The sequence below is a fragment of the Oryctolagus cuniculus genome, chromosome 5 (genome assembly GCF_051225735.1).
Source record: "Oryctolagus cuniculus isolate XC-2025 breed Fujian yellow rabbit chromosome 5, ASM5122573v1, whole genome shotgun sequence".
Classification (NCBI taxonomy): domain Eukaryota; kingdom Metazoa; phylum Chordata; class Mammalia; order Lagomorpha; family Leporidae; genus Oryctolagus; species Oryctolagus cuniculus.
The window spans coordinates 604263-885798 of NC_142871.1; the positions used below are offsets into that span (position 1 = coordinate 604263).

General features: G+C 53.7%; 3 protein-coding genes across 5 annotated transcripts; 2 read left to right on the forward strand and 1 right to left on the reverse strand.

Annotated features, from left to right (window-relative positions):
- The first annotated feature begins 11034 nt into the window (after window positions 1-11034).
- On the forward strand, window positions 11035-30562 carry PHF10 (PHD finger protein 10). 2 transcript variants are annotated; one of them, XM_070074570.2, is made up of 12 exons: window positions 11035-11316; window positions 14180-14286; window positions 17025-17155; window positions 17715-17798; window positions 19751-19884; window positions 19969-20118; window positions 20730-20839; window positions 22200-22353; window positions 24557-24712; window positions 28837-28945; window positions 29211-29399; window positions 30377-30562. In XM_070074570.2, the coding sequence occupies exons 1-12, from the start codon at window positions 11044-11046 to the stop codon at window positions 30460-30462; spliced, it is 1683 nt and encodes a 560-aa protein (XP_069930671.2). In that variant the 5' UTR covers window positions 11035-11043; the 3' UTR covers window positions 30463-30562. The 2 variants fall into 2 exon arrangements, with proteins under 2 accessions (XP_069930671.2, XP_069930672.2); XM_070074571.2 differs by having other exon boundaries at window positions 17721-17798.
- Window positions 29676-33330, reverse strand: C5H6orf120 (chromosome 5 C6orf120 homolog). The gene is made up of 2 exons (XM_051828551.3): window positions 33268-33330; window positions 29676-32037 (listed from the first exon to the last, which is right to left on the reverse strand). The coding sequence occupies exon 2, from the start codon at window positions 32024-32026 to the stop codon at window positions 31424-31426; it is 603 nt and encodes a 200-aa protein (XP_051684511.2). The 5' UTR covers window positions 32027-32037; window positions 33268-33330; the 3' UTR covers window positions 29676-31423.
- A 119-nt stretch (window positions 33331-33449) lies between these two features.
- Window positions 33450-175310, forward strand: WDR27 (WD repeat domain 27). 2 transcript variants are annotated; one of them, XM_089332419.1, is made up of 25 exons: window positions 33450-33575; window positions 46013-46208; window positions 54702-54843; window positions 55764-55888; window positions 58951-59064; window positions 60619-60670; window positions 63378-63448; window positions 63981-64101; window positions 69122-69239; window positions 70152-70261; window positions 71172-71239; window positions 72513-72634; window positions 73049-73131; window positions 89646-89724; window positions 91351-91428; window positions 94441-94538; window positions 95776-95865; window positions 100669-100790; window positions 101841-101974; window positions 108495-108592; window positions 111131-111252; window positions 121044-121141; window positions 129344-129446; window positions 147966-148064; window positions 173813-175305. In XM_089332419.1, exons 2-25 carry the CDS (start codon window positions 46020-46022, stop codon window positions 173888-173890), a joined length of 2514 nt encoding a protein of 837 aa, XP_089188545.1. In that variant the 5' UTR covers window positions 33450-33575; window positions 46013-46019; the 3' UTR covers window positions 173891-175305. The 2 variants fall into 2 exon arrangements, with proteins under 2 accessions (XP_089188545.1, XP_089188546.1); XM_089332420.1 differs by lacking the exons at window positions 33450-33575; window positions 46013-46208; window positions 54702-54843; ... (8 more) ...; window positions 72513-72634; window positions 73049-73131 and having other exon boundaries at window positions 89664-89724; window positions 94441-94489; window positions 173813-175310.
- Window positions 175311-281536: the final 106226 nt, after the last annotated feature.

The following is a 281536-nucleotide window of genomic DNA, read 5'->3' on the forward strand; positions in this document are numbered from 1 at the left end:
ATCCACTGGTTCACTCCCCAAATGCCTGCAACAGCTAGGTCCAGGCCAAGCCAAAGCTGGGAGCCCAGAACTTCCTCCAGGTCTCCCACCTGCAGGGCAGGGACTCAAGTACTTGAGCCATCACCTGCGCTTCCCAAAGTGCGCCTTGTTAAGAAGCTTGATCAGAAGCAGAATGACTGGGACTTGAACCAGAAGCTCATTTACAGGATCCTGTCATCCATGCGTTGATTTAAGCTGCTGTGTCAAATTTCTAACCCAGTCAGGCAAGGGCAACGTAATTGTTTAGAGAAATGAGGAAACTTTTATTTCTCAGGCATTTAACCGAGGACCCAGGGTCTCTCTCTCTTCCCACCCTCCCTGCAGTCTTCTGGGTCTGTTTGTCAACTTTGCACACTAATCACTTTCCCATGACCAGACCAGCAACAATCCACTCCTGTGGGGTGGGACAGGAGCCCACCCTCCACGAAGCTCAGGGTCAGGTGGGGAGAGCGGAGACGAGGTGTCACGGGGACCCACGAAGCACAGGGTCAGGTGGGGAGAGCGGAGACGAGGTGTCACGGGGACCCACGAAGCACAGGGTCAGGTGGGGAGAGTGGAGACGAGGTGTCACGGGGACTCCTCTAGCAAGGACGCTGAGGGTGTACTCGGGAAGGCAAGCAGCGATGTCTGCGATTACCTATGCGACTTTCCTAGTTATAGTCAAGGACCCGTATGAAACCTTGGCAAGAACACCATCTCATGTGTCTCTCACATTTGGGGCAGGATGAGTGCCCCAGGACTAACAAAAGTCATATCACAGAGCACTGACAAGATAGTTACCAACTGATAGCTATCAACTGCCAAGCTTGGCCATAGAAAAATCCAGTAGTAACAAACCTGTGAAATGGACCATTTCAAGCAATGTGTATTCCTGATAAACTCATTGGGACAAATTAGTTGGAAAATGTACTGCCTAGGGGCTGGTGCTGGGGCATAGTAGGTTAAGCTTCTGCCTGCAATGCCGGCATTCCATAAGGGCACCGGTTCGAGTCCTGGCTGCTCCACTTCTGGTCCAGCTCCCTGCTGATGCACCTGGGAAAGCAGTGAAAGATGGCCCAAGCCCTTTGGCCCCCGTGCCCACGTGAGAGACCAGGAAGAAGCTCCTGGCTCCTAGCTTTGGATCGGCCCAGCTCCAGTCACTGCAGCCATTTGAGTAGTGAACCAGTGAATGGACACCATCTCTCTCTGTCTCTCTATTTATAACTCTGCATCTCAAATAAATAAATCTTAAAGAAATGAAAATATACTGCCTAGTATTAAAGTAGACAGCCTCATAGACTTATTTGTAAAATGAGAATTACGCCTTTCTCCTAAGGTTAGCATATGCATTCACTTAGTATAACAATCAAGGACTTGTGCAGAGAGCATAAATTCTCAAGTGTTGTTTACGTGTGTAGAGTTGATATTTCTGAATTGCTTTCAGCTCTTTTCCTTCTCTTGCTCTTCTCTCCACCCATATGAGCTTAATTGTCCAATCCTCTGTACTATGAATGTCTTGAAACAACTTCAAATCCTCCCCTCTTTTCCAATACTGCATCTCTCTCATCTGGGTCCTCACATCTATTCACTTTCCTCACATCTATTGCAATTGCCCCCTTTTTTCATCTAATTAGTTTGTTAACTTTTTGTCCAGAAATATCCTACGTCTACCATATTCCTAGCAGTGAGTGACATGTAGATTGTACCATGGAAGACAGAGCAGAGAAGCCCTTGCCCTCAATGAACCTTCATTGCATTGAGGGGATGAGAGGGACTGGTGTCAAGCAACTCAACCTCTGTTTGTTGTGGTAAATGCCTCCACAGTGAACCAGTGAGAAAACCTGTGGCCCACTTTTCTTTGCTTCAAGTCTCATCCCCACGCTTCACATGCGAAACTGATGATGCCACCATCTTGGAAACTTACCTCTGATGACTTCGTATCTCTGATTACATGTCATTTGCTGCCTCAAAATGCCTCAGCTGCCTTTCAAGTGAATACAGATTCTTCTGCCTTCTTAGAAAGTTTCATCGGCCGGCGCCGCGGGCTCACTTGGCTAATCCTCCGCCTGCGGCGCCGGCACCCCAGGTTCTAGTCCCTGTTGGGGCGCCGGATTCTGTCCCGGTTGCTCCTCTTCCAGGCCAGCTCTCTGCTGTGGCCCGGGAGTGCAGTGGAGGATGGCCCAAGTGCTTGGGCCCTGCACCCCATGGGAGACCAGGATGAGTACCTGGCTCCTGGCTTCGGATCAGCACAGTGCGCCAGCTGTAGCAGCTATTTGGGGGGTGAACCAACAGCAAAGGAAGACCTTTCTCTCTGTCTCTCTCTCATTGTCTAACTCTGCCTGTAAGAAAAAAAAAAAAAGAAAGAAAGTTTCAGATTCTCTGTTATGTCACACTCTGCCATTTTCTGAGGTTTGGTGGATGCCAGCTGCACTATAAACATCTCCAATCCTAACAACACTTCTTTCTCCCTTCTATTCCAGAGTGGGTTAAGTGACTTCTTTTTTTAAGTGATTCTCCTAATAGCAGATGAACATTTCCATTGTTGCTTTCCCTATCCCAAACCTCATCCAACCCTCTTCCCCTGGAAGCTATGTTGAGGCTTGTAGCAACAAACCTCTGCCCAGCCATCATCTACCTCCTCACCTACTCCACCCAGGCAGCATTTCACCATGAGCCTGTGAGGTGTTGCAATCACTCTGCAGTCACCGGACCACCGTGCTGCACACGCAACACCTAACTTCCTGCGGCAGTTTCCCTCTGAACTGAAGGAACCACAAGGAAGAGGCGTGCCCAGGGCCACAGAATCATTCGAGCGCAGTGAGTGACCTGAGTTTCCCCCGGAAGAGTCTCTGCCGCCCTCTCAGGCAGAAGCTCCTTTTGTCTGTCAGTCCCTGATGCCACAGAGCGGGGGAGGCACTCGGCGCCCTTCGACCTTGCAGCCGCTGGAAGTGCATGCTGTCTGGATGTTCAAAAGTACTTCAAAAACTCCCAGAAAATGGAATTAAAAGGTACATTTGTTTTGGGGCCAAAAATTTTGAAATTCACATAGATGAAAGGGTCTTCAAAAAGTACGTGGAAAATGTGTATTATGAAAAAAACTATGCATTAATTTGAAAAGTCTTATTTTTCCACAATCCTTTTGAAGTATGCTAGTACAACCATTTACTTCTGTTTCTGTTGCCTGTGGTCTCTGGCTAATTCCTTCTCATCACTCAAGGACTGGAGCTATGCCAACTCCTGCCATCCTTCCGTGTGACTTCAATATGCACGTAGATGAGCCACTGAACAGGGTATCTACTAATGCCTCACAGGTCTCAGTCCTCGCGGTTCGGGGGATAACACTAATCCTCCAACAACAGGGTTCGCATTTCAGTTATGACGGTGTTAGCTGTGTCTGTGTAGAGCCCAGACTTCAGAGCTAGCTCTCCAGTCCACGAACCACTCACAACTAATGGATGGGCCGTGTTTGCATCTTCTGACGTTGCCACAGTGAAATGTCTTGGACTGGGTGGCTTCACCAATAAATGTTTCTTAAGATGCTGGAGTCTGGGAGTAGGGTACCAGTGTGCTAGTGTCCTTGGTGAGGACCTCCGGCTGGTGATACCCTCCCATGGTCTTTCCTTGGTAGGTGCATACAGAGAGAAAGGGAGGTCTTGTATCTCTTAGTGGAGATGGGTGGGATAGGTTCTTGTCTTTGTGCAAGAAGGAATTCACACATGAGACAGAGAGCAGTGGTAAACAAGGTATCGAGGTTTAATGGGTGGGGCATCCATCAGAATGGGCGGCACAGAATCCGAGAGTGTCCAGCCACTCAGACTGGAAAAAGCAAAGGCACACGGTTAAAAGGAGAGAACACACCTGGCAGGCTAAAGAGGTGGTTCAGGAAAGAGCTGAGAGCTGAGCGCCCAATCTGTATTCAGACTGGGGCTTAAAGGGAAAGGGATCCAGCTCTTCCTGCCATTTCTCTGTTTCTCTTTCCCCTCCTCCAACTCCTGCTTCAGGACAGAGTTTGTTGAGTGTGAATTAGGTGAATTCCTCCCAAGGTTTCACTCATCAGTGCTGTTGGACTGGGGAGCCCACCTGACCAGGGCAGAGGCACCTCCCCCAGTGTGCCTGCCGTGGGAGAAGGGTGTAAAGGCTTTATCACTCCATGTTATCCCGCCAGGTAGCCCACCGGAGAGATTTCCTTGGGGGAAGAAGGCTGAGGCCACCTGTAAAATGATCGGGGTATGGGCAGGACTTTGTAGTGCCAAATGTTGATCTGCTTCCAAGGCGAACTCTTGCAGATGCTTCGTTTTGCTTAGGCCCCTCTCACACACATGGGCTAATTTCTGACTCCCTCCCCAACACCTCTTTTTACAAGGATGCGGATCCCATCACCAGGGTTCTACCCTCACGACCTCCTCTAAATCCAGTCCTCGCCCATAGTCCTCACTCCGGGCACCATCACACTGGGGACTCAGGGCTTCAACACGTGGGTTCTGGGGGACAGCACGTTCTGACCACAGCACGCATCATGTCCTTCCTTCAAAGTCTGCAAGTCCCTGCTCACTGCACATATCTCACGCAGCTCTTCACGTTACACACGGACAGTGAAGCATGTAGTTGTGTTGCCTTCTTGTTTTTCAATGATCAACACACATGGTGTTTTATAAAAACATATTACCAAAGGAGAGAATTGGACAACAAAAATGAAAGTACAGCAAATAAATAAAAAACAACAGTGCTGGAAGTGAAGTTTTTGTGATTAGGAAATTTAAAAATAGCACTGGGGGCTGGTGCCCCGGCTCACTAGGCTAATCCTCCGCCTGCGGCGCCAGCACACGGGGTTCTAGTCCTGGTCAGGGTGCCAGATTCTTTCCCGGTTGCTCCTCTTCCAGTCCAGCTCTCTGCTGTGGCCAGGAAGTGCAGTGGAGGATGGCCCAAGTGCTTGGGCCCTACACCCACATGGGAGGCCAGGAGGAAGCACCTGGCGCAGCGCGCTGGCTGCAGAGCGCCGGCCGTGGCGGCCATTTGAGGGGTGAACCAACGGAAAAGGAAGACCTTTCTCTCTGTCTCTCTCTCTCACTAACTCTTCCTGTCAAAATAATAATAATAATAATAAAAACAAAAAAGAATAGCACTGGGAAAGCAAAGTAAGGAGGCTGAGACCCAGGCATACACAAAAGCAGTTGTGAGGGGATGGGAGGAAAAGTCTAGCATGCAGAAAACACAGGTGTACTTGTCTCACCAAGTCTAGTTTAAACTGCACTGAAACAGAAAGGTGATTACATGGTGGTTATGGCCGGGATAGAAACCTTCTCTTTGAAGAAAAAAAATCCCAAACACTTTGGTTAGAATTCAGGCCAAAGTGTTGACGTTAGTTGCCATGTTGAAAGAAAATAATTACAAAGACACTGAAAAAGAATCTTTTTCTTCCAGTAAAGTCTGGCCTCACGTCTCACCAGTTTAGCAGCTGACATGAAAGTGTGAAACTTTCCAGTGAAGGTGGTGAGGGTGCTGCTGGGAGATGCGTGCTGCGGCCCACAGCAGTTAGGATTGTGTGGCAGAAAGATGCGATGTCCACAGGCAAGGCTGCTGACCGGTGATCTCTCCACACGCGGATGGTGCAAAGGACCATCCGAGCTGAGGAAGGAGCGTGGCAGCTTTTCAAGCCACAGAAGAGATGTCATAAAATGAGGCAGGGAACGCTCAAGCCATTGTTGGTAAGCTCTTTCCAAAGAAGACGGCACCCACTGATTCTCCAAGTTTCTCACACAGTGAATTGCAATGTGCTAAGCAGTGTTTTGCATTTAAAAAACCTATGCATTTACATTTAGCAGCAAGAGATCTTTAAATTTTTGAGAAAAGTTCTAAAATGTCACAGAACAATTGTATCTTCTTCCTCTTTGATGAAGATGGATCTGCACACTTTGTCATTTTCCAAATTCTCCCTTCCACACGTGAAACAATCCAAGTGGAGGCAAAGATGCAGGAAGGGAGGATTTATTTAAAAGAGGTGGTGCCCCCCCACCAGAGGTGGGTGTGGGCTCCCTCTCCCCGTGAGAAGGAGGTCATTCCTTCTTAGGATGGGAAGGTGCCCTCACTGAATGTCCAAGTAGGGCAGAGTTTGGGTGGGGCTTGGGTGCCTGTGGTGGTCTCCAGGAAGGTGTCATCGTGTCCCCGTGAGGCTGCTGCAGGCACGTTCCCGTCACAGTGTCTCTTCCTGTGGGAGGTGGGGCTCAGGGACGCTACTGGGAATGCATTTGCTGAATTGGCACAGGACGGGGTGGGGCTCCTGTTGTGCTGGGCCGCAGCACATTGGCTGCTGGCACTCTCAGCTCCTCCTCCTTAGCTCCCCGCCTGCCCACATCACTGTCAAATCTTGATTTCAGGCAACTTATTCTCATGCAACCATTTCCTGTCCTTTTTGTTTTTAAGATATATTTATTTGAAAGTCAGAGTTAAATAGAGAGAGGAGAGGGAGAAGGAGAGGGAGAGGGAGAGGGAGAAGGAGAGAGAGAGAGAGAGAAAGGTCTTCAATCTGCTGGTGTACTCCCTAAACCGCCACAACAGCTGGAGCTGCTCTGATCTGAAGCTATAAGCCAGGAGCTTCTTCCGGGTCTCTCACACAGATACAGGGGCCCAAGTGTCTGGGCCATCTTCTACTGCTTTCCCAGGCCACAGCAGAGAGATGGATGGGAAGTGGAGCAGCTGGAACTTGAACCGGTGCCATGTTGGATGCCAGCACTGCAGGCAGCAGCTTCACCTGTTATGCCACAGTGCCAGCCTCCTGTCCTCTCAGCTCACCATCTCAACAACCCAGAGGACGCCACTCTGCAGTCTTACCAAACTCCTTTTCCTCTCAGTAGCCCTCTCAGCTTTGCCCTTTTCCAGCTTTGATTTGATGGCCCCTCATTATAATCACTCCTTTACAAACACACCCCAGATTCTTCTGCCCCTCTTCCTCACCTCAAGAAAGTCCCTTCTTGAATGTCCAAGCCTGAATTCAGGAAGCTAAACTTGCCTGAGGACTTAAAACCCAGACTGCTTCACATTAAGTTCATGACCACAATCCTCAAGTGGGCAACCACCTAGCACACTAGAAATTTTGCTTTCCTACTCTAACAAACTTTCTCTTTCCTCAAACCTATATTTTTCTCCTCTGCACATCCTACCTTAGAATTCATTAAGGGAAGAAAAGATACTGGAAGTAAGACCCTTCAAGTTTCTCTAAGCACTAGTGTTTGCAGCCCCTGTCTCCCCTGACAGGGTCCATGGCTGTGCTTCCTCCTGTTGACGCCGTCCCATCACCTGCGTTTTAAGTCCTCCCACCCACCCCAGGCGGCCTTTAAGCAAAAGTCTCCTCTCTGCTCAGTCATGGTTTCCAAGCTATTCCTATCAGCACACAAACATGCACAAGGTCTTCCACCTGAGAGACAGCCCCACTCCTTTCCAGCCACCCTCCTTATACTGGCTATTCACATTCATGCATTTCAGAAGAGCTGTGTACACTTTGGCTCTAATTCCTAGCTTCTCACTCCTTCCTTAACTCCCGTCAGTTTAGTCTCTGAAATGGACACTCCTCTGAAACAATGTTAAACAATCAATATAGCAAAGGCCTCTAAGTTGCTAACTACAAAGGACCTTTCTTTCTCTTCATTCCATTCAACAGGCCTAGCTGACTTCTCCTGGGTTCCCCAGGACATCAAAGTGTTCGTCCCTCTCCTTCCCTGTCCTCCACAAGTTGAGTGTCTCCGGGCTTCTCGGTCTTGACCCTTTCTCTCGTCTGTCTATATGTTACACGTGGTTTCACACAGTTCTGTGATGGTTTCCCCTTCACTATTGCACCGCTAAGTGTCTAACTCGGCCTAAATTAGCAAAAAGTAAGGCAGTATTTGGTAAGTAAATGGATGATTTCTTTCTTTCTTTCTTTCTTTCTTTCTTTCTTTCTTTCTTTCTTTCTTTCTTTCTCAAAGATTTATTATTTAGTTCAAAGGCAGAAATTCAGAGAGAGAAGGAAAGAGAGAGAGAGATCTTCCATCTGCCGGTTCACTCCCCAAATGGCCGCAACGGCTGGGGCTAGGCTAGGCCAAAGCCAGAAGCCAGGAACTTCTTCTGAGTCTCCCATGTGGGTGCAGTGGCCCAAGGACTTGGGCCATCTTTTCTGCTTTCCCAGCAGGTCATCAGGGAGCTGGATGGGAAGTGGAGCAGCTGGGACGTGATCCAGTGCCCATGGTGGGGGGTGCCAGTCCTGCAGGCAGAGGCTTAAACTTCTGTACCACAGTGCCAGCTCGGATGCATGATTTCTTAAATCCTCATCACCAGCATAGTTCTTGGCTCATACTTGGTTTGTCATAACACATTTGTGAAATGTAGAATAAATGTTATTTTTCTTATCTACAAATGAGGAAAAACAGTGTCAGAAAGATTAAATACTGTGACTATGATGACACAGCTAATTAAGTGACCCGGACTAGTCTTCACACCCATCATATGCCTTCCTGCATATTTCATTCCTGACTCCTGGGATCCTCCTTCATGCACCCCATTTTCAGGTCAAACTGGAATAATTACTGCGCCTGAGTGTGCCTCTTGTTTTCCAGTTCAGCCTTTTGTGGGCGTGAACCACAGTCTTCACTTCAAATTGCACATCTTTCTGTGTCTGTTTTCTTTCATAACACTTTGAAATCTTGTTTTCTATTTGCAAGTAAATTTTCTCTCACTCAAGCTGATGTGTGACAAGCGGGGTTTAATTTTAATCCTGGTACTTGCCTTTTACCTAAATAGCATTTGAAGACAGACACATGTATGGAGCACAGTGTGCTGAAGTTTATGTAAAAGGTGGAAGCAGGGGCTGGTGCTGCACCCCTGTGGGAAACCCGGAAGAAGCTCCCGTTCCGGGCTTCAGACTGGTCCAGCTCCAGCAGCTGCGGCCACTTGGGGGCTGAACCCGTGGATGCAGGAGCTCTCTTTCTGCCTCTGCCCTTCCGTAAGTAAGTAAATATTTATTTACTTCTTTAAGTAAATATATGCACGCAGAGTGGGCCAGAGAGCAGAGGGGTGGAGGGAAGGGAAGCAGGGGATGGCACCTATTGCCTTAGTCTTGGCTCTGAGGGAGGATGGGGGCACTTCCCGGAACCTCCTCTAGGAGGCAGTGTGGTGGCCCGGGAGATGGGGGCAGGGCTCTGTGGTGTGTGACCTCTGGGTCAGCCAGCGACCTTATCCCGGTCAGAGCTGCCTCAAGGAGGAGGGTGTAGCTACTAGAGCCGGGCAGCTGCCTGTGCGGAGGCCCTAGCCCGGACCCCCGCACTGCACACATCAGTGCCGGCTGGCTCAGTGGGATGTTTTAAACGTGTCCTTGTTCTAGAGACAGGTACCCACGGGAGAGGACAGAACCAAATAATGGACAGATATCTCCCCCTCTCTTTTGTAAGCTTTAAACCCTGCCAGGAAATCTGAGGGCCCCCATCAGTGACATCTGGGGGGAAGAAGCGTGGTGGGAACAGGAGATTTTCCTGCTCAGCCTGTGGACACAGGGCTCCCCTCGGGAACTCTGCAAGGGGCGGCAGCTGGTCTGAGCTGGGGGAGCAGAGCAGCTGGGCACCCTCTGGGAGCTGGCATTTGGATTCAGGCGAGGGACACCCAACCCTTCCGTGTGTGTTCCCACATCTGTCAGCGGCGTGTAGCCAGCCGCAGTGACTGACAAGGACGCCACGCACATCGCACTCTAGATGTAAGAACCTCCTCGTGCCCGGAAACCAGTCCTGGGCATCGGGTCAGCAGGCGTCTGCCCAGCAATCCACCCGAACTCGTTTCTGGCTCTCATCTCAGCAGCTGTCGGCACGCGCTTTCAAGGTTCTTTCCATTTTCAGTGAAGTCCTAGACGTGACCTTGTGGAGCCAGCGCCCGAGGATCCTAAATCAATTCAGTGCGAATAAAACAGCTCCTTTTTTTGGTTGTCTTCTGGGCCTTCCACTGCACGGCACTTTTACAATCACCCCGCAGCCGGGCTCTCCCCGTTTCACAGCCCCGCCAACGCAGGGAAAACGACGCTGCCAGGCGAGAGTCCCTTCCGGGCCGCGCGGCGCACAGGGCGCTCCCGGCGCGCTCCGACCGCACGTGCTGGCGCGGAGCTCCACCGGGCAGGCCAGGGCGCCCTCCCCGAGGGCCCGCCCGCAGCCCGCAGCCCGCAGCCCGCACCGCGCTGCAGTCCCTGGCCCGCACCGCGCAGCGGACGCAGAACAAAGGCTGCTGACGGCGGCGGCCACGGGCGCGACGCGAGCGACTGCACGCGGGGCCACGGCCACAGCCACAGCCACAAGCAGGGCGGGGGCGCCGGGACCCCGACACGCGGGGAGGAAGGGGGCGGCCGCGGAGGGGGGAGACCCTCCGCAGGGAGGGGGCGGGACACCAGCAGGCAGGGAGCGAGAGGGCGGAGCTGGGGACCCCTGGCAGGGAGGTGGGGGCGGGGACCCCGGGCTGGATGGGAGGGAGATAGGGGCGGGGACCCCCGGCAGGGAGGGGTTGGGGCGGGACCCCCGGTGGGGAGAGGAGGGGGGGCGGGACCCCCGGCAGGGAGGGTGGTGGGGCGGGACCCCCGGTGGGGCGGGGGGACGGAGGGGCGCGGGTCCTAGCGGGGAGGGAGGGGTTGCGGAGACCCCCGGGAGAGGGAGCGCGGGGCGGGCGGCGCGGTGGGAGGAGAGGGCTGACGTGTGGAGGGGCCGGGCCGGGGGCCGCGGGGAGGGGGCGGCAGCGAGCGCGCCAAGTGGCGACGAGCCGGGGCGGGGCCGGGGGCCGAGGCGGCGGCGGCGGCGGGCGGAGGTGGGGCGCGCCGCGGGCCGAGGAGGAGGACGCCGGGCCGGCGCGCGGCGGCTGCGAGGGCGCCTGCGGACCGAGCGCGCCTGCGGCGGAGCGCGGCGGGCCGCCGGCTGACGTGGGGCGCGCGGCCGCCGCCGCCGCGCGTCCTCCTTCCGGGCCGCAGCCGCGCCGGCCTGCCCGGGCCCTCGGCCGGCCGGCGGGCGGGCGGGCGCGCTGGCGGCGGCCATGGCGGCGGCGCTGGCGGGCCGCGGGGCGCGCGGCGGCAGGGGCCGGCCCCCGGGCGGGCGGGCGGAGGGGGCGGGGCCGGGGCGGCGGGCGGCCCGCGCGGCGGCGGCGGCGGCGGCGGCGGCGGCGGCGGCCGGGACGAGGCGGCGGCGGCGGCGGCGGCGGCGGCGCGGGGCGCTCGGGCTGATGGCGGCGGCGGCCGGGCCCGGGGCGGCGCTGTCCCCGCGGCCGTGCGACAGCGACCCGGCCAGCCCCGGAGCGCAGTCCGCGAAGGTGAGGAGGCGGCGCCGCGGCCCGCCCGGGCGCCGGCGGCGGCCGCTGGGCGCCCCTGGGGAGGGGCGGGCCGGGCCGGGGGCGGAGTCGCGGCCGCTGCCCCGCGCCGCGCTCTCGGAGGGCGGCCGAGAAAGTTGGCCGGGTCCCGAGGGCCGCCTCTGGTGAGAGCCGGCCGGCGCCTGGGGCCGCGGGAGCCCGGTCGGTGGCTTCCCCGCGGCGGACTGCGCGCCCCGCGCCGCGCGCCGCAAGTTGGCGTCGTTTGCGGGAAGCTGCAGGCGGGAGTCGGGGACCGTGTGTGACCGCGGAGTCGCGCGCCGGGGCCTCCTGGCGCCGTGGCCCCGGGTGTCCCTGCTGCACTTGTCCTGGGAGTCCCTGCCGAGGGCCTGCCTGGCTCCTGGGGGCTGCGCGCAGGTGCTCCTCCCCCCTCCCCTGCTGCTCACTCCTGGGGGCTGCCCTCAGGTGCCCCCGCCCCCCCAGGCTGCCCTCAGGTGCCCCTCACCCCCCCCAGGTGCCTCTCACCCCCCACCCAGGCTGCCCTCAGGTGCCCCCGCCCCTCCAGGCCCCTCACCCCCCTCCAGGCTGCTCTCAGGTGCCCCTCACCTCCCCAGGCTGCCCTCAGGTGCCCCCGCCCCCACCCCCAGGCTGCCCTCAGGTGCCCCTCACCCTCCCAGGTGCCTCTCACCCCCCCCAGGCCCCTCACCCCCCTCCAGGCTGCTCTCAGGTGCCCCTCACCCTCCCAGGCCCCTCACCCCCCCAGGCTGCCCTCAGGTGCCCCTCACCCTCCCAGGCCCCTCACCTCCCCAGGCTGCCCTCAGGTGCCCCCGCCCCCACCCCCAGGCTGCCCTCAGGTGCCCCCGCCCCCACCCCCAGGCTGCCCTCAGGTGCCCCTCACCCCTCAGGCTGCCCTCAGGTGCCCCTCACTCCTCCCCACTGAATCCTGGGGCTGCCCTCAGTGCCCCCCAGGCTGCCCTCAGGTGCCCCTCACTCCTCCCCAGGCTGCCCTCAGGTGCCCCCGCCCCCCCCAGGCTGCCCTCAGGTGCCCCTCACCCCCCCAGGCTGCCCTCAGGTGCCCCTCACTCCTCCCCACTGAATCCTGGGGCTGCCCTCAGTGCCCCCCAGGCTGCCCTCAGTGCCCCCCAGGCTGCCCTCAGTGCCCCCCAGGCTGCCCTCAGGTGCCCCTCACTCCTCCCCGCTGACTCCTGGGGCTGCCCTCGGGTGGCCCTGGCACCCCTCTCCACACATCCCTCGGCTGGCTCACTCGTGTGCTGGGCAGCTGGGACCGGAGCTTACACCTGCAGGTGGGAGAGTGACCTGTGACCCGGCCTGTGGCTGGGCAGCAGCTCCAGTTTGGTCCACGGGGGTGGTGTGAGATGTGGACTTCAGCGCAGAAGGGCGGGTGGGGGCCTGCTGCTGCTCCTTCTCTCTGGAGACAGGCGGGCTGCCCAGATGCTTCCTTAGTGTGTGGAGGTCGTGCCCACTTCCACTCTGGGTGTGAAGTTGTGGCCTGGGCTTTCCTGAGGACTTTCCATTTAAGTTTTGTCTGTTTTGAATGTCTCAGTTTTTTAGCCAACCAAAGGAAATTTCTTAAACAAATTGATATAAGAATTCTTAAAATGCTCTCAAAGCAAGTAAAGTAGAACAAAAGAAAATTAAGTGCTTAAAATGAATTGTCTGAAATGCTGAATATGGAGTGTCACGGTTGTACTTAGTTAAATGTAAAGTTTTAGAAAATAGCTTTTGCCTATTCAGCTCCTACAGGGTTGCCAGTCTTAGACTATAAAGCGCTCTTTAATTGAGTGCTCACTTATAAGGACTGAAAAAGAATGAATTTTGTGTTTTCCCATTTAACAAAGATGCTGGGTAAACTCTTCATAATAATAGTCTGGATCTTTAGCAGGCAATCTGCTGGTCCTGCACTGAGTGCTGCTTTCTATCTATAAACTCGTTTAATCCTTTTATTGGCTGCTTCATTATCACCTCAGCTTTTCAGATATGGGATGGAGAGTAGCCTCCAGCTGGTGAGGACACTGCCCATAACACTCCAGGCAGTGGGGTCCCAGCGAGCCTGGCCTGGCTGCTGTGGCATGCTGCCTCTCTGTTTGGGGAATTGCTTTTGTAACGAGACTGTTTTTAACACAATTGTATGAGTTCAGAAGCTACACTACCTTGATTGATAAAAGAAAACCCATGATTTTCTTTGCCTTAAGCTTTGCCTAAAATCTGATTAACTCAATTTCCTAATATCTGATACCTTATCCAGTCCGTTGATGGAATGGAATGGTTGAATTCACAGCCTCGGTTATTCCTGTCATGTCAGTAATTGCATAAAAAATATACAGGACTCTTCTTTTGGGGAAGTGCATGTGTTACTGTATGAGTACGATAGAGTAGGTTATATTTTTGCTATATAAGAAAAAAGTGAATAGTTAGTAACCTGATTTTAGTCCTTGTACTCACAAGTCCCCCTTTTACAGGGATATGAATACCTAAAGTAATCAGCTAGCATTGTCAGAACTTACTCTCAGTTCAGTTCAGTACTTTAAATGTTGATGCATTTCCTCCAGCTGCGGTAGGAGTGACGCCACGGTTTTATGGTTATTGGAAGCAAAAGGCATTTTAATCCTGCCAAGAAAGCAAAAATAGATTTAGATTTATGGTTAAGTTGAAAGTTTTCTTGCTTTGTTTGCAGTTTTGTGGTCATTACAGATTGTTATCCCCTTTTAATTAATAGGAAGTTAAAATTTATATAACTAGTCCTTTGAAAATGTTTGACTTAATGAGACTTTTAGCAAGTCTGGGAAAATTTCTTTATTCTTTATTATTTATTCTCTAATTAGTACTTTTTGAACCTTTAAATGTATAGGATGACAATGAAGATAATTCAAATGATGGCACTCAACCACCCAAAAGGAGGAGAATGGGCTCAGGAGACAGCTCCAGAAGCTGTGAAACTTCGAGTCAAGATCTTGGGTATTGTCCTGTCACTGCTTGTTCTCTGTGTTACTGCCTCTTCCAGTTCCCCAGCCTTGGCAAAGGGGTTATTAAACACTGTGGAGTGTTTTCTTCCTGTTTTACAATGTTACGCCAAAGTTGATCTTGCTACTGGGAGCGTCTGAAATAAAATTTATCATAGAAAATAGATAAAATGCAGCATATTAACTATACTTAAGTGTGCAGTTCAGTGTCATTAATCAGGATTGCACGACTGTTGCCCATCTGTTTGCAGACCTTTTGACTAACCCGTAAAACGCCGTAAGCGTTAAGCAATAGCCTCCATTTCCTCCTTCCCCCGACTGTGGCAACTGTCATTCTCTGTGTCCGTGAATGTGACTTTTCTAAACACCACCGAAAGCAGAGCCATGCGGTGGCAACTGTCATTCTCTGTGTCCGTGAATGTGACTTTTCTAAACACCACCGAAAGCAGAGCCATGCGGTGTTCGTCCTTTTTGTCTGGCTTGTTGCACTTAGTGTACTCTCTTCCATGCAGTCGCTTACATCAGAAATGCCTTGTTAAGGCCGAATAATACTCTGTGGCCATTTGCCGCGTGTGTTCATTCGTATGCTGATGGATGTTGGGGTCCTTTCTGCCTCTGGCTACAGTGAGCGCTGCAGTGAACACTGGAGTTGGTGGCAGTTCTGTTAGTCTTTGAGGAGCTGTTAACACTTCTCTCTAGGGGCTACACCATTTTTGCTTTCCCATCAGCTTAACATCCTTGCCAGTTTGTTATTTTCTGCTTTGTTTTGGTAACAGTTATCTTAAAAGGTATGGCATCTTATATTGATTTTGTTTTGCATTTCCATGATGAGTAGGGATGTTGAGTGTTTTGTGTGTGCTTTTTGGCCATTTGTTTATCTTCTTTGGAGAATCCCTGCTCAAGTCCTTCATTTTTAATTTGGGTTGTGTGTGTGTGTGTGTTTAGTTATAGTAGTTCTTTATATATTCTGGATATTACTTCATTATCAGATACATGATTTGAAGGAATTTTGTCTCATTCTCTGTTGATAGTGTGCTTTGATGCAGTTTTTTTATTTTGATGAAATCTAGACTATCTTTTCTTTTGTTACTTGTGGTTTTGGTATCTTATCTAATAATGCATTGCCAAATCCCAGGTCATGAAGATTTACTGTGCTTTCTTTGAAGAGCTTTCTGATAGCTTATATTTTGGTTGTTGCTTCATTTGAGTTAATTTTTGTTCTTGATATGAGGTCAGGGATCAAATTTCATACTTGTGCACGTGGTTATCCAGTTTTCCAACACTAACTTTGAGAATACTGTTTGTGTCAGCTTCTTTGTAAATGGGTAGTTGCAGAAGATAGTGTCACCTTCCTGCCTGTGGGGTAGAAGTTGAACGGTCACAGGTGCTGCTACTTCAGCATGCGGTTGACTGCGTGTCCTGCTACCCGTGTAGGTGTCCCCATTGCCTCTGAGTTTGTGGAGGGCGAGAGGACAGGTTATCCTTTTGTTGGGCTCTCTGAGGAGGGGGCTTCCAGAGCTCGACTTCCTCGGCTGTGTGTGACTCGCTGAACAGGAGACAATCAGAAGTTGGTTATACCTAGCGGTCGAAAGGAAGACTGTGCAAAGTGTTCATGGGAAATGCATATTATGGAAAAAAAGCAGGGCTGGTGGTGGCATGGTGTTGCGAGTTAAATCTTTGCGTGTGACACTGGCATGCCGTATCAGCGCTGGTTTGAATCCTGGTTGCTTTGCTTCTGATCTGTTGCTCTGCTAATGTGCCTGGGAAGACAGTGGAAGATGGCCTCATTGGCCCAAGTGCTTGGACTCCTGACACCGATGTGGCAGACCTGGATAGTGATCCAGGCTCCTGACTTCAGCCTGGCCTGGCTCCAGCTGTTGTGGCCATTTGGGGAGTGAACCAGCAGGTGGATTCTCTCTGTGTAACTCTTTCATATGACAAAATAAGTATTTTTTAAAAACAGAGGAAAAAACGTCATGGATTTCAAATTTTGCACTAAAATTCTTTATTTAATTTCCATCTTTCATGAACTTTTTGAACTGCTCTTTTTTTTTTTTTTTTTTTTTTTGACAGGCAGAGTGGACAGTGAGAGAGAGAGAGAGAGACAGAGAGAAAGGTCTTCCTTTACCATTGGTTCACCCTCCAATGGTCGCTGCGGCTGGTGCGCTGCGGCCGGCGCACTGCTCCGAAGCCAGGAGCCAGGTGCTTCTCCTGGTCTCCCATGTGGGTGCAGGGCCCAAGTACTTGGGCCATCCTCCACTGCACTCCCTGGCCACAGCAGAGAGCTGGACTGGAAGAGGGGCAGCCGGGACAGGACCGGCATCCCGACTGGGTCTAGAACCTAGAGTGCCGGCGCCGCAGGTGGAGGATTAGCCTAGTGAGCCACGGCACCGGCCTTTGAACTGCTCTTATACTGGTAATGAGACCAAGAGAAAAAATTCAGAGCGGTAGCCACCTTGCTTTGGCCTCGTAAGTCTGAAAGTGCCACGTGAGTCTCCTTCTTCTTGGTTTATAGAAGGTGTTACTTCCAACGTGCCTTTTGCTTTGATACTTCAGATAATTGTTTCTCTTCCTATTACCTGTTTTATATTTTTTTGGCTTGTCACAACATCAAGCCATAACAGGCAAAGAATTTAAATACTTAAAAGAGCTTTCAAAATATCCTCAAAAATTAGAAGTGATAAGTTTGATGGAAGCCACATTGAAGACATAATGTGTATCTTTTGTGCTTAGCTTCAGTTACTATCCAGCAGAAAACCTGATAGAGTACAAGTGGCCACCTGATGAAGCCGGAGAGTACTACATGCTTCAGGAACAAGTCAGTGAATATTTGGGCGTGACCTCCTTTAAACGGAAATATCCAGGTACTTGAGTCTTAGCTGTGTGATAATGAAATCTAACTTCTTAACTAAGAGTAGTTTTTTATGATAGCTTATCAACCACTGAATTCTTGGATGTGGATTATTGGTAATATATATTTTATTCTTGTGCGCTCTGATTTTCATTTATTGGCATTCAGCTTCTCCACCTATTGATGTGTTATTATGTCTCACGAACTGATATAAAAGCAAAATGAGAAAGGGGACTTTCCTGGAGAAATTTAAGACAAAACCCATCTCTAGCCATGAGTTTGTTTTGCCACTGCTCCTTGACTTTAGGAATGAGTTAGTACAGAAGCCATGCTTGAGTTGCAGGAGGACTACCTTTGATGAATTGTTCCGTACAGTTATTTATGTTATCTTTGGGTTATTCTGTTTTCAGTTTTATTCCTTGAATTCAAACAATTTTTGTGTAGCCACTTTAACAGTATTTGAGATACATGACATGAAGTACTTTTAAACAGAAAATTTTTAAGCTTTTGTAAGTTTTATAATGCATAATGCTTTACTGTTATTAATAGTCTTCTGTTCTTCCCTTTTGGAGATTTAGAGAGACGAGATTTGTCTCATAAGGAGAAACTGTACCTGAGAGAGTTAAACGTCATCACAGAAACTCAATGCACTCTAGGTAATAGAAGCTTGCTCTTTTTTTTTTTTTTAAAGATTTATTTATTTGAAAGGCAGAGTTACACAGAGAGAGAAGGAGAGGCAGAGAGAGAGAAAGAGGTTGTCCATCTACTGGTTTACTCCCAGTTGGCTGCAATGGCTGGTACTGCACCGATCTGAAGTCAGGAGCTTATTCTGGGTCTTCCATGTGGGTGCAGGGGCCCAAGGACTTGGGCCATCTTCTACTGCTTTCCCAGGCCACAGCAGAGAGCTGGATTGGAAGTGGAGCAGCTAGGACTTGAACCAGCGCCCATATGGAATGCAGGCAGTGACTTTACCCACTATACTACAGCGCTGGCCCCAGAACCTATACTTTTAAAAAAATACCATGCAGGGTGCTGGTGCTGTCATGTAGCGGGACCCTGCACCTGTGCTGGAGACCCGGAAGAAGCTTCTGGCTCCTGGCTTTTGGCTGCAGATTGGTGCCACTCTAGCTGTTGTGGCTATCTGGGACGTGAACCAGCAGAGGGAAGGCCTGCCTCTCTCTCTCTCTCTCTCTCTCTCTCTCTTTCTCTTTCTCTTTCTCTTTTTCTCTCTGCCTGCCTGCCTCTGCCTCTCTGTAACTCTGCCTTCCAAATAAATCTTTAAAAAAAAGTATAGGTTCTTATCTCTTAAAAGGGAAATTTTGCTGAATATTCAGTTTTGTGTAATATTCTCCATACTTTATACTTTTCCTTTGATAAGCATTTTAATGTAGTGTATAGTGTGGCTCTTTTTTTCTTTTTTAAAAGACATTAATATAAATTATTTGAAAGGAGGAATTAGAGGGAGGGAGAGGCAGACACTGGCTCACTCCTCAAATGGTTCAAAGCCAGGAACACTGAATTCCATCCGGGTCTCCCTGTGGGTGGCAGGGTCCAAGCACTTGAGCCATCCTCCGCTGCTTTCCTAGAAGCATCAGCCGGGAGCTGGACGTGAAGTGGAGGAGCCAGGACTTGAACTGTCAGTTAACACAGGATGTTGGCATCAGCCCTGTGTGGCTCCTTTTCTGTGTGAATGCACGAGAGTTCATTTTAGCAGCTGAGTAAAATCTGACACTATCACGTTTTGAAAATTGTGTTCATGATGTGTGTATGCGCTGATGCTTTTGGTAAAGTTTGGGTTGATTATAATATTTCTGGTATGGAATTTGAAGGCTAGGAAAAACCAGTAGTTTGAAAAGCTTTTTTTTTTAACTGATATCCTGTATCCTGTTAGGAGTTAGACTGTATTGTTTTTGGCAGTTGTTTGTAGATAAAGGGATATATGCTTATATGAGGGTACTTCAAAAAGGTTTTGGATAATGAAATTAAAGGATAAGTTTATTTTGGTACAAAACAATTTTGAATTAATGCATGCTGAGGGTCTTCAAAAATTCCATGCAAAATGGGTGTTAAGAAAATACCATGCATGGGTTTCAAAATCTTTTGCATCCAAATAAATTTTATTGTCATTTCCTATGAACTTTTTGAAGTTCCTTTGTAGAATACATAGGATCTAAAAAACTCATTTGGTTGAAAATGGATTTATTTATTTGAGAGGCAGAGAGAGCAGACAGAGCTAGTGGAGCCGCAGCTGGGAGCCATGAACCCGTCCGCATCTCCCTGTTGGGGAGCAAGAGCCCAGTCGTGGGTGCTCTCCCTGCTGCCTCCCGGGCTGCGTGGCAGGAACCTGGATCAGGAGCAGAGCTGGGGTGGACAGGCTTCGGCACGGGACGTGGTCTCAGCTGGCATCTCAGCTGTGAGGCCAAATTCCCACCCCGATCTTGCTTTTTGGTTGCTTGATGTCATTATACTACAGGTACTACTTTTAGCTGTTTTAAAATAGTTTGCTTTGTTTGAAAACCTTCTAAATGTAGTTTGAAAGAGAGGCAAATTCAAGAGTGTTTTTGTTCCCTTGAGAGTTACTTTCTTTTTAAAAATTTTTCTAATACAGGTTTAACAGCATTGCGCAGTGATGAAGTGATTGATTTAATGATAAAAGAATATCCAGCCAAACATGCTGAATATTCTGTTATTCTGCAAGAAAAAGAGCGTCAGCGAATTACAGACCATTACAAAGAATATTCTGTGAGTGACTGGGAGTGACCACCGCGCCTTGTTTGGGTTTGGGAGGATGACACGTGACTTTCAACTGCACTGTTTCTGTTTCAGCAAATGCAACAGCAGAACACTCAGAAAGTCGAAGCCAGCAAAGTGCCTGAGTACATCAAGAAAGCGGCCAAGAAAGCAGCTGAGTTTAACAGCAATTTAAACCGGGAGCGCATGGAAGAGAGAAGAGCCTACTTTGACTTACAGACACATGTAGGGTGATTTAAGCTCAGGAGTCTCTGGGCCTAGCTCCTTGCTTGTCACTGCAGAGTGGCGTTACCCCCTTACTGTTTGTTATGCTACCTGTCCTCTTCCTCCCACTGGAACGTAGGAAGCCGTGTGTAGTTACGTGCCAGGGACACCCAGCCTGCTGTCTGGGGAGCTGTGTGCCCTTCATTGCGGTTCTGCTGAGTGAGACTGCAGTAGCTGCTTCTCATACTCTGTGTGTGTCCGAGGGTGTCAGAACTCTCCATGTGCCTTGATTTCTCAGTCCTGACCGCATGAGGTTGGGACTGGCGTCATCACCGTTTCATACGTGAAGAAGTTGAGCCTCAGAGGGGTTGTGTAAGCCGCCCGGCTCCTGTCCTCGTTATGTGGCGAGCGCGAGAGGCACTGCGCTTCTTGGGAATTGTGCTCACAGTCGAAGGCAGACAAGACCGTGCTGTGTCTAGCTGGGAAGCACAGGTCTCTGCTCCATGTTCCTTAAATCTGTAGCTGTCGTAAAGGGGGAAGGGCGCACGCAGTGGAGAGCAAATCGGCTTCCTTTCCCGAAGGAATTCCATGATTCTAGGCGTGGAATGAGCTCTGTGTTTTTGTTAACACAGGTCATCCAGGTGCCTCAAGGAAAGTACAAAGTGTTGCCTACTGAGCGAACAAAGGTCAGTTCTTACCCAGTGGCTCTCATCCCGGGACAGTTCCAGGAATATTACAAGAGGTATTCATTACCAGAGTTTTGGTTACCATTCGTATCAGCTTTTGGTGATGGATTGCAGAACCTTCTGTCTTTGCCTCCTGACAATTTTGGGGTCTGTAAACACACTCCTGAGATAATGTGTAGGGTTCGTGCCATGCTTATCTTCTCTGGTTCTGTGACAAAGAACGCTCTTCTCACAGAATGGACAGCTGACAAAGGTGGGCTGTTCGTTTCTCTGCTCACCCTGTGGGCTGGTCACAGACAGGTGCTGGGTTTCTCTAGCCCTCACTGCTCTAAGTGTGCTCTGTGGTTTAGCAGCGCTGACGTCACCTGGAAGTTTGCTCGAAGTGCAGAACCTCAAGCTCAGAACCTGCACTGCAACAGGTGCTTGCGTGGTTCACGTGTGGATTAGAATTGGGTTGCAGAAGATACCAGAGGAGAAGCAGGTGTGGGCAGCTAGTTGGCTCTTGCCCCTTTACTGAACTGGGATGGCTGCTGCCTCCCATCTTTGTGCCAAAGAGGCTGCCGGTTTCCTGTTCCCCACCTGCGTGGTACTGAAGAAACAGTGATAGGTTCATGTTGATTCAAAGTTTCAGATTTCACCGGATCCTGGAACTGTATGGTCTTTGGAATAGGACACATTCTTCAGGGAATAGAATGTGAAATAGAGTACAGAATCCTGCTGTCTGAAAGTCCAGTTCAATTCATGCGCAGAAACTTTTACTTTTAAGTTAAGTTTTGGGATCAGCAAGTTACTAGAAGTCATGTGTCAGCATACTGGCCGCTTTCCTTTTTGTGTGATGTCTTAGTTGAGGGCGATGCTGTTGTAGGCCCCACGAGAGCACTTTCCTGAGTACAGGAGTGGGGCGGGGGCGGGGGCAAGGATTGCCTTTCTAGCATCAGACGGACACAGATGGTTAATTCCGTTAGGATCAATGCTTTACAAACTGGTTTAAAATTACTTATTACTGGAAATTGTTTCTTCAGTTATGCTTCAAATGGTGTCATGTCCCGCAGAGTGTTGATTGATATGCATTCGTTTTCTTAATGCTCATGTCAGTTCTGTAAGGCAGCTCACGTGTTCTCACTCTGCAAGTGAAGGAATGCAGCGTGGAGGTGGCTGGGCGGGCAGCAGGCCTGGACCAGATTGCTCTGTGTCTGCTGACGTAGTAAGAATCAGATGCCCATTTTACACTATCAGTCTAGAGACAAAATGTCTAAACTTTTTCTCATCAGTTGAAGACAGAATGAAAAAAACACTGTAATAATTTTTCAAATTATTTGGAGTTAACGGAGAATTTTAAAGCTGTCTTTCTAATCCAGTAGATAAGTCTATTCATGTTTAGCAATAAGGAAAACTGAAAATTCCTCTGACCTTTAGGTACTCCCCAGATGAGCTGCGGTATTTGCCGTTGAACACGGCCCTGTATGAGCCCCCTCTGGATCCTGAGCTCCCTGCCCTGGACAGTGAGGGGGACTCAGATGAAGCTGAAGACGGCCCAGGGGACGAGAAACGGAAAAGCAAAGGCGCCTCGGTGAGCGTGCTTGTCCTGACCAGAGCGCGTCACCTTCCCTTTGAGTTTGTGCTGCTCATTGCTTTCCTGGAGTGTTAAACTGAATGTTTGTCACCACCCACGTTTTGCAAAAGGACAGTTGCTTATACTTTCCATAAAGCTTTCACCAAGAAAATTTATTTATTCTGTTTGTTGATATAAACAAGCTGTGCATGGCCTTTGGTAAATTTTACATTTAAAAATCACTCCTCTGTTGTTGCTATGAGCAGCTTAGACAAGGGTCCTGAACATTAGTTTACAGACTGGTATTCAGATTTCTGTGTCCAGAACTTAAAAATACTGAGCAAAACAGACCTTGATCTCTTGCCATGGAGAAGTACATGTTTCTGGGTTGGGGGGGGGGGCGTGGTAATTTGTGCTCCTGTTGCTTAGTTAATCTGAGGCCTCTTGTAGAAAAATACACATTTACTAATATGCTGTGCTATTAGTTGGGTTTTCTGTGACCTTTTTTCGGGTAGCAAAATGCAGTTGCAACACAGTGGTGAGTCAGTGAGCTCTGTGGGGTGAAGATTACGGATCACATCAGGCTTTTTTACTTATTTTTTTTAAGATTTATTTTATTTATTTGAAAGACAGTTACAGAGAGTGGTAGAGACAGAGAGAGAGGTGTTTCATCCACTGGCGCACTCCCCAGATGGCCGGAGCTGCGCCGGTCTGAAGCCAGGAGCCAGGAGCCTCCTCCCGTTCTCCTACACGGGTGCAGGGGCCCAAGTACCTGGGCCCTCCTCTACTGCTTTCCCAGGCCACAGCAGAGAGCTGGATTGGAAGAGGAGCAGCTGGGAGTAGAACCGGCGCCCATATGGGATGCTGGCGCTTCAGGCCAGGGCGTTAACCTACTGCGCCACAGCGCCGGCCTCGACATCAGGCTTTGGTCTCAGTGACAGCCACAGCTCAGGTTTTCTGTGAAACTGCATTTGGAGTAACTGGCCATTGAAACCTGAAACTGTGCTATCTCTGAATGGACTTTATATTTTTCTGTCACCAACAGCTTCTAAAACCTACTTAATGAAACATGTTACATAAAATAAGATGCTGTTGAAGTCTGGAAGTGGTGAGGCCACTTTTGTCTGTTGTGTTGCTGATTGCTAACACTGATGAACTAACCTGTTCCCACACTGCGAGGAGTATAAATTAATTGAGCATTTTGGGAAAGCATTTTGACTACCTACTGAGAATTTTAACTATCACAAAATTTATCCTAACAAATCCACTAATAGATTTGTCCTAAGGTCTTAGCCAAATTTAATTAGAAAAAAGTGTCAATTTGAATGGTTATGGTACTTTTTACAATGCAAACTAAAAATAAGTCTAATGTCCACAATGGGTGATACATTTATACTATAGAAATACAGTTCAAAGAATACCTAATGATGTAAAAAAAAAAATGCACAAACTGCTTTAAAAAATGCACACTCCCACAGTGTAATACAGGTTTGTGTTTTAGAAAATTAGGGCACATTATGTAGGAAGTTATATGAGTGTCTGGGTATCTGTACAAATACAGACACACAGAAGAAAGATAAAGGAGATCATTGGTGCTCCCAGTGGTTGTCTTTGGGTGTTAGTGGCATGGCTATGTATAATCAAAACAGTTTCTAATTAGAAAATTTTAAATTATAAAGTGAGTGGTTAAGTGATCAGGTATTGAAGTTTTAAACTTTGTGTAAAATATGTCATACAGTTTTAAACTTTGTTTACAATGTGTCAAATGACTGCTGCGAATATTCACCCTGTATAATTTCACCTGAAAATGCAGTTGTGTGCCTGGGGGATTTCTTGGTGCCCTTTATTACTCGGGAAACACACGCTTACTTGTAACAGTGCATTTCTGTGACATGAGAAGTGATGTGGAAGCTGTGTGGCCCTGTTTGGATGCTGAAGTGTTTGGCACTATTCTGTGACTTAACTCAGAAAGCAGTGGATTAAGCCATGCAACTGGCAGAAATGGAATTAACTTTAAGCTATATTGTACTTATAAGCAATAATTACCATTTCTAACTTTTTTAAAGTCTCCACTGGAAAAAGTTTCCCAATATTTAGAATGCTCTGCTTTTACATGGACACAACTTTAAACCTTTTTTGCATATTTCCCATAGTTTCCACAGTTCAGACTGCAGTCTGTCTTAACTCCACGGGATCTTTGTTCTTGCCTTCTGCACTCCAGGACAGCTCCTCTGGCGATGCATCTGACGGGGAAAGCCCTCCTGACGGCCAGGAGGACTCTCTCCAGGGACGACAGAAGCCCAAAGACAAAGCTGCCACTCCAAGAAAAGATGGTTCCAAACGTTCTGTACTGTCCAAATCAGTTCCTGGGTACAAGGTAGAAGAAAAAAGCCCCTGACTCGGCTTCTTTCCTGACCAGCCTTTCTCCCTGACGTAGTTTCACTTTGAGTCTGTGACTGTGGAGCTTCCGCTTGCGTGCTCCCTCGCTGTCCTGTGGTGTGCGCCCTGTCCACCTCTTCTCTCTGCTCTGTTTCCTTGGTGGCTTTTCTGTCACTTTTGGCTATGGTTTAGCTTCTGTTTTCTGTATATGTATAATTTATATATTTTTCTTTTAAATAAGAAACAGGCAAGTATGGGTTTTAAACCATTATTTCATAGGCAAAACTTTGTACTTTCTCTTTCCTTGGAGTTAAGATCATAATTGTCTCTCATTTTAAATATCCCAGCAGTTGGCATAGCTAATGCTGAACTCTAGGTTGGGTGGATGTACTGTCAGACTAAGCTGAAGTTTTGTAGTGCCTTTCATTAAGAAAGATCTGGGCTTAATCCAAGGATTATCTGAGCAATCTGCCAAATTTAGCTAAATTGAAAATAGTAAAAGCCTGTTATTTACATTTTTAGTGTAACCTTGGCAATTAGCCGATCCAGTTCTATGACAAGGATTAAAGCGTTCTTGTTAACCTTTGAGTCGGATTCTTCTCAGAGGAAGGTAGTAGGTTGTCAGCAACTATTATTTTTGACATTTGCTCTGCTCCCTCCGTCTGCCCCATCCCTTCAAAAGGTCAGATGAGAGGTGAGCAGCATCGTTTGTATATAGGGATTTAAGAATATTATAAAAGGAATAGAGTTAGCTGCACAGCTTGTTTTGGATGGTGATCGTGAAATGCACAGTTCTTTTATTCTGGAGTATATTAGTGCACAGTTTTTATTGTGGTGATGAAGGTGTGCTAAAGGAAAGTTTGAGTCAGGTGATAAAGCTTTGCCAAGGGAAGTTGTTAGATACCTTTATATCCAGCTGTGTCAGAACTGTGGTTGTGGTGAACAAGCCACAAGAACAGGTTGAAGTGAACTGTTAGCCTCCCCTCAACCTCATCAGAACACTTTATAACAGATTGTTTACCTTTGTTTTCTTGAAGTAAAAAAGCAACCTAAGAAGTTAGTGTCTTCCGTATTTTATTAGAAAATACCTTTATGTAATCAACTTAAAAATACATGTTTCTGCAGCCTTTAGCAAGAGAGTTTTAAGCTTCATTCAGCAACAGCAAGGTTTGGCTTCCAAGAGTGGCTTCAGTAGGCTGTAGTTAATGTGATTTTTGCACTTGTTTCTACACATATACTTTATGTCCTTTTTTTTAAACTAAAGATTTAAACTAGTGCTTATTAATTGAAAGCAAATGAACTCCAAAGATTAAATTTCAGAAACTTAGCCTCCATGAATGTGTGTGCTGTTGGTCTCTTTAGAGATCCAAGTGGGAGTGGCAGCCCAAAGCACAGTCATGTTAACTCTTCACTGTAAAGAGATCTTTTAGACAATGAGTCTGTTCATCATGGATTGAAAAAGAGAGAATTTTGAAATAGATGTTTTAATACAGGCTGAAAATGAGGAACTATTCAACACTATCACTGATTGCAAAGTAGTATATTTTATAATCAGCTGTGAACATTTTTAGTACCTAAAAATGTTTCACGTATTTCAGATGGGAACAGCCCATATCTAGACATAATACATTAATGTGAACATGTTTATTAAGAGTTGTCTATAAAAAGTATTAATAAGCCAGGATGTGCCTAAATGTTAGGTTACTTCAAGCTTGAAGGTCATACATACGTTTTAAAATATGGATGTTAAGAAAATGATAATGTATCTTGATATAGCTTAGTAAGATTCACTAGTGCTTGCCCTTAATTTGTAGGACAGTATTGTTTAGGTTACATTAACCTGAACTAAAAGCATAAATCGCTAGGATTCAGGCCTCTATACTACATTAGTGCTACCATGAAGGTCTCACTTAGGTTTGGCTGCTTTCCAAGTAGAGAAGTAAGGGTACTGTGAGTCTTTTGAAGTGGCTTAATTTTCTCGTCAGTAGTGAAACTTGGACATTGCAGTTGTTAGAAAAGAGCATCTCCCTCACAGACTCACAGGGTTCCGCTCCGTTGATCTTCAGCAGGGTCTACAGGCTGTCCCTTTCCTCTTCCCTCGACTCCATGGTCCAGGAGAGACCAGCTTCCCCAGCCATGCTCAGATTGGGTGTGTGAAGTGCTGGATACCAGCACGTGGCCTCTCAGTGTAGAAGTGTTGAGGCACTGTCGTAGAAAAGGCTCCAGAGCTGTCTCCTCCCCTCCTCTCCCTGCTCTCTCCCTCTTATGATCAAGATGAAGACTGTTGGATTGGGTAAGAACAATTTTAAGCGGTATAACAAAATATGATTTGAGCTTAGAAGTAAACCTAGAATTTCCTTAGTGTTCTCTTTATTATAGGTGTTTATGTCTAATGATTGTAGAACTTGAATTGCTCTAGAATGTGAATGACTAGCCTTATGTTTTATTTCCTTTGAATTTTGTTTTGTAAAGTATCTCCTGAGTAGTTCTCTCTTTAGAATATTGTGTGATTGCTTCCCCAGCTTCAGTGAAAGTTGATAGAATACTTAACTATACCAGCATCTATCTTAAAGTGCAAGTATTAGATAAGTATCTACACTTACTATAGGTACCACAGCGAAGATTTCTTAGTTTGGTGCATTGAGTGGTAGCTTTCTGCTGCTATGTCATGGCAGTCACAGAGGAGATCACAGCTGAAGCAGAGTTGGGATTACTGAAGTGCACTTCCTAGCTGTTTTTTATTTAGATGTAGAATACACAATGAGAATCTTATGCTTAGAATGTAGCAGTAACAACCGAAGGTCACGACACTGCGGGACTTCAAAGGTTTGAGCGTGTGACACTGTCTTCGTGTTGGGGGAGCAGGGTATAAAAATGTAGGAGATGTAGAATAGTTCATGATAATGTTTTATATGTATGTTTAATTTCCATGATATTTATTATTTTGTAGAGACATTTGTGATTGTTTAGTTATTGTTTTTATTATATTTATGTATAAGATTGCCTTTTCTAAATAAATAAGCCAAAAATTCTTTTTGAATGCCTCTGTCATCTTTTGCAAAGAAAGGTAATTTTAAAAATAAAGAACTTAAAAGTATTAGAACAGAGTTATTTAGGTTTGAAGGAGGCAGTGAAACATTTCGTACCTGGAATACCGTATTCAGTTAGATTCCTCTTTGGCTCAGTAACTTGGGACAGAGAAATACAAGATGCAGCTGGCCGTGTTGGAATAAAACAAGTGAATATGCCTCCTGAGCCCATTTTGTTCTTGGTCCATGCTTGATATTCCTTTTCCACTGGTTTTGACAGCAGGAAGGGGCGGCCTTTCCGGTCAAGGCCCCCACCCCTCTGGTCATTTCAGGTGCGTCTCTGCCCTTTTCCTTTATGTTGACCACACCGCTTCACTGGAACATGCATCCTTTAATCTGAAAGATAAGTGGTACTTAAACTAGGAGTGTCTGTGTTTTTTAGGTGACTAGTGTTTTGCTCATTTGAAACCTTTTTTTATGATTTGCTTCTCATAGTGAGTGTTTTTATCCTTTAGTGTAGGTTCTTTTATTAGATATGCAGAAAGTCATACAACTTGGTTTTCCACAAACATTTATGCACATAACAATGACTGGATGAGACATTTTTCAATTAAAAATGTTAAAACATTGATTTTTAACTTAGATTTTTATAGATCTAGTTTCACAACTTTGAAAAATACAAATGTTTTAACAGTCAATATATAAGCTGCTTAAAAACTTAAGTCTTGTAATAAAGCTTCACTTTGATGTTAATGGTCATTTTTCTTGGGTTTTCTCTTGGGGTTACTAGACATTTGACATTGTATTAGTCTTGCTTCAGGTTCGATATATAGATCATATTGTGCATGTAGGGAGTGTAAAGTGCTACATTTAATCTTAACACGAGATCATGTTTACAAAATTTTAAGGCTGAAACCTAAGGATTTAGTCAGCAGGGTCTGATGTTCTGAGCTGACTCCTGCCTAATTACTTCTTTCCAGAAGGTCCTCATTAGTAAGTTATCAAAGTAAAGATAAGGCAATGAATAACAATTCCTTTGAACCCACAGTAAGCTCTTCTGACACGCATTCATAGCCCTCTTCTGCCCTTCCAGCCAAAGGTCATTCCAAATGCTATATGTGGGATCTGTCTGAAGGGTAAGGAGTCCAACAAGAAAGGAAAGGCTGAGTCTCTCATACACTGCTCCCAGTGTGATAACAGTGGTAAGTATTTCAGTGTCTTCTTAAGATTTTAATCACCCTTTTCTTGCTTCAGATACTAGTATTTATCATTGTCCACTAGACTTCAGCCAAACATTCATTCAATATGCAGGGATAGCTTGTGAGGCAGTCAAAGCCCATGTATTTTCATTTCTCTTTGGTGATTAAACATTAGCCATTCTTGGGAAGTCCTGAAACAAACTAGTGTTTTGTATGCCTTATGAAGTTAAATTTCTTGTGTGAAATACTAATACTGGTTTTGATTTAGGCCACCCTTCTTGCCTGGATATGAGCACGGAGCTTGTTTCTATGATTAAGACCTACCCATGGCAGTGTATGGAATGTAAGACATGCATTGTATGTGGACAGCCCCACCACGAGGAAGAAATGATGTTCTGTGACGTGTGTGACAGAGGTTATCATACTTTTTGTGTGGGCCTTGGTGCTATTCCAACAGGTAAAGACTTAAGAAAAAACAGCAGAACAGAACATTATCTTTGAGTGCTGAGATTTTCCCAACATTTTCTTTTAAGGATGCGTAAGCACTATAATGGCATGAAGAGCCTGTAGATCCTCTGTTCAAATATGACCAAAGCTGCGATTGCCCAGGCACTGTCCACCTGCTTTTCATCCCTAGACATCCAACTGCAGGACACATGAGATGTCAGAATGTCTAGACTAAGAGTGAGCTGGTTATTTTTCTACTGAAGTATCTAAAATAACAGAACATCAGTTTGTTTCAAAGCCTTAATTTTATTTTTATAAGTCATCTATTTAGAAATATAATAAAATGACTGTTATACCTTTATACATATTAAGCCAGATCTCTTCAAGTTGAGGCAGCATGATTCCAGATAACTTTTGGATGAACACAGGATTGACTAAATCACAGTAATTGGATTCAAACATTATACACACATAACTCTAATTTTGGAATTTGCATAGTTAGCCCTAACAATGCTTCATATGTGTAGAACTGTTTCCTGGGTATCAAGAAGTGAGCAACGTACACAGAGTTGTGTAGTGATTCAGATCAAGTATACAGTGTAGTTTACTCCTGTGCAGTGCCAGCATAATATGCCAGGTCTTTATGGCAGCAGGGAGAAAAGATTTAAAAAAGCCAAATTCAGTAACAGGTTTTATTTTAGGCTTTATATTACTGAAATTTTAAATTTTGATAGTGTTTGGATTTGGGGAGGGATTCTATTAGTTTTTTAAAGGTTCATGTCATTCTGTAGCATTACGTATCCCTCCCTTGCATAGCACTGATTACAAGATTAACTTCAAAAGAAGTTTAAATTTTTTTTTCCTTAAGGAACTATTAGTGCCCTTCCCACTGAAAATGCATAGAATATGATTAGTGAGAGTTACGGAAGGAGATCTTTATCCTGTAAAAATAAAATTTGATCATATATTAACTAATTTTTTTCCTAGGTCGCTGGATTTGTGACTGTTGTCAGCGAGCCCCCCCAACACCCAGGAAAGTGGGCAGAAGGGGTAAAAACAGCAAAGAGGGATAAAATAGTTTTTTTGTCACACTGTATATCCATTTAAGTGGAATATTTGGTGCCAATTTATTTACATTTTCATTTTTATGCCAATAAAAGTTTTTGAAATTAACTGTGAGCTTGAAATCTGCAAGCTGATTTACTTTATTATAAGTTGCTCTTACTCTTGAAAGTAATTCCAGGTAGAAAAATAATTCATCTTCCAAAAGATTTATCTCAGTACTTTGGCTCTCTCGAGAAACTAAGTTGCAAAATAGAGCAATTTAATTTAGACTACTTAACTATTTCTCCATTAGCTTGAGAAACATTTATTTTCATGAAGTTTTCCTAATCTTGTATTGTTTCTGGCCTACCATAGGTAGAGTCATTTCATAACTGAAGAACTTTAATAGCCCAAGATGATAAAATGACAAATGGCCTACACTAAGTTGATGTGGCTGGGTACTGAAGTTAACTGGTGCAGCCTGCCTGCCAAGAAATCATGTTGGACATACTGTTTTAGTGCTACTCGGGCCACAGGCTTGGAGCATTCGTCTTCATTCAGGGAAGTGTAAATAAAGCATTATCTTTCTGACTTTGATTTTAGTAATGCTCAGAAACCTACACAGTAAACTTCATTTAGAACCTGTGGAGTAAAATTCTAGTTAATCAGCTTTCCAGTCTAAATCTGTGTAGCTGCATGGAATTTCGCACTACTTTATATAAACCCTAAGTTACTGGAGTTCTCTCTGTTTAATCACTCGACAAACTAATCAAAATGGAGTTTATTGAGTATATTCCTTTTATAGGAATTCTGTGTTTTAAACAAATGATTGTGCTCGCTGCTTTCCTTGTTTTCGGGTAACTGAGGTAACAGAACTCTGTATGGCTTTAGTTTTTCCATCCCTTCACTGGAAAAGGTAACCAGGCTTTCGACCGGATGAAAGTAGCAGGTTCACAACAAAGTGCAGCCAACCGCACGGTTACGAGTGAGTCAGAAAAGGATCTCCAGTACCAGCTTCAGGATGCTGATTACTATCGTCCAGAGGACGGACTCCTCCTCCTGGGGCGTGTCTTCGGGAGCATAGGGGGGCTTCTGGCCCGGCTCGGCCCCGTCCGAGTAGGCGGCCTCACCGAACGGGTACTGCTCCACGGTCCTGTCGTAATACACTTTCATCTCAAACTCGCTCTCGTGGTGCGACGGGTGTCCGTAGATGCCTATTCCCACGGGCCGCTGGAAATGGGCCGGTATCCAAACAGTGTCCTGGCCGCAGGTGACCGACTGCAGCTCGTAGTCGTCGAAACTCGGGTGGAGGGTGCTGTCGGAGACGTACAGGTCTGCGTCCCCTCTGAAGCTCCGCATCCTGAGAATGACCTTCCCCTCGTGGTTCAGCCTCAAGTAGCTGTAATTCCCGGCGCCCACCTGGCCCTGGACGACATGCAGCAGCACCCACTCTTCGGGGATCGCCTCCTCCTCCGAGCAGCCCACGGAGGCCAGGGCTTGGGCGGCCAGCAGCATCAGGAGCGCGCTCCTCCAGGGAGCGGCCCTCCGGGGAGCGGCCATCACGGGCGGCGCCCAGCTTGGGGATGTCCTCATGGGGGCACGTCCTGCCGGCGAGACCAAGAGTCACCCTCGGCCCCTCGGGGGCACCGGGGCCGAGGGAAGCCGCCAGCGTCCGCGTCAAGCTGGCCAACAGCATCCAGGCTCCCCACGAGGCCGGGGGAGGTGGGGGGCCCGCTCGCCCAAAGACGGGCGCGGGGCGGCTCTGGGGCAGTGACCAGGTTAGTCACCTCGCCCCAAGGCGCTGCAGGGCAGCGCGGGGCGGGCTCTGGGTAACAATCCTGGAGGTGCAGGGCAGCGCGGGGCGGGCTCTGGGTAACAATCCTGGAGGTGCAGGGCAGCGTGGGGCAGCGTGGGGCGGGCTCTGGGTAATAATCCTGGAGGTGTGGGGCCCGCGCAGGGCAGTGTGGGGTGGGCTCTGGGTAATAATCCTGGAGATGTGGGCCCGCACAGGGCAGTGTGAGGTGGGTTCTGGGTAATAATCAGGAGGTGCGGGGCCCGCGTAGGGCAGCGTGGGGCGGGCTCTGAGTAATAATCCTGGAGATGCGGGGCCCGCACAGGGCAGTGTGAGGTGGGCTCTGGGTAATAATCCGGGAGGTGTGGGGCCCACACAGGGCAGCGTGGGGCGGGCTCTGGGTAATAATCCGGGAGGTGTGGGGCCCACACAGGGCAGCGTGGGGCGGGCTCTGGGTAATAATCCTGGAGATGCGGGGCCCGCGCAGGGCAGTGTGGGGCGGGCTCTGGGTAATAATCCGGGAGGTGTGGGGCCCGCGCAGGGCAGCGTGGGGCGGGCTCTGGGTAATAATCCTGGAGATGCGGGGCCCGCGCAGGGCAGCGTGGGGCGGGCTCTGGGTAATAATCGGGAGGTGTGGGGCCCGCGCAGGGCAGTGTGGGGCGGGCTCTGAGTAATAATCGGGAGGTGTGGGGCCCGCGCAGGGCAGTGTGGGGCGGGCTCTGGGTAATAATCCGGGAGGTGTGGGGCCCGCGCAGGGCAGCGTGGGGCGGGCTCTGGGTAATAATCCGGGAGGTGTGGGGCCCGCGCAGGGCAGCGTGGGGCGGGCTCTGGGTAATAATCCGGGAGGTGTGGGGCCCGCGCAGGGCAGCGTGGGGCGGGCTCTGGGTAATAATCCGGGAGGTGTGAGGCCGCCCCGCCCCGCCGCGCCCCGTCCCCAAACGGGCAGAGGGGAAGAGAGAGGCCAGAGGGGTGGGAGAAGTCGGCCGGCCCCACACGCGGGGTACCCCCCGGCCAGGCAGGCTCCCGTGCACCCCCAACTCACCGCCGCTCCCCGCGGGCCGCCGCTCCGGCCCCGCCACATCCGGACCGCGGCCCCGCCGCACCCGAGGAGGCGGGACACAGGCCGCGCCGGATGTGGAGCTCCCGGAAGTGAGGTGTAAGATGCGCCGCGCACTCTGCTCTCGCGAGAATGGCTGAGGCGCGCGTGGGCTCGCAACCATAGCGACGCGTCGGGGGCGGAGCGCAGGGAGCGGCAGGCGGGGCCTCGGGAGATTCGCCTGGCAAGGAGCGCCCTCTGCGAGCCCTGCGGTGGGCCGGGCGGGCCGCTTCGTCCCTGCGGCGAAGGCCGAGGTGTGTGGAGTGCGTGGGCGCCGCGCGGAGGAGGAGCCGCGCCGAGCCGGGGTTCGCGGCCGTCGGTGTCCGCGGGTCGCGGTGCGGGAGGTCACGGCGCTCACAGGCCTCCGTGCTGGGCCTCTCGCGGACACTCAGTGGCTTGCGAACTGAGCGTCTGCAGTCTCCGCTCGTTCCTGGAAAAGGGCGCAGTTTTTGCTCTAAGTTTTCAGAAATTTAATAATTTTGGCGGAAGGCTGAGGCTGTGGAAAAACTGGGCATGATCTGGTTGTGTTCCCTCGCCGCCGTCACCAGCGTCACTAGCAGTTGTGTCCTCAGTCAGCGTCCAGCCGGCACTAGTGCAGTTGTGTCCTCAGTCAGCGTCCAGCCGGCACTGGTGCAGTTGTGTCCTCAGTCAGCGTCCAGCCGGCACTGGTGCAGTTGTGTCCTCAGTCAGCGTCCAGCCGGCACTAGTGCAGTTGTGTCCTCAGTCAGCGTCCAGCCGGCACTGGTGCAGTTGTGTCCTCAGTCAGCGTCCAGCCGGCACTGGTGCAGTTGTGTCCTCAGTCAGCGTCCAGCCGGCACTGGTGCAGTTGTGTCCTCAGTCAGCGTCCAGCCGGCACTGGTGCAGTTGTGTCCTCAGTCAGCGTCCAGCCGGCACTGGTGCAGTTGTGTCCTCAGTCAGCGTCCAGCCGGCACTGGTGCAGTTGTGTCCTCAGTCAGCGTCCAGCCGGCACTGGTGCAGTTGTGTCCTCAGTCAGCGTCCAGCCGGCACTGGTGCAGTTGTGTCCTCAGTCAGCGTCCAGCCGGCACTGGTGCAGTTGTGTCCTCAGTCAGCGTCCAGCCGGCACTGGTGCAGTTGTGTTCAGAGTCGCCAGCATCGGAGCCGCTCTCCTGCGTCATCTTCCTCGCAGTGGAGGAACGCATCTGTGGTACTGCTTGGCACACGCTGTCCGACTGCCTTTCTTTCCTTCTTTTTTTGACAGGCAGAGTGGACAGTGAGAGAGAGAGACAGAGAGAAAGGTCTTCCTTTGCCGTTGATTCACCTTCCAATGGCCGCTGCGGCCGGCGCACCGCGCTGATCCGATGGCAGGAGCCAGGAGCCAGGTGCTTCTCCTGGTCTCCCATGGGGTGCAGAGCCCAAGCACCTGGGCCATCCTCCACTGCACTCCTGGGCCACAGCAGAGAGCTGGCCTGGAAGAGGGGCAACCGGGACAGAATCCGGCGCCCCGACTGGGACTAGAACCCGGTGTGCTGGTGCCACAGGCGGAGGATTAGCCTAGTGAGCCGCGGCGCCGGCTCCCGACTGCCTTTCAACTCGAATGTTTCCGGCTTGCTTAGCTGCTAGGAGAGAGTTTGGTCTTTTCTGATCACAAGGGAATAATTTCCCCTTCTAAAAACACACATATGAGGAGAGTCGTGGATTTCAACATTGCTTTTTTCCTTTCTTTGGAAGGCAGAGAGAGCCTTGACACTCGCTTGTCACTGCGTTTGCTTGAAGTGCTGGTGTGGGATACTCTCACTGCCTTGTTCCAGTACCTATTCCTGCACGCATTGGTTATGAGGAAACAGGGCTGGAGTTTAATTTTATGATTCTGCACAGTTTGTGTTAGGGAGGACGGGTCCGATGCTCGAGGCCATGGTCCTGACAGTCCCAGTGTGCATGGCGCTCTGACGTCCTGTGCGCTTGTTTCCGGTCTTGGGCCTCCGTGCTGCAACTCTGGACCTCGTCCGTGTGCCCCAGAACCTTGGAATCTTCTCTGCTTGACCTGGGGGGGGAGGAGGGAGGAGTCAGGTGTGGGAGGGTCTTAAAGCCAGGCCCGGGAGGGTCCCAGGCTCCATGTTTCCACACTGCCCACCCCCGTCGCCCTGGCCGGGGCTCACCTGTGTGCAAGGGAAGCGAGGGACGCACTTTGGGCCTGTGTCCAGAGGAAAGGGAGTGGCTGCTGTCATTGTTCCTCCTGGTGACCGAACGCGTGCTGAACTGCTGATGCTACCTGAAGGGCCCTGAGCCCTGCTGAGGGACCCCACCCCGCACAGCACCCTCCCCTCTGTCCTGCCTGGGGGGTCCTCGGGGCCCAGTGACCTCTTTCTTGGGGTGAGCAGGAGTTGGCTCCCAGACTCAGGCAGCTGTTTAAACCCCCAAGTCTTAGGTTATGGTTGATGGAGTAAGGGTGGAGTCCTGGCATAATACAGTGTCGGGGGTGAAATCTGCCATCCCTGTCTGTCTACAACTCCCACTTCCCTAAAGCATGCCCCCTTCATACCTCATTCTCTATCCCATTGCCTTATTTTCTTCCTCATATTCCTCCATGTAGCAAATATTTATTGAGTGTTCTGTGCGAAGGAGGAGAAAGCTTGGCATTGTAGAGGCAAGGTCCTGCTTACAGGGACCCTAGTCCCACGGAGGAGAGGTCACGGCCATGGTGAGGGCGCTCACAGGCCCAGCGTGCTTGGTGCAGAGAAGCAGAGTGTGACGAGGTGGCGTGACAGGGCCCCTTCCCAGTCTGCACAGCCGTGCCTCCAGCCTTTCCCCCTGGAATTTGGAGACTCAAAGTTGGGACAGACACGTTAGCAGGGCTGAGTTATGCTTGTGGCCACCTGAATGGTAGACCAGTTGTCAGTCAAGTGCTTTTGATTCTATTTTTTAATACCTCGGAAGCAGCTAGGATTTTTAAGTTGTATTTTTATTTGTTGTCAGAGACAGCAGAAGCTAATTCTTAGATAAATTAATAAAAACATGCAAACAAAGCAGATACTTCCAATCCAAGCAAGCCCAGTCTCTTCCTAGCCTCAGTCCCACGAGAGTTGTTCAGCTGCACCGTGGCCTTGAATGCCGCATGGTAGAGTGTGCCCTTCTGTGCCAGGGCCACACCGTGAGTGCTGCTGGCACAGGCCGGAGCCTGGCTGGCTGGAGGTGAGGGTTGGTGTCCGGGAAGCTGAGGCGTCGCCTGTGACTCACTGCCAGGAGAACGGATTCACCACGCAGCGCAGGTCGAGGTGCGACTGGTCAGACCGGCACAGCAGGACTCAAGGCCCAGGCTACAAAGGCGCTGTTGCCGGACAGAACATTCCCAGGCCTGGGATGTGCAGGGTTTGAGCAGCTCTGGCCTGCTGAGTCAACCCTTTCTGCCCACATCTCAGACAGACTTTGCATGTGGTCAGCCCCACGCATGTGACCATTGGGATTTGCAGCTGTGCGCTTGCTCTGTGTGTGTGTGTACACACATGCATCTGTATGACACATCACATAGATTGAGAGTTCTTGTGTGTGTGCATGCATGTGAAAGCATGATACATCACACAGGTTAAGTGTCCGTTTACGTGCTCACACGCATATTCATACTACGTGATACAGGTTGAATGTGTCGTGTGTGTATGCACATGTGCATTGTCACGAAGCATCCTGCAGTCAGTGTCACTGTGCACGCATGTGTGTTCCTGATTCATTATACAGGCTGAGTGAGTGTGTGCCTGGTACGTCGTGCAGGTTGATGTGTGAGTGTGCGCCTGGTACGTCGTGCAGGTTGATGTGTGAGTGTGCGCCTGGTACATCGTGCAGGTTGATGTGTGAGTGTGCACCTGGCACATCATACAGGTTGATGTGTGAGTGTGCGCCTGGTACATCGTGCAGGTCGATGTGTGAGTGTGCGCCTGGCACATCGTACAGGTTGATGTGTGAGTGTGCGCCTGGTACATCGTGCAGGTTGATGTGTGAGTGTGCACCTGGCACATCATACAGGTTGATGTGTGAGTGTGCACCTGGTACATCGTGCAGGTTGATGCGTGAGTGTGCACCTGGCACATCATACAGGTTGATGTGTGAGTGTGCGCCTGGTACATCGTGCAGGTCGATGTGTGAGTGTGCGCCTGGCACATTGTACAGGTTGATGCGTGAGTGTGCGCCTGGCACATTGTACAGGTTGATGTGTGAGTGTGCGCCTGGTACATCGTACAGGTTGATGTGTGAGTGTGCGCCTGGTACATCGTGCAGGTTGATGTGTGAGTGTGCGCCTGGCACATTGTACAGGTTGATGTGTGAGTGTGCGCCTGGTACGTCGTGCAGGTTGATGTGTGAGTGTGCGCCTGGTACGTCGTGCAGGTTGATGTGTGAGTGTGCGCCTGGTACATCGTGCAGGTTGATGTGTGAGTGTGCGCCTGGCACATTGTACAGGTTGATGTGTGAGTGTGCGCCTGGTACGTCATGCAGGTTGATGTGTGAGTGTGCACCTGGTACATCGTGCAGGTTGATGCGTGAGTGTGCGCCTGGTACATTGTACAGGTTGACGTGTGAGTGTGCGCCTGGCACATCGTGTAGGTTGATGTGTGAGTGTGCACCTGGTACATCGTACAGGTTGACGTGTGAGTGTGCGCCTGGCACATTGTACAGGTTGATGCGTGAGTGTGCGCCTGGCACATTGTACAGGTTGATGTGTGAGTGTGCACCTGGTACATCGTACAGGTTGACGTGTGAGTGTGCGCCTGGCACATTGTACAGGTTGATGCGTGAGTGTGCGCCTGGCACATTGTACAGGTTGATGTGTGAGTGTGCGCCTGGTACATCGTGCAGGTCGATGTGTGAGTGTGCGCCTGGCACATTGTACAGGTTGATGCGTGAGTGTGCGCCTGGCACATTGTACAGGTTGATGTGTGAGTGTGCGCCTGGTACATCGTACAGGTTGATGCGTGAGTGTGCGCCTGGTACATTGTACAGGTTGACGTGTGAGTGTGCGCCTGGCACATCGTGTAGGTTGATGTGTGAGTGTGCACCTGGTACATCGTACAGGTTGACGTGTGAGTGTGCGCCTGGCACATTGTACAGGTTGATGCGTGAGTGTGCACCTGGTACGTCATACAGGTTGATGTGTGAGTGTGCGCCTGGTACATCGTGCAGGTTGAATGTCCCTTGGTGCATGCATGCGTGTTTATGATGCAGCATTGTGGTTGAGTGTTCCTTCGTGCACATGTGTGCATGATTAGGTTCTCTGTCCCTTTGTGTATGCATGTGTGTTCATGGTAATCATACAGATTGAGTGTCCCTTTTATGTGTGTGCATGCGTGCATGGTGCATCACGCAGGTTCTGTGTGTGCACAAATGTGTGTATGTGACACATCATACAGTTCGGGTGTCCTGTGTACGTGTGTGTGCATGGTTGAGTGTCCCTTACCCTAAATGCTTGGGAACAGGGGTGTTTCAGAGTTTGGAGTGTTTTAGACTTTGTAACATTTGTGTGGCTCTCACCAGTGGAAAACTCCTAACCCAAAAGTCAGAAATCCAAAATGCTTCAAAATTCCAGCCCCACTGATGCTCAGAAGCTTTTGGGTTGGTGAAGCTCTGTGTCCCGGAGCAGCTGTGGCTGCCTCGATGCTGGAGCTTCCCCTTGCCCTGGAAAGGGCCCCCTCCTGTGGGGCTGGGTCCGGAGACAGCTGAGGAAGTCTTGATTTTCTTGGACTTGGTTTAATTTTCTAACACAAAAATCAAAGGAACCTATTGTGATGTCCAAGATTGACTTCTTTAAAAGGCAGAGTTAGGGGGAGAGAGAGGTCTTCCATCTGCTGGTTCACTCCCGAAATGGCCACAACAGCCAGGGCCGGGCCAGACGGAAGCCAGGAGCCAGGAGCTCCCACGTGGTGGCAGGGGCCCTGGTACTTGAGCCGTCTTCTACTTTCCTACGTGCATTAGCAGGGAACCAGATGGGAAGCAGAGCAGCCGGGACTTGAACCTGCTGTCAAGAGGGGTGCCAGCATTGTAGACAGTGGCTTCACCTGCTGTAGGACAATGCTGGCCCTTACATTATCTTTTTTTTTTTTTTTTGACAGGCAGAGTGGACAGTGAGAGAGAAAGACAGAGAGAAAGGTCTTCCTTTTGCCGTTGGTTCACCCTCCAATGGCCGCCGCGGCTGGTGCGCTGCGGCTGGCGCATCGTGCCGATCCGAAGCCAGGAGCCAGGTGCTTCTCCTGGTCTCCCATGGGGTGCAGGGCCCAAGCACTTGGGCCATCCTCCACTGCACTCCCGGGTCACAGCAGAGAGCTGGCCTGGAAGAGGGGCAACCGGGACAGAATCCGGCACCCCGACCGGGACTAGAACCCGGTATGCCGGTGCCGCAAGGTGGAGGATTAGCCTAGTGAGCCACAGCGCTGGCCACCATTATCTTTTTACCGGAAATGTTTGCTTCATTTTAACTGTGTTCAGTTTACGTGTTCATATAGGGAAATAGGAAGTCACCTGCCACTTGGTGAACTGCTCCTTCTCTTAGTCAGTGCTGGCTTCTCCTCGGCAGAGCTCATCAGACTTGGGACAGAAGGATGTGCAGCTGACCCATGTGAAGCCCCCAGCTCCCTGCGCATAAAGCCTGGGCTCCGCCTCAGGCACACACAGAGCCGGTGGTGTCCAGTCCTGCAGGAACTTTGTGCTCCTGCCTGCCGTGGTTCGATGTGGCCCCCAGAGGTTCATGTCCTGTGGATGTGAGGGGATGGGCCCAGCTCTGAGCAGGGTCTGATGCACGCTGGTCGGAGAGAGGGCCCTCCCCAGCCTGTTTCCTGTCCATGGCGTGCTGCCTTCCAGGGCTGTTCCTGCCCGTCCTGCTGTCGGCCGTGAGCCCTCAGCGTGGCGAGCAGAAGCCAGCGGAGCCGTGAGCTGAGGGAGCCTCTTTCTTGTGCATCGCCAGCCTCAGCTGTTCTGTTCCAGCAGAGGAAATGACTGGGCTCTGCACAGCTGAGCCTCTCACAGGCAGGCCTGGGCTCTGTGCACAGCTCAGCCTCTCACAGGCAGGCCTGGGGTCTGCACAGCTGAGCCTCTCACAGGCAGGCCTGGGCTCTGTGCACAGCTGAGCCTCTCACAGGCAGGCCTGGGGTCTGCACGGCTCAGCCTCTCACAGGCAGGCCTGGGCTCTGTGCACAGCTGAGCCTCTCACAGGCAGGCCTGGGCTCTGCACGGCTCAGCCTCTCACAGGCAGGCCTGGGGTCTGCACGGCTCAGCCTCTCACAGGCAGGCCTGGGCTCTGCACGGCTCAGCCTCTCACAGGCAGGGCTGGGCTCTGTGCACAGCTGAGCCTCTCACAGGCAGGCCTGGGGTCTGCACAGCTGAGCCTCTCACAGGCAGGGCTGGGCTCTGTGCACAGCTGAGCCTCTCACAGGCAGGCCTGGAATCTGCACAGCTGAGCCTCTCACAGGCAGGACTGGGCTCTGCACGGCTCAGCCTCTCACAGGCAGGCCTGGAATCTGCACGGCTCAGCCTCTCACAGGCAGGACTGGGCTCTGTGCACAGCTGAGCCTCTCACAGGCAGGACTGGGCTCTGCACAGCTCAGCCTCTCACAGGCAGGCCTGGACTCTGCACGGCTCAGCCTCTCACAGGCAGGACTGGGCTCTGCACGGCTCAGCCTCTCACAGGCAGGCCTGGAATCTGCACGGCTCAGCCTCTCACAGGCAGGACTGGGCTCTGTGCACAGCTGAGCCTCTCACAGGCAGGACTGGGCTCTGCACGGCTCAGCCTCTCACAGGCAGGACTGGGCTCTGCACGGCTCAGCCTCTCACAGGCAGGCCTGGGCTCTGTGCACAGCTGAGCCTCTCACAGGCAGGACTGGGCTCAGCACGGCTCAGCCTCTCACAGGCAGGCCTGGGGTCTGCACAGCTGAGCCTCTCACAGGCAGGCCTGGGTTCTGTGCACAGCTGAGCCTCTCACAGGCAGGCCTGGGTTCTGTGCACAGCTGAGCCTCTCACAGGCAGGCCTGGGCTCTGCACGGCTCAGCCTCTCACAGGCAGGCCTGGAATCTGCACGGCTCAGCCTCTCACAGGCAGGGCTGGCACCACTGGCTCCAGATCCCACAGAGGCCTCCTACCTCCCAGCGCTGCTCGCATGACTGCAGAATCGGACATCTGTGAGCACAGACTTTGGTTGCAAGTTGTACTTTTGTAAAGATTTGTTTTTAGAATGTAAAAAATGGCTGCTTTTGTTCAGAGTGGTGTGAGTCCATCCCCCTCCCTCCCTCCCTCCCTCTCTCCCTCCCTCCCTCCCTCCCTCCTTCCCTTCCTCCCTGTCTCCCTCCCTCCTCCCTCCCTCCTCCCTCCCTCCCTTCCTCCCTCCCTCCTCCCTCCCTCTCTTCCTCCCTCCCTTCCTCCCTCTCTCCCCCTCCCTCCCTCTTTTCCTCCCTCCCTCTCTCCTCCCTCCCTCCCTCCCTCTCTGTCTCTCTCTGTCTCCCTCCCTCCCTCCCTTCCTCCCTCTCTCCCCCTCCCTCCCTCCCTCTCTGTCTCCCTCCCTCCCTCCCTCCCTCTCTCTGTCTCCCTCCCTCTTTTCCTCCCTCCCCCCCCCCCCGTCTCTCTCTGTGTGTTTCCAGTTCACTCATTGCATTACTGTAGTGCATCATCTGTTGTGTGGATGTACAGCCCAGTCCCTTCTGTTGCTGATGGGCGTTTGGGTTTCTCCTGATCTGGACTTACGAACAGTGTGGCTTTGACATTCTTACATATTGTGCATTGCTTGGTGCCTGTGTGTCCAGCAAGGGAGAGCTCCTGACTGTTTTTCCACCAAAGGATTGTAGCTGCACGTTCCTACTGTTAGCTAATCCTTCAAATTGTACTTGGACTGACATGTAGACTTTTGCACTTTAACCATTTGGATGGTGGTTGTAATTTTTTTTTAAATTCAGTTTGCATTTCTCTGATAGCCAGTGAGGCTGAGTGTCTTTCCCGGGGGACTGGCCGTTTGGCGGTCTTTGGGGAAGTGCCTGTGCAGACCTTCCCGCTGGTTTGTCTGTTCTGGTGATTATGGGAGTTCCTCATGCAGTCTGCACAGCTGTTGGCCAGGTTTATGTGTTGTGGCTCTTTTCCTACTAAGTTTATTTGAAGAAAAAGACACAATTTAACAAAAGAATACCTGAAAAACTTGGAAGCTACTATATTTTTTGCTGTGTACTTTCTTTTTTTTTAAGATTTATTTGAAAGGCAGAGTTACACAGAGAGAAGGAGAGACAGAGAGAAGGAGAGACAGAGAGAGAGAGAGAGGTCTTCCATCCCCAGATGGCCACAACGGCCAGAGCTGTGCCAGTCTGAAGCCAGGAGCCAGGAGCTTCCTCCGGGTCTCCCACACAGGCGCAGGGACCCAAGGACTCAGGCCATCCTCCACTGCTTTCCCAGGCCACAGCAGAGAGCTGGATGGGAAGTGGAGCAGCCGGGACATGAACCAGCGCCCATATGGGTGCCGGCACTGCAGGAGGCGGCTTCACCCACTACACCACAGTGCTGGCTTCATTTCTTAAAGTGCTTTGTGCTTTGAGAAGTAGTGGAGGTGAAAGTGGCCCCATATCCCCTTGGGACCTGTCTCCCCGCTGCCTCTTGCTGTGCTGGGAGGTAGGTTAAGACTCCTACGAAGTGCTCATCGGAGCCTCAGGACACAAGCGACCTTTTGTGACATTCGCTGGATCTGGGCAAATGAAAAATAGGTCAAGCCAGGATTGTGAATCGGAGACAAATATTTTAAGCTCTTCAGTACTTGTTTTTATTTTTTTCTGAATATTGAGAATTTTCAAGTCTTTAAACATCTCTGTTTCCAGTGACAGTATTTGTTACATGGGAGATGATGGGGTATAGCTTCTCTAACAGTGTTCTGAGAACTTTACCAACTGCGTTTCTGCACTTGCCAGGTACCTAGGCCCCATAGGTCCCAGAGTAAGGCTTTCTAGTCAAGTCTGTGGTGGAACATGCTTACTGTCTGAATGATTTTTCTGCACGCAGCCCACAGCAGTCCATTCTTGTCTTACTGCATCGTGAGCTCCACACCGCACAGGGAGTGCTTACAGCCGTCCCATCCACAGCACAGGGGGGCGCTCGGTGGCCATGTGCTGCCCTGAGCACCAGAGTTGTCAGGTGGTGGAGTCACGTGAGGAGTGGGGTGCCTGCAGGACTCTGTTCCCTGACTGGTCCAAGGTTGTCCTGCCAGAGAGTAGCTCCCCACTGGCCCTGAAAGGGGAGATGGTGGGGAGAGCCGAGAAGGCGGATGGTAGGGCTTCAAGGCCACAGCTGATCCCTGGGGAGTAGAGAGCAGCAGAGGACGCAGTGAGGGTGGAGGTCCTAAGTGGCAGACACACCGAGCACAGGCCAGTTGGCAGGGCCTGGTTGGCCACTTATGGCTCAGGACTGAGTCTTGGTGTGGACATCGGCTGTCAGGATGTCAGCCAAGCATTCCTGGGTCACGTAAGGATGGTGAGGACAGCACAGTGTGGGTTCTCAGCGGCAGCCCCCGAGCTGTGCCCTGGGGGCACGAGGTAGGCCGGTCCCGTGTTGTGTGGGAGTGGAAGGCTGAGTACCTCCGCAGAGCGTGGTCTGCGTGCTCTTTGCTTCCCCTTGGTCACGTGTCTGCGATGGTGACGCTTCCACCCAGGGGCATCTGTGTTCTCTTGACAGCATCTCACTGTTCCTTTTCATAATGGGAAGGCAGTTGGATAGTCCACTATTTAACACCTTCCGGTTGGTGACAGTAGAACAGCCTCAGTAGCCTAAGAAAAGAGATTGTGCCCTAAGGCCAGGCAGGCCGGAACCAGTGGGGCCTCAAAGTGTGTCGCCTTCCTTTTCATTCTCTGAAGACCGGAACTTTGCCCTGCATGCACAATCCAGCCGGTCCACGGCCTCGAGTTCTTGTGAAGGGGAGGGCATTTGGTCCAGAGAAGACATAAGCGTTTTGAGTTTGGCAGATACCCCATGAGTGTGCACAGCAGATGAACTTCTTAGGATTTGCGTGATCTTGGATCTTGCGGGGTACTGAAAAGAAGGAACGTGGTAGGGCTGGCAGAGGAGGTGCAGGTGTTCAGAGCGGAGGGGGAAACAGGAAGTGGAGGATGATGACCTGCTGTTCCTCTTGGACACTGGGGTGCTGGAATTAGACCTTTACATTAGCCTCTCTCTTCCTGCACCCCCAGTCCCTGCTGGTTCTGGTCACCTTGCTGCCGGATTGATCCATGAATATTCCTGAATGACAGCTATGAATTTCTCTCTTCAGTAATCGTTAAGGTTTGGTCTTGCAGTCTTTTGCCCAATGGAAGCCTTTCTTACATCTGGGACACAGCGTTTTGGGCTTCCCCATTTTGCAGCCTCCTCTTTATGATCTGTTTGTGGACCACGCTGGTTCTCCCTCTTATTAATCCTCACCCCATCTGTGCTGGTCAGATGTCCGTGTAGCCCCTCTTGGTCTTGTCTGCTTTTCTTTAGAACATTGCCAGGTCTCTCCAGTCAGAATTTATTCTGTTGCCTTTAGATCCCAGTGACCTCCATAAACAAGGTGGTTACATCCTTAGGCCCTTTGAATGCGTACAGCCAGAATCATGACCTTATGTGTAGGCTTTTGAATTCACACGATCAGCTTCCGACAGGAGAGTAGAGCTTTTAAGCCCACATGACCAGCATCATGGCCACATGCTTAGTGCCTTTGAAAACACATGACTGGCTTCTGATAGATGGGTAGATCTTTTGATCTGTATGACCGTGATCACGACCAGAAGAGTAAGACCTCTAATCTGCCTGAGCAGTGTCTGAACAGATGAGTAGAGACCGTTGAGTCCACCAGGTGGGAGGGCACTGGATCCACATGACCAGCATCTGAGTAGATAGGTAGGACCCCGGGATCCTGTGGACCTGCCTCGTGTCCACTTGGCTGGGCTTTTGCATCTACAGGTCGAGGCTGACAACCGTATCAGTAGTTTTTTGTATCCATGCGACCATTATGGTGACCAGATTTTTGGGTGCTTGTGAACCTGTTTGTCAGCATTCTGTTGGCTGTGTTCAAGTAGATCTGTTGCCTGAACCTGGATGTGGGGCAGAGAAAATCAAGGGTGACCCTGAGCCTCTTGCCACATAACTGGAAGTGATTGTATGCAGGAAGCTGTTAAGAGTGAAATAGGATGCAAAGCTGAAGCTTTCTATGTTCGCTCATGTTCCACTCACGTCCCTTCACAGGCCTAGCCAGGGAGTCGCTGGTATTATAAACCACGGCAACCTGACCTCAACCCCAGAATACTGTGACGCGTTTGCGTCTGTCCCAGGTTAGCTACAGGGATCTGGGTTTGTCTTGCAGTCTACCATCCACTCATTCAGTATGGCCGAGTTAGGCGATGACTTGCACCCCGGTCACTAAGCACCACCTCTGGCACTCTGCAGTCCCAGGGCTGCACCAGTGCTTTGACGACCACTGTCACCTCTACCTCCAGGAGGTGCCCTTGTTTACAGCCGTGGGGGCACAGCCAAAGTCCAGGTGTGAGATAAGGGGGTTGGAGCCCCGTCTGTTGCATTGGAAGGGCCCCCGGGAGACACGGAGCAGCCGTGGGTATGGGCCTCCAGGGTTTTCAGTGATTTCCTTTGTTTCCTGGGGTGGGAAGAGGTCAGTGACGTGGGGCGTGTGTAGTCATACAGGTAATTGTGAATATAACAGGCATTATACTTTATACACCCCATAACCATCTTGTGTTTTCAGACTGAAGATGGAAGAACCCCACAAGACTTTCTCCACGAGCGATGGCTGTGTGAGTGATATAGTCACAGAAAAGTACCTGGTGAGATCCCAGGAGTCTGCGTCTCACGTGCAGCTGGCGTGCTGTGGGCGGTGCTGTGCGTTCCCTCTTGACGGAAACCAGCTTTGTGTGTGGGATGTCGAGGGCCCCTCTCACCAGGTATTTAACACGTGTTTGTTTCTTGTTCAGCCTGCGCTTGTGTGGGTGTTGCCCCTTCTCGGTTTCTCCGTTGCTGTTTGGGCAACACTGGCACCTGTGGATTCAGCTACCAGCTATGGGAGCAAAGTGGTGATAAAATAAAAGCAAATGTGTTACCTGGAATACTTTCTCAACATTGGTCCTCACTAAGAACATGAGCAAGAGAAAATTCACTTCAGCCCATCTCAAGGCTCTTAAACTCAGATCTCATCTGGCCTTTCTTTTGCAGTGAAGTATCAATACTTAAAGAATACCCCGCAGGGGCTGGCGCCGTGGCTCACTGGGTTAATCCTCCACCTGTGGTGCCGGTATCCCATATGGCTCCGGGTTCTGGTCCCGACTGCTCCTCTTCCAGTCCAGCTCTCTGCTGTGGCCCGGGAAGGCAGTGGAGGATGGCCCAGGTCCTTGAGTCCCTGCACCTGCATGGGAGACCAGGAGGAAGCACCTGGCTCCTGGCTTCGGATCGGCCAGCGCCAGCCATAGCAGCCATTTGGGGAGTGAACCAACAGAAGGAAGACCTTTCTCTCTGTCTCTCACTGTCTATAACTCTATCTGTCAAAAAAAAAAAAAAAAAAAAAAGAGTACTCCACAGCTCAAGTGCACATGGTGGTACTCCCTGGACACTCCCCAACAAAAGCAACAGACTCCGGACTCAGACACCGTGGAAGTCAGAAGCTTTGCTTAAGCCTGAGCGTTCTACAGACGGGCTCACGTCTTAGGCACTCCTGTGCTGGTTTCTTTCCTTTCCATACTATGCATTTCATCACTGCTGCACGGTGTTACATTACGTGAAAGACCACGCTTGGGCCATTCTGCTGTTGGTAAACATTTGTTTATGTCTGGTTTTGGCTGCCACAACCATTCCTTTATGTGTCTCTTGGTGTACATGTGCGTGCAAACGCCGAGTCACAGGGGATGCACCTGCTCAGTAGATCATGCCACACACTTGTCCAGGTGGTTGAACCAGCCTTCTTCAAGTGGTCTGTGAGAGTCCAGCTGATCTGTCTCCTCACTTACACTTACTTGTTCCTTTCACTGGCTTTCCTGCTGGTGGGTGTAGCAGTACCTGATTATAACACTCAGTCCCTTGATGACTAGCACCCTTTTCCTCACTTTGGGGCCATTTATATATTCTCTCTTCTCTCTCTCTCTCTCTTTTTTTGAAGATTTATTTTATTTATTTGAAAGACAGAGTTACAGAGAGAGGTAGAGACAGAGAGAGAGATCTTACATCCATTGGTTCACTCCCCAGATGGCCGCACCGGCTGGCAGTGCGCCAATCTGAAACCAGGAGCCAGGAGCTTCTTCCAGGTCTCCCACGCAGGTGCAGGGGCCCAAGGACTTGGACCATCTTCCACTGCTTTCCCAGGCCACAGCAGAGAGCTGGATGGGAAGTGGAGCAGCCAGGACTAGAACCGGCACCCATATGGGATGCTGGTGCTGCAGGCCAGGGCATCAGCGCCGCAGCCCGGCCCCTGCGTCTTCTGTATGTGTGTGATGTGTGTGCTCAAGTCTCTTGCCTTTCTCTGCTGGATTATGTTTACTTGGTGTGAAGGAATTCTTTATTTATTATAAATGTAAGCTTTCTGTCACTTTGCATCTTCTAGAGTTTTATGCAAATGGAATTGTACTTCATTCTTTTGTTCTAGCTTCTTTTGCTCAAAAGAATGTAAGTATTTTGAGGTTTGTTCACACTGGTGCATGTGTCAGTTCACTATTATTAGTAGTACTCTATGGATATACTAAACTTTGTTGAATATTTATTTTAAGTGTTTGCTTTTAAAGATTTATTTATTTGAGAGGCACAGTTACAGATGGAGAGAGGGAGAGACAGAGAAAGAGGTCTTCCATCTGCTGCTTCACTCCCCAAATGCCTGAAATGGCCAGAGCTGAGCTGATCTGAAGCCAGGTGCCAAGAGCTTCTTCCGGGTCTCCTGTGTGGGTGCAGGGGCCCCCAAGTACTTGGACCATCCTGCACTGCTTTTCCAGGCACATTAGCATGGAGCTGGATCAGAAATGGAGCAGCCGAGGCTTGAACCGGTGCCACATGGAATGCTGGTGCTGTAGGCAGAGGCTTAACCTACTAACCCACAGTGCCGTCCCCCTTAAGTGGTTTTCTTTTTTTTTTTTTTTAACAAAGAAAATGTCTATGACCATTTAAATTTGTGTTTTTGTTTTATAAATGTCAAGCAGATCAAGTTGACTAATAGTATTCTTTAAGTCTTCTATATTCTTACTATGATTTCAGGTTTACTTGTTTTATCAGTTATTGAGAGGGACATATTAAAATCTATGGGTTTGGGCCATAATATCAAAGACACAACCCCCAAAATATAATTGTGGCAAAAGTAATTTAAAAATGATTGAAAGGACATTTATTTACATTTTAAAAAGGAGACTTACTTGAGAAACCTACAAACATGAGAGGACATTTCAGAAGCCCTTTACACGACGGAATAGTCAATAATGCATGTGTTTTTACAAGTGTAAATGCTCAAGTATGTTGAGGACACAAAACGGTGATGAAGATTAGCTGTCTTCTTAAAGAAATCAGTCAAGGGGCTGGCGCTGTGGCGTAGTGGGTAAAGCCGCCCCCTGGGTGCCAGCATCCCATATGGGCGCTGGTTTGAGTCCTGGCTGCTCCACTTCTGATCCAGCTCTCTGCTGTGGCCTGGGAGAGCAGTGGAAGGTGGCAGAAGTCATTGGGCCCCTGGACCTCCATGGGGGACCTGGAAGAGGCTCCTGGCTCCTGGCTTTGGATTGGCGCAGCTCCGGCCATTGCGGCCAATTGGGGAGTGAACCAGCAGATGGAAGACCTCTCTCTCTGCCTCTCTCTCTTTCTCTCTCTCTCTGCCTCTCCTTCTCTCTCTGTGTAACTCTTTTAAATAAAAAATCTTTAAAAAAACAATGCAGACAATTTAAATGGGGGGGGGGCTACACATAAAGAATCACAAAAAGAAAAAACTAAGAAGAAAGCATCAGTGTGTGAAAAAATCTTGCCTGAGAAGATGGCGGGCAGTTGCGCGGGGCACTTGTAGGCGCCGTCCACGCTCGCATCAGTGGTTGTGTTTGGAAACCGCGTGTGCCGTGAGTTGCTGCTGTGTTTTTACGACGTGGCTTCCTTCGAGAACACAGTCATGTCCGTTTTCTGCCTGGTCCTGGTCTTTCTGATTCTCGATGATTCAGCACACTCATGAGCATTCCCTTCCAAGTTCCCGCCTCTGCGCGGCGACTTTCAGTTGCTCTGGGCAACTGGAAATGCATTCTGCATACACTCATGCAGGACCACCAGCTTTCCGGAGCAGTCCTGTTGGTTGAACGGCAGCACCTTTGTGTACCCTCAGCCTACCGTGCCCGTAGTCATTTTTGAGCTAGTCGGTAACTTCACTGGCTTCTGCAGGCAAATGTGACTTCAGTCTTGAGAAGTAGAATTCCGTCAGCTGAAGGAACGCGGGGAGCACATTTTGTAACAGGTTTGTTACTGATGCATTGCGTGGTCAGTCCACTCTGCATTTTCCACCAAATGCACTGGGCTGAATGGAAGAAACAGTCTTTATTGGTTACTCGAAATTGAGTTTTAGAGGACTTGCTTGTGTCTAACTCCAAATCTGTCATTCTGATTTAGGTTTCAATGAAATCCATTTTCTTTTGCAAAGTCCACCCGATTTTCACATGAATATTTATGAGGTGCTTTGGTTTTTCTAGTGATTATACTGAATGAATCTGGGACAAGTTCCAGAATTCGAGATCTGTCAGGGCCGTGAATTTAGTTGGTAGAGCAGTAGGGGCAGAGTAAGCACACACTAGCTTTTCCGTGTTGGATTTGGTGGTAAATGTGCAGTCTTCTTGGACAGCCCAGTCCCCACCAGAGAAGAGTTCCCAGCCGATGCGTTTCCCAAGCCTCTGGCCCATGACGTCTTTTGGTCACTGAGCTCGTCCGATTCTTTACTCCCCGAGAGTGAGTTTCGGAAGGTGAGGAGGTGCTGATCCGGGTCCTTCCGTGGTCTCCAGGTGTTCACTCCAGCCTCAGGCCCCTGTCCTCATGCAACGGGGAGCATGCGTCTCTGCTACAGCTCAGCTCTCTGCAGGTTCTTCAAAGGGGCTGTTGTTTCCGAGGTCTCAGCTCACAGGATGCCCGCAGAGGGAAGGTGGTTTCCGGGTTTGTGTCTCTCAGGGTTGTGACTGGCACTGGCAGACTACGCCTATGGTGGATTTGCTTCTCTCCTATCAGTTTTTGTTCTGTGTGTTTTGAAGCTCTGTGAGCACATACACGTTTGCTGTTTTTGCATCCTCCTGTTGCATTGGCTTCTGTTAGTGTGAAGTAGTATTAAGAAATTATTTGAATGGCAGAGTTACACAGTGAAAAACCAGGAGTGAGCTTCCATCCGCTGGCTCACTTCCCACATGACCACAAGGGCTGGGGCCGGGGCAGGGGCTGGGCCAGGCGGAGGCAGGAGCCTGGAACTCCATCCTGGTCTTCCATGTGGGTGGGAGGGACCCGGATTCTTGGGCCATCTGCTGCTGCTTTCCCAGGTGCCTTGGTAGGGTGCTGGGTTTGAAGTGGGGCGGCTGGGTTTGACCCAGCACTACATGGGGTGCTGACATTGCAGCCTACTAACCCACGGTGCTGGCCCCCCGAATGCTGTTTTTTAAAAACCCTTGGTAAAATGTATTCTTTTCTCTAAAATCTACTTTGGCTACTTTCTATTAGTTTCATGAATGTTACCATTTCCTTTCACTCTTTGCTCCACCCTTTATGTTACGTTATACATCACTGTTGTGCAGCGGTCAGTGATGCCTCAGAGTTTTGGCAGGAAAAGAGATCTTGCGCGTTATTCAGGGGGTCGCGGTTTTGTGCTCTGGGTTTCCTTGCCTCCATGTGGCCTGAGTGCTAATCTGACATAAACTGTAGCCCAGATGCTGTGATGGATGACCTCAGTTTTGATGTGTTTGGAAAGGTTTTTATCTTGCCTTTTAAAAAATATTTATTTATTTGAAAGGCAGAGAGAGAGAGAGAGAGAGAGAAAGTCTTCATCCGCTGGTTCACTCTCTAAACGGTCACAGCGGCTGGTGCTGCACCGATCTGAAGCCAGGAGCCAGGAGCTTCTTCTGGGTCTCCCAGGCGGGTTCAGGGGACCAAGCATGTGGGCCATCTTCTGCTTTCCCAGGCCACAGCAGAGAGCTGGATCTGGAAGTGGTGCAGCCTGGACTCGAACCAGCGCCCATTTGGGTGCCAGCACTGCAGGCGGCAGCTCTACCTGCTACACCACAGCGCTGGTCCCTATCTTGCTTTGTTTTTGAAAGATACTTTTCCTGGGTGGAGAATCCCAGATCCGCAGTGTTTTCCTCCAATGTTTTGTGCTGTTTCCCGGTTTCTCCAAAGAGGAATGTGTTATTGTCCATATATCTGCTCTTGTGCATGGAATGTGCCATTTTTATGTGGTTGCTTTTAGTGTTTTCTATTTGCCACAAGTTTGAACAATTTGGTTGTGGCATATCTTGGTGTAGTTTTCTTCATGCTTCTTATATCTGTGCTTCTGCATTTTAGTTCTCAAGTCAGGAAAACAATCTTGCCATTGCTTTAACATTTCTTCTCCCCCACCTGTGTGGACCCCACATACCTGCCTCTCAGGCACAGTCGTTTCCACAGCTCATGAATGAACCTTTGTTTTACCTGGATTTTTTAAAAAACAAAATCTCAGCATTACAGAGAGAGAGGGACAGAGACAGACACACACACACGCACACACGTGCGCACACATGCTTCCACCCACTGGCTCACTCCCCAGAAGCCACAGCGTCTTCTAGGTCCTCACGTGGGTGGCAGAGGCCCAAGCATCCTTCTCCCAGGCTGTTAGCTGGGAGCTGGCTCGGACGTGGAGCATCCAGGCCATGAAGCAGCGCCCATATGGGATGCTGGCCAGCTTCATCTGCTACGCCACAATGCCAGCCCTTGGATTTTTTTTTTAAAGACTTATTTATTTGAAAGAGTTACACAGAGAGAAGGAGAGGCAGAGAGAGAGAGAGGTCATCCATCTGCTGGTTCACTCCCCAGATGGCCGCAATGGCTGGAAGTGAGACAATCTGAAGCCAGGAGCCAGGAGCTTCTTCTGGGGCTCCCACGCGGGTGAAGGGGCCCAAGGACTTGGGCCATCTTCTACTGCTATTCCAGGCCACAGCAGAGAGCTGGATGGGAAGTGGAGCAGCTGCGTCTTGAACCAGCGCCCATATGGGATGCCAGCGCTTCAGGCCAGGGCATTAACCCACTGCGCCACAGTACCGGCCCCTCTGTGTAGTAATTCTAACATCTGGGTCAGCTCTGGTTCCTTTCCGGTCCATCTGGATGACTTGCAGTGTTTTCTGTTTCTCATCGCTGATCACTGGCTGTTTTTGATGAGTGATGAGCTGATTAGAGGCTCTGGAGGTCTCCCACACAGAAGTCCTGTTTGCTCTTAGGGGGCGCCCACCCCCGGGCGCCAGGGACTGAGGGAATGCAGCTGGTTTCAACTCTTGAGGGGCTGTGCTATTTCCTTGGATTTAGTCCTCTTTTGGAGTTTTATTCCAAGCCTAGATAGAGGCTTTCACAGTTTGCTTGTCCTCATCTGAATAGGTTGTGTCCTAAGCAGAAGTTAATTAAAATCCATCCATACTGTTTCACAGAAAAAAAAAAAAATAGAGTCCTTAACATTGAAGCAATCAGCACTTGCATGTTTCGGAAATGCTGTGTAAGGGGACGTGGCTCTGTGCCCGTCTCCCGGGAAGAGGCCGCTGTCCAGGGCCTGGGCTGACGCGGGTGGTGTCAGGTCTGCGCTCAGCTCCGTCAGACAGGAGCCTGTGCGATGGAAGCGCTGACGCTGGGACCACACCTCCTCCCTTGTCTTCTGTGTGGTCTTGGAGCTCCATTCTTAACTGTCTTGGTTGCTTTCTTTAAAAAAAATATTTATTTTCACTTTATTTGAAAGAAATAGAGGGAGAGAGATGGATCTTCCATCTGCTGGTTTACTCCCCAGACATTCTCAGCAGCTGGGGCTGGGCCAGGCCAAAGCCGGCGCCAGGAGCTCCGTCTGGGCTCCCACGGGGGCGGGAGGTCCAAGCTCCCGGGCCAGCGTCTCCCAGCGTGCGCGTTAGCACAGGACCGCGTGGAAGTGCAGGAGCTAGGGCCTGAAGCAGGCGCTGGGCTGTGCGGTGCAGACGTCCCGAGTGGCCCACATGCCCGCCCTCAGAGAGGAGGGTAACCATTCGTTCTTTGTTCCCATCAGGGGGGTGGCTGCGGATGAGCCCGCCAGGTCCCCAGAAGTGCAGCTTCGCTTGTCTGTTCTGTGGTGTCTCCCACATCAAACCGTCCGTCGCGTACTCATGTCGACTTGGACGGCCTCAGCTTGCCCTGGACCGAGCACCCAGGCCCTGCCCCGCTTCGCCCGGTCTTCTGTTTGTGTTTCCCGGGACTTCCCCCTGCACCGCTGACTCCTTGCTTTTGTCGCTCCCTCCATGCTGCCTCTTCCTCTGACGCTGGGGTCTCCCGCTTGTCGCCGTCTCTCCATCTCCATTGCACAGCCTTCCTGCAGGGCCGTGTCTTGGCCAGCTCCCACCTGTCGCTCCCACCAGAACGCCACTCCCGTCTCTGCTCCATGCCTGCGGCAGTGCTGGGCTCCTGGAAGGCAAACCGGCCCGCGCACTCCTCTGCCTGTGGGCTTCTGCTGGCTCCCAGTTTCCTGGGGCTCTTTCAAGGCCCCGCCCTCTCCGTCTTGCTGCTTTGCTCCACACTGGTTTTGTGCCTAAGCCTTGCTTTGCCAGCGACTGGGAGGGTCGCTGCCTCTTGTCAACGCCTGCTCTTTAGTTGTCAGCTTTGTAGGGACATTCAGTTAATAAATAGTGAAGAAACGCAAGGATGAGGTAGCCCACGTCCTTTTATTACTGTGTGGTACTGAGCAACAAGGAAGTGGTTAACTTGTGAACAATTTAGGAGTGCACGCAGACGTTTTAATGAAATAATTAAAAATGAGGGGCCAGCGCTGTGGCTCACTTGGTTAATCCTCCGCCTGCGGCGCCAGCATCCCATATGGGCGCCAGGTTCTAGTCCCGGTTGCTCCTCTTCCAGTCCAGCTCTCTGCTGTGGCCCGGGAGGGCAGTGGAGGATGGTCCAAGTGCTTGGGCCCCTGCACCTGCGTGGGAGACCAGGAGGAAGCTCCTGGCTCCTGGCTTTGGGTTGGTGCAGCACTGGCCATAGCGGCCATTTGGGGAGTGAACCAATGGAAGGAAGACCTTTCTGTCTGTCTCTCTCTCTCACTGTCTAAACTCTACCTGTTAAAAAGAAAAAAAAAGCAATAATTAAAAATGAGTATGTGAAATAAGTATATTTGAAAAATCCAGCCTACTTAATGTTTTAGGTCTGAGATTATGTTGTTACACTTTTTACTTTTACACATTATGGACGATCCGTATGCTTGGTTTCAGCTTCTAACGCTACATGGACACTGTCAGTCAATCACTGCCCTGGCTTTTGGGAACAGAGTGGCTCCCCTTCTGCTCTGCTCTGCAGCCCTGGACTGTGTCATGGTGTGGGACCTGGACGTGTGCAGAAAGAAGGTGCTCCAAGGTGAACACAGAGCGGTGGCTCGCGCTTCGGAGACCTGGCAGTGCGAGAGTGTGGGGTCCTTTGTCGCTCCTTTAACTGCGTGCACACCTCTGGGCTGGGCGCTCTGCATGGCAAACTCCCCAGCCACTCCGACTCCCGACCCTTGCTGTGTGCTCAGCTGGTACTATGGGTGCATCGATTTTATTCTTACGTATTTTCTTATTTTAAAAACTGTGAATTTTGTGGACATTTGAAAACCTGTAGGAAGCTGATACCCAGCAAGTGTTTGTGGGGTACCTGCTGCGTTCCAGGGTCAGGCAAAATGGAGACCAATAAGGGCTTCCTCCTGACCTCTGTGAAATTAGAAAAAAATCTGCTTTTTTATTTATTTGAAAGATAGAGATGGAGAGAGATGGAGGAAGAGAGGGAGGGACAGGGGAGGGAGGGAGGGAGGGGGAGAGAGAGAGAGATAGGGAGAGAGGGAGGGAGAGAGAGAGAGGGAGGGAGAGAGAGGGAGGGAGGGAGAGAGAGGGAGAGAGAGGGAGAGGGAGGGAGAGAGAGGGAGGGAGGGAGAGAGGGAGAGAGAGGGAGAGGGAGGGAGAGAGAGGGAGAGGGAGGGAGAGAGAGGGAGGGAGGGAGAGAGGAAGAGAAGGAGAGAGAGGGAGAGAGAGAAAGGGAGGGAGAGAGGGAGAGAGAGGGAGAGAGAGAGATAGGGAGGGAGGGAGAGAGAGGGAGAGAGAGAGGGAGGGAGGGAGAGAGAGAGGGAGGGAGAGAGAGGGAGAGAGAGAGGGAGGGAGAGAGAGAGGGAGGGAGAGTGGGAGGGAGAGAGGGAGAGAGAGAGGGAGGGAGAGTGGGAGGGAGAGAGGGAGAGAGGGAGGGAGGGAGAGAGGGGGAGAGAGAGACGGGGACAAGTGCTGACACGAACCTGGAACTTGTTCTAGGACTGACTCCTCAAGCAACTGTCTTGGGCACCCTTTTGGGAAAGGTGCTGTGCTTAAGGTTTGGCCCGGATGATCACGCTGTGGCAATGGGTGCTGGGAACAGAGTACTGGTGCGAGATACTGAGGTAAGAGCTCACATCGCCACGGCATTGCTGGAGCACAAGGCCGAGAGCCTGCTGCCTTTTGGTTATTCTTCTCTGCCCTCCCGTTGTCTTAGCTTTTATTTAATGAATATAAATTTCCAGAGTACAACTTTTGGATTATAGCGGCTTCCCCCCCATAACCACCCTCCCACCCGCAACCATCCCCTCTCCCATCCCATTCTTCATCAAGATTCATTTTCAATTATCTTTAATACAGAAGATCAGCTTTGTATATACTAAGTAAAGATTTCAACAGTTTGCACCCACACAGACACAAGGTATAAAGTACTGTTTGAGTACTAGTTATAGCATTAATTCACATAGTACAACACATTAAAGACAGAGATCCTACACGAGGAGTGAGTGCACAGTGACTCCTGTTGTTGATTTAACAATTGACACTCTTATGACGTCAGTGATCACCTGAGGCATGTCTGCCCTCCCATTTTAAACAACATTTTAAAATTTTAGGAGATTAGGAAAACCAATGTTTTGTGCAAGCATCCTGCGAACTAACCATTAAAATGGAAATAATTAACATCTTATGGCAGGAAAAGGAAAACCAAATGAATTAGTGAGACACTTAAAACAATTAATGTTGGAAGAAATAGGAGCGAGATCTTGGCTACATTCTAGAACAGTCCATGAAAGTAAAGTGAGACAACCAGATGTTGCAGACACAGAGGGAGCCACTGTGAGCCGCTGTGCTGCTTCCTCAGCAGGTTCATAGAGTGATTTATGAAAATAGAGCCACACGTAGTTGACGATGCAGAATACTCAGCAGTAAACAGCTCGTGAGACGTGTTCCGTGAATGTGGAGTCCCTTTCGGTAAAGGCACTTTATGGCCCACGTGAGATATAGCCATGAAATAGCACGAGGGAGCCACCTGGAGTATTTTTCAGTATATGATGTTATCCACGTGCAGTTGTCACATTTGTTTATGGAGGTTGGAAGGAGTGAAAGTCCATGGCGGTCTCCTAGCTGTTGCTGTTTTTATTTTGAACAATCTGAGGGTGATTGGCATAATGCACCCCGCATTGTGTCTAAGTTGTGGCTGTCAATAGCTGTGTGTTGTTTTATTAAAGGAAGTCCTTCAGGGTAGACATTGTGGTGCAGTGGGTTCAGCTGCTGTGTGGGACAGCTATTCCCAGTCAGGGTGCGTGGTTCCACTTCCAGTCCAGCTTCCTGCTCATGCACATCCTGGGGTCAGCAGTGACGGCTCAAGAACTTGTGTCCCTGCCACCCACATGGGAGACACAGGTGGAGTGTGGTGCTCCTGGCTTTGGCCTGACCTTGCAGCTGTTACGGGTAACTGGAGAGAGAAGCAGCAGATGGAAGACCCGCCTCTCTCTATCTCTGTCAATCTGCCTTCCAATCAAATGATAAAAATGAATAAACTTACAAAAAGAGTCTTTCAGCATTGTACTGATGTGTAAGTTAAGTCTCTGTAATTCTCTGCATATTATTTTTCTTGTCTAAATTGAATACTGAAAAAGTTCAAGGAAAGTGCCCTGCCCGCTAGGGTCCTGGAATCCCACTGGAGTACTCAGCAGGAAGAGACCGACTCTCAGGCCCCGTGTGCTGTGCGCCCTGTTTGTCAAGCATGGCATGGAATTCCAGCTGCACAGTGGCTTCCAGGGGCCTGGTGGGATGGAAGGACTTTTACGGATGTAAGGAGGAAAAGCAACTCATGAGTGGCCATTAACACATGTCTTGTTAATATCAGCGTCTATCAGTATAGACAGTAGACATGGAAGGAGGTAGACCACAGGATAGATACATTCTGATTGATGGAGGAAGGGGATTTACTGGCTGACTTGTGGGTGATAGGTGACAAGATATATTCTGATTGTTGGAGGAAGGAGGATTTATTGATTGGAGGATAAGAAAAATACATTTTGATTGATGCAGGAATTGGGATTTCCAGACTTAATGACTGATAATTGATTGAAGGATAATGGAAGATACATTTTGATTGATGAAGGAAGGGGGATTTACTGACTGAAAGATAAGAGTTGATATATTCTCAATGATGGAGGAAGGGAGATTCACTGACTGATTGGATGATAGACAGCAAGACTCATTCTTATTGTTGGAGGAAGGAGAATTTAGTGCCTGACTCATTGATTGGATGATAAAGGGAGATACATTCTGATTGATGGAGGAATGGGGATTTGCTGACTGATAGGGGATGGTTCAGGACACTTTCTGGTCGATGGAGGAAAGTGTGTCACTGACTGGAGGGAAAGAGAAGATACAGTGTGATACTGGAGGAAGATCGTCTGAGTCATGGGCTGACTCACTGAACGGAGCGTATCAGAAGATACATTCTGATTGATGGAGGAATGGGATTTATTGAGTGGTTGGTTGGAGGGTAAAGGAAGATACAGTCAGTCCACTCGTGGAGGAAGGGTGATTTATTGACTGAGGAGTAAGGGGAGATACATTGTGACTGATGGAGATTTACTGACTGAAGAATAGTGGACGGTGAATCTGATGGAGGAAGGGAGATTTAGTGATCGACTGACACTGATGAGAGCGTAGTGAAGATGCGTTCTGACTTACGAAGAAAGACTTCCCTCCTGACTCACAGACTGAGGGAAATTAAGGCACATTCTGATTGCTGGAGGAGGGGATACGCTGACTGGTGAATTGATTGGCAGATAAGAGGAGATACATTCTGATTGCTGGAGGGTAGGGGCTCGCTGCCTGCCTGCCTGATTAGAGGACAGCAGAGTGGCACATCCTCCAGCTCCCTCAGGCCACTCGGGCGCCCTGGCAGAAGTACCCTTGGGCCAGAGGCAGAGGGAGGTGGGAAACCGGGCAGGCTGGCCTCACTGAGTCCCTGCCTTCCCTCCATCAGGCTGCCTGTCCTTCCTTGTAGCTCAGGCATCTGGAGTTTGTACAGATGATTCCAGATTTGGAGGAGCTGGTTATGTAAGGTGGAATTTGCTTTAACAAGAACTTTACTGTGATATACATGCAACCTTGCGAGCGAAATCAGGAAATTGTGTTACTAAGCTTCCTTCACAAATCCTGTTAGGATCAGTCCGTCCTGGGCGAACTGCAGGGCCACGTGGGCCCGGTGACTGCCGTTGAGTTCTGTCCTTGGCAAGCAGAGGTGGTCATCTCGGTGTCTGAAGACAGAAGCTTTAAGGTAAAGTGTGGACCCTGGACAATAACCTGTGACATAGACAGGGGTGTGCTGCTTTTGGTTTGCGGTCACTGGCGTGTAACTAAAAAAATTCAGTTATTTGAGAGAAAGGAAGAAGGAGGAAGAGGAGGGAGAAAAAGAGAGTGAGCGAGTGGTGAGAAAGAAAGATTCCCTCTCTGCCGTTTCATTCCCCATATGCTCGCCCCACCTGGGCCTGGGCCAGGCCGATGCCAGGCGCCCAGAACTCAACGTAGATCTCCCACGTGGATGTCAAGAGCCCAACTACTTTGAGTCATCACTGTTGTCCCCCAGGGTCTACCTTAGTGGGCGGTTGGAGTACGGAGTGGTCTGGGGCTCCAGCCCGAGCACTCTGATATGGAATGCGGGTGTCTTGACCACCGGGCCACGTTTCTGTAAGAAGGCCAGCGTCCTGAATTCCAGTGCAGAAAAGCAATCCTGGTAAAGTTTGGGCTGGAGTCACTGGGCTGGCTGGAGGGCTGGCTTAGGACCCTGCGTTCTCTCACTGGCTGGGATCAACTACAGGGCCCTCCACAGACCCGGGTCCCAGAGCTAAGTCCACGTGGACTCAGAGCAGGAAAACCAGCTTCCGGCCTCACATGACTCGCCAGAGCTGACGGAGGCTTTCCAAAAGAATTAATGGAAATGCAAGCTCAGTTCCCTGAGCTCCAAGTTGGCTACATTATTATCTAACTAACAAAGAGAGGGCACTGTACCTTGAACTCTGAGAAGAGAAGCCGGTGGGGAGTTAACGCACATTAGATGAGAGAGGTGGTGAAAATGTCCTCCCACCTGGTAGAACCCTTTAAGCCACCTAAAGGTGTGGAATTTCCCTGCCCTGTGCAGTGGTCTGAGCTCCAGTGAACGCCGGGGCCCCCTAACCCGCCACCGTGGCGTGAGTCAGCTCTGTTGTGCCCTGCCTTCCGTGGCTGGAATGGGGGCGGTGGGGCCCCCTAACCCGCGACCGTGGCGTGAGTCAGCTCTGTTGTGCCCTGCCTTCCGTGGCTGGAATGGGGGCGGTGGGGCCCCCTAACCCGCGACCGTGGCGTGAGTCAGCTCTGTTGTGCCCTGCCTTCCGTAGCTGGAATGGGGAACGGTGGGGCCTGAGTGAGAGGAGACGACTCGGGAAGCACTGGAGCTGGTCCTGACGGTGGGCAAGCGGTGTCCCCAGCAAGTGAGCAGCCCTGCCGTCCGCACTCAGCCCCGGGCCGCGGTGGCCGCGCTGTCTCCCTCTCCACGTGCTCTTGGCGGGGTCAGGATCCGAGAAGCCTTTCTAACCTTGTCCTAGCTTTGCGGCTTCCAACTTCCTTGAAATCTACATGTGTTATTTTTGTAAGTGTCTTAACTTTATTGTTATTTTTTGTTATGATTCTGCCACTTTGATTGTGTTTCCATAGTTTTATTATTTATATAACACTTATTATTTTCTTTTAGATAACCTCATGTAGGTCAGTTGTGATTAGGTACAACTTTTAGTTCAACTTATAGCAAAAATGGCAACATTTTCCATCTTCTAAAGAAACCTGTGTTTGTCCAAAGGTCTGGGACCTTTCCCGGGGGTCATTGCTGTACAGTTCGTCTGTGCTCACAGGTACAGTTAAAGGCCTTCCTGCTCTCTGTGAATAGGCTGCGTGTCGCCCAGGCTCCCCAGGCACGTGCCCCTCCCCAGGGAGGGACGCTGTGGGGCCCTGAATCAGCGTGCCCTCCTGTCCACACCCGTCCACACACGGGAAGGGTTCACTTAACAGCTGCTGTCTTCGAAGGCTGTGACTTGAAATTCGACATATGTTTGGAACCTGAGCCTTGCTGTTCCCAGACAGTGTGAATTCACCTGCTCTCAGATGGTGGGGTTGGGAGGGCCCTGTGCTGCCCTGAGAGAGCAGGCCCAGAGCTGTGGGAGCTCCTGGTGCCCTGAGGGCTGGGGATGGATGTGCACAGCTCCGAAATTCCACGTGGCTGTGCTTTCCCCACACTGGCTCTTTCCTGGAGCCAATGCCTGCCCCAGGCGAGGGCCCTCGGGCCAAGCAAGGCGGGGCTCCTCCAGCACAGGTGGGTGTGGTGGTGTTGCAGCCCCACCTCCTTCCCTCGGGTGCGGTGGTGCTTGTTCTAGCATTGGGTTTGCTTTTCCTGTGTGCGCATTCTGTCTCACTGGGGAGGGAGAGTAGGTTACTGTGAGGTGGAAATGCCACTTAGATCCTTGGTGGCCTGGTAGAGTTGCATTTTCCCGAAGATGCAACAGTTCTTCTGAGGTTCATTTTTCCATGTGTAGGACATAGTATTTTAATAACTCTAACATATTTACCAATCTCAAGGCGAGAGCACATGTCTTGGGAGTATGCTGGCATTTTCTTTCTGAAATTAATTTATGAAGTTGATTTTGGATGTTTTTCTTTGTTCACTTATTTAATTGTCTTTCTAAATTCATGACAATTTTGAGAAAATTTAAATGACATTGTAATAAACTTTTTTTATTTTTGAAAGAATTTATTTGAAAGAGTTACAGAAACACACACACACACACACACACAAACCCACACACAGACACAGACACATTTTCCGTCTACTGGTTCACTCATCAGATGGCCACAATGGCCAGGACTGAGCCAGGCCAAAGCCAGGAGCCAGGAGCTTCATCCAGGTCTCCTACGTAGGTGGCGGGGGCCCAGATACTTGGGCTATCTTCCGTTGCTTTTCCCAGGTGCATTAGCAGGGAGCAGGATCTAAAGTGGGACAGCTGGGGCATGAGCCAGCACCCATACGGGATGCCAGTGTTGTAGGCGGCAGCTTTATCTGCTATGCCACAGCACTGGCCCCAACAATCTCCTTTTACATTTTGACTTATTTTCACTTTATTTCAAAGGCACAGAAGGAGAAATAGAAAGAATTATCCATTTGCTGCTTTACTCTGTAACGCTTTCAACAGCCAAGTTTGGACCAGGCAAGGCCGGGGACACAGAACTCAAGTCTGGGTCTCCTGTGTGGGTGCAGGGACCCAAGTATTTGGGCCATCTTCTGCTGCTTCCCAGGGGACACATTTCCAGGAAAATGGATCAGAGTGGAGTGGCTGGGACTTGAACCACACACTTGGATATGGGATGCGCTTATCTGAAGCAGTGACCTAACCCCTGTGCTACATAGCTGCCCGTGGGCAACAGGTTTTGTCTTTGTTTTTCAAGCCAGATATCCACTTTCATCACTAAGTCCGTACTGTTACTATTCCCGGCTGACTCAGGAGTCATTCTGCTCCAGGTGCCTGTGCTGGCCTCTGGGTCAGGGCCTGGGAAGTTGGATTGGGCAGCTGCATTGGTGATGGGCTGGACTTCACAGTGCTGGGGGCTTTCTCTTGGGGCAGCTGCATTGGTGGTGGGCTGGAATTCACAGCACTGGGAGCTTTCTCTTGGGGCAGCTGCATTGGTGGTGGGCTGGACTTCACAGCGCTGGGGGCTTTCTCCTGGGGCAGCTGCATTGGTGGTGGGCTGGACTTCACAGCGCTGGGGCTTTCTCTTGGGGCAGCTGCATTGGTGGTGGGCTGGAATTCACAGCACTGGGGGCTTTCTCTTGGGGCAGCTGCATTGGTGGTGGGCTGGACTTCACAGCACTGGGGGCTTTCTCTTGGGGCAGCTGCATTGGTGGTGGGCTGGACTTCACAGCGCTGGGGGCTTTCTCTTGGGGCAGCTGCATTGGTGGTGGGCTGGAATTCACAGCACTGGGGGCTTTCTCTTGGGGCAGCTGCATTTGTGGTGGGCTGGACTTCACAGCACTGGGGGCTTTCTCTTTGGGGCAGCTGCGTCGTCTCCCTCATGATGATGTGGTTTTCAGAATCAGTGTTCACTTACAGTTTTTACCTTTCGGTTAAAGAAGTAATTTCAGAATATTTTAAACTGAATTCACACTTGACTGAGAGAAATATGAGGGGCTGGCATTGTGGCGTGGCATGTTAGGTTAGCACCTGTGGCATGTCACCGCCTGTGGCACCTGCATCCCTTATGAGTGCTGGTTCAAGTCCCAGCTGTTCGATCTCAGGCCCAGCTCCCTGCTAATGGCCTGAGAAAAGCAACGGAAGATGGTACAGGTGCTTGGGCCTCTGTCACCCTGTGGGAGACCCCGATGAACTCCTGGCAGCTGTCTGGGGTGTGAACCAGCAGAGGGAAGCTCTCTTTCTCTGTCACTGTCTTTCTCACTGTAACTTTGCCTTTCAAACAAAATAAGTCTCAAAAAATATTGTGAGTAAACCGGATAGTTTTGGCTCACAAGGTAGCAGGTGCTCATGAAGCTTGTGTCTCCTGCTCTCTCCACAGCGTGTCCTCTCCTGAGTTTGTTCCTTGAGGCAGGCAGCAGGCAGCTTGTCACGGGGTCAGCCGACGGCCAGGTGAGAGGCCTGTTAGGGGCCCCGTGTGCGTCAGCGGCGTGGGCCCCTGGGCATTGGGGGAGTGGGTGAGCCACTGTCCAGAAGCTGACGTGTGGCCCTGGACCTCACCAGGGCCTGCCCATAGAGCCGAGAGCGTCGGCTGCGTGTGTCTGAAAGTTTGAAGTTTCAGAGAGTTTGGGAGCGATTATTGTGGGGTTATTTCAGAAAGTGTGGAGAAAGTTGCTGTCGACAGGATCTGAGAAAGCTACAAATGTGGAGATGGAGCTTTTCTGGTCTCTCCCTGAGTCTCGTCACCAGATGGCTTTGGAGCCGCACCGTGTTGTGTGTGGAGAGTTGGCCCTGGGCTGTTGGATGCCCGTGCAGCAGAGCTCGGCCTGACCCAACACCAGCGTCTGCCCTGGCGAGCCCATCAGAGCTGGGGCTTGGGCAGCGGAAGGATGGTGCACGTGCGCTTCTGGCCTGCGCCCCCACCCCCGGGTCACCCCATGGTGTCGTGGTGAGCGGTGTGCGTCCCTGTGCCTTGCTTTCACAGCTGTGGATATTCAGTTTGGCGGAAAGACATCGATACCGCTGTGTGGCCCGCGTGGACCTGAGGAAGAGGAGAGAGGCCTTCTTCACTCGAAGGCTGAAGTCCCGGCTGTGCACCCTGCCAGGTGCGTTGTCCCCTCCCCAGCGCGTGCGAGTGATGAGTGACTGAGGGCTGCCTCTGCGTCCCAGGGCGCCCGGTCCAGGGCCCCGCTGGAGGAAGTGCAGAGACCACCAAGGAGCAAGCCCTCATTCGGAAAAAGCCTCAGATGGCTGCTGGGTGCGGGTGGGTCATGAGAGGGACAGAGGAGTGGGGTGCAGACACAGGTACGAGGGGTGGGGTGTAGGGGCTGTCGTGGGGGTCAGGGTGGCCGCCCTCAGTCCCAGCGGCGGTTCCTGATGAGCAGGCGAATGCTCTGCACTGCACACCCTGCAGGGCCCACCTGGTCTGCTCCCCGAGTAGCTGCCCTTGTCCACATCCTAGCCCTATTTGCACATCCCAGGAGCAGGCCCCACTGGGAACAGTGCTGGTCAGTTTTGGTGCTGCTGGTGCCTGTCCTTCATGGGCCTCGAGGACTTCTGAGGTCACCGTGGATGTCTCCTTGCTCTTTCTTGCAGTTTGTGTTTGTTGCAGGTGGCTTCATATGGTTTCCTGTTGTGTGAGGTTAGAAATTACCTTTATCCAATGGGCCCGTGGTTTTCTTTCTCCTCCTCCTCCCCCTTCCCCTCCTCCTCCCCTCCCCCTCCTCCTCCTTTTTTTTTTTTTTAAAGATTTTTTTTTATTTATTTGAAAGAGGCACAGAAAAGGAGAGGCAGAGGTAGAGAGAGAGACAAAACCTCTATCTGCTGATTCACTCCCCAAACTGCCGCCAGGGCTGGGCCAGGCTGATCCCAGGAGCCTTACAAGGGAGCTGGATTGAAGTGAAGCAGCCAGGACTTGACCCAGCACCCATATGGGATGCCGCTTCTCCCTCCCCCGCCGCCTGTGTTTTTCTGATGGCTTAGGCCTTGGCTTTCATTGCTGTGTTTATGCTATGTATACCTGTTTATTACTGAAATCAATCTTTCTTTCTTTCTTTTTTTTTTTTTTTGACAGGCAGAGTTAGTGAAAGAGAGAGACAGAGAGAAAGGTCTTCCTTTCCGTTGGTTCACTCCCCCCCCCCCCCAAATGGCCGCTACAGCTGGCGCGCTGCAGCCGGTGCACCGCGCTGATCTGATGGCAGGAGCCAGGTGCTTCCTCCTGGTCTCCCATGGGGTGCAGGGCCTAAGCACTTGGGCCATCCTCCACTGCACTCCCGGGCCACAGCAGAGAGCTGGCCTGGAAGAGGAGCAACCGGGATGGAATCCGGCGCCCCAGCTGGGACTAGAACCCGGTGTGCCAGCACCGCAGGCGGAGGATTAGCCCAGTGACCCATGGCACCGGCCCACGATTATCCTTATAGTAAAGTCATGCAAATGTAGTAAAGGAGACAGATGCATAAGCTGGAATTCAGGAGCAAACATTTCTAAACTTCCAGTTTTTTCTCCCATCGGAGCTATACGGTGATCTGTACGATACATACAAGGATCATCAGTTGGGGCGTTCTGCTGAGCATTGGTGTCCAGAGTCTTCATTGGGGAGGGGGCACGGGTGCCTGCACGAGTGACCCGAGTTACGCGGGCTCCAGTAGGCACAGGCGCCTGCATGAGTGACCCGAGTTATGCGGTCTCTAGTCTTTCCAGAGGTCAGACCAGTCGTGTGTTCCAAGACCCCAGGTGTGCAAGGATGGTCTTACCAAGAAAGATAACAGTTTAGAGTTTATTTCCCGGGAACCCCAAGGCCATTCCTTTCTTTGCAATATGCAGCATTTGAACACTCCCCACATGGGTGGCTATCCATTTACTGAATAGTTTTTTTTTTTTTAACATATATAACAGGTAGAGATACAGACAGTGAGAGAGAGACAGACAGAAAGGTCTTCCTTCCGCTGATTTACTCTCCAAATGGCCGCCACGGCCGGTGCCGCGCAGATCTGAAGCCAGGAGCCAGGTGCTTCCTTCTGGTCTCCCATGAGGCTGCAGAGGCCCAAGGACCTGGGCCATCCTCCAATGCCCTCCCGGGCCAGAGCAGAGAGCTAGACTGGAAGAAGAGCAACCGGGACAGGATCTGGCGCCCATGTGGGATGCTGGCTCTGCAGGCGGAGGATTAGCCAAGTGAGCCACAGCGCCAGCCCTACTGAATAGTTAATTCAGCCGCATGACAATGTCATTGAGGAGCCAGGGGTGACCTCCATCCAGTCATCCTCAGTGTTTCTGTGGTGTCCCCACTCATGGCTGTAAATGGCCAAAGCCCTTCCGAGCAAAGTGAGGAGAAAAAAAATAACTATTTTTAAAGACAATGCTATGTCTCCGTGCACCAGAGGCAGAAATCTTTTCCAGGAGCCCCAAGGATTGTCCCCCTCAGCCTGCATGGAGCTGACTGAATCAATGTTCATTCTTCGAGCCATCGTGAGAAATCGTTAGAATGGCCACATGTCTGTTCCTGAGGCACCCTGAGAGGTGGTTAGAATGATCCCACGTCTATTCCTGACCATCATAAGAGGGGGTTAGAGGGGCCAGCGTTGTAGCATAGTGGGTTAAGCCACTCCCTGTGACACCAGCATCCCATATGGGCACCAGTTCATGTCCCAGCTGCTCCACTTGTGATCTTGCTCCCTGATAATGGCCTGGGGAAAGCAGTGGAAGATGGCCCAAGTGCTTGGGCCCCTGCCACCCACATGGGAGACCTGGATGAAGCTCCTGGCTCAGCCCTGGCTGTTGTAGCCTCTTGGGTAGTGAACCAGTGATTGGAAGGTTGATCTCTCTGTCTCTCTCACTTTCTTTCTGTCTCTTCTTTCTGTAACTCTGACTTTCAGATAAGTAACTCAATCTTAAAAAAAAAAAAAAAAGAGAGAGAAAGAGAGAGGTGCTTAGAATGATCACTTTTCCATCCCCGAGCCATCGTGGGCCGTGGTTAGAAGGATCCCACGCCCATCCCCGAGCCATCATGGGCCGTGGTTAGAAGGATCCCACGTCCATCCCTGAGCCATCATGGGCCGTGGTTAGAAGGATCCCACGTCCATCCCTGAGCCATCATGGGCCGTGGTTAGAAGGATCCCACGTCCATCCCGAGCCATCGTGGGCCATGGTTAGAAGGATCCCATGTCCATTCCCAGGCCATCATGGGCCGTGGTTAGAAGGATCCCACGTCCATCCCCAGGCCATCGTGGGCCGTGGTTAGAAGGATCCCACGTCCATCCCCAGCCATCGTGGGCTGTGGTTAGAAGGATCCCACGTCCATCCCGAGCCATCGTGGGCCGTGGTTAGAAGGACCCACGTCCATCCCCAGCCATCGTGGGCCGTGGTTAGAAGGATCCATGTCCATCCCCGAGCCATTGTGAGAAGGAGATTGACTTTCTGACTCCTGGTTTCAGCCTAACCCAGCCCTGCCCATCTCAGGGGTCTGGGGAGAGAACCAGTGGATGGGAGCACTCTGCTGCTCTGCTACCACTCCACTAACACAATGTTTAATCATAATCTGTAAGACGTGCAGAACTTCAGGGAGCTAACAGCAATCTCTCTGTCCTTCCTGGTTCTTAACTGGAACCCCCGGGCTTCTGTTGCAGGGTTCTTGTCTGCTGATGCACAAAGCAACTTGAGCACGAGGTGTAGGTGGATAGTGGAGGAGTAAGGTTCATCAGCAAAGAGAAAGGACACAGTCGGGAGGGAGTGCAGCCCTTCCTAGTCGGGTCAGGCTGTTCTCGGGATACACTCACTGCAAGGACACAGTCGGGAGGGAGTGCAGCCCTTCCTAGTCGGGTTAGGCTGTTCTCGGGATATACTCACTGCAAGGGCACAGTCGGGAGTGCAGCCCTTCCTAGTCGGGTTAGGCTGTTCTCGGGATATACTCACTGCAAGGACACAGTTGGGAGGGAGTGCAGCCCTTCCTAGTCGGGTCAGGCTGTTCTCGGGATACACTCACTGCAAGGACACAGTCAGGAGTGCAGCCCTTCCTAGTCGGGTTAGGCTGTTCTCGGGATATGCTCACTGCAAGGACACAGTCAGGAGTGCAGCCCTTCCTAGTCGGGTTAGGCTGTTCTGGGATACACTCACTGCAAGGACACAGTTGGGAGAAGTGCAGCCCTTGCTAGTCGGGTTAGGCTGTTCTGGGATACACTCACTGCAAGGACACAGTCGGCAGGGAGTGCAGCCCTTCCTAGTCGGGTTAGGCTGTTCTCGGGATACACTCACTGCAAGGACACAGTCGGGAGGGAGTGCAGCCCTTCCTAGTCGGGTTAGGCTGTTCTCGGGATATGCTCACTGCAAGGACACAGTCAGGAGTGCAGCCCTTCCTAGTCGGGTCAGGCTGTTCTCGGGATACACTCACTGCAAGGACACAGTCAGGAGTGCAGCCCTTCCTAGTCGGGTCAGGCTGTTCTCGGGATATACTCACTGCAAGGACACAGTCGGGAGGGAGTGCAGCCCTTCCTAGTCGGGTCAGGCTGTTCTCGGGATACACTCACTGCAAGGACACAGTCGGGAGGGAGTGCAGCCCTTCCTAGTCGGGTCAGGCTGTTCTCGGGATACACTCACTGCAAGGACACAGTCGGCAGGGAGTGCAGCCCTTCCTAGTCGGGTTCGGCTGTTCTGGGATATACTCACTGCAAGGACACAGTCAGGAGTGCAGCCCTTCCTAGTCGGGTCAGGCTGTTCTCGGGATATGCTCACTGCTGCGTTCCTCTGTATTAATCACTCGCCTTTACTGGGAATTTATCTTCACTTTCTTTGAAAAGAAGAGACAGAGACAGAGACAGACTCACACATACGTACAGGTCTTCCTTCTGCTGGTTTATTCCCCAACTACGCAACACTCAGGGCTGGGCCAAGCCCAAGCAAAGGGCCAGGGACCCCATCTGGGCTCCCCACATGGGTGGCAGTCACCCACGTAGTGGAGCCATTGTCTGTGCCTCTCAGAGTGCACGTTAACAGGAAACCAGGCGGTGACACGCAGCACAGGTGTCCCGAGCAGCTTCTTCACCGCGCTGCGCCAAATGCCCCTTCAGTTGCTGGCCTTTCAACTTGATTGATGATTCATCTCGTTTCTCAGATACCAGTGATTCTGTTCCTTAGGTGAGAGGCAGCTTCGCTCCACAAATGAACCGGAAGGAGAAGAGGTCGAAGTGACACTTCCCATCCTGAGCTTTGGACACTGTGACCTTTCACCTGTTCTGAATTCCGAGTGTGGTTTGTAAGTGTGGTGAACCTGGCCAAAGCCAGAGAAAGAAAACCTCTTAAATGGATGAAATGGCCAATAGGTTCAGTTTTGAAGAATGACTAAACTGGAGCCCAATAGCTTCCATCTGATTATGACTGGCCGTGAGCGTCCTCAGGGTGCCTGGTTCGTTGCAAATGGTGAAACTGGGCAGTTGGTCAGCTGGGCCCAAGGATGAACCCACGGGAGGTGAAGGCTGCTTTGCTGCTGCAGCTGGGGCTGCCCTGAGAGGAGGAGGGCCTGCGAGCACAGCGGAGCTGGGGGCACGTGCGAGCCCAGGCCTGGCACCCCGCACAGAGCTCTGTCCGCTTGCCGGCTGACAGCAGCACTCACACCTGTGGTGGCGTCCGTGTCACTCTGCTCCGTGGGCCAGTGGGTTTTCTACTTGAGTGTATTTCGTCATCACAGACGCAGCTGGCAGCATCTGTAGTTAGGCGGCTGCCGTGGCATCGGATGCCCACCTGGGCTTGTAGGCGCCAGGATGCTCCCTGGAGCAGGGTGCTCCCCTGAGGGTGACTCTCACCTGAGCTGGGACGCTCCCCTGAGGGGTGGGCCGATAAAGGATGCAGGTTCCAGGCTCCTCCGTCACCTTGGAAGGGAACAAGTCCCGTGCACTCCAGAGTGGAGCTGGGTCAGGTGCCAGGCTATGGCCATCTTGAGTTAGTTGTCTTCAGTAGACTGTGGGTACCTGGGAATCTCAGCAGTGAGTTCAGAAGGTACTTACAAGTTGTAGGAACCAACCACCTCGGCAGGTAGGGTCGCTGAGGGGCCTGGAGCCACGCGGGTGCCCCCCTCCTGTGAGGAGAATCGGAACCAGCAGGTGCTCAGCGGGCGGTGTGGTCCTGGCTGCGAGGCGTCGGGTCAGCAGGATGCTGCTCCCTCCCTCAGTGCCAGCTGCGCCTCCCAGGACTCCAGACACCTGTGGGTTGGGAGCTCCTCCGGCTTGTTCATGCTGAACCTGGCGAACTTTGACCTGGAAGCTGTTTTACAGTACAAGGGTAAGATCATGAATTCAAATAGCCTTTGATAGAAATTGCGTAGGACTTTAGACTTTTTACCTGACTGATGCCTGGGTTAGTCAAAAGTTTTGGTGTAGAAACCTTGTCGTTTAGGTTCGAGGGTGAGAGGTGTTCAGTTAGTGGCAGATGCACACAGCCCGCGTGCCCATGTATGTCGGGCATTCTCTCCAAGGCTCTGCCAGCATCATCCCTGATCCCTGCAGAGCACCTGACGTCTGCCCCAGACGTCCTCGCCAGCTCCTTGGCCTCAGGGTGTCTCAGCCATCCAGTCCTGGCCCTCGCCTCCGCTATGTCCCCAGCAGAACTGTGCGAATAGTTACCACGCCTCACCTGTTCCTGCCACACGCGTGCCCAGGAACACGCAGTCCAAGAGTTTCCAGTTCCTCCTCTTCTCTTGCCCAGAGCCCCAGCCGATCTCCTGCTCTGGTCAGAAGTCCCGGAGCCGCCCTGGTTTCTCAGCAAATTCGATTATCATCCCTGCTGTAACCTTCTGAGGCGCCTGTGGCTTCCTGCGTGGAGACTGGCCTGGCGCACGTCGGCTCCACCCCCTCAGAGGCCGCGCGCTCTTGTCGGCTGCCTGTCCACGTGGCTGCCTCCCTCTGCCCCGGGCCTCCCAGCTCGCTGCCAGTCTCTGTCTTCAGACTGGGTTGCAGGTTCCTGTGGCAAACTATTTCTTCCCCAGCACTGTCACGACTCATTTATGTTGTGATCTCATGCTGGATTCTGGCTTCTCCACCAGCCCACACTGCCCGAGAGGAGGGAGCCATGCCCTCCCTGGTGAGGGCCCCAGCGCCGGGCCTGGCCTGGGGTGGGCGCCTGCAGACAGGAGGCAGAGCAGCCAGTGAATGCTGGCCTCTAAAATGTCGTTTGTTTATGTTTGAAAATCAAGATTTCTGGAGCCTTAGCATTCGAGTTGCTGGGTCATGTGCAGTGATGAGTGGAGCCCAGGAGCATAAGGTCAGTCATCAAACATTTCCCATGATACACCTATAACACACTCTGAGCACAAGGTCAGTCATCAAACATTTCCCATGATACACCTATAACACACTCTGAGCACAAGGTCGGTCATCAAACATTTCCCATGATACACCTGTAACATGCTCTGAGCACAAGGTCGGTCATCAAACATTTCCCATGATACACCTGTGACACGCTCTGAGCACAAGGTCGGTCATCAAGCATTTCCCATGATACACCTGTAACACACTCTGAGCACAAGGTCGGTCATCAAACATTTCCCATGATACACCTATAACACACTCTGAGCACAAGGTCAGTCATCAAACATTTCCCATGATACACCTGTAACACGCTCTGAGCACAAGGTTGGTCATCAAACATTTCCCATGATACACCTGTAACACACTCTGAGCACAAGGTCGGTCATCAAACATTTCCCATGATACACCTGTAACACACTCTGAGCACAAGGTCGGTCATCAAGCATTTCCCATGATACACCTGTAACATGCTCTGAGCACAAGGTCAGTCATCAAACATTTCCCATGATACACCTGTGACATGCTCTGAGCACAAGGTCGGTCATCAAACATTTCCCATGATACACCTGTAACACACTCTGAGCACAAGGTCGGTCATCAGACATTTCCCATGATACACCTGTGACATACTCTGAGCACAAGGTCAGTCATCAAACATTTCCCATGATACACCTGTAACACACTCTGAGCACAAGGTCGGTCATCAGACATTTCCCATGATACACCTGTAACACACTCTGAGCACAAGGTCGGTCATCAAACATTTCCCATGATACACCTGTAACACACTCTGAGCACAAGGTCGGTCATCAGACATTTCCCATGATACACCTGTAACATGCTCTGAGCACAAGGTCGGTCATCAAACATTTCCCGTGTTACACCTGTAGCATACTCCGATCATAAGGTCAGTCGTCAAACATTTCCCGTGTTACACCTGTAGCATACTCCGATCATAAGGTCGGTCATCAAACATTTCCCATGATACACCTGTAGCATACTTAGCTCTACTTTTGATTTACACTTGCTTTCTTCAGCTTGCTAAGTAATGAGATTTTATAATCGAAATGTTTTTGTCATTTATACAGTACTATGCAACTACTTTCCCAGTCAACCAGAGTGACTATTAGTGTAGATGAAGAAACTTAAATTTTAACTCTGCTTACGGCTAGAGCGGTGTCATCTTGTGGGTGACGTGACGATTCTCTCCCGGCTCCGCCCCACAGGCGGCGTGCCTGCTCACCTCCTTGTTTGGAAATGAGATTGCCGTGCTGGACGTCGACGTGGCGGCCCTGCTGAGGTCTCAGGGGAGCCCGGCCGCGGGGCAGAGCCTCTCTGTGCTGGCCAGGTACGGGCTGCTCCCTGTGAAGCCCTCACGGCTGTAGCGGGGCCCAGCATCTGCATGCCTCCTGTTAAGAATGCAAGTAAAGTTTCGTGAACTCCCAGCTACACCACCATGCTGAAGAACTGTTCTTCCGGCCTTTGCTTCTATCTTGTTTAACACTAAGTGGTTCAGAGTGTATTTCCATGCAAGATATTATTTTATTCCGGAATATAATCGAAGCTATAGAATTGTACTTTGATTAAGATATATTAATTTTTCTCCTGCTAGAGTAAGAATAATCTTGCTAGTTTCCTTTCTGAATACTGTCTGTGCATCGCACCATGAATTACTCATTGTGATCCTTAGAGTGCGTGTTTCCTTGACGTAGCTCTGTCTCACAGCTGTTTGCGCTCACAGTGTGGTTTTGTTTCATTTCAGCTCCTGCGTCTCACCCACATCTCCACTCTATTGTGGAACTGTTAAGGGGAAAAGAACGAAGCCTGTGAGTCAGAAACAACCTGGTTAGTATGACAAACCGTGGGACAGAAGTCGCAGACGCGGTTCCTCCCGCTGCAGCCCGCGTCTGCCAAACTCTGTCCATTTCTGTCAGCTTCGTGGGTCAGAAGTGCAAAGTTCACTCCTGTTATCCCTCCGAAACGTTCTGTCTGTAGGCCTACTCAGTGCTGAGGGTGTGGGGGTTGAAGGCCTACTCAGTGCTGAGGGCGTGGGGGTTGAAGGCCTACTCAGTGCTGAGGGTGTGGGAGTTGAAGGCCTACTCAGTGCTGAGGGTGTGGGGGTTGTAGGCCTACTCAGTGCTGAGGGCGTGGGGGTTGAAGGCCTACTCAGTGCTGAGGGCGTGGGGGTTGTAGGCCTACTCAGTGCTGAGGGCGTGGGGGTTGTAGGCCTACTCAGTGCTGAGGGCGTGGGGGTTGAAGGCCTACTCAGTGCTGAGGGTGTGGGGGTTGAAGGCCTACTCAGTGCTGAGGGCGTGGGGGTTGTAGGCCTACTCAGTGCTGAGGGCGTGGGGGTTGTAGGCCTACTCAGTGCTGAGGGCGTGGGGGTTGAAGGCCTACTCAGTGCTGAGGGTGTGGGGGTTGAAGGCCTACTCAGTGCTGAGGGCGTGGGGGTTGTAGGCCTACTCAGTGCTGAGGGTGTGGGGGTTGTAGGCCTACTCAGTGCTGAGAGTGTGGGGGTTGTAAGCCTACTCAGTGCTGAGGGTGTGGGGGTTGTAGACCTACTCAGTGCTGAGAGTGTGGGGGTTGTAGGCCTACTCAGTGCTGAGGGTGTGGGGGTTGTAGGCCTACTCAGTGCTGAGGGTGTGGGGGTTGAAGGCCTTCTCAGTGCTGAGGGTGTAGGGGTTGAAGGCCTACTCAGTGCTGAGGGTGTGGGGGTTGAAGGCCTACTCAGTGCTGAGGGCGTGGGGGTTGTAGGCCTACTCAGTGCTGAGGGCGTGGGGGTTGTAGGCCTACTCAGTGCTGAGGGCGTGGGGGTTGAAGGCCTACTCAGTGCTGAGGGTGTGGGGGTTGAAGGCCTACTCAGTGCTGAGGGTGTGGGGGTTGAAGGCCTACTCAGTGCTGAGAGTGTGGGGGTTGCAGTTCCTATGCTCGTGTTGCTACCCCTCTCCTCCCATGTGTCCGTTAGTATTGGCTTTTTGTTTTTAGTTGCTGCAATGCTCGGTATGTGTGTATCTAGAATTGTTAAATTCTCCTGATAAATTGACTCCTTTTCTTCTTTGGTGACACTTTCTTATTTTTTTAAAGATTTATTTTATTTATTTGAAAGAGTAACAGTGACAGGTAGAGCCAGAGAGAGTCTTCCATCTGTTGGTTCACTCCCCAGATGGCCACGATGGTCAGAGCTGAGCTGATCCAAAGCCAGGAGCCAGGAGCCTCCTCTGGGTCTCCCACATGGGTACAGGGGCCCAAGGACTTGGGCCATCTCCTACTGCTTTCCCAGGCCATAGCAGAGATCTGGATGGGAAGTGGAGCAGCGGGGACTCAAACCGGCGCCCCTATGGGATGCCAGCGCTGCAGGCCAGGCCTTTAGCCTGCTACGTCGCCGTGCCAGACCGTGGCGTTTTCTGACTTAAAGTTTATACATCAGGGGTAAGTGTAGCCACAGTTGCTCTGTTTGGGTTGTCCCTTACATGGAATATCTCTTTCTATCCTTCCAGTTTTCTAAATCTGTCTTTAAAGCTTACGTGAGACTCTTGCAGGCAGCACACAATGGGGTCTGTTTTATATCTACTCCATGTTTTTTTTAAAGACTTATTTGTTTGAAAGGCAGAGTTAGAGAGAGAGCGAGCGAGCAAGAGAGAGAGCGAGAGAGAGCAAGAGAGAGAGAGTGAGAGAGCGAGCGAGAGAGAGCGAGAGAGAGAGAGAGCGAGAGAGAACGAGCGAGCGAGCGAGCGAGAGCACCCCCCCCCCCCCCCCCGGTTCATTCCCTAGGCAGCCGCAGCAGCCGGAGCTGGGCTGGGCCAAAGCCAAGAACCAGGAGCTTCATCCAGGTCCCCCACGTGGGTGCAGGGGCCCACACACTCAGGCATCGTCCACTGCTTCCCCAGGCCGTTATCAGGGAGCTGGATTGGAAGTGGGGCAGCTGGCTGTGAACTGGTGCGCACAGGGGATGCTGGGCCACAGGTCAGGGCACTGCCCCGGTGCCACAGGGGCTCCCACTCTGTGTCTGTTGGTTGGAGAATCCAGCCTAATGTAGTCAGGGTGTTATTGTTAGCTATGAGCTTCTGCTGTTTTGTTGTTTTACATTTGCTGTCTTGCTCCCTCGTTCCTTTTCTGGAAGACTGAATCATGACCTAGTGGGGTTTATCCTGGCATGCAGGGATTGTTTTTTCTTTTAAGATTTTATTTATTTATTTGGGAGGCAGAGTTACAGAGAGAGGGAGAGACAGAGAGAGATCTTCCATCTGATGGTTCACTCCCCAGATGGCTGCAATGGCCAGAGCTGGGCCATCTAAAGCCAGCAGCCAGGAGCTTCTTCTGGGTCTCCCTCATGAGTGCAGGGGCCCAAGCACTTGGGCCATCTTCCACAGCTTCCCCAGGCCATAAGAAGAGAGCTGGATTGGAAGAGGAGCAGCTTGGACATGAATTGGTGCCTATACAGGATGCCGGTGCCCCAGGCAGAGGCTTAGCCCACTATGCGACAGCGCTGACCCACAGGGATTGTTGAACAAATCAATCAGTGAGGTACCTCACATCAGTAGATGCCAATCAATTTGGTGGCAAGTGCTTGACCAAGTCCAGCCTTCTTAGCATCCGCTGGTCAGGCATAGAAGGAAAGTCTCTCAGCACAGTAAGGACCGTTTGTGGACAGTGCACAGCCAACGCCACAAGTCCAGTAACCATCTGGAAAGGGGACAGTGCACGGCCAACCTCACAAGTCCAGTAACCATCTGGAGAGGGGACAGTGCACGGCCAACCTCACAAGTCCAGTAACGACCTGGAGAGGGGACAGTGCACGGCCAACGTCACAAGTCCAGTAACCATCTGGAGAGGGGACAGTGCACGGCCAACCTCACAAGTCCAGTAACCATCTGGAGAGGGGACAGTGCACGGCCAACCTCACAAGTCCAGTAACGACCTGGAGAGGGGACAGTGCACGGCCAACCTCACAAGTCCAGTAACCATCTGGAGAGGGGACAGTGCACGGCCAACCTCACAAGTCCAGTAACGACCTGGAGAGGGGACAGTGCACGGCCAACCTCACAAGTCCAGTAACCATCTGGAGAGGGGACAGTGCACGGCCAACCTCACAAGTCCAGTAACCATCTGGAGAGGGGACAGTGCACGGCCAACCTCACAAGTCCAGTAACCATCTGGAGAGGGGACAGTGCACGGCCAACCTCACAAGTCCAGTAACCATCTGGAGAGGGGACAGTGCACGGCCAACGTCACAAGTCCAGTAACCATCTGGAGAGGGGACAGTGCACGGCCAACCTCACAAGTCCAGTAACCATCTGGAGAGGGGACAGTGCACGGCCAACCTCACAAGTCCAGTAACCATCTGGAGAGGGGACAGTGCACGGCCAACCTCACAAGTCCAGTAACCGTCTGGAAAGGGGACAGGGTGCTCTTCCACATACAGTACTTGGCAAGGGCAATCAGAGAAGGCAAAGAAAAGACATCCCAGATGGACAGGGAGGAGTGAAATTACCTGTATTTGCAGATGACGTAGCCTTGTGTAAAAATTCCCAGGCTCCACACACAACTACTCAGTCTAATACATGAATTCAGTAAGGTTGCAGGACACAAAATCGATATACAGAAAATCAGTAGCATTTGGACAAGGACCAGCAGATGGGAGATTCTCTCTCTCCCTCTGTGTCTAAATTATTAATTAATTAGGGGGATTCCAGGATGGCTGGATAGGGAAAAGATGAGCTGATTCTGACCAGGGGAGATAGCAGAAGTAGTAGAAGTGCGTTCCCAGGGGAGCGTTGGAGAGACGTTTGCAGTGGAGATTCTACAGAAAGAAGAGGGATGTCATGGGGCAGTGTGGAAAGTGCAGACACGCAGCAGTGAGCAGGGACCCGTGACTCCCACAGCGGGGGCTGGAGGAGATGGCAGCTTCCGAGAGAGAGGCGAGAGCGGATGGCGGCAGCCTGTGCCACTGGTGGTGTTGCTTGAGGGAGAAACTTGTGGGCACACTGACTTTGAGTCTGGCCTGGAGCCCTAGCGGGGGCGGGGTGTACCTGGCTTCTGTTGGGGAGAAAGTGCCATCGTGGTACCAGTAGAGGCTGCCACAGCTCACGTGTGTGACCAGGGGATTTTACCAGAGGGGAAAAACCCACATTCCCCACTTTGGCTGGGAGAGTTGGCAAGGGGCTGGGCACCACTTAGGACGTGAGGTGCTCGCATCCCCTCGGTGTACACAGGCTCTGGGGCACAGGGTGGAGCCGTACAGCAGATGGCTCTGGGAAGGTCTCTGCTGTCTGTGGGTGGGTGGGCTCGTGGGCTGAGAGTGGGTCCTCTGCAGTTCGTGACTGCAGGAGCCTTGCTCTCTGTGACTGTGGGGAGTCTGTGCACGACAGGGCATTGGGTGGACCGTCACTGTGTCTGACATCAGGCTCAGCGCTCCCTGACTGCCTGGGCTGGCTCATTGCAGAGGATTCTGTGCTCACACCCAGGACTGCATAGATCCTTGTGCAGTTAATGCACCTGTGTGGGTGCGGGTTGTCCCCCCTGTGGGCTAACCCTGACATTGATCGCCTTGGAATAAAAGATGAGGACACCAACAGGCATGATCGTCCCCTCCCCTCTGCTGACAGTAGAAGGGATCTACCATGCCCAACTTGAGTGTCACCCTGGATTCTCGCCCTACCCTTGAGCACAGGCCAGAGTTCCCTGCCCTCAGCCGGCACACTTCTCTGGATATCCACTGAAGGGAGAGACACTCCATTAAGCTACGGTGGCATAGTTCAAAGATAAAACTCATCAGAGGAGAAAACCAACAACTATTTCCACAAATGTCTAAAAATAAACAGAAATATAAGAATAAGGAAGACAACACAGGTCCCCAAAAGGAACACAACACCTCAATATTAGAATGTGAAGATGAAGAGATTGATGGAGTGCCTGAAAATTGATTCAATACAATGATGATAAAATTATTCAGAAACACACAGAGAAAGAGATTCATGAGAAATCCATACACAGTATGGATGACAATTTTTTTTCTGGGAGATTGGGATATTGAAGAGATATTGAACCGAAGTATTAGAAATGAAGAATTCAGTATGTCAAATGGAAAATACAGTGGAAATCCTCAACAACGGACTTGGTGTGTCAGAAGAATGAATATCTGAGTAAGCTAGAAGACAAATCCTTGGAAATATCTCAATCAGACAAAAGCAATTAGAAAAACAAAGTAGCATTTGAGATTTATGGGATATTATCAAGCTATCAAGTATATGGTTTAGGAGTCCCTGAAGGCATGCAAAGAGAATGGATTAGAAGGCCTTTTCAGTGAAATGATAGAAAACTTCCCTAATTTGGAGAAAGGGGACATCCAAGTACAGGAAACACATAGAGGTCTTAGTAGACACGATCAGAAAAGATCTTCACCATGACACATTATAGTCAAAATTTCATCAGCAAAATGTAAAGGACTCTAAAATGTACACAAAAGAAACACCAGATTACCTTCGGAGGATCCCCAATTAGACAAACAGCCAATTTCTCATTAGGAGATAATGGTGAGACATAATCCAAGTCCTAAAAGAAAGAAACTGTCAACCCAGAGTACTGTACCCTGCAAAGTTCTCATTTTTAAATGAAGGTGAAATAAAGACCTTCCAAAATAAATACAAATTGAAAGAATTTGTCACCACTTGTTCAGCCTTAAAGTTGTTCTTAAGTATGTGCTTCACATAGAAACACAGAAAGGAAGTCATCATTATGAAAGAATGTGAAGGCAAAAAATCTAGTAAAAGTACAAAGAAATCCCAAGCAAATATAGGAATATTTATGGAAAAAATAGACCAAACTTATACTTATTAATAATAATTTTGAATGAAAATGGCCTAAATTCTCCAATTAAAAAACACAGACTGTCTGAATGGATTAAGAAACAAGACCCATCTATTTGTAGTCTACAAGAAACACATCTCACCAACAAAGATATATGTGGACTGAAAGTGAAAGGATGGAAAAAGATACTCCATGCTACTGGAAAGTAAAAACGGGCAGGCATAGCCATCCTAATATCATTCCAAAATACACTTTAACACAAAAACTGTTAAAAAAGACAAAGAAGGGCATTATGTAATGATTAAGGGGTCCGTCAATAGGAAGATGTGACTGTACTAAATGTATATGCACCCAATGCCAGGGCACCTGGCTATTAAAACAAATGTTAATAGATCTAAAGGTTGATACAGATCCAATGCAACAGTAATATGGGACTTCAGCACCAGATTTTCGTCAATGGAAAGATCAGCTAGACAGAAAATCATCAAAGAAACAAGAGAACTGATATACACTATGGCCCAAAGAGAACTAAAAGATATTTACAGAACTATTCATCCCACAGTTGAACAATACACATTATTTTCATCAGTGCATGAACTGTTTCTAGGATAGATCATCTGTTAGACCTTAAAGCAAGTTTCAGCAAATAAAAAAAATTGAAATCATACCATGCACCTTTTCTGACCACAATGAAAGCTGTAAATTAACAACTTAAGAATCTCTGGGACAGATGCAAGCACACGGAGACTGAACAGCACACTTCTACATGAACAGTGGGTCATAGAAGAAATAAGAAGGGAAATAAAAAATTCTTGGAGCAAAAGAAGATAACAGCACAGCGTGTCAAACTTATGGGATACAGTAAAGGCAGTGTTAGGAGGGAAGTTTATAGCAGTTAGTGCCTACATCAAGAAATTATCAATTCCCAACTTGACTCTCACTGGGATTAAACATGACAATAGGTCTGATCTGATTTCATCATCATTTAAAAAAAATCATCTATTATTTTTCACTTTATGTTTCTGTGTGGGAGCAAACTGTTGAAATCCTTACTTAAGGTATACTAAGCTGATCTTCTGTATATTAAGATAATCGAAAATGAATCTTGATGTGAATGGAAGGGGAGAGGGAGTGGGAAAGGGGAGGGTTGTGGGTGGGAGGGACGGTATGGGGGGGGAAGCCATTGTAACCCATGAGTCGTACTTTGGAAATTTATATTCATTAAATAAAAGATAAAAAAAAAAACTTAAGCAGGGACGCATTAAAAGTCACATATCCATACCACAAGCATGTTAAAAAAAAAAAAAGAAATTGGAAAGACATCAAATGAGCTATCAGTGCATCTCAAAGACCCAGAGAAACAACAAACCAAACCCCAAATTAGTATGAGTAAAGAAATAATTAAAATTAGAGAAGAAATCAACAAAATAGAAACAAAAATACAAGAGATCAATGAAGGGTTTTTTTTTGAAAAAAAAAAAATTGATATACCACTGGCCCAACAGCCAAAAAAAGAGGGAGAAGACCCAAGTCAATAAAATCAGAGATGAAAAAGGAGATGTAGCAAATGATACCACAGAAATAAAACCAGTCATCAGTAATTACTACAGACAGCTATATGCCAACAAATTGGAAAACCTAGAAGAATTGGGTAGCTTCCTGGGTGCAGTCTACAAAAAATGAGTCATGAATATGAAGAAAAACTAAACAGACCAATAACTAAGATGGAGAGTGAATCAGTAATTAAGACCTTCATAACAAAGGAAAGCCCAGGACTGGATGGCTTCATTGCTGAATTCTACTAGACTTTTAAAGAACTACTTCTAATTCTTCTCAAGCTATTTGAAACAATTGAAGGAGAGGGAATCCTCCCAGAATCCTATGAGGCCAACATTACCTTAATTCCACAAACAAGAAAAAGATACAACAGAGAAAGAAACTGTAGACCAGTGTCACTGGTGGACATAGATGCAAAAATTCTCAATCGAATACTTGGCTTATCAAATCCAACAACAATCAGAAAGATCATTCACCTAGACCAAGTGGGATTTATCTCTGGTATACAGGAATATTTCAATATATGCAAATCAAAAAATATGATACATCATATTAACATACTGAAGAATAAAAACCATATAATTATCTCAATAGATGCAGAGAAAGCATTTGGTAAAATACAACATCCTGGAACCAGTGCTGTGGTGCAGTGGGTTAAAGCCCCAGCCTGTAGCTCTGACATCCCATATAGGCACTGGTTCAAGTCCCAGCTGCTGTATTTCTGATCCGGCTCCCTGCTAATGTACCTGAGAAAACAGTGGAGGATGACCCAAGTGCTTGGGCTCCTGCACCCACCTGGGAGAACTGGAAGAAAGTTCTTGCTCCTGTCTTCTGCCTGGCCCAGCCCCAGTCACTGAAGCCATTTGGGGAGTGAAACAGCAGTTGGAAGATCTCTCTCTCTCTCTCTGTATCCCTTTCAAATAAAACAGCATTTTTTTTTTATGATGAAAGCCTTAAACCAATTCGGTACAGAAGAAAATTCCTCAATACAATCAAGACAATCCATGACAAACCCACAGCCAGCATTTTATTGAATGGTGAAAGCTGGAAGCATTCCCACTAAGATCTTCAACCAGACAGGGATGCCTACAATCACCATTGGTGTCCAACACAGTTCTGGATGTTTTAACCAGAGCCATTAGGCAATAAAAGGAAATCAAAGGGATACAAATTAAAAAATGAGGAAATCAAATTATCCTTGTTTGAAGATGGCATGATTCTTCATACAGGAAAACCAAAAGACTGCACTAAGAGACTTGGAACACATAACTTTACCTGTTGGTGAAGTTGCAGTATATAAAATCAACACACAAAAATCAATAGTGTTTGGGCCAGCGCCACGGCTCACTAGGCTAATCCTCCGCCTGCAGCACCGGCACCCCGTGTTCTAGTCCCTGTCGGGGCGCCAGATTCTGTCCCAGTTGCTCCTCTTCTAGTCCAGCTCTCTGCTGTGGCCCAGGAAGGCAGTGGAGGATGGCCCAGGTCCTTGGACCCTGCACCCGCATGGGAGACTGGGAAGAAGCACCTGGCTCCTGGCTTCGGATCAGTGCAGCGTGCCGGCCGCAACGTGCCGGCCTTAGCGGCCACTTGGGGGCGTGAACCAACAGAAAAAGGAAGACCTTTCTCTGTGTGTGTGTGTCTCTCTCTCTAACTCTGCCTGTCAAAAAAAAATTAAAAAAATAACAAATCAATAGTGTTTGTATACACAAACTATGCCATGGCTGAGGAAGCACTTGTAAGATCAATCCCATTCAGGATAGTTACAAAAAATATTAAATTCTTTGGAATAAATGTAGTTAAGGAGGTGAAAGAGCTCTACAATGAAAACTGAAGAACATAAAGAAGTAGACTCAGACATGAAAAAAATGGATTGGAAGAATTAATATTATCAAAACCTCTGTATAACTAAAAGCAATTTACAGATACAGTGCAATCGCATCCAAAATTTTTTCAGATCTAGAAAAAAATTATGCTAAAATTCATATGGAAACACAAGAGACCCTGAATAGCTAAAGCAATCTTAAACTACAAAAACAAAGTCAAAGGCATTACAATACCAGATTTTAACATATCCTACAGGGCAGTTATAATCAAAACAGGCTTGTACTGGCACAAAAATAGACATGTTGAGTGATGGAACAGAATAGAAACCCCAGAAATTTTTTTAAAAAGCAGTCATTTTATTCATTTGAAATGCAGAATTACAGACAGGGAAAGAGGGAGAGAAGGGTCTTTCATCCTCTGGTCCACCCCCCAAATGGCTGCAAGGGCCAGCGTTGAGCCAGGATGAAGCCAGGAGCCAGGAACTTCACTTGGGTCTTGCGTTTGGGTGCAGGGGCCCAAAGACCTGGGCCATCTTCTGCTGCTCTCCCAGGCACACTAGCGGGGAGCTGGATCAGAAGTGGAGCAGCTGGGACTGGCGCTAGAGTCCACATAGGATGCTGGGGCTGCAGGTGATGGCCTAACCCACTGTGCCAGCGTACTTGCACCGAGAATCCAGAAATTAATCCATACATCTACAAGCTAATCTTTGACAAGGGAGCTAAAATTAATCCCTGGAGAAAGGACAGTCTCTTCAACAAACGGTGCTGGGCAAATTGGATCTCCACATGTAGAACTATGAAATAAGACTCCTACCTTACACTTTATACACAAATCAACTGAAAATAGAATAAAGATCTAAATCTACATCCTGGTATCAAATTGCTAGAGGAAAGCATTGGGGAAACTCTGCCAGACATTGGCATAGTCAGACTTCTTGGAAAGGACCCCAGAAGCACAGGCAGTGAAAGCCAAAATAGACAAATGGGATTACATCAAGGTGAGAAGCTTCTGCACTGCAGAGGAAGCACTCAGCATAGTGAAGAGGCAACTGACAGAATTGGGGAAAATATTTGCAAACTGTGCAACTGATAAAGGATTAATATCCAGAATCTATAAAGATCTCAAGAAACTCAACAATAAGACAAACAATCTAGTTAAGAAATGGGGAAAGCACATGAATATGTATTTTTAGATGAAATTCAAATTCCAACAGACACATGACACAATGCTCAGGATCACTAGCCATTAAGAAAATGCAAATCAAAACTACAGTGAGGTTTCATCTCATCCCAGGTAGAACGGCTCACATACAGAGATCAGCAAACAACAAACGCTGGTGACGATGTGGGGGAAAACATACCCTAAAGCATTGTTGGTGGGACTGTAAACTGGTATAGCCATGTGGAAAATGGTGTGGGGATTCCTCAGAATCCTGGGAATGTATCCAAAGGAAATGTGATCAGCATATGAAGAGTTATGTGTACCCCTGTGTTTATTGCACACAATGCGCAATAGCTAGGATGTTGAATTAACCCAGACGTCCATCAACGGATGACCGGATAAAGAGAAAGTGATGTATATGCACTGTGGAATACCACTCAGCAGTAAGAAGAATGAAATCCTGTCTTTTGCAGCAAAATGGATGCAACTGGTAATCATTATACTTAGTGAAACAAGCCAGTCCCTAAAAGGCAAATATTGTATGTTTCCCTGATCTATGGAAATGAATACAGTACAAAAATATAATGTATGTGAGCAAAATTAACATTGTGAGATTTGGTTATTGTTTACAGCCCTCGTCTCTACTGTTGAGGAACAGTTCTCCTTCTTAGTATTTGTTGAATTCTTTAGTGGAGAGTAAAGCTCATGATTATAAAATAAACTGGAAATATGTCCTTGCAAAAATGGAAAGAATAGGAAAGGAAGGAGGAAGCAGGGTAGTGTGGGACGTCTCACTGTGCTCCTAAATCTACAAAATACATGACGTTTGTTTTCTTTATGTAACTAAACAATTAAAAAATTATTAATTAATTGAAAGTTCTGAGAAAACGATTTTGCATGCAACGAAAAAAAATGAGATCAAGCCCAGATCTTCTCCACACAGCTAAATTAGCAAAAAATGGGTAAAAGTGTTAATGCAGAGTCTGTAAACGCCCTAGGTGAGAATGGGGCAAGAGCTCTGACGCCGGTCCTGGAAAAGATGTTTTTGTATAACTCTCACTCACAAAAGCAGAAATAAATGGGACTGCATTTTGCATAAAACTTTTGCACAGCAAAGAAACATTAAACAAAATGAAACATCAGCCTAGGACTGGTAAAAACTTTTCAAACCACATGTCTGATAAGGGATAGTATCCAGAGTGTACGGAGCTCATACATCACCTGAATAAGAAGTGGGCAAAGCCTTGAATGGCCGACAGACGAGCGGGCAAGCAGCATGGCCAGTCCTCGGGGGACTGCAGTGCAGAGCTCTGAGGTTCCATCTCGTGCCGTTAGGATGGCTCTCAGCAGGTCAAAGATAAGTTGTGAGGTCAAAGAACAGGAACCTTGTGCATGTGTGCTGGGAATGCAGATTGGTATGCCCTTAGGAAGAGGATGGAGGTTTGTAATGAAACTAAACGTGGAACCAGCGTACTACCCAGCAGTCCTTTCTCCCAGAAGATGCTGCACGCGGAGGTCCATTGCAGTCACGTTCACGGTAGCCATGGCGTGGAAGAACCTGAGACGGTGTCAGTGGGTGAACAGCACAGAGCGCAGTGGGCGTCCCTCAGACATGTGCAAGCATGGACGAGCCCGGAACGAGTCTGCAGTGAATCACGTCAGAGAAGCCAAACACAAGCGAGAGCGCCTGTGTGATCTCGCCACACATGGGCTCTAACTCTTCATACAGAGGGAGGGGTGGGACAGGGATGGGGAGAGGAGGCCAGGTGCGCCATGTTAGCGTCCTACTTCACAGGATTGGACTGAGGGTGGGATTCGTGCTGAGCAGGCAGGTTTAGCAACTCTAGCCCCCAGCCCCGACACACACAGTGATTGTGAGACTACGGATGTCTTGTCTTCCATACACAGTGTGACTTCAGTGTAGCCCCTTGTTTATTATCTACGTCTATCCCAGATCATTTTGAGTGCCTTAATTATATACAGCCAAATTTAAACTGTATGAATATGGTATTTTCTTTGTGAATTGTTTGTTTTAATTTATTTACTACTTAAAAAAATTCTTAATTCATTCAGTTGAGAGGCTGGGAGACAGACAGGCAGGAGTGTCCATGGGTTCATTTCCCATATGCTGTAATAGCTCTCAGCTGGGGCAAAAACCAGGAACCAGGGACACAAATCACATCTCCCACATGGGTGGCAGGGACCCAAGTGCTTGAGTCCTTACCTGCTGCCTCCCAGGGTCTACGGTAGCAGGACGCTGCACTGGGGACCCAGAACTGGAGTCCAGTATGGGATGCAGGCCTCCTACCTCCTAGGCCAAACGCCTGCCCTTTGTGGACTCGACACACACACGCATGCACAGGCGTCCTCTGCTTCGTCACTGTGGAGTGTTGGGTGCTGTGGTCCTTCTGAGGTTTGACTGTGAGTTGCTTGGTTCACTGGGAAATCATGTGTGGGTTTTTTTTTTTTTTTTTTTTAATACACTACCTAAGTTTGCAGCTAGAGATGGAGGGGTCAGGGCTCCATCCCAGGTATCTTTTTTTTTTAGATTTATTTTTATTTGAAAGGAAAAAGGGGGCATAGCAGCCTGCAGTCTGAACACTGTTGGCCTGGTTCCCTGGATTTTCTTCCGGTTCCAGCACATGTCTGTAGCTTCACTTCAGCTTTCAGAATCTGTTGTTTCCTTTCTCCCTCTGCGAGGTGAAACCTAGCTTGCCTAGTCCTTTCCTCTGGGAAGTCACCTGAACACGTGACTGATGGGGCAGACACAGATGCCAGCCTCTCAGCTCCCATGCTGCTCCCTGCAAGACCCAGCAGGTGCAGCGCCGGCTGCTGTGCCCGGGAAGCCTGGACAGGGCAGGGGAATGTGGCTCCTGTGTGGGGTCCAGTGATGGGACCTTGTTGTTCATACCATTTTAAGTCATTTCCATCCTGCCCATCTGTCCTTCATTCCTTCCTAAGATCTGTTTATGTATTTGAAAGGTAGAGTACTGCGAGGGAGGGAGGAAGAGAGAAACAGAGAAAGAGAGAGAGAGAGAGAGAGAGAGAGAGAGAGAGGTCTTCCATCCCCTGAGAGAGAGAGAGAGAGAGAGAGAGAGGTCTTCCATCCCCTGATTCACTCCTGGCCAGGTCAAGGCCAGGAGACTGGAGCTGCACTTGGGTCTCCCACGTGGGTGGTAAGGTCCTGAGCACTTGGAACATCTGCTTTGCCAGGTGCATTAGCAGGGAGTCGGATTGGAAGTGGAGTGGCTGGGATTCAAACCAGCGCTCATGGGACGCCAGTGTCACAGGCAGTGTCTTAACCTGCTGCAGCACCATGCCAGCCTCCATGTCTTTCCTTCTTGTGGTTTTCTTGTGGTAAATATGTATAGCTAAAGCATGCCACTTTAATCACTCTTTAGTATATGGATCAACGGCATGAAGTACCTTCATACTGTGTAACGTAAAAAGCCTTTGTAAATCCTTGATTTAATTTATACCACAAGTGAACGTATACATTTCTTTTAAACTATTTTGGAAATACTTGTGACTAGTCAGTCTTAATTAATAGAACAGCCCTAGGTTGTTCAGATAATTTGTCAGAATTTCACTCATAGAGCTCCTTGTGGGTGAACTCCAAGTTCCCATTATATTTCCACGCAGCGAGGTGGTGGTGATGTCAGCCTGGTGCTGATGGCTTGCTTTCTGGAGGGTGACTTTGTCACACACCTCTGCGTGAAAGCCTGTTTTGAAAAGAGACACATGGTTCTCTCTCTCTCTCTTAAACTGACTTTCTTTAGCTTTTCTTCTCACATATGTTTCATTTTTGTGACTTCTGGGGAGTGGGATTTTCTTGTGCTTATTAATACGGAACATTTTATTTCATAGGAGCCTTACAACCAAATGCAGTGCTTAGGTTTTATGAGGAAGTCGCCTGTAAGAACAGTTGTACGGGGTGGCAGGGGCCAGCGCTGTGGCACAGCGGGTTAATGCTCTGGCCTGAAGCACCGGCATCCCATATGGGCACCAGTTCGAGACCCGGCTGCTCCACCTCCAGTCCAGCTCTCTGCTGTGGCCTGGGAAAGCAGTGGAAGATGGCCCAAGTGCTTGGGCCCCTGCACCCACATGGGAGACCCGGAGGTAGCTCCTGGCTCCTGGCTTCGGATGGGCGCAGCTCTGGCTGTTGCGGCCAATTGGGGAGTGAACCAGTGGATGGAAGATCTGTCTGTCTGTCTGTCTCTCTCTCTGCCTCCCCTCTCTGTAACTCCGACTTTCAAATAAATAAATAAATCTTAAAAAAAAAAAGAACAGTTGTACAGACAGGACTGTTACGAGGTTGCACCTCCTGTGTGGCAGGAAGATGTGTTGCTTAGAGAACAGTCACACGGGAAATGAGCAAATACAGTTGACTTAGTGTTGCTCTAATTTCACAATTTGCATCCTTGTCCTTAGAAAAGCATAATAGGGGGCCGGCACCGTGGCTCACTAGGCTGATCCTCCGCCTTGCGGCGCCGGCATACCGGGTTCTAGTCCCAGCTGGGGCGCCGGATTCTGTCCTGGTTGCCCCTCTTCCAGGCCAGCTCTCTGCTGTGGCCCAGGAGTGCAGTGGAGGATGGCCCAGGTGCTTGGGCCCTGCACCCCATGGGAGACCAGGAGAAGCACCTGGCTCCTGCCATCGGATCAGCGTGGTGCACCGGCCGTGGGGGCCATTGGAGGTGAACCAATGACAAAAGGAAGACCTTTCTCTCTGTCTCTCTCTCACTGTCCACTCTGCCTGTCAAAAAATAAAAAAAATTAAAAAAAAAGAAAAGCATAATAGGAATAAGACAGGGTAAGCTGGTGATAGATGAAGAGCTATTGTATTTCAATGATTAAAGTATTTTTGAAAAAGTGCAGGGATGTATTTCTGTTTATTCTAGTACTTTAAGAGCTTCCTCATAGTGAAATGTACTAAAGCACCCCATAACTTTATTTTATCCTGAAATTATTTTCCTGTTGGAGATTTTTTTTTTCCTTAGAGAAAATGTTTCCTCCACCTGATAGCATGACCAGGACAGCACAGTTCTGTGGCCTGGGGGCAGTTCTGGTCCCAGTTCTCCCCTCTCTGAGGGGTCTCCTTGGGGCCAGGTCTGTGTGGCTCTCTCCTCCAAGGGCCCCTCCCTTCCTGCAGGCCTGGGCTCTGCCGGGGCCCCGTGAGCTCTGCCTCCCTGACTCCTGGCCACGTCTTGCAGGAGACATGCAAGGTATTAGCTGAGTGCTCAGCAGAGTGGGGTACCTGATTCTGCCGGGAATATGGTTCAGGTTATCCAGTGTGCAACAGTGCCAGAGGCAGAACTGGTTTCGTTGTCTGGCAGTCGGAGGAGAACTCTAGAACTGCCATCATTATGCAGGTGCCCCTTTTCCTAACTGTAATGTGGCACAGCGTATTCATGCTCTAAAGACAGTCCTGTAGAACTGTGCTTGTCTGAAAGCACGTGGGAGGTTCTGAGTACTGGCGTGAGCTCCCGCGGTGCTGGACTTCCGGTCGGTGGCCAGTGCCCGCTCACGCACCGCAGCCTTCAGCGCTGCTCTTGTTACTGCGAATCCTGATGGAGAAGCAGGGCAGAAAGTTGGAGTGAGATCACTGATGTTCCTGTCTGTAGCGAGGCTGTGTTTGCTGCAGGTTTGTAGAGCGAGTGCTCTTGGGGGTTCTTGCTAATGCCCCCACGGGAGGTCTGCTGCCACTCGTCTCTTGTGCCTGGTGGGCCTGTAGCCAGTACTGCCTGGAAGAGCCAGCATCCCAGTGCACAGGGTGTGGCTGTGCTGGACGCTGTGGTGGGCAGCATGAGGGAGCGACGGCGCAGTGTCCTCGTACTCTTAATCCCTGGTTTATCTTCTTTTGCTGGTGTTGATGGATGTGACCTCAGGTAGAAAATCTCATTTTATGGGACAGAGACATTGTTCTGCCTGCTGTCTGTTTCTAAGAGACTACGTTCTTTCCATGTCTGTTAATGTCAAGTATTTGCTTTTCCCTTAAACTTGTTTGCGGGCAGCAGTGCGGAGCGTCATCAAGGACCAACCCCTGGTTTTCCACAGTAAGGTCCGGTCATCGGGTTACACGGCAGCACCGTGGTGAGTGCAGCAGGCTCATTGGCTGTGTCAGTGACGCACAGAGCTGGCCCTGTGCTGTAAGGCAGGGTTTAGCTGGGCACAGACTCTGTCCTGGGGGGCCGTTCCATGGCGAGAGGAGGCAGAGATGTGGACAGCAGTGACGTGGTGGGCGGGCCCCACAGTGTCACTGTCAGGGCAGTGGCAGCCACTATTGAGTGCTTGCTGTATGCTGGCCTCCCTCAGCCCTGGAGTCCTTGCCAGGTGATCAGACGGTTCCTGGTGAGATGGGAAGTTGGTGGGGCCTGGATCTGGGTCTGGGTCTGGGGCTGGGGCTGGGGTGGACAGTGGTCTGGGGTGGACAGTGGTCTGGGCCTGGGTCTGGGGTGGACAGTGGTCTGGGGTGGACAGTGGTCTGGGCCTGGGCCTGGGATGGACAGTGGTGCTTGAAAGTCACGCAGCCCTGGAAGGCCCAGCACGCGGCCCTTTGTTAGCGCAGCCTTGAGTGAGGGGAGGGGCTCCGCACCACGGAGACAGGAAGTGGACTGGCACTTTGGCAGCAAGCCTTGCACTCCCTGGATTTGTCACGACAAATGGAGCTTCCCCGTGTGCGCTGAAGACACACATCCCTTTTCTAACCCCCAGTCCGGACACTTCCCCAGCTCTTCCTGTAGTGGCCCCGGTGCCCTGTTCCGTGGCGCCCCCGTGTGGTGGGCCCTGCATTCAGGATGCCAAGGGCCCTCGGGATCTCTGGCCTCTCCTTGGTTGGCTCTCTGACCTTTGACCTCTCCTCCAGCCAGCTTGCTGCCCTGTCCACCTCTAGCTTCACTCACCTCAGGGCTCTGCTCGGAGGTCTCCAGACCTCCATCCCATGCGTAAAGCCATGGCCACCGTCATGCCTGCCAGCCCCTCCTGCCTCTCTTTCTCTTCGGCCTGACCAATGATAAGCAGGCTTTGGTGTCCTGATTATCTGTTTTACAGACTCCAGAGCCTCCCATGAGACGCTTATAGAGGGAGGGAGAGGGGGAGGTACGCAAGGAAAGAGGATGGGTGGATGGAGAGAGCAGAATGACGGTGGAGAGATGAATCGGTGGAGGGTGGATGGGTGGAGGACTGGAGAGGAGGGAGACGGATGGAGAAGTGGAGTGGTTGAGGGAGATGCCTGGATCTGAGGCTGGTGAGATGGAGGGTGGATGGAGGGTGTGGAGGAGCAGTGCGGGTGGAGAGTGCAGGGGCAGATGGCTGGAGGACGGCGGGCTCTGGAGCTGGGCCTCAGGGGAACTGCACCTCCACGTCCCAAGCCCGTGGAGCCGCGCAGCAGCCGCAGCCCTGTGCCGCTGAGTGTGTGCTCTCAGGGCGCTCTGCTGAGCTGTGTTCTGAGTGGAGGGCTGGGGGCGGGCAGGAGGGTAAGGGGGTCTCGATACTGTGGATGGCCCTGAGCTCCACCTGGGGTCCCCACGTTAGGAAAGACAGGGGTTTTCCAGGGTCTTAAGCAGTGTCACAAGGGACCGGCAGAGGGCGGGGGCTCGGGCTGCAGGGCGGGGAGGCTGCTGGGAGCTTCGGGACTCAGTCTGCAGGAGTTTCTCTGGGAAACCTAGGTGTGCTGAGGAAACTAAAGCTCGGATTCCTATTTGAGTCTTCTTCCCACAGTGTAAATATGTTCGCACCAAAGACCAACAACAGGAAAGATGGGAAAAGAGCTTCAAAGTGCAGGAGCAGTTATAGATGGTACGTGGCCCGTGTGCTTGTGTGAGTCGGCTTGAAATAGCGCACAGGAGGCCCTGTGAACACTTCAGCGGGTGGCTTCCCACACAGTACAAGACCTTAATGGTGTGCGGACGCCAGTGTGTGTGTGTGTGTGTGTGTGTGTGTGTGTGATTATTACTCAGATTTGTCTCATGTTAATAACTTTCACTCATGCTGGAAATGTTTATCTTTGTTGAACATTGATTGTAGAGAATGAGGTAGCCCAGGACCCTCGTCAGTCAGTGTCTCCCAGGGAGTGCTGTAGCTCAGGACCCTCGTCAGTCAGTGTCTCCCAGGGAGTGCTGTAGCTCAGGACCCTCATCAGTCAGTGTCTCCAAGGAAGTGCTGTAGCCCAGGACACTCATCAGTCAGTGTCTCCCAGGGAGTGCTGTAGCCAAGGACACTCGTCAGTCAGTGTCTCCCAGGGAGTGCTGTAGCCCAGGACACTTGTCAGTCAGTGTCTCCCAGGGAGTGCTGTAGCCTAGGACACTCGTCAGTCAGTGTCTCCCAGGGAGTTCTGTAGCCCAAAACACTCGTCAGTCAGTGTCTCCCAGGGAGTGCTGTAGCCCAGGACACTCGTCAGCTGGTGTCTCCCAGGGAGTGCTGTAGCCCAGGACACTCGTCAGTCAGTGTCTCCCAGGGAGTGCTGTAGCCCAGGACACTCGTCAGTCAGTGTCTCCCAGGGAGTGCTGTAGCCCAGGACACTTGTCAGTCAGTGTCTCCCAGGGAGTGCTGTAGCCTAGGACACTCGTCAGTCAGTGTCTCCCAGGGAGTTCTGTAGCCCAAAACACTCGTCAGTCAGTGTCTCCCAGGGAGTGCTGTAGCCCAGGACACTCGTCAGTCGGTGTCTCCCAGGGAGTGCTGTAGCCCAGGACACTCGTCAGTCGGTGTCTCCCAGGGAGTGCTGTAGCCCAGGACACTCGTCAGTCAGTGTCTCCCAGGGAGTTCTGTAGCCCAGGACCTTGTCAGTCGGTGTCTCCCAGGGAGTGCTGTAGCCCAGGACCTTGTCAGTCAGTGTCTCCCAGGGAGTGCTGTAGCCCAGGACACTCGTCAGTCAGTGTCTCCCAGGGAGTGCTGTAGCCCAGGACACTCGTCAGTCAGTGTCTCCCAGGGAGTGCTGTAGCCCAGGACACTCGTCAGTCAGTGTCTCCCAGGGAGTGCTGTAGCCCAGGACACTTGTCAGTCAGTGTCTCCCAGGGAGTGCTGTAGCCTAGGACACTCGTCAGTCAGTGTCTCCCAGGGAGTTCTGTAGCCCAAAACACTCGTCAGTCAGTGTCTCCCAGGGAGTGCTGTAGCCCAGGACACTCGTCAGTCGGTGTCTCCCAGGGAGTGCTGTAGCCCAGGACACTCGTCAGTCGGTGTCTCCCAGGGAGTGCTGTAGCCAAGGACACTCGTCAGTCGGTGTCTCCCAGGGAGTGCTGTAGCCCAGGACACTCGTCAGTCGGTGTCTCCCAGGGAGTGCTGTAGCCCAGGACACTCGTCAGTCGGTGTCTCCCAGGGAGTGCTGTAGCCCAGGACACTCGTCAGTCAGTGTCTCCCAGGGAGTGCTGTAGCCCAGGACACTCGTCAGTCGGTGTCTCCCAGGGAGTGCTGTAGCCCAGGACACTTGTCAGTTGGTGTCTCCCAGGGAGTGCTGTAGCCCAGGACACTTGTCAGCCAGTTTCTCCCAGGGAGTGCTGTAGCCCAGGACACTCGTCAGTCAGTGTCTCCCAGGGAGTTCTGTAGCCCAGGACCTTGTCAGGCGGTGTCTCCCAGGGAGTGCTGTAGCTCAGGACACTCGTCAGTCAGTGTCTCCCAGGGAGTGCTGTAGCTCAGGACCTTGTCAGTGAGTATCTCTTTTTTTAAAGATTTATTTATTTATTTGAAAGTCAGAGTTACAAGAGAGGAAGTAGGAGCAGAGAGAGAGAGAGGTCTTTCATCGGCTGGTTCACTCCCCAGTTGGCCACAACGACTGGTGCTGCACCGTTCTGAAGCCAGGAGCCAGGAGCTTTCTCCCATTGGGTGCAGGCACCCACTACTTTCCTAGGCCACAGCAGAGAGCTGGATCGGAAGCGGAGCAGCCTGTACTAGAACGGGCACCCATATGGGATGCCAGCACTGCAGGTGGTGACTTTACCCGCTATGCCACAGTGCCAAACCCATCCCACTCTTATTTTTCACTGGGCTCTATTTTCAATTCAATCTATACACCTATGAATAATTCTATGTTAAATAAAGAGTTCGACCAATGGTATTAAATAGAAAAAGAAAGTAATAAAAAAAAGATAATAAACTGTTGCTCGACGGCCAAGACAAGTTGTTCAAGTCATTGTTTCTCATAGTGTCAACTTCACTTCTACAGGTTTCTTTTTAGGTGCTCTGTTCGTTGTCACAGATCAGGGAGACATATGGTATTTGTCCCTTTGGGACTGGCTTATTTCATTAAGTAGGGTGTTTTCCACATTCATCCGTTTTGTTGCAAATGACCGGATTTCTTTTTTTTTTTTTTAACTGCTGTGTAGTATGTCTTTCAAAATAAGTAAAAATAAAATTAAGAAAAAAAAAGTCTTGGTTGCTCCACTTCTGATCCAACTTTCTCCTAATGTTCCTGGGAAAGCAGCAGAGGCTGGCTCAAGTCCTGGGCCCTGCACCCGCGTGGGAGACCCGGAAGAGGCTCCTGGCTCCTGGCTTCAGATCAGCTCAGCTCCAGCCATTGCGGCCATTAGTGGAGAGAACAAGTGGATGGAAGACCTCTCTCTCTCTCTCTCTCTGTCTCTACCTCTCTCTGTAACTCTGTCTTTCAAAATAAGCAAAAATAAAACCTAAAATACATCCCATGGAATACTATTTTAAGGGGTGATTTCTTGATTTTGAATATAAGAGCACCACAAATTTGATGGAATGAAATACGTGTGTCAGTGGGGGTGTGATCCACTTTATTTCTACTTTATCTTTTATTTGTACTTTCACTTTGAATTACCTCTTTATTTTTATTTCCTCTTGTCTTCCTTACAGCAAGGACTACCCTTGGGAAAATTCTGTACCGACCAAACCTGGCCAGCAGGTAACTGTGGCCCACAAGCCGGCTGCTGTATGCTGCATTCAGTATTCAGGTATGCAGGGTCTAGGGCGTTCAGTTCCCAGGTAGGCAGCGTCTGGGTCATGTAATACTCAGTGTCTAGGGTGTTCAGTACTCAGGTAGGCAGCATCTGGGTCATGTAATACTCAGTGTCTAGGGTGTTCAGTACTCAGGTAGGCAGCGTCTGGGTCATGTAATACTCAGAGTAGGGTATTCAGTACTCAGGTAGGCAGCGTCTGGGTCATGTAATACTCAGAGTCTAGGGTGTTCAGTACTCAGGCAGGCAGCGTCTGGGTCATGTAATACTCAGAGTAGGGTGTTCAGTACTCAGGCAGGCAGCGTCTGGGTCATGTAATACTCAGAGTAGGGTGTTCAGTACTCAGGCAGGCAGCGTCTGGGTCATGTAATACTCAGAGTCTAGGGTGTTCAGTACTCAGGTAGGTAGCGTCTGGATCATGTAATACTCAGAGTCTAGGGTGTTCAGTACTGAGGTAAGCAGCATCTGGGTCATGTAATACTCAGTGTCTAGGGTGTTCAGTACTCAGGTAGGCAGCGTCTGAGTCATGTAATACTCAGAGTCTAGGGTGTTCAGTACTCAGGTAGGCAGCATCTGCTTCATGTAATACTCAGAGTCTAGGGTGTTCAGTACTCAGGTAGGTAGAGTCTGAGGGCTCTAGGGCTATTTGTAGTGAGTATGTAGAGTCTTTGATTTTCATTATTCAGGGATGCAAAGTCTGTTATTTGTTACTCAGGTGGGTAGAGTCTGGAGTACTCAGGTAGGCAGAGTGTGGGGTGTTCAGTACTTAGGTATGTGGAGTGTGGGGTGTTTGGTACTCAGGTAGGCAGAGTCTGAGGTGTTTAGTGTGCAGGTGGGCAGATTCTGGGTTTTTCTACTTGGGCAGGTGGAGTGTGGGTATTCAGTACTCGGGTAGGGGGAGTCTGGGGTATTCAGTACTCGGGTAGGGGGAGTCTGGGGTATTCAGTACTCAGGTAGGAGGAGTCTGCGGCTCCTCTGTGTGAGCATGCAGTAACAAGTAAGCAGCAGCTGGTTTGCACGGCCTTGGCCCTACTGACACCTCCAGGCCCAGTACCACGCAGCCCCTGCATGCAGGTTGCTACTGTGAAGGGTCGCCAGCCAGGTGACCTGGTGGTTCAGATTTCTCACTGCCTGAGAACGTGAACATGGATTAGCTGAGATTGTGCACTTACCTGCTGCCAGCGTGACCCCGTGGGTTAGGGTCTCACACAGAACATTTATCTGTTTTACACAGGAGATGGGCGTCGGTTGGCCTGTGGCTTAGCCAACCACCTGTCCCTGGTCTTTGATGCCAGCCTTACTGGAACACCCACTGTTTTTCCAGGTAAAATGTGTCTTAATCTAGTTGGCATGAATTTAAGGGTGGATCTTGTTTTGGCCGTGGTGGTCAATTGCTAAGTGTGTTTTTTTGAGTGTTCAAACAACAACAGGACAGAACAAGACTTGAGTAGGTTCTGGGGGTGGTGCTGTGAGGGTGACACTTCACAAAGCGACTTGCTCTGAGCACGTCTCCAGGCCGAGTGAGCGCAGCTGTGAGGCCAACATCGCGGAGCTGTGATAGCTGGTGCCCTGTGCACAAAGCACCGAACGCTGTGGAATCTAGGGCAGAGAGTGAAGTCAGATCTTCTATATTTGAAACATATTTAATTAACTAATGAAAAGCCATATAACTGAAACCTGGTTTGATGTTCAGTAGCGGTTGTGCACAGCCGTGTTCACAGATGAAGCGAGGGGAGCAGGTTTTTAGGAAGCAGATTTGAGATGAGAGCAGCAGAGCTGAGATGAGAAGAGTCAACCTCCTGACTCAGACGCGCACAGCTTCCTTCTTCTGAGCCAAATCCTTGCAACGCTCACCTCACGTTTGCTCTCGGTAGACGTTTCAGGGTGCACCAGTCTCGCCGTTCCACCTGTTCTCGCGGGGTTTCCACGGTGGGCTCTGTCTCCAGTCGTGTGATTGTTAGGAGACGAGGAGTGGGCAGGCGCGGGCCAGGCCAGGGCCCCGGGTGGGGCCCTACCTGGAAGCAGGAAGGTGCTGCCGCCTCTGTGTGTCTGGGCCCGGGTCGGGTCTGGTGCTTTCTGCCTGTGCCTCTGGTGTCACCAGGTGCCCCGGCGACTCCAGGGAGGCCCTTGTGAGTGTGGACGGAGCCCGACTGACTGCCTGCTGCGAGGAGAGCCGCTGACCCTGGGCGTTCCTCTAGGTTTTCATTGTTGGAAAAAGGCTTCCCATGAGTTAGGAGAGCGCAGTGGACGCTGAAACTTGTCTTGGAACAAGGCGCAGCATTCCTGCTGGGGGGTGCCTCCCCATCCTGTCACACGGGCCCAGTCTCTGCGTCTGGCTGTCGGATAGTCATGCATTTTAACTGAAAATACAGTTCATGCCTCAGCACCCACCCAGGAAGTTTATTTCTGTCCTAATCCAAGACAGGCCAGGTGATGAACTGGAATTCTGTCCTGGGAGAACGTGGGGCCTCTGAGGTCATGGCCAGGTAGTGCCGCTCAGCTTGAAAACCAGTGAGAGTGGCCGGCGCTGTGGTGTAGAAAGTTAAGCCTCTGCCCGCACATGGATGCCGGTTCAAGTCCTGGCTGCTCCAGTTCTGATCCAGCTCCCTGCTAATGGCCTGAGGGAGGCAGTGCTCAGGTCCCTGTCATTCATGTGGGAGACCTGGAAGAAGCTCCTGGCTCCTGGCCTCAGCTCAGCCCAGCCTCGGCCGTTGTGGCCATTTGGGGAGTGAATCAGTGGATGGAGTATCTCGCCCTCTCCGTCTCTCTCTCCTTCTCCCTGTATCTCTGCCTTTCAAGTAAATAAATATTTTTTTTTAAAGAAAATCACTGATATTGACCGTAACTAATTCAGTACAGGAGTTTAGCGTTGGTGCTTCAGAGTTCAGATTATCTTCCGTCAAAAGCTGCCGTGGAGTTCCAGGGTGGCTGGGGTGGGGGGAGCTCCAGCCCTCGTGCAGGTGCAGCTGGCACCGTCCTGCTGGAGGGGCCAGGGTCAGCTGAGGGTCCCCCAAGACCGACTCAGTGAAGAGCCCGCTGCAGATGGGAGACTGCTCTGAGCTCTGCCAGGCCGTTTTCTGCCCTCTGAGATCTCCCTTGGTGGAGAAGCCTCGTGTGCGCTCCGTCTGCGGTGGGCGGTTCATGTCTCCTGTGCTGAACTGTTTCCTGACACGTGGACCCTGGGTCTGGCAGGAGGACGCTGGCTCAGCTCCTTACCACTGGGGGCCGTCATCAAGTGACATCAGGGTGGGAGCCGCTGTCTGGTTCTGGGGAGATGTGTTGACCCCTGTGACGAGCCTGAGGAGAGGGGAAGGGGCCTGGCTGGGGAGGCAGAAGCCTGAGGGCTCCAGAGGGCCTCTGCCATGTGGGATCCCTGCCATGCGCCCGAGGCCACAGCACTCTGGAGCCCGTGCCTGGGCCTGAGCCTGGAAGAGGAAGCGGGCTCTTTGCCAGTCCCGTGAGCAGCGACAGGCAGGCCCATGGTGTCCTGTGGCTCTGCTGGAGGCATCCCTCTGCCACTCCAGTGATGGGCGGGGCTTGTGCTTGCACGCAGCTTTTGTGAGCTGGTGGACAGAGGCCCAGAAGACATGCGGCAGTCTTGGGCAGTGCGTGGTGTCGTGGGAGAAGGACATGGGAGGTGGAATCGCACCCTCCTCCTGCCCTCGGTGAGCCAGCGGTGTTGGTGTCCCAGGGTGGGCCTCCTGGGGCTGCCGGGGTAGGTCCTTTAGAGAGAGTTTTCACTGTGGCATGGAGTCCAGACTTAAGCACTACTCATAAGAGTGTCGCAGGTGCCATTTGCTACCGATGCCTACAAGCCCTGGCCCCAGAACACTGTCCTCCTGCCACCAAGGGGCAGGGGTGAAGGCTGGAGCCTGGCTGGCTTGGCCTCAGCACGGTTGCTGAAACTGCACACTGTCCACAAGGGGGCAGCAGAGCTGTTCCAGACGGCTGTTGCTCGGTGCGTTTTTGGCTCTGAGATTCCCTGGGTTCAGGTTACAGAGTGAGTTGCAGACTGACTCGTGTGCCTTTCCATTTTCCTTGTTGGTTTTCTGACCCATGTGATTCACTTTCTGATCTTTAAATTACTGCGTGTGGTGCGTACACCAAGACCGACATGCCAGTGGCCGCCCTCCCTGGGGAGGTCCCTGGGTGACCAGCGTCTTCCCAGAGCAGTGGTGACTTGGCCGCTTGTCCTTGCTGCAGGAGGCGGAATGTGATTGCTCAGCAAGTCTTGATTGCTGGTTGTTGGGGCGTCCGTCTTCCCCACCAGCCTGTCTCTCGTGGCCTCTGTGCAGAGCCCAGCGGCCCCTTGTCCGCCTCACTCGTCTCTCCTGTGTCTCTTGCGCAGGGCGCAGTTTTGAGAACATCCTGGGGACACAGGGGGTGGCAGCCGAGGGACACAGAGGGTGGCAGGCAGGGGACACAGAGGGTGGCAGCTGGGGGACACAGAGGGTGGCAGCCGGGGGACACAGAGGGTGGCAGCCGGGGGACACAGGGCTGGCAGCCTGGGGACACAGGGCTGGCAGGCAGGGGACACAGAGGGTGGCAGCCTGGGGACATAGGGGGTGGCAGCCTGGGGACACAGGGGGTGGCAGCCTGGGGACACAGAGGGTGGCAGCCGGGGGACACAGGGTGGCAGCCTGGGGACACAGAGGGTGGCAGCCAGGGGACACAGGGCTGGCAGCCTGGGGACACAGGGGGTGGCAGCCGGGGGACACAGGGCTGGCAGCCGGGGGCACTGTCATATTTGAGTGGCTCCCTGGGCTTGAGGCATGTCTGAGGCTCCAGGGCCAGGCGGGCTCAGAAAGCAGGTGTGTGGTCGGAGGCCCAGGAGGCAGCATGTCCCCAGCCCGCAGCAGCAGGATGGCAGGCAGGAGTCCGGACCCGGTCAGGCTGGCATGGGAGTGAGAGGCTGGGCGGCAAGCTCTGTAGGCAGGGGAAATAAGCCCAGCTGTCGGCCGCACAGCAGCGTCTCCCAGTTCAGGGTGTTTACTGCTAAGGAGCTCGCCAGCACCCCGTGTCGGCAGTCAGAACAGCTGTTTCGGGGGTTGGTGATATGGCGTGCCAGATTAAGCCATCATCGGAGACACCAGCGTCCCATATGGGCACCGGCTTGGGTTCCAGCTGCTCCGCTTCCGATCCAGCTCCCTGCTAATGACCTGGGAAGGTGACCCAAGTGCTTGGGGCCCTGTCACCCACGTGGGACCCAGATGAAGGTCCTGGTTCCTGGTTTTGGACTGGCCGTGCTCTGGCTGTTGTGACCATCTGAGGAGTGAAACCAGTAGTTGGAAGATCTCTCTGCCTCCCCCCTGTCTCTGTAACTCTGACTTTCAAATAAATAATTCTTTAAAAAAGGATAATTAGCCATTTTAAATGCAGATAAAAATGTCAAAATCTCAAGGAAATGATTATATCCTACGTGTGTTCAGTGAAGCCTTTTGACTTTTTCCTTTGATGTCAAAAGAATCATAGTTACTTTTTTATTATTACTTATTTATTTGAAAGAGTTACACAGAGAGGCAGAAGCAGAGAGAGAGAGAGAGAGAGAGGTCTTCCATCCTCTGGTTCATTCCCCAGTTGGCCTCAATGGCCGGAGCTGTGCCAGTCCGAAGCCAGGAGCCAGGAGCCTCCCCTGGGTTTCCCACGTGGATGCAGGGCCCAAGGACTTAGGCGTCTTCCACTGCTTTCCCAGGCCACAGCAGAGAGCTGGATGGGAAGTGGAGCAGCCGGGGCGTGATCCACCACCCATATGGGATGCTAGTGCTGCAGGCAGCGGCTTTACCTGCTACGCCACAGTGCTGGCCCCAAAAGAATCGTGGTTTTAAAATACTACTCAATCCACAGACTTCTGTACTGTGTTTTATAATTCTACAGTTTATAATTTTTGTGAAACAGACACTCACAGATGCACATGTAATTTTGAATTTCCTACTTTAAGAAATACGACGACTAGGGGAGTCTCTTAGCAATGGAGTCTGGCCCTGAACTTGGTTCTGTGTGGCGTCACTGTGGCTGGGGATCCCCCGCGTGCCTCGTTTGTTCCTCGGGACCTGCAGTTGCAGGTGTGCCATGCCGTGCGGGGGACACAGGTAACCCTGTTTGCTCTTCCTTGTCCCTGTGCCCTCAGGTCACGATGCAGCCGTGAGCACCGTGTGCTGGAGCCATGACCAGAGGTGGCTGCTGTCTGTAGCCCAGGATGGGGCCCTGCGGGTGTGGTCCCTCCGCAGGGCGGAGCTCCTGTTGCTGCTGGTAATGAGGCCCCTCCCCACCCACGGCTGTCCTGCAGCGTCCTCTCAAGGGCATGTTTTTGCCTTAATCGGAGACTTGGAAATGGACACTGATCAGGAGCTTGCTTCAGTGCAGTGAAGGTTATTGATCAGATATTTTCTTACATGTGTGCTCATGTTATTCACCACATAATGTGCACACATGTACACATGCACACTTGCTACATGTACATGCATGTGTGGACACATACAGTTACATGTCCTAATGTGTGTTATGGTCAGCAAGCAGCAAAAGAATTAATGCTGTAGTACTTGGTTAATTTTAAATGTTAATCTAGTGTGATTTTATAGCAGAGGTAATGGTCATGGCCTAAGGGATACTGCATGAATATTTTGGGAGAAAAATGACTAGTTTTGATGATCTGATGGGTGGTCATTCGGAAGTAGGATGGAGAAGGAGAGACAGGAAGACGGCAGTAGTCTGACACCAAGACAGGAGGAGGTGTTCCTAAGAAGTGGCTTTGATTTGTGAAATTATGGGATGGTTAATTGTGAAAGACACAACGTAGGGAGTGGTAGAATTTCCGATGTGCTCAGCGTTTGTTCTCTACGGGCCTGGCTGGAGGAAGAGCCCTAGACAGAGGGCGTGAAGCCGGGGGCTCCGTGAGGGTGGAGGCTCTCACAGCCGCTCCAGGGTGTGCAGGGGGCGGTGGGTTTTGGAGTTGCTGATACTGTTCGCTTGTGCGCACAGTGTCCGTTTTCAAAGTCGGAACCTTAGAACTAAGTTTTCAAACAGGTTTTAAATTCCAGCCGTAATAAAATCCTTGCTGCTTAACATGTTCATTGCTTAGTTTCAGTTTTCTTTGAGAGGTTTTAAATGGCTAGGATTGACAGTAGACTTACAGTAAAACTTCTGTCCTACTGCACCTTCAGAAGCCATCAGAAGGCAGAAGGGAGAGAGCAGATCTGCCCTAACAAAGCGCACGTGTGCCCAGAGTGATGGGTGCTCGGGGCTCGGATGGCAGGGCCTGTGCGTTACCCTCACTGCCGCGGTCACTGGTTTGCTTTGCAGGGAAAAGACGTGTTTCCCAGGCCTGTTCACTCTGCACAGTTCTACTTCGTGGACGCCTTCTTGTTGCTGTCTTCTGGCCCCGACGTGCGGCTACTGCAGTATCGCCTGGACGCCTGCAGGGATGAGCTGAAACGGTAGGAGGCCCCTCCCTCCGACCAGCGGCGCATCCGGCATCCTGGCGGGGACCTCACAGGGACCAGACTCCCGCCAGAGCCGGCTGGCCTGGCCTTCCTGGGTTCTGATTCTCTTAAGACTCTGGGCCTGGTGGCCTTTGTGTGACGTAGAGGCTTGGGGAGTGGGACCTGAGGGAGCTCAGCTCTGTGACGCACTGAGGTGGTGACGTGCGGGAGGCTGCTACTTAGAGCAGGAATTAAAATTGTGAAGTTGTCCAGATACACACATGTGTGGAATAATGCACACAGGCTTGTTACCCGAGAAGCAAAGGGGCCTTGTCTTCGTGCAAGAAAGAATTCAGGTGTGACACAGAGAGCAGGGGAAAGCAACATAGCAAGGGTAGGGACATTGATAAGAACGGATGGGCACCTCTCCAGACAGGACCTGAGCAGTGCACATTTAGGCTGGGATTTTTAGGGGGGGTCTTGCCTTCCCTCCCCCTCTCGTTCTTCTCCTCCTGGAACAGAGGACTTGTTGGATGTGAATACGAAAAAATCCTTGCTGAGTTTTCCCCCTGAAGTTACCAGACGGGTAAGGCTGGCATCGCCCTGCCTTAGAGGAAGGATGGTTATGAGGTAGAAGGGGCAGGAAGGTCATGACCCCTGGAAGGTCATCAGGATCTGGGCAGGACCTTGAAGTGCAATACTGGGCTGCACCTGGAAGGTTATCAGGGTGACTTTGAGGTGCAGATGCTGTACTGCTGTAGACGTCCATTGCTTAGGCCCTTGTCACACACACAGAAGCTCATTTATGACTTCCTACCTAACAGGCTTAGCTTGGACAAATGACAGCATTTTACTGTCTTTGTTTTCAAAATTTTTAGATAAATTTTTTTTAGAATTTTAGGGAGAATTTTTAAAAACATTTTTATTAATTTATTTGAAAGACAAATACAAAAAGAGAGTTTGTCCCCTCTGGCTTAATGTGTGTTCAGGTCTATAGCCTATTTTTAATCTAATTGTTAAATTTTTTTGCTATTGGGTTGTATGACTTCCTTATATATTTTGGAGGTAAACCCTTATTAGAATATGGTTTACAAATATTCTCCACTTCTGCAGGCTAGCTCTTCATTCTGCTGGTTGTTTCCTTTGCTGTTTAGAATTTTTTTTTTTTGACAGGCAGAGTTAGACAGTGAGACAGAGAGACAGAGAGAAAGGTCTTCCTTCCGTTGTTGGTTCACCCTCCAAATGGCCACTATGGCCAGCACTGCACTGATCTGAAGCCAGGAGCCAGGTGCTTCCTCCTGGTCTCCCATGTGGATGCAGGGCCCAAGCACTTGGGCCATCCTCCACTGCCTTCTCGGGCCACAGCAGAGAGCTGGACTGGAAGAGGAGCAACCGGGACAGAATCTGACACCCCAACCAGGACTAGAACCTGGGGTGCCGGCACCGCAGGCGGAGGATTAGCCAAGTGAGCTGCGGCGCCGGCTGAAGCTTTTTGTGTGATGTAGAATTGTTGGTACTAGAAAGTAAACTTTGTACAGTGGTAGGATGCAAATCTAGCATGCAGAAATCAGTTACATCTCTATATAGTAACAGACTATCTTAGAAGGAAATCTGAAAACAATCTTATTTACAATAAAATACCTACGACTAAAGTTGACCAAGGAAGTAAAAAAAAAAAAAAACAAACTTCCATACTGGAAACTACAGAACATTAATGGAAGAAATTAAAGAAGACACAAATGATAAGAAAGCCCATGTTCATGGATTGAAAGACTTAATATATTAAAATGTCAATGCTGTCTGAAGCAAACCCTTGATTCCATGTGATCCCAATCAAAATTCCATTTCTTCTAGAAATTAAAAATAATCCTGACTCCAAATAGCCAAAGCGATTTTGAGGAAGAAAACCAAAGTTGGAGGTGTCACATTTGGTGACTTCAGATTATAATCACAAAACTACAGCAATCAAAACAATGTGGTCCCAGCAGGAAGAGAAACATAAACCGGTGAACAGAGCTAAGTGCATGTGTAGCCAGCCTCCCATCTTCCACACGGAGCTGGGACCACACCACAGGGAGAGGGTTGTCTCCTCAGCGGGTGCCAACACACAAAAGAATGACACGGACACAAAATGAACTGGAAATGAGTGAGACCTGAGATTATAAAGCCGTGAGTACACGTGGGGAAAACCTTGGACTGGCTTTTGGATTTCGTGGATGTGACCCCAACAGCCCAGGCAACAAAGTGAAAAATGAACAAGGAGACTGTGGCAGATCTGTTTCTTTCCTGTCACCCAGGGGGTGAGGTTTCTCTCACCACAGCTCATTTTACGGCTCATGTGCCCTGGGTGGACTCTATGCCCAGTCTTAGGCCAGCCTTTGGCCAGGAGAGTGGGCTTTCCATGGCTTGGCTAAGCCCATTGCAATTTTTCTGCAGAGAGCTGTAGGTTGGGCCGGTGTTGTGGCACAGTGGGTTAAGCCGCCACCAGCGATGCTGGCATCCCATGTGGGTGCTCCACTTCTGATCCAGCTCCCTGCTAATGCACCTGTGGAAGCAGCAGAAGATGGCCCCAGTGCTTGGACACCTGCTGTGCACATGGGAGACCCAGATGAAGCTCCTGGCTCTGGCTTGACCCAGCCTGGCTATTACATCCATCTGGGGGTGAACCAGAGGATGGGAGATCAATATCTCACTCTCTTTCTAGTCTCTCTCCCTTTCTTTCTGTAACTCTGACTTTCAAATCAATAAATCTTTATTAAAAAAAAAGCAGATGGAATCCCCTCACTTGAGAGGTGGGCTGGCCTGGAACCCCCGCCTTCACCTGTCCCTGCTGGGTCCTCAGAGCGAGCCCCCCGTTTGTGTGGGGCGGTTCAGGTGCAGACAGTTTCCCAGGGTGGAGGAGGGGCCCCCGGGCCACGACCTCTTGCTGGAGGAGAGCCTTACGGCCGTCGTCCTGAGCATCGTTTTGTTCTGTTCTTTGGGAGGGGAAGTTTCGGGTATTTACTGAGTTCTCAGATTTTCCTTATCAGTTGGCAGAAATCCCTTTGTTTCTAAGATTTAAAATTTCACTTTTTCTTGCTTTTGCCTCCTATTCTTTTTAATCCTGTGGATTTTGCTGTGAATAAAATCACTTTATAGCCACTTTATTTGGTTTTGGGAGGTAGTAAAGTGCACCCATCTGTCCGGTCCATGACAGTTAGCTGGAGTTGGGCATGTTTCCCGAGTGCCTGCTGCTGAAGTGTGTAAATCCTCCAGGAAGACACGGATGTGTTTGATGGAGAAGAAATAGTTCCGTTACATCAAAAATGACCATAAATAATTGAACATTAAATGAGAATGTAATTATTGTCTTTGACACATTTATGAATGACGAATGTCATCTACAAGGAACAGATCTGCAAATCAGTAATGAGGTGTGAGTTCTTCGATGGGAAGCTGGCTGAAAACTTGGGACGACGAAGGAGTATTCTGATCCCAGGGAGAATGCAGAGTACCTGGCAGTTCTGACCATTGAAAGGATGCAAGGAGAAGCCCACGGTCATGCACACGTTCCTCCTGATGGCCGACTTTCATGGGGGAGACGGCCGTGTTGTGAGGTTCAAAGGGAGGTGTTTGGGCTGTACAGCATGAGCCTCAGAGGGCTGTTGGTCCCAGGTGGGAGACAGCGCCAGGGACACTCCCATCTCTCACCCGGTTCTTCCTTGGGACATCTATCTGGAGAAAATTATCACAGACCTGGGAAAAGATAGGTATTGCACATCCTTGTGTCCATGCTCAGACATGGTCAGATGGCGGCGTATTCAGAGTGTAAAATTCAGTACAAACACTAAACGTTATTTTAACGATTCCAAGAAATACTTTTGATGTGCTTTAAATGGAAAATGATCTGTTTTAGTGTGAATCTGATTTTGTGTGAAGAATACCTGGAGGCATATAAAATATTCATCCGAATGTTAACAAGATGATGTAAGACGATTACATTTTTTTCCATTTTACTCGTACACAGTACACTACTGTTATGAGAACAGATGTCACTTTAGAACACTGGTTTTATTCTGATGTACAGTCATCAAATGACCTGGATTGGCCAAGGGATCACAGCTCTCCTCGACTGTGGTCATGAGGACCCAATCAGAGCAGGGGGGCGTGGCCTGAGGCAGCGCCCAGCAGGCAGCCGCCCTGTGCCCGGGCATGGTGTCCCAGTCCTCAGCAGGGGCTGTGACGCGGCGTCTGCACCTAAGGCGGGGGCACCGCCCTCCTGGGGGTGGGGTGCGTGTGGCACTCGCTGGTGTGCGTGATCCGTGCTGCAGTCCCAGCTCAGGCTAAACTGCCCGCAGGGCGGGTGGATGCTTCCTGGTCTGGGAGGCACCCGGCCAGCTGGGCCCAGCCATGCGGTAGAGGATCAAGAACTGCAGCCCATGTGAGAAAACACGGGTCCTACAGGTGGGGCTGATTCTGTTGACAGAGGCCTGCAGGGAGAACGGCCGCGTGTGGCCTTTGCACCCCGTGCGGGCCTCCCGGGTGGCACAGTGCTGCCCCACCCCGATGTCCGGGGAGGTCCTCTTTCTCCAGATTGAGTACATTTTGCATCTTTGCTCGTCCTCCGGTGAGCTCTCAGGCGTTTGTCATTGTCCTCAGCTTGGGTGTTTCCTCCCGGTGCTCCCCAAGACCTGGCTTGGGTTTGTTTCTCCATCTTCTTCTTGACAGGCAGAGTTAGACAGTGAGAGAGACACAAAGAGAAAGGTCTTCCCTTTTCCGTTGGTTCTCCCCCCAAATGGCTGCTACAGCAGGCGCTGCGCAGATCCGAAGCCAGGAGCCAGGTGCTTCCTCCTGGTCTCCCATGCAGGTGCAGGGCCCAAGCACTTGGACCATCCTCCACTGCCTTCCCGGGCCATAGCAGAGAGCTGGACTAGAAGAGGGGCAACCAGGACAGAATCCAGCGCCCCAACTGGGACTAGAACCCAGGGTGCCGGCACTGCAGGCGGAGGATTAGCCTAGTGAGCCGTTTCCCCGGCCCTCTCCGTCTTCTTGTGCCATCCCTCCCCGAAGCCCGTGTGGACACTGGGTCATCCTCTGAAGCCCCTCAGCCCACGGAGCGTCCCCCAGGGAAGCTGTGACACCAATGACGGCTTTGTGGCCCCTGTCATCTCAGCTGTCTCGATTCCTCAGGCCCTGATGTCACCCAGGAGAGTCCTCTCCACCTTGCACCCCGAGTCCTCACTCCGCCCCTTCTGGGCTGGCGCCAAGGTCTGCCTGGCCTGGCCTCTCCTGCGGGCAGGGTCTGCCCCTTCTCCCACGCCTGTGTTCCTCATCTGCACACAGCTGTGCCCCTCCAGACCCACACCGTGTCCGGCCATGGCTGCTCGGTCTGTTTCCTACGTGGGTGATAGCTAGCAGTGCAGGCTGTGCCTTCTGGGACCAGCTATCCGCTTTGCTGTCCTTGGGAAAATGATGGAAGTTTAGGCTTCAGTAGACTTGCAGGTGATTTGTCACTAGCGGAGTGGCTGCTTACCTGTGCATAGTTGTTTTCACACTCGGAGACAGGTTTTCTCTCTCAGGGGTAGGAAAGTTATTTCTGGCTTTATAAAATTATATTATTTTTATAAAATTTTCCTAAAAGAAATACTTGAGTTCCCTAGTGGAAAACTAATGTTTTCCCCTAAGGGAAGTTAAGGTGCGTTGATGACTCAGGGTGGGGGTCGTCCTGCAGTCCCCTCAGTGGTGTAGTTGATGACTCAGGGTAGGGGTCGTCCTGCAGTCCTCCCAGGTCACAGTTGATGACTCAGGGTGGGGGTCGTCCTGCAGTCCCCTCAGGTCACAGTTGATGACTCAGGGTGGGGGTCGTCCTGCAGTCCCCTCAGGTCACAGTTGATGACTCAGGGTGGGGGGTCACCCTGCAGTCCTCTCAGGTCACAGTTGATGACTCAGGGTGGGGGGTCACCCTGCAGTCCTCTCAGGTCACAGTTGATGACTCAGGGTGGGGGTCATCCTGCAGTCCCCTCAGGTCACAGTTGATGACTCAGGGTAGGGGTCGTCCTGCAGTCCCCTCAGGTCACAGTTGATGACTCAGGGTAGGGGTCGTCCTGCAGTCCTCTCAGGTCACAGTTGATGACTCAGGGTGGGGGTCGTCCTGCAGTCCCCTCAGGTCACAGTTGATGACTCAGGGTGGGGGTCGTCCTGCAGTCCCCTCAGGTCACAGTTGATGACTCAGGGTAGGGGTCGTCCTGCAGTCCCCTCAGGTCACAGTTGATGACTCAGGGTAGGGGTCGTCCTGCAGTCCCCTCAGGTCACAGGTGATGACTCAGGGTAGGGGTCGTCCTGCAGTCCTGTTAGGTCACAGTTGATGACTCAGGGTGGGGGTCGTCCTGCAGTGCTCTCAGGTCACAGTGATGACTCAGGGTGGGGGTCGTCCTGCAGTCCTCTTGGTGGTGTAGTTGCTGACTCAGGGTGGGGGTCGTCCTGCAGTCCTCCTGGAAGCGTAGCATGTAGCTGCAGCGAGAGGGAGCGCAGTGACTGCGTGTCTCTGTTTCTCCAGATACAAGCCCCGGAGCTCGGTGAAGCCCGTGCACAGGCTCTCTGTGGGCAGCGGCGCCGACGTGACCAGTCTGTCAGCAGTGAATGACTTCCACTCCCGTATCCTTCCCTGGATCCTCTGGGATCACGTGCTGAGCGCTAGGCCTACGTGAAGGCCCAGGGGGCCCCGGCCGGGCTGGCCCGGGAGCTCACATCTCTTCTCACAGAGTTTGTGGTCGTTTGCACGATTTTTAAGAAATGTTTGTTTTAATCTGAAAGGCAGAGGAAGGGGTGAGGAGGGAGGAAGAGTAGGAGGGCAGAAGAGAGAGAGGGAGGGCGCGAGGGAGAGAGAGACGGATTTTCTGTGTACTGGCTCACTCCCCAAATGCCCACGGCAGCGAGGGCTGGGCCGGGCTGCAGCCAGGAGCCAGGAGCTCCTTCCAGGTCTCTGACGCGGCGTCAGGGACCCAGGTGCCTGAGTCGGCACATGCTGTTCCCTAGGGTAGTTTAGGAAGCTGGAGGGGCTCAAACAGCGTCCAGTGTGAAATGCAGGTGTCCAAACTGTGGCTTCACCACTGCTCCGCTGTGCTCGCCCCACGGGCCTCGGTGTACCTGTGCTGGTTTCCTGGTAGTGTGGGAAGTGCCTCGGAGAGACAAACCTGGGGGCATGGAGCTCATGCCGATCGGCAGGGTGAGCCGACCGGCGCTCCTGCCTGCCTCACTGGATGGGAGATGGTGATGCCTGCCTGGGTGTCCTGAATACGCCGTCCCCCACACCGAGGGCAGCCCTCGTCCCTTCGGCAGTCTCCTTCCAAGGTGGAGGCTGGACTGGCAAAGCAGCCTTTCCCTCCAGTGGCATATGACATTCAGGCCAGAACTTTAATTTTTGAGTTTTTGTGGCTAACATTTCTTTTCATTAAAAAGCACTGATTTTAATTTATTTAGCAGTAAAACTCCCAGTCTAAGAATTTACTTTAAAAGTTCTAATTTATTCCAAGATAGCTCTAATTTAAATTCTTTGTTTCAATTTTTTATTTATTTGTTTGTTTTGAAGAGAAGTCTTGCATCCGCTGGTTCACTCCCTCAATGCCCACAGCAGCCAGAGCTGGGCCAGGCTGAAGCCATCGTCTCCATCTGGGTCCCCTGTGTGGGTGGCAGGGACCCAACGACTCGAGCTACTGTCCACTGCCTCCCAAGGTGTGCATTGCGGGGAGCGGGAGTCAGGAGTGGGGCTGGGCCTGGAATCCAGGCGCCCCAGTGTGGGACATGGGTGTCTCAAGAGGCACCAAATGCCCACCCTAGTCTCAGCTGAATTCTGCTGATGGGCTTAATAGCTAAACGTTCAGGATTACTGAAAGTGTCCGAGTATATCTGAGTTTGAAATGTGTGATTTTTGTAGTGAGTGTCTGTGAAACCACATCAGAAGTGTGCTCTCACGATTACTCTCACGTCCATTGCTATCAGCACAGGGCATACTTTCCTCAGAGCTTGCCAGTGGCATTCAGGGCTAAGCATCAGTTTAGTGGTGTCCTCGTACACCGACCTCAGGCCACACTGTGGGCTGTGCACGTGGCCTGCCCTGGCTGGCGTCACCCACGCTGTGGGCTGTGCGCGTGGCCTGCTCTGGGTGGCGTCACCCACGCTGTGGGCTGTGCACGTGACCTGCCCTGGCTGGCGTCACCCATGCTGTGGGCTGTGCATGTGGCCTGCTCTGGGTGGCGTCACCCACGCTGTGGGCTGTGCGCGTGGCCTGCCCTGGCTGGCGTCACCCACGCTGTGGGCTGTGCGCATGGCCTGCCCTGGCTGGCGTCACCCACGCTGTGGGCTGTGCGCATGGCCTGCCCTGGCTGCCGTCACCCACGCTGTGGGCTGTGCGCATGGCCTGCCCTGGCTGGCATCACCCACGCTGTGGGCTGTGCACATGGCCTGCCCTGGCTGGCATCACCCATGCTGTGGGCTGTGTGCGTGGTCTCTCATTTGTTTGCTCTACCCTCACCTGGGCTCACACTGTTTCCTAGCCTGTACCTAACATTCAGCTGCAGTTTGGTGTCTCAAACACCATGTATCTGACAGTGAACTCTGGGTCTCTGCCACCCCGTGTGCACCTGCCCAGTCTCCTGTCTGCCTCAGCAGCCCCCTGCCCTCCTGGAGTTGGATGGGGAGGAGCTGTGTTCAGGTCAGGACTGCTGGGAGCTTGGGAAATCTTTGGTCATCTGTGAGTCTTCGAATGTCGAATGTGTGTTCGGGGCGGGTGCTGTCGCACAGTAGGTTAATCCTCTGCCTGCGGCACTGGCATCCCATATGGATGCTGGTTCTACTCCAGGCTGCTTCTCTTCCCATCCAGCTCTCTGCTGTGGCCTGGGAAAGCAGTGGAAGATGCCCCAAGTCCTTGGACCCCTGCACCCGTGTGGGAGACCGGGAGAAGCTCCTGGCTCCTGGCTTTGGATAGGTGCAGCTCCATTGTGGCCAACCAGGGAATGAACCAGTGGATGTAAGACCTTTCTCTCTCTCTCTGTCTCTCTCACTGTCTGTAACTCTACCTCTTAAATAAATAAATAAAATAAAATTTTAAAAAAGCTATGCTAATAATAATGGGCAGTGATGCTGTCTACTCCACGGGCCATGGTCAGCAAGAGGACCTCCTAACTGAATGTGCAGACATCGTCCTCACGGCTGCCCGGGACAGGAGCCTGGAAGTCTTCGACCTCAACGCGGGCTGCAGTGCCGCGGTGATAGCTGAAGCCCATTCGCGGCCTGTCCATCAGATTTGTCAAAATCAAGTAAGTGAGTTTTTGGACAATACACGTCATTTGTAAACTCGTGTGCTTCACTTGTTTGACGAGTGCAGATGTAAGACGCGGTTCTGTAACCGTCGCGGTTCATTCTGGTCATGAGTCGTTCTAACCTCGACGTCTTGTTACCACATTGCATCCGTTTCTGTACTCTGGTCCTGGGTTATTCTGCGGGCCCGTCCTCGGCTTTACTGGTGGTACCTGGCCGCTCCCAGCGAGCTGGTCTGGGGCTGCAGGTGGCTGCACTGAATGCTGGGAGGTGCGGCAGCCAGGCCGTGCTGTCCACAGCCCTGGGCTGAGAGGGGGCCGCCCTTCGACGAGTTTGAAGTCCCAAAGTCGGTCAGTCCAGAGGACAGTTTGTTCCCAGAAGAGCATCTAGGACTTGTGAACAAAACTGTTGTTGTTTGGTTTTGACTAAAACTGCAATTTTGATTTTCAGTATGTTTGGGGAGGCTTTGTACGTTAAGGGCTTAATTTTAAATGCCTTCTGAAATCTACATTATAATTTAAGGGCTTCATTTTACTAAGTGAATTCTGTGTTTTGTTTAGAGAGACTTTGTTATCCACAGTTGAGCAGTTTTCCAGGCTGACTTTGAACTTCTTTTTGGTAGTGCCCTGTGTGGGATAATTGGTGAGGTCTGTGAGCAGCTCCCATGGGACGGGGGGCGTGGGATCTGGGCTGCTGAAGCCAGTCTGGAAGAGTGCAGCTGTAGCTGTTGGGGCCCTGGGAAGTCTGTGCAGGGGCCACCGGGAGAGCAGGGGCCACGGGAAGACGGTCCCTGAGGCCCGTCTGGTGGCTGTGCAGGGAGGCAGATCCAGGGGCTCGGGGCGGGGTGTCCCAGGCTTGCCAGGCCCTCAGGGGTGCAGGCGGGTGCTTGTCCTGATGTCCCCTCAGCCTGTTCACTGGGACGCCTGCTGTCAGGACAGACGTTTTCCAGGTCTGTGCAGTGCTATGGGAGATTCCAGCTGGGCGGGCGTTGGGGGAGCGATTGGGCATCTCTGCACGTGCCTCTGGCTGCAAACGAGCAGAGCAAACACGTTGTAAACACCGTGCAGCAGGCCCCCAGCTGACGGAGGGACCTGTGGCGAATTTTACTGTTTCTTTGCGAGGCTGCAATGATGGTAGACTGCAAAAACAAAGCAGCGTCTGTTGAACGAGCTCTGTGCGCAATTCCTGAGTCCTGGTTCTGGGAGGAGCGGGAGGAGGTGGGGCTGGGTGTGAACAGGCGCACTGCTCTGTGTGTGTGAGCTGGCGTCTCCGGCTACTAGATTCACTGCTTGGTCACTGCTTGGAGGGAGAGGGAGGGGGAGGGGGAGGGAGGGGGAGAGGGAGGGGGAGGGAGGGGGAGGGGGAGGGAGGGGGAGGGGGAGGGAGGGGGAGGGGGAGGGAGGGGGAGGGGGAGAGGGAGGGGGAGGGGAGGGGGAGGGGGAGAGGGGAGGGGGAGAGGGAGGGAGAGAGATCTTCTATCTGCTGGTTCACTCCCCAAATGGCTGCAATGGCCGGGGCTGGGCCAGGCCAAAGCCAGGAACCAGGAGGTTCTTCTGGGTCTCCCATGTTGGTGCAGGGGCCCAAGCACTTGGGCCATCTTCTGTTGCTTTCCGAGGCACGTTAGCAGGGAGCTGGATCAGAAGTGGAGCAGCCAGGACTTGAACCAGCGCCTGTATGGGGTGCCAACACTGCAGGCAGAAACTTAACCTACAGCACAGCGCTGGCCCCTGGGAGGACACTTAATGACCAAGATGCTGAGGGTTGGGGCTGGAGCTGCTCCGGCATGTGGCTGGCCGTCTGGACACTGCTACCCGGCTTTCTGAGCCTGGACGCCTTTGCCTCTCCCTCTTCTCCACCCGAGGAGAGCCCCGTGTGTTGATGAGGAGGAGCCTGGCTGGCGCGTTCTGCCATGTTGTCTGCTGGGCCACATTGGTGTGTGGATCATGGTGTCCACTCGGGCTGGCACGCCCTGCTGTGGACAGAGAGCCCGGGCACTTAGCCGCTGGCTGGCACACGGGGGGCGGTGGTGCGTCACAGAGCGCGCTTGACTCCAGACCTGATGGCGTCTTCATGTCTTCATTCCGTGCTGAGTTGGCTTTGGCTTCTCTTGGTTGTTGTTGTTATTCCAGTATCTGGATAAACGGTGATCTGGAGCCTTCCGATGAAGCGGGACCGGCTCTTTCTCTTCACCGTAGCTTTATGTTTTGTTGGAACGATCATCATAGACTTCTTACAGCACTTCCAGCCCTGGAAAAGAATTCACTTGGACAGTGAAGATCCATGAGGTCAGTTTACAGCACAGAGATTTTTTAAAAGGCATTCGCCTTTCGTTGGCATGACTCAAATGCATTTATTTTCAAAATTGAGAGCATCAGGCTCCATTCTTTCCCTGTTAACTTTCATGAGCGTCGGTGCTTGTGCCTGTGTTTCCTCTGAGTGAGGACAGGGCAGGGGATTACCCGGGCCATGGAGAATCGTGCCACCACCCTGGCAGACAGGCCATGACATACCCGGTCCCGTGCTCTGGGGTCAGAGTGTGCTGTTTTTAGTAGGAAGTACGGGACTTCCCATCGGGAAAGGATCTGATGGGAGCTCCGGGAGGCGGAAGCTTCAGGCTGACCAGGCCTGCTCCCCCCCAGTCGTCCGGGCCACGTCTGCCTCACGTGTTCTTGCGCTGGCTGTCAGCGAGTCTTGAGTGAGTGGCTGTGTGTTGACAAACCCTGAGCGAAGGGTCAGCGGTTCAGCCGTCAGCGCGCTGTGCTGGGGACCGTGGTCCTGAGCCCACACTCGTGCTGCACGCTGTGGACTGAGGGTCAGGCGACACCCGTTTGCCCCGAAAGCCCTTTCCAGATCGCAGGCAGAAAGGGGTTCTGAAAGTGCTGTACGTTCAGTGTTAGGACGAGTCCACGAGGGCGTGGGGCACCCGCGAGGTCTCTCAGCACAGGAGGGTTGGGGGTGGGGGAGCACAGCCGGTCCGAGTGGGCAGGTCCGTGGCACCAGCAGCCCGTCCTGCTGTATCACATGGAGAAATGCGGTGTCCTGATAGAGCCCGGTACCCTCTGCTCCACCGCTGCCCTGCCCGCAACAGTGGGCTCCTGTGTCTTCCCATGGCCAGCGCAGACCTCAGAAAGGTGACGGCCAGCAGGGGATGCTGGTGGGTGGGGGTCGGGCTCAGTGACAGCTTGAGTCCCACCTGCTCTGGCCACTGAGCCTGTAGCGGTTCCCCGGGCGTCTCTCTGGCCCTTCTCCACCCAGCTACCGGCCAGTGCTCTCTGCACACAGACCGACGACCATCTGCATTTGCCTTCAGTGCTGCAGAGCTCCGTTTCTGTACAGGCAGGAGCCAGACTTGGCAGGCAGACGCCTCGCTCGGCCTCCATCTCCGCCCCGAAAGGCACCGCCTTGCATTGGTCCCTTCCTCTCCCACCTGCCACGTCCCAGTGACCGGTTTCTCACAGCCACTGGAACGACTGGGGACCGCCTCTCCTCCACGATTGTTGAGCCTGCTCCGGCAGGGTGAAGTGGTCTCTGAGCGATGGTTGCTAGAGCTGCCGCTGTGGTTTGCACATTCCGTGCCCACAAGGGCTCCGTGACCCTCTGAGTGCCAGCACTTTGGGATGGCGCCTGTGTTTCTGATACACCTGTGTTTTTAGCCGTGAGCAGGAGCCTAAACAGGTGTCAGTAATAAGCCCTTGTTACTCTCATGCGCTGAGGAGCTAGCATTTCATTGTTGGCCTTTATATAAGTTACATATTTTATGCTGAACTCTCCGTCTCTAGTGCATTAGCTAAGTTGTTATAAAACCAGTTTTTAGAAGTGTAATCCTTGCTGTAAGTCTGACAACCACGGCTGAGGGTGAGAGGGACAAAGTGCTTGAAGGGATAGATGGACTTGCTAAGATCCGCAGCACACTGCGTCTAGCAGAGGCACCTTCTGGGGCCGGCTCTGTGCTGTAGTGGGCTAAGCCACCTCCGGTGGCACCAGCATCCCATATGGGCATTGGTCCGTGTCCCAGCTGCTTCTCTTCCTATCTGTCTCTGCGGTGGCCTGGGAAAGCAGTGGAAGATGGCCCAAGTCCTGGGGCCCCTGCACCCACATGGGAGACCCTCCTGGCTCTTGGCTTCTGATTGGCTCAGCTCTGGCTATCGCAGCCATCTGGAAGTGAACCAGAAGATGAAAGACCTTCCTCTCTGCCTCTCCCTCTGTCTTCCCGTAACTCTACCTCTCAAATAAATAAATAAGTAAAAAATCTTTTAACAAAAAAGAAGATGCACTTTCTGTGATCCATAGCAGAGTGTGTATAGAAGGTGAGCTTTCTGTGAACCCTACAGACCACTTGTAGTACACGGGTTGGGCGCTCTTTATGATGTAGCAGACTGTGTAGAAATCTTAGTGGTACTGTCATAAAACTCCCAGTTGGAATTTCAAATTGTTTCATTTTCTTATATTCTGAAAAGAGTGTTTAAAAGTGTTAGTACTCAACAGACCCATAATGTCTTCAGATTTATAGATGTTATTTAGATACAATTTAAAAATCTGGTAAACAACTTGAAATAGCAACAGGAAACCTTGTTTCCTTTCTAAGGTAGGAGGTAGCCTTGCACTGACAGCTCCCGAAGTGGGCAAGGAGGGCCCCAAACTGTCTGATGCTCCTGGGCCAGCGTTGCACACCCACTGCTGTGCTGGGTCAGGGACCGAGCGGAGTTAAATGGCCAAGACTGTGCTGATTCACTGCTGGCACCGTGCAGGCTTCATTAGGGTTAAAAGTGCATTTGTCTCAGGAAGGTGTTTCAGGTGATCCACAGCTTGTCTTCAGCCTTCAGCGGCCACGAGCTGCAGGCCCCTCCTGTCAAGCCTGCTCCTGCTGGACTCGACGCTGAGTGGTCCTGGCTGTGGCCTCCATGGCCAGCCGTGCAGCGTGAGCTGCGCTGGCCTTGCTGGTGTCCTCGGTGACCGCTGATCTTGGTGGGTGTGATTCCTCCCTTGTTGTGTCTGAGTGAGAGCCCTGGCCCTGACCATGGCCTCTCTGCCGCCCATCCCGAGCTAGTGAATGTGAGTTCCTGCGTCTCCACCTGTCGTCCCTGGCACCTGTTTGACAGAACTTGGCCGACTTCTTGTTCACTGCGTAACCCAGGCGGCCCGTGCCCTGAGTGCCAGTGCTGGGCCGTGCTGCCCTCACCTGGACCTGCTTCCAGGCGGCTGTCAGGCTTGGAAGTTGCCCACTTAGGCAGATGTGTCGGTCTGCTTTCCCTGTGATTAGGTTAGTGAAGTCGAGCGTTCTGATAGCGTGGAGAGACCACTTGACCCCGCTCCTGGAGATGGTTCACGCCTCTGCCTGATGTGTCCGGCACATCTGAGGCCGGAGCAGGACCTTGCCTGCTCTGCCCCAGACCTCCGGCCCGTGAAGGGATCCCGAGTGGTCAGACTGTGCGTTTGGTCTTGGGAGTGTCGCAGAGGCGGGGGGGCTGTGACTGGTGGCACTGCAGTTTGCTCATACTCTGCAGAGCCCGCCAGCTCCCGCGTGCCCTCTGTGCGCCCAGGCTCCCGAGTGCAGCTTCTCTCTGCTCACTCGTCGCCGTCAGCACCACCGGGTAGGTTTTCGCCGGCTGTTCATTTGCCTCCGTGAACATTTTCTCTCTTTCTGGGTTGGACTGTTCACGCCTAACCTCACCCGACAAGGCCCACGAGCACTTGCCTCAGTGTGTGGGAGCCAGGCCGGTTTCCCGCTGAGCAGCCATGGAGGGCGTTCGGTAACGGCTCCTTCAGATGTGCCGAGAGCAACCCGGGCTGCTGACACTGCCCCTGGCCCCCGCCAGTGCTCTCTGCCCTGCACAGGGCCGCTGACGGCTTTCTCCAGGGCTCTGCTGTGCTGTGTTTCTCAGTGTAGCTGGTGGTGGCCCAGCAGGCTCAAGACCCCCTGCACAGGTGCGGTTACCTGCCGGAACACCTGCCCCCTGCATCTCAGCATGGGGCTGTGTTGCCAAGGTGCAGAGAAGGGGCCATTTCTATCCAAAGCTGCCGCTTTGATAGCAGATTTTACATAAGTCTTTGTTTTCAGTAGTTTTTCATATCCCAGAGGAGATGAGCCCCCTGCAGAGATGCAGGCGGGGGAGTGGAGCGGCCAGAGGGGGAAGATGTGGTGCTGCACCCACAGGGGCCCTTGTGGACCGGGTGCCGCTCTGTGCTGGCCAGGGCTTGCCTGGAGGCTGATTTGTGCTGTGAGGCAGAAAGCAGACATGTCTGTCTGTCCTTGGAAATCGGGGTGTGAACTGGACGGTGTGTGGGGGTGCTGCTCATCCCGGGGTGCCCAGCCCACGCTTCTTGGGGCCTCTCACGCCCTCTCCCCGTACACGCTGCTCGAGGGGAGGGGGGCTGGGCTGGGGCTTGGAGAACCACGCCGCTCTGCCGGCAGCTGGGGCAGCACCGCTCTGGGGCTTCCTGGGCCTGCAGGCTGCAGAGTGAGCCCTGGTCCTCCTCGCCTTGTGTCCTGCAGTGCATGGTCTCCACAGGCTTGGCTCCCAAACACAGGACTGGTGTGTTCATGGATGGAGCCTAGCGTGGGGTCCGTGGGCACTGGGGGATGCTGCAGAAGGGAGTTCTCAGGAGAGGGTGGCTGGGCAGCCGGGCGGCTGTCTGCTGTCTCCGCCTCCTGGCTCCCGGGCAGTCCCTCGTCCACAGAATCTTCCCTGCCCACCGAGCCCTCCCAGAGACCAAGCCTGGGCTGCCTCGTCTCGGGCCTGACCTCCCCCACTTCCTGTCTGCTTGCCTTCCTACCAGAGCCCCTCACCCCGATCTGTGACACGCGTGCCCCCACAGCTCCTCACCCCGATCTGTGACACACGTGCCCCTACAGCTCCTCCCCCTGATCTGTGACACGTGTGCCCCCACAGCTCCTCCCCCTGATCTGTGACACGTGTGCCCCCACAGCTCCTCCCCCCGATCTGTGACACACGTGCCCCCACAGCTCCTGCCCCCGATCTGTGACACATGTGCCCCCACAGCCCCTCCCCCTGATCTGTGACACACGTGCCCCCACAGCTCCTCCCCCTGATCTGTGACACGTGTGCCCCCACAGCTCCTCCCCCTGATCTGTGACACGTGTGCCCCCACAGCTCCTCCCCCCGATCTGTGACACACGTGCCCCCACAGCTCCTCCCCCCGATCTGTGACACACGTGCCCCCACAGCTCCTCCCCCTGATCTGTGACACGCGTGCCCCCACAGCTCCTCCCCCCGATCTGTGACACACGTGCCCCCACAGCCCCTCACCCTGATCTGTGACACGCGTGCCCCCACAGCTCCTCCCCCCGATCTGTGACACGCGTGCCCCCACAGCTCCTCCCCCCGATCTGTGACACGTGTGCCCCCATAGCCCCTCACCCCAATCTGTGACACACGTGCCCCCACAGTCCCTCCCCACATCTGTGACACGTGTGCCCCCACAGCTCCTCCTCCTGATCTGTGACACAGTGCTCCCACAGCCCCTCCCCCTGATTGATCTGTGACACGTGTGCCCCCATAGCCCCTCACCCCTGGTCTGTGACACGTGTGTCCCCACAGCCCCTCCCCCATTTGTGACACAGTGCCCCCACAGCCCCTCACCTGGTAGGTGATAGGTGAGGCCGTGGCACAGGACAGGCCCTCGAGGCTCCCTGCGGCCTCCGGGCTGCCGGTTCCCAGGAGTTCCTCTCTTTTGCACTCTGCCTTTGTTGAGTGTTAGGTCTTCCTCCAGGAAGCCGCTTCACGCCTTCTGCGTTCTCCACGAGCCAGGAGGCTGAGCCTTCCCCGAGCCCCGAGCCTCTGGGCCTCCTGGCGGTGACTGATGTTTCGGGAATCGCTGTGTGCGCTCTTGGATGAGAGGTGTTTTATTAAGAAAAATTGTTCTGAGGTTTTTCATAGGAAAATAACTGGTTTTACTTCCTGCAAGTGAACATCTGAATGGTATGTGAAGGAATGAAAGAGGAGTGTAAGATTACACTGTGTTTTAATAGCTTATTTTTTAATAAACTGTAAAAAATTTTTGTTCGGTTACACAATGTACATCAAATGGCTCAAACCGACCACAGCCACGTGGGAGCTGCTACTCATGAGCTGCCCTCCACGGGCCACAAATGGGAGAAGCACAGGTCGTAACTGCCCCGAAGGCTGCGTTTCCAGTAAAATGTGAACTAGGCCCTTTCTAATTCCTTCTCAGTTCAGTACAGCTCGGCCGCATTCGTCACGCCTCAGTCATGCCTTTTCGCAAGCGCCGCCTGCTCTGGTCTCCTTGGGGCTGGTGGACACTGTTTGTCCACCGTCGTGATGACCCAAGCATTTGGTCCTGTTTTATACTTTCTCTTCTACTCTTCTACTCTAATGCGTGTTCTTCACTCTCTCTCTTCTTCTGCGCCCTCTGTTAGACCCAACAAACTTTAAAAAGCCCCCTTGCCCTTGGCTGGGCTGACCATCATGCATCCCTCTGTGCTCTCTGGTTTCTTTTTCCTTCTTTCTTTTTCTTTTTCATTAAAGATGTATTTATTTATTGGAAAGGCAGAGTTACACAGAGAGGGAGGGATAGGCAGAGAGAGGTCGGTTTTCCATCCTTTAGCTCACTCCCCAAATGGCTGCAGTGACCGGGGCTGGGCCGACCTTAAGCCAGGGGCCGGGAGCTTTGCCTGGGCCTCCCACGTAGGGGGGGACCCAAGCACTTGGGCCGTGCTCTGCTGCTTTCCCAGGTCACGCGCAGGGAGCTGGACTGGAAGTGGAGCAGCAGGAACTCAGACTGGCGCCCCCATGGGACGCTGGCGCTGCAGGCGGAGGCGGAGCCTGCTGTGCCGAGGCACCGTCCCGTTGTTCTCCCGTTCCTGGCTCAGAGATGGGGGCCGCCACGAGGTTGCACTGCCGTCACCCTCTTCCTTCCCCTTAGGCTGGGTCTGTGTTTTCGTGATTTTATTCCGAGTGCCGGCGACTAGTGGGTGACCCGTCAGCACGTGCTGAACGTCTGCTGGCTGACACACGAGCTGCCGAGCTCTCGTAACCAGCCGAGTGTGGAACCCTCCGTGTGCCAGGCTTCTTGCCTACAGATGGGTGCGACAGGGCTGCGACTTCCCACGTGTGAAGAGGATGAGCAGAGTGCGATGAGGGACAGAGCTGAGACCCCCAGGGGTCTGGTTTGTCGCCGTGCTCACTGAGCCTTCGCTTCCTGTCCCCGGGGAGGAGCAGCTGCGGGGTGTCCGTGGTGCTTCGTGCGTCTGAACCCACAGTTTAAGGTTCTCGACCGGGGGGAGGGTGAGAGCAGCTGTCGCTTGTGACTCTGCGTCACGTCTTGGGACAGACGTCGCTATGCGTGGAGTTCTGCCCAGCTCCGCTCGGGGAGACGATTCCGGTCACCAGGTAGTTGTGACAGCAGCCCAGGGAGACTGGCAGGTCAGCCAGGGCTGGGGGCGCCACGCTCCAGGGACACGAGATGCCCCGAGGGCCCGGCTCAGCGCGGCCTGGGTGTGCCCTGACCCTCCGTGCTCTGAGTGCCTTGTGATCCGTGCTTGACGGAAGGGTTTGGGAGCTAACATCCCGGTCCTCTGATCTGTCACTTCTGTAGGCACGGGTGGTGCTGCCTGCGGGAGGCTCCGCAGGTCGGGAGCTTCCTCACTCGTGGTTCACGCGGGCGCTTCTGAGTCTGACCCTGCGGCTGTTGTGAATGGGAAGAGTGTGTGCTGGTTCTCACTCGGATTCGGATGCTGGGACGTGTCGCCGGCATCCTGCTCACTAGGGCAGCCTCAAAGCTGCAGCTGGCGTCCCTGTTCCCCCTGCAGGGGTCATCGTTTGCCGCCCAGCAGTCCCCGGCTTATGATCTCTTCCTGACCACAGCCACTGGCGATGGTGTTCGGCTGTGGGACCTGAGGACCCTGAGGTAGGAACGCAGCTGCGCTGAGGCCTGAAGCTTGATCGCTTTTTTTTTTTTAAATTTTAATTTTTAATTTTATTTTTTAAAGATTTATTTATTTATTTGAAAGTCAGAGTTACACAGAGAGAGGAGAGGCGGGGGGGGGGGGGAGAGAGAGAGAGAGAGAGTTGGCCACAATGGCCGGAGCTGCGCCGATCTGAAGTCAGGGGCCAGGAACCTCCTCCAGGTCTCCCACGCGGGTGTAGGGGCCCAAGGACTTGGGCCATCTTCTATTGCTTTCCCAGGCCATGGCAGAGAGCTGGATCAGAAGTGGAGCAGCTGGGACTCGAACTGGCACCCATATGGGATGCTGGCACTGCAGGCAGCGGCTTTACCTGCTATGCCAGAGTGCCAGTCCCTTGATCTCTTACCACGTGTGGTGAGGTCATGGCTGATCCACACACACTGAGCATCCAGGCGAGGGGCGATCTACATGGGGACCAAGCGAGGGGCTGTCCACATGGACCAAGTGAGGGGTGATCTACATGGGGGCCAAGCGAGGGGCTGTCCACAGGGGCCAAGTGAGGGGTGGTCTACACAGGGGCCAAACGAGGGGCGGTCTACACGGGGGCCAAGCGAGGGGCCGTCCACAGGGGCCAAGTGAGGGGTGGTCTACACGGGGGCCAAGCGAGGGGCTGTCCACAGGGGCCAAGTGAGGAGTGGTCTACACGGGGACCAAGCGAGGGGCTGTCCACATGGACCAAGTGAGGGGCGATCTACACGGGGGCCAAGCGAGTGGCTGTCCACGTGGACCAAGCGAGGGGCTGTCCACGTGGACCAAGCGAGTGGCAGTCTACACGGGGGCCAAGTGAGGGGTGGTCTACACGGGGGCCAGGCGAGGGGCTGTCCATGGGGGCCAAGTGAGGGGTGGTCTACATGGGGGCCAAGCGAGGGGCTGTCCACGGGGGCCAAGCGAGGGGTGGTCTACCCGTGGGCCGGGTACCCTGCAAGTCTGCATAGGAGGTCTCGTGCTGTCTTTGTTCTGGAGGATGACTGGCCTCAGCTCCTGAGCCTCAGAGCCTGTGGGGAGGTGGTGGGCGGCCTTCAGCTGCAGCTCCCTGAGACGTGATTGGCTGCGGGTTGCTGTCCGTCTGCATTGACCCAGACACCAGGCTCTGAGCAGCTCCCTGAATCTGGTTTTCTATTGTGTTGGTCACACCCACTGTGAGGGCATTTCCTTAGATTTACTGAGGTTAGGCTGGTGCCGCGGCTCACTAGGCTAATCCTCCGCCTTGTGGCGCCGACACACCAGGTTCTAGTCACGGTCGGGGCGCCGGATTCTGTCCCAGTTGCTCCTCTTCCAGTCCAGCTCTCTGCTGTAGCCCGGGAGTGCAGTAGAGGATGTCCAGGTCCTTGGGCTCTGCACCCCATGGGAGACCAGGAGAAGACCTGGCTCCTGGCTTCGGATTGGCGCAGTGCACCGGCCACAGCACCCCAGCTGTAGTGGCCACTTGGGGGGTGAACCAATGGAAGGAAGACCTTTCTCTCTCTCTCTCTCTCTCTCTCTCTAACTCTGCCTGTCCAAAAAAAAAAATGATTTACCGAGGTTAATTAATATAAGTTACTGTGCTTTATGAGTATATAGAATCCTGTTAAAGAACGTATTCCCTGTCTCACTGCACACGTACACACACCGGAGGGTATTTTTAAAAAGTTCATGGAAGAATGGAATTAAAAGGTGATGCCATTTGGCCACAAACTTTTTAAAGCTCCTTTGTATATATGTGTGTGTTTCCTAATAATCATATAATTATATTATCACAGTCACTGAATATATAATGTGTGTAACAGTAAAATATGTTGCTAACATATTTGTGTATAAGGCACTTCAGAAAGTTAGTAGAAAATATGATGAAGAGTTAAGTTCATTTTGGTGTGGAAAATTTTTGAAACCATGTATAGTGTTTTCATAATTTATATAAAATGCACATTTTACACAATGCTTTGAAGACTGTTCCTGTATTCACAAGGACAGGATGAGCAGAAGTGCTGGAAATGCCCTGGCCCCAGCCCCGTGTGTGTGGGGACTTTGCCCGGGGCTCAGGGCCGCGTAGGTGCCCGTGGTGCCTGTGGTGCGCGTGGTGCCCGTGGTAGCTGTGGTACCTGTGATACCTGTGGTACCTGTGCTGCCTGTGCTGCCTGTGCTGCCTGTGGTACCTGTGCTGCCTGTGCTGCCTGTGCTGCCTGTGGTGCCTGTGGTACCTGTGCTGCCTGTGGTACCTGTGCTGCCCGTGGTACCTGTGATACCTGTGGTACCTGTGCTGCCTGTGGTACCTGTGCTGCCTGTGCTGCCTGTGCTGCCTGTGGTACCTGTGGTACCTGTGCTGCCTGTGGTACCTGTGGTGACTGTGGTACCTGTACTGCCTGTGGTACCTGTGCTGCCTGTGCTGCCTGTGCTGCCTGTGCTGCCTGTGGTACCTGTGCTGCCTGTGGTACCTGTGGTACCTGTGGTACCTGTGGTGCCTGTGGTGCCTGTGATACCTGTGCTGCCTGTGGTACCTGTGGTACCTGTGCTGCCTGTGGTACCTGTGGTACCTGTGCTGCCTGTGCTGCCTGTGGTACCTGTGGTACCTGTGCTGCCTGTGGTGCCTGTGGTACCTGTGGTACCTGTGCTGCCTGTGCTGCCTGTGGTACCTGTGGTCCTGTGCTGCCTGTGGTACCTGTGCTGCCTGTGCTGCCTGTGGTACCTGTGGTACCTGTGGTGCCTGTGGTACCTGTGCTGCCTGTGGTACCTGTGCTGCCTGTGCTGCCTGTGGTACCTGTGCTGCCTGTGGTACCTGTGCTGCCTGTGGTACCTGTGCTGCCTGTGGTGCCTGTGGTACCTGTGGTACCTGTGCTGCCTGTGGTGCCTGTGGTACCTGTGGTACCTGTGCTGCCTGTGCTGCCTGTGGTACCTGTGGTACCTGTGCTGCCTGTGGTACCTGTGCTGCCTGTGGTACCTGTGCTGCCTGTGCTGCCTGTGGTACCTGTGGTACCTGTGGTGCCTGTGGTGCCTGTGGTGCCTGTGGTACCTGTGCTGCCTGTGGTACCTGTGCTGCCTGTGGTACCTGTGCTGCCCGTGGTACCTGTGGTGCCTGTGCTGCCTGTGCTGCCTGTGGTACCTGTGATGCCTGTGCTGCCTGTGCTGCCTGTGCTGCCTGTGGTGCCTGTGGTACCTGTGCTGCCTGTGGTACCTGTGGTACCTGTGGTACCTGTGGTACCTGTGGTGCCTGTGCTGCCTGTGGTACCTGTGGTACCTGTGCTGCCTGTGGTACCTGTGGTACCTGTGCTGCCTGTGCTGCCTGTGGTACCTGTGGTACCTGTGCTGCCTGTGCTGCCTGTGGTACCTGTGGTACCTGTGCTGCCTGTGGTACCTGTGGTACCTGTGCTGCCTGTGGTACCTGTGCTGCCTGTGGTACCTGTGCTGCCTGTGCTGCCTGTGGTACCTGTGGTACCTGTGGTGCCTGTGGTACCTGTGGTACTTGTGGTACCTGTGCTGCCTGTGCTGCCTGTGCTGCCTGTGGTGCCTGTGCTGCCTGTGGTACCTGTGGTACCTGTGGTGCCTGTGGTACCTGTGGTACTTGTGGTACCTGTGCTGCCTGTGCTGCCTGTGCTGCCTGTGGTACCTGTGCTGCCTGTGGTGCCTGTGCTGCCTGTGGTACCTGTGGTACCTGTGCTGCCTGTGGTACCTGTGGTACCTGTGCTGCCTGTGCTGCCTGTGCTGCCTGTGCTGCCTGTGGTACCTGTGCTGCCTGTGCTGCCTGTGCTGCCTGTGGTACCTGTGCTGCCTGTGGTGCCTGTGCTGCCTGTGGTACCTGTGGTACCTGTGCTGCCTGTGGTACCTGTGGTACCTGTGGTACCTGTGCTGCCTGTGCTGCCTGTGCTGCCTGTGGTACCTGTGCTGCCTGTGGTGCCTGTGCTGCCTGTGCTGCCTGTGGTACCTGTGGTACCTGTGGTGCCTGTGGTGCCTGTGCTGCCTGTGCTGCCTGTGCTGCCTGTGGTACCTGTGCTGCCTGTGGTGCCTGTGCTGCCTGTGGTACCTGTGGTACCTGTGGTACCTGTGGTGCCTGTGGTGCCTGTGCTGCCTGTGCTGCCTGTAGTACCTGTGGTACCTGTGCTGCCTGTGCTGCCTGTGCTGCCTGTGGTACCTGTGGTACCTGTGGTGCCTGTGCTGCCTGTGCTGCCTGTGGTACCTGTGGTACCTGTGGTACCTGTGCTGCCTGTGGTACTGTGGTGCCTGTGCTGCCTGTGCTGCCTGTGGTACCTGTGCTGCCTGTGGTACCTGTGGTACCTGTGGTACCTGTGGTGCCTGTGGTGCCTGTGCTGCCTGTGGTACCTGTGGTGCCTGTGCTGCCTGTGGTACCTGTGGTGCCTGTGGTACCTGTGGTGCCTGTGCTGCCTGTGCTGCCTGTGCTGCCTGTGGTACCTGTGCTGCCTGTGGTACCTGTGCTGCCTGTGCTGCCTGTGGTACCTGTGGTACCTGTGGTGCCTGTGCTGCCTGTGGTGCCTGTGCTGCCTGTGCTGCCTGTGGTACCTGTGCTGCCTGTGGTACCTGTGGTACCTGTGCTGCCTGTGCTGCCTGTGCTGCCTGTGCTGCCTGTGGTACCTGTGGTACCTGTGGTGCCTGTGGTACCTGTGGTACTTGTGGTACCTGTGCTGCCTGTGCTGCCTGTGCTGCCTGTGGTACCTGTGCTGCCTGTGCTGCCTGTGCTGCCTGTGGTACCTGTGCTGCCTGTGGTACCTGTGCTGCCTGTGCTGCCTGTGGTACCTGTGGTACCTGTGGTGCCTGTGGTACTTGTGGTACCTGTGCTGCCTGTGCTGCCTGTGCTGCCTGTGGTGCCTGTGCTGCCTGTGGTACCTGTGGTACCTGTGGTGCCTGTGGTACCTGTGGTACTTGTGGTACCTGTGCTGCCTGTGCTGCCTGTGGTACCTGTGCTGCCTGTGCTGCCTGTGCTGCCTGTGGTACCTGTGGTACCTGTGCTGCCTGTGGTACCTGTGGTACCTGTGCTGCCTGTGCTGCCTGTGCTGCCTGTGCTGCCTGTGGTACCTGTGCTGCCTGTGGTGCCTGTGCTGCCTGTGGTACCTGTGGTACCTGTGGTGCCTGTGGTACCTGTGGTACCTGTGGTACCTGTGCTGCCTGTGCTGCCTGTGCTGCCTGTGGTACCTGTGCTGCCTGTGCTGCCTGTGGTACCTGTGCTGCCTGTGGTGCCTGTGCTGCCTGTGCTGCCTGTGGTACCTGTGGTACCTGTGGTGCCTGTGGTGCCTGTGCTGCCTGTGCTGCCTGTGCTGCCTGTGGTACCTGTGCTGCCTGTGGTGCCTGTGCTGCCTGTGCTGCCTGTGGTACCTGTGGTACCTGTGGTACCTGTGGTGCCTGTGGTGCCTGTGCTGCCTGTGCTGCCTGTGCTGCCTGTGGTACCTGTGCTGCCTGTGCTGCCTGTGCTGCCTGTGGTACCTGTGGTACCTGTGGTACCTGTGGTGCCTGTGGTACCTGTGCTGCCTGTGGTACCTGTGCTGCCTGTGCTGCCTGTGGTACCTGTGGTACCTGTGGTGCCTGTGCTGCCTGTGCTGCCTGTGGTACCTGTGGTACCTGTGGTACCTGTGCTGCCTGTGGTGCCTGTGCTGCCTGTGGTACCTGTGGTACCTGTGGTCCCTGTGGTGCCTGTGGTGCCTGTGCTGCCTGTGCTGCCTGTAGTACCTGTGGTACCTGTGCTGCCTGTGGTACCTGTGCTGCCTGTGCTGCCTGTGGTACCTGTGGTACCTGTGGTGCCTGTGGTGCCTGTGCTGCCTGTGGTACCTGTGCTGCCTGTGGTACCTGTGGTACCTGTGGTACCTGTGCTGCCTGTGGTACCTGTGGTACCTGTGGTACCTGTGCTGCCTGTGGTGCCTGTGCTGCCTGTGCTGCCTGTGGTACCTGTGGTACCTGTGGTACCTGTGGTGCCTGTGGTGCCTGTGCTGCCTGTGCTGCCTGTAGTACCTGTGGTACCTGTGCTGCCTGTGGTACCTGTGCTGCCTGTGCTGCCTGTGGTACCTGTGGTACCTGTGGTGCCTGTGCTGCCTGTGGTGCCTGTGCTGCCTGTGCTGCCTGTAGTACCTGTGGTACCTGTGCTGCCTGTGGTACCTGTGCTGCCTGTGCTGCCTGTGGTACCTGTGGTACCTGTGGTGCCTGTGCTGCCTGTGCTGCCTGTGGTACCTGTGGTACCTGTGGTACCTGTGCTGCCTGTGGTGCCTGTGCTGCCTGTGGTACCTGTGGTACCTGTGGTACCTGTGGTGCCTGTGGTGCCTGTGCTGCCTGTGGTACCTGTGCTGCCTGTGGTACCTGTGGTACCTGTGGTACCTGTGGTGCCTGTGGTGCCTGTGCTGCCTGTGGTACCTGTGCTGCCTGTGCTGCCTGTGCTGCCTGTGGTACCTGTGGTACCTGTGCTGCCTGTGCTGCCTGTGCTGCCTGTAGTACCTGTGGTACCTGTGCTGCCTGTGGTACCTGTGCTGCCTGTGCTGCCTGTGGTACCTGTGGTACCTGTGGTGCCTGTGCTGCCTGTGCTGCCTGTGGTACCTGTGCTGCCTGTGGTACCTGTGCTGCCTGTGGTACCTGTGGTGCCTGTGCTGCCTGTGGTACCTGTGGTACCTGTGGTGCCTGTGGTGCCTGTGCTGCCTGTGCTGCCTGTGGTACCTGTGCTGCCTGTGGTACCTGTGCTGCCTGTGGTACCTGTGGTGCCTGTGGTGCCTGTGCTGCCTGTGGTACCTGTGGTGCCTGTGGTGCCTGTGCTGCCTGTGGTACCTGTGGTGCCTGTGCTGCCTGTGGTACCTGTGGTACCTGTGGTGCCTGTGGTGCCTGTGCTGCCTGTGGTACCTGTGGTGCCTGTGCTGCCTGTGCTGCCTGTGGTACCTGTGGTGCCTGTGGTACCTGTGGTGCCTGTGGTACCTGTGGTGCCTGTGCTGCCTGTGCTGCCTGTGCTGCCTGTGGTACCTGTGCTGCCTGTGGTACCTGTGCTGCCTGTGCTGCCTGTGGTACCTGTGGTACCTGTGGTGCCTGTGCTGCCTGTGCTGCCTGTGGTACCTGTGCTGCCTGTGGTACCTGTGCTGCCTGTGGTACCTGTGGTACCTGTGGTACCTGTGGTGCCTGTGGTGCCTGTGCTGCCTGTGGTACCTGTGGTGCCTGTGGTACCTGTGGTGCCTGTGCTGCCTGTGCTGCCTGTGGTGCCTGTGCTGCCTGTGCTGCCTGTGGTACCTGTGGTACCTGTGGTACCTGTGCTGCCTGTGCTGCCTGTGGTGCCTGTGCTGCCTGTGCTGCCTGTGGTGCCTGTGGTGCCTGTGCTGCCTGTGGTACCTGTGGTACCTGTGGTGCCTGTGGTGCCTGTGGTGCCTGTGGTACCTGTGGTACCTGTGATACCTGTGCTGCCTGTGGTACCTGTGCTGCCTGTGCTGCCTGTGCTGCCTGTGGTGCCTGTGATACCTGTGCTGCCTGTGGTACCTGTGCTGCCTGTGCTGCCTGTGGGACCTGTGGGACCTGTGGTACCTGTGGTACCTGTGCTGCCTGTGGTACTTGTGGTACCTGTGCTGCCTGTGCTGCCTGTGCTGCCTGTGGTACCTGTGCTGCCTGTGCTGCCTGTGGTACCTGTGGTACCTGTGCTGCCTGTGCTGCCTCTAGTACCTGTGCTGCCTGTGGTACCTGTGCTGCCCGTGGTACCTGTGCTGCCTGTGCTGCCCGCCCAGTGCTGGAGGCGCTCAGCCAAGGCGCTGTCAGGTAAAGGCATCCTTGGGAAGGCTCTGGTTGTCTCCAGAGGGTCTGGAGAATCTCTCAATAAAAGAGCACAAATTCCCCAATATTTTTTGCAGTAAGTACATTTCAGATAGCATTTCACGAATAGTTGGTTGTGAAAGATTAGTTAGTAGACTGTTTCACCGTCTTTGAATTATTTATCTAAATAATTTATGATTTTAGAAGACTTGTTTTTGTAATTTAAAAAAATCTCCAGGATGTATTATCAATTAATATTTCTCATTACAAAACACTCATTTACTGTTAGTTTTGCCATCACTGGGAATTTGTGGTTTTGAACCATGAAGCATTTTTAGAGATTCCATCATAACTGATTTACATATAATAATTCGCACATGTGTGTTTGTTCCTGTCTTTTCTCCAGTCCGTACGCAGCTCCAGGGCTGTCTTCTCAGGTGCTTCTGTCCCTGCAGGTGTGAGCGCCGCTTTGAAGGGCACCCCGACCGCTGCTATCCCTGTGGCGTTGCTTTCAGCCCTTGTGGGCGATTCGTGGCCTGTGGCGCCGAGGACCGCCACGTGAGTGCTCCCTGGCCTTCCCTCGTGGGCGGTGTGGTGCTGCTGCCTGGCAGGCAGGGTCTCACTGGACAGGGGTGGTGTTCTGAGACTCCTGCGTGGTAGGATGTGAGGTGAGAAAGATTAGGTCTTCTAGTGATCATTCACTCATTCCTTCGGTTGTTAATGACCTCAGAGAGACGCGTGGAGCCTACCACGCGGAAGCTGAGCTGCCTGCATTTCTTTGAATTCCACGCCGACGATGCCGGTGCCCAGTGAGGGTCGCTAGGTGACCAGGCTCCTCTGCGTTAGACCCCCGAGGACAGCAAGCTCATTTTAAGGAGCGTAGCACACGCCACAGGCAAACGTCTGCTGGTGGATCGGGACCGAGACTGACGAACACCTGCTTGCCCTTAACATGCATGAAGAGATCTTGACCTTGGTCACAGACACCATAAATGTCTTTGTTTTCTCTTTCGGAGGCCGGAAGTCTGAAGTCCAGGCAGGACCTGAGGGCTGTGCTGCTCCCTCCCGGCAGCTTCCCGCTATGGGTTCCAGCGGGAAGTAATTAATTAAGTAATTAATTTGCATTCATCTCATAAATACAACATTAGGAACGTGTTGATTCTTCCCACTGTACCCGCCCTCCCACCCCCCTCCCACCCCTCTTCCACTTCTCTTTCCTATTCCCTGTTCTGTTTTTCACTAAGATCTATTTTCATATTTTCAGTTAGCTTTTTTCTTCTTTTTTTTTTTGACAGGCAGTTGGACAGTGAGAGATAGAGAGAGACAGAGAGAAAGGTCTTCCTTTTTCCATTGGTTCACCCCCCAAGTGGCCACTACAGCTGAGGTGCTGTGGCTGGTGCGCTGCGCCGATCTGAAGCCAGGAACCAGGTGCTTCTCCTGGTCTCCCATGCGGGTGCAGGGCCCAAGGACCTGGGCCATCCTCCACTGCCTTCCCGGGCCACAGCAGAGAGCTGGACTGGAAAAGGAGCAACTGGGACAGAACCGGTGCCCCAGCTGGGACTAGAACCCGGGGTGCCGGCACCACAGGCTGAGGATTAGCCTAGTGAGCCGCAGTACTGGCCAAGTTAGCATTTTTTTAAAGAAAGATTTTATTTATTTTATTTGAGAGTTAGAGTTACAGACAGTGAGAGGCAGAGACAGAGAGAAAGGGTCTTCCTTCCATTCGTTCACTCTCCAAATGACTGCAATGGCTGGAGCTGCGCCGATCGGAAGCCAGGAGCCAGGTGCTTCTTCCTGGTCTCCCACGTGGGTGCAGTGGCCAAGGATTTGAGCCATCTTTTACTGCTTTCCCAGGCCACAGCAGAGAGCTGGACTGGAAGTGGAGCATCCGAGACTAGAACCGGTGCCCACATGGGATGCCGGCGCCACAGGCAGAGGATTAACCCACCGCTCCACAGTGCCGGCCCCCAGTTAGGTTTATATACAGAGGATTAGCACTATTCTAGGTAAACATTTCAACGCTTAGTCTGAGAAAGAAAAAGAAAAAGAAGGAAAAAAAAAACCCCTGTTCCTCAGAGTCCAGACAAGGGCTATTCAGTTATTGTATCTCAAAGGTGAGGTTGCTTTTTCCCCCTTTCTCTTTTCCCTTCTTTCCTTTTAGAAACTTAATTGTCTTTAAAGAAGAACCCAAGAATGATGCATCTTTTGTAACATAATTTTAACTATAGTTTATGAGACTTAAGAATGTTGTCCACTTAATACACTAAAATGAAGGGATTCTTGAGTGAAAGTTTTACTATTAAGTCTCATGGTACAACTCTTTGGGGAGAGAGGTCCTGCATGGGAAGTTAGTGCACAGTGACTCCTGTTGTTAACAATTAACACTCTTATGCATGACATCAGTGACCACCCGAGACTCTTGACTTGAGCTGCCTAGGCTATGGAAGCTTTTTGGATACACAAATTCTGTCAGTATTTAGACAAGGCCATATGCAAAGTGGAAGTTCTCTCCTCCCTTCAGAGAAAAGTACCTCCTTCTTTGATGGCCACTTCTTTCCACTGGGATCTCACAGAGATCCTTCATGTAGGACAATTTTTGCCACAGCGTCTTGGCTTTCCATACCTAAAATGCTCTTGTGGGCTTTTCAGTCAGATCCAAAAGTCTTAAGGGCTGATTTTGAGGTCAGAGTGTTACTTAAAGTGATTGTCATTCTATGAGTCTGCTGTGTGGACTGCTTCCCATGTTGGAGCATTCACTCCTTTTTAATTCTATTATTATTCCAAACATTTAATCCTATTTATATGATCACTTTAGCACTTGATCCTATCTATATGATCAATTTAACATTTAATCCTATCCATTTGATCTCTATAACACTTAAACTGCTATTTTTACCAGCCAGCTTAAGGGAAATTCAGGTCCCATGGTGAGTTTTTAAACTGTGCCCTTAGAAGTAAGTCCATAGGAAGGTATGCAAAACTATATGGCTTTGTGGTTACAAACTTCATACTTTTCACAATTACAACTTTAGGATCTTGGTAATTTTTCCCACTGTGCCCACCTTCCCACCTCCATTCCTACCCCCTTCCCCTTCCCTTTCTTTTTCTCTTATTTTTTTTTTACTAAGATCTAGTTTCAATTAACTTCATTCATATCTGGTTAACTCTGTGCTAAGTAAAGAGTTCAGCAATTAGTATGAAAGAAAAAAGATAAGGAAGATATGATAAAGGAAAAAAAATAAAAAAATAAAAAAAACCCTGTTCTTCAGTAGTCAAGACAAGGGCTGTTTAAAGTCATTGCTTTTCAAAGTGTCAATTTCACTATTATAGATTGCTTTTAGGTGCTCTGTCAGTTATCACAGGTCAGGGAGAACATGTAGAATTTGTCCGTTTGGGACTGGCTATTTCACTAAGTATGATGTTTTCTAGATTCATCCATTTTGGTGCAAACGACTGGATTTTTAAAATTTATTTTATTCTTTATTTACTGCTGTGTAGTATTCCATGGTGTTCATATCCCATGATTTCTTTATCTAGTCTTCAGTTGATGGGCATTTGGGTTGATTCCAAGTCTTTGCTATTGTGAATTGAGCTGCGATAAACATGGGGGTATAGATAGCTCTTTTATATGCTGATTTAATTTCCCTTGGGTGGATTCCCTGGAGTGGTTTGGCTGAGTCATATGGTAGGTCTATATTTAGACTTCTGAAGAATCACCATACATCACCATACTGTCTTCCACAGTGGCTGTACCAGTTTACAGTCATACCAATAGTGGATTAGGGCACCTTTTCCCCCACATCCTTGCCAGCATTTGTTGTTTGTTGATTTCTGTATGAAAGACATTCTAACTGGAATGAGGTGACCTCATTGTGGTTTTGATTTGCATTTCCTTGACAGCTAGTGATCCTGAGCATTTTTTCATGTGTCTGTTTGCCATTTGGATTTCCTCTTTTTGAAAAATGTCTGTTTAAGTCCTTTGCCCATCTCTTAACTGGGTTGTTTGTTTTGTTTTTATTGAGTTTCTTGATCTCTATATATTCTGGTTATTAATCCTTTATCAGTTGTATAGTTTGCAAATATTTTCTCCCATTCTGCTGGTTGTCTCTTCACCTTGCTGTTTGTTTCTTTTGCAGTGCAGAATCTTCTCAAATTGATGTGATCCCATTTGTCGATTTTGGCTTTGATTGCCTGTGCCTCTGGGTCTTTTCCAAGAATCTTTTTTTTTTTTTAAAAGATTTTCTTTATTTATTTGAGAGGTAGAGTTACAGACAGTGAGAGGGAGAGACAGAGAGAAAGGTCTTCCTTCTATTGGTTCACTCCCCAAATGGCCGCAACTGCTGGATCTATGCCAATCTGAAGCCAGAAGCCAGGAGCTTCTTCCAGGTCTCCCATGTGGATGCAGGGGCCCAAGGACTTGGGCCATCTTCTACTGCCCTCCCGGCCACAGCAGAGAGCTGGATTGGAAAAGGAGCAACCAGGACTAGAACTGGCGCCCATATGGGATGCCAGCGCCGCAGGCAGAGGATTAACCTACTGCGCCATGGTACCAGCCCCTCCAAGAACTCTTTGTCTATGCCAATGTCTTAAGGGGTTTCCCTGATGTTCTCTAATAATTTGATGATATCAGGTCTTAGATTTAGGTCTTTGATCCATGTTGAGTGGATTTTTGTGTAAGGTGTGAGGTAGGGGTGTGGTTCACACTTCTGCATGTGGAGATCCAGTTTTCCCAGCACCATTTGGTGAATAGACTGTCCTTGCTCCAGGGATTGATTTTAGTTCTTTTGTCAAAGATAAGTTGGTTGTAGATGCTTGGGTTGATTTCTGGCATTTCTGTTCTGTTCCATTAGTCTACTTATCTGTTTTTTGTACCAGTCCCAGGCTGTTTTGTATATAACTGCATTGTAGTATGTCTTGAAATCTGTATGTTCTCCCTGATTGGTGACAACTAACCAACCACAAAAAGGGAGACCTGTTGAAGTGAAAGGGACACTATGAGAGACAGTGACTTTATCAGCCTTGTCCTGACTGTTGATGTACAGTTTAATGCTTTATCCCTTTTAGTATTTTTTTGTTGTTGTTCTAGTTAATACTATTGGTTGAACTCTATAATTAACACACAATTATTCTTAGGTGTTTAAATTTAACTGAAAAGTGATCCCTGTTAAATATAAGAGTGGGAATAAGAGAGGGAGGAGATGTACAATTTGGGACATGCTCAATCAAACTTGCCCCAAATTGTGGAGTTAGAAACGTGCCAGGGGATTCCAATACAATCCCATCAAGATTGCATGTACCAATGTCATCTCACTAGTCCAAGTGATCAATTTCAGTTCACAATTGATCACACTGATAGGTCTAAGAGTCAAAGTCTGCTAATATTAACTGATAGAATCAAAAAGGGAAAGAATGATCCATCATGGGAAGTGGGATACACAGCAGACTCATAGAATGGCAGATGTCCTAAACAGCACTCTGGCCCCAGAATCAGCCCTTAAGGCATTTGGATCTGGCTGAAGAGCACATGAGAGTATTTTAGGCATGGAAAGCCAAGACACTCTGGAAAAAATAAATAAATAAATAAATGAGAACCTAAATGAAAGATCTCTGTGACTGAGATCCCAGTAGAAAGAATGGGCCATCAAAGAAGGAGGTACCTTTCTCTGAAGGGAGGAGAGAACTTCCACTTTGACTATGACCCTGTCTAAATAAGATCAAAGTCAGCAAACTCGAGAGGCTTCCATAGCCTTGGAAACTCATGACTAGGGCCTAGGGAGATTTCTGACGCCATAAACAAGAGTGTCAAATTGTTAAGTCAACAATAGGAGTCACTGTGTACTTACTCCTCATGTGGGATCTCTATCCTTAATGTGTTGTCCAATGTGAAGTAATGCTATAACTAGTACTCAAACAGTATTTTTCACTTTATGTTCAGTGTGGGTGCGAACTGATGAAATCTTTACTAAATCGATCTTCTGTGTATAAAGATAATTGAAAATGAATCTTGATGTGAATGGAAGGGGAGAGGGAGCGGGAGATGGGAGGGGTGCGGGTGGGAGGGAAGTTATGAGGGGGAAAAAGCCATTGTAATCCATAAACTGTACTTTGGAAAATTATATTTACTAAATAAAAGTTTAAAAAAAAAAGAAATCTGGTATTGTGATGCCTCTGGCTTTGTTGTATAAGATTGTGTTAGCTATTTGAGGTCTCCTGTGCCTCCACATGAATTTCAGCATCATCTTTTCTGTACCTGAGAAGAATGTCCTTGGTATTTTGATTGGCATCACCTTGAATCTGTAAATTGCTTTTGGTAGTATGGACATTTTGATGATATTGATTCTTCCAATCCATGAACATGAAAGATTTTTGCCTTTTTTGGTATCTTCTTCTATTCCTTTCTTTCATGTTTTGTAATTCGCATCGTAGAGATGTTTGAAGTCCTTGGTGAAGTTTATTCCAAGGTCTGTGATGTTTTTGTAGCTATTGTGAATGGGATTGATCTTAGAAGTTCTTTTTCAGCCGTGGCATTGCCTGTGTATACAAAGACTGTTGATATTTGTGGATTGATTTCGTATCCTGCTACTTCACCAATCTCTTCTATGAGTTTCAATAGTCTCTCAGTGGAGCCTTTTGGATATTCTACATAAAGAATCATGTCATCTGCAGATAAGGAGAGTTTGACTCACACCTTCCCAATTTGTATCCCTTTGACTTCTCTGTCTTGCCTAATGGCTCTGGCGAAAACTTCCAGGACTATGTTGAATAGTAATGATGAGAGTTGGCATCTTTGGCTTTGGATCTCAGTGGGAATGCTTCCAATTTTCCCCATTAGATATGATGCTGGCCGTGGGTTTGTCATAAATTGCCTTGATTGTGTTGAGTAATGGCCCTTCTAAATCCAACTTGCTTGAAGTTTTCATTATGAAAGGGTGTGAGAGCTTCCCCTGATATCAGTGGACAGGAACCACTGAAACTCGTTTATTCCAAGGTGGTAAGAGTGCAAGTCTAGACAACCCAGCAGAATGAAGGGCCCGTATGAGCAATGAAATATTTAAGGGGAGAATTAGTCAAGGAACTTATGTTAATATGTACAAGCTGGTGGTCTTTATATGCAAAGAATAACTTCTGAAAAGTCGTTCAAGTGGAAAGCCCCCAAAAGGATCAAATGTTCAAGCATAAATTTAAGAACACTTCAGAATTTATACAGAAAAAGATATTTTCCCCCAAACATGCAATCTAGAAAAAAATGGCTGAATCTGAACTTATTCTTGGCTAGTAAGATTCAATTTCATAAAGAAAGCCATCCTCCACAAGTATTTCTTAAGTTTAACTGCCCTGACAAAGCAGCAGTGTGTTTTCCTGTGGCTTAGGTGTGCAGAGTTCCCTGGGGGCAGGGCCAGGAAGTGCACCCTGCAAGCAGAGAGCATTCTGGTGGAGAGGTGCTCTCTCAGGTGTTAAATCTCCCGCAGAACCTTTCACAGGAACACAGCATGGGGTTGGTGCCTGCGTGCAGAGCGGTGTTCCTGGCTCTGGGCACAGGAGATGGGTGAAGCGTTGGCATTCCAGCCACCCTTCTGGTACCCGCCTCGCAGCCTGCAGGCACGCTCTTCCGCAGTAATGGAAACCGGAGCTCCTGGATGAGTCGCTGTGTCAGGTCAGTGGCAGAAACTCTTCAAGATGAGCCAGGGATGTCTTATGTCAAACGAAAGGAAGAAATCAGCGTCCTGGAGCCATCCACGAGGGTGTGGGAGGCCACATCAGAGGTGCCGGCCGAAGGAGGCGTAGTTGAGTATCAACAGAAGGACTGGCATTGACCTGGACACACGGTGATGAGAACACGCCAGGGATAAAAGGTGGGGCTAAGAACGGACAAGCCGGCAAGCAGAGACTGGCATTGACCTGGAAACACGGTGATGAGAATATGCCAGGGATAAAAGGTGGGGCTGAGAACGGACAAGCCGGCAAGCAGAGACTGGCATTGACCTGGACACACGGTGATGAGAACATGCCAGGGATAAAAGGTGGGGCTAAGAACGGACAAGCCGGCAAGCAGACGAGCCGAGAGCAGAACCTCGGTGGCCCCCATTTGCAGATAGCCAAGGCACAGTACCCCACTCAGAACCACGCCTCTTAAAGGGAAAGCGATGCTTTTCTGTGGGGACTGTATTCCGAGTACATATCCTACTTAATGAGGTTAACTTCTGTTTCTAGAGAATTCCAACACGCGTGATGAATATTGAATTAGAACACCCCCCCTCCCCCATATCAGATGAGGCCGTTGATTGAGACGAATTCCGTTAGTGACTTCAGCTGTGAGAGTCAGGTTGAATCTTGCAGGCAGCTTGGACAGCCTTTTCTCCCCATAGACACACATGGCTGTCAGGTGTGTGGGCGGGTACTCAGCCATGTGACACAGGGACACACGGTCAAAACTAACGAACCCTCAACTCTTTCCTGTTACGGTGGTGACTGTCAGAAGATAAGAGCTGAACTGTGAGGATGTGGAGGGACTGGAACTCCCGTACCACGTCAGTGGGAAAGGAAAATGGTGTGGTGGCTCCTTTAAGAATTAAAGTACCAGAACTACCTTATGACCCAGCAATGCCACTCCTGGGTATTTGTTCAAAGTAATTGAATTCAGGATCTCAAAGGGATATGGGCATGTCTGTGTTCACTGCAGTATCTCCCCAGTAGCCAAGATGTGGAAAACCCGAGTGTCATTGACAGATGAGTGAACAAAGTAAGGTGTATGCGCTTCGCGGGATGTTATCATCTTCAAAGCTCAGGAAATCCTGCAACATGCAAGAGGAGCGCACACATGCTGCGTGATCCCGGGGGGGGGGGGTGAGAGATCCAAGCAGCGAAATCCATCGAGTGGGGCAGAGGCATGCTGGCTCGGGGCGGGGCAGGATTCGGGAGGAGGGGGGAGCTGCTCCTCAGTGCGTGGGAGACTCCAGGCTCTGGACGTGAGCTGTGCACAGGCAGCAGTGCTGTGCCGTTCACTGAAGGTCTGAGAGTGGAGATCTGCAGTGAGAACCCCGATGGAGGAGCCAGCACTGTGCACCGCAGGTAAAGCTGCCGCGTGGGACCCCCACGCCCCATCTCGCAGACTGATGTGCGTCCTGGCTGCTCCCCAGGCACCCAGAGCCCTGCTCATGTGCCAGGGAAGCAGCAGACGAACTCAGGTGCTTGGGCCCCTGCACCCACGTGGGAGGCCTGCGTGAAGTTCCTGGGCTTGGCTTTGAGCCGGCCCAGCCCTGGCTGTTGTTGCCATGTAGGGAGGGAACCAGCAGATGGGAACTCGGTCTGTCTCTCCCTCCCTCTGTCACTGTGCCATTCAAATAAATAAATAAAACATCTAAGTAGAAGCCTGGTGGGAACTCTTGGGGAGTGTATGCTGCTGTCATAACCCAGACCTCCAGGCAGTGCTGGTCACTGATGTTGGGCGGCTCAGCCCTCTTGTCACTGGGAGGCCGACAGCACCACTTAAAGTGTTCTTGTAAACGACTGAACTTGAACTACTGGAGTCTCCAGAGGTGACTTAGCTTACGGCCAATACAGAGGACAGCAGAACACGTGAAAGACCAGCACACTGACGAATCCTGCTGTGCAGCTTTCCCCAGCACCTGGTGCAGTGCCTGTTGAGTGCGTGAGGACAGTCTCGCTCCAACATAAACCCTACTGGAGAGAGACGACGTAGCGGTACAAGAGCCTTGTTTGATCCTTATTTATGCCACATAACTAAAAAATGTATAATTTTTAGCAATTGGCATGTGTTAAGGAATTGTTTTATTTTAGGTATAAAATGGCTGTATGGTTATGTGAAAATGTCTCTTTTGAAATATAAAATACATAGGGTATCATATTTATGATTTGCTTCAAATACTTCATACTAACAACTAAAACCAAAAAGAGATAAAAGAATAAGGCTGTGATTGTTGATGCAAGATAGCGAAATATCGGAAGTGTTGTATTTGGGTTGTCTCGTGGGGTCCCCTCTGCAGCCTGCTGTAGGCTTGTGCACATTTCCCCTCCTCTTCTGCCCGTGTCGGTTATGGGCTGACATGAACACCCCTGCCCCCAGGCGAGGATAACTTGTGTGTTCTGGTCCAGCTCTGAGGACTGGATGTCATCTGGTCTTTAGTTTTCATCTGCCGCAGTGCACTAGTAACAACTACTGTAAAGGCGAAAGGAGAGAACATGTGAGGGGCTTAACACTTGTGGAACAGTGGAATTACAAGATAAAACCATGAGCTGTAAATTATTTCTCAATACAATCTTTGTAAATAATAACACCTGCCGTTGAGCTGTATGTAAAGAACTGAGTGTCCCGGAAATTCAACCCTCTCCTTGCAGTCTTTTCTACATAATTGACAGAAGAACAATTGGTGACCTTTAAGGATTTTTAGCAAACATGGGCATTATATGTATTTACTCACATATTTTATTTCTTCTTGGTATGAAGAGAGCAGACTTCATACATTATGGGTACAGTTCCAAGAAGACAACCACACGTCTCCCTCCCTTTCCTCAAACCCCTCCCTCTTCCCCCACCTTCCTCTCGTCAGTTTTTGCAGTGATAAAATTTAATCCACTCTATGTTCACAGGCTTACTTCACCACTAACTATAATATTCAACAGGTAAAAAGTTCGAAACCACAGTTCAGGGCTGAAAATGACAATGACAATCACAAAATGCCCATTTCATTCCTACACATTTCTTGTATTCTACATTAACTGCCACGTATCAGAGAAAATATGATATTTTTCTTTACGAGAGTTATTTTACTAAGTATAATGGTTTTTAGTTGCATCCATTTAGTTGCAAAAGACAGGATTTCATTCTTTTTTATGGCTGAGTAGTATTCCACACACAGTTTGTTTATCCATCATCATCATCAGTTGATGGACATCATGTTAGCTATTGTCATTTGGGCTGCAATAACCATGGGCGCACAAGTAACCCTTCATATGCTGATTTCATTACGTTTAGGTAAATTCTCAGGAGTGGGATGGCTGGGTCAGTGGTAGATTTATGTTTAGATTTCTGAGGAATCTCCATACTGTCTTCCATAGTAGTTGAATTTGTTCACATTTCCACCAGCAGTGGATTAGGGTACCTTTTCTCCCATACCCTCATCAACATTTACAGTTTTTTTTGATTTTTGGATGATAGCCATTCTAACTGGGGTGAGGTAAAACCTCATTGTGGTCCTTGATTTGCCTTTCCCTGATGGCTCCTCCTCCCTGTCTGACTGGATCATTCCAGAAGACCTCTCTTTAGGCTCAGAACATCTGCCGTGGAGACTCTCGGCTGTATTTCTAGTTTCATCTGTTGAGTTCTTTAGCTCTACGGTTTCCAGATTGGTTCTGTTTTTTTTTTTTTTTTTTTTTTTAATCTCTTCTTCAGATGTCCTCATGTATGTCATGAATTGCTTTCCTAATGTCATTGAGTTGTCTGTGTTCTGTTATATCTCATTTTTTCCTTAAATCATTATTTCAAATTCTTGGCCAGGCAGCTCACCATTTCCATTTCTTTGTGGCCTGTTGCTAGAAAGCAGCTGAGTCCATCAGCAAGGATGTGTTCCTCGTTTCTTCGTGCCTTGTGTCCCGGTGTTGTGTTTCGTGCACCTCGTGGGTGACTGTGCACTTCACTTCCATGAAAGCTGCTGTGTCCGTCACACACAAATCTCTCCTTTTTTTGGGTGGATTCCTGGTCTTAAGCTCTATGTATGTTGAACTTCACTGGAAATTGCCAGATAAGCTTCCAGAGTGGTTGTGTGATTTATTTTTATTTTTATTTTTTTAATTTATTTTTTGACAGGCAGAGTGGACAGTGAGAGAGAGAGACAGAGAGAAAGGTCTTCCTTTTGCCGGTGGTTCACCCTCCAATGGCCAATGGCCGCCGCGGCTGGCGCGCTGCAGCCGGTGCACCACGCTGATCCAAAGCCAGGAGCCAGGTGCTTCTCCTGGTCTCCCATGGGGTGCTGGGCCCAAGCTCTTGGGCCATCCTCCACTGCACTCTGGGGCTACAGCAGAGAGCTGGCCTGGAAGAGGGGCCACCGGGACAGAATCCGGCGCCCCGACCAGGACTAGAACCCGGTGTGCTGGCGCCGCAGGCGGAGGATTAGCCTAGTGAGCCACGGCGCCGGTGGTTGTGTGATTTTAACAACACCAGGTGTTCTGCACCCATGGGCACACAAAACTACAACCAAAGCGACCAAAGCAGAGCACAATCGGAACACATGGAGTGACGTGACGGCTCCAAGGCAGCCAGAGGAGGCCGAGAGGGCTCAGATTCTGGAAGGAGGCCTCTCCAGGTCGAAGCCCTGGTCCCCCATGCAGAGCTGTGTGACTTCGGACACTGGCCACTGCCACCCGTGGTTTCTTTGTCCATAAACTGGGACAATTATAGCATTTTCTTTTTGGGGTTGTAGGGAGAATTATATGAGGCAATTCAAGTAAAATTCCCAGCAGGCTGTGCAGAAGTTAGGGTCCAGTAAGTGCTGTCGTTATTAACCTCTGTGCTTTCTTCTGAAGACTAATGGTGGAAGGAGGAACAACTGTGCCTTCCCTCCTGTCCTGCAAGCACACGGCAGACGGAGGCCCCGCCCTGACTCCCCAAGTGCTCCACGTCCCCCAGCAGGTGGAGGCCCCACCCTGACTCCCCAGCAGGTGGAGGCCCCGCCCTGAATCCCCGAGTGCACTGCGTCCCCCAGCAGGTGGAGGCCCCGCCCTGACTCCCCGAGTGCTCCACGTCCCCCAGCAGGTGGAGGCCCCACCCTGACTCCCCAGCAGGTGGAGGCCCCGCCCTGACTCCCCGAGTGCACCGCGTCCCCCAGCAGGTGGAGGTCCGGCTGGGCCCTCTCTGGGCTCCGAGAAGCCTCAGCATTAAGTCCGTCCTGCAGAAAACACAGTGCAATGAGCAAAATGTCTCTGAGTCGCCTGTGAGGTCAGTGGGACCTGGTTGTCCCTGCTTCTGTGAATGGTGCCCTCCTTGGTGGTTTGGCGAAATAACAGCACTCGCTCAGAAAACCAGTCTAGGGTCTCTCAGGACCCTTGATGGCTGCAGTCATAGCTGTCTCGCTGTTGCATTTTTGTAAGAAAAACGAAGGATTTCTAATTCCGAGTTGATGTGCCGTGGCCGGCTGTGGGAAGCGCCCTGCAGGCCGCCGTGCCCTGTGCAGATGCTGGCTGGGCTCACACAGCGGGGCCCTCTGCATGGTGGCCTCCGGCCTGCTGGGAATCTCAGCCCCGCTGAACCCTCGTGCCCACAGCCACCCGAGCCTGCTAGAGCTGAGCAAATGTGTGCCGTCCGTGTGGACGTGATAAAGAGCCGGCTCACTTCTCCACTTCCTGCAGAGGATCTCGCGCGGGACTGCTGACGGGTGCTACATCACCGGCGAGGCCTCCCTCGAAGGACTCGTTCTTGGTCAGGATTGCTTCTCTGAGGGAAAAGGAGCCACCTCAGGGCCCTCCCGGCTGCCGTGGCCTTTGGGGCGGTGGACGCCCTTTGCCCTTTGCCCTGTTGCTGAATGAGGAGCTCGGGCCCCATCGGGAGGTGGACCGACGTCGGATTCTGTCCCGAAACACACACGTTCGGCAGTGGTACTGTCTGTCAGAGAGGTGTTGTTTCATCAGTACTTAAGGAAAAGCCTGAGTAGTGGGATCACTCAGGTTCTGAGCTGGGAAGCCAAGTATGGTAGATACAGTTCTCTCACGGTGATGGGCATTAATAATATAATTACAGTGTATTTCACTCTGTTCGGGAGTTTAATGTAAAGTTGGAATACAGTATCTGTGCTCCTTCCTTAAATCGGCCCAAAATGACTACATGGAGAGAGAGAGAGAGATATCTTTATAAAATATATAGGATGTTAAACTGTTTGTGGGGTCTGACGGAGGCTCACAGTAGGGAACAGGAAGCATGATCCAAGCTCATTAAGAAATCAAAAATCTGCTTCATGATTCTGCACGTGGAAATCCAATTTTCCCAGCACCATTTATTGAATAGACTGTCCTTACTCCAGGGATTGGTTTTGGACCCTTGATCAAATATGAGTTGGCTGTAGATGTTTGTATTGATTTCTGGTGTTTCAATTCTGTTCCATTGGTCTATCCATCTGTTTCTGTACCAGTACCATGCTGTTTTGATTACAACTGCCCTGTAGTATGTCCTGAAATCTGGTATTGTGATGCCTCCTGCTTTGTTTTTGTTGTACAAGATTGCTTTAGATATTCGAGGTCTCCTGTGTCTCCATATGAATTTCAGCATCATTTTTTCCAGATCTGAGAAGAATGTCTTCGGTATCTTGATTGGGATTGCATTGAATCTATAAATTGCTTTTGGGAGAATGGACATTTTGATGATATTGATTCTTCCAATCCATGAGCATGGAAGATTTTTCCATTTCTTGGTATCCTCTTCTATTTATTTCTTTAAGGTTTTGTAATTCTCATCTTAGAGATCCTTGGTTAAGTTTATTCCAAGGTATTTGGTTGTTTTTGTAGCTATTGTGAATGGGATTGATCTTAGAAGTTCTTCCTCAGCCGTGGCATTGCTTGTGTATACAAAGGCTGTTGATTTTTGTGCATTGACTTTATATCCTGCTACTTTGCCAAAATCTTCTATGAGTTCCAATAGTCTCTTAGTAGAGTTCTTTGGGTCCCCTAAATAAAGAATCATATCATCTGCAAAGAGGGATAGTTTGACTTCTTCCTTCTCAATTTGTATCCCTTTAATTTCTTTTTCTTGCCTAATAGCTCTGGCTAGAACTTCCAGAACTATATTGAATAGCAGTGGTGAGAGTGGGCATCCCTGTCTGGTACCAGATCTCAGTGGAAATGCTTCCAACTTTTCCCCATTCAATAGGATGTTGGCTGTGGGTTTTTCATAGATTGCTTTGATTGTATTGAGGAATGTTCCTTCCAAACCCAGTTTGCTTAGAGTTTTCATCATGAACGGGTGTTGTATTTTATCAAATGCTTTCTCGGCATCTATTGAGATAATCCTATGGTTTTTCTTCTGCAGTCTGTTAATGTGGTGTATCACATTGATTGTTTTGTGCACATTGAACCATCCCTGCATGCCAGGGATAAATCCCACTTGGTCTGGGTGGATGATCTTTCTGATGTGTTGTTGTATTCTATTGGCGAGAATTTTATTGAGGATTTTTGCATCTATTGGATTTCCACGTGCAGAATCATGAAGCAAGACCCCTACCTTTCACCTTGCACAAAAATTCACTCAACATGGATTAAAGACTTAAATCTATGACCTGACACCATCAAATTATTAGAGAGCATTGGAAAAACCCTGCAAGATATAGGTACCGGCAAAGACTTCTTGGAAAACACACCAGAAGCACAGGCAGTCAAAGCCAAAATTGACATTTGGGATTGCATCAAATTGAGAAGTTTCTGTACTGCAAAAGAAACAGTCAGGAGAGTGAAGAGACAACCGACAGAATGGGAAAAAATATTTGCAAACTATGCAACTGATAAAGGGTTGATAACCAGAATCTACAAAGAAATCAAGAAACTCCACAACATCAAAACAAACAACCCACTTAAGAGATGGGCCAAGGACCTCAATAGACATTTTTCAAAAGAGGAAATCCAAATGGCTAACAGACACATGAAAAAATGTTCAAAATCACTAGCAATCAGGGAAATGCAAATCAAAACCACAATGAGGTTTCACCTCACCCTGGTTAGAATGGCTCACATTCAGAAATCTACCAACAACAGATGCTGGCGAGGATGTGGGGAAAAAGGGACACTAACCCACTGTTGGTGGGAGTGCAAACTGGTCAAGCCACTATGGAAGTCAGTCTGGAGATTCCTCAGAAACCTGAAGATAACCCTGCCGTTCAACCCAGCCATCCCACTCCTTGGAATTTACCCAAAGGAAATTAAATTGGCAAACAAAAAGCTGTCTGCACATTAATGTCTATTGCAGCTCAATTCACAATATCTAAGACCTGGGACCAACCCAAATACCCATCAACAGTAGACTGGATAAAGAAATTATGGGACATGTACTCTATAGAATACTATACAGCAGTCAAAAACAATGAAACCCGGTCATTTGCAACAAGATGGAGGAATTTGGAAAACATCATGCTGAGTGAATTAAGCCAGTCCCAAAGGGACAAATATCATATGTTCTCCCTGATCAGCGACAAGTAACTGAGCACCAAGGGGGAAACTTGTTGAAGTGAAATGGACACTATGAGAAACAGTGACTTGATCAGCTCTTGTCCTGACGGTTGATGTACAATGTAATACTTTATCCATTTTAGTATTTTTTTTTTTCTAGTACCATTGGTTGAACTTTGTAATTAACACACAATTATTCTTAGGTGTCTAAATTTTAACTGAAAAGTGATCCCTGTTAGGAATTTGGAAAACATTATGCTGAGTGAAATAAGCCAATCCCAAAGGGACAAATATCATATGTTCTCCTTGATTGGTGACAACTAACTGAGCACCAAAAAGGAAACCTGTTAAAGTGAAATGAACACTTTGAGAAACGGTGACTTGATCAGCCCTCACCCTGACTGTTGATGAACAACTTAATATGTTATCCCTCTTAGTATTTTTTTTGTTTGTTCTACTTAATACTTTTGGTTGAATACTATAATCAATACACAATTATTCTTAAGTGCTGAAACTTAACTGAAAAGTGATCACTGTTAAATATAAGAGTGGGAATAAGAGAGGGAAGAGATGTGCAATTCGGGACATGCTCAAGCTGACTTACCTCAAACAGTAGAGTTAGACACATACCAGGGGATTCCAATTCAATCCCATCAAGGTGGCATGTACCAATGCCATCTCACTAGTCCAAGTGATCAATTTCTGTTCACAATTGATCATAAGGATAGGACTAAGAGCCAAAGGGATCACATAAACAAGAATAGTGTCTGCAAATACTAGCTGATAGAATAAAAAAGGGAGAGAACAATCCAACATGGGAAGTGAGACACACAGCAGACCCATAGAATGGCAGATGTCCTAAACAGCACTCTGGCCTCAGAATCAGCCCTTAAGGCATGCGGATCTGGCTGAGAAGCCCATGAGAGTATTTCAGGCGTGGAAAGCCAAGACACTCTGGGGAAAAAAAAAAAAAAACTAAACTAAATGAAAGATCTCTGCGAGTGAGATCCCAGTGGAAAGAATGGGTCATCAAAGAAGGAGGTGCCTTTCTCTGAAGGGAGGAGAGAACTTCCAATTTGACCATGGCCTTGTCTAAATATGATCAGAGTCGGTGAACTCAGGGGGCTTCCATAGCCTTGGCAGCTCATGACAAGAGCCTAGGGTGATTACTGATGCTGTAAACAAGAGTGTCAAAAATTTGTTAAGTCAACAACAGGAGTCACTGTGCACTTACTCCTCATGTAGGATCTTTTTTTTTTAACTTTTATTTAATGAATATAAATTTCCAAAGTACAATTTATGGATTACAATGGCTTCCCCCACATACCGTCCCTCCCACCCACTACCCTCCCCTTTCCCACTCCCTCTCCCCTTCCATTCACATCAAGATTCATTTTCGATTATCTTAATATACAGAAGATCAGCTTAGTATACATTAAGTAAGGATTTCAACAGTTTGCTCCCACACAGAAACATAAAGTGAAAAATAATAGATGATTTTTTTTTAAATGATGATGAAATCAGATCAGACCTATTGTCATGTTTAATCCCAGTGAGAGTCAAGTTGGGAGTTGATAATTTCTTTTTTTTTTTTTTTTGACGAGGATCAGTTTAGTATGCATTAAGTAAAGATTTCAACAGTTTGCACCCCCATAGAAACACAAAGTGAAATATATTGTTTGAGTACTCGTTATAGCATTAAATCTCAATGCACAGCACATTAAGGACAGAGATCCTACATGAGGAGTAAGTGCACAGTGACTCCTGTTGTTGACTTTACCAATTGACACTCCTGTCTATGGCATCAGTAGTCTCCCTATGCTCCAGTCATGAGTTTCCAAGGCTATGGAAGCCCTCTGAGTTCTCCGACTCTTATCTTGTTTAGACAAGGTCATAGTCAAAGTGGAGGTTCTCTCCTCCCTTCAGAGAAAGGTACCTCCTTCTTTGAAGACCTGTTCTTTCCACTGGGATCTCACTCACAGAGATCTTTTGTCAGAGTGTCTTGGCTTTCCATGCCTGAAATACTCTCATGGGCTTTTCAGCCAGATCCGCATGCCTTAAAGGCTGATTCTGAGGCCAGAGTGCTATTTAGGACATCTGCCATTCTATGAGTCTGCTGAGTATCTCACTTCCCATGTTGGATCATTCCCCCCTTTATTTATTCTATCAGTTAGTGTTAGCAGGTACTAGACTTGTTTATGTGCTCCCTTTGACTCTTAGTCCTTTCATTATGATCAGTTGTGAACTGAAATTGATCACTTGTAGTAGTGAGATGGCATTGGTACATGCCACCTTGATGGGATTGAATTGGAATCCCCTGGTATGTATCTAACTCTACCATTTGGGGCAAGTCAGCTTGAGCATGTCCCAAATTGTACAGCTCTTCCCTCTCTTATTCCCACTCTTATGTTTAACAGGGATCACATTTCAGTTAATTTTTAACACTTAAGAATAACTGTATTAATTACAGAAACTCCTCATGTAGGATCTTTGTCCTTAGTGTGCTGTACATTGAGATCTAATGCTATAACTAGTACTCAAACAGTATTGCTCACTTTATGTTTCTGTGTGGGAGCAAACTGTTGAAATCTTTACTTAATGTATACTAAACTGATCTGTATATAAAGAGAATCGAAAATGAATCTTGATGTGAATGGAAGGGGAGAGGGAGTGGATAAGGGGAGGGTTGCGGGTGGGAGGGACGTTATGGGGGGGAAGCCATTGTAATCCATAAGCTGTACTTTGGAAATTTATATTCATTAAATAAAAGTTAAAAAAAAAAAAGAAATCAGAAATCTGAAGGAGTGAGGAGCAGCAGCTCTGCGGGTGCGTGTGGTGTTGCCGGCCTTGCCGGGCGGTTGCTACCTTCTGTGCCCGATCGCGGTCACCGACTCTGCTTGGTGTCTTGTCCCCTAGGCCTACGTGTATGAGATGGGATCCAGCACCTTTTCTCACCGCCTCCCGGGGCACACGGACACAGTCACCAGAGTGGCCTTCAGCCCGTCAGCTGCCCAGGTACTGTCCCACCGGTGGGAGGGGTGTTGCCACAGAACACAGATTTGCAACAGTTTTCTGTCTGTCAGGCCTCGTTTTGGTGAAATTTCACGACATTTAAGCTTCCATGCCAGCTTTCATTGAGTGCAGGGAGAGAGTCTTAGGAAGCAAGTCTTTCCTGGGGAGAAAAATCTAGAAAATTTCCATTTGTGGTTGAAGTGATGTGTAGTTTGATGACTGCATGTTTGACCTGAGAGGAATATCGTGGACACATGTGTGGAACACTGTCGTTAAAGGTGGAGACAGAAAGCACGAAGGCAGATCACAAGGCCAGTCAGGACAGGACAGAGGGGACTTGGATACGGCAGAGGACGGCAGATCACAAGGCCAGTCAGGACAGGACAGAGGGGACTTGGATACGGCAGAGGACGGCAGATCACAAGGCCAGTCAGGACAGGACAGAGAGGACTTGGATACGGCAGAGACGAGAGGTTGAAGAATGTCACGAACAGGGAAAAGCTGAGAAGGGAACAGCTGCGAATCAGCCCTGGCAGAGGTGGCCGATCCTGCATCAGAGGGAGGGAGATTTTGGTAACAGATGGGAGCATGGGTCTTGGTAAACCTGAGCGCCTGGGGTGGATTTCCTGTCCAAGATCAGGCTGGGGCCTGTGCACTAGGCCTTGTGCCCCACAGGCAGGCCTGTGCCCCGGTGCTTGGCACTGTGTGCTTTTGGCAAATATTGGAAACTGAACACGTGAGCAGGTGAGCCTTGCACATCACTGAGGGGCTGCCCCGGCGCAGGTACCCCAGCGTGTGTCCTCGGAGTACTCGGGTGTCGGACGGCGCAGGTACCCCAGCGTGTGCCCTCGGAGTACTCGGGTGTCGGACGGTGCAGGTACCCCAGCGTGTGCCCTCGGAGTACTCGGGTGTCGGACGGCGCAGGTACCCCAGCGTGTGTCCTCGGAGTACTCGGGTGTCGGACGGCGCAGGTACCCCAGCGTGTGTCCTCGGAGTACTCGGGTGTCGGACGGCGCAGGTACCCCAGCGTGTGTCCTAGGAGTACTCGGGTGTCGGACGGCGCAGGTACCCCAGCGTGTGTCCTCGGAGTACTCGGGTGTCGGACGGCGCAGGTACCCCAGCGTGTGTCCTCGGAGTACTCGGGTGTCGGACGGCGCAGGTACCCCAGCGTGTGTCCTCGGAGTACTCGGGTGTCGGACGGCGCAGGTACCCCAGCGTGTGTCCTCGGAGTACTCGGGTGTCGGACGGCGCAGGTACCCCAGCGTGTGTCCTCGGAGTACTCGGGTGTCGGACGGCGCAGGTACCCCAGCGTGTGTCCTAGGAGTACTCGGGTGTCGGATGGCACAGGTACCCCAGCATGTGACCTCGGAGTACTCGGGTGTTGGACGGCGCAGGTACCCCAGCATGTGCCCTCGGAGTACTCGGGTGTCGGACGGTGCAGGTACCCCAGCGTGTGTCCTCGGAGTACTCGGGTGTCGGACGGCGCAGGTACCCCAGCGTGTGTCCTCGGAGTACTCGGGTGTCGGACGGCGCAGGTACCCCAGCGTGTGCCCTCGGAGTACTCGGGTGTTGGACGGCGCAGGTACCCCAGCATGTGCCCTCGGAGTACTCGGGTGTCGGATGGTGCAGGTACCCCAGCGTGTGTCCTCGGAGTACTCGGGTGTTGGACGGCGCAGGTACCCCAGCGTGTGTCCTCGGAGTACTCGGGTGTTGGACGGCGCAGGTACCCCAGCGTGTGTCCTCGGAGTACTTGTGTGTCGGACGGCGCAGGTACCCCAGCGTGTGTCCTCGGAGTACTCGGGTGTCGGACGGCGCAGGTACCCCAGCATGTGTCCTCGGAGTACTCGGGTGTCGGACGGCGCAGGTACCCCAGCGTGTGCCCTCGGAGTATTCAGGTGTCGGACGGCGCAGGTACCCCAGCGTGTGTCCTCGGAGTACTCGGGTGTCGGACACGGGAGGTGCAGGCTGCTTGGGCCTCACCGGTGCCGGGGTGGGGGGGTGGGTGCCAGGCTCCCCGTGCGCCGTGGTGCACCGCTTCCCTGCCTGAGACCACAGTGCGTGGAAGGTGCCGACTGTGAAGGCTGAGGTGGATTTCAGATTCTTTTACATCAGAATAAACTGACCTTTTCATTCCATGCCCACGAGCTTTTTGCTGTCACCTCTTCTTAAATTCTGTTAAAGTTGTTGGATCCGTTTTTAGACACTCAGCCGTAAGGTAGGGGGTGGTGGAGAGTGAACGCCAGCAGGCGTGCGGCGGGGCCTGGCTGTGCTGACCGGGGTGGGATGTACCGAGTGCACTGATTTCACCACAGTTTTGCACCAAAACATGTTTTTAGTTCTGCTGTGCACAGTGACTCGCAGTTCACTTGTAGGAGTGGAGGGGAGGTTCTTTGAGCCTCGGTGGATTGAACACGGCTCACAGACAGCAAGTTATTACAGCAAGCAAAGCGCACTTCCCGCGGAAAGTCGAAGCAGGCCTCGGCACAGAGCCGCTCCCCGGGGGCCACAGAGCAAAAGTGCATCCCGGGACAGAGGTCAGGGCTCCGAGTAAAACTACGCTGTGAATTTACAGCCACACTTTCAGAGAGAGCGAGGGGTCATGGCCAGGGAGACCGGATGCCTCAGACCAGAGGTTCTGGCTGGAGGGATGCTGCCCTCTTGGGCCGTGGGATATCGCTGGTCATCTGACACAGTGCCTCGTGTGTTCAGGACCGGCAGCCGCTGCTCCCTCCCTGGGTTGGGCCTGGGTTGGTCTTTATGTCCTGTGTGTGGGTAGGCTGTCTTTGAGCCAGCTGCTTTTTAAACTGGCATTCTAAGGAAGTAAAAACCAGTTTTAGCTTTTCCTGAATTTTTCTGCATTTTCCTCTTTCTTTCTTTCTGTTCTCCCCAGACCCTAACTACCTCCTGCCTCACCCTCATAGATGTTAGCTGTTTTGAAAATTCAACATTTACTATCAGAATGTCTTTTGGCATGACTGAACTCAGGAATTTTTTTCAACATTTGAAAATTTTCCATTGAAAACCACATATGGCATCTGTGTTGCCATTAATGTGATTCTGATGAGTAGTGGCTGGACTGTAAATAGTTAATGTGAAAAAAGTGAGGCTGGGCCTTCTGGGTTCTCTCTATATATATTTGATTTAAAAATAGGATATATTTTTTAAAGATTTATTTATTTACTTGAAAGGAAGAATTACAGAGAGGCAGAGACAGAGAGAAAAAGAGAGAGAGGGAAGTCTTCCATCCGCTGGTCCACTCCCCAAATATCCATTTTGGCCGGAGCTGGCCAATCCAAAGAGAGGAGCTAGGAGCTTCTTCCAGGTCTCCCATGCGGGTGCAGGAGCCCGGGGCCCAAGGTCTTGGGCCATTTACCACCACTTTCCCAGACCGTAGCAGAGAGCTGGATCGGAAGTGGAGCAGCTGGGACTTGAACCGGTGCCCATATGGGATGCCAGCACCACAGGTGGCATAAGGTGGCAGCCTTACTTGTTAGGCCACAGCGCAGCCCCCAAAATATGGTATTCTGCCTCCACAATTACGTTACTTTGAAATGGGATGTTTTCTGGCTTTGATAGACTTTTATAAAGGCTCCCCTTGCCCTCTCCAGTCAGATCATCAGACCCCTGTCTACGGTGTAAGCACCTCGTTGGTAAACCATACAGCAGGCATCTCTGGCCAACAGCCTGCAGCAGGGGCGGGCAGGTTGGGGAATGGCCAGTGCACTGGGGACCACTTGTGTGCCTTTTGTCCCTGGTGGAGAAAGGACTTGAGGAAATGCACCATTGGCCCTCCATGCAGAGTGCTCTGGGACCACGTGGTCTGTCCTCAGCCAGACGGCCTCGACAGCTTTGCTGCATGTGCAGACCACATGTGGGGGTTCACAGTGAGGGGCGCGAGGCAGCACGGCCTCCACCGTGACTCTCACTCTTCTTGTTCATTGATAACATCCCTGGCCTTGGAGACGTGCATCTTATGAGGTTGCTTGGCGAGCCGGTGGACCGTGGGAAGCCTGGACTGGACTGGGAGCTGCGTGAGGCGCTGTGCTCTGTCATCTCACCCTTGGGGCAGCCTCCGTCACACGTGCTGGGGGGCCACGTACTGATGAGAACACAGGCCCGGATGCTGCAGGTGTTTTCCCTGTGGTCCCACAGCGCAGGCCCGGCCACCTGCCGCCCCTGGCACGGCTGCCACACGTTGGCACCAAGAAGGAATGCATTTCAGTGTTGATTGAAAAGCTGCGTCTGGAGCTGGAGCGGAGGAACCTGTGGGTAGATGGATCGGTGAGTCTAGGCTGTGTCGTGAACCCTGGACGGCCCCGGCAGAGCTCACTGTCGTGACGCGTTCAAAAGAGGGCCGCGGTCCCCAGGCCCCAGGCTTTGTGCTCCACGCGGCCCTGTGGCGCCACTGGTGCTCGTGGCCATGTTCTTGCAGTCACGGAGTAGGTCTCGCCATGAAGTCTCCCCATGGCGTCTCTCGCATGCATGCTTTCGGGAGAGGCGTCTGTTTCCTGGTGGGGCTGTGAGCTCGCCTCGCCCCTGCCTTGGCTCCAGCCCCAGGGTCCTCGCCGCGGGGTCCTGGAGCCTGCGAGCGAGCTCGGGGTGCCAAGCCAAGGCTGCTGGGGAGACTTCTCCCCGTCTGGGGTTTTCCTCAGGCAGTGGCAGTCTGGCACCTGGATGCAGCTGGGACACCCACGTGAGCTGCTAAGGACGTTGATGGGAGACGGCCTGGACTCTCCAGCGGAGGCCTCGTGGACCAGTGTCCTCTCTTACCTGGACCACTGTGTGTCTGGGGCAGCCGGGGCAGCCGCCGCCTGTGTCACTGGTTAACGACCCAGTGCTCCACTTCCTATCCAGCTCCCTGCTAGTGGCCTGCAAAAGTGGCAGAGGATGGTACAAGTGCCTGGGCCCCGCCTGCACGCACATGGGAGCCCAGGGCGCTGACTGCCTCAGGAACGAACCAGCTGTGTGGAAAGGTCGGCCGCGTGGGGCTGGGCTCCCGTGAGAGGTTCCGAGGAGGTCGGCTGCGTGGGGCTGGGCTCCCGTGAGAGGTTCCGAGGAGGTCGGCCGCGTGGGGCTGGGCTCCCGTGAGTTCAGGGGTGGTCGGCCGCGTGGGGCTGGGCTCCCGTGAGTTCAGGGGTGGTCGGCCATGTGGGGCTGGGCTCCTGTGAGAGGTTCGGGGAGGTCGGCTGCGTGGGGCTGGGCTCCCATGAGATGTTCAGGGGTGGTTGGCTGCGTGGGGCTGGGCTCCCGTGAGTTCAAGGGTGGTTGGCTGCGTGGGGCTGGGCTCCCGTGAGTTCAAGGGTGGTTGGCTGCGTGGGGCTGGGCTCCCGTGAGTTCCGGGATGGTCGGCCGCGTGGGGCTGGGCTCCCGGGAGAGGTTCAGGGGTGGTCGGCCGCGTGGGGCTGGGCTCCCGGGAGAGGTTCAGGGATGGTCGGCCGCGTGGGGCTGGGCTCCCGGGAGAGGTTCAGGGGTGGTCGGCCGCGTGGGGCTGGGCTCCCGGGAGAGGTTCAGCGTCATGAGGAGAAGAGCAGTCAGCTGCGGAGGGAAGAGTGACACACACGACTGTCGCGGTCGGGAGCGTGAAGGCGCCAGCGTGGACCTTTGTCAGCCGTGAGCGAGCAGCCCACTGATGTGGCGGCGAGCAAGCCCCTGCACGCTGTGGGAGCAGCCGCACGTCCGGGTCGCTGGGATTGTATGAGGGGAACTTCTGCTTTGGTCTTCCCAGCCCTCCTGGGTTGCACTGAGACCCTGGACAGGAAGCAGGATGTGGGCGGTCTCGAGTGGGTGATGTGGAGAGAGGGGACTCAGGTCAGGCGGGTGCACTGCGTGGTTTAGGCTGTGACACAGAGGAGCCTTGAAGGGGAGAAACAGGAGCAGCTGAGGCCTGCAGCTGCCCCCCACCCCCGCCCCCAGGAGTGCCCAGGCAGCCGGGAAGATGCAGAAGAAACAGAAGTGACCTTGCCCCGAGCCGGTGAGGGCAGTTGCAGAGGGCGCTGAGGTGGCTTTTGGTGTCAGAAGCAGCATTTGGCCGGACACCGCTGGGCGTGCAGTGTTTTTTCCCTGGTCTTGTGTTCTCCATGGGCGGTTAGAGGTGGAGTTTTAAGCCTCGGGGGCCGGATGCAGACGCGTGTTTGCAGTGTTTCTGTGCTGCGGGGCCCTTGCCGGCTTCGGTTACAGGCAGCTCTGGGATCCTTGTCAAGTGCACGTCCCTTTCCCACAAGCAGGAGGAATGCTGGTCTTCTCGCTCAGCGGCCAGCTGTGCCTGCCGAGCCTTATCTTTTGGGCTCTTCTTGAGGCCACGGGCTTCAGTTTAAAATTCAAACATTCGTCTCATATTTGATTCTGATATCTGTTGCTTTCTCTCTCAAGTGCAGTTTGCTTTACTCTAGTTACTTTAGGCCTAGAACATGTTCCCCTGGAGATTTATCTCGCAGCTGAATTCTCAGACGAACTCTTAATGTGTTAATAATGATTGTAGCCTTCTTAGGGAAGTGCCACGGTCCGGGTCGTTTCTGAATCTCGCTCTGTGGATGGCTTCGTGTCCTGGCCGTGCGTCTCCCAGCTGACCCGCTCTGCTTGTTGGTGTGTGTCAGGTGTCGAGTGTGTGTGCAGAACAGTGCCTGCCCCTGTGTACTGTCTCTGCCAGACCAGCGCCATGGCTTGCGTCAGAAGCGCTTGGAACTGGTTGCGTGCCATTCCCTCTTGTTGTCAAAGGCCTTTAGAATCACTCTGTGTGTCTTGTACAAAGACAGCGCTGTTACTGTCTAGAAGCTTCCAGATCACTGAGACTTTTCCCCAGGACATCTTTGCTAGACTTGTTTCCTCTGTTTTTCACTCACGTGCGTGGGGCTGAAATCCAAGTCCATTTGTTTAATTAGGCCAGAAGACTTTGAGAGGGGACACACCTGGAGAAGTCTTCTTTCCTTGTTTAAGCAGGATGTATTTGGTGAACTCGTTCCTTGAAGGTGATGTGAAGGGGGCAGGTTTTCCTGTCCCCGCCACAGGATTGCGGTTTCCTTTTTATCTTCCGTGAAGACCCGCTCTGCACTGGCTCTGCTCCTGAGTACAACGTTGCTGGAAGTGGTGCGTGGCTTTTTAACTGAGATGGAGGCCTCTCGGGTGTGTGAGTGTCATGCCGAGGCGTAGGACCAGGCCTCCCTCTGGGAGGTGTGATGGCTTCCTGTTGAGGACAGCCCCCAGCACCTCCTGTTGTTGGCTTCACTCCTGTCTGTGTTCCAGCTGTTTCCTCGTTGTCCCACGGGGGGCGGCTAAGGGCGATGCTGGGCCCTGCTGGCTCTGCCCCAGCTCTGGGAGGTCACAGGTCAGGAGTGGAGGGCGGGGCTCCCAGGGCAGCCCGCTGGGGAGCCCTTGTCCCTGTGGTCTGCCCGGAGCTGCTGCTGTCGTGGCCGAATGCCTCCTTTCCCACCTCGGGCCGCTCCTGCTGCGCCCGCGCCAGGCCCCAGCTTGTCTCCTCAGTCCTGACGTGCACTGCGCTTGGTGCCCGTCATATGTGCCCGCTGCAAGCCTGCTGCCCGTGACCCTCTGGCGTGGGCTAGCTTGGGTCTAACTTCCTATCCAGGCTCTTGCCTCTCGCTTAGGGAAACATTCCAGGTACAGGCACGAAGCGATTACATTTATTTAAGTGAGGAAGACACACACACAGACGTGGGCATTGTTGAGGGAGTGTGGGCCGGGAAGGGCAAGGGCGAGGCGGAGATGTCAGTACCCTGCTTCGCTGGGACACGAGCAGAGAGATTTCCGTGAAAGAGAGCCCTCGCCCCACTGCCAGGCTTCTTATGGGCTTAGAGAAGGGAGTGCTTACACGGTCCCGCCCCCAGGACAGGGGAAGGGCCATTTTTTTTTTTAAGATTTATTTATTTATTTGAAAGTCAAAGTTACAGAGAGAGGGAGAGAGAGGTCTTCCATCCAATGGTTCACTCCCCAAATGGCTGCAACAGCTGGAGCTATGCCGATCTGCCAGGAGCCAGGAGCTTCTTCCGGCTCTCCCATGTAGGTACAGGGGCCCATGCACCTGGACTGTCCTCCACTGCTTTCCCAGGTGCATTAGCTGGATTGGAAGTGGAGTAGCTGGGACTGGAGCTGGCACCCATGTGGAATGCCGGTGTTGCAGGTGGTGGCTTTACCCGCTGCACCACAGCACTGACCCCTCCTTCTGGGTTCTAAGACTTGGAACATCCTACAGCGTTGCCTTCACTTGTCTGCCATGCGTCAGAATGCCCTCCTGTTCCTCACCATGTCCCCTGGTCTTTGCACTTCATAGCATGACACATGACTACAAAGACCAGACCTTGTAATTCTCCCTGGATAGTCGTGGTTCGCATCTACCACCCGAGAGACCCTTGGATCTCCAGAAGTTTCCTGACACAGGTGCCGGGTGCCATCCACCGACCTTGGCGTACCGCCATCCTAACGCGGGTGCTTGCGGCTGTGTGTTTCTATTCCTCAGATTTGGAGAACATGATTATCTCAGAGTCATTTTCAGAGTTCAGTGTACTTTCTGATTTATTTTCTCATCAATATGTGAGTTTTCTGAATGTGTGCTGTTTTGTTTCCTCACATCTGCAGATGTTCTTGCAATATTTTTTATTGACTTACAATTTATCTCTGTGTGGTCAGAGTCTGCTTTGCATTACTGGACATCACTGAGTTTTTGTTTTGTGTTCTGTCTACACCTGAAACGAGTACGCAGTCTGCTTGTTGTGGAGGTGTATTCTCTGAACATCAGTCAAATTGTCAGGCAGTGTTCTTCAGCTCTGTTTGTCCTTGCTTGTTGTGTGTTGTTCTGATTAACTTTTAAGAGTGGTATGAAATGTCTGGCTGTTCATGTGGTCTTTCTCTTTCTCCTTATGATTTTGTCAGGTTTTGCTTCATGTATTTGAAGCTGTTTTTACACCCAGGATGGTTATGTCTTCTGAACCCTCTTGCTATCATGAAAAAGTGTTCTTTTCCCTGGCAATAGTATTTGCCTTGAAATATACTTTCACGTGAGTACAACCATTCTAGGTTTCTTTTGTTATTGTTAGGATGGTATATCTTTTAGTAATTCTTTTCCCTTTAATGTATTTGGATTATTGTTGACATGCATTTAAAACTTAATTAATTAAGTTTTCCTCAGGTGGGGGAGAGTAAGAGAGCGAGAGAGCCAGAGAGAGGAAGGAGAGAGTTTCCCATCCGTTGGCTGATGCCCCAAATGCTTGTAGTAGCCGAGACTGGGCCAGGGCTGAAGGCAGGGAGTCAGGAACTCCATCCAGGTCTGCCCTGTGGGTGGGGGGACCCAGCTACCTGAGCCCTGTGGGCACTGCTTTAGGGGGTGCAGTGCCTTCCCGGCGTGTTAATCCCTGGACCGAACACCAACCCTGAAGTGCATGTCTTATAGGCTGTATTTAGTTGTGTCTTGATCTTTCAGCCAACTTGACTTTTAGTTTGGTGGATTTAGACCATTTCCATTTGATGTGGTTAAGATTCTTGCCAATTTGTTTTCTGTTTGTTCCCCTGATCTGCCTTCTTTTGGCTCAATTAGATAGTTGTGTTTCAATGTTATCACCTGTTTTGGACTTCTTCTGTCTCACTCTTTGTTTTGTTCAGTTGAGCTTGTGTGAGGCAGGGGTGGGGAACCGCTGGCCCCCGGACTGGGTAAGGCCTGGGAAATCCTTGGGTCTGGCCCCGCCAAGGCACCTGCAGGTGGGACTTGAAATTCCGTAAATCTGTAGCAGGCTGATTGTTCATCGATGATTTTGTTTGACTGGTGAGTGATGTTACAAATATCCAGATGGCCCTTGGCAGAAAAAGGGTTCCCCAGCCCGTGTTAAGGCGACAGGGTACGTGTTAACACGCGACAGCTGCCTCCCGCTGGAGCTGCCCCACTCACCTGCCTGCAGCCTCAGAACCTCACAGCCGTGACCCCCACTGCTCCGCAGGTCTCTGCGCTGTTACTGCTTTTTACCTGTATGCCATTTAGGTCTGGATGCTTGTGTCCCCCCAACATCCACGTGTGAAATCCTGACTCCAGAACTTCCGACCCCAGACGTGGCCGCCCCCTGAGCTCCAACTCGCAGCCTCCGGGGCGCTGAGTAATGGACGCTGGGTGTGAGGCACCAGGCTGTGGCGCTTCTGTGGGGAGCAACCCGGACAGACCGGGCCAGCCCTGTTCTGACTTCCAGTGTGTGCCCTCGACTCTCCCCTTCAGTTACGTCTTCAGGAGATTTAGGGCAAAGGGGAACTTCCTGCGTATTTGCTCGTAGAGTTCCTCTCCAAACCCTTTGAACCTTGAATTTCTTTTCTATACAATTAGGTGGTACCCGTGGATCCTGAGTAGTTTTCTTCTTCTTGAAGAGTGGTGGACTGAAATTCTCTGTGTGTCCTCTGTATTTGTAAACACGTGCGTGCGTGTGTGTGTGTGTGTGTGTGTGTGTGTGACGTGCGCAGTGAAGCATTCTGTGCGCACTGGACGTGTCAGGAAGGATGGCGGGGGTGCCTGGGCCACAGTGTGGCGCCTCCCCAGCGGCGGGGCTGCTGTTAAGCCCTTCCCTGGATCCAGACCTGCAAGGAGCCAACACCTGTGCCTTTCGGTTTTGTCTCTGAGGTCACAGGTGCTTTCTTGGTGACCACCTGCCAGCCCCTACGCTGGGCTGAAGTGGATGTTTTTCTTAGCCATCGCACAAGTCTCGTTTCTTGCTTGTAGCCACAGGCAAAACGCTTCAAGTTCAATGTAAGTGTTTGCTTGGAGGTGGCCTAGTGTTTGCGTGCTGGCTGGGATGCCCACACCCACGCTGGAGCGCTTGGGTTTGGTCCTCAGCTCTGCTCCCACTTCCACGATGAAGGTGACGCCTGAACAAACCACGCAGCCACGTGAGAAGCGGATAAACCAGGCTTCCCCCAGCTGACTGCTCTCACCTACTCCCGGCTGCCGGGCCCACGCTGCTCACCGAGGAGCGGGAGACGCAGAGGAGGGACTCAGAGTCCTCCCAGGAAGAGCTGTGGGCACTTCTGGGGAGAAGAGGGCCGTGCGCCTAGAGCTCTGTGAGCAGGCCTGAGCGTAGAGGCCGCAGCTGGCTTGCCCTGGAGCTGTGGCCGCCAGGAACTCGCTTTCTTCTTAGATTAGTCCCTAGAGCGGAATTGCAAATCAAAATTTTAAGAAGGTTGCTTGTTTCTGCTCTATGAGAGGCAGCATTTTTTTTTTACTACTGTGACGTTAATACTCCTTTTGGTCACTGAGTAGCTTCAGGTATGTGAGTTTTTTTTCTTTTTTTTTTTTTGTTGATTTATTTTATTTATTTGAAAGACAGAGTTAGAGAGGTAGAGACAGAGAGAGGTCTTCCACCCGCTGGCTCACTCCCCAAATGGCAGCAACAGCCAGAGCTGCGCCAATCCGAAGCCAGGAGCCAGGAGCTTCTTCCAGGTCTCCCACGTGGGTGCAGGGGCCCAAGGGCTTGGGCCATCTTCCACTGCCCTCCCAGGCCATGGTGGAGAGCTGGATCAGAAGTGGAGCAGCCAGGACACGAACCGGTGCCCATATGGGATGCCAGCAAGGCAGACCGGGGTTTAACCCACTGCACCAGAGCGCCGCCCCCAACTATGTGCTTTCATATGTGCTATTCTGCCTCTGAGGGGCGCATCCTCTCCAGATGCCTCCTGACTGGCTCATCACGTCCGAATCACCCAAGTCAATCAGCTCCTGAGGACTCTGCTCTGCCTTCCTCTTGCAATCTGTTCTCCAGGCGCCGGCACAGCCAGAGCCAGCCATAGATGCAAATGTCGTGCAGGCCCGGGGCTCAGGCAGGGGCCTACTTCAGCATTCAGCTGGCTTTTATAGTAGCCGGAACCTGTGGTGCTCGCCGTGTTGGCCTTTCACTGGAGAGCGGGGACGGCCTGTGGAGATGGCCGGTGGGCCTGTGCCCAGCTCTGCTGCTGAAGCCGTGTTAGCAAGGGCAGCAGGCTGAGCTAGGAGCCTGGACGGGTGTTGTTGCCTCACTGCAAAGCCTGCAGGCCCATCAGGTCTGCGCCCTCTAAATGGCGCGCGTTCTGTTCTGCGTTGCAAACCCGAGGTTTGGACCCGAGTCCTGGCTGGCAGAATTTACTCTGGAGTTTGCGTGTGAGTGGCCTCCCTCCCACCGCTGGGAGTCATAATGAAAGTCAGGCTGTGGATTCACCGCGCAGGAACTCTGGGCAAGAACCGAGTTTACATTAGCCGAGTGACAGGTGTTTGGGTTGGAAAGTCATGGTCTGAAAAATGTTCTTTTATAAATCTCTGTCACAGTGTTTCTGAAATGGGAAGACGTCTGGGCCCCTCTCCCGGATGTTCTCTTTAGCAGGCCTGCGGGAGAGTCTGGAAGTCTGCGTCGGCAGCCCGGGCCCATTATCTGGCGGTGCCGTAGGCCTCTGGCAGAAGCGGCGAAATCTTGGTCAAGACTGTGAGGCGCTCGGCTGTCCGCACTCAGGGCCTCAGCCACTGGCCTCCTCGATGTGCCAGGGAGACTGGATCCCCGCGGGACCCCGGCTTATCCTCAGCCGTGCTGTCCACTTGTGCACCCTGGCTCCGTTCCCAGCCTGGGCCATCACGCGAACGCGAACCCTGGGTACTCATGATCTGCAGGAAGTGTGGTTTCGTGAGCCCAGTGGGTCAGACGGATGCTCCCTGAAGCTAGTGTGTCACGTGGTAGACTTACACAGTGGGGAGGTTCTAAATTCAGAGGCTCGAATGGTTGGAAGTTCGAACTCCTGGTGCTGAGCAGGGACACACAGGGAAGAGGGCTATGAGTCCCGGGCGGGGCTTCTGGCCTGCTGTCTCACTGGCTGAGACGGGGACTCAGTCTGCTTGGCGATTGTCTAAACTGGCAGCATGAGGAAGTGGCAGGTCAAGTCAGCCCATGCCCCATTTTGACCACAAACGACAAGTTTTCGTCTCTCTAACTCTGGTGAAAACTTGGCAGGCAGGCCTTGGGTAAGCGGAGGGTCTCTGCTGTGGGCTGCGGCAGGGGCATCTGTGGCTAGGACGTGGGCCCTGCACAGCTCCCTGTAGTCTGAACGCCGTGAGCTGGGGAAGCCACCTAGGATGGATCCCTTCAGCTTGGTGGAAAAGACCGACTTCTCTCACAGAAGTCACCAGTCCACGCACTTTGAACACGAGAACAGGGTCACGCGGTAGCGCTCTGCAGGAGACGGGTGACGAGGAATGCTGCTTTAGACTGGTTTCTGGAGAAACGCAGGTCACATCTGCCTGTTTGAAGCCATGCATGTCTACATCAAGTGGGGAAACAGGCTGACATGATTTACTCAATATTCTCATAGATTTTTGCAATCATAAAATGCTATAAAGCCGAAAGGGTTTTCTAGACACTAGAGCTTCTGCAAAGCCTGGGAGACGCATCCGTCCATCAGCGCGAGCGCTCAGTACGTCCCTCACGTCCCAGCTGGCATTCAGCGCAGGAAGCAGCGTGGCGGCAGCCTCAGTCTTTGGTTGAAGCCTCTGTCCGGACCAACTTCAAATAAGGGCGCGGAAATGAAGCGTTTTCTGTGGTTCGATATTTTTAATAAAAATAAAATGCAGCGAGTGTTCTAGAATAGGAATCAGAAGTGGGAGACTGGCGGGAAGGAAGGAAGGAAGGAAGGGCTGGAAGGGCTGGGAGTTCCAAGTAGCTGGGAAGGTGATCTCAGACTCCCCTGTGCGATGTAATCACCGCAGGGAAACTGAGGTGACCCGCGCTGCAGCCGGTGCAGCTGGCCCTGGGACTGGCCTGGGCCTGCCCCCCCCCCCACTCACTTCCACCCCCTAGGGCAGAGCCCTTGCATCGCCCATCGCAGGGATCAGTCTTGTCTTTCTGGCATGGTCCCTCCTCGGTTCGGCCCGCTGGTGGGGGTTTCGGCATGGTCCCTCCTCTGTTCGGCCCGCTGGTGGGGGTTTCGGCATGGTCCCTCCTCGGTTCGGCCCGCTGGTGGGGGTTTCGGCATGGTCCCTCCTCGTTCGGCCTCCTGGTGTGGTCTGATGCTACTGAACTCCACGGGGCTCTGCCTGCCTTGCTCGTCCCTTTCTTCCTTTGAGCTGAGGGCCGTCCGCCTTGGGGGTGCAGCCCGGCCCAGCGAGTCCTCCGCTCCTCAGCGCTGTCGTGTGTCAGGTGCACACGGGCCCTCCTCTCCCTGCTGGGTGCTGCCTGATGTGACTGTAACTTCCCGTTTGTTCTCCAAAGTGGTCGTCCCACTGGGCACGGCTGCCGGCCGTGGGTGAGTGTCCTTTGTTTGGCCTCACTTAACTGCTCCAGGCTTTAATTTTACCTGTTGGATGAGGTGTGTTTTGATTTGCATGTCCTCCATAATGAGTGACACTGCACTTCAGCGTATAATTAGACCTATTTTAATTTTTTAATTGAGTTGTGATCATCTTAAAAGTGTATGCTGGATATTAGTCCTTTGTCAGTTGTATGTATTGCAAATATCCCCCCTGACTCGTGGCCTGCTATAAGATAGCAGTGTCCTTTGGTGAACAGAAGTTTTGAATTTTGTGCAGTCTAACTTCGTATTCCGTGGCGTGTCCGGGGGCCCTCTCCACCCCACGGCTGCTCGGATCACCGTGCTTCTAGGAAATCTGCCGTTCCTGCACGGGTTCAGGCTGCCTGGCCATCCAGAGCTGCCTGCTGATGTAGTCACGAAAAGTAGCCCCCGTTTGCTATCTGGGCGTCTCTGCATTCTCTGGGCCAGAGGTGCTGGGTCCTCGGGGGCTCAGAGCCCCTCAGGTGGGGCCGGGATGCCGCCAGGGGCTCTGGGGCCACATCTCCAGGCCCGCTCAGCCCAGGGCCCGTTTCCGTCTCTCTTGATTGTGGACTGAGGGTCTGTTTCTCACGGCCTGGGACTGGAAGCCACCTCAGCTCCTGGGACCGCTGGGTTTCCTGCCACGCAGGGTCCCCAGCGTGGCCATGTGCGCCCTCAGAGCCAGCACCGTGCGGCGCGACCCTGCGCGTGGTTCACCCACACCCGCCAGGGTTCCCTGCTCTACAGGGAGGACGCGTCCCAGGTGCCACCTGCCCTGGGGGGGCACCAGGCCCTGACTCCAGCACCAGGGGTGGTGTCGGGGTTCAGAGGCAGCGTCTTTTCCCATGGGGTCATCCTCTGGTGACGTGTGTTGACGGTGCTTTCTGTTTGCCACTGAATCTCACAGGTGTTTCCAGGGAAGTCAACTCCACGGGTGAAATCTCTTGTTTAGAACGCAACCTTTTTATAATTTTAAGAGGTGGTTGTCATTTGTCTAGTGAAGAGAGTTATTGTCTGTCCTGGATAAGGCTTCTGGGATGCCCCACAGTCTGAAGAGCCCATTGTTCTGGACGGTCCGTGCAGTTGGAGGCTGGTTTTGTGAGTTACTTCAGGCGCGTCATAGGCATGTGTGGCTCTGTCGCTCTCCGTGCCTGTTCCCCCAAGGATTCAGCGACAAACACCAGGGAGAGCCGTCCCCTGCAGCCTGCTCACCGCGGTAGGCCTCAGTGCCCGCAGCGTGGCTGCCGAGGGCCCCACGCAGGGCTGGGTCTGGCGAGTGGGATCCGCTTGCTCCTGGGGCACCCTTGCTTGCCTGCGTGTGCCCCCCTTTCTCTCCTTAGGGCTCTCCCCTGCCGGCTGTCAGTGCTCCTTCAAACGCTGCCCGCTGAGCGCTTCCCCGAACTCGGGGCCTCAGACCCTGGCCGCCGGTGTGGGTACTGATGGGCGGAGCACTTTTGCAGCCTCCTGGTAGTGAACCAGCAGATGGAAGATTCTCTCTCTCTCTCTCTCTCTGTCTCTCTGACTCAGTCTCTCTCTCTCCCTGGAACTCACCTTTCAAATACAGAAATCAATCTTTCAGCTGAACCCACGGCAATGGTGAAGCACTCGGGGCCACGTGTGTGATGCCTAAACTCGGGCTGTAAGAGGACGCCCATCCAGGGGAAGTCCCGTCTCCTTTCCTGGTTGTGTGACGTAAGCGTGTTGGCCGAACCAGAAGCTGCCGGGGCAGCACCACCTGAACTTGGAATGCAGGGGCCAGTGACAGTGACAGCACCCACTGTGTGGCCACAACAGCTTGAGATCCAAAGTACTGGATATTTGTGTTGTCTAAGTTTCTACGTTGCTTCATCTTTTTATTTGGTTTTCCTGTATTCTGTTATTTAAAAAGGTCGGAGGTGGACATTGTAGCTTGTGATGCCACATCCCATAACAAGGAAGCCTGGTTCAAGTCCCAGTTACTCTCTACTTCCAATCCAGCTTCCTGTTATTTCTTTCTTTCTCCCTTTTTTTTTTTTTTTTGACAGGCAGAGTGGACAGTGAGAGACAGAGAGAAAGGTCTTCCTTTGCTGTTGGTTCACCCTCCAATGGCTGCCGCGGCTGGCACACCACACTGATCCGAAGCCAGGAGCCAGGTGCTTCTCCTGGTCTCCCATGGGGTGCAGGGCCCAAGCACTTGGGCCATCCTCCACTGCACTCCTGGGCCACAGCAGAGAGCTGGCCTGGAAGAGGGGCAACCGGGACAGAATCCTGTGCCCCCGCCGGGACTAGAACCCGGGGTGCCGGCGCCGCTAGGCGGAGGATTAGCCTAGTGAGCCGCGGCGCCGGCCCCTGTTATTTCATACCTAGGGAGGCAACGCATGATGCACCAAGTGCTTGGGCCCCTCCAGCCTTGTGGGAGACCCCGTGAAGTTCTGGGCTCTTGACTTCGCCTGGCCTGCCTCTGGCTGTTGCAGACACTTGGGGAGTGAAGGAGCGGATGGAAATCTCTGTTTCTCTCTGTTCCTCTCCCCTGCTCCTCTCCCTCTCTCTCCCTCCCTTCTGCCTTTCCAATAAATTCGTAAATATCTTTTACAAAATTGCTTTTGTTCCAGTAATGGGCTCTTAATCGCGGCACAGCAGTAGCTTGCTGGCAAAGTCTGCACAACCTGCGGCACCGTGTTGCCTTTTGTGCTCAGAGGAACGTCCTGTGCACGCTCTCCTCGTGCTCTCCTCGGGGCACTGTGTGCACCTGTGCCGTGTGCCACGTGGCCCTGCCAAGGCTTGCGGACCGTGAGGCTGTGGGGGCACGTGTGCGGGCGTGGAGCAGCCCTGCGCTTCCGGCCAGGGGTGTGCTGTTTGCTGCTGCTTCTCTGGTTATCACATCACGGCGTCAGGGCGCGTGCTCCCGTGTGCTCGTGCTAAGCTTTAGCAGAACTAGCAGGGCAGCACTTCGCGGAGCATAAGCAGTGATGTCTTCACTCCACGTGAACACCTGCCCGTCCGCGGAATCAGGAGGATGGGAGGTCTCAGATCTACTCCGTGGCCACCTGTAGAGTGAAACCAGGCCTTCAGCTCCCACCTGGTGCTCTCCCTGGTACCTGCGTGCCTCTGCAGAGCGTCTGCCCGTGCTTAGCGTCCCCACGCTGTGCCTCAGGACGGCCAAGGCAGTGCCCTGCAGGGGTTCCAGAGCGGCCCAGCAGCCGTCCTCCGGCTCCCGTGGCAGTGCCAGTGAGCCCTGAAATTCCTGTGTAGGCTGAGGGGGACCCTGGCCCTCACTTGCCACATTATGAAGAGGCTGCAAGCAGGAGGTCCCGCCCAGGGCCAGGGCCCTTCCTGCCACGGACAGCTGGTCTCCCTGTGCCTGCCTTCCAGGCTTCTCATATTCATCCTTGGTGATAGTTCAAGTTTCAACCAAAACTTGGCATAGTTTCTTTTTTTTTTTTATGTGAGAGGTAGAGGTACAGACAGAGGGAGAAACACAGAGAGAGGTCTTCCATCTGCTGGTTCACTCCCCAAATGGCTACAATGGCTGGAGCTGGGCCGATCTGAAGCCAGGAGCCAGGAGCTTCTTCTGGCTATGGGGGGAGGCAAGGACTTGGGCCCTCTTCGACTGCTTTCCCAGGCCACAGCAAAGAGCTGAATTGGAAGTAGATCAGCCAGGACATGAACCAGTGCCTGTATGGGAAGCCGGTGCCACAGGCAGAGGCTTAGCCCACTACACCACAGTGCCGGCCTGGCATAGAATGTGCTAGCCTTTCTCTTCCTTTCTAAGGATGAAAGTGCCGCCTGCTTCCTTCTGACGTTTGTGTTGAGGCTGATGGGCAGCGTGTGCCCCAGGAGGAACAGAGCCCTAGTCCTGGTCCGTCGTGGGGCACCTGCACCTGGGGAGGAGGAGGAGGGCCACCCCGAGTGTCAGTCCAGGTCCCTCGTGGCTGTAGGCTCTGTGATCACGCCCCTTGTGCCCTGCGCCCCCCAACACACACACACACACACACACACACACACCCCAAGCCCCTCCTGCATCCCCACAGCAGTGCCCCGTCCCAGGCCCACACGGAGCACCTGTCATTGGCACACCAACCCCCCATCCCAGGCCCACACGGAGCGCCCGTCATCCACACACCAATGCCCCATCCCGGCCCACACGGAGCGCCCGTCATCCGCACATCAACCCCCGTCCCAGGCCCACATGGAGCACCCGTCATCCGCACACCAATGCCCCGTCCCAGGCCCGCATGGAGTGCCCGTCATCCACACACCAATGCCCCATCCCAGGCCCACACGGAGCGCTCGTCATCCGCACACCAGCCCCCATCCCAGGCTCACATGGAGCGCCCGTCATTGGCACACCAATGCCCCGTCCCAGGCCCACATGGAGCGCCCATCATTGGCACACCAACCCCCCATCCCAGGCCCACACGGAGTGCCCATCATCGGCACACCAATGCCCCATCCCGGCCCACACGGAGCGCCCGTCATTGGCACACCAATGCCCCGTCCCAGGCCCACACGGAGCACCCGTCATTGGCACACCACCCCCCCATCCCAGGCCCACACGGAGCGCCCGTCATTGGCACACCAACCCCCCATCCCAGGCCCACACGGAGTGCCCATCATCGGCACACCAATGCCCCATCCCGGCCCACACGGAGCGCCCGTCATTGGCACACCAATGCCCCGTCCCAGGCCCACACGGAGCACCCGTCATTGGCACACCACCCCCCCATCCCGGCCCACACGGAGCGCCCGTCATTGGCACACCAATGCCCCGTCCCAGGCCCACACGGAGCACCCGTCATTGGCACACCACCCCCCCATCCCAGGCCCACACGGAGCGCCCGTCATTGGCACACCAACCCCCATCCCGGCCCACACGGAGTGCCCGTCATTGGCACACCAATGCCCCGTCCCAGGCCCACACGGAGCGCCCGTGGGCACCTGGAAGCTGACCTCAGAAGCAGCACGGATGCTTTGAGGCCCGCCAGGTAGGCGGCTTTGCAGCTCAGTGGAGACGGCCTTTGCACCCAAGTCCTGGCCCACCAGCTGTGGGTCCGGAGGCCTTTGCATCACCGCGGGAGCCCAGCAGGGGCCCGAGCGCGTTCTGAAGCCGTTCACGCTGTGGGCTCCAAGGTGGAGTGTGCAAGACAGTGCATCGTTCAAGAGCCCCCCCGTGTTCCCCGTGGCCGTATCGCAGTGCCCCCGCCCCACTAGGCACCGAGGGGCCGTCGCGGTTACCAGGGCGGCTGTTGGAGTCCGCGGGGCTTGTAGCCAGGAGTTGCAGTGGCCCCTCGGGGGCAGAGAGAGCTTCCTGTGTGGAAGGGTGCGTTCGAACGTCAGGAAGGAAGGCCTCACGCTGGTCACTGGATCTGCAGGAATGGCTCAGCCAGCAGACTGTGGAGAAGGCAAAGGAGTTCCTGCACCGCTGGCTGTCACACCTCCAGCTGCAGAACGGGTGGCCAGGTGCTTGGTCAAGACGGGAAGGCGCCAGCCTGCAGGGTTTGGTGCCACCTGGGTTCAGATACCCACTGGGGTGCAGCTCTGGCTGGGGGAGGGGGCGCCCTGCTCAGTTTAAGAGGGTTCCTGGGCCGGTGCCGTGGCTCACTAGGTTAATCCTCCGCATGTGGCGCCGGCATCCCATGTGGGCGCCGGGTTCTGGTCTCAGTTGCCCCTCTTCCAGGCCAGCTCTCTGCTGTGGCCCGGGAGGGCAGTGCAGGATGGCCCAAGTGCTTGGGCCCTGCACCCCATGGGAGACCAGGAGGAAGCACCTGGCTCCTGGCTTCGGATCAGTGCAACGCCGGCCGTAGTGGCCATTAGGGGAGTGAACCAATGGAAGGAAGACCTTTCTCTCTGTCTCTCTCTCTCTTTCACTGTCTATAACTCTACCTGTCAAATAAATAATAATAAAAAAAAAACACAACAACACAACAACACAGAGGGTTCCTAGTGGGAAACAAGGCTTTAAAGGTAACACTGTTGCGGACGCTCCAGTTGGAAGCTGGGGATTTGCGCTGCCTGGAGCCGGGCCGCTGCGGCCTGTTTTTGAGACCGCGTCCAGAAGGTGTCGAGCCAGCAGCCTTGTTGGCCCTAGCGGTGAACGGGAGCATTCTTGGACTTTACGGTGTTACCTGGGCAAGGTTCTGGTAGCTCTTTAACTTCTATTTCCTAACCAAAAACGTAGCTCCCATGGCGTGGAGCTGGGCTGTGGAAACTCGGCGAGGAGAGAACCGTGGGAGTGAGGGCAGCGGTTCACGAGCAGACAGTCCTGCCGGTGCCGGCGCACACCTGCCGGGAGCGTGCGGCCGACGAGCTGTGCAAAGGCGGGGTTGAGGACAGCGGCCTGGTGCTGGCCATGGTGGAGGTGTGACAGCTGCTTTTGCCATCCCAGCTCCTTCCTTTCACCTGCCCTAATGGCCCTGCCTGCTGGCAGCCACGGGCTCACCCTGGGGTCTCGGCCCTGGAAGCCCCTTGACTGACCCTGGTGCTGCTGGGAGCCACATGCAGCAGGATGGGGTTCTTGTTGGCAGATTTCCCCGCTGCGGGCGTGCTGGCCTGCGGGGCTTGCGTCAGGGCAGATGTGGGGACACCCGTGTCCCGGGCTTGTCGTGTGGGCATGGAGACACGCATGTCCCGGGCTTACTGTCATGTGGGCGTGGGGCACGCGTGTCCCGGGCTTGTCGTGTGGGCGTGGAGACACGCATGTCCCGGGCTTGCTGTCACGTGGGCGTGGAGACACGCATGTCTGCAGCTTGCTGTTGGGGCAGATGTGGGGACACTCGTGTCCACGTGGGCGTGGAGACACGCATGTCTGCAGTTTGCTGTCACGTGGGCGTGGAGACACGCATGTCTGCAGCTTACTGTCACATGGGCGTGGGGACACGCGTGTCCCGGGCTTGCTGTCGCGTGGGTGTGGAGACACGCATGTCCTGGCCTTGCTGTCACGTGGGCGTGGGGACACGTGTGTCCTGGGCTTGCTGTCACGTGGGCGTGGGGACACGCGTGTCCCGGGCTTGCTGTCAGCACAGATGTGGGGAGACAGGTGTTTCGTGGGCTGGGTGGCAGTGCACGGACAAAGGCCAGGCAGGGCTGGAGGCCGAGCTGGAGCTGTCGGGTTTCTTTGAGTGCCCAGCGTAGGAGCTGTTTGGTCGCCCATCCTCAGGCATTTGTGTGTTCAGTGTTGATTGACAGCCTCATGTCACACAGCTGACGATGCGCTCACTGCGCCCTGAGACGTGGAGAGTTCGAGGGCTCTGCCACGCCCATCGCTGAGGCTCGCCGGGCTGCTCCCCTCCCCGCTCCCCGCTCAACACAGAGGCAGTGGAGGCTGTAGTTAAAATCAGAGAAGAGAGGCAAGAATGGGAGTTTGCAGGGTGAAGACAGCTAGTGAAGGAACCGATGGAACTGAGTGGAGACTGAGGCGCTCGCGAGGAGCCCGGTGAGGAGGGGGAGGAACACGCCAGTGCGTGGTGGCTGCGGGCCGCGCAGGTATGTCGGGTGCAAGCACTGCCCGTGGCCTTGCGGGCCTGGGGCCCCTGCTCCCCCTCCCCAGGGGCTCGGCCAAGGGCCTGGGAAGGAGCGGCTGCAGCCCATGCCTCCCGTGTGGTCCCTGAAGCGTGGTCTGGGCACCGGGGAACCACTAGTGCAGGGTCTCTTCCATTGAGTGCACAGACGTGCTGGACGCGTCCTTCCACAAACCAGCTCTGCGCGAGGGAGCCGCCAGGGTCGCTCCTGCCAGGCACCGACGGCTGGGGCAGGGCGGCTCCTACGGGGTTTGTCTCACGGCCAGTGCTGGGACGTAGAGAGTGAGGCACGCACGAATTCACACTCAGGCAGTGTTTCTGTGAAAGCAGTGGAATCGGAGGTGTCCTGTCTGCACGGCGTCCAAGGCCAGGAAGACAGGGCGGGGCGGCTGGGGACATCGCAGAAGACGGGGCTGCTCCTCCCCGCCTGGCGTTGAGTGGATGCGAAGCAGGAGAGGCAGATGAGTGGACGCCGAGGGCCACTGCCCGGGGGTCCTGGCCACAGCAGGGACACGGCCTTGGGAAAGAAGGGTTCTCAGCCCGCGCTTCGTCCCAGAGGACTGGAGACGCCTGAATCTGTGTCTGTTAACTAAACCCAGGGGCACCGGGGCAGCGCAGGCGTGATGCCCGCATGGAGCCGGGTCCAGTTTCCACGTGATTGGCGGCTGGCACCCCACACGTCAGCTGGCCCTGTGGCCGGGCCTTGGCTCTTCTGTGTCCTTCCATTTATTTTCCAAGAAAACTCCTGTCATCAAGGGTGTGTAGCCGGGGCCAGCCCGGTGTTTATCAGCAAGCAGGTAGATCCAGTGCCTGCGATGCCGGAATCCCATATGGCCGCTGGTTCCCATCCCAGCTGCTCCACTTCTGATCCAGCTCCCTGCTATGGGCTGGGAAATCAGCAGAAGGTGGCCCAGGTGCTTGGGCCCCTGCACCCACGTGGGAGACCCGAATGAAGCTCCTGGCTCCTGGCTTCAGCCTGGCCCGACCCCAGCCATTGTGGCCTCTGGGGAGTGGACCAGCAGATGGAAGACCTCTCTCTCTGTCTCTCCCTATCTCTGTAACCCCGACTTTCTAACAAACGAATAGGTCTTTAAAAAGCAGTGTACAGCTGCCACGTGTGATTCTCCTGGACGTGACAGCTTACGTTGAAAAGTGTGTCCCTGGGGGGCAGGGGTTCTGGACGCAGCAGGGGCGCTGTCTGGCTGCCCCTGAGCCAGCAGTGGGCTCCGGCAATGCCTGTGCTCCTGGCGGTCCCTCGGGGTGACCCAGCCCCCCGGTAGAGGAACTTCCCGGTGATGACTGCTCTGAAGTGCAGCTGCCAGCGCATGGCTGAACGTGCAGGCACACAGGCCCAGCTCAGAGGCTGCTCCCCCGGGGCCGGCCGCGGGGTCCTGGCTGCACGGTGTCCTGGTGAGGCGGGTGCTGTGGCTGCGTCCTCTGGGCCACTGCTCTCCTGCAGTTTGCAGACAAGTGTCACGGCCGGGCCGCACTGTTTACGCTTAGCAGAGACACGGGCTTCGTCCCTCTCCTGCAGGTGAGCAGCCAGGCTCAGCGGCCACGGACAAGAGACGCGGAGTTTGCAAAACTGCTCTTGTAGGTCAGGCCGTGCTGCCCTGGGACCGCAGTGTCCTCCTGAGGGAGGGGTGCCCACGGAAGATGGCGCGAGCTGCAGGCACTCCCCAGATGGCCGCGATGCCCAGGGCTGGGCCAGGCTGAAGCCAGGAGCTCCATCCGGGTCTCCCACGTGGGTGCAGGGCCCCAGCACCTGGGCATCTTCCGCTGCTTCCCCGGGCGCATCAGCAGGGAGCTGGATCAGAAGTGGAGCTGCCTGATTTCAAACCAGTGCCCGTAGGGGATGCCGGCATCACAGGGGGCTTAACCCCCGAGCCACAGTGCCGGCCCCCGTGTGATTGATTTTGAGGTAATTTTGTATAAAGTGCAACATCTATGTCCATTTTTGGGGGTATCTTTTGATATCGAGGGCTCCAGCACCATTTGCTGAATTTCTTTGGCCTGGTTCAGACAGCATGTGTGGTCTCTCTCTGTCTCCATCCCATTCCGTGATCTGCATGGTGTGGCTGTGCACCGCCGCGCCGCCTGGACTAGTGGGTGTGAGGAAGCTGGGCCCAGGCTGAGCCCGGTGACTCCTGCTGTGTGTTCTTTCCCGCCTATTCCGCTCCCTGTGGTAGAGTGAGCTGTGTCTGCACAAACATTAGTGGCATTTTGGTAAGAATTGCATTGAACAACAGTTTGGGAGAACTGACATTGTTTACCACGCTGAATTTTCTAATACGTGGAAGATGGCTTCTGCTTCCATTTATTTCAATATTTGATTTCTTTTTCAGCATCTTGAAATTGTCACCATATATATATATATATATATATATATATACCATATGTGTGTTTAAAAAAGTTACACCTAGGTATATAATTTTCTTTGGGGTGATTTTAAATAACATATTTTAGAAGTGGATTTCCACATGGTCATTGCTAGTATATAGAAGTGAGGTTGAGTCTATGTAATGGTGTTGTGCTGTGATCCTGATGAGTTTAGTTATTACTCCTGTGAGGTTGTCACTCCCCAACCCTACTTCCCTGCCTCCCGTCTCTCTCCCTGGCTTACTCCCCCACCTTCCTCCCTCTCCTTCCTCCCCCCCTTCCTCCCCCTCCTTCCTCTCCCACCTTCCTCCCCCTCCTTCCTCCCCCCCTTCCTCCCCCTCCTTCCTCCCCCTCCTTCCTCCCACCTTCCTCCCCCTCCTTCCTCCCTCTCCTTCCTCCCCCTCCTTCCTCCTCCCTTCCTCCTCCTCCCCCCCTTCCCCCCCACCTTCCTCCCCCTCCTTCCTCCCCCTCCTTCCCCCCTCCTTCCTCCCTCCTTCCTCCCCCTCCTTCCTTCTACCTTCCTTCCTCTCCTTCCTCCCCCTCCTTCCTCCCCTCTTCCTCCCCCTCCTTCCTCCCCCCTTCCTCCCCCCTTCCTCCTCCTCCTTCCCCCACCTTCCTCCCCCCCTTCCCCCCACCTTCCTCCCCCTCCTTCCCACCCCTCCTTCCCACCCCTCCTTCCCCCCACCTTCCTCCCCCTCCTTCCTCCCCCTCCTTCCCACCCCTCCTTCCCACCCCTCCTTCCTCCCTCCTTCCTCCCCCTCCTTCCTTCTACCTTCCTTCCTCTCCTTCCTCCCCCTCCTTCCTCCCCTCTTCCTCCCCCTCCTTCCTCCCCCCTTCCTCCTCCTCCTTCCCCCACCTTCCTCCCCCACCTTCACCCCCATCTTCCTCCCCCTCCTTCCTCCCCCTCCTTCCTCCCCCTCCTCCCTCCTCCCTTCCTCCCCCTCCTTCCCCTCCTTCCCCCCCTTCCCCCCTTCCCCCCCTTCCCCCCACCTTCCTCCCCCTCCTTCCTCCCCCTCCTTCCTCCCCCTCCTTCCTCCTCCCTTCCTCCCCCTCCTTCCCCTCCTTCCCCCCCTTCCCCCACCTTCCTCCCCCTCCTTCCTCCCCTCCTCCCTCCCCCCTCCTTCCCCCCTTCCTCCCCCTCCTTCCTCCCCCTCCTCCCTCCCCCCTTCCTTCCTCCCCCTCCTTCCTCCGCCTCCTTCCTCTGCCCCCCTTTCTGGCTCCGTGGGATTTTCTCCGTAGACACGCGTGTCATCTGCACACAGAGAAGTTTCTTTCCTGTCTAACCTGCGTGTGTTTCTCACTTTTGCCTCCGGCAGTTGCAAGAGCTTGGGGCGCCATGTCCAGCAGGCCTGGCGGGGACATGGCTCCGCCTCCGCGGCCCCAGGCTCGGGGAGGTGTTCAGTCTGTCCTGTGTGCCGCAGGGTGTGATGCTCCCGGTCAGGTGGGGGCGGCTGTCTTCCTCAGCGGCTGCTGGCTCCTGCCCAGGGCTTGCTCGGCGCCCCGAGGGCGTGCAGCTCTGCTGCAGCTTGCTGACATGGTCGCCAGGTCCGTGTTGCATGTGTGGTTTGTCAGTGTTTGAAGGTCCGTGTGACTCAGCGGACTGATGTTTTCCAGATGATCAGTGAGGGTTTGCAGCGTCTGCCCTGGCGTGGACTCTTCGACGTGGAGGAGACCAGCCGCTGCTCATGCTGACCAGTACGAGCAGGTCACGGAAGTGCTTTCAAGTGCTGCCATCACAGAACCTCTGGGGCGCGAGCGGCCGTCCTGTTTTGGAGGGCATCAAAGAGGGAGAGTCACAGTTGCCGAAACAACCGTTGAAAATGCTCTTCCTTCCCAAGCTCACATCTCCAGCCCAAACGGCAGATTGCAACAGCCTGCGCGGGGGCAGGAAGCGGCCCAGCTGTCTTCCATTAGTGGGAGCTGACAAAGCCAGGCCGGCCGTCTCCAGACTCATCTTTTGTTCTGGGAAATGGAGTTATTTTCATAAAATAGTTCACTTGTGCAAAAATGTCAGGAAATTATCATTCTTAATTTAAATTCATAAGTAAATTTTAAACAGCCTCAGTTTTAATTTCTAATTTGCTAAGTGTTGGTAGATATGACCCACATAAATAAAGCACCTTGGGATACTCAATAATTTTTAAGAGTGCGAAAGGGTACTGAGGCCAAAAAGTTTAAAGCTGTTGCACAATTATTCTGGCTTTAAGTCATTTCTTGGTTTATTTTGTTAAGATATTTCTCTTGAACTTTGCTTGCTTGCTAGGTTTTCAAACTTACTGGCATAAAATCATTCACTGTATTCTTATTTTTTAATTCTTACTATAATTTGAAGATTTTGATTTCATTTGAAGCTTACAGAAAATCGTAATAATTCTATGTACTTTTTACTAAGATAAGAGAATGATTTTATTTACATTTTCTGTTTTATTATTTATTCCCATTCCTTCTCTCTCACTCTTTCCACATGTAGCTGTTTAGTAGATGATGCATAACTTGGTCCAAACTGAGATGGCAGAGTGGGTGAGCTGCCGGCTGTGACGCCAGCGTCCCACATGGGCCCTGGTTTGCATCCAGGCTGCCCGCTTCCTCTCCAGCTCCCTGGTAATGCACCGGGGAAGGCAGCAGAAGATGGCCCACGTACTTGGGCCCCTGCTACCCAGGGGGAGACCCACATGAAGCTCCTGGCTTTTGGCTCCTGGCTTCGGTCTGGCCTAGCCTTGGCCATTGTGGCCATCTGGGGAGTGACCCAGAGGATGGAAGACCTCTCTCTTGCTCCCTTTCTTTCTGTGTAAACCGCCTTTCAAGTAAAATAAATAAATCTTAAAAAAGAATTAGATACTCTATGACTCTAAAATGCACATCAGATTTTGAAGACTTAAGTACAAAAGATACATTTTCTCATTAAGAAGCTTTATAGTCGTATGTATTAAAATGATATATACTGGCTTAAATCTAATAGCAAAGTGAAATCTCTTGTTTCTTTATATATATACATATATATATTTTTAAAGATTTATTTTTTTTTACAGAGAGCGGTAGAGCCAGAGAAAGAGAGAGGTCTTCCCTTCCACTGGTTTACTCTCCAAGTGACCACAACAGCCAGAGCTGAGCTGATCCGAAGCCAGGAGCCAGGAGCCTCCTCCTGGTCTCCCATGTGGGTGCAGGGGCCTAAGGACTTGGGCCATCCCCCACTGCCTTCCCAGGCCACAGTAGAGAGCGGGATCAGAAGTGGAGCAGTGGGGTCTAGAACCAGTGCCCATATGGGATGCCGGCACTGCAGGCTGGGGCTTTAACCTGCTGTGCCACAGTGCCGGCCCCTTCTTATATTTTAACATTGCTACTAAAAAATTTAAAAGTGCACATGTGGCTTGCATATTTCTACTGGACTACACATGTGTAAATTCACTTTTCAAAACCGGCTGCGAATGAGTTGGAGACACAATTATTTATGCTTAAACACGGTAATGTGTGTTTCCTAAGAACTGTGACATCCTTCTACATAAACCGGGTTACCAGATCAGGAAATGTACCTTAATATAACACTATTACCTATTTATCCTATCCACAGTTCATTCCTAATTGACATTTAAAATCCATTGTAACTGGGGCTGGCACTGTGGAGCAGTGAGTTAAAGCCCTGGCCTGAAACGCCGGTATCCCATATGGGCACCGGTTCTAGTCCCTGCTGCTCCTCTTCCAATCCAGCTCTCTGCCATGGCCTGGGAAAGCAGGGGAAGATGGCCCAAGTCCTCGGGCCCCTGCACCCACGTGGGAGACTGGGAAGATGTGCCTGGCTTCTGGCTTCAGATCGGCACAGCTCCGGCCATTGCGGCCATCTGGGGAGTGAACCATCGGATGCAAGATCTCTCTCTCTCTCTCTCTCTCTCCCCCTCTCCTCTCTCTGTGTAACTCCGATTTCCACATAAATAAATAAATCTTTAAAAAATCCATTGTAACTGTTTCTCCCATTGCCTGTCTTCCGTGGATCTTCACACTTAGAACATCTCACAGCCTTTCTTTGAATTTCTTGACCTTTTTTAAAAAGCATGGCTCGTTACTTCATAGTCTCTATCAGTTTTGATATTTTCATATGACTGTATCTTTATAGTCTCTGTCAGTTTTATAGTCTCTGTCAGTTGTCATTTTCATATGACTGCATTTATCATTGTTTTACTTGTATCAGCTGCAACATGACATTGGTTTGTTCTAGTTTATCTTGTTTAATTTAATAGTGTGGCTGGATGCCACACGTCAGGGTTCTCTGTTGTAAAGTCTGTATTTCCTTTTATAATGAGTGAGTTGTTTTGCCACTATCTTTGTCATTCCTTGATGAACTTGATCATTTTGTATACAAAGTTTTACTTTCTTTAAATTCATATTTTTTAATAAATCGCGAGAAATATTAAACGATATAGTGTGGAAGTATTAGCCTGAGGGGCTTTGCAAGTAACCTTTTTCTGTGAAAAAATTTGTACCAGCAGCAGCGGACCTGTTTAATAATTCATCTTCATAGTCATAAAAGTGTCCCTTTAATGCGTGACCTTGTTGCCTGCGTGTTTGGAAGAGGAGGGAGTCTAGAAGTGGTCCTCCCTTAAGACAGGGCCGGAGTCAGCGACGCGTGGGATTCGTGAGCTTGGAGGCAGACCCCGCACCGCGGGCTGCACGCTCGCCCCAGGGCCGTCTGGGTGCACTGTGGCTGTGTGCTTGCCCCAGCGCTGGCTGCCCGAGGGGCCACGCCACGCTCAGGAGCACGCTCCTGTCTCCCATGTGCCTGTGCAGGGGACCTTGCGCCCGGTCCCTTCTGCACCGCCTGGCTGCACGGAGCTCGTCTCCTGCTGCGTGCGTCAGGAAGGGCCTGCTGGCTACGGAATGCGTGGGGCCTTGCGTGTCCGTTCCTGTGTCTGTGGATCCGCACTTGGAAGACAGGCTGGTTGACGGAAGTGCTGGGTGCCGTGTGCCCTTGTTTTGCGCACGGCCCTGCTGTCATCCAGTTCCTGAGCTGTCAGAGCAGGGCTCTGAGGGTCCTGCGGGGTCAGGCTCTCGTACACTTCTGGACTCAGCTTTGGATGCTGCCTTGTGCTGTTGCTCATCCTCTTAGCGACTCCATTTACTCCTGGCCCAAGGCTGTGGCTCGGTGCTCAGGTTGGCTTGGTTGGTGTCTCTGTGTCGCGTGCACGGCGGTCCACGCGCTGTCGTGCGTCCCTGGAGCAGAGGAGCGACTGTGCGTAACTTAGGAACAGGGCCGGGGTGGGTTCTCTTCCTCGGGGCGGGTGTCAGTCGATAGATACAGAGCGTTTCACTCAGCAGCAAATGGCGTCGTTTGCATAGCTGGCCTGAGTCAGAAGACGTAGGGGCTGGGACGAAAGACCTGGAGTAGGGCCTCTGACGCGAAGGTGGAATTGCACCGTGCTAATTTCGCAAGGAAACAGGGTGGGAGTCTGACAGGATCCTCAGAGCGGCAGAGGGTTGGGGCAGCGGGCAGAATACGAAATGCTGACGGCTGCTGTCATTTGGACTGCGGTTTCCTGTCGGTGCGGAGCAGCGTCGGTGTCGTGCACTCTGGCCCGGTGTCCATGCGCGGTGACCTGAGGGCTGAGGCTGCCGCGCGGTGGGGGGAGGGCGGGGCGTTCCAGGTGAAGGCTGTTGAGGTCACAGTCCCTGCAGGCAGTGCAGACGGGAGGGAGTGGGGAGTGGCCCTGCACTAGGGGGTCAGCTCATCGCCAGGTGGCTTAGTGAAACGACGTCGAATTCCCGTGTGCAACGCACAAGGCTGTGTCCCAGCGGTGTGGATTTTTGTCCTAAAACAGTCCTCATTAATGTCCGTGTCAAATTCTTTTAATCAGCTAGAGAGGAATAATGTTGGCCCCCAGAAGTCGACTTGACGCTGAGACGGTTTCTTCATTTAGATAGGGCGGGGTGAGCCGCGAGTAGCAGGAATTACCGGTGGTCTTTGCCAGGACGTCTTGCCCTGTGTGGATGTCTTGCAGGGTTTCCCCAATGGTCTCTAATAATTTCATGGTACTGCGTCATAGACTTAGGTTTTTGATCCGTTTTGAGTGGATTTGTGTGTAAGGTGTGAGGTAGGGCACCTGCTTCTTACTTCTGCATGTGGCCATCCAGTTTCTCAGAGACCATTTGTTGAAGAGACCGCCCTTGCTCCAGGGGTTGGTTTTTAGCTCCTTTGTCAAAGATGAGTTAGTTGTAGATGCATGGATTGATTTCTGGAGTTTCCATCGTGTCCCCTGGGTCTGCCCATCTGTTTTTGTCAATTTCAGACTGATTTGGTTACAACTGCCAGTAGTTGTCTTGAAATCTGGTATCGTGATGCCTTCGGCTTTGTTTTTGTTTTTAGGGTTGCTTTCGCTATTCCGGGTCTCTTATGCTTCCCTATGAATTTTGGCAGTTCTTTCTGCATCTGAGAAGAGTCTTGTTGGTATTGTGATTGGGATCAATCCACAATTTCTGTGGGAGGCCCAATTACCCAGAAGTATCCCCGGGCGTATCATGGCAGCAGGTGAATTAAGGTTCAAGTGGCCAGCGTTTGAGTGTGTCCTTGCAGGCAGAGCCGCTGGGTTCCAGCCCCTGGTGCCTCCTGTGGCCTTGGCCTGGGGAAGCGTGGAGCAGGCACTGTGCAGACTCGCAGCAGACACGGCCCTGAGAGGAGGCCCAGGAGGCCATTTCAACGCTTTCCCCTAAGGGAGCTGTGAGAAGAAAGTCCTCTCGTGACGGAGCACAGACTGCTGTCCCTGTTTGTCTCTTTTACTCCTTTTGAGCCTGTTTTTGCTTTGACTCTGAAGATGACTTAATGTTTTCCAGCGGTGAAATTTCACAGGCACACTGGCAACTTCTGGATTCGCTCCTGTAAACTGATCCTTGGTCTTGTGTGCGGTGTTGATCTTGGTCCCTTTAACTCAGTGTGTGGAGAAGGGATTGGCTCTGATGGAGGCACGGTCTGAACTGTGGAGTAGCCACGGGGTTTCTGGGAGCTTTGCTCCAGGGTGCGCCCACTGGTGTTGGAGCTACACACCACTCCTGTTTCTCACCAGCTTCGTGACCTCTCAGGTCCACGCAGAGAGCTGCAGCCTCCTCTCTGCCCACACCGGAAGACAGGCAGAGTTCCTGACGGCAGGTGGCCTGGTCTGGGGACAGCACTCTGGGAGGACCTGCGGCAGAGTCCAAACCAGCCGGATCCAGCTCACGAGAGCCAGGGGAGAGGGCCCTGGAGCTTTATTTGCATTTGCATTTCCATGGTCTGTGTTAGATTATTTTAAACAGAAAGAAAAATAAATTTTTGACAGATGACTCAATTTTTCCCGGTTGCCAAATTTAAGAATGTAAATGCTTTGTGGTATTCTTATATGTTCTAATACATTTCAATTGCCAGACTTACAAGACTGAATGATAGATCTTGCAGTTTTAGGTAGAGTTACGGACAGAGCGCGAGTGTGCGCTTGGGCCACGTGGCCTGTGATTGGCTGTCGTGAGGACCGCGCTCCTGCGTTCAGGCCACATTTTCTTTTTTAACCTTTTTTTATTTGTAAACACATTCCATGTATTTGTTATATGCAGATTGTGGAACACAGTGATACTTCCTACGCTGCTCTCCCGCCCATGCCCACTCCCACCCTTCCTCCTCCTTCCTCTCTTATTCCCTCTTAATTCTCACAATGATCTACTTTCAGTTTACTTTATGCTCCTAAGGTTAACCCCACACTAAGTAAAGAGTTCAACAAATAGGAAGAAGGAAAAAACACCATTCCTCAACAGTCAAGACAAAGGCTGTACCAACAATCGAATCTCAGAATGTGCTTCACTCCTTCACATTGCGTGTTGGGTAGCCATTAGTTACTATGGGTCAGGGAGAACATATGGTATTGTCTTTCTGGGACTGGCCTATTGCACTAACTATACTGGTTTCCAATGGCAAGTGTTTCATTTTTTACCACTGTGAGGTATTCCGTACTGTATATGTACAATGATTTTTTATCTAGTCTTCAGTTGGTGGACATCTGGGTGGATTCCATGTCTTAATTCTTGTGAATGACGTGCGATAAACATGGCGGGCATACAGGTCACTCTTTCACCGGCCAGCTTCATTTCGTTTGGGCAAACACCCGGGGCGGGAGGGCTGGGCCCCAGGGTAGGTCTGTGCTCAGATTTCGAGGCATCTCCCTACAGCCTTCCACAATGACTGCACCAGTTCACATTCCCACCAACAGCAGATTGGGGGGCCTGTCCCCACGTCCTCGCCAGCACTTGTTACGGGCTGAGCTCTGTGTGGGAGCTATTCTAACCGGAGGCAGGGAGGCAGGGGCCGCCTCGGTGTGGTTTTGACTTGCATTTCCCTGACGGCTGGCGATCCCAAGCATTTCCTCATGTGTCTGTTGCCTGGAGCTACAGTCAGGCGGCCTCCCTGCGACACGGCCGGCGACAGGGCTCTCGGGGCCACCCCCCCCCCCCCCCCCCCCGCCCCGCACCTTTCCTTGCCTTTCATTGTTGCCATCCTGGGAGCCTGGAGTGAGGCGTTGTTGCAAATCGGAGCTTACAATCCTTGCTCAGCTGACAAGCACTGACAGGCGTGTGTTCCGCGCCTGCCTCGACAGACACCCGTGTCACCGCAGACGAAGCGGAGCGCGTGAGGAAGCAGAGCGGGACAGCTGAGCGCAGTGACCGTGTCTGTGCTTCTGGGGGCCACGCGCCCCCCACCCCCGTCGTGTGCTGAGGAGCCGACCGCACCCTCCACATGTGTGTGCACTGATGGGTCATGAAAGAGTGTGTGCAATGTGCTTACAAGGAAATAAATTACAAAGGAGTTTCTTTAAAAACAACGGGAAGTTAAGGTAGGTTTCCTCGCCTTGTTCAGTTTGTGGATTCGATAGAAGTGTTGGATCTTCGTTCAACAGAGAGCTTACACCGGCCCATTGGTAAAACACGGGCCTGAAAGGAACTGCTGCTTCGAAGACGGCCCACTTCATCTTTTCCTTTCTCTGGTCCACGTTTAGTATTTCCTGTTCCATCCCCACAGTATCTTCTATTCCCATGTATAGAAACATTAGTGCATTTCCCAAAAATATAAATTTTAAAAGGTAAAAATTAAAATTTGAAGTTCATATGTCTTCAGTTATTCAAAAAACATTAAAATTAAAACTGCAGTTGATAACTACACAATTCATCGTATCTAAACTCTTAAATAAAGCTGGATGTTTGGAAATAAAGCTGGATGTTTGGATTTTCTTAAAACATTAAGGGAATCTTATTAAATATTTTTATAGACAAGAAAAACATTGTATAATCCAGCATCCAAGTTCTGTCTCGTCCCGGTGTTGGGTGCCGTGGTTACAGATGGCGCGGGTTATGGAGACGTGTAGCTGTCCCTGTAACACTGCAAGTGCTCCCGTTTGCCACAGGGACGTCTTGTGGCTTCACGTCAGCTCTTATAATTTCATGTCAGTGCTGCACCACGAACTGGAGCAGAAAAGGGAGAAAAATCGACCCTTGGGTACTACCGGGAAATGATATTTTGAAGAATCTGTCCTACCTCTGCTCTCTCGGGGCCGTTTGACAAGTGAATGAAATTGGCCTTTCTCTCTCCCGCGCGCTCTGCGGCTCACACGGAGGGGAAGCCACGTTTCCCAGCAACAGGTGCACGTTTGCACGGGATTCGGACTTAACCGCTTCCTGTTTCCAAGGGAGACGCCAGGAGAGATCCAGTGTGGATTCACTCTGTGAAGAAAATGGAGGTTGAGAGTTCTCAATCCCAGAAAGTTCCATGACTTCTTAACTTCCTACCACAAATACGTAGCTGCACTCGGGAGTGTGAAAGCTGACCTGAGACAGCCAGCGGCCAGCCGCTCCGTGAAGCGTCAAGGCGCAGAGAGCGCAAGTTCTGGTACGGGATGCAGCCTGGGCACGCACGCCTTCAGCAGGTGCGTGGCGTGTGCCGTGAGGACCAGTAGCGGGCAGACCGGTGAGGAGTTTGTTTTCATGGAGCTCAGCCTGGCGGAGAACACAGATGATAAACACATGGAGAATGAGCCAGGAAGGACAGGCGGGTGCAGGTGTGTGGCAGGCCTGGGAGAGTGTGGCGTGGGCAGAACTGTGTGTGAGCTGTGAAATCACAGCGCACGCAGGTTCTTCCAGGTGCAGAGAGGCTTCGCTGACCGCAGAGACGCGGGCAGGGCGTGTGCGCCTTCCCAAAGCTGGCGATTTCAGAAGTGTGGTTCTCCGACTGTGGAACTTAGACCTGTGGCTCATTCAACCGTTTGGTAACGAGGCGTTCCTTTGATTGGGCTTATAGAAAAGAGGCCGATGCTTTGTAAGTGAGCCTGGTGGGGAGGCGGCGGCCCCTAGAACCCCCTGTTGGACGGTGAGCGCCAGCAGCAGCCAGCATTCGGCTGCACTGCGCACACTGACGCTGGCCACAAGGGGCCGGTCACTGAGCGCCTAGAGCCAGTGGTGCTCCTGCCCAGCGGCGGCTCTGTGCTGTGAGGGCAGAGCAGTGGGGCCCGTGTGCACGCACAGAGCAGAGCGGGAACTCCACAAGAGAGGAGGCAAGTGCCGTGAGCTGGGCGCCAGAGCCGTTACCGTTTTTTGAAAGGCGACTGCGGGGGATTGGGGGTCTCTCCTCGGCTGGACCGAGGCATTTTGTGTAGCCCATGGGCCGGTCAGTGGGAGGGCGCCCACGTGTCCACGGGCTTGTTTGCAACTGTTTGCATTTGTAGCTTTTGAGCCCTGGCCACGAAAGATGGTTCCTATTATGTTTAATGGTTGTTGATCTAATAGCTGGCTGGGGGCAGATATTTGTTCCTGATGGTCTGGCGAAGCTCTCAGCTCTGCGATCACTCATCGCCGTGGCCGCCGGCCCGAGCTCGCTGTGGTCACACTGCAGGAATGTGACACCGGCCTGTCAGTTTTGTTCTGCTCAGTTTCTTTGTAAATGATTTATAAGCCCAAGTTGAAAAATGTGTCTTTAAATGAGTTGCAGCATTTTAGTTATACTCAACACATAGGATTCCTATTACACATCCTATGGCATTATTACCAGTTCCTGCACAGTGACGATGAAGTTTGTGCATAAAAAATGTGGCACCTTCTCCTCTGTATTCGGGGTAAAGGGCCTTAAAGTGAGCAACCATAAAATGCCAAGGGAGATGATTCAGGAAGAAACTGTCCCACACATACGACCCCGGAGCGTAAATGAAGCCTCCTGCGGAACCGGCGCGTCTGCGCTCTCCGTGTCTTACATAACGAGCCTGGTCACACGCGCTTGTTTCGCTTATTCACCGCAAGGCGAGCTAGGGATGAGCTGAAGGGAAGGTCGCAGCTCTGATTTAATGAATCCAGCTTGGCCATCGTAAAAAAGTCTATTCTTAGTGGAGTTATTGTTGTCAACTTCAGAGATATTTCTAGATGTCTTCTCATGTTAAAAATATGCGTTATCTTGCAAAGTAGAAAATAAAAATATACAAAGCAAACTGAGCAAACGAAAGGAAGATCTGCAGTGGCCGAGCCGTTGAGCCTCAGCCCCAGAGGTGACCACCGGTTGTGTCTTGTTTCGCGGATTCATTTGAAAGGTCGAGGACAGAGAGGCAGAGTCAGAGAGAGAGGTCTTCCATCTGTTGATCACTCCCCAGATGGCTGCAGCAGCCAGGTCTGGGCCAGGCCGAAGCCAGGAGCTGGAGGTCCACCAGGGTCTCCCTCGTGGGTGCAGGGGCCGAAGGACTTGGGCCGCTCTGCTGTTTTCCGGTGCATTAGCAGGGGCTGGATTGGAAGCAGAATAGCCGGACTCAGGCACCCTGATATGAGACGGCCAGCGCCCCTAGTGGTGGCTTTTCCCACTGCACCACAATGCCTGTGCCGGTGACTGGTCTTGGAGGTGCACACTGACCCTGCCCACCCCCCAGCCCCGCACATGTGCACAGACCCATGTCCACACGCGTGGGGGCGAGATTAGATCCCATCAGAAGAGCTGCTCCTTAGCTTGATCCTTCACCTAATTAATTGTGAGAGTGGAAAGCATTGTGCCCTGTGGCTGGGCCATGGGCTTATTTAATTCATCTGTTGCACATCCAGTTTACTGCTGATTTGTTTTGCAAGTACATAAAACGCTATGACGGGCGTGCCTGTAGATCTGCCTCTACATTCCTGTGATTTGCTCACGGCATTTTCGGAAGTGTGGTTACTGATCCAGTGCCTGCCTTTCTTTTTCATAGCCTCTCCTGAGTGTTCCTAAAATTTCCCCGGCTCCCGTATGTGTTAATAGGGAGTGAGGAAGCTGCTGATATCAAACAGTGAAGGTTGCTATTTTAGGAACATTTACTGACACGGCGCATAGGCGTCGGTCCAGACTGCAAGGCCCGGAGTGGGGGCTGCGTCTCAGTCCTCCCCCAGGGAGGCCTCGGGCCCCGGAGAGGGCCTTCCCCAGAGCCACTGCCCAGCAAGCTCCCCCGGCGGACCGGCCTGCCGCATTCTGTGGGGATCTTCTCCCTGGGATGCACTTTCCCCTCATCCGTGCATTTCCATAGGTTAGGGATCATTTTTCTTCATTTTTCAAGGTTCATTGATTCATTTGAAAGTCAGAGTTACAGAGACAGGGAGACACAGACAGAGATCTCCCATGTGCTGGTTCACTCCCCAGGTGGCAGCTTTGGCTGGGGCTGGGCCAGGTGGGAGCCAGGAGCTGCATCGGGGTCTCCCACATGTGGGTGCCAGGCGTCCTAGGACTTGGTCCATTTTCTACTGCTTTTCCCAGACCATTAGGAGGGAGCTGGATCAGAAGTGGAGCAGCCGGGACTCAAACTGGTGCCCTTATGGGATGCTGGGTGTCGCAGGAGGTGGCTTTACCCACTACGCCACAGTGCTGGCTCCGGCACTTTTTCTTAGTTTGTGTTATTTAAGTGTTCTGACATCTGTTCTTACTATCTTATTTAGGAACGCTCTCCCATAAAATAACACATCCACTGATATCTTATTATTTCTACATTTCATATTTATATGATTTTTACATGCATATTTTACATTTTCTTTAATAAATGATCCTCGTGCAGTATATTTATATGGAGGATTTGGGGTGAGGCTACTACCCCTCTCAGGCCCCCAGAGGACTGATGAGGTGCTGCAGTAGGAGTCCTGCCTCCCTCGTGGAGCAGTGCCAGTCTGTCCTGTGATCCACGTTGCACGTGATGAGTCTGGTTCTTACCGCTGGCACAGGCTGCACGTTTGATCATATAACTTTGTAACCTGTATTCTTAAACACGTTATGTAAAATTTCAAATGTAAGTAAATCAGGAAAACGCTTTAGTGAGCCTTGTGTTCCTGTCACCACGTTGGGGGGTCACCAGCACCCAGCCAATTCTGTTTCATGTATCCCAGTCCCTACCCAATGTTATTTTGAAGCAAATTTCAGATGGAATTTCAAATTTCAGTGCTTCAGTATTCATTGTTATCAGATTTTGTGGTATACAGTTTGCATGGCTGTGCATCCAGTGGGCTTGAGCGTGTGCATTGATTGTGTGGCTGCTCCTGCTGTGTCGGGAACAGCTGAGTAGGAACCCCACACCTGTTAACAGGAAGTCCCAATCCTGCGCCCCCAGTCAACCTCACTGTCTCTGCTTCCGTGGGCTCTCTAATTCTGAACATTTCATGTGAGTGAATCTTAGAATAGGGCCTCTTGGGTCTGGGTCCTGTACTTTGCCTGATATCCTAATATCAAGGCTTCCCGTGCTGTAGCATGTGTCTGTCCTTGCTGTCGGGGTGTCCGTGTTGTAGCGTGTGTTAGTGCTTATTGTTAGGGTGTCCCATGTTATAGCGTGTTTTCGTGTTTGTTGTCAGAATGTTCGTGTTGTAGCATACCTCAGTGCTTGTTGTCAAGGTGTCCTGTGTTGTAGCATGTGTGTGTCAGTGGTTGTTGTCAGGGTGTCCCATGTTGTAGCATGTGTGTGTCAGTGGTTGTTGTCAGGGTGTCCCATGTTATAGCATGTGTGTGTCAGTGGTTGTTGTCAGGGTGTCCTGTGTTGTAGCATGTGTGTGTCAGTGGTTGTTGTCAGGGTGTCCCATGTTGTAGCATGTTTTAGTGCTTGTTGTCAGGGTGTTCCCTGTTGTAGCATGTGTGTCCCATGTTGTAGTGTGTGTCAGTGCGTGTCGTCACATCTTCCCATGTTGTAGTGTGTGTCAGTGCTCATTCTTAGCCACTGTATGGGTGTACCACAATTTCTTTATCTGTTGATGGATTTTGGGTGTTTCTGCTTTTCGGCTTTGGTGAATGATACTGCTGTAAAGATTTGTGCACAAGTTTTTCTGTACACAAAGCTTTTCCAGTCTCTGTACATCTGAGAGGGGGTTCCTGGTCACGCGGTAGTTCTGGTGTGAGTGTGGAGAAGTTGCCAAAACTTCTGTGGCTGCTGAATTATGCAGCACCTGTGCCGGCCAGGTGAGAGGGCCCGGTTCCTCCACATCCTTCACACTCACCGCCTTCCATTTTATGGCCATTCTGGTGGGTTGGAGTGGTGTCACAGGTTCATTTTTTAAAAAAGATTTATTTATTTGAAAGGCAGTTTATACAGAAGGGGTGAAAGGGAGAGAGGGAGAGAGAATCTTCCATCCACTGTTTCACTCCCCAGATGGCCGCAATGGCAGAGCTGGGCCAGGCTGAAGCCAGGCGCGTTCCCTGGGTCTCCCATGTGGGTGCAGGGGCCTAAGGATTGGGCCACCTGCCAGTGCTTTCCCAGGCCACAGCAGGGAGCTGGATGGGAAGTGGAGCCGCCCATATGGGATGCCAGCGTCACAGGTGGCAGCTTTGCTCACTGCACCACAGCACCGGCCCCTGGCGCTGGGTTTTGATTTGCACGTCCCTAAGGACTTGTGATGCGAAATATCTCTAGTTTCTTGCCTTTTATATGTCTTCTTCGGAGACGTGAGCCTGTGGATCTTTTGCCTATTTTTAAATTGAGTTATTTGACATTGAGTTTTAGTAGTTCTTTTTTTTTTAAATGTTTATTTATTGGAGAGAGAGCGTGAAAGTCTCTCTCTGCTTGTTCACTTCCCAAACATCTATAGCAGTTGCGACGGCCAGGGGAGGAGCCTGGCACCCCCGGCCTCCCACGTGGGTGGGGGCCAGGACCGTCGCGGGAAGCTGCCCTCAGCAAGGGCCAGGGGAGGAGCCTGGCACCCCCTGCTGGCACCCCCTGGCCTCCCACGTGGGTGGGGTGCCAGGACCGTCGCGGGAAGCTGCCCTCAGCAAGGGCCAGGGGAGGAGCCTGGCACCCCCTGGCCTCCCACGTGGGTGGGGTGCCAGGACCGTCGCGGGAAGCTGCCCTCAGCAAGGGCCAGGGGAGGAGCCTGGCACCCCCGGCCTCCCATGTGGGTGGGGTGCCAGGACCGTCGCGGGAAGCTGCCCTCAGCCAGGGCGCCGAGGCGGAATGTGGTGCCGTGACTGCTGGGCCGCCAGCTGGAGGCGACCACGTTGCTGGAGTCTTTCTTTCAATCCATGTAGACAGTCAATATTTTTAATTTCGTTTGCATTCAAGGTTACTACTCCTGTCACGTTGTTAGCTTTGTCACTTGTTTTGTTTGCGTCATTTTGTTAATTGTTTTCTGTCTTGTGCGTCCTGTGTTTCTTAATCTCTCCCCGCTCCTGTGGCGCTGTGGCGCCTTTCTCTAGCGGTGAAGTTTTGTTCTTTTTCTCTTCCGTGTCCTTCTCTGCAGTGTTTCTGCTCTGCTCAGCCGCTGAAATAATCAGTCTGGTTGGAACCAAAGTGCGGGTTTACCAGGCACTCGCACGGGGGTGAAGCCCTCACGTCGGTTGCCTGAGCCGCTGTTGACCGACCCGGTGTGGTTGCGGGTTTCATTCTGTTCAGGCTGAGTGGGCGCACGGAGTCAGGGTTGAACAGGACAGACTCCTGCGTGCTGTGGGAGCGCCTGGCACGGGCTGAGGCGGGACTGTGACGGGGTCTGCCTGACATCCCAGCCTCCTCCCGCACGGGCGGTGTCTGTGCAGGGTCACTCGTCCCTCGTCTGCAGCGGCCCTGAGCCCCAAGGCTGCTTCTGCGGGGGTCCCCGCCCCATGAGCCCCTGCTCCGGTGCAGGGCTGACGCTGAATGGGGGGGTACAACGTGAGCTGTTTGAGCTAGGCGCGTGCTTCCCTGGTCCTGGTGAGGGCTGCTGAAGGCTCTGGGGCCGGGAATCAGCCGCCGGATGCCTCCGGCTCCGCACTCCCCTCTCCGCTCTTGGAGGTTGTTGTTCTTTCTGTCTAGGAGGACAGCTCCGGGAGCGCCCCGAGGCTGTGAGCGGGGATGGGTCCCCTCCGTCCCTGCCTATCTGAGCAGGATGTGTTGCGCCCTACTTTCTGGGTGCCGTATCTTGCCCGGCAATACTTGCACAGAGCTTGGAGCGCCCATCTCACTCTCAGCCTGCACGGCCTCTGCGGCGAGGTGTGCAGGTGCCTCTCACACGGGCCTCAGTGTGTCTTCCAGCAGCCCTCGGGCTTCGCTCTCCTCCGTCTCTGCCGCTGGTGTTGTGTGCGCAGGGCTCTCGCAGCTTCTCGTCTCTCCGTCCATTGCTTGATTACATTTGCATGCTGCACCCAGTTCTGTGTTTTCTAGCTCTGGAATTCCTTTAAGGTAAATATTGGTCTGTCTAATGGGGTCTCGTAGGTCTCTCAGGCTCCTTATCGTTCATGCTTTTTGTTTTTCCTCTTGCTGGATTAACTCAAAAGACTTGTCTTGAAGTTCACAAATTCTCTGTTCCCGTTTCCTGCTGTGGATTTCAATAATATCTTTTATTTCATTAATTGCATTTTTCAGCTACATTCTTTCTGCTGGGTTCTTTTCCATGATATCTCTTTGCTTAATTTCTCAGTTTGTAAATTGTTTTCCTGATATTCTCGAGTTGTTTGAATTTTCTTACATCTCATTGAGCATTAAGACCGTTATTCCGGGGGCCGGCGTTGTGGAAGAGTGGGTTAAGCCCCTGCTTATGTCGCCAGCATCCTGAGCACCAGTCTGGTCCTGGCTGCTCCACTTCTGACCCAGCGCCCTGCGAGTGCACCTGGGAAAGCAGCGGAAGGTGGCCCCCTCTCAGGTGGGGACCCGCGTGCATCTCCTGCCTCCTGGCTTCAGCCTGGCCCTGCCTGGGCTGTTGTGGCTGTTAGGGGAGTGAACCAGTGGGCGGAGGACTTCTCTCTCTCTCTCTCTCTCTCTAACTCTGCTTTTCAAAATAAATAAATAAATAAATGTTTTAAGAAAGCATTATCTTGAGTTTCTTTTCAGGCGCCTTATAAACTTCCTTTTACTTGGTGTCCGTCACGGGAGGGTGACATGCCCCCTGCTCATTGCTGTTTTCGGTGTCCCCAGGTTGATCTTGGTGTCTGTCCAAGGCCCACCAATGCCAACGAGAGGGGCGTTTTCTCTCTTTTTCCTGCAGGGAGAGAGTACTATGGCGGTGCTCATGTTTGGCTGGGTGTGGCGCGTTACGGTGCTGGGTGGATTTGGTGGTGTGGACTCTGTTCTGCTCAGCAGTGTCTGCATTTGAGTCAGTGGCCTCGGCTGTGGGTCTTTGTGATGGTGATTTTTCTGGCTCAGTCCTGATGGGTTGTGGTTGCCACTTGACTGTCAGACCAGGCTCATGTGGGTACTGGGCTGACTGGCTGTGCGCTGGACTCACTGCGGGGTGGAGCCATATCCTGGGGTACATGTGGACACCCTGACGGGCTGCTGTGCATGGGTCAGTGGGTTCCCCAAGGTGTTGCAGGCCAGCGGCTGTGTGACAGACACACCCACCAGAGGGGCGAGGAGGAGAAGCTCCTGGGCTGAGCTTGTGTGCCACAGGCTGTGATGCAGGCCAGGGCAGTCCGTGTGGGTGTATCGGACGCCAGTGGTGTGCTGTATTTCCTTCATTCAAGTCTCCTTTTTCTGTGGGGATGAGGCACGTGTGGGCTTGCAGGTTGGGGTGAGCCTGGGCTCTGAGCAGCCAGGTTGGGTGCTTACGGGCACCCACGAGCGAGCGCCAGGCTGAGCGCAGAGTCTCAGGACATCTAGAGATGGCTCTAGGTCCTAGGACCCAAGGAAGGACAGTCGCTAGCCCTGAGTCCAGTTCCAGACGGGCTCGGGTCGCGCGGAGGGGGTTGCACGACGGGAGTGTCTGCTCTGGAGCAGAGCTGACCCTGGATGGGGTGGGCTCGCGCGCAGGGGCTTCTCCTCTGGGTCTGTGCCGATTCTGAGCTTCAAGCAACTCTGCAGGTGGCGCGTGAGCCTGCGCTGCTGCAGGGAAACCCTGTGCCCCCGTCCGCGTAGGCGGGGGGCCCTGGGGTTCCCGGGAGAGGCCTTCTCCCATATGGATCCCTCTGGGCTCCACGCTGCAGGCTGGGGTGCGGTGTCGGGGAGGAGGGAGCCTTGTTCTCTCTGTCTCGCTTCTCCCTCCCCACAGCATTCTTGTCCCTTGCCTGCTCCTCTCCAAGGCCCTTTGCAGCCCCCCTCGTCTGAATGTAGTTGTTTGTTCTTCGCTGGGGTCCTGGTTTGTGGGGCAGAAGGGAGACCGGGGGTTGTGTGTGTGGGGAGCAATCCGGACTAGACTAAGTTACTGGAATTAAGACTTATTCTATGCATCTGCTCTCCCACAATATGGCGCTGGGAGAGAAGAAAACAGCTTTTACACAGCTGCCTCCAGTTCAACCAATAAACTGTAGGACTTGCTCCTGATTGGAGGAGAGCAGCGTACTCGGCGTGTGGGCAGCCGAGTTGGGATTGGCAGAGGAGGACTATAAAGGAGGAGAGAGACGGCATGCACCAGGGACATCTAAGGGGAACATCTAAGGGGAACACCTGTGCAGCCCCCGAGAGAGCCGGCCGGCGGAGTGCCGCTCCCCCGCGGAAGTGGGGAATGTGGCCAGGGGGAACTGCCCTTCCACGGAGGTGGAAGGGATAGTAGCCAACCCGGGAAGAACCAGCAGCAAACCCGGGGAGGGCCGAGCAGACGAAAGAACAGTGCAGGGTCCTGTGTCGTTCCTCCACGAAGAGGGGGAGTGACAGTGTGACTCTGTTCACACCGCTGATGTCACCTGGAAAAGATAAATAGCTTCTTTTCACATGTGACAAGCTCTAGTTTCATTGGAGCACGATTTATCTGTTCTTTTCTTTGATCGCTTATTTTAGATGTCACAGTAAAAAAGTCGTCTGCCAGTGTAGACGAGGATTCACCCCTGTGTTTCTTCCGTGTTTCAAGGCTTTGCCTGTTCATCAGAACTTTGTTCCTCTTTTGAATTCCTTTTTTTTTTTTTTTTGACAGGCAGAGTGGACAGTGAGAGAGAGGCAGAGAGAAAGGTCTTCCTTTGCCGTTGGTTCACCCTCCAATGGCCGCTGCGGCTGGTGCACTGCGTAGCGGGGGTGAGGTGCGGGGCCCACAGGTCCCGCTCTGCTACCCGCTCTGGGGCTGGCTGGTGCCCCCGGCCTGCCCTGAAAGCACCGTTCTCTTCCCGATGGGGGGTCCTGGCTCCTCTGTCTGAGCCCGCTCCCCACACCGTGGGCTACGCTGGCCTCAGGAGTCTGGTCTGTGTCTGCCTGGTTCCAGCGACACACGGTCCTGGCTTCTGCAGCTGCGTGGAGAGTTGAAGCTGGGACACAGAGTCGTCTGACTTGCAGGATTGTTTTGGTGATCTGAAGTCTCTCGCATTTCCATTGGAATTTTATGATCTGATGGAATTTTTATGTTTGAAAATATGATGGGATTATAAGAGCGCTGTCATCATGATATTAATTCTAGCTTATGAATATGGGATGTTTTCCACTTCTTTAGGTATTATTTAATTTCTTCCATCTGTATTTTGTAGTTTTCATTGCAAAACTCATGTCTGTCTTTTGTTTAATTAATTCATGGACTTTTTTTCATGCTATTGTAAACCTGGTTTTTTCTTAATTTCAGGATAGTCACTGCCGTTATATAGAAATAGAACTTTCATGTGTGGCTCTTGTGTCCTGTGACCAGCAGAACTTTAAGTTTTTTAATGAAATCTTTTTTTTTTTAAAGATTTATTTATTTTACTTGAAAGTCAGAGAGAGAAGAGGCAGAGAGAGAGAGAGAGAGAGAGAGAGGAGGTCTTCCACCTGATGGTTCACTCCCTAAATGGCTGCAACAGCCAGAGCTGCACTGATCTGAAGCCAGGAGCCAGGAGCCTCCTCCGGGTCTCCCACGCAGGTGCAGGGGCCCAAGGGCTTGGGCATCTTCCACGCCACAGCAGAGAGCTGGATGGGAAGTGGAGCAGCTGGGACTTGAACCGGCGCCCCTAGGGGATGCTGGCACTGCAGGCAGCGGCGTTACCTGCTCCCCACAGCGCCGGCCCCTAATGGATTCGTTAGAGCGTTGTATGTGTTCGATCATATTACCTGGCAATTGAAGTTGTTTTATTGCTCCCTTTCCTCCCTAGATTTGTTTCTCCTTCTTTTCTCACTGCCCTGACAGAATCCTCGGCGTGATCTCGTGTGGCAGTCACTCAGGCAGGCACCCTGGCCGCCGTCCTGGTGTGGGGGTTCTCCCGTCTCACGGTTGGTTTTCGTGGGAGCTCTTGGTTCTCCGTGAACGGCGCCGTCTCTCCCGTTTCTCATCTGCTGGGTGTTTCATCACTAAAGCTGTTACATTTTGTCATCTTTTCATCTGTTAAGGTGATCTTGATATTGGACAGCTTATCAATAACCTTCAGTATTGACAGCCCTGTGGTTCTTGTCACTTGTTCGGAGAAGAATCCTGAATACTGGCTCAAGCAGACCAGGCAACATGGAAGGTTTTTAAGCTTTTTACTCAGTGAGAGAAATGCACAGGAGAGTGAGGGCTTTGTTTAGGGAAGAAAGAGAGGTCTAGGGGCTACGTCGGGTCGGTAGCAGGCAGGGCAGGCCCGGAGCGAGCCACGCGGAGCAGCCACAGAGCTCGGCGCGGCAGCGAAGCGAAGGCAGGGAGATTTGGGGGTGCTCCTCCCCTTTTCTGTGACAGGCAGGTGAGTGTCCAGGTGGGGTCAGACGGGCGTGAGGTCGTCAGGGGGCGTGGTGGAGGGCCTGGTCTCCAGCTTACAAATCTAATCAGTTTTAGCCCATCTGCCTGCCTATTCAATCCTATGTCACTGGACCTTATTCTTTTGATAAAGATGTATTGCATGAACTGACTTTTGTATTTTCTACTGACTGCTCATCCCAAAGGTGGCTGCCACTTGGTCAGAAAGTAGGACCTCTTTGCTTTCCGCAGTCTGCATTCTGGTGGGGAAGGAGCTGTTCATCTTGCTGGTGGTGTCTGGTCTGAGGAGTCCCTCTGCCCTCTGCCCTCTGCCCTCTGCCCTGTGACCTGTGCAGGTGCCTGTGCCTGAGTGCATCCTCCTCGGGGCTGAGGAGCCCCACGGGGCGCAGGTCTGCTCCTCAGGACTTGGGGAAGTTGGTCTGGAAGGCCCCAGGCGGGGGTCGCTGTCAGCCCCCGGGGGAGGTGAGCACCCCCTCCACTGTTGTCACAGGGAAAGCTTGGTGCAGAAACCGGTGCTTGCGTGCTTGGTGTGCAAAGCAAGGGGTGCGTGCAGAGGGAGGAGGCGGCTCTGCTCAGTCTGGGGAGACCTTGGAAGCAGCTCTCACGCAGACAGGCCCGTGCCGCCTGTGCCTCAGCGCTGGACTCCCTCTGAGTGCGGCAAGAGTTTCCCCTTGGCGTCCATGACTGTCACAGCTCGAGTGTTAGCACCCAAGTCACACGGTGCGGAGCCCGACCTCGCGCAGGTCACCGTGCGGGCGGGACCGCATTGCGGCCGCTGTCCTGCCATCTGGGCAGCCCACGCCTCAGCTGGACTCGGCCTGGGGGCAGCTGCATGCGGGGCGGATCCCCGGGAGTCCGCTCTGTCTGCCGTAGCCTTCGTTCTCACACATCCTGAGGAGTTGCTGGGTTTTACTTCGGTGCTCTGGCATTCTGTGTTTGTGAGCCCGGGGCTTCCCGTGGTCTCTCAGAGGTGTTTGTTCTCCTTGCAGAGCCCACAGCAGGCCTCACAGCCAGGCGTTGTTCTTCCACCCTCTGGAATCCAGGGGACTCGAGTCATGGTCTCCTGTTCGCAGCAAAGGGCTCTGGGTGCAGCCCGGTGCTGGAAGGCTCCCTGCGCAGCCCGGCCCCGGCCTCTGACGGACACAGTCCGAACCTGTCCTGAGCGTCGTCTGCAGAGCCCGTGCAGTTGGCTACGACCTTATCCTGACCTTGTCAGCTCTCACAAACGCTTCCTGTTAACCGACCTGCCCTCCTCCAGACTAAAGTCACTGAGTGCTAACACTGTGATTTGAAATTCCCTTTGGATTCTCTGGTTATACTTCTGTTTTGTGAATTTTTCAAGGTTTTAAATAGAATTTTTGTTTATTTGGAAGGCACAGAGACGGGAAGAGGTGGATATGGAGTACTTCCACTTGCTGGTTCGTGGCTGAAGCGCCCACCGTTTGCAGGGCTGGCCTGCACCTGAAGTCAGGAGCCAGGCGCCCAGTCCAGGTGCCGGTGTGGTGGGAGGGCCAGCCGCCTGAGGCCGTCTCCTCTGCCGGGTGCACGCCGCAGGGCTCTGCGGTCAGGAGCGGAGCTGGGCTCCAGCCCCGGCTCTCGGCAGCTGGGACAGCGCAGCCGCCCCCCAGGCGCCTTCCCCTGGCTTTAAAGTCGAATTTCACTTCTGGGTCATTTAGGACATTAGCTCACAAGGAGGTTTAAAACGTCTGACTCGGTAGTTTTTGCTTTTCCCGGAGTAGATCACTGGGTAATTCATTGCTGGGCTGGAGCACAGAATCTTTCGGAGACACAGGGACTGAGCAGCTCCGAGGGCCGCCTGTGACGGTTTCACTGGGTTGTTCACTCCAGATTCTGCGATTGTAGGCTTCCTGTCAACCCTCCACACCCCCTCCCCCCACATTATTTAAGCTGCGATTGCAAATCCGGTGTGAACCGTCAAGGACTAAAACTTTGGTGTTTGGGATTCTTCGTCCCCTGTGGGAAACAAGCAGCCAAGAGGAGTGCAAGACTGACGGTGTCTTAATCCCGAGCTTCTAGGTAGAAGCACATCCCTTCGCCTCTCGTCTTGACAGATATGCCATGGAAATCCTGAAAGTCGCGTGCCGTAGCCGCGTGGCACTTGTAGACACAGCGCCGTCAGCACGGGAGGGAGGCTGGGAGAGCGCCTGACACAGCCTCCGCCACGCTGCTGCACTCTGCCATGTGGCAAGGTGGCAGCTCCTGGCAGTGCTGTGGCGTTGTATGTTGAGCCGCCTCCTGCATTGTCAGCATCCCATGTGGGTGCCGGTTCAAGTCCTGGCTGCTCCACTTCCAAACCAGCTCCCTGCTGGTGGCCTGGGGGAGCAGCGGAAGATGACCCAAGTCCTTGGGCCCCTGCACCCACGTGGGAGACCTGGAAGAAGCTCCTGGTTCCTGGCTTTGGCCTGGCCCAGCCCCAGCCATTGAGGTGTGAAGTGAACCAGTGAGTGGAAGGAAGCTCTCTCTCTGTCTCTCCATCTCTCTCCTGTAACTCTGCCTTTTGAATTAATAAGTAAAAACAACAACAACAACAACAACACAGCTCCCAGACAGTGTGCGATGTGGATGTCACTGGATGCCGGTAGAATTCTACTTACGGACATGGAAGCTTGAGCGTAGTGGGATTTTCCCACGTCACGGCACTCCTTACTTTCTTTATCCACTTAGAAAGGCAACAGCCATTCTCACCTCCATGGACGCACAGCGGGCACACAGGTGTTCTGCCTCTTTAGCCGTGGTCTGCTGGTGTGGGGAAGTTAGGGAAGTCCAGCAGGTGTGAGGTGTGTGTTTCTGCCCCGGGTGATGGCCCAGGGCGCTCCCACCGTCCATCAGCCACGCTTCTGGGTGAGGCGTCCCAAGGCCCCACTCAGGAAGTGACAGTGACCTTGGCCACGTGAAGAAGGAGCCGCGTTGTCCAGTCCCAGAACAGCGTGAGTCCCACCCGAGCCAAGTGCACCTTACACACGTGCGGCATCTTCCTTTACGCCGTCTCGTAATCTCCAGAAACACGTGTGATTTTTCATATCAACAGAGTCAAATATAGTTACCTTCTCTGTATCACATTAAGATCAAGCTGCCCAAAGTATATCAATTTATGTTCAGCAGTTAACCTTTGTAGTACTTTCTCTTATTTGGAAATGATCTAGATATGTCCATGAATAGCTATCATTTTATTTAACTTGGTGAAAATCCGAGTATGAATTTACTAAAGAGATTTGCAAAGCTATTTATTTGTATTTATTTGTTTGCAAAGCAGAGCAACAGAGAGAAAGGGACACACACACACACACAGCAAGAGAGAGAGAGAGGGAGAGGGAGAGAGAGAGAGAGAGAGAGAGAGAGAGGTCTTCCATCAACTGGCTCATTTCCCAAATGGCTGCAATAGCCAGGGTTGGGCCACGCTGAAGCCAGGGGTTGGGAATCCAACCAGGTCTCCCACATGGGAGCCGGAGTCCAATTGTTTTGGGTAATTATCTGCTGCCTTCCCAGGTACGTTAACAAGGAGTGGTTGCAGAAGCAGAGCGGCCAGGACTTGACCCAGCAATCTGACGTAGGATGCTGGCACTGCAAGGGCTGGCTTAACCCACTGTGCCACAGCGCTGGCCCCGTGAAGCTGTTTCTTAAGCAGACACGTGCACATTGCGACACAGAAATCCGCCAGCCTTCCTCAAGTCACTTCCCTGCCGTGCGCGTGGCAGTTGGCACAAAAGCCAGAACCTCGAGGGTTAAGTGGGACACACATTCAAATAGTTAAATACGTTATTTTATCTCTTGTTTTATTGCTGAGTTTGATAGACACGAGGTAGCAGACACTGCACTTCCACTTGTACACTTTTATTTAGGTTAAACTCACAGTTTTGTTTTAAACATAAAATACACGGGAAAAGTTGTTCGCGAAACAGCGGAGGGTGGACGTTGCAGTTAGACCTGTAGTGTCCGTTCCTTCCCAAGCTGGCACGGGTCACGTGAACTGCAAAAGCAATCCTTTTTCTTTCTTTTAAAAATATTTATTTATTTGAAAGAGAGAGAGAGAGAGAGAGAGAGAGAGAGAGAGAATCTTCCACCTGTTGGTTCGCTTCCCAGGTGGCCTCAATGGCCAGCATTGGGCCAGGCAGGAGTCAGGAGGGGGAGCTTCCTGCAGGTCTCCCACAGGGTGGCAGGGGCTCAAGCACTGGGCCATTTTCTGCTGCTTTTCTCAGGCCATCAACAGAGAGCTGGATTAGAAATGTAGCAGCCAGGATTCGAATCGGCGCTCATATGGGATGCCAACGTTGCAGGTGGCAACTTTACCCAATATGCCACAACACCAGCCTCTTCTTTTTCTTAAAGCTGATTGGATAGTGCTGTGCTATGATTCAATTTAGTAGTAACATAAGTGGAGAGACAAATATCACAAGTGTGTGTGTTGTGGTGCAGCGGGTTAAGCTGTTGTAATAACAGAATCCCAGTTTGAGTCCCAGCTGCTCAGCTTCTGATCTAGCTCCCTGCTAATGTGCCTGGGATGGTGGTTCAAGTACCTGGGTCCCAACCGCTGTTGTGGGAGAGCCGGAGGGAGTTCCTGGCTCTTGATTTCAACCTGGCCCGACCCCGGCTGTTGCGGCCATCTGGGGAGTGAGCCATCAGATGCAAGATCCCTCTCTCTGTGACTTTGCTTATCAAATACGTGTGTGCATACAGTTGATGGACTACAACTCAGCCCCAAGGAAGAATGGAATCCTGTCACTCGTGGCAGCGTGGAAGGACTTGGAGGACACTGTGAAGGGAGATAGGCCAGAGAAGGATGCATGCCACCTGTTCTCCCTCGTTTCTGGAGGACGAAAGCTTGGTATCCTGAGAGTAGGAGGTAGAATCACGGTGCAGGGTTTGCGGGGGGTGGCTGGTGGACCCAGAACTGCAGTTGGCGGGGAGAATGAGCTCCGTGACTCGCAGCACACGAGGGCCACGGCAGCTGGCGAGAGAGCTAAAGAGAGGGTTTGGGTGTTCTCGCTCACAAAGAAATAACAAATGTTTCAGGCGGTGGATTTGCATTACCTTGATTGGCTGGATCATGACACATTGTGCACGTGCACTTAACCATCACACGGTGCCCCCCCAAGTCTATGACATTACTATGTGTCAATCAAAAATGAAGACAAGACAGAGAACACGCGCTTTAGACAAACCAACTCTCAGAGCGTTCTGAGCAAAGAGCAGTGGGATCGGGCGGCCCTCAGCGCCAGGAGAGGCTCCTGGAGGCAGCCGGGCAGTGTCCACACGGCTTGACACCGCACCTGGGCTTTCGCTTCAGCGGGTGTGGTCGATGAGGCGTTTGTCTTACGTGGGCAGGGTTTGCCCAGTGGGAAGCCCGTGATTGGCTGAGACCCAGCGACTTGTTACAAGGGTGTGCTGTTAAGGTAGGCTGCAGTTTACACGTGAAGTTAGGCTGCAGATCACCGCCTAGATCAAAGCATGGAGGCCACTTCAGGCCGAGTTAATTTCTCTCCCTTCCCTCCCTCCCTCCCTCCCTCCCTCCCTCCCTCCCTCCCTCCCTCCCTCCCTCCCTCCCTCCCTCCTTCCTTCCTTCCTTCCTTCCTTCCTTTCTTTCCTTTCTCTTTTTTAAAAATATTTATTTATTTACTTGAAAGGCAGAGTTACAGAGAGAGAGGGAGAGGGAGGCGGAGAGAGAGAGAGAGGGAGAGAGAGAGAGAGAGAGGTCTTCCATCGGCTGTTTCACTCCCCAAATGGCTGCAATGGCTGGAGCTGCACGGATCTGAAGCCAGGAGCCAGGAGCTTCTTCCAGGTCTCCCAGGCAGGCACAGGGACCCAAGGACCTGGTCCATCTTCTACTGCTTTCTCAGGCCACAGCAGAGAGCTGGATGGGAAGTGGAGCAGCTGGGACCTATGGGATGCCCGCACTGCTGGCGGCTTTGCCCACAATGCCACAACGTGGGCCCCAGCTTCATTTCCACTGAACAACAGTATTGTACATTTAGTGTGCAGGTTGCAGGCTTCTGAAGATGGTAAATGCAGGCCCTCAGCTGTTCTTTATCAGCGCGGTTTCTGTGCTATTGCCGGCTCCTGTGACTGCGGCATGATTGTTTTCTCTTGTTCTTGGAACGCTGCCTTTCTCTCCTTATTCTTTTGGGTTTGCTCTTCATTTGATGCAATGTTTGGTTTTGGTGGAGTTCTAGATAGTGAGTGCTAAGGGCAGGGAGGACTTGGGGATCATAAACCCAGACATTTGGAAAGTCACTCCATTAAGGTAGGCACCAACACGGCGGGGTGTTGGGGTGCAGCAACCTGGGCCAGTGCTTGGGTGCTCCCACCCCTTAGTGAGGTTCCTGTTTGAATCCTGGCTGCTCTGCTTCTAGCTCAGCTCCCCGCTGACGGGCCTGGGAAGCAACAGATGACAGCTGAAGTGCTGGGGCCCCTGCCACCCATGCGGGACACCCGGGCGGAGTTCCAGGAGCCTGGCTCAGCCCTGACTGTCGCAGGAATTTAGGGTGTGGAAGATCTCTCTCTCTCTCTGTCACTTGATCTTTCAAATAAACTCTTAACAAAAACTAGGCAGCAAGCTCACCTTGCTTTTTTGGCCACTTCCGGTTCTATCAGTTACACACGCATCACACTTTGCCGGTGCCCAGTGCTTGCGTGTAAGGCGGAGGATGCTCCGGGGCCCCCGGACGACTCTATCCTCATCGTTGTCCTTCTGAAATCCCAGCTGCAGGTGGGGTGTGCATCTGTTTCCGGCTGTCAAGGGGGAAGCAGGAGCTTCTCCCGGGGCGATGTGTGTGGTTCCACAGGCTCAGCTCCCAGCTCAGATGAGAGGCTGCCCCTCTGGGGATCTCAGCGCCACTGAGAACGTGGGAAGTGTAAGATGCAAATGTGCACTGTGGCCCAGACATCTGGAAGCGTTGCTCCCGCTTTGACAGCCGGGAGGTTCAGCTGGTGTGTGTGTTTCTGATAACTGCAGCCGCTGGGTGGTCCTGGGGAGGCCGTGAGGACAGCGTTTTCCACGCTGTGGTCCCTGGGCCCGTGGCAGCTGTGCATCCTGGGAACTTGTTAGATGTGCAGACCCTGGGCCCCACCCCAGGCCAACGAATCAGAAACCTGGGGGCAGGGCCCAGCCAACCGTATGTGAGTGAGTCTTACAGATGGTTTCTGGAGTGTGCAGGCGGCAGTGAAGGGACGTGGGGGTGAGTGTCTCGGATGCTGCTGCAGGTGCTGACTCTCGGGGTGAGGCCGGGGGGCTGGGGGCTCTGCAACTCCTAACGGACCAGGTGATGGCAGCGTGGCTGCTGTCAGGCCACCCTGATCCAGCCCCGGGGCTGGCAGTCACAAGTTGGGCGGCCTCGGGCAGATACTCGCGTTCAGAGCCCTGCCTGTCAGCGTGGAGAAAGCAGTAGCAGATGCCTCTACCTGTGGAGGCATTGCATGCACTGGTTTGGGATAAAGATCATGAGGATCAGCTCTGATTTTCGATGGCTTTCATCTAAGTATCGCTCGGCGCACTGGGGCCATCACTCACAAAACAACGCGCTCCTCTCTGGCTCCCTGCCACGAATAGGAACACGTCTTGCTATTAGCAACTGACTTGTAGCTGATTGAAACTTACTGGATCCAAGAGTTCTCCACACTGAGTGAGCAATGTTAAGGCTGAGAGGACTTGAGGCAGTCCGTATCTCAAAAGGAAAACGGGCTTAGCTGCATCACGGTCACCGTGACACGGAATCCTGCGTGCTGCTGGTTAGTTCACGGGCAGTTACAGCCAGGCCACACCGTGCGTCTCACCTGGTGTCACGCAGAAGGAGAGAGAGGTGGCATCTCCCTTCTCCTGCAGGAGCTCCGTCGTTCAAGCCGCGGCTTTTCCTAACTGCGTGGAGAACAGAAGAGGGGCTGTGACCCCTCGTCCTAGACAGTGTGCCTCTCAGCACTCTGGCCTGAAGGCGTTCTGGTGCCGTGCGGGGCTGAAGTGGGGCACAGCTCAGTGTCTGCCCGCTCTGCCCACCACACGGGCGTGCAGCCTCCCCGTGTCACACAGCTGCCTGGACCGCCCGTCCCTCTGATTTCTGATGCACGGCAAAGTCAATTTGGCAGCTGAGTGCACGCTCCCCACAGTGGTGCGTCTGGCCCACCTTGAACCACCACTGCTGCGCTGAGACTGAATCCTGCCCGGGCTGTCAGCACACTGTCAGCCCCCTGCACGCCCGACTTAGGCAGAAACCTGAGGGCAAAGACAGGCTGGACTGAGCAGGCTGGAGGCAGCAGGGAGAGGGCACCTTAGCGAGCAGAGCTTGACTGCGCCCCGTGGGGCTCTGGCCACGCTGGGCAGGCTGGATGCACGGCAGGAACCTTGTCAGCCTCCCGTGCCGAGAAGGCCCAGACACGGAGCTAGCCCAGCTGAGGGCTGGTTTTTTTGTCAGTCAAATTTTCTCATCCTCATTCCAAAAAGAGAGCATGAAATGCCTCGTGGATGTGCAGGACGACGTGTGGCCGCCTGTGCCCTGCCCTCCGCGTGTCCTATGGGACAGGCTCGGTCCCAGGTCTCCCCTCCCTGACGGGAGCACCGCGCATTTATCTTTGCCTTGCGGTCATGGAGCTGCCGTCGCCTGCACCCCCGTATTTATCCAGACTCCTCTTCTTGGCCACTGCCACAGCCCGGCAGAGGGAGGAGGCGGGCCTGCGCGAGGCCTGGTGACCGTGCCCTCCAATAAAGCCGTCGCCCGTTCTGATTTCTGGCCAGATGGAAGTCGGGGGCTTCATAGCCAGTCCTTGTGGGGGGCCCGACAGCGGGCTTGGGGGGCTCTGGAGGAAGTGGTTCAAAGCCCACTGACATCCTCCATCTACACCACCTTGGCTTCCTTCAAGAGTGGCTGTATCTGGAGGCACAGTGATTTGTGTTCCAGTCCACAGCGCATGTCCAGTCCCCAGTGTGTGTCCACTCCCCAGCACACATCCAGTCCCCAGGGCATGTCCACTCCCCAGCCATGTCCAGTCCCCAGTGCATGTCCACTCCCCAGTGCGAGTCCTCTCCCCAGCGCATGTCCAGTCCCCAGTGCAGTCCTCTCCCCAGTGCGTGTCCACTCCCCAGCACATGTCCACTCCCCAGCGCATGTCCAGTCCCCAGTGCAGTCCACTCCCCAGCGCGTGTCCACTCCCCAGCGCATGTCCAGTCCCCAGTGCATGTCCAGTCCCCAGTGCAATCCAGTCCCCGGTGTGTGTCCAGTGCGTGTCCACTCTCCAGCGCACATCCACTCCCCAATGCGTGTCCAGTCCCCAGCATGTGTCCACTCCCCAGTGTGTGTCCACTTCCCAGTGTAGTCCAGTCCCCAGCGCGTGTCCACTTCCCAGCGCATGTCCAGTCCCCAGTGTATGTCCAGTCCCCAGTGCAGTCCAGGCCCCAGCGCGTGTCTACTCCCCAGCGCATGTCCAGTCCCCAGCGCATGTCCAGTCCCCAGTGCAATCCAGTCCCCGGTGTGTGTCCAGTGTGTGTCCACTCTCCAGCGCACGTCCACTCCCCAGTGAGTGTCCAGTCCCCAGCATGTGTCCACTCCCCAGTGTGTGTCCACTTCCCAGTGCAGTCCTTCCCCAGCACGTGTCCACTCCCCAGTGCGTGTCCACTCTCCAGTGCGTGTCCACTCTCCAGTGCGTGTCCACTCCCCAGTGCATGTCCAGCCCCAGTGCGTGTCCACTCTCCAGTGCGTGTCCACTCTCCAGTGCGTGTCCAGTCCCCAGCATGTGTCCACTCCCCAGTGCGTGTCCACTCCACAGTGCATGTCCAGCCCCAGTGCGAGTCCTCTCCCCAGTGCATGTCCAGTCCCCAGCATGTGTTTACTCTCTAGTGCGTGTCCGCTCCCCAGCGCGTGTCCAGCCCCAGGAACCTGCCTGCCAGGTGGGCCTCCAGCTTTCACAGGGCGCGAGGTTGCTCACTGGCTGCCTGAAGTAGAGGTGGGTGGTCCTGGACAGCTGGGGTGGTGGTGGGGTGGTCCAGGGACCTCCGAGTCCTTGTCGGGAGGAAGCGCAGAGACTGGGCAGGTTAGGGATGTGGCGTTGCTGGCTCGGGGGCGGGAGGGGCCACGGCCAAGGACTGGGATCCGCCGGCAGCTGGTAAAGGCCGGGAAGCTTCCAGCAGGAAGGCAGCCCTGCCGGCTCCCGCACCGTGGCTCAGGCAGACGTGGTCCAGCCTCCGGCCGGCTGACTCCCGAACTGGTGCTGTAAGAAACCCTGGGTCTGCGAGAGGCAGAGGGACGGGGAGCGCAAGAGAGAGCCCCCACTCACGATTCACTCCCAGACACCCGCAAAGCCAGGCCTGGGGCCTCCATCCAGGTCGCCCATGCGGGTGGCCCCGCACCACTGCCTCCCAGCACCTGCTCTGGTGGGGAGATGGACCTGGGGCCAGAGCTGGAGTGGAGCCCAGGCAGTCTAAGCACAGCCGGACGCCCATGGCAGGAGGTGTGTGAGAGGCAGTGGCCACAGTAGGACATGCTGCACGTGGGTTTTACTGGGCGGAACTCAAAAGGGACAAGTAGTGTGTGGCCAAGAGTCCAGGGCCCGGCCCCTGCCGTCTGCCCACAGCAAGGTGCTGGGAGGGTGGGGGCCCTTCCTGCAGTCCCGCAGCCCTGCTTTGTCCCGTGTGCGTGTGGCCACCTGGGCCTGCTCTCTCGCTCTGCCCTTCCACACCCTGCTCTGGTGCAGACGGAGGCTGGGACGTGGCCGCCAGCCAGCACCGGCGAACGTTTTGATTAGCTCACATCACACCTGACTGGTCTGGCCCTGTCCGTGGGCCTAGTGTCGTGGAGGTCTGAGGCTGGGCGGCCCTCCGCGGAGTGGGCGCCACGTGTTCACACCTCCCCACCTCCCCACGCACACCCTAGGCAGTCTACGAAGGGGTGTGGTGATAGAAGACCACTGCCCCGTCATGCGGGCCAGATTCACCTGACGGGACCCCCCACCCAGCGGGACAGTGCGAGTATGCCTGCAGCTGGGTCAGGCCAAAGCCAGGAGCCAGGAGCCAGGAGCTTCATCCAGGTCTCTCACATGGGCAGCAGGGCCCCACACAGGTGGGCCGTCTTCCATTGCTTTTCCCAGGCCGTTAGCAGGGAGCCGGGTCAGAAGTGGACCAGCCAGGACATGGACCAGTGCCCGTGTGGGAAGCCAGCACAACAGCTTCACCCGCCACACCACAGCGCGGGCCCTGTAGCCTCATTTTGTTGAGTGTCTGTAGGTGGTAGCTCTTCTTGCTGTTTTCTCAGATGATCGCGTTGTGCGTGCATCCTCGCGCCGCTCTGCGTGCAGCGCCTAGCACCACGGAGCCCCACTTCCTCCTCTGCGTGTGCTGGCGTCCTGTCTGGTTGCTCTGCGGCACGCACCACCCCGCTGTCGCGAGACCTGCGGCTCACAGCCACCACCCGCCCCTACAGGTCCCTCTCTGCCTTCACGTCTCACACGGGCTTCCTGCCTGCGCGTGGTTCCCTCCGGGAGCCGTGCTGGGCAGGACGCACTAGGAAGCAGAGTCCCTGTGCTGGGAGGAGGCAGAGGGCAGCGGCCCAGAGGCCCGTGGAGCGCCGGTGCGGCCTCTGTGAGCATCCTGCTCGGAGCCGGGGCTGGGCCGGGGTGGAAGCTGCCCTGCTGTCCTCCCGACGCCAGCAGGAGCCCGGTGGACGCTGCGTGGACAGGTGTTGCGTGCTGTTTCTGTGGGGTCACTGTGCCAAGGCGGATTGTCTGTCCCCAGTTTGCTGCATGTCGCTGTCGTGGAAGGCTGTTGCCCACATCAGTGGACGTGGTCATGCATTTGCCCCATTTCCTGCCGTCACCGGGGCCTCCTGCGTGGATCTTCGTTAATGCTGGATCGTGGTGACGTGCCGGGAGCCGTTCCCGCCTGGTCACGGTGTGCGATCCTGCCCTCCTGGTCACCGTGTGCGACCCTGCCCGCCTGGTCTCGGTGTGCGACCCTGCCCGCCTGGTCTCGGTGTGCGACCCTGCCCGCCTGGTCACGGTGTGCGATCCTGCCCGCACACTTCTGGGTTCCGTTAGTTGGTATGGTGATGCGGGCTGTTGCGCTGAGGCTCATTGCGAGTGCTGGTCCTGCAGAAGCGCTGCCCGGCTTTGGTCTCAGCGTCACGGTAACCCCACAGAGAGAGGTGGCGCGCACTCCCTCTTCACGTTTCCAGAAGTCCGAGGGTTGGCATTGATTACGGTGAACCACCAGGTTGAAGGCTTCCTTGGTTAGCCGCCTTTGGTTTACTGGTCAATTCTCGTTACTGGTTACAGCTCCGTTCAGCTTGTCTGTCATGTTAATTTGGTCTTGGTAGGTTTTATTTTCTAGGGCTTTTGTATTGCAACAGGCTGCCGCTTTGTTGGCAGTTGGTCATGGTACTCTCTTAGGATCCTTTTGTTTCTGTAATTGGTGGTCATCTTCCCCTCTGTTTCTTAATCCACCCAGCTAGACTGTTGTCAGTTTTGTTGGCTTTTCCAAAGGACTGACCTGGTTTTATTCACTTTCCCATTTTATTTACCTTTGAGTTAATCTTTCCTATTTCCTTCTGACAACTCTGCGTTTAGTTTATTCCTATTTTTCCAGTTCCCTAGGTTGTAAAGTTGTGTTGTTGATTCACTGATCATTTAATTTTTATTTTATCTATTGGCAAGGCAGATGAAGAGATGTCCCGTCTGTGGGTTCACTGCCCGGTCGCTCACAACAGTCAGGGCGGGGCCAGGGCTGACGCCAGAAGAGGGGACCTCAGTCCAGGTCTCCCACGGCGGTGGCAGGAGTCACCTGCTGCCTCCCGGTGTGTGCATCAGGAGGAAACTGGGTTGGCAGCGGAGCCAGGACGTGGACCCAGGCCCTGCGATGTGGGGTGCGATGTCCGTGTGCTGTCTTGTCTGTGTCGGATGACTGACACGTGCTGGTTAACGGAAGCGTCTCCAGCTGCAGATGCCCCTGAGCACTGCCTCCGCTGTGTCCGCGCCTCTTCTGTCTCGTGCCTCTTTGCACTTCTGTCCAGGTGTTTGTGATTTGCCTTGCGATTTCCCCGTTGCTCTACTGCTTGTTGAAGAGCGTCTTCGTTTTCACAGTTTGTGAATTTCCCGGTTTTACTTCTGCTGTGATTGCTGACTTCATCCCGTTGTGCTCACAGCACATTCTTTGTGTGTCAGGAATGCGTAGTTGTAATCGAACTTAGCACGTGATTTCTGGATTTGGATTGGCTGATCAGAAGTGAAAAGCGGATCTATGCCTGCACATATTGGAGTGTGCAGAGAAACAGGCCCAGGTGTGTGTGTGTGTGAGTGTGAGTGTGTGTGCGTGTGTGAGTGATGGAGCCGGGTCACTGCGTGTGTGTGTGTGTGTGTGTGTGATGGAACCAGGTCACTGTGTGTGTGCGTGTGTGTGTGTGTGTGAGTGATGGAGCCGGGTCACTGCATGTATGTGCGTGTGTGTGTGTGAGATGGAACCGGGTCACTATGTTTGTGTGTGTGTGAGTGTGAGTGATGGAACTGGGTCACTGTGTGTGTGTGTGTGCATGAGTGATGGAGCCGGGTCACTGCGTGTGTATGTGTGTGTGTGTGTGATGGAGCTGGGTGGGTCACCGTGTGTGTGTGTGTGCGTGTGTGTGCATATGTGCATGTGTGATGCAGCGGGTCACTGCGTGTGTGCGCGCATGCGTGCGTGTGTGTGTGTGATCACTCCCAGGAGCTGGCTGAATGGCCTTGGAAGCTGACAAGTCCCATTTCCGCAGTCAGCAGGCTGGTGACACGGGCGAGCAGCTGGGGTGAGCCGTGGTCTGAACGCTGGGCCAGCACAGCCCCCGGACGAGTGAGGTCTCCATGAGAGGCTGGAGGCAGGCAGGGGCAGGCACCGCCCAGCTGACTGCCCTCGGGTGGGAGGGCGTCCACCAGGCCCACAGCACACAAGTGCACTAGAGAAGTGCCTGTGCCCGGACTGCCAGGCGCCCTCCCAGACACAGAGCCAGACCCCCGGGCAGCCCCAGCCCAGCCAGGTTGCTGCCTACAGTCAGCCATCGCCTGTCTGTTCCTCTCTGCACAGGCGACAACGTAAGTGACATGTTTCAGACAGCGGAAGTGGGAGCTGCACGCGTGCGGCCTCTGCTGGAGCCGCGTTTCTGGGTGTGATGCTTCCGCCTACTCACTGGAGGCAGGGTGCCGGCTTTCTCTCTCCTGTTTTATTAAGGTTTTAGACAGGGCATGGTTTCTCACAAGCCTGTGCAAATCTCACAGGTACACGTCACGTGAGATGTTATATATACCATCGTAAAAACTATACAAATGGTACGGCATTTAATATCCTTATACCTAAATGGAATTAATAAAATGTCTTCTTGGTGCGAAGAAAAATAGAGGTGTCTGGAGTATTACCTTCGTGATATTTCAAGTTGTAGTGTTCTTTATATTCAAGCATCCGTCGCTGCATAACTAACCAAGGTCCAGAATCAGGAACCTACTTAGTTGGTTTTGGTTTTGGTTTTTAAGATTTATTTTTATTTACTTGAAAGGCAGAGGTACAGACACAGAGAGTGGGCGACAGCGAGAGATCTTCCATCTGCTGGTTCACTCACCAAATGGCCACAATGGCCAGAGCTGGAACAGGCCGGAACCAGGAGCCAGAGGCTTCATCCAGGTCTCGCATGTGGTGCAGGGCCCAACAACCTGGGTCATCTTCACTGCTTTCCCAGGCATATTAGCAGGGAGCTGGATGGGAAGTGGAGCAGCCGGGACTCAAACCGGCGTCCATAGCCAGTGCTGGCACGGCAGGCGGAGGCCTGACCTGCTACGCCACGGCGCCGGCCCTAGTTTTCTACCTAAGTAACTGGTGGGCGGTGGCTACTCGAGCAGAAATGGAGAAAAGTCGTTTTCAGGCACAAGAAATCCAAAGGTTGTGGTTGAGACTCCGTGGCAGAAGTGGGGGACGGGCTCCTGGGGCTGGTTTCGGGGTGTGCTGTCGCCCCTCGGCCGTGAGGGGTCTCCTCGCGACACTGGCCAGAAGCTGTGGCTGTGGCTCATGGCACAGACGCCCATGGGGCTTCTTGTCCTGGCTCAGCCTTCTCTCTCTTCATCCTTTAACTTCTGCTCTCATCTCTTTTTTTCCATTCCTTCTCCTTTTGGTGTCATTCGTTTCTATTCCCAAGTTCATTGAGTTGAATTGATGAGGGATCTTCACAAAGTTTACTAAAAATGTGTGTGGTGAAAAACTATGCATGGGGCCGGCGCCGCGGCTCACTAGGCTAATCTCCGCCTGCGGTGCCGGCACCCCAGGTTCTAGTCCTGGTCGGGGTGCCGGATTCTGTCCTGGTTGCTCCTCTTCCAGTCCAGCTCTCTGCTGTGGCCCGGGAGTGCAGTGGAGGATGGCCCAAGTGCTTGGGCCCTGCACCCCATGGGAGACCAGGAGGAGGCACCTGGCTCCTGGCTTCGGATTGGCGCCGTGCGCTGGCCGTAGCGGCCACTTGGAGGATGAACCAACGGTAAAGGAAGACCTTTCTCTCTGTCTCTCTCTCTCTCACTGTCTAACTCTGCCTGTCAAAATAAATAAATAAATCATGAATTTCAGATTTTTTGCATCAAAATAAAATTATATTTTAATTTCATTTTTCTATTCACTTTTTGAGGTATTCTCATGTTATTTATTTTCAGACTTCCTTTTTTTTCTTAATGTAAGTTGATAAATTTGTCTCAAAATACCATCACAGTTTCAGAGAGCTTGGCTGGAAGTAGCTTTGCTTCCATTTAGTTTTAACTTTTCTAAGATTTGCATAATGGTTTCCAAGTCAGCCAGCGTGTTGCTTAGGAATGTTTTTTGTTTTACGTTTCCAAATAGATGGCTTCAAAGTGATAGTTTCTAAAGATTATGATTGATATGACATTGACATAGTCCCTGGAATAATAACTCTTTCTTAGTTAATTTCCATAAAATTCCCATATGTGTTTGCAGAAACAGGATACTCTATTTGTAGTACAGGATTCTACTTCACAATTATTATCTAATAACTTAGATCCCGCGTGTTGATACTGTTGCCAAACTTCTATAAGGTTCCTGTTAAACATGGTTGCGCCTCGGTCTGCAGGCTGCTAAGGGATGGACTGAAATCTGCTCTTGCTTGTGTGTGTGTGCCCACGGCTTTCTCCAGGTTTGGCTGCGTGGAGCGTGTGACTGCTGGTCTTCCGGGGGCGTTTGCTTTGTATCGCGATTTTGCACCTTTCTTCCCTGATTGTAGTTTTGGAATACTTTCTTTTATGTTATATGAGCAGTGCCATAACAACTTCGTGTTTCTAAATATTCGTATGGCATATCTTTACTTACTTGTAATATTTCTAAATGAATTTCTTAATTAAATTTTATCACCTCTTTTACGATCGTGGCAGTCGCAGCTCTGAGATGATTCGCCTGGACTTCCCTGCAGTGCTTCCTTGTGCTTTGACTGGTTCTTCTCTTGCCCTCCGTGATTGGCTTAGGTTGTGACGTTTTCCCAGCGTAAGCGGAAGGGAAACGGCCCCTGCTTTGTTTTTCCTCTACCCTCAATGTTTCAGCTCACAAATGTCAACACAGCACGCGTTTCAGTGAAAGTGTGTGCAGTCAGTCCCCTTCTGCGGCACAGGGGAGAGCTCTTCACAGGCTTCTGCTTCGCGGTGAGCACCTGTGCTGTCCGAAGGGCTGTCCTGTGGAGCAGGGTCTCGATACTGGGCCATTTCCGTCAATTCTGCAGCCCCGGGAGCTGGTGTGTGTGTGTGTGTGTGTGTGTGTGTGTGTGTGTGTTACTGGAGTAAGTGCTACTCTCTTAGTTAGTAAGGATTTGCACCTGTCTTCCCTTTGGCCGTGCCTGGGCGCAGGCCAGCCTCGCCTGGGTGTCTCTGTTGGCCCCTGGGGGTATGAGCTCCCCGGCAGTGCTGCCGCATGCCCCCCGTTCTCGTCTTCTGGATTCTATTAGATGTGGTGTTTGAAACTCTCAATGTTATCCAGGGCTCTTAACTGATCTTTCATATTTTTAAGTCAATCTGTCCCTCAGAACTAATTCTGAGAGTAATTCCTTTGTGCACTAGTCCAGCGAGCCGGCTCTCTGCTCGGCTGTGTCTGGGCGGCAGCACTGTGCCCCACTCCCAGTGTCGCCTCTGTGTTAGGACGTGTTCCCCAAGATGCCCACTCGGCTTGGCTTGCTGTGGTTTGTAAAGTGACCTGTGGAGTTTTGCTTGGCCTTCGCCCATACTTGCTTTAAGTCATTCCCGAGGTCCTTGCACTGTTTCAGGTCCGTGTGGAGTGCAGTCCTCTCCTCAAGGCTGCTTGATTATATTTTTGATGTATTTATTTATTTGAAAGGCAGAGAGGCAGAGAGAGAGAGAGACAGAGAGAGAGAGAGAGAGAGGCCTTCCATCTGCTGGTTCACTCCCCAGAGGGCCGCAACAGCCAGAGCTGCGCCGATCCTAAGCCAGGAGCTTCTTCCAGGTCTCCCACGCAGGTGCATGGACCCAAGCACTTGAGACGTCTTCTACTGCCTTCCCAGGCCATCGCAGGGAGCTGGATTGGAAGTGGAGCAGCTGTTACTGGAACCAGTGCCCATATGGAGTGCTGACACTGCCTGCGGCGGCTCTACCCACTACACCACAGTGCCAGTCCTTTGTCTGTCTTCTTAGCATCCACCTGGCCGTGTTTTACTGAACTACAGCTTTGCTCTCAGTGTGTCTCTGTTTCTCTCTTTAACTTGAGGTCTGTGGCTGTTCCCTTCGAGTTCCTTGGGTGGTAGAGCCTTATCTCCCACCACCCAGTGTCAGGAGACACAGCTCTGGGTGCCTGGCTGTGTGGCAGCGTGTGGCCATATGTGGTGGCTTGTGGCAGTGTGTGGCCTTGTATGACTGTGTGGCAGTGTGTGGCCAGATGTGGTGGCATGTGGCAGTGTGTGGCCTTGTATGATTGTGTGGCAGTGTGTGGCCATGTGTGACTATGTGGCAGCGTGTGGCCATGTGTGACTGTGTGGCAGCGTGTGGCCATGTATGACTGTGTGGCAGCGTGTGGCCATGTGTGACTGTGTGGCAGCGTGTGGCCAGATGTGGTGGCATGTGGCAGCGTGTGGCAGTGTGTGGCCTTGTATGACTGTGTGGCAGTGTGTGGCCAGATGTGGTGGCATGTGGCAGTGTGTGGCCTTGTGTGACTGTGTGGCAGTGTGTGGCCATGTGTGACTGTGTGGCAGTGTGTGGCCTTGTGTGACTGTGTGTGGCCTTGTGTGACTGTGTGGTAGCGTGTGGCCATGTGTGGTGGCATGTGGCCATGTGTGACTGTGTGGCAGTGTGTGGCCATGTGTGACTGTGTGGCAGCGTGTGGCCTTGTGTGACTGTGTGGCAGCATGTGGCCATGTGTGACTGTGTGGCAGTGTGTGGCCATGTGTGACTGTGTGGCAGTGTGTGGCCTTGTGTGACTGTGTGGCAGTGTGTGGCCATGTGTGACTGTGTGGCAGTGTGTGGCCTTGTGTGACTGTGTGGCAGTGTGTGGCCATGTGTGACTGTGTGGCAGTGTGTGGCCTTGTGTGACTGTGTGGCAGTGTGTGGCCATGTGTGGTGGCATGTGGCCATGTGTGACTGTGTGGCAGTGTGTGGTCATGTGTGACTGTGTGGCAGCGTGTGGCCTTGTATGACTGTGTGGCAGCGTGTGGCCATGTGTGACTGTGTGGCAGTGTGTGGCCTTGTGTGACTGTGTGGCAGCGTGTGGCCATGTGTGACTGTGTGGCAGCGTGTGGCCATGTGTGGTGGCATGTGGCAGTGTGTGGCAGTGTGTGGTGCTGTGTTCCTGCCCCACCGCTCTTGCGTCTCCCTAGCCACACTGCTCAGCTCCAGCTGCCTTTCCGGGTCCCAGTGGGCAGGGTCGGCCTGTTGGCACACATGTGGCCCCTGCAGTTCTAGGCGCCAGTCCCCAGGGCGCACGCCCAGCAGCCCACACACGCGGGTGTCTCGCCTCCTCTGTTCTGGAGACATCTGTGTTTTTGAACCTGGGTCTTTCAGTTTATTTGCCATCTTGTTGTGTTTTGTATATAATTCCTCTGTGTTTGGAAGGAGATGTCTCAAACATGGATCAAAAACTTGATCATGACTAGCAGCCACATTCAGAAATTGAATAATAAGGGGTTTGGGGCCTTCAGTTTCATATGTCTGATGTAGACAATATACTCAAAAGTGGTTTCTCCCGACCCCAGCCTTTTTCCTGCTCTGGAACCGGCAGCAGCTCAGAGCCCCTGCTGTGAGGCTGCCTCCTCCCCCCAGGGGCAGGGCAGGGGGCACCGTGCTGTAAGATGTGGGGAGTTCTCCCCCCAGGGGCAGGGCAGGGGGCCTCGTGCTGTAAGATGTGGGGAGTTCTCCCCCCCAGGGGAGGGGGCCCCGTGCTGTAAGGTGGGGGCTTCATGCTGTAAGATGTGGGGAGTTCTCCCCCCAGGGGCAGGGCAGGGAGCATCGTGCTATAAGGATGTGGGGAGTTCTCCCCCCCTCGTGCTGTAAAGTGGGGGCTTCATGCTGTAAGATGTGGGGAGTTCTCTCCCCCCAGGGGAGGGGGCCCTGTGCTGTAAGGTGTGGGAAGTTCTCCCCCCAGGGGAGGGGGCCCCGTGCTGTAAGGTGGGGGCCTCATGCTGTAAGGATGTGGCCTCTTCTCCGGGGTGACCACGGCCGACCCCGTTCCTGATTGTTCCCGTATGCTGCGGCGACTTCTCTTTCCTTGGGCTGGAATGTGGAGCGCTACTCGGCACTGCAGAGGATGGAACCCTGTCGCTCGCAGCACGACGGGTGGCACTGGAGGACGCCGTGTGGAGGGAGCTGAGCCAGAGCAGAGCGGCAGCTGCCACGTGTTCTCCCTCCCGTGTGGGAGCTGCCACGCGGGACACAGAAACCTCAGCCTGCACACGGCGCCTGGGGGGAGAGGGGCCCCGGGAGTGGGGGTCACAAACAGAACAGAGAGGGGGCAGGGCGTGGCTCATCGTCCACAGATGCCTCCCACTAAGACGGCAGGAATGGGGAGCGATGGTGTGGGTTCACGGGAACTCTGCCACTGCACAAGTTCTGTCCTGAGATGAAAAGTGAAAGTGAGGAGCAGTCCCGGTGGCTGCTGCATGGGAGTGAGTGAAGTGATGGCAGCAGCGAGCGGAACCCAGCAGCTCTGGACAGGAAGGGAGGAGAGGGAGGACCGCACTTCCGGAACTCGGTTTCCTGACACAGAGGGAGGTTTCAGCAAGGACAGAGCAGGACAGGTCTAAGGATGCAATGGAGACCACAGAGCTACGCTGCCCTCCCCAGAGACCTGGGCTTCTCCGGGAGCAAGCGCACTGCCCACTTGGCCCACGGGCTGGTGTGCAGCACCACGTGTGTGTGTGCATGGCTGACCCTGGGTGATGGGTCACGGGCAGTTCACGGCGCAGAGAGAGGGAGGGTGAAGCTGGACCACGGCCCTGGCATCCGTCCAGGCGGGAGGCCACAGCGGTGCGTAGTTGATGCTGCTGCAGTCTCTGGGGATCTCTTGGCCACGAAAATGCTCCTTGGTCCCTTGGGGACACAGGCAGGGCAGGCCACGTGCATTTGGGGTGCTTGGCAGCTGCTGCCCCCATGCTGGGTCCCTGTGGACCGGAGGCCCCAGCCGGCCACGTGTGCTCAGTGACTGCGCCCATCTGCAGAGCGTGTGACCGTTGGCAGCCGCTGAGGGCAGTCAGCTCCGGCCCCTGGCTGGCTGTGGCCTCACGGCACAGCCCCACCCCAGGCAGTGTGTGGCTCCTTTCCTCTCACCGGGGTGGCAAACACTTGGCATCACTGGCGCTCAGCATCCTGACAGTCACAGCCGGCTGCCCGCATCCCATGCCCGTGTGTGCCCCATTGCCAGTGTCGGCGTCTGGGTCCTGGATGGCAGCTGTCTCATGGTTGTGGGGGCCCAGAGTGGCAGACCGAGGCTGGTGTGCCACATACGCCCTGCACAGCACGTGTCTCTGCCGGCGCAGAGCGTGGGTCGTGGGTCCGTGACGATCACAGGGCTCCCTGCCCCACAGGGGCTGACGGATGAGGGCCGGCCTGGTGAGCGGTGTGGGGAGCGGGCTCTCGTCCGCACACCTGGGCCCACTGCTTGGTGCTGAAGCAACATTCCTCCGGCCGCACTGGTGACCAGCGTGCCGTGACCCTGGGCGCACCCGGCACGGAGGGCCTCGGCGGTGGTCTGCGGCGTGGCGCTGCTGGAACAGCGCAGGCTCGGGGAGCCAGAGGACTCCACAGAGATTCCCACTGCTGCGTCTCAGCAGATTGAAGCGGAGTGGAAATGTTTATCCTGGACCGGGAACGCTGGAGAGCAATGAACTTATGGAATGTAAATCTTCCGAGAGCTCAGCTCTGGCCGCTCGCTGGAGCTGTCTGGAGAGAGCTCAGCGCCTCGTGGACGAGGGCAGCGTGGGAGCAGCAGCCGTGTCGCTCCGCGGTGCTGGCTGAGGCCGCCGTGGGCTCGGGCCGCAGACGGCAGGAGAGAGGCGGGCACCCCACGCCCGGCACTTCCTCCCTCTGAGACCTTCCACGCCAGCGGCTCGACACGCTGATGTTTTCTAGTAGAAACCAGCTTCGCGTTTACCCCAGACTGAACCTGCCGTTGCTCCTCTGTCAGAGACGTGGCGTGTGAGGTCATGTCGAAGGCTCGCGTGGCAGAGGGCAGCCGTGTCCACGCGCAGGTCTGTGCTGAGCTGGAGGCCGGGCCCGGGCTCCCGTCCAGCTCAGCTCCTTGCACACATTGCGATGAGCACCAGGGAAATCATGTGGCCTGACTGAGAGCAGGAGGCGAGATCGGGCGTTTACAGAGACAGAGGCAGAGACGGGGTGTCCACGCGCAGGGGCCCCCAGTGCCAGCACGCGGCCTTCCCGAAGCTTCAGAGCAGGGCCACTTCTTTAGACGGGCGCTGGGAACACTGCGGCCGGGGGCGAGACAGCTGCCGTTAGAGACCCCGTGCCGTGCGCAGTGTGTGACACACTCAGGACTGACTCAGGCGTCACTCTCACGCCACATAGTGTGTTCATATGGACGTGTTGAGTGTGGTGTGTGTCACACTCAGGACTGACTCAGGCGTCACTCTCACGGCACACAGTGTGTTCATATGAATGTGTTGAGTGCGGTGGCTCCATCAGTCCACACTCCGAAGCGTCGCGGTGTCCATCCCCACTTCACAGATGGTAAAACTGAGGCACAGAGAGACCAGGTGGTTTACTGGAGGTTGCGTAGCCAGCGGCCGGGATGGCGCGTGTCAGTCTGGTGTTCCTGCCCCAGCCACAGTGAAACCTGCTGTGTCCTGGCTGCTGACTTTGGTTTCATTTTTGACAAGTTCAGGAACAGAAGGGTGTGGGAGCTCTCTTCTCGTTCTCTGCACCTGTGACGCAGTCAGAAGCCTCACAGCCAACAGGGGTTTAGTGCCAGACGAGGAGAGAGAAAGCCCACGGTACAGGAGCTCCCTCCCTCCCTTCTTTCACACACTTTTCTCGGTAGAAGGGGTTGGAGGAGAGTGGGAGCGTGGACGTGATCTGAAGTCCACGTCGGGGACCCTCTGAGAGCCTCCTCTCTGATTCCCACCTGGCCCGAGATTCCTGCAGAAATTCTGGGAGCCCGCGCTTCAGCGGGTGACGAGGTGGTGCACGGACGTCGCCTCGCTTGCCTTTGTGGTGTGAGAGGGGCCCCTCCGAGGACCCCAGGAAAGCGACGTCCCTGCCACCACACTCCCTTCCCAGGGCCCCGTGACCTCCTGACCTCCAGCCGGCTTTCAGAGAACAGTGAGAGCAGCAGCTCCTGGGGACCGAGTGTCAGCAGTGGGGACGATTGTCACGTGCGAGTTGTAAGCAGATCAGACTAAACCTGCCTTTCGTGGCATTTTTCAACAACTGTCCTCGGAGCTGCAAGCGGCCGTGAGTGGCTGGAGTAGGTTTGCTGATGGGCACTGCTCAGAGCAACTGTGGTCAGGCTGGCTTTTTCTGAGAAATTCCCAGCGTGGGGACCGGCTGTGTGCAGGAAGGACTCAGGGACGGAGCAGCTCTGGATGGCTCAGCGCCGGCTCTCAGCGTCCTGTCTCAGGCCGTATCCAGGCGGGGGAGAGCGTCCCGGGCTTGTGCTTGGACCCCCTGGGCCTGGGGCTTCCTTTCTGTCATTGCAAGGGAACCACTCTCTCCTCTGTCCTCCTGGGACCTCACTCAGGGGTTCATAACCCTGAGAGGCGGTTACGACTCCCGCTGCAGGTGCGGCCTGCGCCTGGTCCTGTTCCTTGTGCATTAGGACAGCTGGACCTGCGTGTGAGTGACCTGCAGTGTCCGGCACGGCCAGGATGCCTTGTCTCCATCCGACACTGCTTCTGTTCGGGAAGTGCTTGCGACCAGCAGGGCGCACTCAGAACTGACAGGAGCCGCAGAATTGCTCAGGGCGTCTTCCCAGGTTCTCATCTGACGGAGGAGACACGTTTCAGACCTTCCTGCTCGTCACCGAGGGGTGGGGTTTCCATGATAAAAATGGTTCTGCTGACCTCGTGCAAGGCAGGTGCACTTCAGACTCTAATTAACCCACCTGGTTCTGTGCCGTGTGCTTGCCAGGCCCTCTCACCTGGTTCTGTGCCGTGTGCTTGCCAGGCCCTCTCACCTGGTTCTGTGCCGCGTGCTTGCCAGGCCCTCTCTGGCTGTGCCTCAGTTCTCGGAGGGATGCTCTGGTGGGAGCCACTGGTGCCCCCATCCACGGCTGAGACGTTGAGGCGGTGAGTTGGTGTGGCTTTAGCTGGATGGCTTTGCTCCGTGCGGCCTGGTCCGGGCTGCATGTTGGGTCACCATGCTGTGCTGCCTCCCGTCACCCGTGATTTGGGTGCATTTATGCAGGGAAGAAGGAAAGCAGGAAGGTGTTGAAGACCAGCACTCTGGTCCAGGGTGCGGACGTCGCAAGCTGTGGCTCCACCCACGGCATCACGGCACAGGCCGTGAAAGATTGGTTTCCAGTGACGGACAGCAGTAAGTGACAGTGATGTGTAAGATGGAAAAAGCAGTGCTGGACAAGACTGCGATCCTTAGATACCCAGCACTGCTAGGGACCTGCATCTGCGTTGCTGGTGCCTCCCCAGTTACTAACTGAAGTCAGGTTTCTGGTAGAGGTGTGGGCAGCTGTGTGCAGCTGGAGCACGCCCCTCCCTCCCCACCCCCACCCCTCGTGACAAGGATTCAGGGTGGAGCCTGCTGCCCTGGAAGTTTACTGCGGATTTAGTTGTGGTTTGCTTCTGCTTGCTTTCCCTGGAGCTTGCTTGCCCCCTAAGTGTGCTTGATTTCCTCCCTGTGCTGGGTTGTTAGTTGCTGTTCTTCCACTCTGCTGCTGCTTGCTCCTTCTTGGTCTCCCGTTAGACAACTGCTGGGACTAGTCTTCTCACCTAAGCCTCACGTTTTCTGTCTCAACTCTGTGAGTCACATTTTTGGTGACTTCCTCGTGTCTGATTTCCAGTTTACCAGTTCTCTCTTCAGCAGTTTCTAATCAGCTCTTAGGCAAAAGGAGTGAATGTTTATATTCAGTGATTCCATTTGTATTTCCAATAGGTATATCTCAACTAACACTTTCTCCTTTTATTAGGTTTCTAATAATTCTAAATATCACCGTTCCATTGTCTGAAGTTCTTAGTACTCTATTTCTGTCATTTATTGTGTTTACCAATTCTAATTCCTGGAGAAGTATCCACTATTGGTTGAATCTGGAGATGTGGCCCACAGATGTGGAAGGCCGGCTGTGTGTGTATGTGTGTGTGTGTGTGTGTGATCACAGTGTCGTATTGTGTTTCTGTGGTTTTGATATTTGATATCTTCAATCACTTGGGAGAGGCAGCTGTACTCACCACTGTACCACGAATGCCACTTAACCACTCATGAAAACAAAAGGATTTTGATATCAAGTGACGAACTCGTCAGCCCCGGGAGCTGTGGTGCAGGGTGGGGGCAGCTGTCTGTCAGGGCCCTGGTTCCTGGGGCCTCGTTCATTGCCGCCTCAGCCCTTAGAGTGGAAGTCACACGACTGATCTGTGTTTTGAGATTTTTGTTTATTTAATATTTATTTATTTATTTATTTTAGAGGGAGCGGGAGAGAGAAAACACTCCCGTCTGTTCGTTCACTCCCCAATGCCTGCAATGGCTGGGGCTGGGCTCAGGCAGAAGCCAGGACTCCCCAGGTCTCCCGCGTGGGAGGCAGGGACCCAGCTTCCCGAGCCATCATCGCTGCTTCCTGGGGCCTGCGTCGGCAGATGCTGGAGGCAGAACTCGGCCCTACACACCCGATGTGGACGGGGCATCCTAACCAGCGTCTTAACCTGTGTTGATCAAACGTAGCAAGGACCTATGCTCTATTTTACATTTTTAAATAAGATTCTCATCCCTTTGTGGACAGTGGGAGTTCTGGGGGGTCTGAGATAAACCCTGTGTGTTGCTTGTGTGGTTGGCAAGTTCAGAGCCCACTTGAGACCCTGAGGGAGGTGGTGGCTGGCCATGGACATGGATGGCCTCCCTGATCAGGTGAAGAGTGGCACCGGGGCAGCGGCTCTAGCTCCGCACTTGAGGCTTGCTGGTCACGTAGAGCAGAGCCCACTGGGCCCCATCCGGGAGCCCCGTGTCCAGCCGTTTCTGAGAAGCGGTAAGAGGAGAGCCCCTGTAAGCCACCAGCATCCCAGGAGGGCTGCGCTTAGTGAGGCTGCGGTGCTGCCTGGTCTGCACATCACGGTGGGCGCACCTGTCCCCCTGCGGTGCCGTCCCCGGGCTCTCGCGCAGGCCACAGGGGCGCCTGTACACGGCGCTGTCTGAGGGCGTTCGGAGTCAGGCGGTGAGAACGAAACGCTGCCTGTGCTGCTGGCTGAAGTCTGGCTCTGTGGCTGACTCCCCCCACCCCAGATCCACATGCTGAGCCTCTGGGTCCCTACTACTGAAAGACGGGACCCTCAGGAGCTGGCTGAGGACGAATGAGCTCGCGCGCGTGTGCTCCCAATCGGACAGGACTGTCGGCCTTGCAAGAAGACGTGAAAAGACTGTTTTTCTGTGTGTGTCTCTCTCTCCCGCTCTCCCTGTCTCCCCACATTCACAAGCTGAGGGAAAGCCACGTGACACAGCTGTCTGCAAGGCAGGGGGCCCTCGGCCAGGCGGCCACTCTGGCCCTCTGACCCAGGCTGCCGGCGTCCAGCGCTGTCAGGGCGAATTCCTGTGTCTTAAGCCACCATGAATGTCTTTTGTTCCAGCTGCTGAAGGAAGAGATCTCAGAAGGAAGAGGAGTGTGAGAGACTCGCGACGCGGGGCCTGCAGGAGGCAGCGGGGCCTGGGCGCGGGGGGCTGGGGAGGTTTGGTGGAAGCCTGGGTGCTAAGGGTGATCCTGCTGAGGTCTCAGTGTTGGTGGCACGGGGTGCCCAGGGCCGTTCTCACGGGGCCTCCGGTGCAGTGCGGAGCTTGTCCTTGTCTTCCTGGAACCCGGCTTCGCTGGGTTCTGGCCTCGTGTTGGTGGCAGGGGGACTTATGAGACATGAGACTGGGTCTTCCGTGGCACCGGTTTCTTAGCAGAGCCCGGAGGGGCTGGCTCCTCCCGACTGCTGGTAGGAACGTGAATGGAGAGGAGAGGGTGAAGAAGGAATTGTGACGCAAAATAACACGCAGAGGAGGTGCTTTGGAGAGCTGCCAGCCGCCTGTGACCCGGGCTGAGCCGGCTGCACTGCGAGCTAGGAACTCAGCCCAGGTTTCCCACGTGGACAGTAAGGACCCAGCCACCTGAGCCGTCACCTGCTGCCTCCTAGGGTGTCCGTCGGCAGGAAGACAGAACTGGGGGTAGAGCTGGGACTTGAACCCAGGCCCTGCGCTGTGGAATGCAGGCGTCCCGAGCAGTGTCTTAGCTGTGATGCCAAGTGCCCCTACGTGGGTAGCAGTCACCTGAGGGCTGTGACATTGTGTCTGTGTCCCGCTGCTTTGATTTGCATTTCCAAAAGGACAGTGATGTCATCGGCCCTTCGTGTGTCTTTGATGGAGGGATGTCTACGGAAGTCCTTTGCCCATTTCAGATTTGGGGTGTTGGGTTTTAGCAGATCTGTTTATATTCTGGACATTAATCCCTTGTAAGATACGTAATTTGCAACTATTTTCACTCATTCCCTAGATCATCTTTTTATGCACAAACTTTGTTTCCAGGACGTTGTTTGCTTCCCCTCTGTCGCCTTTGCTGTTTGTCAGGTCCAGGACACCGTGGCCACCCGCCGTCCGCGCCGCGTTTGCTCCCTTTCCCTGCACGTCTCACACTGAGGCCTTGGAGCGTTCTGAGATAATTTTTGTGCCTGGGGTTAAAGGTCACGCTTCAGCCTTTCAGGTGTGAAAGTCCGGTTTTCCCCGGCCTGAACGGTGCTGGCCCCGGAACGTGTCTCTAAGTGCATTCTGCCGTCTGACTCCTCTGGAGGCTGTAATCCCTTCACACTAGAAATGCGCGAGGCGTGGTTCTGACCTGTTCCTGTTTCCATGCCCCTGAAGACCTTCGGACCTGCTGGCCCTGTGGTATCCTCCTATGCGTTCGGCTGATTTTGGTAATGTCCCGTTCCTCCTGGCTCCTCTGTGTGTATCCTCTGCCTGGGATTCCACTGGGCCTCTGGGAGTTGGAGCACTCTGACCCGACCCGGGCGGCTTACCCTGGACCACGGCCGGGATGCTGCAGCTCTGTCTGGCTCCTCCAAGTCACGTCTTCCTCGTGTGTTGCCCAGCACATCAACGAACGACTTTTAGATGCTTTGCTCTCTTAAGTTATGTGGAAAGCAAATGTAGGCCTGTAAACCAAAGCTGCAATAACAGTATCTTCTAGACCAGGAATGGACTAGGTTTTAAATCGCAGAGGAAACAAAAATAGGGTAACCGTGGCATTGCTTTAAGGTGAGCTTCTCAGTTGTCTAAGCACCGCCTTCTCCAGATCTGTACTTCATTCATCCTGGCCACGAGGACAGCCACTGCCACTGCCTTTCATTTACCTGGTGGGGCTCCCTTAGGAGCTGGGTGCACGGCAGGCCTCACGGGGCTCCCTTAGGTGCTGGGTGCACTGCAGGCCCCGTGGGGCTCCCTTAGGCGCTGGGTGCAGGGCAGGCCTTGTGGGACTCCCTTAGGCACTGGGTACAAGGCAGGCCCCACAGGCTCCCTTAGGCGCTGGGTGCAGGGCAGACCTCCTGGGGCTCCCTTAGGCGCTGGGTGCATGGCAGGCCCCACGGGGCTCCCTTAGGTGCTGGGTGCAGGGCAGGCCCCATGGGACTCCCTTAGGCGTTGTGTGCAGGGCAGGCCTCATGGGACTCCTTTAGGTCCTGGGTGCAGGGCAGGCCTCCTGGGGCTCCCTTAGGCGCTGGGTGCAGGGCAGGCCCCACAGGGCTCCCTTAGGCGCTGGGTGCAGGGCAGGCCCCGCGGGCTCCCTTAGGCGCTGGGTGCACAGCAGGCCTCGTGGGGCTCCCTTAGGCGCTGGGTGCAGGGCAGGCCTCGCGGGGCTCCCTTAGGCTCTGGGTGCAGGGCAGGCCCCGCGGGATTCCCTTAGGTGCTGGGTGCAGGGCAGGTCCCGTGGGGCTCCCTTAGGTGCTGGGTACAAGGCAGGCCCCGCGGGACTCCCTTAGGCGCTGGGTGCACGGCAGGCCTCGTGGGACTCCCTTAGGCGCTGGGTACAAGGCAGGCCCCACAGGCTCCCTTAGGTGCTGGGTGCAGGGCAGGTCCCGTGGGGCTCCCTTAGGTGCTGGGTGCAGGGCAGGCCCCACGGGACTCCCTTAGGTGCTGGGTGCAGGGCAGGCCTCGTGGGACTCCCTTAGGTGCTGGTTGCAGGGCAGGTCCCACGGGAAGCAGCTCCTTCAGCTTGTTTACCTGGGAATGTCTCAATCCCCCCGCCGCCCCCTCCCGCCCCCAGAGGCCTGTTCAGCTGGCCGGAAGCCTCTCTGTGCTTTGCTCCCTTTAGCCTTTTGGGTGCGGCAGCCTGCTGGCTCCCACGTCTGAGAACTGGGGTGGTCTCACTGAGCACCTCCCGGACGCGACGGGTCTCCCGCCTGCTGCCACCCACGACACACTCTCTGTCTCTGAGTCTGATGAGGCGGTGGCTGAAGCCTCCTGGAGTCCATCATTCTCAGCATTGGCGGGGCCTCCTGGACGCTCGGTTTTCGTGTCTCTCATAAAATCTGGGAACCGTCGCGTCACTCTTTCCCGCTGCTGTGCACGTGCCGGGCTGGCTGTGGAGCTGCCCGGCCCTGGTGGGCTGTGTCCGGCCTCCGCAGGCCTCTCTCTCCTGCCTGCAGCATCGCCGATTCTTCTGCCTGCTCCGGTCTACGCTTGAACCCCTCCCGCAAGTTCGCAGCTGCTTTTGGTTCCACGTTAGGTTCTTTATCTCTGTGTTGACGTTTCCATTTTATTTATGACTTTAGCCACAGCGTGTTTTAATTCTTTGAAAATGTTTACAACAGTTGTTTAAAAGTCTTTGACTGGTGGAGCAGATCTTTTTCAGGAATAGAATCCGGTGATTGGTTTTTGTGTGTGTGTGTGTGTGTGGTTTGGATGCAGCTTAACGTTCCTGTTTCTTTATATGCCTTGTGACTTTGTTGTTGTTGTTGTTAAACACTTGACATTTGAGTGTAAAAATGCGAGAGCTCTGATAGACGACTATTCTCTCCTGGCTTTGATTTTATTTTGTTATTTTGTTATTGTGTTTATTGCTTTTGTTTGTTCTGGCTGGTCCCTGTGCTAAAAGTCACCCTGCATCTCTGTGCCAAGTGCCAGCCTGCAATGTAAACTTCAGGTCTTTTCAGTTTGTTTCTGGGATTCCCTTGAGTGTGCACATTTTCTTTAATTAAAAATTTATTTATGTATGAGAGAGAGAGAGAGATCCGCTCACTCAGAGTGCCCACCATGGCCCGGGCTGGGCCAGCCTGAAGCCAGGAGCCAGGAGCCAGGAATTCCCTCCAGGTCTCCCACATGGGCAGCCGGAGCCGAAGCGCTTGGGCCATCATCTGCTGCCTTCCCAGGCACGTTAGCAGGAAGCTAGGCTGGAAAAGAGCAGACAGGACTTGAACTGCCACTACAACATGGGATGCCGGCATCGCCCGTGCAGCCCGACCTGCTGCCCTAGAACACTGGGCCCATCGTGCACACGTTCTAACCGACCCATGTCTCATCCTCCCAAGAGGGAAAGAGAGAAATGGAGGGGCGGGGGTCAACAGCAAGGGCCCCTCGATGCCCCGGAGGGGAGGGACTCGCAGCACAGCAGCAGTGGGTGTGGCCGTCCCCTCGTCTGCCCCTCTGCCCTCAGATGCGGGGGACAGGGCGCGTCGTGCCCAGCCCCCTGGCTGCTGCCTGCTGTGTGCAGCGTTGCCCCAGGAGTGGGGCCATGGTGGGGGCGGGCACAGTTGCCAGCGTGCCGAGACCTGAAGTCCACAGGCCTTATCCGTGACTCCCTGTTCCTGCTTCCGCTGCAAGCTGCGAGCCTTCCGTGGAGGCCAGAGCCCCCGGGCGCTCACGCCCGACTCTGCTGGGTGGGTTCCGGGAGCTTCCTGATTCCCAGGAGCCTCTCCTGGCTGAATGGCAGGGTGCGGACATTGAGAAAGGGCGTCCTGCGACCTGTTCAGCGTAGACCGACTGAGCACAGCACCTCGGACACTGCCACAGTGAAGCGTCCTCCCAGGGATCAGGTGTGACCCACGTACGCACGTATTCTACCAGCTTAAAGCAGTAATCGGAAAACACACACGCTCGTCTTAATTTTCTCACGGGTCCCTCAGTTAGTGAAAGGTGATTGAAAGCGTGTTTTATTTTCAATTGCAGCTTGCCACGGCCACCTTGGACGGCAAGCTCCAGCTGTTCCATGCTGAGTAGCCGTTGGCTGTGAGCTGCCCAGGAGCGCGAGAGGGCGACTCGATGGTTCGTCCGCCACTGGGCCGGAGGCAGCGGCAGCTTCCCGCGGGCGCAGGTCTGTAGCGATCCCGCTCCAGTGGCTTCCCGCCGTGCTGCCTAGGATTTGGTGAAGTTGGCAGAGTTAACGCAGAATCTTCTCTCTTAATAATAAAAAGTGAACTACTATTTGTTGTTTGTTCTGTAATTAGACTCTGACAGAAAAAGACAGGGAGGGAAGGAGACGCTCTCTTCCGAGCAGCAGCTTGTCCTGACCAGCTCTGCCCTTCCGACCCGTGTGCCCCTGGTCTGCCTGGTGAGCCCTGGCCCCTGCCCAGGGGACTCTGTTGCTGCGCACAGCCTGGCTTCTGGGCCTTTGCTCCCACGTGTGAGGACTGAACTGTCTGTGGGGAAGGCCCTGCTTGCTGGACACCGCTCAGAGATGAGTCATCTCTGCATGGGCCAGGCTCCAGAGATCCAGGAACCAAGTCTTTATAGGGTCCAGGAAGAGTCGGGATGCTTCCAGAACATTCCAGCTTCCCAATGATGTCATTGCTATCTGATGCCACCCACGGTGGGGCCCCGGGGCTAGCCTGGAGGTCGTGAGGCTTACCCAGGCCTTCCTGGCCGGGAAACACTCGGCCTCCTTTGAGCTCGCTTTCCCGGGAGGCACAGCTCCGCCTCCTGGGAGCGTCGTGGGCTTCGCTTCCCGGGCTCCTGGTTGGGAATTTTACTCATTGACCACATCCATTCCTGCAACATTTTTGAGAAGCAAAAGGTTAGAACAACTCAATTTTTAAAAAACATTTATTCATTTATTTGAAAGTCAGGGTTTCAGGGAGAGAGACACACAGAGATCTTCCACCCACTGGCTCACTTCCCAAATGGTTGCAGTGGGCCATGCGGAAGCCAGAATCCTGGAACTCCATCCAGGTCTCCCAGGAGGATTCAGGTCAGCCTTTCTGCCCCCCCCCCCCATTAGGGCACTGCCCAGGGGCTGTGGGAATCTCAAATCCAATCCAAGTTATCAGGCAGGTGCATGCAAATTCTGCAGCTGACAGTGATGAGGAGGCGAACTCTGGGGCCGACTGTCTCCCTAGGCCTGTGAGGACAGTGACCAGGTCACAGATGGCAGAGGGCTCGGGTCAGTGCAGAGCAGGTCCCTCGACCTGGCTGGGAGGAGTAGACTCTGCATGGAGCGGCTGGAGCTCTGCGCCCCCTGGGTGCGACAGTGGAAAGAATGTGTTCTGGTGAGGACGCTCAGGCTGCGGAGTGTCGTCTACACCTCCCCATCACACCCCTGCGTCCTCCAGGTGGTGCAGGCCAGCGAGCTCTGGGTGCTGTCTACACCTCCCCACCAACACCCCTGCGTCCTCCAGGTGGTGCAGGCCAGCGAGCTCTGGGTGCTCCTGCACCTCCCCACCAACACCCCGCGTCCTCCAGGTGGTGGTGTGGGAACTCTGGGTGCTGTCTACACCTCCCACCAACACCCCGTGTCCTCCAGGTGGTGCAGGCCAGCGAGCTCTGGGTGCTCCTGCACCTCCCCACCAACACCCCGCGTCCTCCAGGTGGTGCAGGCCAGCGAGCTCTGGGTGCTGTCTACACCTCCCCACCAACACCCCTGCGTCCTCCAGGTGGTGCAGGCCAGCGAGCTCTGGGTGCTCCTGCACCTCCCCACCAACACCCCGCGTCCTCCAGGTGGTGCAGGCCAGCGAGCTCTGGGTGCTGTCTACACCTCCCACCAACGCCCCTGCGTCCTCCAGGTGGTGCAGGCCAGCGAGCTCTTGGTGCTGTCTACACCTCCCCACCAACACCCCTGTGCTCAGCGACTCACGGTCTGCAGCCCTGGGCTTCAGTGCTCTGAGCAGAAAGTGTTTGAGGATAGGAAAATAAATTCTCTGGGATGAAAATGTCATAAAGTTCTTGGATTCAAATACAAATTTTAAGTTGTTTACTAAGTATTTCACCTGGTTCAAAAGTTCCTTAGCGGATAAATTCTAGCTTGAGGCCCATCCCTCGTAAACGCTCGTTAGACTTTCCGTCCCAGCCGCCTCCATCCATCACGGCTCTGTGGCAGTCTGCTGTCGTCTGGCAAAGTCATCACAGCGCCGTCCTCAGCTCAGGGCCCGCGCAACCCCACGGCGCCCCTCGGAGTGGGGCCTCATGGAGCCCAGCCGAAGGCGCGGTGCCTCGCCTCTCTCCCTACTTTCTGGTCCCATCTGTGCAGACTTTCGTGTGAGCTGAACTCAGCCAGTATGTGAGTGGCTCCTGGAAAAATAAAACTGAACCTTGGACGAAGATGGAGATGGCTGGAATCAAGGCTGGCAGGTTCTGCCCTGACCAGGCTTTGTGTTGGTTGGCAGTTAAACCTGGTGACAATTCACGTGCCGCCCACGTTTTAGTAGGTCCTTAGCCTGCATCTCTAAGCCAGTGCTTTATCCTCAATTCTAGGTGAGTTACTGAACGGCTTTCGATCACAAGAAATGCCCGATGTCCCGAAGGCCTGGCTGCGGGGCTGACCCCCACGTGCAGGGTGGAGACTGCAGACAGAGGAGCTCGGCTGACCCCGGGGTCCAGACGTGGCCTCACTGTTCTAGTTTATACTTCTCAGGAGGGAGAAAAATCGTTCATTACCCCGGATTTCTCATGTGTACAAACAGGAATCAGTGGGGAAGAGAATGAAATGCAGAGAAACAGGGACGATTAGAATACAGAGGAAGAACTACTTCTCTCAGCATCTCTGCTCTCAGACAGTTGAGTTCAGACCAGAAAACTTTAACTTCACACTGATTTACGAGATTCCCACCAGCACAAAACAAATGGGCAGCGCCCAGTATCGGCACAGCATTGCTCCCTCTCCGGTTTGCACCGTCCAAGGCAGCAAAATACTTTCCACTTTATAAAATCTTTAAAGCCGCCAGGGGAGATGTGCTGGCCGGCTCGGTGCTGGAGCAGACGGTGCTGCAGCGAGCAGTGGAAAAAGTGTGAGGAGACCAGATTTTTCCACAATTCAGCACGAGCCAGAGTCTGGCCTGCAGCTCCGGGAGCCCAGGAAGCCGTCCGTGCTGAGCACCCTGCCAAGCCCCTGGAACCGGATGGAGCAGGAGGGTGCACACGGCTGTTTCTGGGCACAGAAAACACACGTGCAGGAGTGACTGCCTTTTCCTGTTTCTCCTTCCTCTCAACATGGTGCTAACACGGTTCTGTATTCACCAGGAGAAACGACATAAAGCGGTTTTCTCTGCAGGAGCTGTTGTTTGGACAAGAGCGTTCCAGAGCAGAGACAGCGCCCTCCAACTGGATCCAGATGTTATTTAAACAAAGGCCAGTCCACTCTGCATCCAGAGAGCCGACGGCTTGCTGGATGTGCTGAAGGCACGCATACTCACCGTGGGCCTGTTGAGTGCTCCCGAGAGAGGACGGCATAGGTCGGAGGAGCCCGAGGCCTGGAGGTGGACCTCCTGACTTCAGACCGCAGCCGTGCTGGTCCTGACGGCCCTGGGGACATCCCCAGCACTCTCCTCCATCCTAAGATGAGGGTGTTAGCGGTGACCGTGGTGGACTTGTTGCCAAGACACTGTTAACTTCTGTCTGCCCACAGCCATGGCTTTGTAAGTACGCCTTGAAGGCCTGAATCCCAGGGAGTCACCGCTGTTTCATGTTTTCCCTCCATTCCACGCTGCTGTAATTTTACTCCGATCAACTGCATTATATGTTGTGGATGAACACTTTAAGGATATTAGCCTCCAGTTTTGAATTCAGCAAGATGACAGAGGGTCCCTAATTCAGCAGGATGTCAGAGGGTCCCTAATTCAGCAGGATGTCAGAGGGTCCCTAATTCAGCAGGATGACAGAGGGTCCCTAATTCAGCAGGATGTCAGAGGGTCCCTAATTCAGCAGGATGTCAGAGGGTCCCTAATTCAGCAGGATGTCAGAGGGTCCCTAATTCAGCAGGATGTCAGAGGGTCCCTAATTCAGCAGGATGTCAGAGGGTCCCTAATTCAGCAGGATGTCAGAGGGTCCCTAATTCAGCAGGATGACAGAGGGTCCCTAATTCAGCAGGATGTCAGAGGGTCCCTAATTCAGCAGGATGTCAGAGGGTCCCTAATTCAGCAGGATGTCAGAGGGTCCCTAATTCAGCAGGATGTCAGAGGGTCCCTAATTCAGCAGGATGTCAGAGGGTCCCTAATTCAGCAGGATGTCAGAGGGTCCCTAATTCAGCAGGATGTCAGAGTGTCCCTAATTCAGCAGGATGTCAGAGGGTCCCTAATTCAGCAGGATGTCAGAGGGTCCCTAATTCAGCAGGATGTCAGAGTGTCCCTAATTCAGCAGGATGTCAGAGGGTCCCTAATTCAGCAGGATGTCAGAGGGTCCCTAATTCAGCAGGATGACAGAGGGTCCCTAATTCAGCAGGATGTCAGAGGGTCCCTAATTCAGCAGGATGTCAGAGGGTCCCTAATTCAGCAGGATGTCAGAGGGTCCCTAATTCAGCAGGATGTCAGAGGGTCCCTAATTCAGCAGGATGTCAGAGGGTCCCTAATTCAGCAGGATGTCAGAGTGTCCCTAATTCAGCAGGATGTCAGAGGGTCCCTAATTCAGCAGGATGTCAGAGGGTCCCTAATTCAGCAGGATGACAGAGGGTCCCTAATTCAGCAGGATGTCAGAGGGTCCCTAAGCTGCTGCGATTGTCTGCGTACATTAGCCAGAGTCCCCTTCATGTTTGGGATTTCTGTAACTCTGATCACTTAGGAAAAAAAGAAAGCAAAATCCCCAAATCAGGTACTTTGCACCGTTGTTTTCAGTACTTCTTGAACAAGCAGACCCTGGCTTGTATACCTAATTCTAATCTAGCTAATTCTTAGAAAGAATATTCAGCTCGGAAGTGCACTAAGCAGAAAGCAAGCGCAGACTCGGAAGGCGATGTCTGGCGAGTCCCAGTGACGCCATTTACACCCAGCATTCACGGCAACACACACACACACACAGGAATCAACACCCGCCCTCTGAGTCACGTCGCCCGCGGTCATGAAGACAATCAGAAAGTCAACCGAAGATTCAGCTCCTTCATGCCTGAGCACCTGGCCCTCGGAGTTCCGGGCACGAGCAGTAATGAGGCGGCTGAACATTAACCGACGAGTTCATCTTCTGGAAGAACCAAAGCCCGGCAGTAACGGAAGCCAGCAGTAGCGAGGCAAGACGTTAAACTCAGCCAAGCATGTCCCCTGAGTGGTTGTGCACACAACTCTCGGGCACAGACTCAGCGAGGGCAGACGTGAGGAATCAGCCCAGGAGCTCATCCTCTTCCTGAAGAACCCAACCCTGTCAGACACAGCGGGCAGGAGGGCGGATCAGAAGTGAACCAGGGCTCTCACGGCTGGCAGGGACGCCGGCTGCGCTCGCTACAGCAGTGTGGTCATAGCCTCTGCCTGGGCCTGGGCAGCCGCGGGGTGCGGGGGCCTCTCCCCACAGCCTCTGCCTGGGCCTGGGCAGCCGCGGGGTGCGGGGCCTCTCCCCACAGCCTCTGCCTGGGCCTGGGCAGCCGCGGGGTGCAGGGGCCTCCTCACAGTCTCTGCCTGGGCCTGGGCAGCCGCGGGGTGCGGGGCCTCTCCCCACAGCCTCTGCCTGGGCCTGGGCAGCCGCGGGGTGCGGGGCCTCTCCCCACAGCCTCTGCCTGGGCGGCAGGCAGCACCCCTCTGGCCGTCTGCGCTTTGGAGAGGACCATGACAATGATGCCGTGAGGTTGACGTGGAATGGCTGGGCCTGGCCGAGTGCGAGGAGGCACTCTGAGGTGCACTCCCAAACACACTGCCCACACGGGGCGGATCTCCAGGCTCCCAAATGCTGAGTCCTGGCCGTTAGTCCTCGGGACTCCTGCGGACATGGGCTGCCTGCTCCACACTCCGACCTCAGCAGGTGCGGTCGGTGGAGCTGGTCCCACGCCCGGCTTGGCCCTGACTGTGCACCTGACCCTCCTATCTTCACTGGCCGGCGGTGCTGATGTGCTCTGGCCTGCAGCTGTGGGATGGAGGCCCTGGCCAGCTGTGTGTCTCTGCTTTGAAAGAATGCGTGCAGGCTCTCTGCTCTGTCACATGGGAGAGCTCAGGTCTGCTTTTCCCACTTCTGTTCACTTTCAGATCGCTGGTCCCCGTGGACACTGACCCCTGTGCCCTGGAATCCAGTCCTAGCTCCCTGGGTTGCAAAGCCGCCTTAGGGCCCAGCGAAACCCTGGCCCAGCCTTGCCCCACGACAGCCCTCACCGCCCTTCTCACAGGAGTCTGACATGGAGCCACTCACTGCGGGCTCCAACCAGAAGTAAAACCGGAGAGTTTGCTTCAGGAACGGAGCGAGCTCTGGAAAGCATGGGTGAAGGAGCGAGCTCTGGAAAGCATGGGTGAAGGAGCGAGCTCTGGAAAGCATGGGTGAAGGCTCACGTGCAGGATGCTGTCAGCCGAGCTGCCTGCGGCTACCATGCTGATCTCCAGAAAGAAAAAGTATTTTAGAGGAGAAGATCAGGAACGTGAGTCACTTGAGGGTTTCCCATGAAGACTCAACTGCGGTCTGGCTCTCCCCTGTGCGGTGGCCTGCAGGTGGTCAGGCTGCGCCCTGCCCCCCAGGGACGTCTCACTCAGTCGCAGGCAGAGCCTGGCCCGCCACACCAGGCGGGAAAGACTGACTTTGAAATCCAGAGTCAGAGCCCACAGGCAGACACGGTTGCCAGGGACTGGCTGTGGCTTCACCTTGCAGAGAGCAGTGAACCACGGCCACGGCCAAGCCTGCCTTTGAGAGAACAGAGCTGCCATGTCCAGAGAGGGACAAAGACAGTGTCAGAGACAGACAGGGCCCAGTCTCCCTCCTCCTTTGGTGTCACGAGAGCCGTGAGTCTAATAAGGGCCCCTTTTCATATCAGCGCAGATCACCTGACATGGCTGTTACAGCTTTCGGTCAGAGCAGACATTAGAGATGTCTAATCTGGAGATGAGCTGGCGCTCGGCTCACACAGAGGCAGCACGAGCCCTCGCCCGACACCACAACACACAGGGCTTCCTTCTGCCCTTGACGGTCTGCACGGGGAAGTGTGCCCCGTGGAGTTGACGCGGGAGGCTCAGACACGCTCACCCTGCACCCCAGGTGAAGGTGAAGGGGGCGTTGCTGTCTTCAGGGTTTGAAGGAGACAGCGCAGTGCAGGCTGTGGAAGTGGGGGTGGTGGGGCTCATGTGGAGGTCCCCAGCTGCTGGGCTGCTCTGGGGGCAGCAGTGAGACGCACATCTGGAGCCTCTGCCTGTCCCGGGAGGAAGCCAGACCTTGAAGGCTCAGTGAATCCCCCAAGTCCCGCAGGAGCACACTCCGGGCTTCCGGGTCCAGGGCTCCCGCTGGCCTAAGCGACGTGAACGACATTTGGCCTCACAGCCATGGTGCCCCCGAGTGCCTCCCCGCATCCGTGCTGAACCCAGAGGGCCCGGGTGGCCGAGTTCCCAGACCGCTCCACCTCCTGCAGCCTCGTGAGCCCACAGCTGGCAGAGCTCTCTAACCCAGGGCTGCAGGGAGGAACAGAGAAGTCCCCGTTCTGTTCGTCTTCCCTTCCTCTCTCTGCCCCCGAGAAAACAGCAAGGACGTTGCGCTGTACGAGGGCTCGGGCGCTGGCACCAGTTCATCTGCACCGCAGATCCCCGTTTGTCCAGCGAGACCTGAGCTGTGTGTGTGTGGGGTTTGGTTTGGGGTTGGCACCGCGTCGAGGCGGGCACTGAACCTGGGCAGTGCAGCCTTACAAAGATGCTCTAGGATGTGCTACACAGAAACACAGAAACAGGATCATCACCCTGAAAGAAGTGAAGGCAGAAAGTCTCCCGTCGAAGTACAAAGCAAATCCGAAGTAAACAATAGGGACATAACAGAAAAATGGCAGGGCCAAGTCGCTGCTTCCCACTGCACCTTGAATGTAAACAGTCTCAGCTCTCCAGTTAAAAGATATGGACAGGCTGAGTGGAACAACGAAACCCACCTGTTTGCTGCCACAAGAAACACATCTCACCAGCGGACACGCGCAGACTGAAATGAAAGGACCTGCTTGCTTCGGCAACACACATACTAGAATCGGAACGAAAGTGAAAGGCTGGAAAAAGATACTCCACTCCACGCTAACAGTGACCAAAAAAGAGCTGATGCAGCGATAATATCAGACAAAATGGAATTTAACACAAAAACCCCTAAACAAAGAAGGGCAAGATTAAGGGATCAGTTCAACAGGAAAATGAAACTATAATCAATGTATACACACCTGATTACAGGGCACCTGTCTATTTAAAAGAAATGTTAGTGAATCTGAAGGGGGACATAGACTCCAATACGACAGTGACCGGGGCTTTCAGCAATGGACAGATCCAGCAGCAGGAAGTGGGCAAGGACACAGCAGAGTTCATCCACACCACAGACCAAGTGGACCTACAGGCCTACGAACTGGTCACCCTACCGCTGCAGAATCCGCCTTCTCCTCACCAGTGCACGGAGCTGTCCAGGACTGACCACATGCCAGGCCATAAAGCAAGTCTCAGCCAGGTAAAACAACCGGACTCTCACCCTGCACCCTCGCAGACCGCAAGGAATGAAGCCGGACATCAGCAACCCGGCACCCCCGGAGCATGGCAGACACGGGGAGAGCCAACAGCGAGGCCCGAGGGAGCGGTGCGTCCCGGGAAAAATCAGGAGAAACCAAAAACCGCTGCGGGCAGGGTTTTCATGCTATTTGCTGAATTCTTCACTTAGTATATCTTCAGTGTAGAAAGTTAACCGAAAGTAGATCTTCGTAAAAACAGGAACGAGAACGGGAGAGGGAGGGGGAAGCGGGTGGAAGCTCACTCCGTCCCTAACGGTGTCTTTACAGAACGCACGAGGTCTGTGCGCCGCAGACGAAAGGGAGACTCTGCCCGCGCAGGAGGGAGGCCCCGGAGCCCCGCAGGCACGCAGCGTCGTCGGCCGCCACCCTGTGACGCCACCGGGGCCGGCACCCGACACCCCCTCTCCTGGGCCGGCACCCGACACCGCGCCACCCCAACGGCCACGTGGCGGCCGACCCCAGCCTGCCGCACCGCCGACGCAGGTCGCCCTCACAGCGCAGCACGACGTCCACGTGGCTGACGCTGACCCCATCATGCACCGGGCGCCGTGCGTGCGCCCTCCTCACAGGCGCGTGCGCACCCGGATGGGCCGCTTGGCACGCGCCCCTTCCCAGCATGCACCTGTCACACGCGGGACCAGCGCGCATGCTCGCACCCCACCGCCGGCTTCCTCACCGAGGGAGGTGGGGGCGGGTGAGCCGGGTGCCGCTCTTGGCCGCCCCCTCACGGACAGGCCCTCCCAAGGACGGGGCAGCGCGAGGTGGACGCCGCTCCCGGGCACGCCCGGCTCTGCGGAGGCCGGAACCCGGACCCGGAAACCCGCAGCGTCATTGTCCACGCCCCTCCGGGGCTTCCTGCCCAGGCGGGAAAATGGCGGGAAAACGGGCGGACCTGCAGCCCGGCCCGCCCGTGCTCTGGGCAGCGTTGTGTGCCGCTCGCTGGCGATCGCCAGCATGGACGACCCGGCCCTCGCGCCTTCCCTTTGCCGCGGGAGGGCTCCTCCCCGCGGCGTCCACAGTCCCTCCCAGAGCCTGGACCCGGCCGTGAGGCCACAGCGCGCGTGTTGGAGCCCGAACAAAATCACGCGGAAGATGAAGCCTTCGCGTATTACAAAGTACCCGGGAGTTTCAGTGTTCCAATAACAGAAAAGAAAACGGTAAAATCAACTGCAGAGCCCTTTAGACCATTTCCCAGGGCACCCAGACGAGAGCTGGCAGACCAGGGCCCTCGCCGAGGCCCGGCACGGTGAGTGACAGCAGCGGTCCCGGCCGGGCCTGGGCGCGCTCACAGGCAGCAGGAGCCGAGGAGCCGCGGGAGCGCGCGCCGCACGGAGGACGCCTGCCAGCGGAGACAGTGCACAGTGTCCAGCTGCTGGAGGAAATGAGGGTTTTCCACGGGATTCCACACCCGGTCAAACTGTGACGCAGTGACAGAATGCAGTGAAACGTGTTAGGTGGCCCGAGCACCGCCTCTCAGTCTGGTGGGAGATGCGGCCCCACAGGCAGTGGGGCAACCGGGCACGGCGCTCCGCGAGCGAGACGGAAGCCTGCGGGAGGCCAGCAGGAAGAGCACCGCGTGAGTCCTGCGCCCTTGGCGGGCCCCACTTTGTGCTCAGGACTGGTGCTGGGTGTGCCTGGCGTGGCTTCCGGGTCACAGGGTGATCCGTGGGGACGCTGGTGGTGAATACTGAACTCTGACCTCAGCTCAGGGAGGGACAGTGTCCGGAGCAGGTGGCAGGCTCAGCTGGCCCCCACGTCCCCATTCTCAGAACAGATGCAGCACGGCTGTGCAGCTAGTGCACCGAGGCCTGCAGACGGCCTCCTCATCCCTGGAGCCCTCGTGGGAGGCAGGTGCCCCGCCCAGCTGCTGTAAGCTGCTTGTGCAGTCCCCTACACAGATGTGCTAGGACACTAACGTGTGCACAGAGGCACACATATGCATGTTCTTGGTACATCAGGAAGAGTAAGGACTATGACACACAACTACACAGTGCTCACCCCTAGGGCGGGGCAGAGGTTTGACTGCAAAGGGACTTCCTTCCTATCAACTTAGGACTCGGTGGTGAACACCTGCTGTGGTCCGTAGAAGGCCCCCAAAATCATTTGGTCTGGCCCAGCCAAGGAAACTGCAGGCAGGAATTCAAATTCAACAAATCTACAGCAGGCTATTTTTAAGTTAAAAATTTTGTATGGCCTGCAAATGTTATAAATATCCAAATGGCCCTTGGCAGAAGAAAAGATTCCCCACCCTGAACTGCTTGAAAAATCCTCCCTTAAAAATTGGAACTTGACAGAGTAGTTCCAGTAATAGAGAACAGCCTCAACTTTCTCGTCCAGCTGCTCCAGATGTTGAGGTTCATCTCAAAGCCGTCTGCTCCTGCCCGGAAGCCCTCATCCCTGATGTGAGGGCATTGCGGGGTTTAGGGAGGCGGGTCGATCTAGGGGTCAGTGCTGTCACAGACAGGTGGGGAGGGGCATCTCTTTCCACCACATGGGGACAGCAGGAAGGCAGCTTCCGGGAGCCAGGAGCTGAGCCAGCTGCGCCTTTGACTTTGAGAATGTGCGGGACCAACATCGGTGGTTGTCACTGAGCCTGATGGCCTGTTACTGCAGCCCAGCTGACCGAGACAGTGCACACGCAGACACACAAGTTCATGGAAAGTGGGGTGAAAAGATAACTTTATTTTGGGGCAAAAAATGTGAAATGTGTGTATAGCTTTTAGTCGTACCAATTTCCCATGATCCTTTAGGAAGCACTGGCGTCTGTACAGGGCAGAGCTTCTGGAAGTTTATGGGAAGTGCATGAAACAAGAAAACTGCGCAGATTTCAGAAGTTTTTGCACCAAAATGATTTTATTTCCATTTTCCAAAGCTTTTTAAAACTTCCCATGTGTGTGTGTGCATGCATGAGAGAGACAGACTTTGAATGGTACACTGGATTGTTATAATTGGACCATCCTTAAAACTCAAACTACAGATTTGTTCTACGGAAGAAACAACCACAGTGAACACGCTGATGACCAACACTCCTTGGGATCTTTTAAACTCAGATTAAAATTCTGACTTGTGGCTAAAACATGATAATAGTGTTATCCTTTATAGTTTGAGTTACACCTAGAATGTTGCCTTAGTTTGATCATATGTAAAAATATATGAAAAATCCCATAGAAAGATTAGAAAGCCAATTGAGACTATTTTAAAGATTTATTTATCTATTTGAAAGATTGAGAGAGAGAGGGAGAGAGAGATCTTCATGCCCTAGTTTGCTCCCCGGATGGCCACAATGGCCAGGGCTGGGCCAGGCAGTTGCAGGAGCCAGGAACTCCATCCAGGTCTCCCACATGGTGGCAGGGTTGGAACGAGTGTCCACATGGCATGGCAGGTGGCAGCTTAGCCTGCTGTACCACAGCCCAGCCCCCGGTTGTGACTACCATGTTCTCTCTGGATCAACTGCAGTAGAACATGGCGGGGGGCGGGGGGGAGTGTGGTGAATGTGGTGAAGTTAGGGCTGAGAAACCTTCCAGTCCCTGGACTTCCGTCACCCCGGCCCTGGCCACAACTCTCCTGCCCCAGGTCTGCCTCTGAGTGACTTTGGCTACTTCTTATTTGAGGAGGTGATTCTGTAATCATTTCCAACTAAAGACAATTATTTGAAAAAAAAAATGGTAATTTTTGTGCTATTACATTTTTCTGTTTCATCTTCAAAGCATGGAAATTATAAGGAAAATTTGACCTATGTGTTTGGTCAACTTAAATTTGAAATATTGGTCTGTTATTTTAAAAATCACTAATGTGGAAGAGGCTTCATGCCCCCAGCAGGAAGTGGTGGCTTGGTGGTCCATGCATTGTCAGGAAACAGCTTTTCTGCTGGCGCCAGTGGAGAGGCACCTCCCACCTGTGTCCCCTGGTGACAGCAGAGTCACCTCTACCTTGTGTCACAGTGGAGAGTCCCCCACTTTGTTTCCCTAGTGACACTGGAGGGTCACCTCCCTCTCTGTGTGCCTGGTGACACTAGAAAGTCACCTCCCTCGTGTCCCGGTGACAGCAGAGACTCCCCTCCACCTTGCGTACCTTTGTGACCGTGGAGACTCACCCCTGCCTTGTTTCCGAGGGTGACGATGTAGAGCCATCTCCCATCTGGCGAGTACCCTTAAGGTCTTCGAGAGTTATCTCCCACGTGGACAGACGCCTGCAGGGGCTGCTGAATCTGGCTAGAGGCTTCCCTGCTGTGGAGTGGTAGATGATGGGGCCGAATGGACTTCTTTCTCGCCATCAGTGCCATCCCCTGGGGGTTCCCAGCTTTTTGGCCACTTTTGGTCATTAAAGTGCAGCCCAGTTGACGGTACAGGGCCACGTCATTCAGAGGCCTAGCTCCTCCCTCCTCCCGGCCTCTACCCTTCTGCTCCTCAAGAGCCTCTGGGTGCAGGGACGTGTCCACGTGACGTGTGAGCTCAGTAACGACAGGCACGTCCTCCCCAAGTGACGTCACCTCCATGGCACCCAGTTCTGGCTTTTGATGCACATACATCTCAGTACTTCAGAGCAGACATGTGAACATGCGTGAGTCATCCACACTTTCCTCATCTGATGTAAGTAGGGGCTATTTGCTGTAGTCACAGCAGTGACCCCAGTACTCAACTCAGTTTCCATTTAAAGAGTTCTGAAGCCACGTGCTGGTGCATCGTCCTGTGATTTATCTGTCGTCTACGCTCAGTGTAACATGATCAGAAAACCTGCAGCACAGATAAATTTAATCAAACAAGATAGTTAGGGTCACTGCACTGCTGTAAGCCTGCTTGTGTGGCCGAGCGCTCGTCGCCACGTTGTGCTGAAGATTCTCCCGACTGTGTGAGCGGGTGTGCCTGCGGTGCGCTTCCTGGGGGCGCTGTGCCTTTCGGGGGGAGCCAGAGGCTGTGCTATGAGGGCTGAGGAGCGCCCTCCTGCCGGGCTGGGCGTCAGCTCTGCTCTTCTGGTCTTCCCCAATGGTCAGAAGGGCCGAAGGGCTGACGTTTGCCCGCAAAGGGCACTGCGGGGCGGGCAACGCTTCTGGCTTCCTCACCTGTTGGGAAACACGGCCCTGTGGTGACAGGGTGACGTCCTGGCCCTGGAGCTCCCAGGCCACGCCATGTGGGATGGGATTTGGAGACCTTCCTCACACCACCCACTGCGGGTTTTCCCGCCATCCCCCTTCCCTGCACATGCTGATGTCTTTTTTTTTCTTGGTATTGAAAGCTCATTTGCTGTTGTAAGCCGGAAGTGAGTCTCTCAGTTGAAAGACTTTGTTTTGTTGAGATCGTTCGGCAGCTGATCTCTGCAGGGCAGTTCTCTGGCTTGCGGGGGGACCCGGTCAGTTCTGACGCTCAGGCGTGAGGAGAGGTACAGGTTGTGGCTCAGCAGGTGGAGCGCTGGGTGTGCAGGTCACTTAGCGGGAGACTGACAGGACAAGAGTAGACTGCCCAGCATGGGGCTTCAAGGAAGGCAAGCACTTCCGTGTCTTGGGAAAGGAAAACTAGATCTGAGGAAAACTCTGGGAACCAGATAGAGCAGAGGAGTGGAAGGAAAGCCACACCGGTGTGGAGTGGCAAGGGCCGGGGTCAGGGAGAGTTCTGGAAAACGAGGAGGGGGCCGCAGTGGCCCGGGAGGGGTGGGCGGTGTCTGGGGAAACAAGTCTACACTGCAGTTTTGAGGATGCAGGCTGGGGTGGAGGGAGCAGGCTGTAGGCTGTGGGCACCAGCAAGGTGCAGGTAGGCTCCTGCGGTGTGTGGGTCGGGAAGATCCCAGAGCCTGGCAGCTGAGGGTGGTGACCGGAGAGGCGAAGGGAAGGGGGATGGTGGGCACCGAGTGGGTGCATGTCTGCCTTACGTGGGGCTATGTGGACACAGCACAGGCCACGCTGAATCTCACGGGCCGCGTGGCTCGGCCCTGAGCCCGGGTTTTGCGGGTGCAGGTGCTGCTGGGATGTTGCGAGGGAGGTGGGGCTGTCGGGGGCCCACGGCGGCAGGGTGGTTAGACTGGGCCCTGCAGGTCGGAGGCTGCGGCCATGCCGGTGGGTGTGGCTCCGAGGGCTGCAGGGATCTGCTGGGAGGGGATGGAAAGGCCAGGGCTGGGTGTGGCGTCCATGCGGATGCTGGACATTCCAGGAAGGTGGGAGGCAGAGCAGCAGGGAGGAGCGGCCAGAGAAGCCCAGGACACTGAGCGGGAGAAATGGGACGCTCTCCGTAGAAGGAGCAGCTCCTTAGGGGGGAGATGGACGGAAAGCCCGCAGCGAGGCCAGGGTGTCGGGGTGGGTGCTGCAGTGAGGGACGCGATTGTGCGCAAAGAGGCTCCGGAAGCGCTTCTCCCGCGGAGGCTGCGGGAGCAGGTGACTTTGGAGCATGGCTGGTGACACTGACACAGCTGGAAGAACTAACCAGCTCCGGTCAAACAGAAGAACAAGAACATTCTAGTCCCAAGAAATGGTGACATCGGTAACAACCGATGATTGGGAAGAGACAGAGTAAGACAATCATATTTCCTGGTAATTTTAACACAATATGAGAAAATAATCGACATGGAATTTTTAAAAAGATGAGGATGAGTTGATTTTCGCACGTACTTTTCATCTTTAAAAAGAGGTTTTAATGTCACTGTGAGGATTCCTTTTCCAAAGTCTTATATTAATAAAAGATATTAGTGAAAAATAAGAGAAATCTAAGAAGGCGGTTTTGATTTAAAATGCCTTCATAATTCCCAGAAGTTGATGTTGCAATGCCCCACGGTCTCACCGCATATTTGTCTCTGTTTTGGGGGCCACGGCTTCAGAGAACTGGGGGAATCTGACACGTGAGTTGCAGAAGAGTGACTGCTGGCTGGCTGGCACCGGTGCGTGCGCTGTGAGGACAGCAGGAACTCTTGGGCAGCCCGCCACCTGCTCAGTTGCTCCTCTCCAGGAATCCAGGTCATCCCTTTGGTAACCGGCCCGAGCAGCAGAGGGCGCACCCTGAGGCCACCCGAGGCGAGGGCAGCGACTGCTGCTCTCCCAGGGACGTCCCAGTGCTGCCTGACCACGCTCTCCTGGCACAGGCACGGTGGTTGGTGCCCGGCTGACGCAGTGACCCGCACTCCCTCCTTTGTTTTGTACGAGCTGTGTCAATCATTGCTTCACAGACAGCACCCTGACTGTGGAGACCCGGCTCCTCACAAGGACTCCGTGGGGGGCTTCTTTCAGTCCCTCAGTCTGGCGCCACCTCCTCCGGGCGAGCTCTGTGTCTCTCAGACCCGACCAGGATTGGAATCTTGTCAGTCAACGGGAAGAGTGAGACACTAGATGCAGGAAATGAAAAGACTCAGTTTGTCACTTGCTGCCTCCTCAATCCTGGCACACTGAGTCACACCCTTACAGAATTCTGCTGTAAACAGCAGCCACAGGGAGATTGGCACCAGGACCCCTGTGAGTGTCAAAATCTCGAGGCTGGAGTGTACGTGCTTCTTTCAAAATATGAATTTTGCATGAATTTCAGCATTTTGGACTAAAATGAGCTTGCAGTTTAATCCCATTGTCCATAAACCTTTTGCAGTCCCCTGGTGTGAAGTGTAGCATTTGAGGGTAACTTACACACATCAGGCACTCACTGGTGACCTACAGCTAACACACGGTAGCCGCCGTGGGAGTGACTGTTGTGCTGTCCTGTGGAGAGGAGCGGCGAGGCGGCCTGGGCTACTGAGCGCAGAGGCCGGTGTTTATTCTCGACCCCTGCTTTGTTCAATCTGCGGTTGTACAGCCTGTGGGTGCAGAGGACCACTGTATGTCCCAGGGCAGAAAAAGGACTAGAACATAATAAAAAGGTAATTTGGGATTCAGCAAAATTTAGAACTCCCATCTGTCAAGTGACAGCCTGAAAAGGTGTGGTACTCATTGGATCCATCAACTGGAAGAAGGCAGCCAGCCAAGACCAGACGCTGCGTGACAGCTGCAGGGTCTTCACGAGGCGGGAAATCCCAGGGACCACGGAGCAGGTGAGGAGCTGGCCGGGTCACTAGTTACCCAGAGAAGGAAAACGAGCCGCACAGCGAGAGAGACCTGCACATCCGCCCGAATTTCTGAGACCACCAGACTGACTGAGGATGCTCACCCACTGCTCTGGGGGGAGGGGGCTCATTATCTGAGCCCCCTCCCCAGCAGCTGTCACTGGCTGGAAGCCCACACCTGCCCCGTGGCGCAGGTGTGGCTGTGAGGACCCAGCCGGCAGACCCACAAGGGGCCAGGAAAAATCCCAACAGACACATATGCCCACCACCATGAGAGGGGAGACTAGGTGTGGGGCAGACTCGCGTGGGAAATGGTGTGCAGTGTGCCCACCAGTCTGGGGAGCCCCCAGCCCCGTGCTCCCATCTACAAAGTCCGGAGCAGGGAGAACCTCACGCTCACAGACGTCTCTGGAAGGGGGTATAGCTGGGGACGAGAAACGAGAGGCGCGCCACGCGCAGACACAGGGCACTGCCCCGCAGCCCCGGAGATGTGGTCGCGCCGGCTGAATGACCAGCGGCTGGCTGGCTTTCCGTGTGCCCCAAGTCAGGGGCTGGAACTCTAGGGCTGCACCAGAACCTTGCTTTGTGGTTAAAACGCCTTTGCCTCGGCTTTCCAACTATAAAAGAGGGTGACAGCAGTATGCGCCCCACGGCGCTCTCAGCCTGCCTGCCGGTGCCTCCTGTCCGCTCGGTTCCGTTCCTTCTGCGTCCCATCCCCACTGCCTCACCGCGGGGCCGGGTGTTTGCTTTCCAGTCGCTGGGACGCGCTCTCCCGCCGCCTGGCCCACGGCTGCCCCGCCACCGCTCTGGCCCTCTCGGGTCCCCCGTGCAGACCCGGCGGCGGCTTTTCCCGCTCTGCGCGTCTGTGCCGTCCCCGGCCGGGATCTGTCGCACGGAACGGCCGCTTTGTCTTTGCCTATTCTGGGAGCCACCTCATGGTGTCCACGACATCCTCTGCCAGTCTCCGGGTCAGTTTCTTCGCTTTTCTGTCAAAACCACTCGTGAGCGTGAACTGAACAGGGCCGGTGGGGAAGGGCGGCGGGCGCGAGGCGGGGCGCTGTCCGCAGGCTGTGCGCGGACCAAGGCCTCGGCCCAAGCGGCGTGGGCGCCCCCGCTTGCGACGCCGGGCCACGTCCGGACGTGTGGACCCCCGCAGGGCCGGCCACCTCGGCCTCAGAGCGGACATCGCCACGAGGGGCAAGTGTGGCCCCTCGGGGGACCAGCAGGCCGGCCACCTCGGCCTCAGAGTGGACGTCGCCGCGGGACAAGTGCGGACCCTCGCGGGACCGCCGGCCGCCTCCGCCTCAGAGTGGACGTCACCGCGGGACAAGTGTGAAGGCCGGGTGAGCCGTGCGGAGTGGGAAGAGCCACCAGCGCGTCCCCCGGTGACGTGAGGCTCGAGGCCCGCGACGTGTCCACGCAGCGCTCCCTCAGAGGGTCAAAGGCCGCGCTCGCCGGGGAGTCGCCCTGCGACAGCTTCCCTGAGCCCTAATAACTTCGTCTTGAAAATGAGAGCTGCGAGTTTTGTGCGATTTCCAACACCTTTCTCGGGCAGGCTGAGCTGTCCTTATGCGAGGACAAAAGGGTCTTGAGTGTCCGGCTGCGGTCTGGTCCCGGGACCGGAACTCTGCATCCCTGCGTAATGACGCCGTCTCTTTATGGATTTGAACCGGCGCACCCGGGGCCAGGGCGCTTGCTCAGACCGCATGCTATTTGCATATCTGGTACCGCCCCCTACCCTATAAAAGGGGTGGAGGGGTGGCTGGCTCCTCGCCGTCCCAGGGTTCTCGGTTTCTCCTGTCTCTGCTCAGGGCAGCTCTTAGCCCGACGTGTGGGCGTGGGCGTGGGTGTGGGTGTGCAGGGCGGCCCGCGCTTGTGCGTGGATGCGCGTGTTTTCCGTCCCCGCGGGAGAAGCCGGTCCCCGCTCCCTCGCCACGACAGTGAAGGTCTTCATGGCCCAGGCCACGTGGCCGATGAGCGCTGTGGAGTTTGCGGAGCCTGTGGGCACGGGAAGCGGCCAGGTTCGGCCCGAGGTGTCCGCCCAGCCCGTCCCCTCCGCAGGGCCCAGACCCCCCTCCTGGCCCAGGACCCCCGCCGAGCCTGTCCCCTCTGCATGGCCCAGACCCCCCCTCCTGGCCCAGGACCCCCGCCCAGCCTGTCCCCTCTGCACAGCCCAGAGCCCCTCCCCGCCCAGGGACCCCTGCCCAGCCTGTCCCCTCTGCACTGCCCAGAACCCCCTCCCCGCCCAGGGACCCTACCTTGCCACCACAGTTTGGGGTGTCCCGCGGCTCCCAGGGGCACGTCTGTCTCCACGCCACACCTGCAGGTGCCCCCACCTCGCCGCCCCGGAGCGTGTGCCCCCAGGAGGGTGACCGAGGCTCTCAGGAGCGTGGCACCCGTGTCCTCGGCCTTCGCTTATCGCGTTCCAGAGGGGCTTCGTGCAGTGCACCGGGGGCGCCTGCAGGGCCTCTTGGCCCAGGCCCCAGGCCGCGCTGCGCCTGGTTCAGAGCCTGCAGAGCAGCCCCAGTTCCTGGAGCCTGGGCCCGCGCTCTCTCCCCGTCCCCCTTGGGTTTGTCTTTCACTCAAGGTGCAGCTCACAGGCCTTGTTACCCAGGGCACCGGGACCTTGGCTGGCAGGAGCCACACTCCGCCCTGCTTCTGCTGGTCTGTCCTCCCTGGCATCCAGTGCTGCCCCCATGTTGCCTGCACGCGTGGGCAGCCTGTCTCCTGTCTCCTTAGGGGTTTCTGATTCCTGAACGCATCCAGAATCCGGTGCAGCGAGTCCACTCTGAGACGGAGGTGGCTGGCAGTCCCGCGAGGGCCCAGCGTCCTGGCCGTGAACGTGACCCAGGCTTCCCGGTGCGGAGGCTGTCAGAACACACAGACTGTGCACCGTGGTGCCCTTGGGCTCCTGTGCCTTCTCAGACGCCGCACGCCTGTTGCGTTTCCCTTCCCCTGCGAGGGCGAGGACACTGTGCCTGCTCAGGTGGCAGAGGCTCAGGGCACGTCGTTGTCTGCACAGCCGGCCGGCATCCGGGGCAGAGGCCGGAGCACGGTCTCCCGGGGTCTGTGGGGTGCTGCTGGTCAGGCTCTGCACGGCGCACATTGGCCGTGATCACGCCCGGGCCGAGCTTCGGGGTGGAGGTGTGGCGGGGCTGGCTTCTCCAAGGCCTCTCCCCAGAGCCCACCTGTGGCTTTTCCTGGTTTCCTGCCCCCCCCCCCCAAACTGTGTCTCTGTGCAAGTCTCTTCTTCCAAAGACACTGGTCAGGAAGGCTCAGGCCACTTGAGTGGTCTTGTCCTAACTCACCCCGCTAAAGGCCGTCTCCGAATGCAGTCGCGCTCTGGGCGGGAGCGGGACTTCCCCAGAAACATCTTATCCATGACTTCTACCAGAACGCTTAGCACTGCAGGATTCAGCGTGACGGGAGTCCTGACCCCCAGAACTCCGAGGCACGACTCAGCGTGGCAGGCCTGACCCCAGAACGCTCTGTGCAGCACGACTCGGTGTGACGGGGGTCCTGACCCCCAGAACGCTCCGTGCAGCACGACTCAGCGTGACGGGAGTCCTGACCCCCAGAACGCTCCGTGCAGCACGACTCAGCGTGATGGGAGTCCTGACCCCCAGAACGCTCCATGCAGCACGACTCAGCGTGGCAGGCCTGACCCCCAGAACGCTCCGTGCAGCACGACTCAGCGTGATGGGAGTCCTGACCCCCAGAACGCTCCATGCAGCACGACTCAGCGTGGCAGGCCTGACCCCCAGAACGCTCCATGCAGCACGACTCAGCATGGCAGGCCTGACCCCAGAACGCTCCGTGCAGCACGACTCAGTGTGATGGGAGTCCTGACCCCCAGAACGCTCCGTGCAGCACGACTCAGCATGGCAGGCCTGACCCCCAGAACGCTCCATGCAGCACGACTCAGCATGGCAGGCCTGACCCCAGAACGCTCCGTGCAGCACGACTCAGTGTGATGGGAGTCCTGACCCCCAGAACGCTCCGTGCAGCACGACTCAGCATGGCAGGCCTGACCCCCAGAACGCTCCATGCAGCACGACTCAGCATGGCAGGCCTGACCCCCAGAACGCTCCATGCAGCACGACTCAGCGTGGCAGGCCTGACCCCAGAACGCTCCGTGCAGCACGACTCAGTGTGATGGGAGTCCTGACCCCCAGAACGCTCCGTGCAGCACGACTCAGTGTGATGGGAGTCCTGACCCCCAGAACGCTCCGTGCAGCATGACTCAGCGTGATGGGAGTCCTGACCCCCAGAACACTCCATGCAGCACGACTCAGCGTGATGGGAGTCCTGACCCCCAGAACGCTCCGTGCAGCACGACTCAGCGTGGCAGGCCTGACCCCCAGAACGCTCCGTGCAGCACGACTCAGTGTGGCAGGCCTGACCCCCAGCCTGGGAGTTCGTGCTGCTTCTCTCCCTGCTGACCCCTTTGTGGCGCCTTCCTCCCCCAGGCCTGTTTTGCTTTTCCAGCAAGCGTGAGTCGAGCACCTGTCTCGTCCAGGAGCTGCGTCTCACACTGAGAATGCCCAGGACCCTGATGTGAGGCATTGCCAGCAGTGGAGGCAGCGGTCACTGTGCTCACGCCCAGCAGGAGTCAAGGCCGTAACCCCGGCCCCTGCACTGTTCCCAGGCTTGGGTGTGAGCAGATTCCCCGGTTCCGGGACACGTGTGCTTAGGACACACGCGCTGAATGTGGCCGGGGCCTCTCTGCATCTCCGTCTTTGTCTCCGTCTCTGTCTCTTTCTGCTCAGGCACAGTTTTCAAACTCTGGGCACCTGCACCAGGTCTGATCGGGTTGGTGTGGCCTCACTTTAGGACTGGAAAGGGCAACCCAGAAAATGAGCATGGTGGCCAGTGCCGCCCGGATGTGACTCCTGCACCCTACTCCCTGGAACCTTGCACGGGTGCCCGGGGCCCACCTGGCCTTCCTGTGCCGTAGCTGTCGGTGGTATTTCTGTTTCACAACAGGAAACCAAGGCCTGTGGAGGCTCCACACCTTGTCTCAGGTGTCCAGAGCAGCCAGGCCCAGGTTATAGTGTGGATCTGGGAAGCCGACCTGCTGCAGCCGGTCAACCCCCAGGGTGGGTAGGTGTCCACACAGCAGGTGTGTGTGGGGTTGTGACGACTCTGGACACTCCAGGAAGTGTCCTGTGGCTTCTGCAGATGTCCCTGTTGCTCACACGTCTCAGAAGCCCACCCTCGGCTCCAGGGGTGACCCAGTCCACCCACCCCACCCCCACCCCCAGCTCCAGTGAGGACCCACTCCACCCCCACCCCTGAAGCCTGTGGGAGGTGTGCACACAGGAGGAAGGAGGCGGTGCTGGCCCTGCCGTGGCATGGTGGGCCTGGTGGGGTGCCTACAGCACCTATGATTGCTGACGCCCAGCTCCCACCCCCTCTGTCCTCGGGATGCTGTTTCCAGAGCTGTGTTCGGAGCCCCCCTCTGAGGTCCTGGTGGCAGAGTTAGGTGCCGCACAGTTGGCCTGAACAGGAGAGCACATTTGTTCTATGGAAAATCCCGCCTGGCTGGGCTGTGCCGCACCCCATCCCCCCAAACACCCACAGAAATTCCTTCGTGGTCTGTTTCCCCCTGGTTTTAGATTCATTTTTCCTAGGAGGTAGAAGTGGCCAAAAGAGCTTAGCGTTTTCACAGCCCCGTAGGCAGCGGGGAGCGTGTCTCACTCTCCTCTGGGCTTGATTTCCAGGGCAGGACTTTGCCCGAGCGCCATGGAAAGTTTCATGGTTTGGAATCGACGCCAGTTTTCCTGCAGCCAATGGGGTTTTATTTGAGAAGGATCCATTTACACTTGCGCTAGCATTTCGGCTGTTCCGTGTGGCGTGTGAAGCCTTGCTGCCCTTGGCCACGCTGGTACTTGCTGAGCTGTTTGAGGTGTGCCCGCTGAGCCCACTCCGCTCTCCTCCGGAATGTGGACTGCTCTGCCTGGAGCCCGCCCCTCCCACTAGGCGTTTGACTGATGCCTTCCTGTGGTCATGTGTTGCTGTTTGCCAATCCTGTGGACCCCTGACCGTGGTCGTTGTGAAATGCTGGGTTAGCCAGCTCTCCAGGCACTGCCTGCAGTGTGTCTGGCCCTGCCCTACTCAGCTCTCTCGTTTCATTCCTGGGGGTGCTAAAATCACTGATTTTTCCCAGAGTTTATGCTGATCACCATGACTTGAGAGTGAGTGTTTGTTCATCCATGTACAGCTATTTTTAACCCACCACTGGGGATATGCAGTAGGTGACCAGTGCCCCATGGAGTCCTGGCATTCTCCCAGGTCATGGAGCCCTGTGGCCCTCATGCCGTCTGCCCCGCGTGGCAGCGATGCCACTTTCCAAGCTCTGTTGTTGGCTATGGCAGTGATGACCATAAGGAAAAAGTCATTTGATTACCTGCGGCCATTTCATATTTTATAAGGCACCATGCCCTGTCACCCTGGAACTCAAAACTACCAAGGGTTAGGTCTCTGGTCACCAGTATTTTTCAATACTCATCTTTAATGCCATTTTACCAATTACTCACAATTGCCTTTTTTGCTGTACTGCTGCCCAGTGGTGTTTGGCTATCAAATATAAATATATATTTATTATATATTATAATTTATAAATAATATAAAATTCAAGTACTTCACTTGAGGAGGGCCCTCGTCTGTTAATTCCCTACTGACTCTGCTTAGGGGAAAACTGCAGCTAGCTAAGGAAGGCAGTCTTGAGCAACGTGGAGTAGTAACCACTCACCAGCCAGTTCTCATAGCAGCTCATGGCATTGAGTTTGTGATGCTGGGTTCGTTATCTGAGGCCAGTGTGATAGATCCTGGGTGCAGGATGCTGTCTGCGGTCTCCCGGGGAGTCTCCTCCGAGCAGGGCACACAAGGCGGACTGGAGACTGGGAGGCTCAGAGATGTGGGGCGGGGTTGGAGCTGGGGCTCAGCGTGGCTGAGGGAGGCAGGCTGTCACTTGCTCACAGGCTTCGTGACTTTCTGTTCTGGCTGTGAGTGGAGTATTCTGGAATGCATGCTTGTGGCCATGATACCCAGTCCTTGTGTAGGAGAGGCGTCCTCTGTCGGTGATCACCCTGCAGGAGATGGGTCTGGGTCTGAGCACCAGAACCACTGCCCAGGGTTGTGCACAAAATCATAGCTCATGCGGGCCTCCTTTGTGCCCTGCCTCTGGCTTCAGCTGTCACACTCAGAGGGTCAGCCGCGCCAGGCTCCAGTGGCATGCGGGCAATTAGGTCGCAGTCACCTTCACCAAAGCCCTTCGTAACTGAGTGTGTGCTTACTGATGGAGAGGGTGCGAGGAGTTACTGAAGGACATGGGGCTGCGGGCCTCAGACACGCTTCTGCATCATTGCCTTACCCTCTAACGGGGGCCTTAAGAACTCACCCAGCTCTCTTGGCCTCTCTTTGCGCTTTCATGAAGTGGATGGAACAGGGACACGTTCCTTCTAGGGGAGTGGTGAGGCTCAAGACTGTTCACGTGTTGTGCTTGGCACAGTAAAATGAGGGCTCGCTGATACCATGGTTCTTCATGATTATGTATTTGTTTATTTTTTTATTGTTTCAACCAATTTTTATTTGCAGAATATAAATTGCTTCAAAGATATTTCTTCATTTAGTCAGTGGTAAAAAACCTTATTAAACAGAAACAAAGCCTAAATGTCATCACTTATATTTAAACAGAGATATAGATCATTGGAAGTGTATGAACAAAATGTTGTTTTTACTTGAGCAGTTATATGAATGAGGCTCTTTTTAAGTTTCTTTACTGACAACCCCTTTTTAACCATTGAACAAATTGTACTTAAATTAACAGTAGTAAAAATGTAAAAAATTCAAATTTAAAATGAAAATATGGAACAACAAAAGAACAGGAAGTGGCTTCCTTATCAAATAGATAATTTGTAGACATTCAGATACTTTCTGAAGCATATCAGAACACCTGTGGGGCCAGCGCTGTGGCGTAGCAGGTAAAGCCGCTGCCTGCAGTGTTGGCATCACATACGAACACCGGTTCCAGTCCCGGCTACTCCACTTCCGATCCAGCTCCCTGTGATGGCCTGGGAAAGCAGTGGAAGATGGCCCAAGTCCTTGGGCCCCCTGCACCCACATGGGAGACCCGGAAGAAGCCTCGGATTGGTGCAGCTCTGGCCATTGTGGCCATCTAGGGAGCGAACTAGTAGATGGAAGACATTCCCCCCACCCCGCCTCTGCCTCTCTGCAACCCTTTCTTTCAAATAAAATAAATTTTTTTAAAAGATTTATTTATTTATTTGAAAGTCAGAGTTACACAGAGAGAGAGGAGAGGCAGAGAGAGAGAGAGAGAGGTCTTCCATCTGAAGGTTTACTCCCCGATTGGCCACAACGGCAGGAGTTGTGCCGAGCCGAAGCCAGGAACAAGGAGCTTCCTTCGGGTCTCCCACGTGGGTGCAGGGCCCAAAGGCTTGTGCCATCTTCTGTGCTTTCCCAGGCCACAGCAGAGAGCTGGATCAGAAGTGGAGCAACCGGGACTCAAACTGGCGCAAATATGAGATGCCGGCGCTGAAGGTGGCAGCTTTACCTGCTATGCCACAGCGCCAGCCCCAGTAAATTTTTTTTTTTTAACACACCTACATCAAAGATTGCATTCATTTGAGAGGTATCAACACAGATTCAGTGCTGAGACTTTGTAGCACTTACAGTATATAAAGCAGTATTAGACTACTGTGGTTCACATCTGAGAAACACAGATTAAAGTTTATGCTACAACTTGCCAATTTCACATCATAGCCAACACACTGACAGTTACCCATTTCATATTTTTCTTCTGAAACTCAATAAGCAAGATGTCACTTAAGCACATGGAATAATGTCGTGTCTTCTTTCTTTTGATGGTAAATTTTAAAATCCAAATACTTTTATCATGGAAACTTTGCCTAGCTGCACAAAGGCTCCCAAATGCAGTCATAGTTTCTTCTTTGTGGAGTCCATTAATTTACAGTTATTTTGGTACAGGTCAGTGGAGAAGGACACTACTCCAGATAGTTGGGCAGCAAGAATGTCAGTCTATCACTACCTGTATTTATTTATTTATTTATTTTTGACAGGCAGAGTCGATAGTGAGAGAGAGAGAGACAGAGAGAAAGGTCTTCCTTTTGCCGTTGGTTCACCCTCCAATGGCCACCACGGCTGGCGCGCTGCGGCCGGCGCACCGCGCTGATCTGAAGCCGGGAGCCAGGTGCTTCTCCTGGTCTCCCATGCGGGTGCAGGGCCCAAGCACTTGGGCCATCCTCCACTGCCTTCCTGGGCCACAGCAGAGAGCTGGCCTGGAAGAGGGGCAACCGGGACAGAGTCCGGTGCCCCAACTGGGACTAGAACCCGGTGTGCCAGTGCCGCAGGTGGAGGATTAGCCTAGTGAGCCACTGCGCCGGCCACTACCTGTATTTAAGTACGGGCACAGCACAACACAGCCATGGCGAGTGAACGCCCTCACACGGCCTCCACTGCTTCCGGGGTTTCTTTCCACACCACAGGAGCTAGTTTAATGGATACTGTCGGGTCTCAACCTACCTCTGAATGTTCCTTTATTAAAAATTTTGAAATTTAACTAATGAAACATCTAGAGTCTCCATAAGCTAGTTTTTTTCTTATTCTTCGCTAACTAGTTCAAGTAAAATCCATAATGTTTTAAATTTTTATAGACACCTTATTAAAGTGATTAAAGGTACCTAAAGTACCATTAGTGGGTACAATATTAACCAAAAAAAGACACTGAAAGTATTTTTGAGATTTTTTTTCCTAACTAGAAGAGCTGTGGGGTTCATAATGAACACAGACATATGACACTTCACCCTGCTGCTTTCAAGCGTCAATAAAAAGAGTAAGTGCAGGAAACAGAGAAGAAGAGCAGGATTTCAGGAGAAAAATGTAGTATAAACACCTGGAGTTTGGATGCCTCAAACACAAAAGTTCACAGAGCTTATAAGCACTGTCATTATTTCATCCTTTAAGCAATGCAAATCTTTATTTCATTTCTAATTTTATCCAGAAATTCATGACATAATGTATCTTAACAATTTCAGTTTTCAAGCAATGCAAACCCAAACACTGTGTGGCAACAACACGCTTGTGGACTGAGCTTCCGAGAGGGACAAGTTCAGTTAAGGTAACTGATGCAGTCTTCCGCCCAAGCCCTGAGAACTTAACACTGTGACCCCACAAATGGAGTGCAGTGAGAGAGGGAAAACGAGATGGCCCAATGTGATCAATGTCTTCTTTTTAAAAAGGTTAAAAACCGACTGCCTGGTGTGTGGCACCAGGGTCATCAGCTTCCTGCTGTTTTCCCAGAAGAGGTTCCTGTTGATTACTTTGCATTTCCTTTGCACTTTCACTGGGAGATTTTCTGCCTTTGCCGTCTTTCACAGTGATGACTGTGTTTCTGTGTGCAGCGCATCCTTAGCATCTTTTATAAGGCTGGACGAGTGATGGCAAATTCTTTCAATTTCTGTTTGTTATGGAAGGGGTTTGTTTCACCTTCATCATAAATGAGCACTCTGCAGGGTACAGTGTTCTGGGTTGACAGTTTTTTTCTCTTAAGACTTGGAATTATCTCGCCATTCTCTCCTAGCCTGTAGGGTTTCTGATCACAAGTCAGCTGCGAGTCTAATTTGAGATTCCCTGAACGTAGTCTGGTGTTTCTCTCATGCACATTTTAGGATCTTCTCTGTGTGTTTACTGTGGAGAGTTTAACTACAGTGTGTCTTGGTGAGGATCTTTTCTGGTCACGTCTGTTGGGAGTTCTGTGTGCTTCCTGTACTTGGATGCTCCTTTCTTTCTCCGAATTAAGGAAGTTTTCTGAAATTATTTCAGTAAAAAGGCCTTCTAATCCATTTTCTCTTTCTGTACCTTTAGGAACTCCTGAGACCCTATGTTGAGTCATTTGATAGTCTCCCATAAATATCCAATACTGTTTTTAGTTTTCTAATGTCTTCCTCTTTTTTTTTTTTGTCTGACAAAAATTTCCAGAGATTTGTCTTCTAACTTGCATGTTCTTTCTTCTGCCTCAGTGAGTCCATTGTTAAGGCTTTCCACCGCATTTTTTATTTGATCGATTGAGTTCTTCATTTTCAATATTTTATTTTGATTTTTCTTTAAAGTTTTACTTTCATGGGGAAAATGTTCGTTCATGTCATGTGTGGATTTCTTTAATTCGTGGATTTGCTTCTGATTACTTCTAAGGAATCTGCGGTCGGTTTTTTGACATCTGTTTCTGGCATTTCTTGTCTCTTCATTTGCACGTTCTGTTACTGAAGTGTTGTGTTCCTTTGGGGGAGTCACGCTGTCCTCCTTACTGTGGCTTCTCGAGTTGCTGCATTTGTTTTTGGGCATTTGCGGAGACACTTGGCTCCTCTGGGACGACCTTGTCTTTGCCTGTGCCTCTGTGGATTAGCGCAGGCCTGGTCTTCCAGGGATACCCAGAGGCCTGTGCTGGGTGTGGCCAGGGAGCCCTGCGCAGTGCTCCAGGTGACACCCGGATTCACACGGTAAATCTCTCCTTTGCTCTTTTTTATCAGAGGGGAGGTTTAATCTGCTCTGATGGTGTCGTCTCATACTCACCTCCTCTCCTCCACGGAGACCAGTGCCTGGGCGCTAGCCCCAGTCGGTACAGTGTTTGTCTGCACTGCCACAAGAGCCACACACAGGATCCGTGCAGTCCTCGGAGTGAGCATGGATCCCGCAGCCATGACCCTCACCAGGGATCAAGGAGCCCCGAGCGTGTGGAGCTGCCCGCAGGGACTGCCCAAAGTCCCGGCCACTCCCTGCGCCCCTCTACACAGTCACAGTGTTTTCACAGTCCCGGCACACAAGGCTCCCATGGTTATGAGAACCCAGCCCCTGTCAGTGCTCCCAGCCAGACTCAGGTGTCTCCGCTTGGCTGCTGGCTGGGTGTGCAGACACGAGCTGCTGCAGCTGTTACGTTTGTCCAAAATGGCGCCTGCCCTCTCTCAGCTGGTTACAGGATGCTGGTGCTGGGTGTTTGGGGAGAGAGAATCTGCCCCCTTTTCCCCTCTAGGTTGGCGAGTACCTTGTCTCCCGCAGGGCACCAAGCCGTACTCTAACCGGGCTCTTCCCACAGCTTCATCGCCAGTGGCTTGGGCTGCTGTAGTCTGGTCTCCCCTCACTCTCCAAAGCTGGTGTTGCAGTTCCTGGCTGCTGGGGTCCTGAGCTGTGTGTGTCTACACCCTCCACATAGGGCCATAACGTCCCTCTAATTTGCATGAAGTTTCCCCTGCCAGTTTACCTGTTTCCTGAGATTGAGATTGGACTCTAAGCTTTTTAACCTATCCTCCCCTAGACTAGAGCAGCAAGCTCCCTCCCTATTCTGCCATCTTGGTTCTATGATACTTTATTTATATAGTTACTTAACTTGAAAGAAAGGAAAAAAAAGATGAGGGGGATACTCTATTTCTTTTTTTTTTAAGATTTATTTTATTTATTTGAAAGAGTTACAGAGAGAAGTAGAGACAGAGAGAGAGGTCTTCCCATCCGCTGGTTCACTCCCCACGTGGCTGCAATGGCTGGAGCTGTGCCTGTCCAAAGCCAGGAGCCAGGAGCTTCTTGTGGGTCTCCCATGTGGGTGCAGGGGCCCAAGGACTTGGGCCACCTTCTACTGCTTTCCCAGGCCATAGCAGAGAGCTGGGTTGGTAGAGGAGCAGCTGGGACTAGAACCAGCGCCCATATGGGATGCTGGTGCTTCAGGCCAGGGCTTTAACCCACTGTGCCACAGCGCTGGCCCCTCCATTTCTTGATTTACTCCCTAAATTTCTGAAGTGGCCAAAGCTGGGTCAGTACCTGGAAACTCAAATCCAGGTACTGATAGGGGTGCAGCCACCTGGGCTGTCGCTGCTGCATTCTAGGGTTGCATTAGGGGAGACTGAGTCAGGATCTGGAGTGGGGGCAAGCCTGGGCGGTCAGCATGGCACAGGCATCCCAGTGGCCTCTCAGCCATTGCACCCGACACCCGCCCCTCTTGTTGATACTCTTGTTGGAATTAGTGCGTTGACAGGAAGCACAATCCTCATGGAAGTGAGGTTGAACACAGTGTGCATAGGGACTCCTGGGGGAAATTTTCACGGCCATAAGAAAGCAGTAACCAAGGAGACTGTTCCCTGTATTCCAACGTGGTGAGCTCCTCCATGCGATGGGCATGACACCGTGGAGAACTGGCCTGGTGCGGTGTGGCCCAGTGCTTTCCAGCTGGCTCCCTCTAGCTGAATTTCCATTCTCCCTTGCAGGTGCACTGGGGCCACAGCCACGTGGCCATGAGGGTAGAAGTGATATTTTCCAATTCCCATTCACTCCGCCAACTTCTTACTCTCTGCTCTCAGGGAGAGGTGGTGGAATCACTTGAACCTTTGAGTGGCCTCTGCACTTAGCATCTCTGGTGAGTCCCCAACTCCCACCCAGAACTCAGCAAGGAAGACCCCAGGGCTTCCGGTGAGTCCCCAGCTCCCACCCAGAACTCAGCAAGGAAGACCCCAGGGCTTCCGGTGAGTCCCCAGCTCCCACCCAGAACTCAGCAAGGAAGACCCCAGGGCTTCCGGTGAGTCCCCAGCTCCCACCCAGAACTCAGCAAGGAAGACCCCAGGGCTTCCGGTGAGTCCCCAACTCCCACCCAGAACTGGGCGAAGCTTGCCAACCCTCGACCTCATGCGACTCCTGATTTCTGTGTCTCATCTTTATTTTAATATGAGAATTTTCCCTTGCCTTGCTTAACTGTGCATTTTAGGGATCCACTTTGGTTTCCCTGTTGGATGATTATATTTATTTGGTTGTATTATTGTTTTAACACCTGTTGCACAGATGAGACTATGGATCTTCCCTCTATGCTAGTCTGACCAAAGTGAGTGCAGCATTTGGTGTAGCCTGTAAGAACCTTAGCATAGCAGCAGCCTCGTTTATTCCCTGCCTTGTTTATTAGTTGCTTCATAAGAAGGTTCTTCAAAAAGTTCAGGGAAAGTGTACATTCTGGAAAAGCTATGTATGGGTTTCAGGGTATTTTGTACCAAAATAAGCTAATGCTTTTAAACAAAATTTCATGTGTATGTAATTATATATACATGTACATATATGTAATTATACACATAAATGTAATTACATATAATACAAACATTTTATACAAATAATGCATAATTACATGCATGTGTGTATACCATTACATATATATGTATATATACATGTGTATAATCTGTATATATAATATATGTGCACGTGTGGATGTAATTACATATGATATACATACTAATATACATCATGTATGCGTGTGTGTCTAGATCTATATAGGTATGTAGATAAATAGGCACAGAGAGATCTCTCATCCGCTGGTTTACTCCTCAGAAGCCCACAAAAGCCAGGGTTGGGCTGGACCAAGCCAAAACCAGGAGCTGGGGCCTCGGTTCTATGGGTGGCCGAGACTGAACCCCCTGGACCGCCACCTAGCGCCCAGGGTGTGCGTTACAGGAAGCTGGCATAGGGAGATGGAGACAGAACTTGAACGCAGGCTCGCCAGGGTGGGATGTGGGTGCTCCAGCTATGGCTCGGCTGCGAGACCAAACAGCTGCCCAAACTTACCTTTGTTTCCGTTTTTTCACGAACTTCTGCCCATCTAAGGAGCCCTTCCAACTTCACACAAACAGATGCCCGGGACACAAGGTGCGTTCCCTTTCTTCCTTCAGAAACGGAAAGACGTCCTCTTCCTGTTGGCTCAATAACCTGACCTTCATGCCAGTCTTTAACCCAAGTCCATGCCAGCCAACTGCTGATTGGCTTAGAGCAGGTCATGTGATCTCATCCCAAGACCAAGGGCTCTGCCGGGCTGGTCAGGACAGGGCGGGAAGGAGGAGTGGTTCAGGAGGCTGGACGGCGCCTTGAGGGGGGCCGCCTGCATCGCAGGGTGCGGGAGGGCTGGGCACCGGCTCCAAGCCCAGCTTCCGTCATCTCAGGGCTCCTCTTGCAGGCAGCACTTCCTCCCCAAGGTGCTCAGAGTTCGTGGGGCGCTTCTGGGGTGTCCTCGAGAGAGGGTGTCATGGGTCGGGTGGCTTGTCTGGGGTGCCCACATGACAGAGGGCATCGTGGGCCCAGCCTGGATCAGCACAGCTTGTATTTCCCAGCTCCGGAGCCAGCAGGGTGGGGTGCGCATGGCCACTTTCTGACTGTCCTCACGTGGGGGGAGCATAGGGGTCCCCCAGTCAGCGGTCCCACTGACGCGGGCTCCACCCGCACAACCGCATCCGACCTCACCGCCTCACACCATAACCACCTGGGTGACGGGATGCAGCCTTTGGATCTGGGGTCAGCCCACGCGCAGATGGGAAGCAGCAGGCTGAGCAGTTACGAGGGGTGAGAGCTGCACACGGAAGGAGTGCCGGGGGCAGCTGGCAGTGACGGGGTTGCCAGGCGCAAAGTGTGACTTTCATCCGGATCTTCTTTCCAAACAAGATATTTTAAGTTTTGTTGCATGAACACTGACTTGTTGGTCAAAAGCGTTTGTTTGCATTTCTTTGATGTCTTCAGTCTCAACTGAGCACACAGTGTGCCGTTTCTTCCACACGTGTTTCTGTCGGTGTCTCTGTGTCCTCTTCATACCAAGTTCTAGCTCAAATCTGTCTCATGCGTGTGACCATGTGAGAGGAAGAGACGGCCTTCCCAGCCCCTCACTCATCCCAGGCAGGGCTGAGGGGAAGTGTACGGGACACCCACTGAGGTACGGCGCACTCGGGGTGGCAGTAGCTTGATGTCCGTGCTTACGTGAAGGGAGGGCTTTTCGCTTTATGACCCATGGTGCCCAAGCAGCCTCAGGCCCCCCTCCATTTTCCCAGGTGCCCGCCACCCTTGGGCGTTCTGTGTGTGTCCTGGGGGGCTGGCCACAAGAGAGCTTAGGGTTGAGCAAGGTGGCAGCCTGCGTGTCACTCCAGGTCCGGCCATGGTGGTTCCACGTGACTGCTAACATCGCCCTCAAAGTGGTCAGCGGAAGGGAGGGCAGGGGTGAGGACAAACTCCTGGATGGCGTGGTCCTCAGCGCACCCAGACCCCTGTTCTGGGCATCGCCGTGGATACGGGAGCCCACAGAGGAAACAGCCCCGGGGAGCTCGGTGCTGGGGCCCCGGAAGCGAGGGGCCACGTGGTGCACGTGCACAGACAGCAAGGGGCTGGGGTCTGCGGACTGCGGTGTTTTTGCCAAGTGCAGACAGCAGCTTCCTGCATGGGCCCGGGGCCTCCTGGGTTGGTGTGGAAAGGAGCGGATTCCGATGTCCAAGGGAAGCGCTCATGGGCCCGGGGAACTGGGTTGGGAGGATTTCCAGGCAGGCAGGGGATGAGAGGGGGTCAACGAGAATGCAAGAAAGAAACCAAATCACTTCACTGAGGTGGGAGTCGCACTTCATGGAATAAGATCTCCGGAGTATTTTCAGATGGTTTGTTTCACTCAGTGAGGCTGAGGGGTCACTGACTGGGGAATCGTTAATACACAGAGGCCCGTTTAATGGTGTGGCAGGACGTCCCTTGGTGGTGTTCCTGCTCAGGTCACGAGTGCTCCCTCTCCCTGGCCATCCCTGTGGTGCCCTGCGCCGCTGGGTTGGACGTCTGATGTTTCGTTTTCCCGTTGTGGGCGCAGACATGGGTCGTTTCTTACAGATGATTTCAACATTACTTTTGAAGGTGTCATTTGGATCAGTTTATGGTTTGCTGTGTCTGATTCAAGCGCTTCTCCATCTTGACCCTGTGTTATTTCCGGGACCCACGGTGCACTTACGGAGGCATCTCGTCCCGGCATTTGTGCAGTGATGTAGAGTGCAGAGCTGAGGGCAGGCCTGGGCGGTTGCGTGCACTCAGACCAGCATCCTGCTCTGCCACGGACGCCCCCGAGGAGCCGTGCAAAGCCAGCGAGGGGCCGCCCGTGTACGGTGATGCCTGTCAGCTCCTGCTGTAGAATTCTGTGAAGTTGTGGGCAACTTTAGCTCTGAAATCAGCATTTATTCTTTTAGCCACGTTATTTTTGGTGACTTAGGTGCTTGCCTCTAAGCTGGGTGGGTCGGCTTTCCTCACCATTCCGACCTGGCAGGCCAGTGTGTGCGAGAGGGGGCCTGGTGTGGCTGTGCCTCCTGGCCGGGGCCTCAGCGGAGGCCAAGCAGTGCCCACAGGACTTGATCTTGACCTTGGCCACGACGGTGCACGTGGCGGGCAGCAGGTGCTTGGTGACGCAGTCGGAACAGGGCAGGCTCTTTGTCTCACAAAACCACATCGTGGATTCTGAACCTTTGCCTGGGACTCGGCTGCTCTTGGTCATACTTCCCAGGCGTGGTGTCAGTGCAGTGTTGCCCCTTTTGTATTTCAGATCAGTTTCCTGTTTTTGCTTTTGTTTTATGGCCTCTGGTGATATTAAGTTTCCAAAATAAAGTCTTGGCCATTTTTTTAAGATTTATTTATTTGAAAGGCGCAAAGACAGAGAGACAAGGAGAGAGAGATCTCCCATCCACTGGTTCACTCTCAGAGTGACCACAACTTCTCGGCCTGGGCTAGGAACTCCAGCTGGGCCTCCCACACAGGTGGCAGGGCCCAAGGACCTGGGCCATCTTCCGCTGACGTCCAGGCCCCTTTGCAGGGAGCTGGATCAGAAGTGGAGCAGCCAGGACTCAGCACGTCACTCCCGAATGGGAGCCCAGCGTGGCAAGGTGCAGCCTGGCTGCTGCACAGCGCGCTGGCCCCAGTTGTCCGTGCACCTGCTGGCCCCAGTGTCCGTGCGTGCTGGCCCCAGTGTCCATGCACCTGCTGGCCCCAGTGTCCATGTGTGCTGGCCCCGGTGTCTGTGCACCTGCTGGCCCCGGTGTCCGTGCACCTGCTGGCCCCGGTGTCTGTGCACCTGCTGGCCCCGGTGTCCGTGCACCTGCTGGCTCCGGTGTCTGTGCACCTGCTGGCCCCAGTGTCCGTGCACCTGCTGGCCCCAGTGTCCGTGCACCTGCTGGCCCCGGTGTCCGTGCACCTGCTGGCCCCGGTGTCCGTGCACCTGCTGGCTCCGGTGTCTGTGCACCTGCTGGCCCCGGTGTCCGTGCACCTCTGGCAGCCGAGGCCCTGCGCACTCAGTGGTCAGAATGGGTTCTGCAGATGCCTTTCCTGCAGGTGTGTGACCCCAGGGCGGGGGGTCTTCTGTGTGGTTTCCTGTAGTTGGAAGCAGCCCGAGGCTTTATCAGCCCCGTGCGCACAGGGGCCAGCAGTGGAAACAGGTCTGAGGACCCCCGTACCTGGTGGACCAGCCACTGGCTGACTCTTGAGCAGCAGCGCCCGTCACAGACCGACTCGCACAGGGCCCCTGTCTGCCTGGCCTGCCTCTCCTGGGCTTCTGGCTCTGACTTCCTCTGAGGCCGTCCTCATGCCCTCCCTGCCTCCACTGCCCAGCAGTGGCCAGAATGTCTCCCAGCAACTCCGTCTCACGTCTGCGGCTGGTGGCAGCCCTGCTCCTGCTGCCCTGGGTCTGAAAGGAAACTTGGGACTGCGCATCGCTGGGCTGACGGGGGCGAGCGTTCCCCGTGGGGTTGACCCGGAATCAGGCCGAGATCTGAGCTGTCCATAAGGTCACCTTCACCCCACCACATGGCTGGGAGCAGCAGGAGTGGCTGTGTGAGGAAGGGGCCTGGGACCTGCTGTAGGAGGAGGAGTGCTGGGTGCTGGGTGCTGGGTGCTGGGTGCCAGGAAGTTAGCATGTCCTGGACCTGTTGTAGGAGGAGTGCTGGATGCTGGGTGCTGGGTGCTGGGTGCTGGGAAGTTAGTGTGTCCTGGACCTGTTGTAGGAGGAGTGCTGGGTGCTGGGTGCTGGGTGCTGGGTGCTGGGAAGTTAGTGTGTCCTGGACCTGTTGTAGGAGGAGGAGTGCTGGGTGCTGGGTGCTGGGTGCTGGGAAGTTAGCGTGTCCTGGACCTGTTGTAGGAGGAGGAGTGCTGGGTGCTGGGTGCTGGGTGCTTGGTGCCGGGAAGTTAGTGTGTCCTGGACCTGTTGTAGGAGGAGGGGTGCTGGGTGCTAGGTGCTGGGTGCTGGGAAGTTAGCATGTTCTGGACCTGTTGTAGGAGGAGGAGTGCTGGGTGCTGTGTGCTGGGTGCTGGGAAGTTAGTGTGTCCTGGACCTGTTGGAGGAGGAGGAGTGCTGGGTGCTGGGTGCTGGATGCTGGGTGCCGGGAAGTTAGTGTGTCCTGGACCTGTTGGAGGAGGAGGGGTGCTGGGTGCTGGGTAATAGGTGCTGGGTGCCGGGTGCCGGGAAGTTAGCGTGTCCTGGACCTGTTGTAGGAGGAGGAGTGCTGGGTGCTGGGTGCTGGGTGCTGGGAAGTTAGCGTGTCCTGGACCTGTTGGAGGAGGAGGAGCAGTGCTGGATGATGGGTGCTGGGAAGTTAGTGTGTCCTGGACCTGTTGGAGGAGGAGGCTGCTGGGTGCTGGGTGCTGGGTGCCGGGTGCCGAGAAGTTAGCGTGTCCTGGACCTGTTGTAGGAGGAGGAGTGCTGGGTGCTGGGTGCTGGGAAGTTAGCGTGTCCTGGACCTGTTGTAGGAGGAGGAGTGCTGGGTGCTGGGTGCTGGGTGCCGGGAAGTTAGCATGTCCTGGACCTGCTGTAGGAGGAGGAGTGCTGGGTGCTGGGTGCTTGGTGCTGGGAAGTTAGCGTGTCCTGGACCTGCTGTAGGAGGAGGAGTGCTGGGTGCTGGGTGCTGGGTGTTGGGTGCCGGGAAGTTAGCGTATCCTGGACCTGTTGTAGGAGGAGGAATGCTGGGTGCTGGGTGCTGGGTGCTGGGAAGTTAGCGTGTCCTGGACCTGCTGTAGGAGGAGGAGTGCTGGGTGCTGGGTGCTGGGTGCTGGGAAGTTAGCGTGTCCTGGACCTGTTGTAGGAGGAGGAGGAGTGCTGGGTGCTGGATGCTGGGTGCCGGGTGCCGGGGAGTTAGCGTGTCCTGGACCTGTTGTAGGAGGAGGAGGAGTGCTGGGTGCTGGGTGCTGGGTGCTGGGTGCCGGGTGCCGGGGAGTTAGCGTGTCCAGGACACCAGTCCACACTCGGGGATCCAGGCAGCTGTTGGAAGCAGGTCCTGGTCCATGGCCTGGGCGGGAGGCCTGTGGGTCCCTAACACACCCAACAGGGAGAAAGAGGGTGACAGGCTTCCTCTGAACGTACCTGCTGCGTCCCTCCTGCGGGCCTCTGAGCACACGTGTGGCTGCATGCCTCCAGTGTGTCTGCTACAGACGTGCAGTTGCACTGCACGCTGAAGGGAGCTGGCGTGGTCTGCAGGGGCTTTAGGTTGTGCTCTGCGAGCATCTCCATTTCTTTGCTTCTAAACACCGGCAGTCCCTGCTGAATAATGTTGCATTTGGGGTGATCGCTGTCACTGTTGCGCTCTCTGAAGGCAGGAAGTCATTAATCCCAGTTTTGTCCCGAGGTCTAATCCTAAGCTTAGCACGAGCAGGTGCCCGCCAGTCACTGTGAGTGAAACGTCAGGGCCAGGGGCTTTCACTTGCTGGGAACGAGGCCTGGAGGACTTCAGGAGGGAGGGGACCAGGAGAGAGCGGGGAAGGGTCTCACTGTTACTGGACATGTCCCCGGCCCAGGCCTACTGGAGACACTGTCCAGTGCAGTCCTTCTCTGCAGTGGGATGGGCGCTCTGGGGCACTGGGCTCACACACCAGGAAGCCAGCAGAGACGTGCAGAGACTGGCACGCTGGAGAGGATGCCTGGAGAGGGGTCTCGTTTGTAGGTGTGTGCCTGTGTGTGCTCGTGTGTGGGGGTGTCTGTACATGTGTGCTCTTGTGTGGGGGTGTGTGGGGGTGTCCACCATGCATGATCCATGTCCTCAGTTGCTGGACAGCCCATGTGTGCTAGGCATAGTTGGAGGGGCTGGGCACAGGGGCCGAGAGAGGTTCACGTTTCAAAGGACTGGAGCCACGTGACCCTGTGTGTCAGTCGGTTTTCAGTACCGGAGCAGATACCTGGGAGAAGCCCCTGATGAGGGAAAGGGCTTTGCTTTGGTCCCTGGTTTTGGAGATTCACGGTCCTGGGTCAGGAAGCCCCGTTGGTCTGGCATCTGGGGGGGGGGCAGCAAAGGCAGGGTGAGTGGGGGGGTGTGGAGAGCCGAGCACAGAGACACTGGCCGGGCCCAGCTGGCCTTCACGGGCAGTCCTCTCAGGGTCACTTCCTCCAGGGGGCGCCCCTAGGCCCACCTCCGACACTCCTGGCGCCATTGCTGGGCCACCTGCGTGAGTGTGTTCACACTGTAGCACACACTGGTGGTTCACCGTTATGGTACAGGGGATTTTTCATTTGAATTTCAGTCTGTTGATGATGGAATGTAGCAGGAACGTAAAACTTGAACTGAGGATGGTTACTGGCTAATTACTGTTGAGTCTGCAGTCTCGTCCCAGTGAGTTGAAAATGGAAATTTCTTGCTGGCACTCAAAACGGGAACTCTGCAGAATCTCGGCTGGGGGCACAGTTGCCATCGTGGGGAATTGTGGGGGATTTGACACGGGAACCAGGCCCCAGGAGGACAGGCAGCCCCCCGTGCTCCTTCTCGCAAGTGCTGCGGTTTGAACAGGATTTGGCTCTGAACTCGTGGAAATGTTTCAACCCCGAGCGTAGCTGACAGTTCAGTCGCTGTACGTGGGGTCCTTGGGGGGAGTTCTAGCAAGAGTGGGCTATAAGCTGAGGTGGCCCAGCCGCCCTCTTTCCTGGCTCCCCACGGCCCTGCCTCCACCTGCCCTCCTGCTCTACCTGCCCTCACGGGGCCACACCCGAGGGGTTGCTCGGCCTTGGACTTGGGTCTCTAAAACTGCTCTGAATTGACCTTTGCTGCCTTCAGCGTTAGTAACCCAGGTGTCTGGTGGTCGTGAATAACAGCGCACACGGGGTCAGGCCTTCCCATCACACCCGCCTCAGACACCGCCCCCTTTGTCCTCCCAGACCACAGCAGGTGCCACACAGGCGCCGTTTGTCTCTCAGGAGCGAGAACTGGGTTTTCTCAGCCTGGCCCAGGGTCCTCCCTGGAGCCTGGAGCCCGTCCTTGTGGCAGCTCGAGGGGACATGAACCACAGACTGGCCCCAGGTGTCTGGGACCCTGACCCGCCTGTCCTAGCCTCACCCCGCCTGTCCTGTGCTCTGTGTGTATGTGGCCCTCACCCTGCCTGTCCTGTGCTCTCTGTATGTATGGTCCTGACCCTGCCTGTTCTATGTCCTGTGTCCTGACCCTGCCTGTCCTGTGTCCTGTGTCCTAACCCTGCCTGTCCTGTGTCCTGTGTCCTGTGTCCTGACCCTGCCTGTCCCAGGTGCTCTTTAGGAGGGAGTACGCTTTCACGGATGTGTGTTTTCCGTCCAGCAGAGAACCACAGGGCCCTCAGTGGTGGTTCACAGCCTCCCTGTCTTTCCCCTCCAACTTCCATGGAGCACCCACTGCTCTTCAGGCCCCGTGCTGGGTCCTGGGGACGGTGGGCTGGATCGGCAAATAGGTCCACGGCACGGGTGAGAGGCAGTGAGCAGCCAAAGTGAGATCAGTGGAAGCCCTCGCGGTTTTTGTCCTTTGTCTCCTTGGCGTATGTATGCGTGTTATCACAGGACCTGCTCCCGGAGGGAGGGCTGCCTCGAAACCTCCACAGACTGACTCATTCTGAGGGACCCACGTGTGGTGCACAGAAAAACCCCGAAGTTTCTGTCTCCCAGAAGCTCCAGGCACACAAGTGCCGCGTCCCAAGGCCTCAGCCCACCAGCACCTGGGGTGTGGGACCCAGGAAGCTGCCCTCCGAGGGGTCCCAGGGCCCTCGCTGAGGGGCGGAGACACAGCCTACTTCCTTCCACAGCAGAGGACCGTAGACCCTGTGGTGTACGGCTCGCCCAGCTGGTTCCTCTGCGAGCTGTGGACCGGATTTTTCCAGGTAGGAAGCTCATCAGCAAATGCGTTCAGAGCTCCGCGGCCTCTGCACAGCCTCCTCGTGTCCCTGGCTGGGTCTGGAGGCCTCTGCTCTCCTCCTGGGCGCCTTCCCCGGGCACCTGCTGTGTGACCGGCACCACTGCCCCCGGCCACCGTCCTCCCCCCAGCAGCGCCCTGACTTCTCTCCCTTTCTCTTTCTTTCAGAGGTGGAGGGCAGAGACCCCCATTCACTGGGCCACTTCCAGCTGCCTGCAGTGCTGGGGCTGGGTCACAGCCAGCGCTGGCAGCCAGGAACCCAGTCCAGGTCTCCCACGTGTGATGGATGCCATCATGCGAGCCACAGCCTACCGCCTCCTTTTACTCCCCTGTGGACTCCCAGACGTCTTGATCCCTGGGCTGAACACCCACTCATGCCCCGGTTGCTTCTGACTGCAGCTCGCAATGACAGGCCCCTCCCTCGCAGCTGGGTCACAACCACCACCACAGCCTCCCTGTTCATTCTCTGTACCTCCCTGCCTGTTACAGACACATGCGAGGGATGCACCTTGTGCTGGGCTCTCCGAGAACTTCTGTGTGGCAGTGGTGAGGGCGGCTGCCGGGAGCTCTCAGCCTTTGGGGGATGGGTGGAAAGCAGTCGGCACGCAGGCTGTGGGGTCCCCAGAGACCCACCACTGTCCCAGCACCAGCAGGGGCCCACGGTTGCTGCGAGTGCTTACCAGGGCCCAGAGCCAGACACGGCTCGTTGTTCCAAGTGGTTTTGTGCTTTGTTCATCGCAATAAAACTCACACTGGTGATGAGAATACACGAGACCTCCCCGACCAAGTGCTGCTGGTGGTGGCTGGACAGGCATGGGCAGGCGTGGACTGGTGTGGGCAGCATGGGCAGGTGTGGACTGGTGTGGGCGTCTGTGAGTTGCCGTGAGCATGGGTGGACAGTCTTAGAGGGTGCGTGTCCCAGGGCAAGCGAGAGCCATCGGGGTTGATGCTCAGTGTCTCCCCCACCTCCACAGCATGGTCCCTGCAGGGAACAGCCTGGTCCTTGAGATGGAGAAATTTCCAGGCTTGGCTCACCATCTGCCCATAGGTTGTTTTAGTTGTAACCGTTTCTGGGCATGGTGTGCTGGTTCCAGGGCACTGGCCCAGCCAGGTTACTCAGGGTTTCCATAGGAATGCGCCTGTGTGTGGACGCCACCCTGCAGCTGGAGGTGGGTGCCACTGCTTGGCGCACGCTCCGGATGGCAGCCCCCGCGGGACGAGGAGCTGCTCCCCCCAGCCCCGGGCCCGGTGCTGCTCTGGGCACCCCCGAGCCTGCCCCTGCAGGCCTCAGACGCGGGGCTCTGCCACTACCAGGCGGCTGCTGTGCCCCGTCCCCTCTTCCTCCCGAGTCTGCGGCTGCGGCAGTGTCTGGCTCCCACCGTCTGGGCTCCGGCACTCACTTCACACGGGACTTGGCTGCTTGTCCGGCAGCTGCCACTCGGGGAGGAGGTGTGCAAGCAGATTCACGGCCTCCGGGCCCTTCTCAGAGCACCGGCCCGTGGGGGCGGGTGGTGCCAGGGCCTCACCTCACGCGGTCCAGAGCTGCCTGCTTTGTTCCAAACAGACCCGTTAATATGAGACAGGTGCTGACTCGGGCAGCCGACAGACTCGTCAGCCATTGTCTTCCTCCCCAGGAGCCCTGGGAAGAACAGCGGCTCTCACAGAGCAGCCGGGACAGGGCTGACGTGGAGGGTGGGTGGTTTCCAACGACTCCGCATGGAATGCTCTCCGTGGTCAGGACTCGTGGTGAGGTTCCTCTGGGTCCCCTTGCAGGTGGTGTCCAGGGTGCGGAACCCATGGCGAGAGAGCACAGGGACTCGGAGGTGTGCTGGCAAGCAGGGCCCCCGTTGGTGTCTACGCGTACGTTCACAGCAGCCCTGCCCCAGGGAGTGACTGACGCACGCCTCGAGGATGGGTGAAGTCATGACTGCCAGTGCTTACCTTATACCGACAGCCAGTGCTTACCTTATACCGACAGCTGGGACCACTACCTTAAAGTTGTACTGGTCACGGACTGGAGGGGTTGCTCTCCCCGGAGACGGGGCTGGTCAGGGCTGGGCGCCTGCGTCCCCCAGGGCACTCTCCGCTACTGCCTGCCCTGGGTTTGCTGGGTGCTGCTTAGGTTCTCAGTTGCCTGGCGATACTCTTGAAGTAAGTTTTCAGGGCTGAGTTATCTCGCTGTGCTTTTCCAGTTCTTGTATTTGAATAATAATCTCCGGATTGGTGTCTCCTCACCCCCTAAGGGAGTACAACTGGACCTGGGAAAGTTCACCCGCAGCTGTGCCTCCAGGGCGGCCTGCAGAGCAGGAGGGCTCCTGAGACGTTTGTGCACGAACAAACGAGGAGATGAAGGGGAGATGTTTTATTTAAGCATTTTCTTTACTTTTTAAATGTTTATTTAATTTATTTGAAAGGCAGAGAGATGATAGTTACATAGATGATACATGCATACACATACACACATACATAGATACATAGGTAGGTAGATAGACAGATAGATACATAGATAGGTAGGTAGATAGATAGATACATAGATACATACATAGGTAGGTAGATAGGTAGGTAGGTAGATAGATACATACACACATACATAGATACATAGATAGGTAGGTAGGTAGATAGATACATAGATACATAGGTAGGTAGATAGATACATACATACATAGGTAGGTAGGTAGATACACACATACATAGATACATAGATAGGCAGGTAGATACATAGATACATACATACATACATAGGTAGGTAGGTAGGTAGATACATACATACATAGATACATAGGTAGGTAGGTAGGTAGATAGATACATAGATACATAGATAGGTAGGTAGGTAGATACATACATACATACATACATACATAGATACATAGATAGGTAGGTAGATAGACAGATACATACATACATACATAGGTAGGTAGATAGATAGATACATAGATATATACATACATACATACATACATAGGTAGCTAGCTAGCTAGCAAGCTAGATATAGCAAGAGACAGAGAGGGAGAGACTCTTCCGTCTGCTTCCCAACCATTTGCAATACACAGGGCCGGACCAGACCAGAGACAAGAGCCAGGAACCCCATCCAGGTCTTTCACGTGTGTGGCAGGGAACCAGGTGCTTGAGGCGTCACCCACTGTGTCCCACCACGTGTTTCAGCAGGAAGCTGGGCCGGACGTGGACGAGGGTATTGAACCTGGGCAATCAGATCTGGGAAATGGGCGTCCACAGTGGCAGCAAGGTCTGACCCGGTCATTTTCTTAGAGTTCTCCAAATTGTACAACATTCAAGCCCCATTCTTAGTAAATTCTTATTAAACTCATCCCTATTAATAATAATTAAAATAAACTTCAAACCTTTCTCTGTTCTCTCTCGAGACAGGACGGCAGATGGAGAGACATAGATACATGATGAAAAACAAGCAGTGGAAGAGGAAAAGACACCAATTATAAAATGCAGGCCTTACCAGGACCCTGGTCAGTAATTGCAGTAAACGCTAACGGTCAGCACACTCTGACGAGGAGGCAGGGGTCGTCAAGGGGCTCAAACAGGACCAGGTTAGGGGCCAGCGCTGTGGTGTAGCAGGTGAAGCTGCCGCCTGCAGTGCCGGCATCCCATGTGGGCGCCGGTTCTAGTCCCGGCTGCTCCACTTCTGACCCAGCTCTCTGCTATGGTCTGAGAAAGCAGTGGAAGATGGACCAAGTGCTTGGGTCCCTGCACCCTCATGGGAGACCTGGAAGAAGCTCCTGGCTTCGGATCAGCACAGCTTTTACCTGTCGCTCCCCCTCTTCGTGGAGGAACGACACAGGACCCTGCGTTGTTCTTTTGTCTGCTTGGCCCTCCCCGGGTTTGCTGCTGGTTCTTCCCGGGTTGGCTACCGTCCCTTCCACCTCCGTGGAAGGGCGGTTCCCCCTGGCCACTTTCCCCACTTCCGCGGGGGAGCAGCACACCGCCGGCCGGCTCTCTCGGGGGCTGCACAGGTGTTCCTTCAGATGTTCCTGGTGCATGTTGTCTCTCTCCTCCTTTATAGTCCTCTTCCACCAATCCCAACTCTGCTACCCACACGCCGAGTACGCTGCTCTCCTCCAATCAGGAGCAGCTCCTGCAGCTTGTCAAGTTGGTGAGAGGCAGCTGGGTAGAAGCTGTTGCCTCCTCTCCCAGCGCCATATTGTGGGAGAGCAGATGCATAGAATAAGTCTTAATTCCAGTAACAGTCTAGTCCGAGTTGCTCCCCACATCTACCATTGCGGCCAATTGGGGAGTGAAACGGTGGATAGAAGACCTCTCTCTCTCTCTCTCTCTCTCTCTCTCTCTCTCTCTGCCTCTCCTCTCTGTGTAACTCTCACTAAAAAAAAAAAAAAAATAGACCAGGTTATACGCTGCCTGTAAGAGACACAGTGATGAGAAGGCCAGGCTGAAGGCAAGGGGTGGGCATGGGATGGGGTGGCTGAGTGACCGCAGGTGCCACAAGCTCCCACCCAAGGACCCTGCCAGACACAGGGTGTTTGCACAAGAATAAAATGGTGCTTCACCAGAAAATCACCGTAACTGCCAACGTCCGTGCTCCTAATAGAAGGGTCTCCACGAGCTGAGGTAAAATTGCGGAACTGTAAAGACAGAAATAGATAGTTCTGGAACCAGAGTAAGATTGTTCTTGGAAATGCTGAGGCACAGAGATTGAGACAGAGAGGATCCATCCGTTGGTTCACTCCCCACATGCCCGGCATGGCTGCGGTTGGGCCAGACCATGAGCAGGGGCTTAGCGCTCCATCCGGGTCCCCCACACGACTGGCAGGGACTCAGCTCCCCGAGCCATCACTGCTGCCCCCAGGGTGTGCGTTAGCAGGAAACTGGAATTGGGAGTTGAGCCGGGGCTTGAACCCTGGGGGCTGTGCAATGGGAGGTGGGCCTTCCAGCTGGAGCCATAACCATAGGCCAATCTCCCATTGCCAGGGTAGGTTTTTGACACGCCTCTCTCTCTCAGCAATGATAGAACAACTGTAAAGTCTCTGAGTGACCAGTAGCGCAGAACCACCCTAAACCACAGACCCTCCACTGGGGAGTCTGAGCGTGAGCTGAGAGGCAGACGCTTCCCCACGCCGTGCTGTGGCAGGTCGCGAGGTGTGTACCGTCCCTGCAGGAGCCTCCTTCCCACTCGGAGGGGCCCGCAGCTCTCAAGGCCTCTGCCGCACACAGGGGTCTCCCGTCCTCAGAGACCTGCCCTCGGCAGCCTTCCCAGGAGCTGTGCAGTAGTGAGGCTTTAATGGCTGAGGCCAGGTGGGGACCCCACTCCCGGATGCCTGTGCAGGCCTTGCTGTGTGGCCACTGAGGACTCCCTGTGTGTTTGCCGGCCCAGTAACGCTATAGCACCAAGGTGACTTTAAAAGTGCATCCACTGTTTCAGTTCTGTTCAGTGAGAGGGTAGACCAGGGAACTGAATGCCAGACAAGGACAGCAGGTGGAAGTTGGCAAATGCCTGTCTCTGTACGGTGTTGGCCGCTGCAGCATTGTTCACACGGCAGACAGGCATAGCTACAAAGGCTGAGGAGACCTAACACAGGGGGGCATGCCAGGCAGGTGCGTCCGTAACCCTGAGTGTGGTCACAGACACAGCGCCAGGCAGGTGCTTCCGTAACCCTTGAGTGTGGTCGCAGACACAGCGCCAGGCAGGTGCGTCCGTAACCCCTGAGTGTGGTCACAGACACAGGGCCAGGCAGGGGTGTCCGTAACCCTTGAGTGTGGTCACAGACACAGCGCCAGGCAGGTGCGTCCGTAACCCTTGAGTGTGGTCACAGACACAGGGCCAGGCAGGGGTGTCCATAACCCCTGAGTGTGGTCACAGACACAGGGCCAGGCAGGGGTGTCCGTAACCCTTGAGTGTGGTCACAGACACAGGGCCAGGCAGGGGCGTCCGTAACCCTGAGTGTGGTCACAGACACAGCACCAGGCAGGTGCATCTGTAACCCTGAGTGTGGTCACAGACACAGTGCAAGGCAGGTGCATCTGTAACCCTTGAGTGTGGTCACAGACACAGGGCCAGGCAGGGGTGTCCGTAACCCTGAGTGTGGTCACAGACACAGGGCCAGGCAGAGGCATCCATGACCCTGAGTGTGGTCACAGACACAGGGCCAGGCAGGTGCGTCCACGACTCCCCTGCCCGGAGCTTTGTGGAGGCACGCAGCACCTCCTTGTCTGCCACAGCAGCTGTGTGGTGCCGACTGTTGGGAGGAGTCCCCGGGTTTCTGGGGCCCTGAGCTGGGTTCCTGCGGCGGAAGTGTCCCGCGTCCCCAATCTGCGGGAGGTTCAGGAAGGCGGCCTTTCCCCCTTCCTGCCTCGTCTGTCTGAACCCAGCCCACGACCTCCATGCTGGACCCGAGATGCCTGACCCTGTGTCTGTGAGGGCCTCTGCAATGCTGCCAGAAACTCCTGTCCCAGGATGCCTCACCAGCTCTCGGTTTTTTTTTTTTTTTTTTTTTTTTTTTTTTTTTTTTTTTTTTTTGCATGGTGAAAATGAATTGGAAAAGCAAATATCACTTCTAAGAGTCACTGCCCGTCCTTTAATTAAACCCACGTCGCCCTGTGGATCTTTACGAACTCTTGCCCGTCCCAGCCACGTGAGGTAGAAAAACGAGCAGCGTGGAAACCACGTCTCCTCCCACGCTTCTCCTGTGGATGTGGCAGATGGAATTGCGGTTGAGTCTGTGTCAGGATCTGAACTTGGCCAAGACTGGTCTCCCGCTACTGCAAAGGCAGTAACGACAACCAGCTGGTGAGGAGCCGAGGCCAGACTTGGAAACACAGGCCTCCCCGTGGCGAGGTCTCGCCCACGGCCCCAGGGCTGCTGTGAGCCCCGCGGTTGGAGCTGGGGCCTGGGGTCCGGGGCCACCTTGGGTTCCGGAGGCCTCTCTGTTGCCCGGGCAACGTGGCCTTCGTCCGCCGAGGTGAGTGTGAGATGGCAGCGGGAGCGTCCAGGAGAGCAGAGAACAGTTTGCTCCAGTGTGGTCTCGGAGGGCCCAAGTAGCAAAGAAGAAAGTCAGTCAAAGTTGAACGTTTTCAGGCCAGTGCATTTCTTAGCCAGAAGATGAACGGAAAACAAAGGACCCTGCCAACTCTCCCTCCAAATGTGCTGTTTCTCAGCTCGGGGAAATTGTGCAGGCTAGCCTGGCCTCACCGCAGGGCCTGACCTGGGAACAGGGAGGGTTGGCAGGTGGCCGGGAGCTCAGCCTCCGGCTGTGGGGCCCCGGCTGCAGGAGGTGGCCTCCCCGCACACCCACCTCCCTTCCCTGCCAGGGCCCCGGGGGGAGTGCTGTGCAACCCCCAGCTGGAGCCTGGGCGCCACGTTCCATACCCTGCTATGAATCTGTGACTTCTAACATCTGTGTGGACAGCAAGTGCTGTATACTCCACGTACACACACACACACGGAGGGGGGAGCGACATAGACTCTAGGAGGGCGTTTTACCATGCACCCTGTAAGATTGTAAGTGCACTGCGTTTTTCGTCTAAGAGCTTCCCATGCCTGACCCCAGGAGAGTGCCACGGGTGCTCTGAGGTTGCGAGTGATAAATGTCTCCCACGATTGAACTCACACAGATTCTTTGAGTGGAAGGAGCATCCTAGCAGCTTGGATCTGTGCTTTTAAATCAAAATGCGGGTCAGGCAGGGTTTCCCCTCTTCCCCCCAGTCTTGAGAGTGGGCCGTGGGGAGAGGGCGTCCCGGGCTCCTCAGTATGCCCTTGACTCTGGCCTCCACAGAAACTCGCTGAGTTTTTGAGTCGGCGGAGGTTTTTGTCTTGAGCTGGTCAGGTATTTCCTGCAACCACTGAGCGACATCTGTAACCGATCGTGCCGGGACCGGGCTGTTCTGCAGCTGCAGGTTCATCCTGTGTGAGTCGTCTTCAGTCTCAGCTTTATCAAGTCCATGTTGTAAATCTTCAGGTAACTTTCCATGTACTTCAGGATGACCCAGACCTCTGCTGGGTTTCCGTGTGTGAGGGAGTGACTGGGCATCGGTCCCGGCTTGCGGCTGAGCTGTCTCTGGGGCTGCGCTGGTCCCTGGGCTGGCTGTAGACCCAAGTGCTAGCTCCAGGGAGAGGCCCTAGAAGGTGCCGGGTTGCTCCTCCCACCGAGGCCCTGCTCTGTGTCGTCACAGGTGAACCTCGGGCCCCCGCCCCCCAAGACATGGACTGGATTCTGCCCAGTCCTGACTCTCGAAGTTGCCTCACCCTGACACTGCTGGGGAAGGACCAGAGAAGAACGTGGTGGGGTGCGGGCCTCCACCCAGCGCTCCTCAGCTTGCTGGCTGTGCCATCTGCAGTGCCGCGGCACACTCCAGACCCTTCCTGCCCCCCCAGGTCCCCTGTGCACAGCCCACACTCCAGACCCTTCCTGCTCCCCCAGGTCCCCTGTGCACAGCCCACACTCCAGACCCTTCCTGCCCCCCCAGGTCCCCTGTGCACAGCCCACACTCCAGACCCTTCCTGCTCCCCCAGGTCCCCTGTACACAGCCCACACTCTAGACCCTTCCTGCTCCCCCAGGTCCCCTGTGCACAGCCCACACTCGGGGAGACCCTTCCTGCTCCCCCAGGTCCCCTGTGCATACCCCACACTCTAGACCCTTCCTGCTCCCCCAGGACCCCTGTGCACAGCCCACACTCTAGACCCATCCTGCCCCCCCAGGTCCCCTGTGCACAGCCCACACTCCAGACCCTTCCTGCTCCCCCAGGTCCCCTGTGCACAGCCCACACTCCAGACCCTTCCTGCTCCCCCAGGACCCCTGTGCACAGCCCACACTCTAGACCCTTCCTGCTCCCCCAGGACCCCTGTGCACAGCCCACACTCTAGACCCTTCCTGCTCCCCCAGGTCCCCTGTGCACAGCCCACACTCCAGACCCTTCCTGCTCCCCCAGGACCCCTGTGCACAGCCCACACTCTAGACCCATCCTGCCCCCCAGGACCCCTGTGCACAGCCCACACTCCAGACCCTTCCTGCTCCCCCAGGTCCCCTGTGCACAGCCCACACTCCAGACCCTTCCTGCCCCCCCAGGACCCCTGTGCACAGCCCACACTTCAGACCCTTCCTGCCCCCCCAGGTCCCCTGTGCACAGCCCACACTCCAGACCCTTCCTGCTCCCCCAGGACCCCTGTGCACAGCCCACACTCCAGACCCTTCCTGCTCCCCCAGGACCCCTGTGCACAGCCCACACTCCAGACCCTTCCTGCTCCCCCAGGTCCCCTGTGCACAGCCCACACTCTAGACCCTTCCTGCCCCCCAGGACCCCTGTGCACAGCCCACACTCTAGACCCTTCCTGCCCCCCAGGTCCCCTGTGCACAGCCCACACTCCAGACCCTTCCTGCTCCCCCAGGACCCCTGTACACAGCCCACACTCCAGACCCTTCCTGGTCCCCTGTGCACAGCCCACACTCCAGACCCTTCCTGCTCCCCCAGGTCCCCTGTGCACAGCACACACTTGGGGAGACCCTTCCTGCTCCCCCAGGACCCCTGTGCACAGCCACACTCCAGACCCTTCCTGCTCCCCCAGGTCCCCTGTGCACAGCCCACACTCCAGACCCTTCCTGCTCCCCCAGGACCCCTGTGCACAGCCCACACTCCAGACCCTTCCTGCTCCCCCAGGTCCCCTGTACACAGCCCACACTCCAGACCCTTCCTGCTCCCCCAGGTCCCCTGTGCACAGCCCACACTCCAGACCCTTCCTGCTCCCCCAGGACCCCTGTACACAGCCCACACTCCAGACCCTTCCTGCTCCCCCAGGACCCCTGTACACAGCCCACACTCCAGACCCTTCCTGCTCCCCCAGGTCCCCTGTGCACACCCCACACTCTAGACCCTTCCTGCTCCCCCAGGACCCCTGTGCACAGCCCACACTCTAGACCCATCCTGCCCCCCCAGGTCCCCTGTGCACAGCCCACACTCCAGACCCTTCCTGCTCCCCCAGGTCCCCTGTGCACAGCCCACACTCCAGACCCTTCCTGCTCCCCCAGGACCCCTGTGCACAGCCCACACTCCAGACCCTTCCTGCTCCCCCAGGACCCCTGTGCACAGCCCACACTCCAGACCCTTCCTGCTCCCCCAGACCCCTGTGCACAGCCCACACTCTAGACCCTTCCTGCTCCCCCAGGTCCCCTGTGCACAGCCCACACTCCAGACCCTTCCTGCTCCCCCAGGACCCCTGTGCACAGCCCACACTCCAGACCCTTCCTGCTCCCCCAGGTCCCCTGTGCACAGCCCACACTCCAGACCCTTCCTGCTCCCCCAGGTCCCCTGTGCACAGCCCACACTCCAGACCCTTCCTGCTCCCCCAGGACCCCTGTGCACAGCCCACACTCCAGACCCTTCCTGCTCCCCCAGGACCCCTGTGCACAGCCCACACTCTAGACCCTTCCTGCTCCCCCAGGACCCCTGTGCACAGCCCACACTCCAGACCCTTCCTGCTCCCCCAGGTCCCCTGTGCACAGCCCACACTCCAGACCCTTCCTGCTCCCCCAGGTCCCCTGTGCACAGCCCACACTCTAGACCCTTCCTGCTCCCCCAGGACCCCTGTGCACAGCCCACACTCCAGACCCATCCTGCCCCCCCAAGACCCCTGTGCACAGCCCACACTCCAGACCCTTCCTGCTCCCCCAGGACCCCTGTGCACAGCCCACACTCCAGACCCTTCCTGCTCCCCCAGGACCCCTGTGCACAGCCCACACTCCAGACCCTTCCTGCTCCCCCAGGACCCCTGTGCACAGCCCACACTCCAGACCCTTCCTGCTCCCCCAGGACCCCTGTGCACAGCCCACACTCCAGACCCATCCTGCCCCCCCAAGACCCCTGTGCACAGCCCACACTCCAGACCCTTCCTGCTCCCCCAGGACCCCTGTGCACAGCCCACACTCCAGACCCTTCCTGCTCCCCCAGGACCCCTGTGCACAGCCCACACTCCAGACCCTTCCTGCTCCCCCAGGACCCCTGTGCACAGCCCACACTCCAGACCCATCCTGCCCCCCCAAGACCCCTGTGCACAGCCCACACTCCAGACCCATCCTGCCCCCCCAAGACCCCTGTGCACAGCCCACACTCCAGACCCTTCCTGCTCCCCCAGGACCCCTGTGCACAGCCCACACTCCAGACCCTTCCTGCTCTCCCAGGTGCCCTGTGCACAGCCCACACTCCAGACCCTTCCTGCTCCCCCAGGACCCCTGTGCACAGCCCACACTCCAGACCCTTCCTGCTCCCCCAGGACCCCTGTGCACAGCCCACACTCCAGACCCATCCTGCCCCCCCAAGACCCCTGTGCACAGCCCACACTCCAGACCCTTCCTGCTCCCCCAGGACCCCTGTGCACAGCCCACACTCCAGACCCTTCCTGCTCCCCCAGGGCCCCTGTGCACAGCCCACACTCCAGACCCTTCCTGCTCCCCCAGGGCCCCTGTGCACAGCCCACACTCGGGGTGCAGGGTGGCAGGGGGTCCCCCTGAGGGCGGAGCACCTTGCAAGGTGTCAGGATCCTTCTGCAATGGAGACAAGATGATGTCCCCCTCCAATTTATTTACTAATTATTTAAAAGTTTACTTATTTAAAAGGCCAAGTGACAGAGAAAAGCAGAGAGTGAGTGAAAAATCTTCCATCTGGTGATTGGCTCCTCCAAATGACCACAGCAGGCAGGGCTGGGCTGGACTGAAGCCAGGAACCAAGAACTGCATCTGGGTCTCCTACGTGGGTGGCAAGGGCCCGGGTACTTGAGCCATCATCTGGCACCTCCCCGGTGCATAAGCAGGAAGCTGGACAGGAAACGGAGTAGCCAGGACTTGAACCAGGCGCTCCACGGTGTTGGATGGGATGCTGACGTCCAAGCAGCAGCTCATCCATTGCATCACAGCTCCAGCCTGACCCCGTAAATTTATCCTCTCAGTCGTGTGCTTGCCCGTGCAGACTCACAGGTGTGCGTCAGAACCCTCGTGTGGTTGGCGCATGTCTGTCGGGTGCGCTTCCTGATGTGCGGATGTTACCAGGTGCTGCAGCTCGTCTTGTGCATTTCCCACCCCAGCGTTAGGATAAGAGGCGCCAAGCAGCTCTGCTCCCTGTCGGTGGAGAGGGGGTTTAGAAGCCAAGATCTGGGGCTGGGATGCTGCTGCTTCCTGCTGTCGGAGCCTGGGCGTCCATGTGTGCCCAGTGGCCGTGCATGCCCTGCCCAGCACGCCGTGTCACTGACCTGGGTGATGTGTTCTCTCTGTACCTGTCAGTGTCTACATTAAGCGAAGCCTATGTCCATTCAACTCCAGCTTGTTTCTTCCTGTATGTTACTGTTGAATTTTGCATCTCATTTTCTTAGCAAGGAACACATCTGTGTGTTTTCTTCTCCAATAACCTGAGGAGCATAATTTCATCTAAAAGGGATATTTTTGAAGGACATTTTGGCTTTGTATTGTTTACATTTCCTTTATATAGTGGGTTTCACTATGATAATCATGTGCTTGCTTACGTTTGTCCGCTTGGACATCACATTTGAGGGCAGCACCTGTTCCTCCTCTGTCTTGCCTCTGCCCACGGTGTGGACACCAGTTAGACCTGCACGCAGGCTCGGGACCCAGCGCGGTCAGTCTGCAGGCCGTGCCGGGTACTTACTTGGTGGAGCCGGGCCATCGTGGAACACATTCGGAAGCCCCATGGAAAAGGAAAGTAGGGTTGAGTTCATCTGGGTGCAGAAAACTAGAAGTCTGTGTAGGGTTTTCATTGTCCGTGCCCCCCGTGGACTTTGTGAGGGGTTCTCCTGCCCAAGGAGAGACGTCACTGAAGAGAGACACCAACGCCGACGCTGTCACAGGACCAGCCGTTCCCTAACGGAGACGGGGCCCGCTGCTCCCTGGGGCTCTGGGAAGCCCTGCGGCTTCCTCAGCGTGATCTCTGGAGCACGGAGGGCACCAGGGCTTTTGTGGGGATCAGGCTGTTCCCACGGGAGCATGTGTGTGTGCATGTGGTGCGAGTGTATTCATGTGCCTGCATGTCCATGCAGTGTGCACACGCGTGTTGTGTTCATGTGTGTGCCTCTGTGTGCACGTGGTGTTCATGCACGTGTGCGTGTGTGCCAGTGTGTAACTAGCTTCCTTCACTTCTGGAGCAGCCAGGGCAGGGGGTCTGCAGAGCCCTGGAGTGGGAGGAGGAAGGTCCCGCCATCTTCAGGGTGAGCTCCTGGCGGCTCCTGGCCAGGCTGAACCTAAGGGCCGGGTCTCACTGTAGCTTCCGTCCACACAGCCTGTGCCGGAGCCCAGTGCAGGTGTCCGTGCACCAGCCTAGCACAGTGCGACCTGCCCCATATGTGTTCTGTCACAATAACGAGGATTTGCAGCTGCCTCTGATCCCCAGAGCTCAGAGACTTTTCCCATCTTAGCCAAAGGCGAATGGGGAAAATGACTTGATCACGGCCAAGTGGGGGCTCTGTGCTGTAACCGAAAGGCTCACCATCCCGCTCCTCCAGAGTGGGCTGGGCTTGTCCTGGGCCCACGTGCTTATCACTTCCGGTGAACCCAAATCACCACTTTCTCATTTCCAACACATTTCTTCTTAATATGTGTTCCCTGCTGTGGCTTATTAAAGTGCTCCTTTTGGCCGGCGCCGCGGCTCACTGGGCTAATCCTCCGCCTGCGGCACCGGCACCCCGGGTTCTAGTCCCGGTTGCTTCTCTTCCAGGCCAGCTCTCTGCTGTGGCCCGGGAAGGCAGTGGAGGATGGCCCAAGTGCTTGGGCCCTGCACCCGCATGGGAGGCCAGGAGAAGCACCTGGCTCCTGGTTTGGATTGGCGCAGCGCAGCAGCCATAGCGGCCACTTGGGGGGGGGGTGAGCCAATGGAAAAGGAAGACCTTTCTCTCTGTCTCTCTCTCTCTGTCTAAATCTGCCTGTCAAAAAAATAATAAAGTTCTCCTTTTAAAAAAGAGTTATTTGTAAGGCAGAGTTGCAAAAAGAGACATCTTTCATCTGCTGACGGACTCCCCAAATGGCTGCAGCAGTCTGGGCTGGACCAGGCTGAGCCAGGGCCAGGAGCTTCATCTGGGTCTCCAACAGGGGTGCAGGGGTCCCAGCCCTTGGGCCATCTTATACCTTCCCATGCGCTTTAGCAGGAAGCTGGATCGGAAGTGGAGCAGCCAGGACTCAAACCAAAGCCCGTATAAGACGCCTGCATTGTGGGCTTCAACTTCACATTTTACTGTGCCACACAGCAGCCCCTCGAAGGGCTTCTTAAGTAAAACTCTGTGGAGTTCAAGGCTGTCACGCTGGGAGTGGTGGGGAAGGGGTGGCGATGACGTCATGGGCGTGCTTCCCTTCATCAGGAGTGAGCGGCGTGTGTGCAGCTGCGGTGCCTGCGTGACGCGCCCCGTGACTTAGCTTCCTGTGCTGGGTGCTTCTGAGAGAAGCCTGGGCTGCCGTTGATGCCGCCACACCACAGAAAATAAGCTGGCCGGGCCCTGGACTGGGGGGGCGTGGTCAGGCACGGACAGCAGCTCACCCCTTCTGCGTTGCTCTGACGAACGCCTGAGGCTGGGGGTTGGCAGAGAGCATGGTTTGCTCTGCTCTCTTGTCTCAGTCCTGGACGGTGGTGCCCGTAGCCGCTCCGCTCCGGTGGGGTCACAGAGGGCCCGGAGCTGTGGCAGGGAAAGAAGGCGCCTCAGGGCGTGGCTGCTGGACGGGGATCTGATGGGAGGTTCTCTGCAGCCTGAGGAAGACCGCGGTCCAGTCAGTGTCACCAGGCCGCAGTGGTCCTATGGGGGTGGGGACGGGGGCTGGCAGTGGGGGCGTCCCTGGAGGGGAGGGGAGGGGGGGACACAGGCAGAAGCACAGCGCTGAGGGAAGCATCACTCCAGGGGTGCAGCAGGGCTTTCCGGGGTGTGAGGGTGCAGGACCAGGCTGGCATTAGGAAGACGCCCAGCTGCTGAGGTGGGCGGGGGGCCCAGCAGCAGGGTCACTGGAGGCATTGTGCAGGTCCAAGAGTCACACAGAGAGGTGGAGGCGTGCAGAGAGTTTTCCTCTGTGGGTTCGCTGCCCAAGTGCTCAAAACGGCCAGGGCTGGGCCACACTGCAGTCAGAGCCGGGAACCGTCCAAGGCCCACCAGGCCACCTGAGCGGCAGGGACTCAGTCTCTTGAGCCATTACTGCTGCCTTCCAGGGCCTGCACTGGCAGGAGCTGCAGTCCGAGAGGAGCTGAGACGTAGAACCACGCGTTCTGACACGGTGTGCAGGCCTCCCGCTTGGTAGGCTGAACACTGGCCCTGAGGCTCCCTTTAAAGAGTTAAAATCATGTGTACAAATTTAGGAATGCAAGTGGGTATTTAAGCATACAAGACTCTTCCTGGGGTGGGTGCTGTGGTGCAAGGGTGAGGCTGGCCATTTGGGGTGCCTGCACCCATGTTAGAGGGCCAGTCTGAGTCCTGGCACTCCTGGTCAGCTGCATCCCTGCGCCCCGGGGAGACCCAGATGGAACCCTGGGCTCCCGGCTTCTGCCTAGCCCAGGCCCACCTGTTGCAAGCTCCGGGGAGTGAACTGCTGCGTGAAAGGTGGCTCTCTGTGTCTCTGTATATCTGTTGCTCTGCCTTTCAAGTATATTAAGATACATAAACATGTTTATAAAAAAGAATATATTCCTGGAGTGCACTCCCACATGGAACGCCTAGGGCTGACCCGCCTGTGTGTGCAGAGACCGGCAGCCACGCACCACGGAGCCGCATCCACAGAGACCGGCAGCCACGCACCACGGAGCCTCATCCAAGTGTGCCCCTGAGCCAGCCCTGCTGCTTACCCTCGAACTGCCTGAGTCGTGCTGGTGGGGCACCGTGAAGCATTTTGCTGTTAAAATATCTGATTTTGCCAACCAACTGACACAACCAGATGAGAAGGCTCTGCGTTTAAGCCTCAGGAGCTGGGTCATACGTTTGCACCTGGGTCAGATATTTCAGGGTTAGACCGAGGCAGTGAGCTTGGAGATGGGAGGAGACTCACCGGGCGTTCAGGGAGGAGAGCTGTCGGAGGAGCTACTTACTCGCTTGGCTGCAGAGGCAGGTGGCACGGGCTGCGGTTTCTGGCTTGTCACTGATTAGGCATTCATGATGGCTTGTGCTGTCAGACACAGGTCCTGAAGGTCAGAGTGTGTCTCTGGGAAGTAGGAGTCGCGTGCTCCCCTTTGCCTAGGGGCTTTGTGTCAGGAATGAGGGGCAGTTGTCATCTCTTCTCCCAGGGATCTGTGGTCCTCGCGTTTGCTGTCACGGACCTGGGGCTTCACAGGTGGGTTGAGGGATTTGCCACTAACTGGAGATCATTTTGCCACTGGCAGGATGGACGGCATTATTGAGCAGAATTTTTAAATTATTAAGATGACTGTCATGCTTTGATTCCATCGAGAGATTGTCTAAATTTGAACCTGCTGTCAGAGATTTAAGATCGGGTCCGTATTACGCAATGTGCCATTCCTCGTCCGATGGTTTAATATGTCACGCTGTTCTCCAAAGAGGACCATGATGCGCCCTTGTTATTATTCTAAAATCTAATAACCCCTTCGTGACTATGGAACTCGTGTTGGGAATGGAGAACCCAAGAGGTGGAATAAGTGTTTCATGAAGAAGAGAACTGACATAATTGGTGGGTGTGTTTGCCAACTGATTTTTAGTTTTTATTTTCAAAGGCTGTAAGACAAGAAGTTTTTAAAAATGACATCATGGAAATTGCTAGTATTGATAACCGAACATTGGGACTTCCTGGTTAGCAAATTCAGAAGTCGGAGGAGTGTCCACGCATCACGTGTCCTTAAACGGTCTCCCAGTTTCCACCAGAATGTTTCTGGCTGAGATCAGCCCAAGGTCACCTGGAGGAGCCTCGTGATTGAGGGGTGTGTGGCTCCCAGGGGACGTGACGGCCTCTCTGGGGCAGGTCAGCGGCCCCTGTGCTGGTACCTGCGGGGCGCGTCCTGCTGTGGGGCAGGAGTGATGGGCAGTCAAACTGGAGGGGCTGAGCCTGGAGAAGCCTGGTGGTGGGAGTCGCGGCACCTCCCCGCAGAGCGGCGTTCTCCCACACCCGCCGCGCACTGGCTCATGTGGGGAGCTGCCAGGAAATGGACCAAGATGGCTAATTGGGAACTGGACGCCACAGCAGATGCCGGTGCAGGCTCAGTTTCGACATGCGGTGTGAGTCAGCCTCTGCTTGTGCGGGGACCTTGCGTTAGCTCGGCAGACAGAGCTCCCGTGGCTGCCAGCTCCACTGTGCCAGCTGGCGGGGGGTGCAGAGGCAGAGGGGCTGAGTCACCCCCCGTCTCAGCCCAGGCTGAACGGTACGGGAGGCAAGAGGCAGCCGCCCCTTGACTGCCAACATTTGTCTCAGAGCTGGGGGTGCGCCCTGGGGATGCCAGCATTGCCAACTGCAGCCTTGTGGTTGCCGACCTGGGCCCACGTGACCCAGGAAGGACGCACCGCCACTGGCTGGTGTCCCACGTGCTTTCTGTCACCTAGAGTATGGTGACTTACTGCAGGACCCTCGAGTAGCCGCAGTCCCTGGGGGGCGGGGACGCCATGGTGGTTTGTAGTTGACAGCATTTGCTACTGCAAGTCCTGACCAGAGCACAGGACTCCAGCCGGGGTGCCTGAGGCGTGGACGGCGACGGCAGCAGGAGGAAGGGAGGGTCCGTGAAGGGCCATGCTGTCCCGCACTGGGAGGGACTTGGGCCCCGTCCAGCCTGGCAGTCCAGGGCTTATCGTGACGCCGCCTGAGGCTCCTGCACCCACCTTGGGTTTGTCCAGGAGACAGGACCCAGCTCCTCTCACTTCTGTGGGCTTGCATGACTGTGTAGGCCGAGCGGGACCTGTCCTGCCGCTCCCCCGCCTGTGGATGTGAGTGACTCTGGGTATGGAGCTGAAGTAACTGTGGGCAGAG

Coding starts and splice junctions, on each gene's coding strand:
- PHF10 (XM_070074570.2), top strand. CDS start 11,044: ATGGCGGCGGCGCTGGCGGGCCGCGGGGCGCGCGGCGGCAGGGGCCGG. Junction 14,287..17,024: donor ACTTCGAGTCAAGATCTTGG/GTATTGTCCTGT, acceptor TTTTGTGCTTAG/CTTCAGTTACTATCCAGCAG. Junction 20,119..20,729: donor ACTTTGACTTACAGACACAT/GTAGGGTGATTT, acceptor TTGTTAACACAG/GTCATCCAGGTGCCTCAAGG.
- C5H6orf120 (XM_051828551.3), bottom strand. CDS start 32,026: ATGAGGACATCCCCAAGCTGGGCGCCGCCCGTGATGGCCGCTCCCCGG.
- WDR27 (XM_089332419.1), top strand. CDS start 46,020: ATGGAAGAACCCCACAAGACTTTCTCCACGAGCGATGGCTGTGTGAGT. Junction 63,449..63,980: donor CGGGGTCAGCCGACGGCCAG/GTGAGAGGCCTG, acceptor TTGCTTTCACAG/CTGTGGATATTCAGTTTGGC. Junction 64,102..69,121: donor CCGGCTGTGCACCCTGCCAG/GTGCGTTGTCCC, acceptor TCTGTTCCTTAG/GTGAGAGGCAGCTTCGCTCC.